This window comes from Amblyraja radiata, chromosome 13 (genome assembly GCF_010909765.2).
Source record: "Amblyraja radiata isolate CabotCenter1 chromosome 13, sAmbRad1.1.pri, whole genome shotgun sequence".
NCBI lineage: Eukaryota > Metazoa > Chordata > Chondrichthyes > Rajiformes > Rajidae > Amblyraja > Amblyraja radiata.
The window spans coordinates 48,828,132-49,116,489 of record NC_045968.1 but is presented as its reverse complement, the minus strand read 5'-3'; the positions used below and the strand labels follow the sequence as shown (position 1 = coordinate 49,116,489).

General features: G+C 43.5%; 5 protein-coding genes across 9 annotated transcripts; 3 read left to right on the top strand and 2 right to left on the bottom strand.

Moving 5' to 3' along the window:
• Positions 1–37,709: 37,709 nt before the first annotated feature.
• On the bottom strand, positions 37,710–61,844 carry bdh1 (3-hydroxybutyrate dehydrogenase 1). Its single transcript, XM_033032026.1, has 6 exons — positions 61,686–61,844; positions 52,700–52,760; positions 51,069–51,179; positions 46,446–46,587; positions 44,952–45,104; positions 37,710–40,465 (listed from the first exon to the last, which is right to left on the bottom strand). The coding sequence occupies exons 1-6, from the start codon at positions 61,754–61,756 to the stop codon at positions 39,996–39,998; spliced, it is 1,008 nt and encodes a 335-aa protein (XP_032887917.1). The 5' UTR covers positions 61,757–61,844; the 3' UTR covers positions 37,710–39,995.
• Positions 61,845–72,582: 10,738 nt separating this feature from the next.
• Positions 72,583–124,653, top strand: LOC116979993 (D-beta-hydroxybutyrate dehydrogenase, mitochondrial-like). Its single transcript, XM_033032025.1, has 5 exons — positions 72,583–72,909; positions 106,831–106,941; positions 109,246–109,384; positions 121,651–121,803; positions 123,875–124,653. The coding sequence occupies exons 1-5, from the start codon at positions 72,697–72,699 to the stop codon at positions 124,342–124,344; spliced, it is 1,086 nt and encodes a 361-aa protein (XP_032887916.1). The 5' UTR covers positions 72,583–72,696; the 3' UTR covers positions 124,345–124,653.
• Positions 124,654–139,980: 15,327 nt separating this feature from the next.
• LOC116979992 (leucine-rich alpha-2-glycoprotein-like) lies at positions 139,981–145,877 on the bottom strand. Of its 2 annotated transcripts, none has more exons than XM_033032023.1 (2): positions 145,708–145,843; positions 139,981–141,107 (listed from the first exon to the last, which is right to left on the bottom strand). In XM_033032023.1, exon 2 carries the CDS (start codon positions 141,060–141,062, stop codon positions 140,046–140,048), a length of 1,017 nt encoding a protein of 338 aa, XP_032887914.1. In that variant the 5' UTR covers positions 141,063–141,107; positions 145,708–145,843; the 3' UTR covers positions 139,981–140,045. The 2 variants fall into 2 exon arrangements, with proteins under 2 accessions (XP_032887914.1, XP_032887913.1); XM_033032022.1 differs by having other exon boundaries at positions 140,038–141,067; positions 145,708–145,877.
• Positions 145,878–145,967: 90 nt separating this feature from the next.
• Positions 145,968–227,907, top strand: LOC116979990 (very long-chain specific acyl-CoA dehydrogenase, mitochondrial-like). 3 transcript variants are annotated; one of them, XM_033032019.1, is made up of 19 exons: positions 145,969–146,186; positions 153,669–153,738; positions 159,982–160,054; positions 167,432–167,496; positions 167,993–168,127; positions 168,933–169,077; positions 176,715–176,838; positions 177,389–177,514; positions 182,010–182,208; positions 188,166–188,270; positions 191,058–191,144; positions 192,001–192,063; positions 192,744–192,845; positions 195,895–195,992; positions 208,848–208,920; positions 214,251–214,323; positions 217,377–217,449; positions 223,139–223,214; positions 227,694–227,907. In XM_033032019.1, exons 4-19 carry the CDS (start codon positions 167,470–167,472, stop codon positions 227,829–227,831), a joined length of 1,644 nt encoding a protein of 547 aa, XP_032887910.1. In that variant the 5' UTR covers positions 145,969–146,186; positions 153,669–153,738; positions 159,982–160,054; positions 167,432–167,469; the 3' UTR covers positions 227,832–227,907. The 3 variants fall into 3 exon arrangements, with proteins under 3 accessions (XP_032887912.1, XP_032887910.1, XP_032887911.1); XM_033032021.1 differs by lacking the exon at positions 191,058–191,144 and having other exon boundaries at positions 145,968–146,186; XM_033032020.1 differs by lacking the exon at positions 159,982–160,054.
• Positions 227,908–247,072: 19,165 nt separating this feature from the next.
• LOC116979989 (apolipoprotein D-like) lies at positions 247,073–268,646 on the top strand. Of its 2 annotated transcripts, XM_033032017.1 has the most exons (6): positions 247,073–247,198; positions 248,953–249,091; positions 256,481–256,602; positions 262,179–262,258; positions 267,287–267,322; positions 268,210–268,646. In XM_033032017.1, the coding sequence occupies exons 2-6, from the start codon at positions 248,972–248,974 to the stop codon at positions 268,449–268,451; spliced, it is 600 nt and encodes a 199-aa protein (XP_032887908.1). In that variant the 5' UTR covers positions 247,073–247,198; positions 248,953–248,971; the 3' UTR covers positions 268,452–268,646. The 2 variants fall into 2 exon arrangements, with proteins under 2 accessions (XP_032887908.1, XP_032887909.1); XM_033032018.1 differs by lacking the exons at positions 247,073–247,198; positions 248,953–249,091 and adding an exon at positions 249,174–249,343.
• Positions 268,647–288,358: the final 19,712 nt, after the last annotated feature.

The following is a 288,358-nucleotide window of genomic DNA, read 5'->3' as shown; positions in this document are numbered from 1 at the left end:
TAAGATCACACCCAACTTTTGATTTGAAATAATCTGAATAAATTTCACTAAATAAAACAGTTCTATTACTAGGAACTACACCATGACAAAATGAACACATCCTTTCTATCTTTCATTAATGAACACAAAATATCTGATTTACAGGAAGAAGGAAGTGCCTGTAGGCATTACTACCTAATCAATCAATAACTGCAATGACACAGGATATCCTGAATTAGGCCAGAATGTTTTAGCCAGTGCCAAATTGTTCATTTGAAACCATAATTATTTTTGTCTGTCCAGTGGCAGTTTGAGTGTTTGAACTAAGAGATCGAGAAGTAGAACTAATTTAGGAAAGTTGTAAATTGCATTGCTTGACGTACAATGGTGAAAAGTCAAAGTGAACTCAATTTTTATTCAAAATGTATCAGTAAACTGGTCCCTTCACTTTCTAGATTAAGTAGAGGGCTAAATTTCCTATATTCTAATCTTCTAAATCCAATGGTTCAATTCAATGGATATTTATTGTCACATATGCAATTAAACATTACACAGTGAAATTAATTTTGCATATAATGCCAGCGTCGCCATGTTTGCTGCCATTTCATTAAGTTCACAGTCTCAGCCTGGCCAAGCGTAGCCTTGGTGTTCTCCGCCATTGCTCCCCACTGTAGGCCGAGTCTGGTCCACGCCTATAACCTCTTGGAGCGGCACCCCGTCCAGCCGAGCCCCAGACTGCTGCAGGGCCTCCAACGGCCTACTCCACCCTTGAGACACTGCATTGCCTCCCGCAGCCGTTCTGCTTACCTGACCTCCATCCAGCTACTTCCACTCTGGGCGGGCAAGAGGGTTTCCAGGTGGGTCCTCCATCCTAGTCGGGCTAGTCCACAGACTGTAGCGGGCTTCTGGGCGGGTTCCGGTCTATGACACTGGTCCTTCTTCCACAGCTGACGGCTCTGGCCCACCGGGCGAGTCCCTGGTCTCTGGTGGGTGAGACGGGCCCACCAGCCGTTCCTCGGTCTCCAGGCAGTGGCTCCCCGGGATACATCATTCTCCCACCACAATAAACAGAAATCCATATACAAGGGGGAGAATTTCTGTGTAACTTCAATAAACGTACATTAAACACAACAAAATTAAATTATAACCCTGCTACATAGATGGAAGTGAGCAGTATTTCTGGTGAATAGCAAAGCATGCTATCTCAATGAGTTGCTAAAGCACGTGAGAATTCCTTCACTTATACTTTGGGTATTATTTACCACTAACTGATTTTAAACATTTCTTATCATTTGGGAAATTATTGGAAAATACATTTGTCTACCTTGGCTGAATCACAATGTGCTTGCATGTCAACCTAGAAAGCCAGAACAATTGGCAATCTTCTCATTACAAGAATGGGCAGATAGTCCAATAACCAGTAATCATTCTACGGCAGGCCGAATATGAAGGTTTGGAAATTGCATTGCTACCTTTCAATTGGGTTAAAAGGGTGTTGAGAATCTTTCTAAAGGTCACAGATTGAGATCTTCAATTACAAGATTTGTAGGATGTCGGTTTCAGCTCAAGGTCTTCAGCTGATGTACTGCAAGTCCTTGCAGCTGCCAGCTTAAGTGCAACAGATTCCATCTCTGAAGCCGGCTCCTAAGGGAATGCATCTCAGTCTAAGTTCCATTTTTTAGGCTGCCAAGGAGCATGACAACAGAATATATGGATGTTGCAGTGAATGGAATGAATGGGGTGGCACTCTCAATGTCTGTGATTTGTATAGGATGGTGATGAATAGAGTCTGCAGGAGGCATCCTCTCCATGCAAATGCTCCTTGGGAACCCACCCCCATCTAAATACACACACGCACGCACACACACACACACACACACACACACACACACACACACACACACACACACACACACACACACACACACACACACACACACACACACACACATACACACACACAGTATTCTGTGTTGTCAGAATTAATTTGCACATCTCCAAACTTAAGATGCCATGCAGTCAGAAATTGGCGGAAACCGGGACAAAACAATCGTGCACACAATTCAGGGAATCAACTCCGATGAGATTTGTGACGTGCGAAGATGCTCAGAAGTATTGGCAGAATTGTTCTTTATCTTTCCCTCGCAAAGGCTACTTGTCTCTACTTCACCAATAGCTATATTCCCCTCCTTTTCACTTACGATTCTAGTTCCGTTTTACTTTGTTCTTTGTCCTCTGATGGTTGTCTTCCCTTTTCATTTTTAATCCTCGCTTGCAACAGCAACAAGAGTTCATGGTGTGTGAAGAAGTGAGGTGAGGAAGTGAAGAAAATTAATCTTTGTCAAGACCCAAGGGCAAAGCATATGAGCTTCTTTGGGACAATGCACGTAGTATGATTAGCCAAGAAATTAACCTTTAGGGATCCTATGTCTGTTTAATACAGATTACAGATATCTAATTTAATTTTTTTCTTGTGCTGCTTAATAGGTAATTAATGCAGTAATCTAAAGTAGCTCTTTATTATTTCCCATTATCCCCAGTAGAGAAATTCTTAGCACATGGAAGTTATCAGAATGTATAACTTGAGAGTTAATTAAAATTTGTGATCCAGCCTGCCTTCATAGCAGCCTGGAATCAAAGTTCTGGAAAATAATTGGTCTGCTTTTCCCTCGTGTTTATAGAGAAAGTCAAATAAATGAATTTTCTTTTTGCCTTTTTTTGTAAGGATCACAGGTAAAATTAATATAGAAGTAAAATTGAGCAATTTGATGAAAAATAGCATTGAAACACTGAAGGATTTGTTATGGTGCATTATGAGAGGAGTTGCTGCTTGCTGTTTCTCCATGTGCATAAAGGTCAACGAACGACACTCCTATGAACGGGATGAGTTTACGGTTCTCAGCAATGACTTTGTTCCGACAAAACAACTGCGCCGCTTAGCCGAACACACAGCCGCTGACGCTACCCTCCAGATATTTTCAACCGTAATCAAAAGAAGCTGGCCAGACGGACAATCCAGTGTACCAACAGAGGTGCAGCCATTCTTCTTAGTCCGCGATGAACTGGTAATACAAGTTGGTGTCACAGTTAAGGGCCACAAAGTCGTGATCCCACTCCTGACACCATGTAAATAGTAAAGAATACAATCTGAAGTACAAGATCATCTTTAATCAGTATTCAAACTATAGCGGTACAGTAGGTTGTTAGTTGTTAGAACATCATGACCGCTTCCAAGACTGGCCAGTGTAGGAAGTGGGTGTTAGTATAAATCGTACAGTAGGGTGGGGTTAGTGATGCTATTCTACTATAATTGGTTCTCATGCATAAACCAATCTACAAATAATTCCAACAGACAGACACTGTGCCAAGAGAAGATGCTTATGGTGGTTTTGTGGTAAAATCATGCAGCAGCATGCTTTGATTGATTGAAAGATACATCATGGAAACAGGCCATCAATCACCCATTCACAATAGTGCTATGTTATTGTACATTCGCATACACTCCCAGCACATTAGGGACAATTTACAGAGGCCAATTGATCTGCAAGCCCGCAAATCTTTGGGATGTGTGAGGAAACAGGAGCGCCCGGAGGAAACCAAAGTAGTTACAGGAAAACCATGCAAACTCCACACAGACATCACCCACACAGACATTAGGGTCAAATCCAAGCCTCTGGCGCTGTGAGGCAGCGGCTCTACCACCTGTGGCACTGTTGCTACTCTCTGCTGTGTTGTGGATAAAATTCTCAGGCAAGAAGGTTAGAATTCTTTACCTAGGAAGGCTGCAGGTGCTTGTTGCTCCCGGCTAAAGTTGCTAGGTTTTTAGATACTAAGAAAATCATGGAATATGCACCAGGGTTTAGGATTAAGCATGACTGATGATGGAGCAGGTTGACAGCCTGCGTAATCAACTTCTGTTTCTACTTGTGTAAGAAGGAACTGCAGATGCTGGTTTAAACTGAAGATTGACACAAAAAACTAGTAACTCAGTGGGTCCGACAGCATCTCTGGAGAAAAGGAATAGGTAACGGTTTGGGTTCTGAAAGAGGGTCTCGACCCAAAATGTCACCTATTCCATTTCTCCGCAGATGCTGTCTGACCCGCTGAGTTACTCCAGTTTTTTGTGTCAATCTCCTGTTTCTACTTGTTATGTTTCATTCTTAATGGCTACCACAGAACCGGAAAGGGCCAGGTTTGTACCCTAGTGACTGTTCTCAGCTCAGGGAGCACCAAAGGCTGTTTTCTCTCAAGCATATATCACAAAGATGTGTGGGTTTGTATGTTAATTGTCCTCTATAAAATTGCCCCTAATGTGTAGAGAGTGGATGTAAAAGTGTGTTAACATAGAACTATTGGACCAGGTCAGTATGGACTCGGTGGGCCAAAGGACCTGTTTCCATGCTGTATCTATAAGAATCTAAAGTAAAACACTAAAACTAAAAAAAATAAAACTATGAAAATAGGACATTTAGAATTACCACAAAAAGACACGATGCTGGAGTTAACTCAGCAGGTCAGGCTGCATCTCTGGAGAACATGGATAGGCGATGTTTCAGGAAGGGTCCCAACTCAAAACATCATCTATCCATGTTGTGCAGAGATACTGCCTGACCCATTCAGTTACTCCAGCACTTTGTGTATTTTTTGTAAACCAGCATCTGCAGTTCCTTGTGTTTACATTTAGAATTAGCATATGTTTTTAACATCCATTAAAGAAATACCTGCCATTGTTACCAGACCAAATCAAAAACTTAAAGTGAATTCCATTCTGTCAGTGTTCTGTTGATCGGGTACATGCTGCAGTCTAAGCCAACAAATGACTCATCAGCATCTAATTTGGCTTCATCTCAACAATTAAGGGGATTGATTTTTACCGCTGAGCTGTCATTGTCAGCTTATTGAATGGTAATCTTTGAGATAATTAGGTTTCTCAAATGCAAAAATCTGGGCTAATATTCCACTGCAGTACTGGGAGCACTGCTCTGTTGGATGTGTCCTTGCTAGAAAAGTTAAATCAAGGTCCATCTGCTCTCTCATTTATAAATGCTAAGGCATTATTTCAAACAACAACAAGACCAAATATTGATCCACACTCGACATCACTGAACAAATTATCTATTAATCTCGCAGTTTAATTTAGAGATACAGAGTGCAAATAGGTCCTTCAGCCCACCGGGTCCGCACCGATCAACAATCCACGCATATTAACATTGCCCTACACACACTACGGACAATTTAACATTTATATCAAGCCAGTTAACCTACATGATGAGGAAACCAAAGATCTTGGTGAAAACCCGCGCAGGTCACAGAGAGAACGTACAAACCCCGTACAGAAAAGTACCAGTAGTCAGGATCGAACCCGGGTCTCTGGCGCTATAAAGCAGTAGCTCTACCACTACGCCACTGTGCAACCCATTGCTGTTTGTCTTTCCCACATTCCGGTGATCATACCTAAAAAAAAACGGACTTAAAGCCCTGTCCCACGGTACGAGTTCATTCCAAGAGCTCTCCCGAGTTTGCCCTGATTCGAACTCGGAGATTTACTGTAATGGCCACTCGTCGGTACTCGGGGCTCTCGTGGACATTTTTCAACATGTTGAAAAATCTTCACGAGTCTTCCCGTGCTTACCTGCCATTAGCGAGTCTTCACGAGCACCTGTCGTTAGCGTAACGAGCCGCTAAGAGACGTCCCCGAGCTCCGACGTACCCGCTACGTTCATTCTCCGTGCTTACCACGAGTTTGATTTTTTTTAAACTCGGTAGAGCTCTTGGAATGAACTCGTACCGTGGGACAGGGCTTTAACTGCTCTAGTAGATCTTGAAAAATACGTGAATGGAGCTAGATGAATGCAAATCTTCTGACTAGATTAATTAACCACGGCTGCAGCAAAGTTATTAAAGTGTTATTTCAGGATAAACATTGTGTTATCCCATGGCCCTGATGCTCTGGGGATTGAACTATTTGACTATTATTGTTTCATTATTGTTCTCATTTCAAGTTGTTATCAATTATGCAGACAAAACTAAATGCTCTTTCACACTGTTTAATGAACCACTGCTGTCAGATTGAAGAATTATTATCACGCTGCCCATTCATTATTTATTTTCACTCTCATACCTAATTCTTTCTTTAATTTTACTTCAGTGAAGTTGCTAATAGTAGCTTTTCTAATTAAGTCTACCTGACTTGCTGTTGACTCTGGAAATTAGAGTGACAGGTTTTAGCCATAAGAAATGTTTGATGCACCTTTGGTAATAAAACTAAACAGCTGGATTCTGCAAGATGAAGAGCATGAAGCCGCAGAAGATTGTATAATGAAGGTTGTTGTCTATGTTAAAAAACACACATCTCTTTCAAATTATGCATCATAAATATTATGATCATAAATACTAGAACCAAAATATTTTAAAAAAAAATTAGACTCTAATATTACTAATTATATTTGGGACTATAGATCACATAGAATCACAAAAAAACACTTATGTAAACCAAAAGAGGTCGGGGGACTTTCACTTCCGAATTTTATGTATTATTACTGGGCAGTGCATATTAAGAATATGATTTATTGGTTGGATAGTTCTACCCAACAGACAGAATAGATAAAAATGGAGAAGGAGGATTGCCATCCTTGTAATATAGGAACGATCCTCTTCTCCCCAAAAAAACTGAATAACACAATATATAAGAAGAACCCAATTATATATGGTACAATAAGAATTTGGAAACAAATAAAATTATCTTTAAAATTAAGAAATCTATCACTGTTAATGCCAATAGCGAATAACCCTTTATTTAAACCATCTCTTATTGATAAGACATATAACCAATGGGAAAGTCTCGGAATTAGAAGGATCGGGGATATGTACGAAATGGGAAACTTACTATCATTCCAACAACTACAATTAAAATTTAAATTGAAAAACAACCAATATTTTAAATATCTTCAGATTTGCGATTTCGTGAAAAAATATATACAAGGATATCAAAAAGTAACTCCTGACTTATTGGAAGAAGCAATGAATATTGAAGCTGACTCACAAAAATTAATATCATATTTATATAATAGTATTCTAAATATAGACCTACCATCGACAGAGGTACTTAGAGAAGAGTGGGAACGGGAACTAATGATAAAAATTACGAAGGTTAAATGGGAAAAATACCTGATATATATTCACAAATGTTCAATTAATGTAAGACATAATCTAATTCAATTTAAAATTGTACATAGATTATATTATTCAAAAACAAGATTGAACAAATTTTATCCAAATATATCCGCCTCTTGTGATAAATGTCTAGCCCAAAAGGCAACTATGACACACTCCTTAGTTTCCTGCATAAAACTTTATAGATTTTGGAATGATATTTTTGAAATATTTACAAAATTATTCAAGACAAGAATGGAACCTAATACTGAAATGATTATATTTGGCGTAATGGAAGATGGGAATAAATTGAACACATCTCAAAATCTATTCCTTAACTATGGTTTAATAATAGCAAAAAAATTAATTCTTAAATTTTGGAAGGGTACATCAATACCAACGCTTAAAATGTGGATTGCAAGTATACTGGACACCGCTCATCTTGAGGAAATGCGATTCCTCCTAATGGATAAATCAGACCAATTCATAACGAGTTGGTCTCCATTCGTCGTTTTTTTGGAATCATATGGTGCAACACAATTGTAAAAAATAACTGTTTCAGGACTGGACGAGGGTTGGTCAAGATTATAAATAATGATCTCCTTTTCTTTTTTATTTTACTTTCTTTTCTCTATTCTCTCTCTCAACTTTCTTCATTTACTCGTTTTCTTTTTTCACACACTATATATTTCACATCTTTCTATCCTTTACTATCTAACTTCTTTTTCTTATTCTAATCTTTTTTCAGTGTAACAAAAAAAAAAAAGAAGTTGTACATAAAATGTATTATGAAAATATATATTAGGCACTTTGGTGCCATATGACTGTACTTACTTCTAATAAAATAAAATATTTAAAAAAAATAAATAAATAAATACTAGAACTCTTTTCGCCTCAAATATGATAAAGTCCAGTAAAGGCTTATTTCACAATATTGCTAATTTTCCCTGTTAAACGGCTCAGTTGTATTATTTTCCCCATGCTCCAAAACAGAGCAAGCTCCCACTTGGCAAAATGTTCTAGTTTCAACTATTGGCCTGTACCCATGGCCTGAGTCCATGAGACTCAGAACTCATTCTAGTTGAAACTCAATGTTCACTTAGATTATGGACCTCCACCGAAAGTGGAAAAATGTGAGGTTATCCACAGTGGGAGGAGACAAGTGGGGGTGGCATGGTGGCGCAGCGGTAGAGTTGCTGCCCCGCTGTAGGACAGATGTTTGTAACCTGGTAAGAGGACAGAAAATAATCTGTAGGTTGTTACTAGGACTGAAGGACCTGAGTTATACGGTACGGATGGATAGACTGGAATATTTTTCCCTGGAGAATAGGAAGTTGTGGGATGACCATATAGAGGTATATAAAATCATGAGAGGAATTGATAAGCCGGATGTTCATAGACTTTTTCCTAAGATGGGGTCGTCTACAACTAGAGGACATGGAATGAAGATGAGAGGGGAAAGTTAAAAGGACCCAAGGGGCATCTTTTTTCACAGAGTTTGATGGGTATGTGGAATGAGCTACCTGGGGAAGCTACAGAGGTGGGTACAATTACAATGTTTAAAGATGTCTGGACAGGCACAAGGGCAATAAAAATGGATATGGGTCAAACACAAGCAGATGGGATTAGCTTAGATAGCATCTTGGTTAGCATAGACGAGTTAGGGCAAACATAAATGTTCGGCTGAAAATGTAGAATTTGACATTGAGTTTAGAAGGCTCCAAACCACCCCGACTCAAGATCAGGTGCTATTAGGCCTTGTTCTCACCTTGAACTAACTTCTCCTTCCATTCTCATCACTTTCACCATATCTAAGGTGTAGCTACGCGAACTCACATGGACCCAAGCTACAACTATCTTTTTGAGGAATCTTCAGTCTGGGCATGTTACAGCCTTCCAATTTAAAGCCCTGTCCCACGGTACGAGTTCATTCCAAGAGTTCTCCCGAGTTTGCCATGATTCGGACTCGGAGATTTACGGTAATGGCCACTCGTCGGTACTCGGGGCTCTCGTGGACATTTTTCATCATGTTGAAAAATCTTCACGAGTCTTCCCGTGCTTACCTGCCATTAGCGAGTCTTCCCGAGTACCTGCCGTTAGCGTTATGAGCCGCTAAGTGACGTCCCTGAGCTCCGACGTACCCGCTACATTCATTCTCTGTGCTTACCACGAGTTTGATTTTTTTTAAACTCGGGAGAGCTCTTGGAATGAACTCGTACCGTGGGACAGGGCTTTTAGTATCAACTTCTCCAACTTTAGTAACTTGGTTTCAGTGTCCTTTGCAAAACTTGCCATTTCAGCAATATGTCATCTATTAGAGATATTGGCTCACCGTTCTCTCCCCGTTAGCACAGCCTGACCTGCTTGGCATGCCCAACAAACCTTTGTATTCTCACTCTCTAAATGCTCTAATTTCATTGCTTTTGTTTATTTTTTCTTTTGATCTAATCGTCCCCCTAAACCTCTGCCATTTATCCCCATGGCAAATCCAGCCAGAATCTTTCTGAAATATTGCCCTTGTCCTATCTATCCCTCACCACTACTTAAAATGAATGTGAAGATAGAACAAAAAGCTGGAGTAACTCAACGGGTTAGACAGCATCCCAGGAGTAAAGGAATAGGTGATGTTTCGGGTCAAGTCCCTTCTTCAGAAGAAAGGTCTCGACTTGAAACGTCACCTATTCCTTTTCTCCAGGGATGTTGTCTGACCCGCTGAGTTACTCCAGCTTTTTGTGTCTATCTCCGTTATCTGCATCTGCATCTGCAATTCCCACCTACAAATTAAAACTAACGTGTTTTCTCATTTCCTGTTCTGACAAAGGGCTTTGATGATGTTGCCTGGCTTGAGTGTTTCCAACATTTTGCAGATTTTCTATCAGCTTTCTTTCAGATGCATCTCGATAAGACTCTGGTCAGGCTGCATTTAGAGTATTGTGTTCAGTTCTGGTTGCCCCATTACAGAACGGTGTGGAGGCTTTGTTGAGGGTGCAGAGGAGGTTTACCATAAGGCTGCGTGGATTAGAGGGCTACAGCTGCAGGATGAGGTTGGATACATTTGAATTGTTTTCTTTGAAATGTCGGAGGTTGAAGGGAGACTTGATAGAAGTACATAAAATTATGAGAGGCATCAATAGAGTAGACAGAACCTTTTAACCAGGGTGGAAATGTCCAATGCTAGAGGGCATAGCTTTTATGTGAGAGAAATTGAGTTTTAAGCAAGTGTGCGGGGCAAGTCTTTTTACACAGAACGTTATAGGGGTCTGGAATAAACTTCCAGGAATGGTGGTGTAGGCAGATAGAATAGTGGTGTTTAAGAGGCTGTTATATGGGCACATGGAAGTGTAAATCCTGGCCAAAACAGAGCAGGAATAGCACCAAAATTTAGTAAAGGAATCATGCTTAGCTAGGCCATATTGGTCAAGTCTGTGTTTCTACAGATATAAGGTAAGCTGCTGAATGGTGCCAGTAAGTCTAGGTCCCAGATCAATGTTGCAGATAAGAAATGTATGAGTATCTCTTCAATTGACAGAATGAATGAGATTTCTGCAGAGGACCTCCAAAGAAGCGTGAAATGCATGAAGTTGATTGGATTACTGCAACGGCATTGTAAATAATGTTGCGAGACCGTTACCCTGCTGTTTGTTGATTGGCCAAAGTGTTAAGCCCTGGCAGGTTTTTGTTTGAGTTCCAGGGTAAATGTTGCATTATTCAAGTTAAGTTAGCTTCTTCCAGAAGCTTCTCCTGAAACAATGCATGGGAGATTCTGTTATTGGTTTGGGGAACTGTCAATAATGTATTGCTGTAATTAATATGTTTGATTGGATTGTAAAGAAACCACCCTTATGTAGTTCGGCCCCTCAAAGTTTGTGGACCTATAAAAGGTGTCTCCATCTTAGATCGGTGTCGATCTTCTGGAAGTGCTCATGGGACTGTGTGACCTTTTGGAGTGTTTTTGCTTGCACGAGGCTGAAGGGCTTGGCCAGGCAGATACAAGGATCGAACCCACGGTGGTTTAGGTATCGTATAGGGGAATTTGCTGTTCAATCTAAAAATAAAGATTAGTTGTTCCAGTGCTTGACTCAGTGGTTTTTGACTGAACTAGACTGGAGGATAAGCTTGAGAAGAGCGTATTTACAGAAGTGTAAGGAATAGAGATATAAATAATGTACAGGCAGATGATATCAGTTGAGCTTGGCATCATGTCCGACACAAACATTGTGGGCTGAAGGATCCGTTCCTGTGTTGTACTGTTTTATTTTATGTTCTATTTCCAGTCTTCTCATTTTCGATCTGTCTCCCAGGGCCATCATCTTCAGACGGGCTTGCCAATTCTCCAGAATGGTCCAGGAATTTTCATTAATTAAAGATTTACTCTTAGAAATTGTTACTACCCTTTAATGGGTTTAAAACAGCGTGTGTCACCTTTATGTTACTGCTGAAAGTCACAGAAAGGTTAAGATCTTCAACTGTAAACATCACAGGACAGAGTAGTCATACCACCCTGTACAATACACATTAGCACTGTGGTATTTAGTTATCAAGGTTTTGTGTACTCTCATCGCTGTCAGCCCAGAGGATGTGATCTCTGAATCCAGCCTTTGAAGGGACATACCACACAGCATGCCAGAGAGGTTGGTGATCTCACTACAGGTGAATGATGCATCTTAGATTAATGGGGCAATTTAATGCTGGAATAAAAGTGGCGCCGCAAATAAACGCAACACCCAAAAAAATCTGAATTTCCCAACAGGTGCTGATGGCTGCTCTACTCAGACTTAAGTTAATTTTTAACTGCACCGCACTTTTTCTTTTGGAGCTGAGCAAACACATGTTTAGGTCAGTCTGAAGAAGGGTTTTGGCCCGAAACGTTGCCTATTTCCTTCGCTCCATAGATGCTGCTGCACCCACTGAGTTTCTCCAGTATTTTTTGTGTACCTTCATGTTTAGGCCTTAATCTCCTGGATACTGCTGAGAACAACCGTATAGTAATATCACGGGTGCATTAAAAAAAAAAGAAATTTGCCCTCCTTGGCATGCTCTAATACTCATACTTCACTTCCAAAGTTCCATTGAATGGAACTCATGCATTATCTAATGATGTGTTTGGTGCATACAACCAAACATATGTGTCTATTTGAACGGTATAATTGGTGTATTATAAACTCATTAGTTATTGGTATTGATTTATTATTGTCACGTGTTTTGAGATAAAATGAAAGACGTTTGACTGCTATCCAGGCAAATCATACTGCACATGATTACACCAGGTAGTGCACAAGAGAAATTAAGCAGAGTGCAGAATGTAGTGTTAAAGCTGCAGAGAAAGTGCAGGTAAGAGAAAGATTGCAAGGTAGATTGGAAGATTGCAGATTCATCCCCGGTATGAGATGTCCGTTCAAGAGACTGATAACAGTGGGAAAGAAGCTGTCTGAACATGGTGGTGGGTATCCTTCAATGTTAAACCTCTGTAGCTTTTTTACATATGTCCCACCTTCTGGAATGACTATTGGTCATGATAGACAAGAATAATTTGGATTCAAAAATCTGTGTTGAAATCTGCAGACGACACCGAGCTGGAGAGTAGAGCTCATAATCTGGACTATTTTGCCAAGGTTTAGAAGAAACAAGAAACATTTTCTGGCATCCACGATATAAAAACCCTGAAGTATGTGCAGAAAAGATGCACATGTGTATTACCAGAATTGAAGGAGAAGATCGAGTCGGTTGGGCGTTATTTCTTGGGAAAGACGCGTGAAAGAAGTCTATTGTGCAATCACTTCCTGTATCTCAGGAGCAAACTCTAAGATAATAACTTGACTATGTGGGACCCGTTGGCTCCCAGTCACATGGGAGGACTGGTCCCCCCAATGCAAACCATTCCCCAACGCAATATTCCACCACTCACCTGTTCCCCCAACGCAATATTCCACCACTCACCTGTTCCCCCAACGGAACCCGTTCCCCCAAAGCAATATTCCACCACTCACCTAACTGCGCAGGCGCTAACTGCGCAGGCGCGGTTCATTTCCCCTCAATCCCCAGCACTCCCCCCCCCCCCTCTTCATGTGTGGGAGGGGAGTGGGGTGTGCGGTGGGAGGGTAGTAGGATTGTGTGTGGGCAAGGGGAGCGGGGGAAGGGGGTTGTGGGGGGGGGGAGATGTGGGGATGGGGGGGGGTTGGGAGGGGGGGGTGTGTGGGCAGGGGGATGGAGGGGGGAGAGCATGGTGTGGGGGGAGGGAGGTGTGTGGGGGAAGGGGGGTGGGGGAGGGGAGTTGTCGGGGGAGAGGGGGTGTGGCCAAGGGGGGGTGTGAGCGAGGGGGGTATGTGGGGGGGGGGTGAGGGGATGTGTGGGAGGGGGGCGTGGGGGAGGCGGTGTGTGGGGGAGGGGGGGTGGGTGGTGTCTGTGGGGGGGGGGGATGTGGTTGCCGCAGACACAGCCCACACTCTGCTCACGCCGCACCTCAGCTTTCGGCCTCACTCAGTAGCTCTTGGTCCAGCTCCAGCTTCACTTAAAGGCTCCCGGTTCCACTCAACGGCTCCCGGCTCCACGTGCTGGTCTCCGCAGATGCAGCCCACATGCTGTTCTCCCCGCACACTGCTCACTCGGCACACTTCTCATTCCGCACGCTGCTCACCGCACTTGCTCAACACACTCTGCTCACTCCGCTCCTTCAACTTTATTCTCCTCGCCGCCAGTGATTGACTGCGGGTGCTGGAACGGCCGTTTTTTACGATTTTTATACCTTCATAACTTTTGTACTATTCCACCGATTGGGACAAAACCGGTTGTACTTGCAGCATAGGAGAACGGCGAGTAATGTGGTGAAATATCGTAGCGCTATCAGGTACCGTTTTTGCGCAAATGTAAAAACACCGCAAACCGGAAGAGGACAAGATCAGAGTTTTATAAGTATACTAGACCAAGTGGGACCCGTTGGGTCCAGTCCCCTCAACGCGCGGTTATGGTTACACACATGGGGGGGAGGGGGGTGAGAGCGAGAGGGGGGTAAAGGGAGGGGGAGGGAGGTGAGGGGGGGGCAGAAGGGGAGAGGGGGGGAAAGAGGAGGGGGGAAGAGAGGGGGTGTGGGGAGGGGAAGAGAGTAGAGGGGAGAGAGGAGGGGGAGAGAGGATGGAGTAGAGAGGAGGGGGGGAGGGAGGAGAAGGGTAGTAGAGGGGGAGAGGAGGATGGGGGAGTGGAGGATGGGGAAGAGGAGGAGGGGAGCCGGGTGGGTGGCAGGGCTGCTGCGAGCGAGCGGGCTGCAGACATTGTGACATCACCTCATCAGCCAAAGCCTGTCGAATTTCTAAGTTATTTGAGATTTTTGAACATTTTTATTAATGACTCGAGAAATAAAGTAGGAATTTTTCAGATGAGGCGATTTCGTAGTCCACGGGATAAATCTCTACAGGAATATGTAAAAATGTTAGTTAGAGCGTCGTTTTTTTGAGCAGATGTGATTATGCACACACACACACATCCAAGATACAAGATAGATTTATTCATCACATGTACCAGATGGCACAGTGAAATGAAATTCCCATACAGCCATACAATAAAAAAAGGGACACAACACACTATAGGGGTTGACATAAAACATCCCCACACAGCAGAATCAAAGTTTCCCACTGTGGGGGAAGGCACCAAAGTCAGTCTCTTCCTCCATTGTTCCCCGTGGTCAGGGCCTCCCCGTGCCCTACGCAGTTGCCGCTACGGGCGGCCCGATGTTCAGGACCGTTCGCCGGGGTGTTGTAAGTCCGACGTTGGGGCTGCGGGACGTCCTCAGCGGCGTGGACACCAGAGTCGGTCCCTCCTACCGGAGTCGGCGGCTTCGAAAGTCCGCAGGCCGCGCCGGGTGGAGACTGCTGCTGTAGACCCTCTGCAAGGCGCACCAGGACTCCACGATGACGGTCAGCGCCGCCTGCGTTGGAAGCTCTCCACACCAGAGCTCCACGATGTTGGAGCAACGGCTCAACGCTCCGGAGCTCCAAACGGCGACCCAAGTAGGCATCGCCCGCTCCGCGGTAACTCCAGCGCTGCGCCACCGCTGTAGCAGCCCTGGTTCGGTTCCCGGTCCCCGGCAGGAAAGGCCGCTCCGATCCAGCTGGTAGGCCGCGAGGTGGGGGGCGAGGACGCGACTCGGAGAAATAGTCGCGTCCCCGCCAGGAAGAGACTAGGAAACAGTTTCCCCCTTACTCTGCCCCCCTCCCCCACATAGAAAAGTAAAAGTTTCCCCCCAAAACAGACATTGGACTAACTAAAAATAAAAAAAAAGATAGAAATACAGACAGGCTGTAGGTAGAGGCTGCTGCCAGTGCAGCGCCCCTAGTGCTTCATTCAACACCATAGTTTTAAGAGTTATTTGGGTCCCGTCCCTCAATGAGCGATTGCTGGGGGGGGGGGGGGGGGGGGGGGGGGGGAGGGCCTGCGGCGTCACATTAACCAACCCTCCACACACACACTAACCACCTGCACACACACACTAACCATCCCCATTGATATATTAATATTATTCATTCACTCCTTTTACGCCATCCCCCACCCTATCCACTCACGCATAGCCCCCAACTCGCAGGCGCAGCGAGAGAGTGAGGGGGTAGAGATAAAGGGACACAGAGGCACAGAGAGGGACACAGAGGCACAGAGCGGGACACAGAGGCACAGAGAGGGACACAGGCACAGAGAGGGACACAGAGGCACAGAGAGGGACACAGAGGCACAGAGAGGGACACAGAGGCACAGAGAGGGGCACAGAGAGGGACACAGAGGCACAGAGAGGGACACAGAGGCGTAGAGAGGGACACAGAGGCACGGAGAGGCACAGAGAGGGACACTGAGGCACAGAGAGGGACACAGAGGGACACAGAGGCACAGAGAGGGATGTCACTCGCAGCGCGAGCAAGAAGACAGCGGAGTTTCTTTCAAAGGTTTTTCGGCAGCGATGGGATGGACCAGAGAGCTCTAGTACCAGGGCCTGACTTGCTCGTTCTTCACTCACAGCGCGTGCTGCAGTCTTCAGCCATGATCTTTGGTCTTCAGTCGACGGCCAGACCTGTGAAATACGGGGGGAGGAGGGAGGGTTTGGAGGTAACGTCAGTCGCAGAGCGGGCAGATGGCAGGCAGGCAGATCCATTGTCACCTCATCAGCGAAAAAAAACTGGTGTTTTGAATTCAATGTTGGATCGAATTTGTGAACATTTTTATTAATAACTCAAGAAATAAAGCATGACATTTTCAGGTAAGCTGGTTTCTGAATCCACGGGATAAAACTCTACAGGAATATGTAAAAATGTTACCGTTATAGCGTCTTTTTTCGAGCAGATGTGATTATACACACACACACACACACACACACATACGCGCTCACACACACGCGCACACACACACACACACACACACACGCGTGCACGCCCACACACACACATCCAAGATCAGAGTTTTAATTATATAGGATGTGATCAGTAAGATATTGATGATTAAATTCACTGAAGATAGACACAAAATGCTTGAGTGTGTTTGAAGATCAGTACCGCACATCCAGCACTAAGGTGCATCTTATGCCCGGGATGAATCCCCAATCTTCCAATCTATATAGTTGCAGCCTTTGCACTTTTTTTGCTTGCACTTTCTCTGTAACACTATATTCCATGCTCGATTTATTTTCTCTTTTGCATTACCTGATGTAATCACGAATTATATGATTTGCCTGGATAGCATGCAAAACAACGTTTTTCACTATCTCAATACACGTGACAAAAATAGATCAATACCAATAAATAATGGGTTTATAATACATCAATTGAATTGTTCAAATAAATACATGTCTTATGTCACGTGCACCATCACCTGATTCAATAATTTTAGTTTTAGCTTTAGAGATACAGCACAGAAGCAGACCCTTCAGCCAACGCCGACCTTTGATCACCTGTTAACAGCAGTTCTATGTTATCCCACTGCCTTTATATTAGGGGCAATTTTATAGAGGCTAATTAATCTATAAACCCGCACGTCTTTGGGATGTGTGATGACACAGGAGCACCTGGCTGAAACCCACGCGGTCACAGGGAGAACGTGCAAACTCCACACAGACAAGATCAAACCCAGAACTTTGGCCTGGTGAGGGAGCACCTCCACCAGCTGCTCCAACCCTTTTATAAATAACTTTAGATTATGGCACTGGGCTAACAGTCCAGTATAGTGTGTCCTAATAATGTGTGAGTTCCATTCAAAAGAATCTAATTTTAAAAGTGAAGTACATGTGTATGCTCTTAGAACGTGCAAAGGCAAAAGTCTAGTTTATTTACAGCGATCCCTGCCCTCGTATGTGCTTCGGAGACTTGGACTATCTACAGCAGGCATCTCAAATCTCTGCAGAGATATCACTAATGCTCTCTCTGCAAAATATTTTACATCTACAGGCAGGATAAGGGAACATCAGCCTCCTCTCCCAGGTCAACATCGTCAACTTCGAGGCCATAATCACACTCATCTGGGTCTAATGTTAACACCATTATCTGCACACCCATCTTCAGACTGGCAACAAAGACACCATTCTGAGGTCTGTCACAGCAAGACATTACTACATAAAACAGCGATAAAACAGAACTCCTCATAGGCTCCAAATCCACACTCAGCAAAATCAATAACCCCACTCTCACCATCGACGGCACCACTGTTTCCCCATCTCCCCAGGCCCGCAACCTTGGCGTGATCTTTGATTCCACCCTCTCCCTTGAGTCTCACATCCGCCATGTCATTAAAACCTCCTTCTTTCACCTCCGCAACATCGTCAAAATCAGACCCTCTCTCACACCTCCCGCTGCTGACTCATCCATGCCTTCATCTCCTCCCGACTGGACTACTGCAACTCACTTCTCCTTGGCATCAGCTCCACCTACATCAACCGACTCCAACTGGTCCAGAACGCAGCCGCCCGACTCATCACCCATACCAAATCCTGGCATCACATCACTCCAGTCCTCAAAAAACTTCACTGGCTTCCCATCTTCCACCGGATCACCTACAAAATCCTGGTCCTCACCTACAAAGCCCTCCACCATCTGGCCCCCCCATATCTCACTGACCTCCTCTCCCCCTACCAACCCTCACGGTCCCTCAGATCCACATCAGCCGGTCTCCTCTCCATCCACAAGTCCAACCTCCGCAGTTTTGGGGACAGAGCCTTCTCCAGGGCAGCTCCCAGGCTCTGGAACTCCCTCCCCCAACTGATCCGCAATTCCGTGTCCCTCACTATCTTCTAGTCCAGCCTCAAGACCCATCTCTTCACCTCTGCCTATCCTTAGCCCCATGTCTCCCTCCCTTTTCATCTGTGCTTGAATTGCCTCATATTGTGTTTTGAATTGGATTCTGTCTTTAATTTGTGTACTAGTCATGTCTCTACTATTTATTTCATTCCGCTTACATGTTTTTCCTCTACTTGCTAAATTTTTGTAAGGTGTCCTTGAGACTCTTGAAAGGCGCCCATAAATAAAATTTATTATTATTATTATTACATGAAAATGTTCGCAGTTTCTTTGAAAAAGGATAAGAGTCAGGAAGTCATGATGCAGCTCCATAGGATGTTGGTCAGGGCAGCATTTGAGGTATTGTGTGCAGTTCTGATCACCCCATTACAGAAATGATATGGAATCTTTGGCGAGGGCGTGGAGGAGGTTTACTAGTATACTGCCTGGATTAGAGGGTTTCAGCTGCAGGGAGAGGTTGGATAGACTTGGATTGTTTTCACTGGAACATCGGAGATTGAGGGGAGACTTGTTAGAAGTAAATAAAATTATGAGGGGTATAGATAGGGTAGACAGTCAGAATCCTTTCCCCAGGTTGGAAATGTCTAATGCTGGAGGGATTAGCTATGAGGTGAGAGGAATAAAGTTTAATGTAGATGTGCGGGGATTTTATTTATTTTACAGAGAGTTGATTGATTGATTGATTAATTATACCTTTAATAATCCTTTACAGGAAATTACAGTGCCACGACAGCTTCAAGACAGACATAACACCACACATTTCCTCAAATGGCTTCCATACTTAACAAGTTAAAATACAAGTTAAAATACAAGTTAAAATACAATTAATTAAAAAAAAGTGCAGTTATTTATGCGCATTATATAACCTTATAGCAGCTGGTAAACAGGACTTCCTATGTCTCTCAGTTTTGCACATTGGTGCAATCAGCCTCTGACTGAAGATGCTGCTCTTGATCACCTTCAGGGCGTGGAGTGGGTGAGTGGGGTTGGTCATTATTGAACCCAGTTTGTTCAGAGTTCTGGCCTCTGCCACCTGCTGGACCGTTCGTTGCTCAGCCCCGACCACTGAGCCGGCCTTCCTGATTAGCTTGTCCAGTCTGTTTTTGTCCGCTATGCGGGCGCCATCTCCCCAACAGGCCACAGCAAAAAACAGAGCACTGGCCACCACTGAATGGTAGACACTGCACAGTAGGGGTTGGCAGATGTTAAATGACCTCAGCCTCCTTAAAAAACACAGTCGGCTTTGTCCCTTCCTGTACACCGCCTCCATATGACACTTCCAGTTCAGCTCACTGTCAAGCTGCACCCCAAGGTACCTGTGGTTAGCGGCCACCTCCACCTCAGTGCCCTTAATGGTGATTGGTGTTGCTTGAGTCCTCCTCCTCCCCCTCCTGAAGTCCACAACTATCTCCTTGGTTTTTTTGGTGTTAAGATGGAGGTTATTGTGTGCACTCCACTCCACAAAGTTACTTATTATGTCTCTATACTCCTCATTGCCCCCTTTAATGAGGCCGACAACAGCTGTGTCATCCGAAAACTTCTGCAAAAAGCAGCTGTTGGTGTTATATTGGAGATCCGCTGTGTAGATGGTAAACAGGAACGGAGCCAGCACGGAGCCAGTGAGGGATCCTTGCTGGTGGTGGAGGCAAATATGATAGTAGCATTTAAGAGACTTTTAGATAAGCACATGGAAGTGCAGGGAATAGAGGGATATGGAACATGTACAGGCACATGAGGTCAGTTCAGCTGGACATTATGTTCAACACAAAAATTGTGGGCCAAACAGCCAGTTCCTGGGCTGCACTAATGCATGGGAAACCCTGAACCATTACTGCCTGGAACGGATAAGTAGTATTTGAGAACCTTGAATCTATATTATCAGGAGCACGTAAGCAAGGTCGATGGCAGAAATAATGCATCACCTCCTTAAGCATCTCCTGCCCCACTTGTGGCAGAGTCTGCATGGCCCATGACTTGATCAGCCACCTCAAAGCAGGAATGGAGGTAAATCATCCTTGATCCCAAGTGACTGGCTCAGAAGAAGGGATTGGGACGTCACAGTGGTGCAGCTGGTATACTTGACCAGCGGTAGCTAGTGTCCACTATGTCGTGCTGACTTTGCTCCCAATTTCCCAGTGTTTATTAGGTGCTGAGTTTAGATCAGTTTACGTCCTCTTATTAATTTTGCTTGTTACAAGAGAAAGGGGAGGAGGAGGAATAGAATGCAGATTACCAAAGTTTGTAAAAAGCTTGTTCATTGTTATCCATGTAATATATGTGGGTGTGAATGAGGTCGTTTTGTGAATGGTACCGGCTAAATCCTGTCACTACAGCAGAATTGTTTATAATTGTGAACCCTGAACCAAGGATAAACATTTCTCCACAATCTTTCTATTTAAGATGAAATGCTTTGCTAAAAGTGGTATGAAAAAAATGGCTTTGGCAAAAGACAACTTGCTATTTAGTCTGTTCAACAATGAGTATACTCAGTACAACAGTATTGCAAATATAGAGATTGACTGAGGGATGGCATACCCTGTTACAGCAGAGGGCTTCCAGTCATATTGTGGGCAGGGAGTTATTTGAATGCTTGGCAGCCTTGTGTGGTTACACAGTGCCGATCTGTACAAAAGGGTTGTTATTTCTTCAGAAAACATCAGCGAGAAATTGTGCTCATACTGAATAACTTGTTTGTCCAATAGCAATACCTTTTAGCATTTATTCCCTGGTCAGTTTGGTCAGATCCATGATTAGGTGGGAGGCTTAGGACGATGTTTAAAGAAAGACTTTCACTCATCATTTGAAAACAAGTCTCTGTGCAAATTTTCTGTATGGCACATGAAGCAATTTTATGCAAAACTATTAAATTTAATTTGCCAGCAAAACATTTGCTCTGAATCTTCAATGCAAGCATCTATTCTTTGTCCTGCTCTAATTCCAAACTATCTATTGTTCGTTGATGATGCAAACAAAAAACAGAGGTTCCGTTTCAATGTTATTGAGCAGTATCTTGATTATCAAATAGCCTTGTCACTGAGAACTAATGCTTAGTTCCTGGGAACCTTCCAATTGCTTCAAACCCCCTTAGCCCTGCACCATTTAAGACTCTTAAATTCATCAAGTTATCCACCACGGAAACAGACCTTGAGTCCCAACTCACCCATGCCTATCAAGATCAGTAGTAAGGAAGACAAATTCAATGCTAACATTTATATCAAGAGGATTGGAATACAAAATCAGAGATGTAATACTGAGGCTCTATAAGGCACTGGACAGGCCGCATTTGGAGTACTGTGAGCAGATTTGGACCCCGTATCGGAGGAAGGATGTGCTGGCTCTGGAGAGGGTCCAGAGGAGGTTTACAAGAATGATTCCAGGAATGAGTGGGTTAGCATATGAGGAGCGTTTGACGCCACTGGGCCTCTACATCTTCTTGACCAATCGTCTAACTGCGTCGATACTTTTAGGGAATTATGTACTTGTACCCCAAGATCTTGCTGTTCAACAACACTCCTCAGGGATCTGACATTTACTGTGCACCCTGGACTGGTTGAACTTCCAAAATGCATCACTTCACTCTTGTCCGAGTTACATTTCATCAGCCATTCCCTGGCCCACTTCTTCAGTTGATCGAGAAACTGATGTAACCTTAAAACAACCTTTATCAATGTCCATTACACCACCAATGTTTGTGTCACCTGCAAATTTACTAATCATGCCACCCACATTCTCTTCCAAATAATTACTATATGGCAATCAATAAAAAACTCAGCACCAATTCTTGTGACACACAACTGATTACAGGTCTCCAATCTGAAAAAAAACAATTCTTCACCACCATCTTTACCTTCCTACCACTAATCTATGCTTTTCCAATCTTGGTTTTCACTTTTTTTTTCATCACTGGAGCTGTGCCTTCAGTTGTCCTTGTCAGTAACTCTCCAGTCCTCTCTCTAAAGTATCTGTCTTTTCATCTCTCTTTCCTTTTTCACAATGTTCCAGACCTCCCATCTCTTTGACCAAAGCTTCTGCCCCTTTGCCTTGCTAACTCCTCCTGGAGGCTGGTGTCAAAATCTAGTTGATAACGTTTCTGTGAAGTGTCACCAGATATTTGCAACACTTTCATAAAACCCCTGTCCCACGGTACGAGTTCATTCCAAGAGCTCTCCCGAGTTTGCCCTGATTCAAACTCGGAGATTTACGGTAATGGCCACTCGTCGGTACTCGGGGCTCTCGTGGACATTTTTCCACATGTTGAAAAATCTTCACGAGTCTTCCCGTGCTTACCTGCCGTTAGTGAGTCTTCCCAAGTACCTGCCGTTAGCACTAAGTGACGTCCCCGAGCTCCGACGTAACCGCTACGTTCATTCTCCGTGCTTACCCCGAGTTTGATTTTTTTTAAACTCGAGAGAGCCCTTGGAATGAACTCGTGGGACAGGGCTATTACTATATAAATACTAGTAATTATTTGAATATATGTTAGTTTTCCTGTCATGATATGTAGATGAAAAAGCTGGATACTCTGTCTGGACTGAGGTTGTCAGTGTAATTATTGACATGTTATAAAATATAACACATTTGTTTTAGTAATGTATTACACTGGAGAATTACTTCAGAAATTGTCTTTCTCAAACTGCCTTTTTATAAAGCAACGGTTATAAACTGATAAACAAACATCAGCAATGCACAATTGTGTCGGAATGAACTGCAGATGCTGGTTTACATTGAAGATAGAAATAAAATGCTGGAGTAACTGAGCGGGACAGGCAGCATCTCTGGATAGAAGGAATAGGTGACGTTTCGGGTCGAGACGTTTCGAGAAGAGTCACCCATTCCTCTTATCCAGAGATGCTGCCTGTCCCGCTGCGTTACTCCAGCATTATGTTCCTATCAGCAATGCACAATTTATGGATGTGGAAATTCCTCTGCTGGTTTTCTTTAAAAGACTGAATTTTGCCAAAGTAATTATCGGTTCACTCTTCAGAACAGGCATACTGTGATAGATGATAAATATATTCACGCAACAAACTAATACTTTTATAATGCAACTGCACCCTCTACTGTTAGTGTGCAGCTAGTCTAAATTAACCTTCTGCAGTGAATGAGGAGGATCAGAGAGCCTTGATGAAGATGGAGACGGGATGATTAATATGTCTGCAGAGGAAAAGATTAAACTTTTCAGAGCTATATAATTGTAATGCAACTAATAAGTTGTCTTGCTATTATTTAAAATGCTTGTATTTTCTCATAAAATGTTTCTGCTACATTTTCAGAGAACCTTCATAGTGGTCATGAAATAGCAATCCCAGTGTGGACATTGGGCTTTGTATATGGAACTGGTGCACCACAGTGCTGAGAACTATATTCTATGCTCTGTATCTTCCCCTTTTTCTCTATCTACTGTACTTGAGTTTGACTAGATTGTATTTATGTATAGTATTATCTGATTTGATTGGATAGGCATGCAAGACAAAGCTTTTCACTGTATCTTCATACACGTGACAATAATAAACCTAAACGCATTTAAACGAATAACCTCAAATATGAAAGGCTTAAACTTCTGCATGGAAACTATCAAAAGCCTTCACTAACATATATAACAAAGGAGAAATTCAAATTATTTTGAAAAGCTGATTTTGCAACCACTCCTTGGAATATAGCCTTAAGGTAAAGGGGAAAAGATTTAATAGGAATCTGAGGGGTAACTTTTCCACACAAAGGGTGGTGGGTGTATGGAACAAGCTGCCAGAGGAGGCAGTTGAGGCTGGGACTATCCCAACGTTTAAGAAACAGTTAGATATGTACATGGATAGGATAGGTTTAGAGGGACATGATCCAAACGCAGGAAGGTGGGACTAGTGTAGCTGGGACATGTTGGTCAGTTTTGGGCAAGTTGAGCCGAAGGACCTTTTTCCAATCTGTATGACTATTATTAAGGGAGAATTGACTCAGGTTAAATCACTCAAATAAAATTCAGCCTAGTCTTGATAACTGCAATTATCATGTTGATAATTGGAAAATCCAGAGGAATTTAGCTGAAGCATTTAATGAGAAAAAACAAGCATTTTAAATAATAGCAAGACAACCTATTAGTTGCATTACAATTATATATCTCTGAGAAGTTTCATGTTTTTTTCTGCAAACATATTAATCAGCCCATCTCCATTTTCATCAAAGTTATTTATATATCACCAAATACCTAATACTGATCCCTGAGGAACACCACTGGTCAGGAATCCAGACAAAATAACATTTTTCCACCATCTTCACCCCCTTATCTTCCATAGCCGAGCTCATTTTGAATCCAAACTATCAAGTCACCATGGATCCAATGCCTCTTAATCTTCTGGATCAGCCTTACTAAAGTCTGTGCAGACAACATCTCACCAATCATCTTCATCACCTCCTCAAGGTTTGTAAGATATGACCTTCCCGATGCAAATCCATGTCAACTCTCCTTAATAAGCTTTTTGCTTTTCCCAATGTGAGTAAATCCTATCCTTGAGAATACAAACCAATAGGTTGTCCACCACTGATGTAAGGCTCACTGGCCTATAACTTCCTGGATTATTCTTTTTGCCTTCTGCAACAAAGGAACAATATTCAAACCAAATGAAATATTAGGGCAGGTAAGCCAAAGGTTGGTCAAGGATCATCTTAAAGAGAAAAAGAGAAAGTTGGATAGGTTTGGGGAGGGAATGCCAGGCCTCAAGGACTTGGCAATTGAAAGTACAATTGCCAGTATGTGAGTAGTTACATCAGAACTCTTGACAGGGGTATGGGGAGAAGGCAGGAGAATGGGGTTGAGAGGGTAAGATAAATCAGTTACGATTGAATGGCAGAGTAGACCTGAAGGGCCGAATTACCAAATTCTGCTCCTATATTTTATGACATGTTGGAGAGTTCAGGCCCAGACAAAATTTTGAACATAGGGAGTGGCAAGTGCTCTATTTAAGGAATTTCATAATGTGCGGTTATATAGACTTGGGTTGACTTTTAGAGTTTTCTGATCTTTTTTACAGTTGAATGCATCACTGAATGAATACTGGAAGTATGTAAGTTATATTTATTCTATTCTGGTAATTGTTTATGTCTCGAGAGTTTTGCTCATTGACAAGTAACACAGAATCACTGAAAATTAAGCTAGAAAATGTTGAAAACATGCATCAGGTTTCTCAATAATATTTCCTGGAACTCAGATGGATTGAATCACAGATGACTCATTTGTTCAGCAAACACAAATAGTGAAACTATATTTACTTAGTCAGATCTTTCGACTCTTGATAATTGGCTCACTGCCTGACGACAAGCAATGTCTTTGGCCTTTAAAAAAAATTGTCTGTACAATGGCATATAATTATTTTTTGCCAAATTAGTATCAGCTTGTCAACTTGAAACATTTTTACCTTTTGACTTTTCAAGATTAGTTCGATCCATCCATCGCTCTGTCCCTGAATGGGAGGATAGACTATGACCCATAAACGTCACTAAAACCATTGTCCATAAGAAGCAACCATGAGCCAACGTGCAGCCTGATTCAAGATGTACATGCCATTGTCTAATACCCACAGAGGTATTTGTTTGCTTGGACTACAATTCCCTGCCCAATATTACGGTAACTGTCATAAAAATGACTACCTTATTGAAAGGTACAGTGAGACCATATCCTTTTGATAGAAAACGCAATGCCATCAATGACCAATCTTTTAACGGTTCTTTAGTCACATTTGCAAACGCACAGTGAATTTTTTCCCTTCCATACAGACCAGCAGATTATTGACATGCATACGCACAATCCACGATTAACAAAGAGTACAGATAACAGTCCACTGAACCCACATGCAAGAGGCGTCAAGTTTTAGTACAATAAGTCCAGTCTGAGCTTTAGATTTTATGAGCGGCGCCGAATCCAGGCAAGTCCCAGGCTGTTGCAGGGCCTCCAGCTGTCACCTTCCTTGGATTCGACCAACAAACCGAGTCCCTCTCCTCACCTGTCCACCTTTGTGGCCCAGCATGGATTGGAGCAGTCTTTCCCGGAGTCGGGCCCGGAGAATCGGCAGCAGGCGCAGCGTGAACTTTCCACCGCGGAGCGGGCGAACCCTTGCCGAGGGCGCAGTAGGCCAGACCCCAGTTCCCTCTCCTACCGGCCTTGCTCCTCACGTCCGTTGGTGTCGCCGGCTCCATCCTCCCAGTCTTTCATCTTTCGACAGCTTTTCCCTTACCCAATGCGGCCCACTGGGTGTTTGTGCGTCCGGGGATTAGCAGTGGCCTATAGGTCGCGGCCCGCTGGGAGCCAATTATTTAAAACCTGTCACTTGCAATGTTACAAAAGTCTGCAATTTATCCCATCAGATAAAGCATAAAAAGAAGTTTAATTTGACACCTAATTCACTTTCATACTCTGAAATTAGCATCTTGTTCCCTATTGCTTTTCCATTGACTTAACTCAAAAGCTGTGATCGAGGACAGTCAAAAGCCCATAACTTTCTTAAAAATTAAGAGAACTGAAAGAAATTTTCAGTTATTATAGATCGAAGCATTCTGAAACAAATATGAATTTTGGATTGGATTGGATTCAATTTTATTGTCATTGCAATTTTCAGTGCAACAAAATGGTTTAGCCTGCAGTCATAACATAGAATAATAACAAAACAAACACTCAACACAGTTTAAAGTCCCAAAGTCATTGTCTCTTCCCTCCTTGCTCTCCCTCTGCGCCGATGCAATCCAAGCCTCCGATGTTGCGACCCCTGCCGGGTGATGGTGTGCAAGTCCCGCGGCTGAATCCGAGCTCCGCAAACGGGCCGGTTCAAACTCCGCGGCCCGGTGCGGTTGAAGCTGCCGCCCTCCAGTCCTCCAGTCCAGCGGACGCAGCTGTAGTTGCGGGAGCTCCGGAAAAACAGGTCACCAACCCGTGAGCTCCCGAAACAATGAAACAATCTTACTTGGATGACCTGAAATTAAAGCATATAATTAGTTAGTTACCTAATTGTAGCTAATTACAAAATTCAATTACTAGATCTAAACATCTATCCATTTCTTAAGAAAAGGTTAACATTTTTTAAATAGCCTAAGTGTCCAAATAACATTCACACAAGAATTCATAATGTAACATGGTTTTTAAATCTCATTGTTATGAATTTATAGGCCAAATGGAAGGAATTTAGTGTTTAATTCCCGTAAATTAATGGGCTTTTAAATCATCTTGCGAGTGAGATTTTGTGGAACGCGATCGATTGGGACGTTGCTGTTGCGGTGAATCGGCAGGAAAAACACTGCCGGTTCGTATATTTACATAATCACATTTTCGCTGATGAAATTTGGTTTCAAGTAATCCTAAGAAGCAAGTTTATATGTAAAATATACAACTTACCTTATGTTTTGTCCCGTACGTGAGATCCGTCCCGTTGTCGGCGTTGACGGCGTTAGAAGTAGCTTTTTTATTTTACTCCAGGGATTAAATAGTCCCGCGGTTTTCTTTAAAAACCTCCGAGAATGCAAGTCGGATCGATTATTCTTCAGCAGCTTAACAGCCTGAGAAAGATCGACTACGACTACGACAGGCAGGAGAAAACGGCATTATAATCCCACCCCCACCCCCCTCAAAGGCGCCAAAGTCGCAGTGGCAGTGGCCAGTGGCAGAACTGCAGCGCCGCTGAAGGTACGTTTTGTAACATACCTACTGTCACCTCTACTTACTGATCTTTCTGCGATTGGAATTGATTCTTCCCATCTACAGTATATGGACATCTACTGGAAACCCCTTTAACTTCCAGTTTCACTCCCACACACAAAGCTCTTTAAACATGCCTACCCGCAGATACCTCTTTGGATGAGTAAAAGCCTAGTTGGCATAAGTTGTGAAGTATCATAAGTATAAAAACTTTCAACCTTGGGTGAAGAAACTTACACCTTTGTTTTAAAGCTTTCCAACATATCCAATCAACAAAAACAATATATTGCAGATTGTGAAAATCTGAAAAGTAATCATAAAATAGTGTAAATACACATTAGATCAGTGCAGAGAAATAAAATTAATGAACCTGTTAGATTAGTTGACCTGGTGGGTGGGGGCGCTGCGAGTCGGCTGCCCTTCCAGCAGCGTGTTCGTTATTTCTACTCTTTTTGTTTTTTTCGGTGTGTCTCGTGTTGTTTTGGGTGTCTCTCGGTGTGTCTTGTGTGGGGGTGGTGGGGAGGGGAAAGGGGGGAACTGTTTTCGGTCGCCCCCTCCACGGAGAGGCGACTTTTTCCATGTCACCTCCCTCGTGGCCTAACGGCATGGATTGGAGTGTTCTTTCCCGGAATTGGGCACGGAGCATCGGCGACAGGCGCATCGTTGACTTTACATCGCGGAGCGGGTGAACCTTTGCCGGGGGTCGCCAGAGAGGAGTGCTCCGATCGCTGGCCTGGTGACTTTGGCATCATGGGGCTGTGATCTGAGGAGCTTCTAGCCGTGGGCATGGCGTGGACTTACCATCTGGAGCCTGGGATCCCTCGCCGGGGATCGCCGGAGAAGAGCTCCGACCACCGGCCTGCGGACTATAACATCCTGAAGCCGCGGTCTCCAGTAGGAAAGTTCCGATTCGGGACCTCCAAGCAGCAGAGTGTGTTCGACCGTCTCGACATTGGAGTTTCAAAAATCCCAACGAGAGGGCCTGTACATCGGGCCGTCCGTAGCGGTGACTACGGAGGGTTTATGGCCTCAACCACGAGTGAACAAGGAGGAGGACTGGCTGAACTTTGTTGCCTTCCACCACAGTGAATAATGCTGTGGTGGATGTTTGTGTTAAATTCCACTGTGTATTATGTGTTCTTTTTAAGTGTGTCGCTGCTGGCAAATTCATTTCGCTGCACCTTCGATTGCATGTGATGAATAAAATTGACTTTTGACTTTGACTTTTGACAGATCAATCATCAACATAAACCACATGTAACCTCACCTTTTATGGATCTATTCTTGAAACGGTTGTCCACAACAGGCAAGGTGTTAATTTTTTGGCAATCTTTCCCCCAAATCATTTAGAAACTGTGAAGTTTCTCTTTCGACAGAGGATAACCTGAAGGTGGACAATTACTAAGAATGAGTTTTCCCAGATGTCAGCAGTTGCCCTGCATTCACAAGATAAATATATGTGAATGTTCATGTTGTCAAGGAAGAAAGTCTGTTCTGCAAGTGAATTACAATAATAATATTTTAATGAATTAATTTTGAATTATGGCAGAAAGCCAGGGCAATTGGGAAAGAGGGAATGTTGGAGCGACGTAACTTTTTAAAACTATGAAAGTGCAGTAATTTAACTATTATGGTTAGAAGAGACCACCTGAAGGGTCAGCTACCATTGGCATCAAGCACCTTCAAAGTAGGTTGCAGGAGGCGCCCCCGGGACACAAAGGCGGTTGGACAAAGGAGAGGGACATTGGTTTGTGGACCGAGCCAGTCGAGGGCGACGGAGGAGGCCCTGCAGCAGACTGGGGCTTCCCTGGATTGGGAGCCGTTCATCGAGTGTGTGGACTGGACTTTGGGCATATGGTGACTCGTGCAAAATAAATGTCACTGTACAGTGCACATGTGACAAGAAAGCCCCATTGGACCGTTGATGAGATAAAGGTGAAGTATCAGGTGAGATGGTCAGGAGGCCAGAGCTAAAAAATGAAAATGGTGGAGACTGGAGGGGCAGTTGTGACAGCTGGACAATATTTCACAGATACAGTCTGAAGGTGATCAATATTACTGCAAGGTAAACAAAAATGCTGGAGGAACTCAGCGGGTGAGGCAGCATCTATGGAGAGAAGGAATAGGCGATGTTTCGGGTCAAGACCCTTCTCTCCATGGATGCTGCCTCACCCGCTGAGTTCCTCCAGCATTTTTGTCTCCCTTCGATTTTTCCAGCATCTGCAGTTCTTTCTTAAATATTACTGCAAGAGTAGTTTTACAGGCTGGTCTGGTAAAATGCTAAATTTGTGCAATGTGGTTCTGGTTGAGAATTGCCATGGGAGTTTACAGTTAAATCTCTGACATCCATCTTTCCGTTTTACATCTGATGCAAATCATTGAAGGCGTATATTAGATAAACAGTCTGTCAGAACTATAGTCATTGTAGAATGTATAGAATTGTAGAATTGTAGAATTAAAGCATTTGTACAAAAAATTCTCTGTATTCTTTTAGAAGCTGATTCCTCATGTGGATGAGGTTGGCAAGTGGAATAAGGAAAATCTGTAGATAATGACATTGAGTAGAGAAATGATGGTGGAAAGGAAACGATAAAACATTAATTGAATAAAATGGAATAAAAGAGATTTAGCAAGAGAAAGATTTTAAGATCAAAAGTAGATTTCATTCCACTTTTAATTAAAAGCTAATCCTGTGATATCTACAGCTGCAATTTTCAGATAAAATAAAATTTTGTGATTTAGACTTGTATTTTGTTTTGTTCTAAGATGTCAAGTAATCAAACGTGTTAAAAAATCATGTCCGCTGAGATTTATCAGCAAAATCCCAACATCCCCCCCCCCCCCCCCCATGTACTTATTGTTTCCTTGTGCACTATTCACAAAAAAACATTTCACAATTGCTTCTAGAAACACAAACTAACTTTCTTAGAACTTTCAATGATGCCTAACAAAGAAAAAACTAATCACAATAGCAGAGAGTAACAGGATTATATACCCAAAATGGTGGAGTAACTCAGCAGGACAGCCAGCATCTCTGGAGAGAAGGAATGGGTGACGTTTCGGGTCGAGACCCTTCTTCAGACTGAGTCATGGGAGTTGGAAACGAGATATGGAAGGGTACAAAGAACATGTAAGGTATGAAAAGAACTGATCAAAGCACACGATGATCAAGGAAATGTACAATAGTTCATTGTTGGAAGAGGGGAAGGTGACAACGAGGCAAACAAACTGTAAAATGATAACCAATGGCCAAGAAGGAATGTAGGTAGAGGGTAAAGAGCATAGAAAGCAAAACAAAGTAAATAGAGCCATGAGTAGAGGTAAGAGGGCACATGACAAGTAGGCAGCTAAATTCCTACATCAGATGTTCTTTGGTGCTGATGGCACAGAGGATTTTGTGGTAAGGTTATGGTAGAAGTTGAATTGATTGGGAGTCATAGATTCTCAAATAAAGTCTTCTTATTGAGTCCACATCACAAGATTAGAAATTGTTCAGCCAGATCTGAACACACTTCTTGGCATCTGCAAACAATGGCACCTTGCACTACTTGCGTGTGGTGGTGGAAACAGGGCTGCAGCGTGAACGCTCTTTCCTTGACCCCTCAAATAAAGTAATGGTCAGACTATTATATTGGTGTATACCGTCTGACAATCACCCCTATTTTATTTCAACACAGCTCCCTTTAGAAGTGATAATGTTGAACATTCTTTTAAGCTGAGCTCTTGTGTTAGTTTGGATCGTTTAGAATCTTTGCCATTAGAGAGCATTTCGAGGGGAAGGTGCAAATTTGTGTAGATTGCACGGTCCATTGGAATGAAGCTGCTTGCTACAAAAAAGCCTTGTCTAAAATCTCATGCAGTAAAATGTTTACCTTTACATATATAAAAATCTAGGTCATAGAGCAAGTAAGATTGAGTTCTGTAATATTCAAAGTCCAAATTTTCTTGCCACATCAAATGCTTCTTCTAACACACAGCATTAAACTAATCACAATTCAGTTCAAACACGACCAATTTAAAAACCAAAAGTCACCTTTTTTCTTTAGTGACGAGACTTATGATTATATTTCAGCACTGCAATGGAACATTTATTTCAGAGGGTTATTTTATATTTTGTCCATTATGATTCAATAGGAATTTTCCATTGATGTTGACTGTCTTGGCCAGGACAGTGCTGGACGCGGATGCAGGCTGTCAGCACATATTCTGCCCAGAATTCGCCCTCATAGCTGTCGTGAGGCTCAAGTGTTTGAACAGAATTTCACCACTGATAGTTGTTAATAAATGGAGAGTACAGTGGAATAATCTCCATGGCAGTTTATTGCTTGATACACAGTTTAAAAAGAAACAACCCTGGCTGCAGCCATTCAGTAACCTTTGGATTGTCTCGATTACAGATGGTGATGAGTCAGAGTATAGAAGTGGGATCGACCGATAGACCAAATGGTGTCAGCACATAAACCTGGCTCTCAATATCAGTAAAACCAATGAACTGATTGTGAACTTTGGAAGAGGAAAGATGAGGACCCACAATCATGTTTCTATCAACAGGACGATGGTGGAGAGAGTCAAAAACTTCATATTCCTGTGAGTGCATATTTCCGAAGATCTTTCCTGGACCCAGCACACTGATGCAATTATAAATAAAGCACATCATGCCTCTACTTCATGAGCAGATTACGGAGCATTATCAGAGATGATTCTCATGAACTTCTACAGGTGTACAGTATATTGACTGGTTGCATCATGGCCTGGTTCGGCAACTTGAACGCCCAGGAACGGAAAAGACAGCAAAAAGTTGTGAACACTGCCCAGTCCATCACCGGCTCTGACCTCCCCATCATCGAAGAGATTTATCGGAGTCCCTGCCTCAAAAAGGCAGCCAGCATCATCAGAGACCCACACCATCCTGGCCATACACTCATTTCACCCCTACCGTCGGGAAGAAGGTACAGGAGCCTGAAAACTGTAACATCCAGGTTCAGGGACAGCTTCTTCCCTACAACCATCAGGCTATTAAACACTACAACCTCAAATAAGCTACAATAATAATAATAAGTCTATTAAAGTTCATTCAACATCATTCACTATTATTATTGTACTACTATTGTTTGTTATTTGAGTATATGTGTGTATGTATAAATATATATTTGTATGTGGATATGTGTGTGTGTATATCTATATTACTAAAAGTCTGTTCTTGACCGGTTTTGGCCATCTGTGCTGCGATATCCAAGAGAACGCCGCCACCTACGGCCGTCATTTTTGGCCACCTCGCTCAGAGCCCCCCTCCGCCGCATGTGTGCTGAGGATTTTTCCAGTCGATGAAAAATGACAGAGATATTAATGATTTTACAAAATTCCCCATTCTCTCTGCTGCCCCCGCTGGCGGCAGGGGGGATGGACTATAAAACCAGGAAGTGGTGTGCCTCAATTAGTCTGCAAGCTGGAGGAAGGCAGAGGGTCACGTTTCTCTGAACTGTGAATAACACTGAACACATGTCCACACAACTATGAGTAAGTACCCTTAATGTGGTTTGAAAATGAAAATATGGTTAAAGTAAAAAAGCACTGCCTGCAAATGGTTGTTTGGGGGGTTTGGGTTGAAATAAAAAGGCACTCTCTCTCCCCCCCCCTCTCCTCTCCCACCCCCTCTCCTCTCCCCCTCTCTCTCTCCCCCCTTTTTCTCCCCCTCCTCCCCTCCCCCACCATCCCTCCCCTAAACCCCCTCCCCTCAACACACCCCTACCCCCTTCCCTCCACACCCCCTCCCTGCTCCCCACCTCTCCCCCTCCCCTCATCTCACCCCCTCGTCATCACACCCCTCACTCTCCCCCCTCTCCTTCCCCCCCCCTCTCCTCTCCCTCTACTCTCCCCCCCTCTCCTCTCCCCCCTCTCCTCTTCCCCCCTCTCCCCCCCCCCTCATCCCCCCTCTCTCTCCCCCCCCCTCTCCTCCCCCCCCCTCTCCCCCCTCTCCTCTCCCCCTCCCTCTCCCCCCCTCCTTCCCCAACCCCCCCTCCCTCCACAACTCCCTCCCCCTTCCCTTCCCCCTCTCCCCCCCCCTCTCCCCCCCTCTCCCCCTCCCCTCCCTCTCCCCTCCCCTCCCCCCCCCCTCCCCCTCCCCCCCCCCTCTCTCCCCCTCCCTCTCCCCTCTCTCCTCCCCTCCTCCCCTCCCCTCCCCCTCCCTCCCCCACCCTCCCCTCTCTCCTCCTCGCCTACCCCCCTCGCCCTCTTGCCCCCTCTCTCTGTGTCTCGCCCCTTCTCTCTCTGCCCTCACTCTCTACCCCCCCCCTCCCCTCCTCTCTAGATGTGACTGCAAGTTGGGGGCTATGCGTCAATAGATAGGGTGGTTATGGGGTAAAAGGAGCAAATTAATAATATTAATATAATATCAAGGGGGGTAATTAGCGGGGGAGGTGTATTCCCTTGGGTGGGGCAGAGAGGAGGAGAATGGGGTGGAAGAGAGGGGGAAAGAGAGTGTGGAGAGAGGGGGTGAGATTCTAGGTGGTGATATGAGTTTGTAGAGATTTTTTGGTAATAGAGTAATGCAAGGGTTGATCGTCCTGGAGTTCCTCTTCACCTGTCCCTAGTGCCCTGTTTCGTTTCGCTTGCTCGCTTCTTGTGTTCCTCTCTTGTTTTCCTCTCTTGTTTTCCTCGTCTTTTTTGTCCCTCTCTCTGTTTTTCTCTCTTTTTTTCCCTCTCTTTTTTTCCTCTCTTTTTTTTCTCTTCCCTTTCTTCCTTTCTTCCTTTTTTGCTTTCTCTTCTTCTCTTCTCTTTTTTCCTCTCTCTTTTTTTCCTCTCTTTTTTTTCCTCTTTTTTCCTCTTTTTTTAGCCCTCTCTCTTTTCCTCTCTTTTTTTTCCTCTCTTTTTTTCTCTCTTTTTTTGTCCCTGGCTTTTTTTTCCTCTCTCTTTTTTTCCCTCTCTCGTTTTATTCCTCTCTCTTTTTTTCGGGGGACCTTTCTTTTTTTTTCCTCTCTCTTTTGTCTCTCTGTCTCTCTCGTTTTTCATCTCTTGCTGCACTTCCTTTTTTTCCTCTTTTTGTTCTCTTCTTTTTTTTCTCTTCTTTTGTTTTGTTTTCTTCTTCTCGTTTTTTTTCTTTTTCTCTCTCTGCTGTTCTCGCTTCCCTTTTCTCGACTCTCAGGGTTTCTCTCTCTCTCCTCTCTAGGGATCTAGAGAGAGATGTGGGGAGAGAGAGGAGGAGAGAGAGAGAGGGTTCCTTTTTACTTCAACCCAAACAACCATTTGCAGGCAGTGCTTTTTTCCCCTCAAACTAACCATATTTTCATTTTCACACCACATTATGGGTACTCACAGCTGTGGAGACATTTGTTCAGTGTTATTCAGAGCTCTGATTGAGGCACACCACTTGCAGAGACTGATTGAGGCACACCACTTGCAGAGACTGATTGAGGCACACCACTTCCTGGTTTTATAGTCCCTCCCCCTCCCTCCAGCAGGGGCAGCAGAGAGAATGGGGAATTTTGTAAAAACATTAATATCTCTGTCATTTTTCATCGACGGGAAAAATCCTCGGCACACATGTGGCAGAGGGGGGCTCTGAGCGAGGTGGCCAAAATGACGGCCGTAGGTGGCGGCGTTCTCTCGGAAATCGCAGCACAGAAGGCCAAAAGCGGTCAAGAACAGAGATTTAGTAATATAGATATATATATATAGATATATATATATATATAGATATAGATATATATATATGTGTGTGTGTGTGTGTGTGTGTGTCCTGTATGTAAGAATTTCATTGTTCTATCTGGGACACATGACAATAAAACACTCTTGACTCTTGATCGCTGGAGCTCTGGCTGAGGGGTAACCTGATAGAGGTTTATAAAATGATCAGAGGCATGGATAGGGTAGACAATCAGACCTTTTCCCTTTGGTGGAAATATCAAATAACCTTTCTTAAGATTCAGCTTGAGGTCAGAGGGGAAATGTTTAAACGACATGTACATGACCCAGAGAGTGGTGGATTCTTGGAATGCACTGCCAGGGGCACATGTGGGCAGATATGTTAGCAGCATTTAAGAGGCTTTTGGATAGGCTCATAGATATGCAGGGAATGGATCATGTGCAGGCAGAGATTACCCCCCCCCCCCCCCCCCCCCCCCCCCCCCCCCCCAGCTAGCTTCACAATTCACAACTCTTCAATCCCTTCTCACACCTTCTGCTTATATTTCTGGCCTTTGCTCCATCTGCCAATTCAACCTTGCCTGGGTTCACCTATTAACTGCTGCACATTGTCCTGCCTGTGAAGGCAGTGAAGAAAGTGAATGGCATGTTGGCTTTTATAACATGAGGAGTTGAGTATTGGAGCAGAGGTCCTTCTGCAGTTGTACGGAGCCCTAGTGAGACCACACCTGTAGTATTGTGTGCAGTTTGGGTCCCCTAATTTGGGGAAGGACATTCTTGCTATTGAGGGAGTGCAGCGTAGGTTTACAAGGTTAATTCCCGGGATGGCAGGACTGTCATATGCTGAGAGAATGGAGCGGCTGGGCTTGTACACTCTGGAGTTTAGAAGCACTGCCCAGTCCATCATCAGCTCTGACCTCCCTACCATCGAGGGGATCTATCGCAGTCGCTGCCTCAAAAACGCTGGTAGCATCATCAAGGACCCACATCATCCTGGCCACACACTCATCTCCCCTCTACCTTCAGGTAGAAGGTACAGGAGCCTGAAGACTGCAATGTCCAGGTTCATAAACAGCTCTTCCCCACAGCCACCAGGCTATTGAACTCAACTCAAACAAAACTCTGAACATTAATAGCGCATTATCAGTTTATTTGCACTTTATCTGTTTTATTTATTCATGTGTGTATATATTTATACAATGGTATATGGACACACTGATCTGTTCTATATTCATGCCTTCTGTATTCTGTTGTGCTGAAGCAAAGTAAGAATTTTATTGTCCTATCTGGGCCACATGACAATAAACTCTCTTGAATCTTGGATGAGAGGGAATCTCATTGAAACATATAAGATTGTTAAGGGTTTGGACACGCTAGAGGCAGGAAACATGTTCCCGATGTTGAGGGAGTCCAGAACCAGGGGCCACAATTTAAGAATAAGGGGTAAGCCATTTAGAAAGGAGATGAGGAAACACTTTTTCTCATTGAAAGTTGTAAGTCTGTGGAATCCTCTGCCTCAGAGGGCGGTGGAGGCCGATTCTCTGGATACTTTCAAGAGAGAGCTAGATAGGGTTCTTAAAGATAGCGGAGTCAGGGGATATGGGGCGAAGGCAGGAACAGGGTAGTGATTGGGGATTATCAGCCATGATCACATTGAATGACGGTGTTGGCTCAAAGGTCCGAATGGCCTACTCCTGCACCTATTGTCTATTGTCTATTGCCTCTCCTCTCTTCCAGCTTTCTGCCCCCCCCACCCCCCCCTCCCCACAATCAGTCTGAAGAAGAGTCCCAACTCAAAATGCCACCTACTCATGCGCTCCAGAGATGCTGCCTGACCCGCTAATTACTCCAGCACTTTGTCTTTTTGTGTAAACCAGCATCTGCAATTCCTTGTTTCTGCCTCCTATTGCACAGGTACTGTTATGGGAATATTTAAGGATCTTTATTCCTACCTCTCCAGAGTCAATTCAGTGTTACCAAAAAAAAATATCAACATCAAAATGTTTTGTTCACTGCAATTTTATTGGTTTTGTAACATTTCAACTGGGAACCTTGAAAATAATTCACCAAAAACATCTTTAAACAACCATTCTGAACAAAGACAGGGACCTCTCAATTTTATTACAATAAAGGAATGCTAAAATTCAGTACTTAAAACTCATTAAAAATGAGTCACTTTCTGCTAAATTACTCCAAGGGGAAAATAATCTGCAATAATTTAGAAAATGGGATTACAGTCATTTTGAAAAGTAGAATGCTATCTAATGAGACATGTTAAAAAAAACATTTTGCACAATTTACTTTATGCATGGTCTTTTCAGGAAGCAGAACAGATAAAAACATACAAAATCATGTAAAAATAGTGTAGGATATGTTCCTCAATGTAGTAAAAGTGCTTGAATTGTCAATGCAGCCACTTATACAAACAATTCTGTTTGCTGAATCAATTCAGTCAAATTAAACTACATGCCTGAAGTTTCATCTCGTGCAGAGCTCAGCTCTGAGCTTGCAAATGATGAATGCCTCAGAGCAGAGGCACCCAGCACTGGCAGCTTTCTTCACAACATAAAATGCTCAAGGTTACAAGTAGTGCTCAAGACGTCCTTCAGATTCTCTGAGTATTTCATGAACAAGAGCTAATAGTGCATTTCATCTGTACTCCATTTTAATCTAAAGTATGAGGCCTTGTTGGGAAAACTCCCCAAAAGCACTCTTTGGAAGGACAGGGACAGCAGGTACATGCCAACATCACCATCTCTAAGTTACATGCCATCCTGATTTGGAAATATACTCTTCCTTTGCAGTGGCTGAAATCCTGGCACTTGCGAGCTATCAACATCATGGGTGTACCTTCAGTAGAGGGTATGGTAGCATTCTTGCCTCTCAATAACAAGACTTTGAATTCAAGCACTATGGTGAAGATACAGGCTTATTAGACTGAGGCACATCAATAAAGTTTTGAGGGACTGCTAGGTTTTTGGTTTTGATGTTAAACCAAAGTACCGTCTCCCTTCTTAAGGAACAACGATGAAACAAAGTAGGGAAATTATCTTTGGTGACCTGACCAATTATTTGATTCTCAATTAACAGTACAACAAAATATTAGTTGTAATCTGGCTGCTTACATTACAAATGTTATTACATTTCTTTGGTTGTAAAAAGATTGGGACTGTCCATGTCTATGGAAGGGTGCAGTGGAGATGTCCATTTGTTCTCGGGGACAAGCAAGGAATGCTCATTTCACAAATTGCCAGCCATATCCCGTGACAGAATTTAAAAGCTCCCCAAGTAGTTTAGCATGATGTGATTTTTGGAGCCAAATCAGAAATTAACTTCAGAATTATATTATCCCTTCTATATCAGTCACTGAAAGCTAGCATGCAGGTACTGCAGGCAGTGAAGAAAATTAATGGCATGTTGCCCCTCATTGCAAGAAGATTTGAGTTTAGGAGCAAGGAGGTCCTACTGCAGTTGTACAGGGTCCTGGTGAGACCGCACCTGGCGTATTGTGTACAATTCTGGTCTCCTAATTTGAGGGAGGACATTATTGCTATTGAGGGAGTGCAGCGTAGGTTCACCAGGTGAATTCCCAGGATGGCGGGACAGACATATGATGAAAGAATGGATCGACTGGGCTTGTATTCGCTGGAATTTAGGATGAGAGGGGATCTTATAGAAACATATAAAATTCTTAAGGGATTGGACAGGGTAGATGCAGGAAAAATGTTCCCGATGTTGGGGGAGTCCAGAACCAGGGGTCACATTTTAAGAATAAGGGGTAGGCCATTTAGGACTGCGATGAGAAAAAACTTTTTCACCCAGAGAGTTGTGAATCTGTGGAATTCTCTGCCACAGAAGGCAGTGGAGGCCAATTCACTGGATGTTTTCAAGAGAGAGTTAGATTTAAATCTTAGGGCTAAGGGAATCAAGGGATATGGGGAAAAAGCCGGAACGGGGTACTGATTTTGGATGATCAGCCATGATCATATGGAATGGCGGTGCTGGCTCGAAGGGCCGAATGGCCGACTCCTGCACCTATTTTCTATGTTTTTACGTATATCTCCACGTGGCAGATGTGCAAATTTAGTTCAATATCTGTTGCTGTAAATACTTTCAGTATTAATCCAAGCAATGGAAGTCACTGAAATGAATAGCACAATGTATTCTTCTCCGATTCAATTTTGAGAATATTATATTAAAGCACTCTGTTAATCAACTTAATTACTACTTCCATCAGCAAGAGACACAATGCCTTGTTAGAAAAAGCAAGCATTGGATTGACAATCCCTTCAATGAATGTATATCCGGTCAGATATAGCTGCGTAAAAGTGTGTCATAATCTGCATCCTCACCCACCAATAGTAATCCATTGGATTGTAGCGGGTGTGGGGGGTTGGAGAGGTCAATGCATGAGTGATATCATTAATAACTGTTGAAAGGTCCGCGGAGCCACTCTCAAGATAGGATTTCATTATAGTAATCTGCGCATCAAAGTAGTCCTTCCCGTAATCTTTACGGACAATTTCTGGCAGATCATTCCACATATTTTCTAAAATAATTTTGACACGGTCGGGATTATAAAGACTGGTGCCTGCTATGAAGTTACCAGGTTCAACGATACTAACTTTAACACCCCAGCGATGCATTTCATAGCGCAGGCAGTCTGAGAATGCCTCCACTCCAAACTTAGTGACACAGTAAGGAGATCGAGATGGGTTGGCCATCCGCCCCAGCATACTTGTGATGTTAACCACACGACCTACAAACGAGAATCAAGGAGAGATTCAAATGATGTATTTTTACACGTAAAGACTTTATACATTATTCATTCCTGAGCACATTTTATCAAGATTGTGCCATGTGGGACAATGTAAGCAATGATACATGCAGTTAAAAAAACATAAATGCTCTTAGTGCTAAAACATAGCGCATTTATACAAAATAATGAAATTTAAAAAGGTACCCACTACTTGTTCGGAAGTTTAACCTCATGGTGGTGAATCTGTGGAATTCTTTGCCGCAGAAGGCTGTGAGGGCCCAGTGAATGAATATTTTTAAAGCAGAGATAGATAGATTTTTGATTCGTACAGGTGTAAGGGGTTATGGGGAGAACGCAGGAGAAAGGGTTAGGAGGGAGAGGTAGATAAGTGATTGAATGGCGGAGTAGAGTAGATGGGCCGAATGGCCTAATTCGGCTCCTCTCACTTATGACACACATACTCAAAAAATGAACAATAGTAGTGCAATAATAATAAGAATAATAGTCATGAGCTAGATGCATCGAGAAACAATGTCTTACTATTCCAGCAAATAATGATACGTACTGTACAATAAAAGTGAACTTGATTGCCAAAATAGATGGGAGGCAAACGGATAGTTTAAAATAACTCATTAAGTAACCCGCAAAACCGTATGCTAATCTTACTCCGTCAACATTACCGTGGGATTAAGGTTTGCTTTAGCATCACAAAAATACATTTAAAAACTCATTTACTTACATATCTGCACAATAGTTCAAATGAATGAAATGGTTAAAGTTAAATATCCCAAGGATGATTTAGCATTTTAATGTGTTTTGATTCAATGTAGTTGGCAGTGGTGTTTAGCAGCTGTTGAAACTGCAGGTTGTGCTAGATGTGTGTTATTTTAGTGGCCACATTGTGAAAGGAGATTCAAAGGTGATATTTGAGATAATTAGTGTAGTAATGAAGATGCCATATGAAGCAAAGGTGGCCTCTGTTGTTTTGAAGTAAAAAAATCTACTTTGTGGGAGTTTGTAGAGAAATATTTGCCAAACTAATTTTTCCTTTTATCAAGTTGCAGAGAGAATAGCGTGCAAAGAAAAACTAGCAAGATTAAAACAGTTCAAGTGCATTGATTCTACATTTGGGATTAGTATCAAAGTCTTATCAATAGATTTTTCTCATAAATGCACTAGAGGTTATCCGCTTTGGCGGACAGATTATTATCTCAATGGGGTTAGGTTAGGTAAGAGGGAGGTGCAGCGAGAACTGGGTGTCCTAGTACACCGGTCACTGAAAGTTGCCGTGCAGGTACAGCAGGCAGTGAAGAAAGCTAATGGAATGTTGGCCTTCATAACAAGTGGATTTCAGTATAGGAGTAAAGAGGTTCTTCTGCAGTTGTATAGTGCCCTGGTAAGACCACATCTGGAGTATTGTGTACAGTTTTGGTCTCTTAATTTGAGGAAGGACATCCTTGTGATTGAGGCAGTGCAGCGTAGGTTCACGAGATTGATCCCTGGGATGGCAGGACTGTCATATGGGAAAGATTGAAAAGACTAGGCTTGTATTCACTGGAGTTTAGAAGGATGAGGGGGATCTTATAGAAACATATATAATTATAAAAGGACTGGACAAGCTAGATGCAGGAAAAATGTTCCCAATGTTGGGCGAGTCCAGCACCAGGGGGCCACAGTCTTAGAATAAAGAGGAGGCCATTTAAGACTGAGGTGAGAAAAAACTTTTTCACCCAGAGAGTTGAGCATTTGTGGAATTCCCTGCCACAGAGGGCAGTGGAGGCCAAATCACTGGATGGATTTAAGATAGAGTTAGATAGAGCTCTAGGGGCTAGTGGAATCAAGGGATATGGGGAGAAGGCAGGCACGGGTTATTGATTTGGGACGATAAGCCACGATCACAATGAATGGCGGTGCTGGCTCAAAGGGCCGAATGGCCTCCTCCTGCACCTATTTTCTATGTTTCTATGTTTCTAGAGAATGGATTGTAAATGTATAAATAAAATTTCCATTTGGTTCAGCTTTTCATCCCCACTTCATAGAAAGCAAGTTCACATTAATAAAATGGTGAAGGATTTGTGTGCTTCTTTTCACATTCATTTCCAAACTTTCCAGATGACTTTCTCTCCTGAGAAAAGGCTTTTTTAAAAATTAACTCCCCAAAAAGCACACCGCATCTGGACTATCAGCATGAATGAGCTCACTGCCAGATGCAAATTTGCCACTGAAGCACAGAGCTCTGGATTGATAGGCCATCTTAGATCATAAGGTCATAAGTGATAGTAGAATTAGGCCATTCGGCCCATCAAGTCTACTCCGCCATTCAATCATGGCTGATCTATCTCTCTCTCCTAAGCCCATTCTACTGCCTTCTCCCCACAACCTCTGACACCTGTACTAATCAAGAATCTATCTATCTCTGCCTTAAAAATACCCACTGACCCTTCGGTGGCAAATAATTCCAGATTCACCACCCTCCGACTAAAAAAAATTTGCCTTATCTCCTTACTAAAAGAACATCCTTTAATTCTGAGGCTACAACCTCTAGTCCTAGACTCTCCCACTAGTGGAAACTTCCCACATCCACTCTATCCAAGCCTTTTGCTATTCTGTATGTTTCAATGAGGTACCCCCTCATCCTTCTAAACTCCAGCTAACTGGCTAGTTGTGGATATGGGTATTACGTAGGATAGATTGTGGAAGGGCAGCAGATTTATTTTCCTGATGAACGTTAGTGAATCAAACGTTGATTCAATCAATTCAGAATGAAATGAGAGAAAATGACTGGAAGTTTTTAGGTCAATCCAACGGTTTCATGGATTGAGAGAACTTAAACAAATGATAAAAAGAACAAAAATAAAATGAGCAGAAAAGTAGCGAGAACATTCCATCAACTTCATTAAGTAAATGCCCTTAGCATGTCTGTGCTCGCTTGCCTTAATCAATTTATGTTCCTCTGCATGACTATTAATCCTGTCTTGAATCAATATTTCTAAACAGAATTTCACCTCCGAGGTCAAACTGATTGGCCTGTAGTGCTCTTTCTCTTTTTCTCTCCTTGAAGAAAGGTACAATATATGCTACTCATTAATCCTCCATTTTCTCCAAAGATGCTGCCTGGCTCACTGAGTAAAGGGCCTGTCCCACTGTAGGAGGTAATTCAAGAGTTCTCCCGAGTTTCCCCTGATTTGAACTTGGAGAAGTACGGTAATAGCCGCTCGTAGGTACTCGGGGCTCTCGTGGACATTTTTCAACATGTTCAAAAAAACCTCATGAGCTTACCGTGTTTCCCGAGTACCTGCCGTTAGCGTTACGATCCGCCAAGAGACGTCCCGAGCTCTGACGTACCCGCTACGTACATTCTACGTGCTTACCACGAGTTTGATTTTTTTTCAAACTCGGGAGAGCTCTTGGGTAAACTCGTATAGTGGGACAGGCCCTTTAATTCAGCATTTTGTTTCTATCTTCGGTATAAACCAACATGTGCAGTTCCTTGCTACGCATCTTTTGTAATCAGCCTGGTTGTCAGTAGCATTACGTTGGCATTACATAGCCTTCTTTAGCTCATCTTCCTCTGTATCTCTTTAGTCATCCACTGGATTTATTTGTTCTTTTTGTCCTACTATACTAAGAATGTGCCTTAACGTTATGTGAACAACCTCCCTTAAGGGAAGCCCATCAATTTTGGTTTCAGTTTACCCAGGCTGGATCTGCTCTCAGCCCATTGAGATTGGCCTTCTTCCAATTAATTATATTTTTGGATTGCTCCTATTTCTTTTATATTGCTAACCTAAACCTTTGGGATGTCATGATCTCGAGAAATTAGAAAGTGAGTGTCATGGAATGGCAGAAATGTTAAATTACTTATTAGTCTCTATCTTCAGAGAACATACTGCAAATCGTGGGGAACAAAGGATCTAATAGCCATGAAGAAGTTAAGGAAAATAATATAATTAAATGAAAAGCACAAGAGAAATTAATGAGATGAAAAGCTGATAAATTTGCTTCTCTGAAGACCAACAGCCAAAGGTTTTAGAAGATGTGGCTCTAGGGATAAAGAGATGAATTGGTTTTGATCTTCCAAGATTTCTCTGATTTGAGAACAGTTCTTGTGGATTGGCAGGTAGAAAGTTCAGGAAAGGCAGAGATAGATGGCAGAGATCTATGCGAGAGTTGGTCTGACATCAGTAGCATAGAAAACGGATAGGTTTAACAAAGATGTAACAAAGAAGCACTTTGCTAAATTTCCTGTTGTTAAAATTTAAAGTCAGTTTCTGAGCTTCTAATGATGCACTGTCAATTTTATTGCAATAAAAAACAAGTAGGAATATGGATCTAATCATTCCTCAATGCCTTTGGGTGGACAGAGTGAATTCCTTGCCCCACAGGGACCTGCCTGTAAGCATCTTAAACAGTACTATAATGTTCAGTCCAAATGAGCTATTAAATATGCCACAACACACGCATGCTTCTCATGCTCAACACTCACCTTTTGCTCTGCGAATATATGGGAGGAATCCCTTGGTCACACGAATGGTCCCCCATAGGTTAACTTCCGCAACTTCCTTATAGGTTTTCATGGTGGTGAACTCGACTTCACCGAAAGTTGAGATTCCTGCATTGTTAATCAGTCCCCAGAGACCTAATCAAGAAATTGTGTCAAAACAGCCTTGTCATGAGATATACAGTATTTGAAAAGTCTAATTATTTATAGTACTTAATCTCATACATAAACTGGAGAAGGAGAGTGTACTTCTATTTCACTTTGCGGAAAACACGTTGTTTTTCCAATTCTTGTGCGATTAATTTATCACTCCCATCACTGAGATGCAAATCAATAAATGGTTTATCTTTACGATAAACAGCGTTCTCTTCTCAAGTTAGCCGTTTTTGGCACTCTGACCCAATATTATTATGTAATAAGCCTGCAAAAAGTTTCTCCAGAACACAAAAACACACTATAATTAACTTGAATCACAAAGGTAAAATAGTATCTGTAATTCACTGATCAACAATGCACACGCATACCCATGTAATTCTACACTATTACTCAACTCAAACTACAAAGAAAGGCAATAACTTCCTGATCCTACCCAGTAATTTCAATGCGATGGAATGTAAGAGGAAAATATCACGGATATTGGAAATACAAAACAAAGTTCTGGCAATGCTTCGCAGGTCACGGATGTGATCAGAGAGAGAGACAGCTAACATTTCAGGCCAATTACATCTCAGCCTAACTGGAGGAAAGATGGAAATAGATAAAATTCTTTGGTGGGTGGGTTCTCCTGCCTGAAAAAATCCTGCATTGCAAACAGCACCTGGAGAAAATAATCTAGCAGTTGTACCCTTTCTATGTTCTATGTTCAACCTCTACCCTGTTATTCTAATGGATGTGTTTTATACATTCTCAAACACAAAAAATATAGTGGATTTAAATGTTGTGAATTATGTTATTCCATCTTTGTTAATTGTGTGTATTTTCCAATCTTCAATCAGCATTCATTTAAACTAGGGGTCGGCAACCTTGTTCTGCATAAGGGCCAGGACGCATGTTTGTGAGCACATCTATCACGTGTACACATGGATCCCGCCCCCATCCCACCCCGGATGGCAGGCATCAAATCACGTGTTCACAGAAGGTAGACAAAATTGCTGGAGAAACTCAGCGGATGAGGCAGCCTCGTGCAATCCTTGCATGTCTCACCTGCTGAGTTTCTCCAGCATTTTTGTCTTCCTTCAATTTTTCCAGCATCTGCAGTTCTTTCTTAAACGTGTTCACAGAATGTACGCGGCCATGCCGGCGGCTTTGCACAGGTTGCGGTACAGCCGGCGCTCGGCTGTCCACGTGCTCCTAGTCACGTTCGGCAGGCCGGATGATTACGGGGAAAAAAACCCGCCTTCGGGCCGGATGATTTCGGGTTATGGGCCGCATTCGGCCCGGGGGCCGTAGGTTGCCGACCCCTGATTTTAACCAACCAACCTTTTTCTGAATCCGTCAAATGCTCTTTCACAACATCCACTGCTGTCTCCACGGCTTCATCTTTGCAAACATCTAACTGTATGACAACCATTCGATCGCTCTTCATATCCTCCAGCTTCTTTGCTCCTTCCCCATTCTGATCCTGAAAGCAAGAAGTCACAGTCAGTGCAGTACATGTACAGGTTTGAGGATCAAAGTCAAAGTCAATTTTATTTGTCACATACACCCGAAGGTGCAGTGAAATGAATTTGCCAGCAGCGATACACTTAAAAAGAACAACAATACACAATAAGATTTAACACAAACATCCACCACAGCATTCTTCACTGTGGTGGAAGACAATAAAGTTCAGTCAGTCTTCCTCCTTTGTTCAACCGTGGTCGGGGCCATGAACCCTCCGTAGTCACCGCTAAGGAAGGCCTGATGTACAGGCCTTCTATTCGGGTTGATCGAAACTCCGACATCAGTCGAACACACTCCGCGGCTTGGAGGTCCCGAATCGGCACTTTCCTACTGGAGACCGGGGCTTCAGGAAGTTATAGACCGCAGGCCGGCGGTCGGAGCTCCTCTCTGGCGATCTCCGTCAAAGGATCCCAGGCTTCGGATGGTAAGTCCACGCCCCACCCGCGGCTAGAAGCTCCACAGACCACAGCCCCACGATGTCAAAGTCACCAGGCTAGCGATCGGAGCACTCCTCTCTGGCAACTCCCGGCAAAGGTTTGCCCGCTCCGCGATAGAGAAGTCCACGCTGTACCCGCTGCTGAGCTCCGGGCCCGACTCCGGGAAAGGCCGCTCCAATCCATGCTGTTAGGCCGCGAGGGAGGAGACATGGTAAAAGTCGCCTCTCCGTGGAGGAGGCGACCGAAAACAGTTTCCCCCTTTCCCCTCCCCACCACTCCCACACAAGACACACCAACACAAACACTTGGACACACTAACAAAAAAAAAAAAAAAGTAGAAATAACGAACACACTACTGGCAGGGCAGCCGACTCGCAGCGCCCCCACCGATAATAATCCATAGGTTATTATTTTGGTGATGATTGATAAAGTATTAAAGGAGTTTATTTTTTTCCTTTTCTGGGGCAAAGTTTAATGGATCATGTTCCAGCTGGAACTGACGGAACAGTGACCCACCTGTCCGGAAGTGTCTTTTCTTTTTTTTTTTTTCTTTTTGTCCTCTTTTAGTTAATTTTAGTTTATTGAGGCTGTGTATGTGTGTGTGGGGAGGAGGGAGAAACATGTTTTTTGTCTCTTCCTTTGGGGAGATGCGACCTTTTCTTGTCGTACCGCCCATCTCCGTCTTCGTCTGCGCTGAGGCCTAATGGCGGAGCTGGCGGCCTCCAACTGGGACCGACCTCGAGACTCCGAGATGAATTGGAGCCAGGACCTACCAACTTCGGGGTTGTGGTGGAGTTGCGGCCGACTTCGGAGCCTCGGAGGCTCGGCCGCGGGCCCAGTGGACGACATCATCGGGAGCTCGCAGGTCCCAGGTTGGTGACCTGTTTTTCCGGAGCTCCCACAACAACAGCTTCGTCCGCTGGACTGGAGGTTGGCAGCTTCGACCTCCCCGGGCCGCGGAGTTTGAACCGGCCCGTTCGTGGAGCTCGGATTCGGCCACGGGACTTATTTACCATCACCCGCCTGGATCGCCTCAACGCAGAGGGAGAACAAGGAGGGAAGAGACAAGGACGTAAGACTTTTGCCTTCCATCACAGTGAGGAGGGCCTGGTGGACTCACTGTGGTGGATGTTAAATCTGTGTTTATTGTGTGTTTTGTTATTTTATTTTATGTTATGACTGCAAGGCACGAAATTTCGTTCAGACTGTAAAATCTGAATGACAATAAAGGATACTTTACTTTACTTTTTACTTTTCAGCGTAGTAAAGGATGCACTGCATTCACGACAGCTCAATATAACCCTGTAGGCATTCAGGAATTCTCACAGCAAGACAAGAGCAGCCACCATCTCCTCCAAGAAGAGAGGTGACATTCATATTGTTTGGAGGGGATGAGTTTCCCTAGCAGCCAGGCATTATTAAAAATAAAGGAATATACAGCACTTGGATTTTGACCAAAATTCATTTATGGCCCTTATCTTATATAACAATTTAAATATGGATGCGTTTAAGAAGGAACTGCAGTTGCTGGAAAATCGAAGGTACACAGAAATGCTGGAGAAACTCAGTGGGTGCAGCAGCATCTATGGAGCGAAGGAAATAGGCAACGTTTCTGGCCGAAACCCTGAAGAAGGGTTGCCTATTTCCTTCGCTCCATAGATGCTGCTGCACCCGCTGCATTTCTCCAGCATGTTTGTGTACCTTAAATATGGATATTGGGCTAGGATATGGCTGTGATATGTTCACATTTTAAATATTTGAATCTGTATTTGTTTAACTTGAAAATTTTAACTTTGTACATATTTGGCAATTCAGTGTATCCTGTCGTAACCCATTATCCACACTAACATACCTGCGAATAGATATTTTAAGTACGGGTCAAAATGATATTTGGGTCATATTATAAATATAGGTTATTATTTTGGTGATGATTGATAAAGTATTAAAGGAGTTTATTTTTTTCCTTTTCTGGGGCAAAGTTTAATGGAGATATGCAGGCCATTATTATTTTCACACAGAGGGTGGAAAGTGTGTGGAATGTGACATCGGGAGTGGTGGTGGAGGAGGTATGCTGTTGGCATTTACAGTGCCCTCAGAAATGTGGGACAAAGACCCATCATTTATTTATTTGCCTCTGTACTCCACAATTTGAGATTTGTAATAGAAAAAAAAATCACATGTGCACGTTGTCAGATTTTAATAAAGGCCATTTTTATACATTTTGGTTTCACCATGTAGAAATTACAGCTGTGTGTATACATAGCCCCCCCCATTTCGGGACACCATAATGTTTGGGACACATGGCTTCACAGGTGTTTGTAATTGCTCAGATTAATTGTCTTTGCTCTGTTTAATTGCCTCCTTAATGCAGGTATAAGAGAGCTCTCAGCACCTAGTCTTTCCTATAGTCTTTCCATCACCTTTGGAAACTTTTATTGCTGTTTATCAACATGAGGACAAAGGTGAGCCAAAGAAAGTCAAATAAGTCATTATGAGACCGAGAAACAAGAATACAACTGCTAGAGACATCAGCCAAACCTTAGGCTTACCAAAATCATCTGTTTGGAACATCATTAAGAAGAAAGAGAGCACTGGTGAGCATACTAATCACAAAGGGACTGGCAAGCCAAGGAAGATGTCCACAGCTTATGACAGAAGAATTCTCTAATAAAGAAAAATCCCCAACACCTGTCCAACAGATCAGAAACACTCTTCAGGAGTCAGGTGTGGATTTGTCAATGACCACTGTCCGCAGAAGACTTCATGAACAGAAATACAGAGGCTACACTGCAAGAAGCAAACCATTGGTTAGCCGCAAAAATAAGATGGCCAGGTTACAGTTTGCCAAGAAGTACTTAAAAAGAGTAACCACAGTTCTGGAAAAAGGACTTGTGGACAGATGAGACAAAGTTTAACATATCAGAGTGATGGCAAGAGTAAAGTATGGAGGAGAGAAGGAACTGCCCAAGATCCAAAGCATACCTCATCTGTGAAACATGGTGGTGGGGGTGTTATGACCTGGGCAGATATGGCTGCCGAAGGTACTGGCTCACTTATCTTTATTGATGATACAATTACTGATGGTAGTAGCATAATGAATTCTGAAGTGTATAGACACGTCCTATCTGCTCAAGTTCAAATAAATGCCTCAAAACTCATTGGCCAGTGGTTTATTCTGCAGCAAGTCAATGATCCCAAACAGGTACACAAAAATGCTGGAGAAACTCAGCGGGAAACTTCCTTCTTAAACACAATGATCCCAAACAAACTGCCAAAGCAACAAAGGAGTTTTTCAAAGCTAAAAAATGGTCAATTCTTGAGTGGCCAAGTCAATCACCCAATCAAGCATGTCTTTTATATGCTGAAGAGAAAACTGAAGGGGACTAGCCCCCAAAACAAGCATAACCTAAAGATGGCTGCAATACAGGCCTGGCAGAGCATCACCAGAGAAGGCACACAGCAACTGGTGATGTCCATGAATCACAGACTTCAAGCAGTCATTGCATGCAAAGGATATGCAACAAAATACTAAACATGACTACTTTCATTTAAATTACATTGCTGTGTCACAAACATTATGGTGCCCTGAAATGAGGGGGACTATGTATAAACACTGCTGTAATTTATACATGGTGAAACCAAAATGTATACAAATGGCCTTTATTAAAGTCTGACGATGTGCACTTTAACCACATGTGATTTTTTTTTTAAATTACAGATCTCAAATTGTGGAGTACAGAGGCAAATAAATGAATGATGAATCTTTGTCCCAAACATTATGGAGGGCACTGTAAGAGACACACAAATATGCAGAGAATGGAGGAATATGAATGAAGTGCAGGAAGAGTTGGTTGGTCTTGGCAAAATATTCAAAGTAGAAATTGTGAGCCAAAGGGCGTGTTCCTGTGCTGTAATGTTCTATGTAATTAATTACTTTTTAAATAATAGCCTTTACAGGCAACACATTCTCTGGTTTCTGAATCCTGTGCAATTTCATCCGTACCTTTAACAGACATGCTGCAAAAATCTTGAATCCTTGATTGTGCAGGTGCTGGGCCAATGAAAATCCAAATCCTGTGTCACAGCCAGTGATGAGAACACCTTTGCCTTCATTCTGAACAAAAATAAAATTATAACACATTTTAGAATACATGCAAAGAGGTGGCAACTAAGGATCTCCCAATGCATTTTTAAATAAGGACCTCCAGTATTTTTCATCCAAGAAATGCAGTTAAAAGCTAGTCCATTGTTATGAAGGAAATGCAACAACTATTGTGTGTATTTTATTAGCAATTTTCCACCAATTATATGATACAGGTCAGTTGTTTTATTCAATTGTGTGTATGTTGCTTTTATACACAAGCAGCAAAGCAGGGGTTTGATTGCAGTCAGAATCGTAGAATCACAGAAAATGTATGGCACAGGAGGACAGATGGCTCATTGGAATTGCAAATGCTGGCTTACTCCAGCATTTTATGTCTATCTTGGGTGTAACTCAGCGGGTCAGGCAGCATCTCTGAAGAGAAGGAATGGAGAATGGTCTCGACCCGATAGGTCACCCATTGTTTCTCTCCAAAGATGCTGCCTGTCCCGCTGAGTTACTCCAGTATTCTGTGTGTATCTTTGGGTCATTGGAACCATGAGCATTGACAATAAAATATCCAACTTAACGGCAACTTCCAATACATGGAAAACTCGATATTCAGGAGGAGCCAATTCATTTCATTACATCTTAGTTGGGCAAAATAAGGCTGAATTCCTCCTTCCTGCATTAGATTAAACCTATATCACATTAAACCTTATCTGCTTGCTCTTTAAACAGTCATAAAGTATCTTTGGATGTTGTTTGATTTTAATTGCAAAATGTTTTCTTGTCTTCTCTTTGTTTTCTTATTTTTAATTTAAATTTCACTCCAAGGTTTCTCATATTCTTTTAGCCTTAAGTATTCAATGTCTGACATGAACTTCTTATTTTTAAATTGCATTTTACCTCTAAGCACCTTGTAAAAAATTAGCGGGGTTGCCGAATTTACAGCCCCTGGAATGTACGTGAGCATTTTTACCCTGAATGGTATCCCTCTAATATGCAGGTAGTTAGATTGATCAAGCAGTTCTTTCCAGTCCAGTAACATGGTATGCTCCAAATGCAATTCTTCATGGCATATTTTCCTCAGACAATAAAGCTTCAAATCCCACACAACACGAGCTTCCCTTGATTTCAGTTTCAGTTTAGTTTATTGCCACATGTACCGAAGTACAGTGAATAGCTTTTGTTGCGTGCTAACCAGTCAGCGGAAAGACAACACATTATTATATTCGAGCCATTCACAGTGTACAGATACATGATAAAGAAATATAGTTTTGTGCAAGATAAAGCCAGTAAAGTTCGATCATGGATAGTCTGAGTGTCACCAATGAGGTAGATAGTAGTTCAGGACTGCTCTCTACTTGTGGTAGGATGGTTCTGTAATGACATCATGTCGCAAATGGCTATTTTTTTTTTTTGCATTTTAACATGAAGCTTACAGCAACCAAGTTTCACTAAAAGGTATAAAGTGTTATCACTGATATTTCAATAATTTTTTACTACTACGCCTTGGAAATCTGAACCTTTCTGCAGCTTGAACAACTCACCGGCCCTGGTTGGCTTGCAAGCAATCGAATAGTTGGGGTGCAAATTGCTGGTTGAACTCTCCTGAAACAGAATATCAAGGGGAAAAAAATAATTATTATACAAAGAATATGAAAGTCTCCAACAACATTTTAGTAAAATGAAAGAACATCTTAAACAGGAATCCTGGACTTGACTTCATCAGATGAAAAGAATCCAAACGTCAGAGTCAACGCAGTGCAGAAGAGATTATCTTACTCTAGATGAGATTATTCTTAACCAGTCACAGTGATGGACTGTAAAATTAATAGAGCATGGAATAACAAATACCAAATGGCTGCATTCAATGTCAAATCAGCTCAAAAAAAATTAAAGAAGGAGAAAGAAAGATTTAATTGTGAGGGAAAGAGAAATAAGTGATAAAGGAAAAGCAATAAACATTTAATGTTGCATTGTTAAAACTCTATAATAATCACAAAACCTGAAGGAATGAAACTCATTTTTAATGCAAAAGCGAATGACAAATTGAAATTAATAGTTACATCTCATTAGATTGAAAGGGATAAAAAATAACTTTCTGTGGTGAGCTTGCTTTGTATCTGCCAAGCAATGCAGGAAACGGGCACTAGGATATTATTTTTACAAAGCTAATGGCTCAACTTGGATAGCAACTTTTGGGTATTTGATTAAAAGCACATCTAATCCTAATCAGAAGTTGCTACATGGTTTGCCCTTAAATAACACAAAATACCATTACTATTATTTCTGAGGAATTAGAAACATAGAAACATAGAAAATAGGTGCAGGAGTAGGCCATTCGGCCCTTCGAGCCTGCACCGCCATTCAATATGATCATGGCTGATCATCCAACTCAGTATCCTGTACCTGCCTTCTCTCCATACCCCCTGATCCCTTTAGCCACAAGGGCCACATCTAACTCCCTCTTAAATATAGCCAATGAACTGGCCACAACTACCTTCTGTGGCAGAGAATTCCAGAGACTCACCAATCTCTGTGTGAAAAATGTTTTCCTCATCTTGGTCCTTTCCTCGTCTCGTTCCCTTAGAAGGGAACCTGAAAGCACAATTAAGAACTAAGGAAATTCTGCTCTGAATTTAAAGATATATATCCTGATATCATCTGACTAACTATTCTACAAACAAGCCAAAGCCGACTGCTATGTTCTGATTGGTTTCTTGCCATCTTGAACACCTACAGAGTCTAGTGTATTGGTTAAAACATAACGCTGAAGTAGCAAAAAGACACAATTGATTCTTTAGAGAAAGTGGTATTTTTAGATACATTTAATGAACCAGGAAAGTATGACTGTGCAATTATGTAGAACAACGTCAAATCCTCAGGATACCCCAAATACTTTAAAATTGTTAAGAACAGATATGTTCTTAACAATGACCAAGGCTGGGAGCTGAACATCCAGGGATATTCAATATTCAGGAGGGATAGACAGAAAGAAAAAGGAGGTGGGGTAGCGTTGCTGGTTAGAGAGGAGATTAACGCAATGGAAAGGAAGGACATTAGCTTGGAGGATGTGGAATCGGTATGGGTAGAGCTGCGAAACACTAAGGGGCAGAAAACGCTAGGGGGTGTTGTGTACAGGCCACCGAACAGTAGTAGTGAAGTTGGGGATGGCATCAAACAGGAAATTAGAAATGCGTGCAACAAAGGTAAAACAGTTATAATTGGTGACTTCAATCTACATATAGATTGGGTGAATCAAATTGGCAGGGGTGCTGAGGAAGAGGATTTCTTGGAATGTATGCGGGATAGTTTTCTAAACCAACATGTAGAGGAACCAACGAGAGAGCAGGCTATTCTAGACTGGGTATAGAGTAATGAGGAAGGGTTAGTTAGCAGTCTTGTTGTGCATGCCCCCTTGGGCAAGAGTGACCATAATATGGTTGAGTTCTTCATTAGGATGGAGAGTGACATTGTTAATTCAGAAACAATGGTTCTGAACTTAAAGAAAGGTAACTTTGAGGGTATAAGACGTGAATTGGCCAAGATTGACTGGCAATTAATTCTAAAAGGGTTGACGGTGGATATGCAATGGAAGGCATTTAAAGACTGCATGGATGAACTACAAAAATTGTTCATCCCAGTTTGGCAAAAGAATAAATCAGGGAAGGTAGTGCATCCGTGGATAACAAGGGAAATCAGGGATAGTATCAAAACAAAAGATGAAGCGTACAAATTAGCCAGAAAAAGCAGCATACCAGAGGACTGGGAGAAATTCAGAGACCAGCAGAGGAGGACAAAGGGCTTAATTAGGAAAGGGAAAATAGATTATGAAAGAAAACTGGCAGGGAACATAAAAACTGACTGCAAAAGTTTTTATAGATATGTGAAGAGAAAGAGATTAGTTAAAACAAATGTAGGTCCCTTGCAGTCAGAAACAGGTGAATTGATCATGGAGAACAAGGATATGGCGGACCAATTGAATAACTACTTTGGTTCCGTCTTCACTAAGGAAGACATAAATAATCTGCCGGAAATAGCAGGGGACCGCGGGTCAAAGGAGATGGAGGAACTGAGTGAAATCCAGGTTAGTCGGGAAGTGGTGTTGGGTAAATTGAATGGATTAAAGGCCGATAAATCCCCAGGGCCAGATAGGCTGCATCCCAGAGTACTTAAGGAAGTAGCTCCAGAAATAGTGGATGCATTAGTGATAATTTTTCAAAACTCTTTAGATTCTGGAGTAGTTCCTGAGGATTGGAGGGTAGCTAACGTAACCCCACTTTTTAAGAAGGGAGGGAGAGAGAAAACGGGGAATTACAGACCAGTTAGTCTAACGTCGGAGTGGGGAAACTGCTAGTCAGTTATTAATGATGGGATAGCAGCACATTTGGAAAGTGATGAAATCATTGGACAAAGTCAGCATGGATTTACGAAGGATAAATCATGTCTGACGAATCTTATAGAATTTTTCGAGGATGCAACTAGTAGAGTGGATAGGGGAGAACCAGTGGATGTGTTGTATCTGGACTTTCAGAAGGCTTTCGACAAGGTCCCACATAAGAGATTAGTATACAAACTTAAAGCACACGGTATTGGGGGTTCAGTATTGATGTGGATAGAGAACTGGCTGGCAAACAGGAAGCAAAGAGTAGGAGTAAACGGGTCCTTTTCACAATGGCAGGCAGTGACTAGTGGGGTACCGCAAGGCTCAGTGCTGGGACCCCAGCTATTTACAATATATATGAATGATCTGGATGAGGGTATTGAAGGCAACATCTCCAAGTTTGCGGATGACACTAAGCTGGGGGGCAGTGTTAGCTGTGAGGAGGATGCTAGGAGACTGCCAGGTGACTTGGATAGGCTGGGTGAGTGGGCAAATGTTTGGCAGATGCAGTATAATGTGGATAAATGTGAGGTTATCCACTTTGGTGGCAAAAACAGGAAAGCAGACTATTATCTAAATGGTGGCTAAATGATTAGGAAAAGGGGAGATGCAACGAGACCTGGGTGTCATGGTACACCAGTCATTGAAAGTAGGCATGCAGGTGCAGCAGGCAGTGAAGAAAGCAAATGGTATGTTAGCTTTCATAGCAAAACGATTTGAGTATAGGAGCAGGGAGGTTCTACTGCAGTTGTACAGGGTTTTGGTGAGACCACACCTGGAGTATTGCGTACAGTTTTGGTCTCCAAATCTGAGGAAGGACATTATTGCCATAGAGGGAGTGCAGAGAAGGTTCACCAGACTGATTCCTGGGATGTCAGGACTTTCATATGAAGAAAGACTGGATAGACTCGGCTTATACTCGCTAGAATTTAGGAGATTGAGGGGGGGATCTTATAGAAACTTACAAAATTCTTGAGGGGTTGGACAGGCTAGATGCAGCAATATTGTTCCCGATGTTGGGGAAGTCCAGGACAAGGGGTCACAGCTTAAAGATAAGGGGGAAATCCTTTAAGACCGAGATGAGAAAAACATTTTTCACACAGAGAGTGGTGAATCTCTGGAACTCTCTGCCACAGAGGGTAGTTGAGGCCAGTTCATTGGCTATATTTAAGAGGGAGTTAGATGTGGCCTTTGTGGCTAAGGGGATCAGGGGGTATGGAGAGAAGGCAGGTACGGGATACTGAGTTGGATGATTAGCCATGATCATATTGAATGGCGGTGCAGGCTCGAAGGGCCGAATGGCCCACTCCTGCACCTATTTTCTATGTATGTATCTATGTGTCATATGCTAAACAGCAATTTTACACAAAGAAAATACAACTGAATTGTTTGAGAGAAAAATGAAGAGCAGCGCATAAATTATGTTTTTTCAAATAGAAGCAATTGGATCTTATGTAGATTTGACTCTTGATTTACTCACTTTTGAAATCTGGCATCTCCAATAATGCCGAATTTATCCAGAAATGCACAGAAAGATCACTAAATTTGGTTCAAAACACAATGTGCTGCGTCAGGAAATGGATAAGCAATGTTTTGAGACAAGACATGACCTTTCTACAGCCCGACCTTGCATATCCATTCTCTCCACGGATGGTGCCTTACCTGCTGAGTTACTCAAGATTCCATCACCTGTAGTTCCTTGTGTCTCCACTAAATTAGGTTATCAAGTTCACAGTCGATACTGGATTCAAAGTTATTTCATTGCAATGAGAAAATAAATTAACTAAAATATGGTAGTCGTAGATATTTGGATGGTTCTCACCCCTGAGATAAAGAGCATTCGTGTTGAGTTTTACAACTATTATTGACTTAATAGGCACTTCAAACCACTTTTCCACGATACAGTATAAAGTTGGTTCTGTAAAAGGTAGCCTTAGATTTACAATTTCTGTAAAACCTCATTCAGCCAATTATTTCCTCCACAAATCATTTACAACTGACTGCCTTGCAAAAAAAATAACTCCCAAAAAGTTCTATTGCAAATCAGTTAAAATCCAGGGTGTTTATTTAAACTTGGATTCTATATTAAAAATTATCAATAGGTTCAAAGTCCCCAGGAGTTCAAATTGAGTGAGAAAAGAACCTTGTCCCCAATCATTTATTTCTCAATTTTTAGATATGGCACTATATTTAAAGCCACTTCAGAAGGGTAGCATTCACTGTTTTATTCTCTTGGGGACTAAGTTCAAAGTCAAATGACGGAATCCCAATATTTACTTTCATAGGTAGAAGCATACCAATGACATTTGTAGATCACTAAGTTTAAGGGCCTACAATGCTACTGGTTTACACCACAGAAAGTAACTGGAGGACAAAGGGCAATCTGCAGTTGGTTGTGCTGTTGTAAGGTGCAGGCATCTTGATGAACCTGCCACAAACCTCTTGGTTTATTATTGGCAGCAGTGCTCCCTGTCCCATATGTTTCTGAGTCTCAGTCCATCTGCTGGAAACCCACAAGATCATGGAAAGATTCTACCAATGCTGTAGCCACAAAACTCTTCAAATCTATTGGAACGATCAATGAATACAGTTCAGTGTCTTTTCCACAGCCAACTCCTAAGGCCTAATTTCACTCAGTTGGTTCCACCAGGCAGGCCATACTGTTCATATGCCTGGCAGTAAAATCGAACACTCATTTGCCAGCTCTTTCACATGAAGAGATTCAAGGATGTTCTCAAAGTATCCATGGTGAAAGATAAAGCAACATCCCCACTAACTCCTGGAAATTTCTTGCCCATGACTGCTCAAGGTGGAGAAGTAATATTCAGGATGCTGCTGAGAAACATAAGTTCATCGAGAGATCCAATATAAACCGTGGAAGGAGTGACCACCTCACAAATTACATCCCAGAGACAGTTCCTGCCTCTTGCGGAAGAATCTGAAGTTCTCACATTGGCCTCGGCAGTTGCCTTAGCAGCAGCAAAACCAGAGTGGACAAAGGTCACCTCAACCCTGAAGTACTGCCCAAGAAGCCGTATATTTATCTGGCTTTTGAGGCAATAATGACAATATATTTGATGGATGTGTAGAAAGGAACTGCAGATGCTGGTTTACACTGAAGATAGACAAAATGTTGGAGTAACTCAGCGGGACAGGCAGCACCTCTGGAGAGGAGGAATGGGTGACGTTTCAGATTGAGACCCTTCTTCAGACTGAGTGTCAGGGGAGAGGGAGTCTAGAGAATTGGAGGTGCGAAAACGACAGATCAAAGCAGGAAATGTAGAATGGTTCATTGTTAGTTGAGAGGAAGGTGACATACAATCAGTAAAATTAAACAGGACAGTTAATCTAGTTAGAGAACTAGGGTGGGGAGGGACGGAGAGAGCGGGAAAGCAAGGCTTACTTGAAGTTAGAGAAATCAAATTCATATTGCTGGGTTGTAAGCTGCCCAAGTAAAATATGAGGTGCTGTTCCTCTGATGGAGTTTACTGTCAATATTTTGTGGAAATGGCAGAAACATTTGGATTTCCATACATGTGTAGCTTAATGTAGAATTACCTAAGCTGGTGCCAGTGATTCACCAAGGTTGCCCACACTTTCACCTTTACAACTTGATATCCCTTAAATTGCCATAAAGTAATGAACCAGCGGCATTGTAAAATAGCCTGAAAATCTTATTTTCACATTGCCCGATTGAGTTTTTAAAAATAGCATCTTAAGGTTAATCTTAATGCTTCACAAATCAGATGGCCATAAAAATATTAAAGACATATCACAAAAATATATTACATTTTACACTTTATTATATGTACATATTCCAATCTTTATTTAACACTCTTTAATTTTTTTAATACCTTTAAAATTGCTCCCTGGCTTTTAGACCAGGCCATCATCTTCCAGACTATTTCTGATCTCATCACCTCTGGTAATTTCCTCTCCAGTTTCCAACCTTATCATTCCATCACCTCCAACGTGATCCCGTCACCAGTCATGTGTTTCCATCTCTATCCCTTTCCGCAGAGACCACCCCCTTTGCAACTCCTTGGTTCACTTATCCCTTCCCACCCAAACTATTGGGCATTTGCCCCTGCAATTGCAGATGTAACATCTGCCCCCCAACTCCTCCCTTGCCTCCACCAGAAGGCCTAACAGGTGAGACAGATGTTCAAAGGCACCTCCTGTAACCTCATCTACTGCATCTGATATTCCCGACGTGGCCCCCCTGTACATTGACGAGACCAAGCGAAGACTCAGTGACCATTTTGCCAAACACATTGCTCGATCTGACAAGGCTTACTGGATCTCCCAGTTGCTAACTATTTTAATTCCCCTTTCCATTCCCAGTATGAAGAAGGGTCTCGACCCGAAATGTCACCCATTCCTTCTCTCCAGAGATGCTGCCTGTCCCGCTGAGTTACTCCAGCATTTTGTGTCTAGCCATATTGACCTTTCTGTCCTAGTCATCCTCCATTGCCTGAGTAAAGCCACAGCCAAGCTAGGAGAACAGCACCTCATATTCCACTTGGGCAGCTTGCAACCCAATGGTATGAACATTGAATTATCTCATTTTAGGTAGCTACAACCTTCCCCTCTCCCCCTACACCCCCCTCCTCTTACATCCCTCGCTCCACTTCCTCCTCCCCCTCTCCCACCTAGACATGCACCTATTTTCCCCCATCTCCTCCTATTCCACCTACATTCCCTTCCTCTAGCTTCACAATTTGCAACTCCCAAAAGAATGCTTTTTTTTCTGGGGAAATACTGTCACTTTTTAATTGACTGCAAATTCTGGGCATAAATTTCTTATTCTGGTCTGCTGATAACTAAATATAAAGATACTACATTAAACTAACTGCCATTGCTAAGAATGCTTTCTTTCCTCTTATAATTCCTGCAACATAATTGGTATCCGCATAACACAAATCCCTTAATTTCTACTATTATTAGTTTTATCCTCAGTTCAATTCAAATAGTTTTCATAAAGCATTGGCCTGGATGTTAATCAATGTGGGATGCAGCAAGCGAGATAACTAAGGATGGGATTTAATGAACAGTTTGAGAAATTGCTTACTAATATTGAAGAGAGAGAATCAAGGAATAGAGAGTTGAATGTAGAAAGGAAAACTGAAATAAAATTGAAAACCTCTTCCCCTCTTTTGGAAAAGGAGCCATCATGTTGAAGATATGAATGGAAGATGAGGTAAGAATCAGAAATGAAGGAGAACATGGAGATAGAGTACAACAAGATCTTGCAGAAATTAATGTGCGAGTCCATGGGACTGATTGGAGATATTTTATATATATTCAGTGTGGCAGGAAAAGTGAATTCAACTGGGCTGGTGAGAAGGTCATTAAAATAATCAGACCACAAAGCAAAAATATGTAACTACCAAGGCAGAGGAAACGTGAAGACGACATGTTGTGAATGCTGGCATTTGATATCGGAAACTTGCTTAGTGGAATTCTGGAACTACTTCTCCCAAAATGCTTTGGTTCTGGGTTAATTAATAGTTTTCAACAATATATTGTTTTACAACTAGGTGGAACAAGCAATATGGATCAGATGTGGCTGCAACAAGATTATGTAAGGCAGCGTAGACATGAGCCATGGTCACTTGTTGGTGGAGTAAGTTGCATTATTGCTGCGATGTCAACCTTGTCATAACCACAAAAACCTTGAACTTGAAGCGCTACGTTATGACGCGATGGGCCTTGTATCACAGCTTCTCAAAGATACATTCAGGAGAAAACATACGTGGGCCTCCTATATGTAGGAAGATTGTTGAATTGATAGAACCATTATTAGAAAAGGCGTGCATCGATTTTATTAAAATAAATAAAAAATACTTTGAAATTAAAAAACCGCATGATCAAGTCATCGGCGACTCGGCATACAATTTAAAACGACAATAATCCTAAAAATGTATTGGAAAATTCCACTATCAGCTTGTGTACTAAAATACATTCATATTTTTATTCTTTTTTACAGTTTTGTCCCGATAGTTATTTGAGCGAGAACACACTGAAAGCTTGCTGTCAATGTGGAGCTAGAGAGGCGGGTTATCTAGCAGGCAAGCTGGTTGTAATCTGCTCTGACCTGAACTACACCCAAGGTCGGTGTGCCCGCTGGCCGCCCGCCCCTGCCCTACCTCAGTATGGGCGCAGCAGCCGCCCGCAGCGCAGCCATGGACAAGGCACCCCGACTCACGCAGCAGTACATGGTCCCAGCAGCTCCGCACAGTCGCCAGCTCCAAGGTCAACCAGCTCCTGCCGCTCTCCGCTCAAACCCTTTGCGTCAATACGTTCAACGCGCCCTCTAGCTGAATATATGTCCATTGCTTCAATCTCAGCGTCACCATTGCTTCAATCTGTGCCACTGTACAATATTCCGTTTCGCACTTGTGCGCTTCCTGGATTTGGTCATGTCGTTAATGATAGGCGCAGAATTAGGCCATTCGGCCCGTCAAGTCTACTCCCCATTCAATTATGGCTGATCTATCTCTCCCCCTAACCCCATTCTCATGTCTTCTTCCCATAACTCTTGACACCCGTACTAATCAACAATCTATCTCTGCCTTAGAAATATTCATTATACTTGACCTCCACAGCCTTCTGTGGCAAAGAATTCCACAGATTCACCACCCTCTGACTGAAGAAGTTCCTTCTCATCTAAAGGACAACAGACAATAGGTGCAGGAGTAGGCCATTCGGCCCTTCGAGCCGAAGGAACATCCTTTAATTCTGAGGCTATGGCCTCTAGTCCTAGAATCTCCCACTAGTGGAAACATCCACATCCACTCTATCCAAGGTTTGATCAGAATAACGCATATATTTTCCAATCAAATTTACATGTGTTTATCTACTCGTTCGCACATTGCCTCGTCTGCAACACCTCTTTTTACAAACTGGTTGCCATGCTCTCTGGATGATCACGGTGTGCTATAAAAATATTTATTTGGAACAGATTGGAGGCATTGAAGTTGTTGATGGTACGTGTTCTGTAGAATAAATCTAGTCTCAGTAAAGGTAGTTCTACCATAAAGCGATTTCCAAGGAATCTCATGTTTATGGGACACTAGACTAAGTGGGACCCGTTGGGTCCCTGTCACACAGGAGGCTTGGTCCCCCAACACAATATTCCACCACTCACCCATAGCCCCCAACTGCACAGGCGCAGCTCATTTCCCCTCATTCCTAGCACTTTCCCCCCTCCTCTTCTTTCCCCTCTCCTCCTCCCCTCCCCAATCCTTCACCTCTCTCTCCCTCTCCTTTCCCCTACCCTCAGTCACTCCCTCCCTCCCTACATAACTTTTCCCTCCCATCCCCCCTCCCCCTCCTCTATTCCCCCTCCTCCCCCACTCTCCCTCCTCACATCCTCCCTCTCCTTTTCCCTCTCCTCCTACCTTCCCCCATCCCTCCCTCACCTCTCCTTTCCCCGACCCTCATTCATTCCCTCCCTCCCTCCATCCAGAACTCCTGTCCCCTCCCTACTTCCCTCATCTCCCTCTATCCCCTCTCCTCCCCCACTCTCCCTCCCCAGGATCTCGAGGTTGCCGCTCCTCTCCCTTCTTGCATGCTCCGGAGGAGCATCAGCCAAAAGCAACACGTTTTTTGTTACTGCAAGCAAAAAAATACGACTGTGCGGAACATGATGTCAAGTTCAACAATCTTTTCTGCCAGCATGTGACCCATATCCCTCCATTCCCTGGATATCCATCTGCCTATCTAAAATCATCTTAAATGCTTCTATCTGCTCCACTGCCACTGCTGGCAGCGTGTTCCAGGAACCCATACTCTTTAAAAAAACAGGACTGTACATCTCCTCTAAACTTTGCCCCACTCACAACACTTTGACATCTAGTCTTTGATACCATGTGAAAAAGGTTCTGACTATCTTCCTTACCAATACCTCTCATCTATATTACTAAAAGTAAAATCTTGACTGCTTTTGACTCACTGTAATGTGAATTCCGAGAGAACGCCGCCATTTACGGCCGTAATTTTTGGCCACCTCGCTCAGAGCCCCCCTCCGCCAGACTGGACCGGAGGATTTTTCCCATCGATGAAAAATCAGAGAGATATTAATGTTTTTAAAATTTCTGCCATTCTCTCTGCTGCCCTCGCTGGCGGCAGGGGGGAGGGACTATAAAACCCGGAAGTCTCGTGACTCACTCAGTCTCTGCCAGACGGAGGAAGCGAGAGGGTCACGGCTCTCTGAGCTGCGAATAACACTGAACGCAAGTCTACTCCACGGTGAGTCCCCGGGATGTGGTTTTCAGCAAATGTGGTTGTTGTTTGCAAAGTGTTTGCCCAATTAGGTTGGCTTTTTAAAGGGCTTTCAGCAAATGTGTTTTGTTGGCTTGCAAAGTGTTTTTGTCCAATTGGCTTGGCTTTTAAAGGGCTTGCTTGCAACAGTTTTCGGATGAATAAAGCGTGAATAAACATTTTATTAGATCAGGACAAGATTGGCGCTCATTCTCTGATTTTCGCTTAGTTGCAAGATGGCGCCGATTACCAGGAATTTCCGGTTAGCGGCATGCTGCCGCTGAACGCATCATTTCCGGTTCGTGGCAAGAAGCGAGAGGGTCGCGTCAATATGGCACCGAGTGCAGGCGCTGTTGAATAATTCAAGAGAGCTGACTGCTCTGTCTATGGTGAGTGTGTTTGTTGGATGTTATTTAAAGCACGTTTTGGCTTCACCAGCAGCAGCCTCTACAGGAGGCTTTAAACATTCGTTTTACATACTCTATATTGAACATGTTCTGAAGTTACTTGACATTTTAGTATTGGGTAAGTGCCTGTGAGTGAATGAGTGTGTGTGTGTGTGAATGAGTCTGTGTGTGTGTGTGTGTGTGAATGAGTCTGTGTGTGTGTGTGTGTGTGTGTGTTGTGTGTAAATGAGTCTGTGTGTGTGAATGAGTCTGTATGTGTGTGTGAGAATGAGTCTGTGTGTGTGAATGAGTCTGTATGTGTGTGTGTGAATGAGTCTGTGTGTGTGTGTGTGTGTGTGTGTGAATGAGTCTGTGTGTGTGTGTGTGTGTGTGAATGAGTGTGTGTGTGTCTCTATGTGTGTTTGTGAATGAGTGAGTCTGTGTGTGTGTGTGTGTGTGTGTTGTGTGAAAATGAGTCTGTGTGTGTGAATGAGTCTGTATGTGTGTGTGTGAGTGAGTCTGTGTGTGTGTGTGTGTGTGTGAATGAGTCTGTGCAAGAGCGGAACTCGCTATCAAAACATGGAGGGGACCTGGGGATACAATTTTTTGGCGGCCACACGCGCATGCGCACACCGGGTTAACTACATCCATGTGTGCCACGTCTCCCTCCTCCAATCACCGCGCTCTATCCTCAATCCCACCCCCACCCCACTCCTCCCTCCTCCAATCATCGCGCTGAATCATGTCCCGCCCCCATTGCCTGCTGACCGATGTCTCTCTCGTCCAATCGATCATCAGTCCCGCCCCCTCTGTCTCGCGGAAAGCGGAGATTTCACCGGGTTTTAAAATCCGGATTACAAAAACTTGAGGGGGGCTGTCCACCACCTCTCAAAACATGGAGGGAACATGTCCCCTCTGGCCCCCCGAGTTTTCCGCCCCTGAGTCTGTGTATGTGTGTGTGAATGAGTGTGTGTGTGTGTGTGTGTGTGTGTGTGTATGTGAATGAGGCTGTGTGTGTCATTCAGTCCACCCTTTCCCCCTTCTGTCTCACAGTCTGTCACCTGTTTTGGGCAGAATTTCTGGCAGTTGCTCAGCTGCCAGCCTGCCAGGTCCGAGTGACTGTACTGCCAGGCCTCAGTGACTGAGCTGCCAGCCCAAGAATCCATTCGGCCCACAATGTCTATACTAGCCGTCTGGAAACCAGTACGATCGGCCCACAACACCCATACTGGCGCAACAGAAAGCCGCCCCCCACCCCACACTGGCCAGCAATATTGGAATTGGTGGAGAGGTGGAATATTGCGTTGGGTGGTTGGATGACATTTTCAGTCTCTGCAACTCCACCAATTTTGGTGTTGTCTGCGAACTTACTAACCAACCTGGTCCTGGTCCCTCAATACCTCCAAACTGATCAAAAAGGCGCAGCAGCGCCTTTACTTCCTGAGGCTCAAGAAAGCTCACCTGTCCCCCCAGATCCTGACCAACTTTTACCGCTGTACCATCAAAAGCATCCTGACCACCTGCTTCACGGTATGGTACAACAGTTGCACCGTAGCTGACAGGAAGGCACTACAACGGGTGGTGAAAACCGCTCAGTACATCATCGGTGCCCCGCTCCCTGCCATGGATGCCCTCCACCGAAAACGGTGTCTGAGACGGGCCAGGAAGATCATCAAGGACCCCTCCCACCCTAACCATGGACTGTTTGCCCTCCTCCCATCAGGGAGGCGGTACAGGAGCCTCAGGTCTCGTACAAGTAGGATGATGTACAGCTTCTTCAACAACACTATCACATTGCTGAACTCGGAGTCCCACCGATAAATTTCTCCAGTCTCTCTGTCCACATTGTTTGCTTATTCTGTATTTTTATTTCTATATTGCACTATTACTACGAACAGATGCTAAACTGCATTTCGTTGTACCCATACTTGTATCTGTGCAATGACAATAAAGTTGAATTGAATTGAACCCATTTATGTTTATGTCCAAGTTGTTTATACATATTACAAACAACAGGTCACAGACCTCTACCCAGAATAATACCCTACCACCACAACCCTCTGTCTTCTATGAGTAAACCAGTTCTGAATCAAATGACCAAGTTACCATGGATGCCATGCATCTTTATCTCAATTTGCGTATCACGAGGGGTTATCTAGTGCCTTACTAAAATCACTGTGAACACATCCATTGGCCTGCACTCATCGATCACCTTCATCACGTCCTCAAAAAACTTGATCATTCATAAAATCTGATCTGTCATGAACAAAGCCATGCTGACTGTCCTAACTAGCCCCCAGTGAATGTTTCATTGTTTAAGAGAGTATTGTTGCACGTGTCAATTTTAGCGATTGTTTGTCAATTTCAATAGCCACAGGTTAAAGTGGCAGCTGTGTTCTGATGAAACAATGGTTCCGTTTACTGCAGGGAGCTTACATGAAAGGATTTTTTTCTCCCTTTGTTGTTTATATCCAAGACAGCATTTTCTTTTCCTGTTTGTCAATTTCCAAAGTAACTCTTAAGTGGTTCTCTAGTTTCAGATAGAAAGTGAGTTATAACCAATTCAGCTTGCCTAATGCAGTGTTCCATAATTCATTACTCACATTATATCAAATTTGTGTTACGAAAATATATTCTTACACTCTTGCTGTGGTACACTTCTGTCCCAACTGGCAATTATTATTGTATGAATAGTTGTTGGTGTGTCATTTCAATTGCAGTACCGCAAATCAACCAATTCTGTAATCCAATCTTGTCAAATTTCCTGGTCAATAGGGAAGGAGTTCTTTCCAGAGTACTCAGAAACCTGGCTCATTCTTATTTACCTCTTAAAGCATGAACAAAGATCAGGTTCCTATCTGTTCGTTCCCTTCTCATCTTAAACCTATGTCCTCTGGTTCTTGATTTCCCCCACTCTTGGTAATAGAATCTGTGCATTCACCCTATCAATTCCCCTCATGATCTTATATACCTCTACAAGATCATGCCTTAGCCTCCTGTGCTCCTCGGATAAAAGTCCTAGCTTACCCAACCTCTCCTTATAGTTTAGCCCTCAAGTCCAAGCAACATCCCCGTAAATCTTCCGCAGCTTAACGACATCTTAATTTAGTTTTCAAAATTTCACAACTGCACCAAAATCCTATTGCAGCAGGTATGTATTTCTGTTCTATTAATTTTTCTGTATTATTCTACGTTAAGAAGACTGATCTGAAATACTACCTAGATTGTTTTATCTGCAGATGCAGTCTGTCTAACTGAGTTTTTTTGTTGCCTTTTTGCATAATTCACTTAAATTTGTAGAAACTGTTGATCGGTTCAAGTCAACCATCAGATAAAAAAACAGTATTAAATCAACAATAAACAATATCATAAAAAAGTGTATTAAATCAATAATGAACACAAAGACAAACCAAAAAGTAATGAGGCAACAATAAAAGGCTTGGGTGTGTTTTTTCATTGTACCAGTTTGAAATCCAGAGTTGGTTTGAGTTGGAAAACAGAAGGAATGAATTGGCGAGTGGAAATGATTCTACAGGCACGACTTGATTCATGCATGAAATGTCTTCTTCAAAAATTTTGAAGAATCTTTGAAGTAAAATTTTGTAAATTGGAAAGGCTGGATAAAATGCAGATGTAAATCAGTCCAAGGACCACACATTGAAAATCAAAGTATTATTTCATAACCATCAAGTATATATGGAATTAGTAATTTTGAGTTATACATTTGCATTTTAATTGAATTACAATTAGATTGCTGTAATGTAAATCGATAAAATAGATTAAGTGGGTAATCCCAATTTCAAAGTGTGTTAAATACAGCTTCCAATTGATACTAACTGTACGTGAGGTTCAATTTAATTTAATGTGGTGAGGTTCTGTTCTATTAATTTTGTTTTCAAATATTAAATGTAATGTACATGTGCTTATCCACAAATTAACTGCAGAAATATTTTAATTTTATCACATAGTCTAAAGAATGCCAATGTGCAGCTTTTAATAGTTGTGTATCTTTGAAAGAATACATGTGATGAAAACATCAAAACTATTGTCAATTAAGTCTTCAGGCGTATTCTTACCATCATCTGAGAAAATAGAGATTTCTGACAAGGCAGTCTAAAGGTTGGGAACAAAGTAATAATGAACTGAGAATAACTTGGAACATCTTTCACTAGATAGGGAAATCAAACTCAGTTGCAATATATTCCTACATTCCAGCCTCAAACGTATGTAAGACCTATATAATTGGAGCAAGACATGTTTACTCCTGCACACAAATTACATAGAATAAAGGTCAATGCTGCCTTTGCCTTATTTGCTTGCTGTACCTTCTTGTTGAATTTCACTGATATCCAGTACCTCAGTAAGACCAATACCTCTCAATCTATCACCATTTAAAAAATATTTTATCTATTTTTCTACCATGTGCTTGACCACCCGCTTTTCAATATTACGTTATGTTATATTATATTTACTGTATCCCCACACCATTACATAACCTGATTATATTTCTCTGAAGACGTTATACATCCTCCTTAAAGTGATTGCCTCGCCGAACACCTCCACTCGGTCTGCAATAACCAACCTGATCTCCCGGTGGCTCAGCACTTCAACTCCCCCTCCCATTCCGAATCCGACCTTTCTGTCCTGGGCCTCCTCCATGGCCAGAGTGAGGACCACCGGAAATTGGAGGAGCTGCACCTCATATTTCGCTTGGGCAGTTTATACCCCAGCGGCATGAAAATTTACTTCTCCAATTTCAGGCAGCCCTTACTGTCTCCTCCCCTTCTCAGCCCTCTGGCTCCTCCTCTTCCTTTCTTCTTCCAGCCCCCCTCCCTCTCCCCTCCCAACCCTACATCAGTCTGAAGAAGGATTTTGGCCTGAAATGTTGCCTATTTCCTTCGCTCCACACCCGCTGAGTTTCTCCAGCACTTTTGTCTACCTGCCACTTAGCAAGCTTGGATCTATCCAAATAAATCTAAGTTAATAGTTGTGAATCTTTGAAGGAACTCATGTGATGAAAACATCATCATCCCATCATCCATAATCCTTGAAAAGAACCCTATCCAAAGAGAAGGGTTTCAACCTGAAACGATGCTGCCTGCCTCTCTGGCAATATTCAGCTTTTTGTGTTTATCAACCGTTAAACCAGCATCTGCAGTTTGTTCCTACACATTGGATCCCACACAAGGTTTCTTATTCAAAGTATTGATATAGATTGTGAACAGCTTGGACTCTAGCAGCTACACTATCCTTGTAGCACTCTATCTGCCCCAGCCTCACTCTAAAAAAGGCCCTTTTCATTACCACTCTGTTTTCTGTCTGTTAAACGTCCCTTCATATAATAATCACAATCCTATGTTCTCTAACATCTTATAAGATCTGCTAGAAGTTCAAATACCCTTATCTACTCTGCCAGCTACAACCACAAAAAAATCAAAAAGATGTCTGACGTATTGATTGTGCCCAGTCCGATTAATATGTTTTAATTGCCCTGCTCATACTTCTGTAAAATAGTTTCCAGCATATTTCTCTCAACTGATATCAGGATAACAGGTCTTCTGTTCCCTGTTTTGTACTGTATCTCCCTCCTTTGTTAAAAAGCAATATACATTTGCTACATTTCAATTTGTGAGAAGTGTTTTAAAAATAATAAATGATTAAAGATGATAATCAGTATATTTCAGTCACCTCCTTCAAAACTATTGGATGCAAGTTATCCCAAGTCCCAAGGATTAATTTGTTTTGGGTCCCACTATTTTGTCCAATACTGAGTTTTTAAATGAAGGCTAATTTTCTTATTCACTTTAAACATCTCAATCACTTCAAGAGAGGGTTCAGGGAAATATCCTCGGAACTGACATTGAGACCTTTCAGATTACGGGTTCCATTTCGCATGCCTTTGGCTCCCGACTTAAGGTTCTACAAATGTTCTTTGAGACCTCATAATATTGATCAATTATTGTGGTCTCTGGATTAAACCTAGAGTCAAGAAATATCGACATGAATGCTCAGGAAAGCTTTGAATTGTCATTAACACCAGATGAATAGAGGCATGATCGTGTTGCAGTCGCAGGGCCTTTGCTCTACCATATTTACTTCAACCCATCGTACCCACTATATTATTCTAATCTGCCAGCACTTGTCTGCACCCTATAATGCTTAGTTCTCATCTAGATACTTCCTAAATGTTGCGTTTGTGTCCACTACCTCCTCAGGCAGCATGTTACAGATTGCAACTGCCTTCTGGATGAAAAGATTCTTTCTCAGATTTCCTCTATACTGAATCATTAACTTGCACCTTTTAGCTTTATTTATGCCTGCTGTGGGGAGAAATATTTCTGATAGTTTCCTGTCCGATGCAGAGAAAGACACGTTTCACCCTGAGCAAAACAAAAGCTGCTGGAGGGTCTCTTGAGGAGAACACAAAGCGCTGGAGTAACCCCGCGGGTCAGGCACCATCTTGGAGGGAATATTTTTCCAAAATAAACTTTATTCAGAATAAAATGTCCAGCTGACACAGCATCAGTGCCTGACCCATTCTTCACAACTTCAGGGACAGGTAGAACCTTAGCAGGTAATGTCACTTAGTGCCCACATGTATTGACTCTATGCAAAGCCAGATGCAGGTACACACGACGATGGCCATTAGAATGAGGGCGACATTGGGCATCCTTTTGCCCACTTTGTCAGGACTTGTGCATCTTGACCTATCGGATCCACTCCCTTTGATCCCCAAATAAATGGTGCAATTATCGCCAAGGCAAAGGACTGGGGGATGGGCACACCTGCACCAAGTACAGCAGCCCTGAGAGCACCTCAGTTCTGATTACCACAATTTTCCCTGTTGTCGACAGGAGGCGCTGCTGCTACTGTCCTAATTTTAGTTTGACCTTGGCTATTTTTGTTGCACAACGATGCCCCCTCCAAACCAGATCCCCAGCACCTTTGGGTAGTCAGACGTGATAGTGAAGGGGACGGAAAATTGGCTGTAGCCGGACAGACAGTGTTTCTGGCCGAGACCTTTCTTCAGACTGATTGTAGTAGAGGGGAAAAAGCTGGCAAAGAGGTGAAGATGGTACAAAGCCTGACAAGTCATATGTGGAGGAAGGAATTACAGTTTTTGTTTTAAACCAAAGATGCACAGAAAAAGCTGGAGTAACTCAGGGGGTCAGGCAGCATCTCCGGAGAAAAGGAATAGATGACGTTTCGGGTCCAGACCCTACTTCAGACTGTGGATATAGGTGAGGGGAATTGATAGGCAGGCGAGTGGAGTAAGGCTGGAGATGAAAAGGAGACAGCAGGGTGTGAGATAAGAGGAGTGGCAAGGCATGTTGGTCTTCATAATGAGAGGAGTTGAGTACAGAAGAGGTCCTTCTGCAATTGTACAGGGCCCTGGTGAGACCACACCTGGAGTATTGTGTGCAGTTTTGGTTTCCTAATTTGAGGAAGGACATTCTTTAGAGGTTAATTCTCGGGATGGCGGGACTGTCACATGATGAAAGAATGGAGACTGGGCTTGTATTCGCCAGAATTTAGAAGAATGAGAGGGGATCTTATAGAAACATAATATTATTAAGGGATTGGACAGGCTAGATGCAGGAAACATGTTCCCGATGTTGGGGGAGTCCAGAACCAGGGGCCACAGTTTAAGAATAAGGGGGAGGCCATTTAGGATTGAGATCAGGAAAACCTTTTTCACACAGAGTTGTGAATTTGTGGAAACCTCTGCTTCAGAAAGCAGTGGAGGCCGATTCACTGGATGCATTCAAAAGATGGTTAGATAGAGCTCTTAGGGGGAGCGGAATGAAGGGATATGGGGAGAAGGCAGGAACGGGGTACTGATTGTGGATGATCAGCCATGATCACATTGAATGGCGGTGCTGGCTGGAAGGGCCGAATAGCCCACTCCAGCACCTATTGTCTATGTGAGATGCAAATCCAGAGGAAAGGAAGGATACATTTTTGATTAGAACGGGTGTCAAGGGTTATGGGGAGAAGGCAGGGAAATGGGATTAGGAGGGAGAGATGGATCAGCCATGATTGAATGGCGGAGTAGACACGATGGGCCGAATGGCCTAATTCTACTCCTATAACTTGTGAACGTGAGGGGAGGGGATATAGGTGGAAGGGATCGGGTTCCATTTCCCCCCTACAGACGCTGCTTGCCCCACTGAGTTCCTCCAGCAGCTTGTGTTCTGCTCTAGGTTGCAGTGCCCGCAGCCTGTCGTGTCTCCTTCACCTTCCCACCATGTTGCTTCCAAAGATCACCGCTGGTTACTTTGGTTGCTTCCAAAGATCGCCGCTGGTTACTTTGGTTGCTTCCTCCCCGGTCGTCAGGCAACAGATGGCAGGAACTGACCTCATTCCCTATCCGGGGCGGGCGGGCGGGCGGCCGGTTGGCGGGGAGGAGGGAGGGAGGATTTACTTGTGGTGTGCCGGAGCTATAAGATCTTTGTGCCGAAGTACCAGTGCCCCCAGACAGCCCGGGGCCCGTCGCGGGGGTGACGAGATGACCAAGTTCTCCCACCTGCAGATGACCGCCATGGTGCTGTTTTCCTTCCTGCTGACCCTGAGCCTGGGCTTGTGGCTGCCCGAGGTGCTGAGGGCGTTTGTCAAAGTGTTTGGTTGCCCCGAGGAACTGGTGCCCCACAGCATCGTGCTGATGTACCTGGTGTTTGTGCTGTGCCTGGCAATGCCCGCTCTGCCCCGCGGCTCTGTAAAGGTATGACTCGCCTTTCAGCAGACTTTCACCACGGCCTTTGCTCTGCTAAATGCTGCTTGTTTCAAAGGCAGGCGACGCATTGCAACTTTCTTTCTTACTTTATCACTCTCTCTCTATTTCTATCAATCTCCTGTAAGTGAGCAAGTTTACAGTTGACATTCAGATTGGCACGTTTTAACACGTCCAACTGATCTGATCATTTCTCGCACTTTCAGTTTATTTCAAGTCTCCTGCAACTGAAATATTCTGCTTTTGTAGCGGTCTGTAGTTTGAGGGTGAATTAATAAATTCCCCACAAACTCTAAATATCTGCTGGTATGGTACTTGGCTTATTGAATTGAATAGATTCCAATGTTGAGTAATTGAGTAACTCAGAACTGCTGTAGTTTTGGGAGCAACAGCAAGAGGAGCTTAGCAAGAGATAAGACTGATTGGCTCTAGCCCAAGTGGGAGGAGAGAAGTGTCAGCGCCGGGAACACAGTTGAAAACTGAGGCATTTGGTTTGTAAATCAGGCCATTTATCAGTCAAATTTAAGCAAGACTGCTCTTAGGGAGCGGCAGTGCAGGCATTGAGAATATGTACAGGTGCAATAAAAACAACTCCAACAGCAGCATTACAGGTTGAAATGGGGGAGATGCCTCTAGAGATGAGAAGGATACAGCTTTCATCGAATTACTGGATTAACCTACAGGGCCACAGTCAAGAACACCCAGCACAAGTTACTGTCAAACCATGCTGGGAAAAGGAGAGAAGGGAAACAAAAAGTTTTGGATGGACAGTGACCCAGAGAGCATTACAAATCAGCATAGCACAATTAAATGTGGTTCCAACGGTTCCATTACCTTCAATTCCACCTTGGATACTTCCAGATGCAACAGTAGACTTTACAATATTAGAACAGAAAAACAAGGATAAACAACGTATGTATAATTCATTCATCATACAGGAATACATTGACAGATACTACAGCTTTGTCCAAATTTATACAGATGCATCAAAAGATTCAGTAGATAAAGTAGGAGTAGCATTTATTGTACCAGAATTTCACATCAAAGTAGGGAAGAGGATCAATAATGAGGTCTCAGTATACACAGGTGAAATGATTGCAATATTGTTAGCGGTACAGTGGGTCGAGGATACCAGGCCTTTAAGGACAGTTATTTGTTCAGATTCAAGTTTAGCAATAAAGAGTTTACAGCACAGCCATTCAGACAGTAGACCAGACATTTTGATTGAAATACAACAAACACTATTCAGAATTCAAATGATGGGGCTTAGTCATATTTTTATGGGTACCAGCATTAGAGGAAACGAAATGGCAGATAAGGTAGCAAAAGAGGTAACAAAAAGAAGTAAGATTGATTTAAGTATTAACATAGGTAAAACTGAAATCAAAGACATTATTAAGCAAAGACTGAAGGAAAGATGGCAAAAGCAATGGGAGGAAGAGTGGAAAGGACGGTGGTTCTACAGAGTCCAGAGGAAAGTGGGAGAAATGAGATGTGCAGGAAAACAGAAAAGAGGAGACAGTAATTTCAAGAATCAGATTTGGACACACTGGTCTGAACAGTACACTTTTTATAATAGGCAAGCATAATACAGGCAGATGTGAATACTGTGGGCAAGAAGAGACAATAGAGCATGTCATTATACATTGTGAGAGGTATGAGGAAGAAAGAAGACAAATGAGTGAACGATTCAGAAAAGAAAAAGTACAATTTGATTTAATAGATATTTTACAAAAGAATTCATATAAGTGCTATCAAATCCTATTGCTTTTTCTCAGGGTAACCAATTTGTTCGGAAAGATATAGGTTATTAGTATATAAGTTATAATGTTATTTGATCCACACTCCATACCAGTTGGTGGCGGTAATGCACTAAAAAGTTGTTTGCCAACCGCCAAGAAAAAACTACGAAGAAGAAGTAGAAGAAGAAGAAGAAGGAGAACTTTACTCAGAACTGCTGTAGATTTGGGAGCAACAGCAAGAGGAGCTTAGCAAGAGATAAGACTGATTGGCTCTAGCCCAAGTGGGAGGAGAGAAGTGTCAGAGCAGGGAAAACAGTTGAAAACTGAGGAATTTGGTTTGTAAATCAGGCAATTTATCAGTCAATTTAAGCAAGACTGCTCTTAGGGAGCGGCAGTGCAGGCATTGAGAATATGTACAGGTGCAATAAAAACAACTCCCAACAGCAGCATTACAGGTTGAAAAGGGGGAGATGCCTCTAGAGATGAGAAGGATACAGCTTTCATTGAATTACTGGATTAACCTACAGGGCCACAGTCAAGAACACCCAGCACAAGTTACTGTCAAACCATGCTGGGAAAAGGAGAGAAGGGAAACAAAAAGTTTTGGATGGACAGTGACCCAGAGAGCATTACAAATCAGCATAGCACAATTAAATGTGGTTCCAACGGTTCCATTACCTTCAATTCCACCTTGGATACTTCCAGATGCAACAGTAGACTTTACAATATTAGAACAGAAAAACAAGGATAAACAATGTATGTATAATTCATTCATCATACAGGAATACATTGACAGATACTACAGCTTTGTCCAAATTTATACAGATGCATCAAAAGATTCAGTAGATAAAGTAGGAGTAGCATTTATTGTACCAGAATTTCACATCAAAGTAGGGAAGAGGATCAATAATGAGGTCTCAGTATACACAGGTGAAATGATTACAATATTGTTAGCGGTACAGTGGGTCGAGGATACCAGGCCTTTAAGGACAGTTATTTGTTCAGATTCAAGTTTAGCAATAAAGAGTTTACAGCACAGCCATTCAGACAGTAGACCAGACATTTTGATTGAAATACAACAAACACTATTCAGAATTCAAATGATGGGGCTTACAGTCATATTTTTATTGTTACCAGCACACATTGGCATTAGAGGAAACGAAATGGCAGATAAGGTAGCAAAAGAGGTAACAAAAAGAAGTAAGATTGATTTAAGTATTAACATAGGTAAAACTGAAATCAAAGACATTATTAAGCAAAAACTGAAGGAAAGATGGCAAAAGCAATGGGAGGAAGAGCGGAAAGGACGGTGGTTCTACGGAGTCCAGAGGAAAGTGGGAGAAATGATATGTGCAGGAAAAAACAGAAAAGAGGAGACAGTAATTTCAAGAATCAAGGGAAATCGGGGATAGTATCAATACAAAAGATGAAGCGTACAAATTAGCCAGAAAAAGCAGCCTACCAGAGGACTGGGAGAAATTCAGAGACCAGCAGAGGAGGACAAAGGGCTTAATTAGGAAAGGGAAAATAGATTATGAAAGAAAACTGGCAGGGAACATAAAAACTGACTGCAAAAGCTTTTATAGATATGTAAGGAGAAAAAGATTAGTTAAAACAAATGTAGGTCCCTTGCAGTCAGAAACAGGTGAATTGATCATGGGGAACAAGGACATGGCAGACCAATTGAATAACTACTTTGGTTCTGTCTTCACTAAGGAAGACATAAATAATCTGCCGGAAATAGCAGGGGACTGGGGTTCAAATGAGATGGAGGAACTGAGTGAAATCCAGGTTAGCCGGGAAGTGGTGTTAGGTAAATTGAATGGATTAAAGGCAGATAAATCCCCAGGGCCAGATAGGCTGCATCCCAGAGTACTTAAGGAAGTAGCCCCAGAAATAGTGGATGCATTAGTGATAATTTTTCAAAACTCTTTAGATTCGGGAGTAGTTCCTGAGGATTGGAGGGTAGCTAATGTAACACCACTTTAAAAAGGGAGGGAGAGAGAAAACAGGGAATTACAGACCAGTTAGTCTAACGTCGGTAGTGGGGAAACTGCTAGAATCAGTTATTAAAGATGGGATAGCAGCACATTTGGAAAGTGGTGAAATCATTGGACAAAGTCAGCATGGATTTATGAAGGGTAAATCATGTCTGACGAATCTTATAGAATTTTTCGAGGATGTAACTAGTAGAGTGGATAAGGGAGAACCAGTGGATGCGTTATATCTGGACTTTCAGAAGGCTTTCGACAAGGTCCCACATAAGAGATTAGTGTACAAACTTAAAGCACACGGTATTGGGGGTTCAGTATTGATGTGGATAGAGAACTGGCTGGCAGACAGGAAGCAAAGAGTAGGAGTAAACGGGTCCTTTTCACAATGGCAGGCAGTGACTAGTGGGGTACCGCAAGGCTTAGTTCTGGGACCCCAGCTATTTACGATATATATTAATGATTTGGACGAGGGAATTGAATGCAACATCTCCAAGTTTGCGGATGACACGAAGCTGGGGGGCAGTGTTAGCTGTGAGGAGGATGCTAGGAGGCTGCAAGGTGACTTGGATAGGCTGGGTGAGTGGGCAAATGCATGGCAGATGCAGTATAATGTGGATAAATGTGAGGTTATCCACTTTGGTGGCAAAAACAGGAAAGTAGACTATTATCTGAATGGTGGCCGATTAGGAAAGGGAGAGATGCAACGAGACCTGGGTGTCATGGTACACCAGTCATTAAACGTAGGCATGCAGGTGCAGCAGGCAGTGAAGAAGGCGAATGGTATGTTAGCATTCATAACAAAAGGATTTGAGTATAGGAGCAGGGAGGTTCTACTGCAGTTGTACAGGGTCTTGGTGAGACCACACCTGGAGTATTGTGTACAGTTTTGGTCTCCTAATCTGAGGAAATACATTCTTGCCATAGAGGGAGTACAGAGAAGGTTCACCAGACTGATTACTGGGATGTCAGGACTTTCATATGAAGAAAGACTGGATAGACTTGGCTTGTACTCGCTAGAATTTAGAAGATTGAGGGGGGATCTTATAGAAACTTACAAAATTCTTAAGGGGTTGGACAGGCTAGGTGCAGGAAGATTGTTCCCGATGTTGGGGAAGTCCAGAACAAGGGGTCACAGTTTAAGGATAAGGGGGAAATCTTTTAGGACTGAGATGAGGAAAACTTTTTTCACACAGTGGTGAATCTCTGGAATTCTCTGCCGCAGAAGGTAGTTGAGGCCAGTTCATTGGCTATATTTAAGAGGGAGTTAGATGTGGCCCTTGTGGCTAAAGGGATCAGGGGTTATGGAGAGGGCAGGTACAGGATACTGAGTTGGATGATCAGCCATGATCATATTGAATGGCGGTGCAGGCTCGAAGGGCCGAATGGCCTACTCCTGCACCTATTTTCTATGTTTCTATGTTAATACCAGGGTTTTCTTTCTTGCCATTACATTTCCTGGAAGGCTATTGATTTATTTTTGTGTGAGAAATAAGTTCAAACCTGTGAACCCTTGTCCTACTGGCAATGTTTATTCTACTGTTCATTATCATAAAGGTAAACACAATCGGGGAAGGATGTTATTTCCATAGAAATCTACGCCTCTTCCTTCAGAAACAAAAGGTTAACTTTCTAATCAGTCCTCAAAATCTTCTGATGCTCATGATCACTGCTGTGTAGAAATTGTTAGTGTTTATGTCGTGATCCATTTAAAATTGTGAATCCCTGACACTTGCCTCTCTGGGTGAAAAATATTTTCTCATTTTTCCTCTCGTGCTGATTACTTTAATCTGTGGCACCTGATTATTCACCATACTGTTGAGTATAGTTCTGTATTTATCTAGGCCTCTCAAAATAAAGCCAATTAAATTTCTCCTCAACCCATTCTGTTCCAGGTTACGGAATTAAAAAACTGAACAGGCAACAATTTACCACTCCTGACAACAAATAATCTTGTTTGTACCACAGTCAAGTGTTATCACATATTTACTAATGTGGAAGGTACACAAAAAAGCTGGAGAAACTCAGCGGGTGCAGCAGCTTCTATGGAGCGAAGGAAATAGGCAACGTTTGGGGCCTAAACCCGGTCTGAAGAAGGGTTTCGGCCCGAAACGTTGCCTATTTCCTTCGCTCCATAGATGCTGTTGCACCCGCTGAGTTTCTCCAGCTTTTTTGTGTACCTTCGATTTTCCAGCATCTGCAGTTCCTTCTTGAACACTTTACTAATGTGGAGACTGGAATTGTCTGCAGTACTTAAATAGTGGTGTAACTATTGTGTACGATACTAGCATAACCTACCTGCTCTATTCCATTTGTCAAATAAAGGTCGCATCTTGTCAGTCTTTTCACTGCCTTATGACTTTCCTGCTGTCTTTGACGATATGTGCAGATTCCCCAAGGTCTCTAGTTTCTCGACAGTACTCAATATCCTCTAACATATGTATGCAATTTGCCTTGATCTACCTCCCCAAATGCAATGCCTTCCACCTCTGATTAGATTCAATTTGCTGTTCTTATATCTAACACACCAAGCCATTTACAGTATATGTTATAGAAACATAGAAAATAGGTGCAGGAGGAGGCCATTCGGCCCTTTGAGCCAGTACCGCCATTCATTGTGATCATGGCTGATCATCCCCAATCAGTACCCCGTTCCTGCCTTCTCCCCATATCCCTTCATTCCGCTCCCCCTAAGAGCTGTATCTAACTCTCTTAAATCCATCCACTGATTTGGCCTCCACTGCCCTCTGTTCTTGCAGTTTAAAGGCTTCCTCTTCAGTCAACCACCGAGCTAATTTCTGAATCATTAGCAGTCAGTTTTATTTTATCATGTCCTGCAAATTTGGAATTGTTATTGATTTTTTTATTACTATCACATGAACTGAGATACAGTCAAAAACTTTGTTTTGCATGTTATCCGGGTAAATGTTGCCATTCATGAGTACAGTGAAACCACACATGAGCAGAATAGGCAATGCAAAAAACAAGAAAGGTAATGGAGTGCAAAATACAGCTTTATAGCTGCTGAGAAAGTGTAATGGATTTAACTAGGGAATGCTTCCTTGCCTTATGAGAGATCCATTCATGAGTGTGATAAATTGGTGAAGAAGCTGTTGCTGGATCTAGTGATATATGCTTTGAAACTTTTGTACATTTTTTCTACCAGGGGAGGGTAAAAGAGGTAATGACCAGAGCATGAATGGCCATGATTATGTTGGGTGCTTTCCCAAGGTACATGAAGTGTCAAGGTGGTCGGGGATTTACGTGATGGACAGGACTGCATCCACAATTCTTTGCAATGTATCATGGTCCTGGTCAGAGCAACAGCCAAACCATGTTGTGATGCCTCCTCATAGGATGCTTTATATGGTGCATCTGTAGAACTTGGTAAAAGTAATTGGAGACGTGCTGAATTTCCTGGGTCTTCTGAGGAAGTTGAGGCATCGGTGTGATTTCTGAGCGGTAGTTTCAAAATGGTTGGGTCAGGGCAAATTGTTGGTTATGTTTATGCCAAGAAACTTGAAGGTCTCAACCATTTTCACTTCAGCATCATTGATACGTACTGGGGCACATACTCCACCCCAATTTCTGCAGGCGATGACCAACTCCACTATAGTAAGGGACTGAGAATGCAGCCTTGTGGAACTGATTGTGGTCTATAGGTTAGAAAGTCAAGGATCCAATTACAGAGGGATGCTGAGGTTTAGATGCAAGTGTTTGGAGATGCGTTTGGTTGGAATTGTAATGTTGAAGGTAGAGTTATAGTCAATAAATAGAGTCTGACATCGGCATTGTTGTCATCCAGATGTTTTAGGAACAGTGTAAGACCAGAAGGATGATGTCAGCCATGGACTTGTGGTGTTAGGCAAACTGCTATGGATCAACGTTGTCGAGGAGGCATGAGTTGATGTGCGCCATGACTAGTCTCTCGAAGTACTTCATGATGATGGTCATAGAGCCAATGGGCAGTAATTAGGGGATCGCTGCCATGTTTTTCTTTGGCTCCAGGATGATGGTGGTCTTCTCAAAGCAGGTAAGAACTTTAGAGTCGGGAGAGGCTAAAGATGTGCACAAATACTCGTGCAGCAGGTCAGCACAGGATCTGAGCTGGAGTTTCAATCTGGCTAGTTGTTTTCCATGGGTTCAAATTTAGGTCTTGATCGATACTATACATTAGAAAAGGCAAATTTACTGAGTATTAAGCCCAGTGAAACTTAATTGGTTGTAGGGTTGAATTTGATCACAAAAAACACCCCTTCAACCATTTGCCACTCATTTAAATCCCATGAGCTTTTACTTTTTTGAACAATCTATTATGAAGGATGTTTATCAAAAGCCTTGCAAAAATCCATGTGGACTACATCAAATGCACAGCTCTCACTCTGCCCTCCTTGTTATTTTCTCAAAGCATTAAGCTTAATTTGTTAGACAGGACATTTGTCTAACAAATTCTTGCTGGCTGATTCATCTATGTCCTTTTAATTAAAGCTTTATCAGTTCTACGAATCTGATAAATTGCCCACCACTGAAGTTAAATTATGTAGTAGGCCCCCTTCGGTCATGGGTGATGCATCCGGAGTGGTGGCGCTGCACTGGCAGCAGCGGCTCATCGGCAGTCCCGTTTTGTTTGTGTTTTTTGTGTTGTTTATTTTGTTTGGTTAGTCTAGTTTTTGGTTCTTAGTTTGTGTTTTGGGGGGGGGGGGGGGTTGAAACGGGTTTTGCAGTCTCTCCCTGCGGGGGAATGCGACTTTTTTGTCGTATTCCCCTTCTCTGCCCCCGCCTGCACTGAGGCCTAAATGGAGCTGGCGACCTCGAGGCTCCGGAGGCAGAGCCCGTCAGGACTCGCCCTGAGCTCGCTCCCGTGAGGGCGGTCCGGCTTAGGGCTGGAACAGTGCTCCCGTGAGAGGTTGTCGGGGCGGCCCGGCCCGAGGGAGAAGCGACGCCCAAGTCGTGGCAGGCCGGCCAGAGGGAGAAGCGACGCCCAAGTCGGGGCGGCCCGGCCAGAGGGAGAAGCGACGCCCAAGTCGTGGCAGCCCGGCCAGAGGGAGAAGCGACGCCCAAGTCGGGGCGGCCCGGCCAGAGGAGAAGCGACGCCCAAGTCGGGGCGGCCCTGCCCGGGGAAGAAGCGACGCCCAAGTCGGGGCGGCCCGGCCAGAGGAGAAGCGACGCCCAAGTCGGGGCGGCCCTGCCCGGGGAAGAAGCGACGCCCAAGTCGGGGCGGCCCGGCTCGGGGAAGAAGCGACGCCCAAGTCGGGGCGGCCCGGCTCGGGGAAGAAGCGACGCCCAAGTCGGGGCAGCCCGGCCCGGGGAAGAAGCGACGCCCATGTCGGGGCGGCCCGGCCCGGGGGAGGTTCGGCGCCCATGTCGGGGGCGGCCCAGCCCGAGGCTGAAGACGGTACGGTACTCACGTGAGGGTGGCTGGGACAGTGTTCTGGCGGTGGTGGCCTGAGTCCGGGGTTCGGCCGCGGGCCAGCGGCTGCGTCTGCAGGACTGGTGGGCGGCAGCTTCAACCACCCGGGGCCGTGGTGTTTGAGCCGCGGGACTGATTGTAACATCGCCCGGGGGGTATCGCCTCAGCGCAGAGGGAGAAGAGGAGGGAAGAGACTGCAGACCTAAGACTTTTGCCTCCATCACAGTGAGGAGATGTGGGGTGGACTCACTGTGGTGGATGTTAATATGTGTTTATTGTTGTTTTTATTGTATTATATGTATGACTGCTGCAATTTCGTTCAGACTTCGGTCTGAATGACAATAAAGGCTATCTATCTATCTATCTATCTATCCTAGTTTGCAGTTGATGTGTGGTCGGATGCAAGCCTGGGCAATGCCATATGGAGGACAGGCTGTTGCCCATGCAGCATGTCCCCCCCTCTCCACGTTGCTGATCGATCCAAAGGAACAGCAGGGCCGTTGCAGTTTGGCACCAGCGCTGTCGCAGGAGCTGCCAGAGCGAGGTTGTAGACAACGACGAACTGCCTTAGGGACTCCGACTCCGGATTTTCTTGAGATTTACTCCAGGAGCCTTTTCCATGACTGGATATGGCCACAAGGCAGTGGAGGTTTTAAATCAGAGTTTTCCCTCTCCTAGATGGACTGATGTGCCCCATTTGCCCAAGACTAATGGGGGCGGGAGTGTCTACCTTCCTGTGCAGGTCTATAGCACCTGCCCACGGCCCACTAGTTAATTAACTTAACTCATCTGGTATTGCGTAGTGTATCCTTTACTCCCTTTTTACACAAGAAAGCAACATTAGTTTCAACTGGTTATGCTCCTTGAAAATGGAGACCTGCAAGATTGTAGTTAGGTAGACAAAAATGCTGGAGAAACTCAGCGGGTGAGGCAGCATCTATGAAGCAAAGGAATAGGCGACATTTCGGGTCGAGACCCTTCTTCGGTCTGAAGAAGGGTCTCGACCCAAAATGTCGTCTATTCCTTCGCTCCATAGATGCTGCCCCACCCACTGATTTTCTCCAACATTTTTGTCTACCGTCGATTTTTCCAGCATCTTTCTTAATCAGTTTTTCCAGCATCAGTTCTTTCTTAAACAGAATATAGTTAGAGGTTCTGTATTTTTTTTCCCTTGCTTTAGCAGCTATGATAGATTTAATTTGATCCTGACAATTTGACCTATTCAAAGATAATATGTCCCGTAATACTGTTATGTTTATCATCACCGACATTTTGCACCTAACTGCATTAACTACACCATTCCCAAAATCAACACCTTTTGCAGAGTCGAATTTCACAAGTTACCTCTATGATTTCTTATGGGCCCTACACCTTTCTTAACGGCCTTTCCAACTTAGGAGACCTCCACCGCGACCTCTGGCGACCTTAAGCGACATTTAAAAAAAATCAAGGTCGCGGTGACCTACGACCTCCTACGACCTTCCACGACTATGTGTACGACCTCCTACGACTATGTTGAAGACCTCACCACCAATGGGGCACCTGCCTCTGATGCTGTGTCAGACACAGGAGAAAGGGCTGCTTTGCTGCCTTCAAATGAGGCAGTGAAGGATGGGGTGGTGGTGGGGACATATACTACCACCCTGGTCTCCTCCTCCAGGGGTCTCTCATGCAGGGCTACCTCCTCCTGCACTATCACCTCCTGTGGCATCACCTCCTGCCACTCCTCCTCTTGGGTGGGCAACACCTGCATAGCAGATTTTTTTGAGGGTTGTGCCCTCCCCCTGCGCTGCTGCCTTTTTGGTGCCATCTCTAAAACACGTTTCCTCTCCAAAAAACTCTCCAGCTGTGAATGAACATGCCTTGGAGTGAAAGAGGTGACGTTCTGCTGTTTAAATTACCTTTTTTTCCACTGACCTTTTTTTCACCCCGGAGCTATTACCTTCGACCACCTACGACTAGCATCACAACCTACTACAACCGGCTTCAACTAGATCTACGACTAAAAAAACATCGATTTTTCCCACGGCGATCTATTTTTAGTCGCGGCCAATCTTTTACATTTTGAAAAATATGCCGCGACCTAGCTGAAACCTTGACTACGCGGAGACCACTCTCGCCCACGAAGGAGAGTGACGAAGACCTCCTACGACCTCGTGGCGACCTTGCTCCGCGACTCTGGGGCAGACTCGCCAGAGGTCGCGGTCGAGGTCGCCCAAGTGAGACGGGCTTAAATTTTCACTTTTTTGTGCACTTTTACATTTTTATATTTGCTTGCCAATAGTTTTTTATACTATAGCTATGGTCTTCATTTTTTATTTCACTTGCATTCTTTCTATACACTTCCTGTCTTGCTGTTGAATTGAGCACTTGAATTCTGACATAAACTTCCCTTTTTTTAGCCTAAACCTACAGTACATGGATCTTGTTTTTCATTTGGCAATAATTTCCCCCAGATTTTGGGGAAGTAAGTTTACCGCACATCTGTTGAAACTCCTAAATGCTTTCTCTTGCTTGCTGTGGTACGAATTAAACTCCAGTGGCAGTTACCGGTCAACTTTAGCTAAATCTCTTCAGTCTAGTAAGTGCAGCTAGTGGCGTAGCTTTGAGAGTTGCTGCCTAGCACACTCATGATCCTGACCTCTGCTGCTGTCTATGTCGGCGCTGCATGTTCTCCATGCTCCAGTTTCCTCCCACATCCCAAAGACGTGTGGGTTTGTAGGTTAATTGGCTACTTAGTTTATGTTAGGGGAGTGGTAGAATGCTGTGATTGAAAATTTAACGAGAATAAAATGACATTAGAACAAGTGGGTGCTTGATGGTTGGCATGGAGTCAGTGGGCTCAAGGGCCAGTTTCTGTGATGTATCTCTCTATGACTGTATTTGGTCTTGCCCCATATTATAATTTTAACTTCTATTTTATATTTATTTTTCTATAACAATGTTAAGTTTAATCAAATTATCACTGTATGGAAGTAATAATAATAATAATAATACATTTTATTTATGGGCGCCTTTCAAGAGTCTCAAGGACACCTTACAAAAATTGAGCATGTAGAGGAAAAACATGTAAGGGGAATGAAATAAATAGTAGAGACATGACTAGTACACAAAGTAAAGACAGAATTCAATACAAAACACAGTATGAGGCAATTAATGCACAGATGAAAAGGGACGGGGACGTGGGGCTAAGGATAGGCAGAGGTGAAGAGATGGGTCTTGAGGCGGGACTGGAAGATGGTGAGGGACACGGAATTGCGGATCAGTTGGGGGAGGGAGTTCCAGAGCCTGGGAGCTGCCCTGGAGAAGGCTCTGTCCCCAAAACTGCGGAGGTTGGACTTGTGGATGGAGAGGAGACCGGCTGATATGGATCTGAGGGACCGTGAGGGTTGGTAGGGGGAGAGGAGGTCAGTGAGATATGGGGGGGGGGCAGATGGTGGAGGGCTTTGTAGGTGAGGACCAGGATTTTGTAGGTGATCCGGTGGGAGATGGGAAGCCAGTGAAGTTTTTTGAGGACTGGAGTGATGTGATGCCAGGATTTGGTGTGGGTGATGAGTCGGGCGGCTGCGTTCTGGACCAGTTGGAGTCGGTTGATGTAGGTGGAGCTGATGCCAAGGAGAAGTGAGTTGCAATAGTCCAGTCGGGAGGAGATGAAGGCATGGATGAGTCTTTCAGCAGCAGGCGGTGTGAGAGAGGGTCTGAGTTTGGCGATGTTGCGGAGATGAAAGAAGGAGGTTTTAATGACATGGCGGATGTGAGGCTCAAGGGAGAGGGTGGAATCAAAGATCACGCCAAGGTTGCGGGCCTGGGGAGATGGGGAGACAGTGGTGCCGTCGACGGTGAGAGTGGGGTTATTGATTTTGAAGTACTCTTCATTAATACTTTTTTAATCTGCCCAGTCCACTGCCCTGAAGCTAAATCCAGATTTTAAATCCTCTCCCCTTCTGTTGGGTTTGTGCACTACACTTAAAAATTCTCCTGAGTACAATTAAGGCATCATCATCATTACACTGGCATCACCCCCCAACTCTTTCTCATCAATGACTACATCGGAGCTGCCTCCTGCACCTGTATAGAACTTGTTGATTTCATTAACTTTATCACTAACTTCCACCCTGCCTTCTAATTCACTTGGACTCTCTGGCATCTCTCTCCACTTCTTGATCTCTCTGCCTCTATTGCAGGAGAATGACATATACTATGAACCCATCAACTCCCACAGTTCTCTGGACTGCACCTCTACCCATCCTGCCTCGTGCAAAGAAGCCTTCCCCTACTCTCAATTTTTCTGTCTCTGCCGCATCTGCTCCCAGGATGAGGCTTACCATTCTTGGACATCTGAAATATCCTCGTTCTTTAGTATAGGGTGATTTCACGAAAGGTCACTGGAGCGCAGATCCGCACCCACGTGACCGAAAATTTTAACTGGGGGACAAGCGTCACTTCCGGTACATGTTAGTGAATGGGAAAACACGCACTTTCACACCCGTTAAAAACATCGAAAACGGCCCGTTTTTGAGCTGCAATTTACTGTGCTAGTCGGGGTGACCGTGAGGAACAGCTACCTAAATTTACAGTCCAAAAAAAAGATAGAAACTAAGGTAAATTCAAGAGGGAGCTGAAGGTGTAAATACAGCGGAAGTGCTAGCGGACATTTGCCGTGGAGATTTAAAGATCCAAAATATCGGGAATTATCGCGTTTGCTCGCTGCATTTCATCACAAGTAAGGCATTATTGACTTTTTATCTTTATTCATTTGTTAGATGAAAAGTATTAAAAGTTAAAAATCCGTCAGTTAAATTGCAAAATCGCCCATGGTTCTCAGGTGGGTTTTAACATGCAAAATGAAAACGCTTCTGAAGCTCCATTTACCATTTAAATAATCGTAAACTATCAATGCGTTTTGAAATAAATTTTACTGAGATGCAAGCTGTCAGCTGTTAGTTGGACAAAAGCAGGACATTTTATTATTTGCCAAAATATATTTCTCAATGTTTCTTGTTTAAAGCCTGCACAATCACCCAAACTACTTATTTATTTATTTATTTATCATCTAATAACAGACAAGCCTGCAGCATGGAATGATGTCAACAATCCTGATTGGGCACCCACTGTGAGCAGGATAGACAATGTGCACAAGAACGCCATGCACGTGCAACAAGAAGCGAGTATTAAAGCAGATTTGGTTGCAGCTCAAGCATCTATAGCTCTGCAAGTTGATGGCGTTCTTGTGCACATTGTCTATCCTGCTCACAGTGGGTGCCCAATCAGGATTGTTGACATCATTCCATGCTGCAGGCTTGTCTGTTATTAGATGATAAATAAATAAATAAGTAGTTTGGGTGATTGTGCAGGCTTTAAACAAGAAACATTGCGAAATATATTTTGGCAAATAATAAAATGTCTTGCTTTTGTCCAACTAACAGCTGACAGCTTGCATCTCAGTAAAATTTATTTCAAAACGCATTGATAGTTTACGATTATTTAAATGGTAAATGGAGCTTCAGAAGCGTTTTCATTTTGCATGTTAAAACCCACCTGAGAACCATGGGCGATTTTGCAATTTTACTGACGGATTTTTAACTTTTAATACTTTTCATATAACAAATGAATAAAGATAACAAAGTCAATAATGCCTTACTTGTGATGAAATGCAGCGAGCAAACGCGATAATTCCCGATATTTTGGATCTTTAAATCTCCACGGCAAATGTCCGCTAGCACTTTCGCTGTATTTACACCTTCAGCTCCCTCTTGTATTTACCTTAGTTTCTATCTTTTTTTTGGACTGTAAATTTAGGTAGCTGTTCCTCACGGTCACCCCGACTAGCACAGTAAATTGCAGCTCAAAAACGGGCCGTTTTCGATGTTTTTAACGGGTGTGAAAGTGCGTGTTTTCCCATTCACTAACATGTACCGGAAGTGACCCTTGTCCCCCAGTTAAAATTTTCGGTCACGTGGGTGCGGATCTACGCTCCAGTGACCTTTCGTGAAATCACCCTATATGTGGATTCCTCCTCCTGTTCTAGATGGATTCCTCACCTGCGTTTCCTCTGTGTCCTGGAAGTTTGCTCTTGTACCTCTCCTCCCAGACAGAACAAGGATTGAAAATTCTCTCATATTAGGTAACTAATTTACAAATACCCACCTTCCCCCCCCCACCCCCTATTCCCCCCTCTCTTCCCCATGCCCCATCTGCTGGGCACCCATTTTTCCCTTTCCTCCTCCCCTCCTGTAGGTCACCTTCCACCTATATTCCTTCCTCTACCTCCTATTGCACTTCTGTCCTTATTTGATCATCTCACAGTTTTGTCTTTTCTTATCTGGCCTTTGTCCAAACTGCCAATCAATCTCGCCCCTCTTCCCCCCCCCCCCCTCCCCTCTCTCAAATGTATCCACCTATTCACCTTTTGTGGTAGACACAAAATGCTGGAGTAACTCAGCGGGACAGGCAGCATCTCTGGAGAGAAGGAATGGGTGGCGTTTCGGGTCGAGACCCCTCTTCAGACTGACCCATTCCTTCTCTCCAGAGATGCTGCCCGTCCCGCTGAGTTACTCCAGCATTTTATGTCTGTCTTTGGTTTAAACCAGCATGCCTGACCTGTGAAGTTACTTTGTCAGGCTCCCCTTTTTGTCAATCTCCCCTTTTGGTCTGAAAAACCTAAAAGCACGAAGGTGACCCTGCCTCTCCAAATGGCCTGTATCATTGTGGTTACAATGTTATCCTTCCATAAGCACACAGCTCACCTACCTTACTCAATTTCCTCCTTGCATTTAAATATAACCAGACTTAACTTTTTTCTCTATGTTCTAACCTTTGTTTTATCTGCCTTTTAAACTCCACCTTTATTTTTATGCCTTAGATTTACAGTTTTATTTTTCTCTGTTCTGACTTTTTGTCTGTAACCCTGCCAAGCTAATTTAAATCCACTCCAACAGTATTGTGTAATCTGTCCACAAGGATCTTAGTTTCATCCCTGTAGAGGCACAACTCATCTGCTTATACAGGCCCCATCTTGCTCAGAACGGGTCCCGCTGCCTCCTAAATCTATAGCATCCTGCACTCTCTCTTCACCTATGTGTTCATCATCACTTTCCACATATTTCTGTGCTCACTCACCTGTTGCATCAGAAACGGTCCAAAGATTACTAACTTTTGAGGTTCTGTTTTTTAAATCTAATTCCTAACTTATTAAACCCTATCTTTTTTTTTACCATTGGTGCAGTTATGCACCAAGACTTTTTGCTACTCATTCTCCCCCTCCAGATCTTCAGTAACTGTTCGGTGATATTCTTGATCTTGACACCCATGGGGCAGCATGTTTCTCTGGAATCAGATTTGCAACCACTCATATGCTGTCTGTTCTGACTAGAATATCCTATAACTCTTATTCTTTTGACTTTGCTGCTCCCTCTTTACAGTTGAACCACCCTTGGTGTTATAGTCTTGGCTCTGACTGCACTCTTCAGGCAAAATCTCCCCATCATTTTCTATTTAGTGATGCATTGCCGATTCCCTGAAATAAATAAATAAATATCTGAGCTTTTTGCGTGTATGTGATGATCATCCATTTCCTCGTTGACTGTGCTATTTTGAACTGCACATAATCAGCTGTAAATAATATCCCTGAAAGATTCAGCTTTGAGGACATCAGCAGTTGTTCAGCTTCCAAAACTTGGAGCACAAACCTATCCAGCTGAAGAATTCCTCCACCTGTGGTTATCCAAGGCATGGGAAGGCTCCTGAAATTCCAGCAGGGGATGTGCAATGCATGTGTTGGAGATGTCCTGCCATACTCCCTTCTGTTCCAATTAGCACACGAAACAGAAGTTGGTTTAATTTAATTTAATTATTTTACAATGTAAAATTGTATGGTTGTCCATGCAGGCTATGCAAATCTCTGTGCTCTTCAGCAACTTTGAGTTATAAAAACAGGAAGGCAGATTATTATCTGAAAGGCGTGAAGTTGGGAAAAGGGGACGTACAGTGAGATTTTGGGGTCCTTGTTCATCAGTCACGCATGCAGGTACAGCAGGTAATGAAGAAAGTGATTTGCATGTTGGCCTTCATAACAAGAAGAATTGAGTATTGGAGCAAAGAGGTCCTTGTGCAGTTGTACAGGCCCTAGTGTAGAGCTAATAAAGAACACACCAACTAATGGTGCAACAAGTTTATTAGCATATAGTAAAATTACCCTGCAGGTAGTTTTCACCGTGACTACATCCCGACTAACGACTAGTGGCTAAAAATGTTATAACATATGGTGATTGTAAGGAAAGGCCCGGACTGGATTATAGATCCGGGGAGGTGTGTAACATATGTGTGTTAGTATTAGTTAGAGCAGATCTACATCTTTCCTCTTGAGAAAATAAAGTAACTGCGAATACATATATGTGAGTATAATTAATCGGGCTAAACTGGTGTCTGATTAAAAAACAGCCACTAGTCGTTAGTTGGGATGTAATCACGATGGTGACTACTTGTAGTGTAACTTTGCTATATGCTAATAAACTTGTTGGACCTTTACTTGGTGTGTTCTTTATCAGCTCTACATGGTGTCAGAGTGTCTGGACCATTCTCCTTCTAGTTTATCTGATTTTTTTTTTTTAATTCCCCAGTGTATATCTTTTTTCTCCCTTTTCACTTTATTATGGCTCAGTCATTCAAGAAGCCTGACCCTCTAGTTTTCGATGTTGACCTCAGCGAGCGTTGGCGGATTTTTGAGAGGGATTTTAATGTCTATATTCGAGCTGCCCATCGCGGGGCACGACACCGAAGAGCGCCTGCTAAACTCCAGTCAGACAACGGAAGCCAATTCACCAGTCAGTGCTTCAAGAAATTTGCCCAACGATGGGATTTTCGTCACATTACCAGCAGTGCTGAATACCCTCAATCGAACGGCCAGTCCGAAGTGCCAAACAGCTGATGGAAAGATCTCATCTGGCAAAGTCCAAAGTTTACCTGGACTTACTCAACTTGAGAAACATTGCCCATGACCCAGTGCTAGGGTCTGCTGCCCAACGCCTCATGTCAAGGCAAACCCATACCACGCTACAACCACAGGTTCTCAAGCCAACAGTAATTCAAGCACAACTTCAGCGTAAGCACGAGATTCAAAAACACTCGTACGACAGAACAAGCAGACCACTCGAGCCGCTGGCATGGGCTCAAGTTGTGAGGCTTCAAATCCGACAAGGGTCACGGATGCCTTGGTACAATCTGGGCTCATATGTTGGTCGACTCTAATGGAGGGACTTACCGGCGAAACCGTCAACACCTTCTACCAGTGAAGGAACTACATCCTATAATACCGTATCCAGATGTTCCTGGACTGTTTCACTCTCTCTGCCCCAACTCCGTTGTCTGCGCCCAGCATGTATCCTGCCTTATTGCCATCGCCAATGGTGTTCCACCCTCCAGTCTCCTCTCACCTGTCTTACGGGTCTACGGTTTTCCACCAGCCCCCGGTCTCACAATTCTCTCCGGTGAAGGATGGAGATGCGAGCCTGTACCGTACACGCGCAGGTCACATTTGCAAACCACCCCTTAAATACGGGGACTATGCTTCGCCTGCTCCAGTGCTATTTCAACAGTTAGTCTTTCCAAAAATAAAATCTTTGAATTTTGCGCAGGCAAAGACCACTGCCAGTACTTCCTTTTCAATTTGAGCATAGCGTTGGTCGGTCTCAGACATTGTGTGAGAGGCACATGCCACAGGTCTGTTGTCACCCTCACTGGTGCTCTGAAGACAGGCAGCACCCAATCCGTACTGGGAGGCATCACTGGTTAGCGTTACCGGCAGTTTTACATCAAAGCAGGCCAGAGTCGGGGCACAGGACAACTGTTAGTCTCCAATTGGAGGCCTGTGTTCCTATTCCATTTCTGACACCGTGTAGAGCTAATTAAGAACACACCAAGTAAAGGTCCACAAGTTTATTTGCATACTAGACTAAGTGGGACCCGTTGGGTCCCAGCCAGGGAGGGGGAGGGAGGGGGGGGGCTTTCTGGAGTGCTAGTACGGGTGTTGTGTGCTGAAGGGACTGGTTTCCAGAGGGCTAGTACGGACATTGTGGGCCAAAAGGATTCTTGGGCTGGAGGCTCAGTCACTCAAGCCTGTTGTGCTGGCAGCTCACTCACGGCTGGTGGGCTCGTAGTTGACTCACGGCTATTCCTTGAAATTCCATTTCAAGCCGGGTGCAAGGCCACTAAATTCAAGTGCAGTTTCATACCACTTCAAGCAGGGTGCAAGGCCACCAAATTCAAGTGCAGTTTCATACCACTCGAAGCAGGGTGCAAGGCCACTAAAGACTGAGTCGTGACCTCTCCCTCCCCCATCTTGCAGAGAATGAGCCACGCCCACACTTCCGGGTTTTATAGTCCCTCCCACCGAAAGAGGCGTGATTGACAGGAGAGGGAACCTCAACATTCTTTAAACACTAATAACCGAGAAAAATCCTCGGCACCTGATGAGCGGAGGGGGACTCGGATTAAGATGGCCTAAAATCACAGCCGTACGTGGTAGCGTTATTTCTAAAATCAATATAAAGCGCAAACAGGAAGTGGTCAAGATTAGACTTTTAATTATATAGAAGGCAAGGCAGCCTTAATTTGGCAAGGCAGCCTTAATTAGGCAAGGCAGCCTTAATTAGGCAAGGCAGCCTTAATTAGGCAAGACAGCCTTAATTAGGCAATCCAGCTTTAATTAGGCAAGGCGGCTTTAGCATTTTCAAACCAAAGTCAACGCAACTTTAGCACTTTCAAACCAAAGGCAATGCAGCTTTTGCACTTTCAAACCACAGGCAACACAGCTTTAGCACTTTCAAACCAAAGGAAACGCAGCTTTAGCACTTTCAAACCAAAGGAAACGCAGCTTTAGCACTTTCAAACCAAAGGAAACGCAGCTTTAGCACTTTCAAACCAAAGGCAACACAGCTTTAGCACTTTCAAACCAAAGGCAACACAGCTTTAGCACTATCAAACCAAAGGCAACACAGCTTTAGAACTTTCAAACCAAAACACACTTTTGCATTTTCAAACTACATTTTCAAACCACATTAAGGGCACTGACAGGTCAGTAAAACCACTCACAGTTTAGTAGACATGTGTTCAGTGTTATTCACAGCTCGGACTGAGAATTGCAACCTCTCGCTCCCCCATCTTGCAGGGAACTGAGGCACCTCCACACTTCAGCGTTTTATAGTCCATTCGAAAGGGGTGTGGCCTCCAGGAGAGAGAATCTCAACATTTTTAAAACACTAATAACTCTTTTATTTTTCATCGATGGGAAAAATCCTCTTGTCCAGCGGAGGGGGACTCTGAATAAGATGGCCAAAAATCACAGCCGTAAGTGGCGGCGTTTTTTCTAAAATCAATATACAGTGCAACAGGAAGTGGTCAAGATGAGACTTTTAGTAATATAGAAGATAGTCAAGTCACATTTATTTATATAGCACATTTAAAAAAAGTGCTTTACATTTGTTATAAGAATAGCACAACAAAACAGACTACATACATATATACATGTAGCCCTCACTCAGAGGACGTCAGGAAAGGCTTGGGAGTATAGATAAGCCTTTAGTCTTGACTTAAAAGAATCGATGGAGGGGGCAGTTCTAATGGGAAAGGGGATGCTGTTCCACAGCCTAGGGGCTGCAACCGCAAAGGCGCGGTCGCCCCTGAGCTTATGCCTAGACGTGGGATATTCAGCAACCCCAAGTCGGCCGATCTGAGGGGCCTGGAGGTGGAGTGGTGGGTGAGAAGACTTTTTATGTAGGTGGGGGCAAGCCCATCGAGGGCTTTGTAGACATGGAGGAGTATTTTGAAGTTTATACGGAACCGCACAGGGAGCCAGTGGAGAGAGGCCAGGATCGGGGTGATGTGGTCCCTTTTGCGGGTGCCCGTCAGGAGTCTTGCTGCGGCGTTTTGGACCAGTTGCAGGCGAGACAGGGTAGATTGGCTGATGCCAGTGTAAAGGGAGTTGCAGTAATCTAGGCGGGAAGAGATGAATGTGTGGATGATCTTTTCCAGGTCATCAAACTGGAGGAATTGTTTTATTTTAGCTATCATCCGAAGCTGAAAGAAGCTAGCTTTTACCACGGCATTGCTTTGTCAAATTTCAGTGCTGAGTCAAATATCACACCAAGGTTTTTGACGTGAGGTTTGAGTAGTGGGGTAAGGCTTCCAAGGCTGCCTGCTATCATTTTGATTGAGTCCGAGGGGCCGAGAAGGATGACCTCAGACTTACTCTCGTAAAGATAGTAAAGTTACACTAGAAGTAGTCACCACCGTGACTACATCCCGACTAACGACTACATCCCGACTAACGACTAGTGGCTAAAAACGTTAATAACCTATGGTGACTGCAAGGTAAGACCCAGACTAGATTATGGATCTGAGGGGTGTGTAACATATGTGTGTTATTATTAGGTAGAGCAGATCTACACCTAGTGAGACCACACCTGGAGTACTGTACAGTTTTGGTCTACAAATTTGAGGAAGGACATTCTTGCTATTGAGGGAGTGCAGCGTAGGTTCACGAGGTTAATTCCCGGGATGGAGGGACTGTCAAATATTGATAGAATGGCATATGAGTTGAACAGGTACTTTGGATCCATCTTCACAAAGGAGGACACAAACAATTTTCCTGATAGAGTAGTGGCCAGAGGATCTGGGGTGACGGAGGAACTGAAGGAAATCCACATTAGGCCGGAAATGGTGTTGGATAGGCTGATGGGACTGAAGGCTGATAAATCCTCAGGGCCTGATGGTCTGCATCCCAGGGTACTTAAGGAAGTGGCTATAGAAATCGTGGATGCATTGGTGATAATTTTCCAATGTTCTCTAGACTCGGGATCAGTTCCTGTGGATTGGAGGGTAGCTAATGTTATCCCGCTTTTTAAGAAAGGCAGGAGAGAGAAAACAGGGAATTATAGACCAGTTAGCCTGACATCGGTGGTGGGGAAGATGCTGGAGTCAATTATAAAAGATGAAATAGCCGTACATTTGGATAGCAGTAACAGGATCGGTCCGAGTCAGCATGGATTTACGAAGGGGAAATCATGCTTGACTAATTTTCTGGAATTTTTTGAAGATGTAACTAGGACAATGGACAAGGGAAAGCCAGTGGATGTAGTGTACCGGGACTTTCAGAAAGCATTTGATAAGGTCCCACATAGGAGATTAGTGGGCAAAATTAGGGCACATCGTATTGGGGGTGGAGTGCTGACATGGATAGAAAATTGGTTGGCAGACAGGAAACAGAGCGTGGGGATTAACGGATCCCTTTCAGAATGGCAGGCAGTGATTAGTGGGGTACCGCAAGGCTCGGTGCTGGGATCGCAACTATTTACAATATACATCGATGATATAGATGAAGGGATTCAAAGTAACATTAGCAAATTTGCAGATGACACAAAGCTGCGTGGCAGTGTGAACTGTGAGGAGGATGCTATGAGAATGCAGGGTGACTTAGACAGGTTGGAGTGGGCGGATGCATGGCAGATGACGTTTAATGTGGAGAAATGTGAGGTTATCCACTTTGGTAGCAAAAACAGGAAGACAGATTACTATCTAAATGGGGTCAAGTAGGCCCCGCACCTAAGGCCGGCCCTGCATCTCGCCAAGCTGCAGTGATCACGTCAACTGTCCTGCTGGATAGTCCTATAAGCTCGAAGGGTCTCTTTAAATCCTGCAAATTAATAAATCAATACGATCATGCAGTGGATGCAGTGCACGACTGATAGGTTGAACTAACCACTGCTCCTGTCTGTGAGCAAATACAGGAGCTTCTTTCAGCAGACCTTTTTACAATGGAAACCATGGTTGAGTAGGCCAACTTGGGACTACTCTAATTCCTCTTGCCTCGTCTTGAATTATCTTTTGGAGGCATCTTCCGATAAGGCAGAATGAGGAATTTCTTGACCTGGTGTCTGCTTCAATCTTGTACCCACATGGCAGATGTACAGCGGACACCCATATTTTCTTCGTATACCGCGCACAAATGGACTTTGCTAGTGCATCACATGTTTGAGACTTACAGCTACCCATATGGTTAACATACGCTACTGCTGTTGTATTGTCCCGATGTAGCCTGATTTGCATATCATGGTCTTTTCCACAATACGTTCTCAATGCCAGGAATGCTGCTAGCATTTCCAAATAGTTGATGCCATATTTTATGGCCAAGTCTCAACTCATCCACATTCCACCTACCACCACAACTAGTATAGGTCAGTTACACCCCAGCCCTCACTTTGTAGTGCTATTGCGGGCTTACTAGGTACAATGAACCCTGTACCCTCGTGTGTGCTCAATCCCCCACTGAAATTCGGATATCGACTCTGTCGTCAACCTCGTGCATCTATCAAAATGTCCCATGTTCAATTTTAGGGCAAGAACCTTCTCACGAACCAAGCTTTCATAATGTATGGCTCTATAACTGGGAAGGCGGTTACCAGCTTGCCTATCACCCTCGCAATCTGTCATATAGTAGACTTCTCATTCTTTAGTAAGCCTGTGCATGCATCTCCAAATTCTGCTTCTTATCTGTAGGTGGGGTCACAGACCTATCTGAAAAATTTATGACAAAGCTTAGATATGCGATAGTTTTTGTCAGCTCAAGCCTGTGCTTTCCTGGTTGAATAACAAATTCTAGATCTTCTAGGAGTGTCTAGGTCAGGGGTGGGGAACCCGCATACGGCCTTCTAGGGCATTAAGTGCGGCCTTTTGAATTAATCCAAATTTTGTAGAAAAATCCTTTTATTTTTATTAATATGTTTTTGTTCGTCTTATTATTTTTATTTTAATCTTAAAATGAACGCATTTAAAATACCAAAGAGTAAAAGAAGATTCAACAAAATAATCCTATATCAAATTGAAGTTTCTTGGATGCGGCCTTATTAGATTACAGCTAACTTAATGCGGCCTTCCAACATGAAAAGGTTCCCCACCCCTGGTCTAGGTTGCTAAAACAGCTACCTATGTGTCATATATCATCTTTCCTATGATGAGCATGTCAACTATTTCCTGTGACTCTAATGTATTGGTACCGGAAAGAATGCATCTTCGAGTTCGAATGAGGCCATAAAGCAATATCAATAATCAAAAGTTTTGCTGAATGAAAATCCATTCTAAAATGGTTATATTCCAAGCCCATGTTCAGACCAAATCATTCCTGATTTGGTATACTCCATCTTCCTTAGACCTTGTGAAGATATTGGAAATATATTCATCTTGTTCATGAACAATCTCCTCAATCATATCCTTTATTGTAATTTCACTACCTCCACTCGTACAGCTATATATTCCTCTTTAGACCGTTTCACGGGAATTTGGGCTTTTCTTGCTGTGGAAGAAACCGGTCAGGCAGAACGTCAGATTTATAGCCATTTACTAGACTATGTGGGATCCCAGCTTCACACGGGAGGGCTGGTCCCACATTGCAATATTCCACCTCTCCACCAACTCCAATACACACACACACACACACCCTCCACCATACACACACACACACTCACATACACATACACACACACACACACACACACACTAACACCACATATATGAGAGTAAACTTTCTTGAGTCTACTCACACGGTTGAGCGCGGTCCTTCCACTGTGGGGCTACCGCAGTCAGCGGAACCTCCGCAATCAGTGTGACCTCTGCATTTACCGGAAATTACGCAATCAGCGCGACCTCTGCACTCACTGGAAATTACGCAATCAGCGCGACCTGTCCACTAAGCGGAAGTTACAAAATGAACGGGACTTTTGGACTAAACACAGTTGGACTTAATAAAGCATTTATTTCTTCCAAACACAGTCGGACCTAATAAAGCATTTAATTCTTCCAAACACAGTAGGACCCAATAAAGTATTTATTCCTTCCAAACACAGTTGGACCTAATAAAGCATTTATTCCTTCCCAACACAGTCGGACCTAATAAAGCATTTATTCCTTCCAAACACAGTCCGACATAATAAAGCATTGCAAGTACAGTTTCAAACACAGGCAGGGCAGCAGGCCGAACAACTCATGGCATTAGCATTTCATTTCATTTCATTTCCAATTAAGCTTTGCACTTTCAAGCACAGGCAGGGCAGCAGGCCAAACAACTCATGGCATTGTCATTGAGGGCTAAAAAATCAATTATTGCAAGTGCACTGCAGACTCACAGTTCAGTTGATTCACAGCTTAGAATGACAGTCGTGGCCTCTCCCTCGCAATCTTGCAGAGTGACTGACTCATGTCCAGGCATCCGGGGTTTTATAATTATTTTATAGTAAGAATTTTAAATCTTAAGATTTCCTTTAGCCAATCAGAATGTCCCAGATGGTGATGTTAACCTTCGGTACATCACAAGTCTGGCAGTTATCAGGATTAACATGCTTTTCAGCATTGTCCTGCATGATCTCCTCATTCAGCTAATGTGAAGTCAGGTATACTTGCCAGTTCTGCCTCTACTGGTTCACTTATCCCCAAGGGAATGGCAAATTTTATTCCAGAATGCTAGCAGCTCTTTCTTAGTCCTAAGCTGAAAGGTCCATTTGTTGAGAGAATCCTCAAACGCCCAGCCTCTGAGCGGGAGATATCCTCAGATAACTGAATTGAACTGCCTGTATCAGTGCAGTGCACCTCCCCATTACCAGCCTCTCACTCTTGTGAGTTGACTGATAACCTCAACCTTAGATGTTGAGGCAGTACCTCCCTGGCCAGTATTGTCCTTTTGGACAGCCAGTTCCTACTTGGTCTTCTCACAACCCGGGGTCGACAAGCTGCTTTTCGGAGCTTTTGTGGAGTTTGCTGTGCAGGCGCCCCTGTCAGCGTCACCAAGCCCGGGTCGCCAAGCTGCTCCCTTTCGGAGCTTTAGCGGTGGTTGCTGTGCAGGCCATGCTGTTGGCGTCTCCGAGCTCGATAGCAATGGCTGCCACCGACGTCACTCGTTGCCGTCTTTGCCCGCTGAATTTTCAACTGCACATCTCTTCTTGTTTCTTGGTTTGTCCATTTTTTGGAAATCAAACCCGCATTGAAACAAGAAGCTCCTTTCCTGCAAAAAAACCTTACATTTACCGTTAAAGCTCTGACGGAGCATTTCCGAATGCATCCGTATCTCGCGCCATGCGTCGACGTATTGATGTGCATGCGGGCTGGCAGGTTCTTCACATAGTCTCGTCACGGGACTTTGAAATAAAACTAGGCATCGATTATAAACAATTGAAATTATATGTGTCAACTGTTGCAAAAAGACTGAACAAATAAGGTGAGGTTCTACAGCTTCTTGCCATAGAGTTCTGATGTAGTTCTCAAAATTAATATTTTACAAAGCACTGAATTGGAGCCTAATCTTGATGAATTCAACAGAGTTTGATGTACATTTAATTTAATATTCTGTTGGGAGATACTATAAGGAATAATCTTGAAGACAGCGTAGGTTTTGGAGTGCGATCAGCGTAGTAGGTTGGAGTAGGTCAGCGTAGGTTTTGGAGTGCGATCTTATGAATAGTCAATCTACTGGACTTGTTGAAGATGATATCACTCAGTGTGGAGTGGGATAGTGTAGATTTCAGAAATAATTTCTGTTTTGTGATTGGTGATATTAATATTTGGACTAGAGAGTAGTAGATATTAATCATGCAAGAAGATAGTACAGGGTAATGACTCATGATGAATGGCCTCTAGGTAGCTGGTTGTGTGTGCAGCAGAGATCTATGTCGGGAATGCTGATGTTTTTAATTTTCTGTAAATGATTTAGAAGATAGGACAACTTGCATGCTAAACAACAAAAGCAGCATGTAAGAGCCAAGTATCTCATAACCAATAGATCGGAGCATAGTTCTGCAGTCCCACCACTTCTAGTCAAGCATAGTGTTGGACAATTACATAGAAAACAGGAGGAGGTTGCTCCAAGAACCTCCCAATCTTCAATAATGGGGGACCCAATGTGACCATGATAAAGAAAAGGATGAAGTATTTTCAACAATATTCTACTGTAGTGCTAAACAGATCATCCATCCACAGGTCTAGATCCAACGTCATCACAGAAGTCAGTCCCTGGCCAATTTGATTCACTCCATGTGATATCAAGAATTGTCCTGGATACCAGAATGATTATTGGATCCAACATCCCATCTGTATTACTGAAGACCTGTGCTCCAAAGCTGGCTCCATCCAAGATGTATCAGGTCATGAACTACCTGACAATGCGGACTGGTGCCCAGCTAATCCTGTTTATTAAAAAAAACAAGTCAAATTCAATCAACTAATTACTGTCCATTGAGCCCACTCTTAATTTTCAGCAAAGTCATAGAAGCTCTGGCAACAATTTTATCAAGAGGCACATAATCAGTGTTGCCATTTCTGATTTTGCCAGGACCATTTAACTCCAGACCTCCTCAGAGCCACGATCTAAACATTGACAAAATAAATGAATTGGAGAAGTGAGGTAAGATTGATTATCCTTGACAATGGGGAAATGTTCAACCACATGGCATCAGGTTGCCCAGTATAACTGGTCAATGGTTGTCAAAGGAGGACAGCCCATCAGCTGGAGTTGTCCGTGAAACAATGAAAGGTTGTTGCGATTGTCAATCATTCCACTCCCAGGACAGCACTGTTCGAATTCCTCGGGACAGTGACTGAAGTTCAACTATTTCAATGACCTTCCTTCCATCATGAAGTCCAAAACGTTTGTTCACTGGTGATTGCGCAATCTTACTTTCTATTCAGAACTTCTCAGCAAAAAGAGTATCCTACTAGACTAAGTGGGACCCATTGGGTCCCATGTTCACACGGGAGGGCTGGTCCCCCAAAGCAATATTCCACCTCTCCACCAATTCCAATATTGGTGGCCAGTGGGTGGGTGTGTGGGGGGGGGGGGGGGGGGCTTTCTGGAACGCTAGTATGGGTATTGTGGGCTGAAGGGACTGGTTTCCAGAGGGCTAGTATGGACATTTTGGGCCAAATGGATTCTTGGGGTGACAGCTCAGTCACTCAAGCCTGATGTGCTGGCAGCCCACTCACGGCTGGTGGGCAAGCAGTTGGCTCACGGCTATTCCTTGAAATTCCATTACAACCAGGGTGCAAGGCCAGCAAATTCAAGTGCGGTTTCATACCACTTCAAGCAGGGTGCAAGGCCACCAAATTCAAGTGCAGTTTCATAACACTTCAAGCAGAGTGCAAGTCCACCAAACTCAAATGCAGTTTCATACCATTTCAAGCAGGGTGAAACCCACCATAAAACCACACAAAACACCACATAAACACCACACTCATAGTTCAGTAGACATTCAGTGTGTTCAGTTGATTCACAGCTCAGACAGAGTCGTTACCTCTCCCTCCTCCATCTTGCAAAGATTGCCACACCCACACTTTCGGGTTTTATAATCCCTCCCCCCTCCCACCAGAAGGGGCGTGGCCTTCATGGCATGATTGACAGAAGAGAGATTCTCAACATTTTTAAAACAATAATAACACTTATTTTGGGGAAATGATGGGGAGAATCCTCTGCACCAGTTGAGCGGAGGGGGACTGAGTAAGATGGCCAAAAATCACAGCCGTAAGTGGTAGCGTTTATCTAAAATTATTATATAGTGCAAACGGGAAGTTGTCAAGTTTAGACTTTTAATCATGCTTTATTTCAAACCAACCACCACCAACAACCATTTGCAGTGCTTTATTTCAAAACAACCATGTTTTCATTTTCAACCACATTAAGGGCACTGAAGGTCAGTAAAACCGCACTCACAGTTTAATAGACATGTGTTCAGTGTTATTTACAGCTCAGACTGAGAGACGTGACCCTCTCGCTCCCCTCCCCCCCCCCCCCCCCCCCCCATCTTGCAGAGTGACTGAGGCACTCAACACTTCCAGGTTTCATAATCCCTCAGGAAGTGGCTTGGCCTTCAGGAGAGAGAATCTCTACATTTTTTAAACACTAATAACTTTTATTTTGCATCAATGGAAACATCCTCTTGTCCTGCACAGCAGAGGGGGTCTCTGAGTAAGATGGCCAAAAATCACAGCCGTAAGTGATTGTGCAGCAGAGTTTTTTCTAAAATCAATATACAGAACAACGGGAAGTGGTCAAGATAGGACTTTTAGTAATATAGATGCTGCTTTAGATCTAGACATAGTCTGATAAACTTTAAGACCGTTCATGCCACAAAAAGACAGGCAATGACCAACTCCAGCAAGAGAATCTGACCAACCCTCATTACCATCATTAAGTACCCCACTATCAATAGCATGAGGTAATGGGCCATGGGCCAATCATATAAATGGGCATAAGAGATTGCCCCATGAAGCTCACAAAGTAACAATAAATACAAGGATAAGGGCACAGCAGCAGAATGGTGCAAGATTGTGCTGCAATCTGAAGTAGTGCAAAAAATATTCATCAACAATTATGGATTAATCAAATGAGGTTGGGAAGAGAGGATTTGCAGCAGCATTTCTGGAAATAGGATGTGAAGGGGCAATTGGCTTACAAATCTGAAAGAAGCTCTCAAGTTTAGATGTCAGCTTTCAACATCCTGTATATTCTTCCATAGGGTAAAGATGCGAAAAGTGAACAGCTAGGGTGGTAAATGTCCTTGACGATCCTACTAGCCTTGCTGATGGAGTGGATAGAAAGAAGTGACAAGCCTGTGATGGACTGGGCTGTCTTTACCACTTCTTGCAGGTGTAGATGGCCAAGAGTAGAGTAGTTGCCAAACCAGGTTGAGATGTATCCCGTCCGAATACTTTCTACAGCAAATCTGCAGAATGCTCGTGGGCATGTCAAATCCTTATGATACCCAAACAGTAAATATGCACTTTCTTGATCACCGTACCAGTGCGAAGAGGCCAGGTTAGGTTGCTAGTGATACGGCTGCCTAGGTATCTGTCGCTGTTGATCATCTCTACAGCAGGGCCACTGAAGAGAACATGATTGTGTTCACCTCCGCGCTTCCTCAGGCCAACAATGAATTATTTTGTCTTGCTGATGTTAAGGGCTAGGTTGTTGTACTGTCACCATGACACAAGGTCCTTGCTCTTTTTTTGTGCCATTCTTATCGTTGTTGAAAATCCGACTGACAATATTGGTATAATCGGCAAACAAAGATTGGAAGAATGTGGAAGGCCGAGTATCCTGTGGCAAGAGTCCCAGCTGATACTCCACAGCTTTTCCACCATCCAGGAGCATAATGGAATGCTCACCTAAATGAATGCGTCACCAAACCTCAGGAAGCTCGACACCATCCTGGACAAAACAGTCCTTTTGACTCGCATCCCATCAACTACCGTGAACGTTCATTCTGTCCACAGTGGCTACAACGCACGCCATCTACACATTGCACTGCATTTATGCATCCATGCTACAAAGGCAGCATCTTCCAAACCTGTGAATTCTTCATAAGTTTATGTTCATAGTGATAGGAGCAGAATTAGGTCATTCGGCCCATCAAGTCCACTGCGCCATTTAATCATGTCTGATCTATCTCTCCCTCCTAACTCCAATACAAGCTTGAAGAACAGCAATTCATCTTCTGTCTGGGAAAACTTGCAGCTTTCAAGGTTCACTGTTGAATTCTACAAGTTCAGGTATGAGAGTCGAAGCATAGATTGGGTAACTGTATTGAAGTACATGTGGCTTTTGTAGACAGGGCAAAACCTGAGCTTCCCGTTGCCTATCAATTTCTCCATCCTACTCACAACTATCGGTCTGTGCCTCCTGCATTGTGCCTTGGACAACTTCAACTCAGAGTGAAATTGGTTTCGGGTGGGATTGGTCCTTGATTGGGCAAATTACATGTGTCATTTTGACTCCTGGACGTTGAATGTAAAATAAGGCCTCAGAGGGACTCTGGCAGGAGACGCTGGTTCAATGTCACCTTCTGGTTTAATGGGGAGGACTCTCCTGGTTCACAGGACATGTAAAATATCATGAATTTGGGCTTCATTTGAACTAGTCTTTTTTAGTATTTAGAATTGAGTTCTATGTATTTTGACAAAAGTGCAAAAGAAATATTATTTGGAGGAATGGATAAGGAAACTGGAAATCCTGAAATAAAAATAGGTAATACAAATACAATTGACATTTAAAGTTGAGGAGCTGTCATTGGAATAGTAGTCTAGACTATTGGAAGATACTTACAATGTTGTGCTGTGAAAAGGGTATGTGGAACAGTTGGACTAAATCCTTTACGAATACTGAGATCTAAAGCTATGAAGGGAGTTTAGCTGGATTAGTTTTGATTGAGAGGTGATTAAGGATTGCGAAAGATGAAGGAATTTGGGGAATGTGAACTTGTACAGAATCATTTTTTAACTGATTAGTACATATTGGGAGATGTTGTGGAAATATGGAAACTTTGAGCAAATAACATTTGTAAAATAATCAAACTTATAATCAACAAAGATAACAGAACAGGAACTGTGAACAGAATTAATTTAAGTTTCTGTTCATGGATATGACACATTTTTTTTGCATTTAGCTATACAATCTTCCTAGAAGGTTAATGTTGTTCCAAGCTAATTTGGGTCCCTCATTGCTATTAAACTTGGGTTGACTGAATTAATTGTGAAGGCTCAAACTGAAACAAAGTAGATTGACTCTTTTCTCCTTGTTCACTTTCACTCAGGTCGGGTCTCTCTTGTCATTGTAAATGTAGGGTAAATGCGAAGTCAAACAACTACACTCTCGGCAGAGATGTTATGTTAATGTACCTAGAGAAATTTGTGAAGGGAATTCTGTGATGCTGGATCAATAACTTATTGTGCATGAAACTCTTAAGTCACCATGGTACTCTTAAGATTTTGAATCCATGTAATTGATGTACATTAGGAACCGTAGGGATTGCAGCACTGAATGCCAAAAGGTCTCTTCAGAATAGCTCCAACCTAATATTATTAATTTAATCTTGATATTTCAATTCCTTCCAATGATTTCTTGGTTCTCTTTTATTTAACTGAATGCATGCACGTGGCTATACATGATTTTTTTTTTCTAATCCCACTGCCATCTATTTATTGGAGTACAGGTCTAAGTGGAGTAATTACAACTTTTTATTAAGCTCTTATTGAAAGGGAGTATTATTTGTGATGTTTCAGGCTTGAAACAAAAGAAAATGTAGCATTCTTAATGTTTAAGGGAAATGAATGTTAGGGCAAATAATTTGTTAAATTCAGCTAAGTCTGGATTTTTATAAAATGTAACATTTTTGGAAATATTTTACACAAAACAAATCACATGTTTTAATTAAATTGATTATTATTTGTGAACATTAAATGGATGATATAGTGCGAAACCTCAGATATTTTCTAAGCCAGTTCCTTTAAGTGTGACATAACGAGTCAAGCCATTGCTTTCAAAAACATTTATTTGGGAGTTCAGCTCTCACATTTTGATCGGTTCCGTCAGGCACGGAAATCGCTTTCAAAACGTTGGGGGGGACACAATTTCTTGGCGGCCGAGCGTGCGCGCATGCGCGCACACACGCGATGTTTCGGCCAAGGGCCCAATGGCCGGTAACATCGGCAATTGACCTGGTTGGTGACCGACTCCGAACTTTGGCAACAGCAGCTTCGTCCGCCCCGAATCGTGGGGCTTCAATCGGCCCGTTCGCGGGGTTGCAACATCGGGAGCCTCAATCATCTCGACGCACCAATTTGACCGCGGGGCGGTGGAAGATCCTGAGGTCGATTTTAAGCTGCGCCGGGCGATAAAAAGCCCCGCGAACGGGCCGATTCGAGCTCCGCTTTGATCTTTGCTCCACCAGGATGTCTCCCTCCTCCAATCACTGCGCTCTATCCTCAGTCCAAACCCCCTACTTCCTCCTCCAATCATAGCGCTGATTCATTATGGGCCCCCTCCTACAGCCTGCTGACCGACGTCTCTCGTCCAATCGGTGCCCTCGATCATCAGTCCCACCCCAACTGTCTGGCGGAAAGCGGAGATTTAAAACAGCTTTTTTAGAGTTTTAAAATCCGGAATACAAAAAATGGGGGGGGGGGGGGGGGGGGGGGATCGTCCCCCACCTCTCAAAACGGGCGGGGGGGGGGGGGGGGACGTGTCCCCCTGTCCCATTAAAGCACGATTCTCCATGTACTTTGAAATGTAACATTTTGGAACGATTCTCTGAAAGATCTTAGTCGGACTGTTCCTTCTAATGTCAATTGTCCATAGTCAGCTAGCAAATATCGAGCATGTGAGTATGTGCAGAACTCGCAATAATAGGCATTGCAGTAGTTAACATAGATAGGGAAATTGTAGGTACAGATATAATGAAAATGTTGCTTGCAGCAGTTTCACAGGCACATGGACACAACATCCAAAAAACATAAATTATAAATAAATTACACAAATTCTATAAGACAGTGGAAAGGAAAATACTATGCAAAAAAACAAGGTATTACCACAAAACACAATAGGAATTAAGTTCACGGTAGTGCAAGAGGTATTCCGCAATTTTCTTTTGCTGAGGAAGAGTTTGTGCAAATTGGTTCAAGAATCCAATAGTTGCAGGGAAGTAGCTGTTCCTGAACCCGAATGGGACCTTGGAATACTGTATCTCCTGGCCAACGGTAGCAGTGAGATGAGAGCATGGCCTGAATGATCGGGATCCTTAATGGAAGATGCCGGGTTCTTGCGGATGGTGGGGATGGCCTTTAATGAATTGGGCTGAGCTCTCTGCACCCTCGTGTTCAGTGATTCGGAATTTGGACAAGAGATTTGGCTATTTTCTTGAGGTAATTTAAAATTTGAACATCGGTATTATTTTATTGTTTCTAGGTTGAGGATAAAGCCATCTTGATCACTGGATGTGAAAAAGGATTTGGCTTTGCTTTGGCAAAGCATCTACATGCCAAGGGGTTTTCTGTTTATGCGAGCTGCCTTTTGAAGGTGAGTCCATTACATCTTCTATCGATGTTGGTTTAAAGATGTTCTGTGCATTTATTGATCATCTCTGCTTTATTTAGAATTGTGTGATGATGGAAAAATGAAAACCCCTGTAGTTTGACTAATCTGAAAAATGTAGCTTTTGGATAAAAATTGTCAATGAATTATGAATAAAACTTTATGCTGGATTCTCATTCTATTAAAATGCCTTTCAAATATTAATAGCCATCCAGCTGACAGTGAGGGTTTTGCAATTGACCAGTTGGATTAGTACCCAGTTCCCAGAGGAAAAATAGGCTATATTCCAATACATTTTCATACCAAATTTCTTCAATATCCAATTGAACCTCTATGGTGCAAGATTAATATTGAAGTTAGCCACAAAACTAATGTTTCAGAAGGCATCTTATAAACAGAGGACAAAAAAATATTTGCTACAATAGGATTTAGCATACGACCTAGTTATGTCAAGCAATAGTATGCCCATAAAATAAGATGCAATGATCTTGGCCTGTACTCACTATGTTATTCACACTTCCTCTACAATTACACATTTAAACATGCACCAAAATCAGAAGTTACCATGTCTGAAACCTTGCAAATGAACTTTTATGCACTCTGCAAAACATTCAAGAGAAAGGACTTTAGCAGTGGATCTCGTGACGCTATTTCTAATGCCAACTGGAATAAACAGAAAATTGTTCTGTTTCTGTACACAGCTCTTGTGAACTTTGTTAAACTTTGGCATCTGTTACCTAAACTCAGGCATGACCAGCAGGTTCTGTAGCAATCTGACTATAGTATACCATAGCTTAGAATTCATAGGCAAATCCATTACGGTGCTGAATTCATAGGCAAATCCATTACGGTGCTGAATTCATCTACACAGGATTAAAGCCTCTGTACAATTAAACACATAAATGCACATTTTTTTGCATTTCCACCAACAAAACATTTTATTGTACTCATTTTGTATCATCATTCAATTTGAAGTGGTAATAAATAATAGAGCACTCGAGCATGGAATTGAAAGACCCAAGGACTGAGCTATTTATTAAAGTAATACATCACATTTGCATTTTTATTTATTTTTTGATTGTTGAATCTGAGCTTTTATCCATTAATTTGAACAAGTTGATATTATTGTTAAAGGGTAGAAACCCCTAATGAAAAGGGAATGGAACTTCACTTATTTTGCCTGCTATCTTCCTATGGTCACATGATGCATTGCTAATCAAATAGGTGTTTATCATAATAATCAATCACTTTTGTTTGTATGAAATTCAGAATTTCCACAACATGAATTCCAGTACTGAACAGATTTGAATTATAGATCCGATATCCACCTTTGCCTCTCATTTATCAAATCATAATGGTCATAGTTATTTGAATAAGGTTGATAGTTATGTTTTTTCATTTTTTGTTATGCAAACAAAGAAATGAAAAGGTAAACTAAGTGCAAAGCTATGTGATGGCCAGAATGTACAGAATGCCAGCATTGAGAATTATGTTTCTGGAGTTTTTAAATTATTGGTTTATTCATTTCAAAACCAGGGCAGCTCTTTGTTATTTGTATTTTAATTGACGATGCATTTTAAATGCACAGGAGGAGCAAGGAAGTATATTGCCAGTGAGGGAAAAGTGGTGAATTTATTTATTTCTATTGACTAGAAGACACAGTGAATTGATTATTTGTGTACTGAAGTATGAGATGGGAAAAATAGTGAAGCAAAATCAATTTAGTGTTCAGTGGAACATAAAATAAAGGAGCAGTAGACTTTCAGGTTTGAAACATTTTTAAAGGTAAAATTTTAAGATGTTTCTTTGCCAAGCAATTATTGCAATGAATGCCTAGGTAATTTAGAAGCTGCTAGTGGATAAAGTGAAAATGTAACATTGGTGCCTTGGGAGAAATGGTTATTACATGTGTGACCATACCATAACCCCCCAGGGAAATGTATACAAAAAAGTAAGATGTAAATCCTCCATGTTGGATGTTTTCATGGCGTTATCTTCTTCGGGTATCTTTGTTGAATAATCCTGTGAGAACTCTTTAGCCAAGTCTAACCTTCACCCAGGTGTCACATGTGCATACATTGTTGCGGGTTCAATGATGCTCTTAGTATGGGGCGGTATTAACACGATTCCAGCTAAACCGTGTTTTCCATTTGGCAATTCTGAGAAGACGTTACATTTGACTCCTGCTCTGGTAAAGGTTGGGTAATAAAGGATGGGTCCTTGTTGGAATGTTTGTCTTAATTCTGACAGTTCTTGAAAAAGTAGTGTAATTATATTTTTCTTTGGAAGGATAAAAACGAAGGTCCTCAAATACTTGAGAAGATGAAATGTGAGCGTCTAAAAGTTCTTCAAATGAACGTTTGCTCAGATGAGGAAGTGCAACAGGCGGTGGAATTTGTAAGGAGACATTTGAGGGATCCGGAGAAGGGTACGCTGTGGGTTTGGTTTTACATTGAACCATGTTATATCAGCAGGATAATTTATGAGAATGTGTTTAAAGTTACTCTGTTCCTAAACATAAAATAATTCCTAATTTAAAAAAAACATTAAATAAACCTGAAATAAAGACAGAAAATGCTGGAAGTATTGAATTGGTCAGGTGGCAACCATGGAGAGAGAAGCAAAATTAAAAATTTGGGTGAATAGGTTTCTATCAAAACCGTGATGAACTGTATATCAAACAGGAAATTTAATCCACTTCTTCACAGATGCTGTTTTACCTGCTGAAAATTTCCAGCATTTTTTGTTTTTGCATAAATTTAATTGTAGAGGTAAATGAGTGGGATGCTGATTTTGTTTAATTTAGAGCATGAAAACAGGCCCTTCGGTCCATTGAGTTCACGCCGACCAGTGATCACCCCATTAGTGTCATTATGATGTGGACTTGCACAACTTATTTAGGTTTACCTGAATTTAATTGAATTTCCTTTATTGTCATTCAGACCTTTCAGTCTGAACGAAATTTCGTGCCTGCAGTCATACATACAATAATACAATAATAGACAACAGAACAGACAGTAAACACAAATTAACATCCACCACAGTGAGTACACCAAGCACCTCCTCACTGTGATGGAGGCAAAAATCATCTTAGGGCTGCAGTCTCTTCCCTCCTCTTCTCCCTCTGCGCTGAGGCGATACCCCACCGGGCGATGGTAAATCAGTCCCGCGGCTCACCGAGCTCCGCGAACGGCCCGGTTCAAGCACCGCGGCCCGGGGTGGTCGAAGCTGCCGCCCTCCAGTCCAGCGGACGCAGCTGTTGACGACGTCGTCCACTGGCCAGCGGCCGAACCCCGGACTCAGGCCGCCGCCGCCAGAACGCCGTCTCAGCCACCGGAGCACCGTTCCAGCCCCGAGCCGGGTCACCCTCACGTGAGCGTCTCAGCCCCGCGCCAGGCCGCCCCCACGGGAGCGCCGTTGCCCTCGAGCTGGGCCGCCCCGACGGGAGGGCCGATACCCTCGAGCTGGGCCGCCCCGACGGGAGCGCCGTTACCCTTGAGCTGGGCCGTCCCGACGGGAGCGCCGTTACCCTCGAGCTGGGCCGCCCCGACGGGAGCGCCGTTACCCTCGAGCTGGGCCGCCCCCACGGGAGCGCCGTTACCCTCGAGCTGGGCCGCCCCGACGGGAGCGCCGTTACCCTCGAGCTGGGCTGCCCCGGCGGGAGCGCCGTTTCCCTCGGGCTGGGCCGCCCTCACGGGAGCGTCTCAGCACCTCGCCAGGCCGCCCTCACGGGAGCGTCACAGCCCCTCACAGCCCCTCACGGGAGCGCCGTTCCAGCCCCGAGCCGGACCGCCCTCACGGGAGCGAGCCCAGGGCGAGTCCTGACAGGCTCTGCCTCCGGAGCCTCGAGGTTGCCAGCTCAGCCATTAGGCCTCAGCGCAGACGGAGGCAGAGAAGGGGGATACGACAAAAAAGTCGCATTCCCCCGAAGGAAGAGACAGCAAGCCCTGTTTCAACCCCCCCCCCCCCACCCCCCCACACATAAACACAACCCAAAAACCAAAAACCTAGCTACACAAAACGAAAAAAACAACACAAAAAAGCAAAAACAAACGGACTGCAGGCGAGCCGCAGCCGTTCAACAGCGCCGCCACTTCCAGAGATTATATAGTTATAGTTTATATAGTGACAAATACATTAAAAAATAATTACGGGGAGGCTACGTTCCCAGAAAACTGGCTGTATCGTGACTTTCCGTAATGCATATCTGTGTATATGTTAAGAAACGGGTGTTGATAAAAACTGTGTTGAATTATTGACTTCCATCCCCACATTCATTCAGAGCAAAATTTAATCGATATCTCAAATTTTTGGGTGATAATTTGTGAATTCTTTAAAGGCGGATTTCCATAACCCAAATAGTTGTTACACAGCGGTTGCCTGTATATGATTTCTTCACTAAAATTTGATCCAAGTTCTAAATGCAATAGGCATGTAACAAAGTGATCTGATTTGTACATTTAGGTACAGTAGGTTAGAATTCAGTTTTGAAACTAAAAATGATGTAAAAAGACACCATTGATCCAATTTTTTCTATTTCATTTGTAAGCACGTGTCAAACTTTTGCACTAATGTCCACTGAGACATGCTTTTGTTAACTACAAACAGTTACGTTTATGGTTATTCCAGATGGAAGCCAGTCTCCAGCCTACTTGATTCACATTATTTGACATCAAGAAATGCTTGAGAACACTGGATGATAAGAATATTTTAAGAAACTGTTTAATTTAAAGATAGAGCATGGAAGCAAGCCCGTCTACCGCATCCGCGCCAACCAACGGTCACCAATCGCACTGGTTCTATCCTACACACTCGGGACCATTTACTGAAGCCAATTAAATCTGCGTGTCTTTGTAATGTGGGAAGAAACCGGAACACTCAGAGAAAACCCACGTGGTCACTGGAAGAACATACAAACTGCATAGACAGCACCCGTAGTCAGGATCAAACCCATGTCTCAGTCGCTGTATGGCAGCAACTACCACTGCGCCACTTGGCTCATTCAGTATTTTCTCATATTTCTTACTGCTTTGTTAGCTGACCTTTCTATAGAACGTGTAGTACAGATAACTAATCCTTGGTAGACACAAAATGCTGGAGTAACTCAGCGGGCCAGGCAGCATATCTGGAGAGAAGGAATGGGTGACGTTTTGGGCTGAGACCCTTCTACAGACTGAAATTCAAGGGAAAGGGAAATGACAGATGTAGACGATAATATAGAGAGATATAGAACAAATGAATGAAAGATATGCAAAAAAGTAACAATGATAAAGGAAACGCGCCATTGTTAGCTGACTGCTGGGACAGAACAAAAAGCTGGTGTGACTTGGGTGGGGGTGGGATGGAGAGAGAGGGAATGCAGGGGTTAATGGAAGTTGGAAAAAACCCATATTCATACCCCTGGATTGTAAGCTGCCCAAGTGAAATGTGGTGACGGAAAGTCAAAACCCTGCAAGCTGAATCTGCCATCTATCACAAATGACAGCACACAAAGTATTGTGTAGATATACACTTTATCAACAGATCTTAAAACAAGGAGGGAATTCTAAAGACATTACTGTTATGTATTCGGGATGCTTAGCACACTTGAATAAAGGCTCGGACACGGGAGTAATCTTACAAGCTTCTTTACTACAGGACGCCACCTTGAGTCTCCCGCACATGCGTACTTGCACAACATATGACAAGACATTCATTACATATGCTAATTACATATGCTAATTATCACATACCTAACACTCCTCCCCCTTTAACTTGGAGGCAGGTAATACCATTTCTATTACATACCTAACACTCCTCCCTCTTTAACTTGGAGGCAGATAACACCACTTCTATTACATACTCAACACTCCACCCCCTTTAACTTGGAGGCAGGTAACACAATTTCTATTACCTACATAACACTCCTCCCCCTTTAACTTGGAGGCCGGTAACACCATTTATATTACATACATAATACTCCTCCCCCTTTAACTTGGAGGCAGGTAATACCTTTTCTATTACATACACCGCACTCCTCCCCTTTTAAGTCCATTTCACCTGTACGGTATATGCTCTTTTCCTACCCATCATTGAATAATACACTGTTACACAATGGTATTATACGTAAACCAAATACATTACCCCTTGCTTTATGAGTTCTCATTTTCTGGTTCATGTATTTGTTTTGTTTTCCTCTTTGTAGGTGGGATCTGACCCATGGCTGCAAGTTTCCATTTTCTAGCAGCTTCCTCTGCTGTTCAGTTTCCCTTCTCTGATTATTTATCTGCTCTTGGTGTTTCATGAGATTCTGCAATGCCTAACCCTTTGTCCATTGCTCAGTGAAGGAGGCTCCATGCTCAGTGAAGGAGGCTCCATGCTGGATTATACTGAAGTGTCCTAATTGCAATCGGTCCTGCCTACTTTTGTCTTGACCGATCAGCCTCCCTTCTTTAGACTTTTCTATTAGCAGCTTCTACTCATTGTCACACATTTATTCAACCTTTCCTTGCATCGTTCAAGCCTTTTCTGTTGTTCATCTACTCGTCTTCTTAAGTCACCTTTCTGGTTCTTTATCAAGAAGTAGGATCTATATTGTCTTTGCAATACAACACTGGCTTTCCTATATTGTTTAAGCCAGTGTATCGTTTAAGCCTTTTCTGTTGTTTATCTATTTGTCCACTTAACTCTCCGATACCAACTCATATGGAGTACTGACTGCACTTTTACAGTAGCTCTCTTTTGCTTAACCCCCTGCCTAACCATCATACTCTTGTAGGCAGTCTGAATGGTAATAGTTGCATCCCTCATTGACTGATACTGCACAAACTGGGAATGCCCTATTTTGCATGCTTTGTACCATCTCTGGATCGAAATGACAGCTTGGTAGCGTGCCCTTAATCGGTAACCACGGTATGCTGCTTGCAGAGTGACTACAGCCGCCTTTTGCATTTAGAAATGCTTTCTTGTAATGCACATTCTTATGAATGACTTAATACGGCGTGCTGCCTTGATTTTCTCTACCAATACTCTGGCTTTGAACCCGCGGTATAAGGCCTGAATACCAATCACTGCTTTTCTCCAACTATCATACTGTATCACTTGGACATCTCTTATCTGGCATGCTCGGTATCGTTGCTGTACCGCAATGGCAGACCAGCGTAGCTTCTTAAAATACTGACGCTGTTTATGCACCTGTTAATAAGTCTGTATGACCTTGGCAGATTTATGCATGCACCACAGTTGCTTTCGAACAAGCATTCCTCGGTAGGCTGCCCGAAGCAGTACAACACTGCTGCGTACCTTCATGTAAGTTTTGCGATTACTTACCATTTGAAGGTGTGTCCTATAATGGGTTTGCACTATTACAGCTGCTAATCTCATTGCCTTGTATTGACGGTATATTCTATGCATTCTAAATGCTGCTTGTATTACCGTTGCTGCCTTCTGTTTGTTCCGGATCTCTCTCCATACCTTCATAACCCTAAATGCAGCATGAATAACTAGAGTTGCCCTTTGAATGGCAATTTTCCTTTGCCTTTGACTCCTTTTCCTTTGCCTTTTACCTTTGGCCTTTTCCCTCTGCACTTGACTTTGGTCATTTTGCACTTGACTTTGGTCCCTTTGCACTTGACTTTGGTCCCTTTGCACTCGACTTGTGTCCTTTTGCACTTGACCTTTGTCCTTTTGCACTTGACCTTTGTCCTTTTGCACTTGACCTTTGTCCACTGAGGGACTCCCTGCCCTCTTTAGTTCAGGCTCCTTGCCTCTGGATGCCCTTGGAGGTTTTGGCGAGAAATGAGCCATTAATACCTCCTTACACTCCTCGTACGTTTTCTCTTTGGGCTTTGCTGGCAGCAGTAACGTACGTAAGGTATGATAACCCTCTCTTCCTAAGGCTAATATGAACCATGCTCTCTTCTTCTCCTCTGCAGCGATATCATTAGAAATGAACGAAGCCTCCAAGACTTCAGTCCATTTCTCAAAATTGCACCCAGAATCTAACTGGGGCCACTTTCCTACAATTGAAGTAGCCATGTTACACTGTTGCTATTCAGGTACACTACGTTCTGTTCTCTCACACAGTGTTCTCTGCACTGGACTTATTTCTTTTACATTCTAAGAGATTATCCAGCTCACTGACTATTACTAAACCTTATAATAATAGTATAAATCTCACATAAAATCTCATATAAAATATAGTATAATCTTATATTTCCTTTGGTGAGGCCCTTTTCTATTCCTATTCCTTCTATGCACACAGATTTACTTCAATTATTGATAACAGTGACCCATACATTAAATCCAAACAGTCCCGCTTTTACTGTTAAGGAATAGTGAACAATGTATTACATTCAACAGTCCCGCTTTTACTTTGAAAGATTTCACTGGTCCAGCTTGTTGGCCTATGGACTCCGGTGCCTTCTCGACCTCTCGAGCTGTCCCCACCGGTACTTTTGCTGCTGGCCTCACCAGACCTCCACTTTTGCTGCTTTTGCTGGCTCCCCCGGGCTTCACCGTTACTTTTGCTGCCGCTGGCTCGCTGCCAAGTCGACTCCCGCTGCTCTGCTGACTTGCCTGCCCGCTGGCTCCACAGCCCTCCCGGCTGCTACTGGACCTGCTGCTCAGCTTGTCGCTGGCTCCGTGGACACCCTACCGAAGGCGAGTCGCTGCTAGTTACCGCTGCTAGTCCCCGCTGTTCCAAGCGTCAGGACTGTGCCCCGCCGTCGGGGGCTGGCTAAGCGCTGTGTCCCGCATCTCTTGCGCGGACCCGCTTCTCCCTCGGTCGGCTTTCTCTCGCGACCGGGCTGACTCTGCTCCCGATCGGGCTGAAGTGCTTGAGTGCTGTCCTGCTTCTCTCGTGCGGACCCACTCTTTGCTCGGGGCCGGACTTCCTCTCACGTCCGGGCTTTCCCCGCTCTCGGCCGTCCCCTGCGACCGGGCTTTCCCCCTCGGCCGGTCCGCTTTTCTTACGCGGCCGGACCCTCTTTTCTGCTCACGGTCGGGCTGACTCTAATCCCGACCGGACCTTCTTTACTTTCTTCCCCCACCGGGTTGACTGTTCCCGGTTGGGCTGAAGACTCAGCCTCTGTCGGTGCTTCTCTGGACCTGTCCGTGGCCAACACGGTACAAGGCCCTCACCCGACGTCTGTGGCTGCTACTGGGGCTGGCCGTGGGCTACACGGTCCTCTTCTGTCGGTGCTTCTCTGGACCTGTCTGTGGCCTTCACGGTACTAGGCCCTCACCTGACATCTGGGGCTGGCCGTGGGCTACACGGTCCTCTTTCGTCGGTGGCTCTCTGGACCTGTCCGTGGCCTTCACGGTACTAGGCCCCCACCCGACGTCTGTGACTGCTCCTGGGGCTGGCCATTGGCTTCACGGCACGAGCCCTCACGCGACGTTTGAGGTTCAAACGACGGACGTTTAACTGCCCTGTTTGTTTTCCTTCGCTCTTCCCTGAGCTATTGCTTCCCGTTCCTACCTTTTTTCGTTTCTTTTTTTTTTTCCTTTTCACGCCAATTCAAAACCATTTGGCGCCACATCTTTAGGCTTCGTGCTGTTCCACTTTGTTTCCAAATACACTTCTTTCTTTTTTTTAACTTTGTTTTTGATTCTTCTTGCTGGCCTTGTTCTTATCTTCGTTCTTTTATCCTCGTCGCCAATTGTTATGTATTCGGGATGCTTAGCACACTTGAAAAAAGGCTCGGACACGGGAGTAATCTTACAAGCTTCTTTACTACAGGACGCCACCTTGAATCTCCCGCACATGCGTACTTGCACAACATATGACAAGACACTCATTACATATGCTAATTACATATGCTAATTATCACATACCTAACAATTACTTTTTGTGAGGAACTCATATGCCCAAGCAATGCTTATCTTTCTGTGGGATTTGTGGAATAGACTTTGTTTCAAACCTGCTCTGGTCCTCTTCCACAGTTCTTTTGCTGGTACATCAGGGGTTACATTTTAATGGTGCTGCTTCCTGCACTTCTACAGTACTCAAAAACGTTTAATATTTTGCTGCTAATTTCAACTCTATTTTCACTTTTATGTGGTTCATCTCTGACTACTCTCTTCCCTTTCTGGATGTCCATGTCCATCTTGGAGGATAGGGTTAGTCACAAATATCCATTACAAGCCCATATTCTTGACTATACCTCACCTACCTTGCTTCCTGCAAGGACTTAATTTCATACCCAGCTCCTCATATATGCTCCACTGACAAGACCTTCCACATAGGGGCCTCAGATATATGTTCCTTCCTTCTGAACCATGATTTTTGCTTTCCCATAATTAGCAGAGCACTTGACTGCATCTCATCTGATTCCCCAACTCAACCTCTACGCTGTGTCTGCCAGTACCCAGCAAGGATAGAGTTCTTCAGTACTTGATTTCTACCCCACCAGCCACCACCTTCAGTAGGACTTCCTTTCAACTGTCTGAGATTTCACCACTAGACACCTCTTCCCCTCCTCTTTCAGTTTTCTAATAAGGCCTTTCTCCTGACACAAAATGCTGGAGTAACTCAGCGGGACAGGCAGCATCTCTGGATAGAATGAATCGGTGACGTTTTGGGTCGAGACCCTTTTTCAGACTTTCCCTCTGTGACTGCCTACCTGGCTCTTCTATTCCCAATAACCATTCCCCGTTCTCGTGTAACCACAGGCAGTTCAACACCTATCCTTTTATTGCTTTCCTTGCCATTATCCAGGGACCTACAAAAGCCCTCCAGGTGAAGCAGTAATTCACTTAGTTTTTGTGTACTGCATTTAGGGTTCTACAGTGTGGTCCCCATTACTTTTGTGTAACTAAGTGCAAGTTGGGTGACTGGTTTGTGGAGCACGTGTATTCAGTCTGCAGGGACAAGCTTGAGCTTCCTGCTGCCTGTCACTTTCATTCTCCAAGTGTAGACTTGGCGACCATTTAGCTGAACACTTGCGCTCGCTCCGCCAAGATCTACTGGATTTCCCGGTTGTTAACTATTTTAGCTCCCCTTGCCATTCCCAGGCTGACCTTGCTGTTCTGGACTTCATATACTGCCAGAATGAGGCTACGCGCAAACTGGAGGGACAGCACCTCATATTCCACGTGGGCTTACAACCCAACTATATGAACGTTGAATTCTCCAATTTTTAGGTAACCTCTAACTGAACTCCTTAATCTTCCCTCCCCTGTCCCCCGCCTGGACTCCCATTTATTTACCCCCCCCCCCTGCGCTCCACTCTCTTCACAATCCGGTACTCTTCAAATGTGTGTCACACACCTTCTGTTTTTATCTTTGGCCTTTGTTCTAGCCGTATGCCTGTCAACCATCCCCCTCGCCTGTGTCGACTTATTACCTGCCATGCTTTGTTTTGCTCTGCCCTCTTCCACCTTTCTTCTCACCCCACATACAGGGCAAGACAAATTTCACGTGACAAATAAATGTCCTTTGTCCTTTGTAATCTGAAGAAGGGTCTCAACTCGAAACATCACCAATCCATATTCTCCAGAGATACTGCCAGACCTACTGAGTTATTCCGGCACTTTGTGTTTTTTTAGCTATTAACCAGCATCTGCAGTTCTTTGTAGCTAGTCCTTACCTCTCCTTCTGTTCTATCTGATTGTGATCTCCAGCTCTGTTATAACAGGGCCGAACATGAGCTCAAGAGACAGTACGTCTACCTCTGTCTGGGCATGTTTCAGCCTTGGAAATTGATATCATATTTCTTATCAGCTCTTCCTGTTCGTGCAACCTGATCTAATGGGCATTTTTTCCCTCTTGTTTCCTCTTGCTCTCCTTCCACCACTCCCCTCCTCCCCACTAAGTTAATCCCCACTGCAACCCTGGCTTCACTCTTTTTCCATCCCTCCCCTTTTGTCTCTGCAACTTAACACCAACTTTTTTTTCTCTTCCCCACTTCTGGCAATGATATTTTATCTGACCAATTAATTCTATTTCTCACTCTGAAGATGCTTGTTCACCTTCCAGCATTTTCTTTTATATTTTGGATTTTGAGAATCAGTAGTTTTTGGATTTTTCACAACTTTCTATAACTAACTGGAAAGTTAAGTCATCTATAGTTTTCACTTACCCCTTTTTAGCAGACAAATGCACCACATAATTGTGCCAGCTGTATTTCAATTGAAAGTACTTTCTCCTCTTAGTAAGAAGATTATAAGCTCAAGTTTATCTCCGGAAACTTGAATATGAAAGCTTGGACTGATATTCCGGTTAAATACCGAGGAGTTGCTGATGTCTTGAAGTTGTCTTTCGGATAAGATTTAAAACCATTTTCTTTCTCAGGTGAAAAGTTTCAAAGTCAATATTTGTCTCTTAATCAATAATTCTAAATCACATTATTGGGACATTATTATGTTGCTGTTTATGGAAATTTATTGTTAGCAAATTTCTCATTCTGATGGTAATTGTACTTCAATGTAATGAATTGGCTGTTGTGCATAGAAAGGCAGAAGGTGTTAAGTAAAAGCAAGTTTGCCTTTTTCATTTACTGTTGAAGAAAAAAATCCACTTCCAGAGCTACATGTTTAGTTACATGTCAGATCTGTGGAAGCAAAGATTTACTGATATACAGGAAGGCAGCATCTTGCGGGTCATTTTGAAATACTATGGACAGACATTTTGACTGGGAGTTTGGAGTCAGTGATGGACATGCAGAGGGTGCAGGAAGGAACTACAGATGCAGGTTTACACCGAAGATAGACACAAAATGCCTGAGTACTCAGCGGGACAGGCAGCATCTGGATAGAAGGATCGGGTGATGTTTCGGGTTGGGACCCTTCTTAAGATTCTTCAGACTGAAGAAGGGTCTCGACCCGAAACGTCGCCCATTCGTTCTACCCTGAGATGCTCAAGCATTTGTGTCTATCTTCGACATGCAGAAGGTGTTTGGATATCTTGAGTACAGATGCTAATGCATTCTGTCCTTGCTACATTACTTCAAGAATACATCTGGGTACTTGTTTTGGAAGCATGGCACAATCATGGTATCATGAAATTAGATGGACCTTATGAATTAGTTATTCAATTTATTTCTGTTTTAATGTGAAATGAAGACACAGACAGACAGACAGTGGAGATTATTTTAAAGATTTAAACAATAGACGATAGGTGCAGGAGTAGGCCATTCGCCCCTTTGAGGCAGCACCGCCATTCAATGTGATCATGGCTGATCATCTACAATCAGTACCCCGTTCCTGCCTTCTCCCCATATCCCCTGACTCCGCTATCTTTAAGAGCCCTATCTGACTCTCTCTTGAAAGCCTCCAGAGAATTGGCCTCCACTGCTTTCTGAGGCAGAGAATTCCACAGATTCACAACTCTCCGTGTGAAAAAGTTTTTCTTCATCTCTGTTCTAAATGGCTTACCCCTTATTCTTAAACTGTGGCCCCTGGTTCTGGATTCCCCCAACATCGGGAACATGCTTCCTGCCTCTAGCGTGTCCAAACCCTTAATAATCCTATATGTTTCAATAAGAGTACCTCTCATCCTTCTAAATTCCAGAGTATACAAGCCCAGCCGCTCCATTCTCTCAGCATATGACAGTTCCGCCATCCCGAGGATTAACCTATGCTGCACTCCCTCAATAGCAAGTATGTCCTTCCTCAAATTTGGAGACCAAAACTGCACACAATACTCCATGTGTGGTCTCACTAGGGCCCTGTACAACTGCAGAAGGACCTCTTTGCTCCTCTACTCAACTCATCTTGTTATGAAGGCCAACATGCCATTCTCTTTCTTCACTGCCTGCTGTACCTGCATGCTTACTTTCATAGACTGATGAACATGATTCTTTATAATTTTTACGTAGCTCTGTAATATTGTATTTTCACAAGAATGACAATCTTATTGGAAGAGGGGGAAGTTAAATACTACTAAGAAGCATCATAACCACTGTCATTTCATTTTCAAGATACTAGCACCAGCTCCACTTACTACTCAGCACTTTTCTTTTGCCACAGCCATTCTCTAAATTAAATTGGTCTTTCTTAATCTGTAAATTGAAAACCCTAAGAACAGGAGTGGAATCCATCCCTTTGTTCAGTAAGTAATGCTGTAAGAATTCAAATAACAAGCCGAAGAGAGTTATGAGTATTTCACTATCATATGTACCAACAACAGAACAATGACATTCTTAATTGCAACAGTTTAACAGGCCTGCAAAAACAACAACAAATAGATAAATATATAATAATCAAAATACAGTAAATGAATAACTGTAATACTAGGTAATCATAATAGGGTAAAATACAAAAGTTTGTGGTGCAACTAAAAGCACTGTCCATAGAAGATCGTCATGAGATAGGTTAGTTAGAGGTTAGTGTTGTGTAGTGTTCAAGAGCTTGATGGTTGCTCAGCAGAAACTGTTGTGGAACCTGGTGGTCACAGTTTTCAGGCTCCTGTACCTTCCCCATGGTAGTAGCAAATTGAAAGCCTGATCAGGATGGTGTGGGGCTTTGATGATATTGACAGTTTCTTTGAGGTAGTGCCTATAGATCCCTAATTACATTTTTGTATTTGGTCAGGAAATGTTGAAAATCCGATTCTTGTTCTCGGAATCTTTAGCATGAAAAGTTCCAAACTCTAGGTCAGCTATAGCAACTGTCAATCTTTTTGTTATATTCCATTACATGTTACATGGAGGATTTTGTGATGCATGAACAATATGTACGGCACCGAGTTAATATGCTGTGTCCTTTATTCAGGACTCTGGGGTGTGGTGAACAATGCTGGCATCTCCACGTTTGGGGAGGTGGAATTTACAAGTATGGCACATTACAAGGAAATTGCAGATGTCAACTTGTGGGGAACTATGCGAGTTACTAAGGCATTCCTTCCCCTTATCCGGCGAGCTAAGGGTGAGTAATATTGTGTTTTGAAATCACAGATACTAGATGCCTGAAATGAAAGCCAGCACAACGTTTAATGAATATAACTAGGTATTGGTTAAAGAAGAAATTAATTTTAAACTAATTTGATATTTGAATCCGATTTTAGTGGATTTACTTTCCTGATACTGGTTTCCTGTTAGTACTGGTTGATATCTGTTTCTACTGTACTTTGTAAAAACATGTTTTCTTCTCTATTAGAAAAGAAGACCTATAATGTTGTTCTAATTCATTTGAAAGGTTTGTTCAAAACACTGTGTAACGGTTGAACTGGATTTTCACATTTGCAACAACTGCAGTGCTTTTGGCAGGGGTTCATTAATGATTTTTAAATAAAATTGCTGAATATAGTTATTAGACCAGTTTTAACAATGCAGAAGCTGTTGTGTACTCCCCTCTGTTTCAACCAGATGTATGGAAAGTTATTGTCGAGATGCATGCTGATGTCTGCAGGGATTTATTGTTGAAAGTGTAATATGTTCATGTCAATAATTGAGGCTTGACGCAGACTGGACATAAATGGAAAATGCAGACATTGTGATATACATTAAGAAGGGATAGAAAGGATAAGGACAAAAAATGGAGAGGCGGTTTACTGAATGGGGAACTGCATCCCACGAGAGGGATTGACATGAGAAAGGACTATATCTAAAGTCAATGAGTTTTAGAGTTTGAAGGTAAAAAAGGAACTATTCCACACCGTCATTGTATTGACTCCAGATGGAGTCCCTTGCTGGGGAGGCGGTGCGGACCGGGGATGATGTTGGCAGCTCGGCCTGAAAGTGGCTAGGGAGGCGGTGCAGGTCAGGGACAAAGTTGGCAGTGGAACTGAAGGTCAGTAGGACCATCCGATATAACTGAAATCCGTTATAAAGAAGTCCGTAATAACGAGGGATAACTGTAAGTAAGGAAGTTGTAAGTAATTATAGGAGGCATTGGATAAGTACTAGAGGAATCATTGTTCAGCTGCATTTGGAGCTTGTCAGTTGCTGCTTCCATTTACTCTAGACTTAGACAATATTCAGGCATGGCTCCAGGTATTAAGTAGCATTTGCACAATATAAGCACTAAGCAATGACGGTCTCTAGAAGTGATTTTCTCGGTATCTACTATTGACTTTCAAATGCATACTATCATTTAATTCCCCTGCTGTGGTGGGATGGGAATTGCTATTACCCCAGAAACTGAGTGGTCCAACTAGACACCCACTGTGACAACAACGACAGGCCAGAAACTGGATCATCTATCGCAAGTGACTCACTTCCTGATTATCCAAAGCCTTTAAGCTATCTACAAGGCACAAGTCAGCAGAGTGATGAAATATGGTCCAACTCACTGAATGAGAGCAAGTCCAGCAGATGCCAAGAAACCTAATGCTCCCCAGTGCTAACCAGCCTCTTGATTGGCACTATTGACCAGCCATTCATTGTGCGGCTGTACTTTGATTCATCTGCCGCAAAATGACAGGGCTTCAGTGACAGAATCTCCCACACATGCAAAAGCTAGTAGGATTAAAGCATCATGTGGATGGATATTCAACCATCTTAGTTCCTCTTCAAACTGCAATCCAGCTTTTGTTGGATTTTCCAACCTAACAGCACAGTGGAAGTACCTTCCCCACAAATACTTCAACAATTCACAATAATGGTGTGTAGCTACCTCACTTGGTGATGGGCATTAAATACCAACAATGCTCATTCAATAATGAATAATACACAGATTGGAAACCATTTAAAACAGGCAAGGGCAATAATGTTTGGAACAATGATAGTGGAAGTTTTGAAAGAATATGAGAAAATATGAAATTCATAAATATTGTGTTTATTTTACCATAATATTTTGTAATCATGCAGAATTCTGCCAATGAAATGGGTGTGTCTCAGTAATAATGTTGTTGCTAATCTGTAATAAGATTCAAAATATATCCATGAGACCAAGTTTGAAAGGGTTTTAATCGTTTTTCAGCTGCAGTAAAATATCAAAAGTTCATTATCTTAAATTAATACCTTCTTTGAATTTGATTTGATTTTTTGCTTCACAGGTCGTGTTGTGAATATTGCCAGCATGTTTGGACGCATTGGCATTGCTGGCCAGTCTGCCTACTGTATTTCAAATTATGGAATGGAGGCGTTCTCAGACTGTCTGCGTTATGAACAACGGCGTTGGGGTGTTAAAGTCAGCATCATTGAGCCAGGAAACGTTGTAGCTGCCACAGACATCCTCACTCGTGATCACATTGAAAGCATAGCTCGTAGACTGTGGGATGAAACTGATGAAATTGTCCAAGAAGATTATGGAAAAGCATATTTCGATCGACAGACAATATCAATGAAAACTTTCTGTAGCAGCAGTTCAAAAGACATAGCTCCTGTTATTAATGCCATCACTGATGCACTAACTTCCAGATATCCATACTGTCGTTATGAACCAGTGGATACCTACTGGTGGATTAGATTGCATGTGCTGAACTACTTACCAACTCCAATAGCTGACTGGTTGTACAACAATTAACCAACCTTCCAGTGTGTTATCAGAGTGATCAGCTTCCAACGTATCGTGCCAATTTCCTCATCTTCCAGCTCCATTACTTAATGCCCACTAACTATTATCTTAACTCAAGTTTACCTGCTGGAATTGTATAAAAATTAATCATATCATACTTTATAAGTTTTATGTGCACTTCAATGCAATTACTTTTTATTTGAAGAATTATGTGGTAGAAATTAATTTGTTGTTATTTACGTTGAATGCTATGTACTGTAGTTCATGTCCAAAGCAGAGTGCAGCATGCTGCCACTTTATATACAGGGTATTCATTGATTTGCAGATTTTTTATTTCAGTATTGAGTATTTACTTTAATGTCATTTTAACTTACTTACATACACAGAAGAAACGAAAAATTGTTTCTCAATCAGTTCCCGTCAGTGCAGTTAATAAAAACAGAATAAATACATATAGCTTTAAAATTAATATTAACATATCTAAAATAGGCCTAAAAATTGAAATAAAAACAGACATTCAGACAGAACAGTGGCTGTGCTTTGACAGGTGCCTAGCTGTCAAAGTATGGGCGAGGTTAGATGTGTTGGTGTATGATGTATGAGGAGGGGACACAGTCCGTTAATCAGTCTTATTGCCTGTGGGAAGAAGCTGTGGAGCATCCTGCTGGTTTTGCAGCTGATGCTCCTGTACCTCTTCCCAGATGGCAGAATGGAGAAGATGTGGTGTGATGGATGATAGGGGTCCTTAATAATGGAGATGGCTCTGCGGATGCTGCGCTTCTGAAAGATCTCCAACAGGAAAGGGTGTGGAGCACCAATGATCCTACTGGCTGTCTTCACTATCCTGTTAAGTTGTTTTTGTTCATAAGCCTTGCAGCTCCCAAACCAGGAAGTGATGCCGTAGGTCAGTATACTCTTGATGGTGCCCCTGTAGAAGGTCCTTAGGTGAACAGTAGGGAAACCTGCTTTTCTTAGTCTCCGGAGAGGGTGGAACCGCTGCTGAGCTCTTTTGATGACTGCTGTGGTGTTGGTCGTAGAGGTCAGATCATCCGCCAGGTGAAGTCCCAAGAACTTCACACTGCTGACCCTCTCCACAGCAGCACCATCAACGTACAGAGGTGTGTGGTGGTGTTTTCCAGCCCTCCTGAAATCGATCACCATCTCTTTTGTCTTTTTCACGTTGAGGGTGAGATTGTGAGATCTGCACCACTCTGTAAGCAGCTCCACCTCCATCCTGTACGCCGACTCATTGTTGTCACTGATGAGACCCACCACTGTTGTGTCATCAGCGAACTTATTGATATAATTATGGCTGAGTCTGGCAGTACAGTCATGAGTAAGCAGACTGAACAGCAGGGGGCTTAGGACACAGCCTTGGGGTGAGCCAGTGCTCACTGCGATGGTTCTTGATGTCCGGCTGCCCACCCTGACTGTCTGCTGCCGCTGCGTCAGATAATTAAGGACCCAGTTGCAAGTGCCAGTATCCACCTTCAACAGCTTCAGCTTCTCCACCAGCTGCTGTGGGATGATTGTATTAAAAGCTAAGCTGAAGTCTATGAAGAGGATCCTGGCATAGGTGTTCTTCCGGTCGAGATGCAATAGTGCGAGGTTGAGTGTTGTAGAGACTGTGTCCTCTGTTGGCTCTGTAAGCGAACTGCAGTGGGTCCAGGTCGGCAGGGAGACAGTTTTTTAATGTGCTGCATGACCAGCCGCTTAAAACACTTCATTAGTATGGGTGTGAGAGCCACTGGACGAAAGTCATTGAGACAGGCTGGGTTGGGTTTCTTCGGGACAGGAACGATGGTGGCACTTTTGAGGCAGTTGGGCACTACTGCCTGGCTGAGTGAGATGCAAAGACATCTTTTAGTTGCTCTGCGCAATCCCTTAAAACGCGCCCAGGGATGTTATCCGGCCCTGCAGCTTTGCATGGATTGACGCTGGCAAAGGCCTTTTTAACTCCGGCTGTGGACAGCCTGAGTGACTGGTCGCTGGGTGATGGCAGGAGTGCTTGTATCTGGGTGGTATTTTTAGCCTCAAAACGTGCGTAAAACTCGTTCAGTTCATCTGGTAGAGAGGGGTTGTTTTGGCATATCCGTAGCGGGGGGGGGGGGGGCTTTTAGTCAGTGATGGTATGAAATCCCTGCCACAAGCGACGTGTGTCTTTGTCGTTTGTGAAGTGGCTGTTTAGTTTTTGTACATACCGCCTCTTCGCTTCCCTGATCCCCCGGGACAGATTTCTCCGTGCCAGTGTGTATGCTGCGTTGTCCCCAGATTTATATGCAGCATTCCAGACTCTCAATAGAGAACAAACTTCCCCAGTTAGCCAAGGTTTCTGATTGGCATGCCTCTTGACGGTTTTAACCAGTCACATCATCAATGGATTTATTAATGTATGCGATGACAGACTCTGTATATTCTTGGAGGTCAATGCCACTGTCACATGTTGCTGCCTCTCTGAAAATGGTCCACTGTGTGGTTTCAAAACAGTCTTGCAGTGCTGTGGTAGCTCCCTGTGGCCATATTCTGACTTCTCTGACCATTGGCCTGTCCTGTTTCACCCAAGGTCTGTATGCAGGTGTGAGCAAAACCGCCAGATGGTCAGAGTTGCTGATATGGGGGAGGGGGGCTGCTCTATATGAATCTTTGATGTTTGTGTACACCAGGTCTAGTTTGTTCTTTTCCCTGGTTGCAATGTTCACATGCTGGTAGAATTTAGGTAAAACAGATGTAAGACTTGCCTGGTTGAAATCCCCAGCTGCCATGAAGAAAGCATCGGGATGTTCCCTCTGCTGCTTACTGATGTTGTAGAGCTCTGTCATAGCATCCTTCACGTCCGCGCTCGGTGGTACATAGACGGCCGTTATGAAGACTGCCGTCAGCTCCCTCGGTAAGTAGAAGGGTCGGCATTTCACAGTCATTAGCTCTACGTGAGGTGAGGAGTGAGTAGAAACCACCACGGCATCCCGACACCACGATCTGTTGACATACACAGCCAGTCCGCCTCCCCTTGACTTACCGACTAGCGAAGCTACTCTGTCAGCTCTGTATAGGATTAGCCCCTCCAGCTGGATCGCAGCGTCCGTGATGTTCTGGTTCAGCCAGGTCTCCGTAAGGACGTAGACAGCAGTTCCTCACGCTACGTTGAGAAGCTCTCCACACTCTGATGTAATCCATCTTGTTGTCGAGGGAGCAGACATTTGCCAACATGAGTGTAGGCACTGCTGGTTTGTGTGGATTAGCGATTAGCCTAGCGTAGACTCCTCCGCGCTTCCCCCACTTCCGCATCCTGCTACACCGCTTACAATGATTCCTCACCAATGTTGCTCCAGGTGCAGCCGTGGCTTTCCTTGGGCCGATACGGCGCAGAAGTCCCAGCTCGCCCAGTACGCTCAGTAAGTGTTTGTCGTAACAAGAAACTTTGTTGTGAGTGTCCAACAGAAACTGTCGCTCATACTGCCGCACATACATATGCTCTCCTTTCACTCATTCTACAGTCACACCACTCGCTCCAATAACACACGAAAGCACTGAATTTTCACTGAGAGAGGCCGCTGCAAACACCGTTCGCGCCGCCATCTTGGTCACCTGATATATTGCTATTGATTCTTTTGGGGCCATCGGTTCATGAACCTATTTTTCCACTTTAATGAATAGAGAAGTTCTCTATATTCGGTATCAAGCCTTTTAGATTTAAAAAAAAAATTTCCTTCAAGTTTTCGCAGAATGCATCCATTTTGTAAGTTGAGGAATGGCTTTGCGAGTTTAGTATAAACTAAGTTGAATCCTGACTTGCACAGTAATGGGTTTCCCTCAAGTGCTCCAGTTTCCTCGCACAGGACAAAGATGTGCTAGTATGTTAATGGTTACTGAAAACTGCCCTGAATGTAGGCTGGTTACAGGAGAATAGGTGGGGAATTAAAAATTAGAGGGGATATGTGACAAGATATAAGATTAGTGTAATCTTAGTATGTAGGCGTCCTTGATGTTTGGTGGGCCCCAGAGCCTGCTTCCATTCTTTTTTTTTTTGTTTTTTTGTTTTTGTTTATTTTATTAGAAGTTAATACAGTACAAAACAGTACAGTGGCACCTATGGCACCTAATTTTAGGTGCCAACTATGTCATACCGTAATCCATTCTATGTACAACCTCTAGTTTTATGTTATGAGAAGGAAGTAAGCAAGACAAGAAAAAGAAAACAATAGAAAGGTGAAAAAGTGGAAAAATAGATGGTAGAGAGTAGAAAAACGTGAAGTGTGTATATAAAAAAGAAAAAAAAGAAAAAGTGGAAAGTAGAAATAGAAGAGAAGGCCCCTTAAAAGAGAATTTTTCAAATCTGTATTCGGAGATGTAGATCTATCCACGTCATAAACTGAAATCAGCAATCCTTACGGTACCTGCTTCCATTCTAAGACTCTAAAATTATTTTTATTTATATTGCATGTTTGTTGAAGGTAGCCATCCTAGAGAACACATTGATTTTTTTTCAGAGATGTTCTTTCTTGTCCTACCTGTATGGAAATTAACTTTTCTGTTATAGGTGACACCAGTATTCCATGGCTGCCATTGTGCATATCAATTATAATATAATTGGTGAAGTAAGACTTTCTACAAGAAGTACACAATTCCTCAACCTCCTGTGGTTCCGTTGAATATTTGAGAATAGATTCAGTCAGCTTCATTCAGCTAAAGAGAGATACTTAATGTGTGTTTCACCATTCTGTCTCAGCCGGGCAGATCATAATCACTGATAATCTTAACCCACGTACATACTGCTCAACAAAAAAAGTCCATTTGTTGATCCTCTAAATTATGTATGCCTGTCTTGCTGTTTGTTTGAAAACTGGTTGGCAACAGTTGTTAAATGAAAATTTGTAATTTTGGGTCATGAATAATCCCGGTTCTATGAATTGAACAAATATTGTGTTCTTTGCAACTACATTTTTATCATTTGAGCAGTGTATTGCCATTATTTACACTGCACGCACAGCCCTATATTAATGTAATAGACTATGGAAATAGCATTTCCGAATATATGCACCATCAGGTCTGCACTTACCACCAGTTTTCATATCTAACAGTTTTTTTTCCTTTGGAACAGCTCAATATACCCTCTGTTATTTGTAGCATTAGTTCTTCCTTAACCTCCAGTTTTGTTTCAGAGTTTGAGCTTCCAAGGATAAGATCAACCGAGATGGTGACAAGCTATTCTAAGTAACTAAAGAATCTTGATCTTCTGACAGGTGCCTTTTAGGAAATGCCTCTTGGTCACCAAACTACAGATTATGCTTTGATATGATTGATGATATATCTCCATTATGAATAGTGTCCATCTTTAAAGTTGATTTATCACTTGTCGAAATTGGCACTGAGGACAAGAAAAGCTGCAATTAAGAAAATAACTTTGGGGCCATGTAAATGAATTAGCAACATAATTTACCCAAGAGTCAATTTAAATATTGAATAGACTTAACAGATCCAGTGATCTTTGTTCTTCTGCTACAGCTGGGTCTAAAACTCAACTCTAGAGTAAGACCTCTACTTTTTAGAGTCCACGTTTAATATATTTTTTACATTGGAGAGAACTTTCCATGTTTTGAATCAGCTTCAAGAAGGAGGATTTACCATCCCTTTGCAATCATTTGCATGAACTACATCATTTGCATCCCTACACACTGAGGCTATGAGGTAAAGATTATTATTGGCTTGTTTTGGTGCTCTAACCTTGAACAGGGTAAACATGCAGATTGGACATGAGTTTGCTGACATGAGATCAAAGTGAACAGTGAAGTTCAATGATGATCTGTATCAATTCTGAGTAGTTTACACAAAATAAAACAATTTGCACAAGGTTCGTGAGGTTTACACAGTTCTGTTTTTTTACGGTACATTGGGTGTCATTCCATGTTAAGTCAAACAAGATTATAAATCATTTTCCGGTGAACCTATTTTTAAAATGGGAAAACTGAAGTGAACGGCCAGTATTCTCAAACTAAGAAAAAACAGGATTTTTCTCTGTATTTTGACTGGATTTGGGAAAAGTAGGAGTGGAGAATTGAGGGAAATAAGTTATGGAGAGGTGAAAGGTCAGGAATAGGTGGGAAAGGTTTCGTAGTTAATCTTCCTCTGAATCAAGGACCATAGATTTAAGGTGAGGGGCAAGATTTAATTTAAAAAACGGAGGGGCACTTTTAAACTGAGGATGGGGTGTATGAAACTAGCTGCCAGAGGAAGTAGTACTATACTGGCGCTTAAAAGGTACATGTACAGGAAAGGTTCAGAGAGATATGTGATCATTGTGGCCAAAGAGGACCAGATTAACTGGGGCATCTTGTTTGACACAGACGAATTGGATCAAAGGGCCTGGTTCCATGCTGGATGTTCCTGTGATTTTACAACTTTAAAGTTTGGTATCAAAATTTATTTTTATTTCAATCCTGCCACTACTGACAATCACATTCTCATTGTCTATCCTCTTCCAAGCAAATTATATAGTAACATGGGATGATGTTCCACCTAATAGGCGGTGCATTTCTCTGCATCCTCCCAATGCACCTGGACTTGGAGATTTGGTCATATGGACCTTCTATCACAGGGTGCTTGTGGCCACTCAAAAAACTGAGTGTTAAGAGAGGGACACAATGTCTGAAGAAGGGTTCTGAACCGAAATGTCATCTATCCATATTCTTCAGAGATGCTGCCTGACCCGCTGAGTTACGCCAGCACTTTGTGTCTTTTGTTAGATTGACAGGTTTTTATTGTTGTTCTGGCGATATTTGCTTCTTGTTATTTTTATCATGCAATACTATCATTTGTTTTATGGTCTGATGGCATTTGATTCAGTTTGTTCCTGATTAATTGTTAATAATATGAGCTCTGTTATATTGGAATTTCTCATCTATTGCTCTGCCTCCATTAAGGGTGCCAGTGGTGCAGCGGGCAGAGCTACTGCCTCACAGCAAGCACCAGAGACCCGGGTTCAATCCTGACATCGGGTGCTGTCTGTGTGGAGTTTGCACGTTCTCCCTGTGACCGCGTGGGATTCCTCCCGCATCCCAAAAACGTTTGGGTTTGTAGATAAATTGGCCTCTGTAATTTGCACCTAGTATGTAAAGGGGTGAGCAATGGTCCCCATGGAATGGGTGAGCAATGGTCCCCATGGAACAAAGGGCCCTTTTCCATGCTGCATCTCTAAACTAAACTAAACTAAACTAAACTAAACTGAAGAATGTTTTAAAAGCCACAACTAAACTTGTTCTCATAACTAAGTCAGTAACGCCTTCCTCATCTTTAATTCTGACCTACTTTCTCGGTGGATATCTGCAAGTCATCAGTGAATAATATATATAAAAGAATGTTGTTGGCCATTTGCTGTGTGTAGCCTTTGTTTAGAGACACAAGAAACTGCAGATGCTGGAATCTTGGGCAAAACACAAAGTGCTGGAGGAACTCAGTGGGTCAGGCAGCATCAGTGGCGGAGATGGAATAGTAGTCTGAACAAGGATCCCGACCCAAGTCATGGCCCGTCCATTCCTGCCACAGATGCTACCTGATCTGCTGGGTTCCTCCAGCACTTTGTGTTTTGCTTTTGTTTGGGTTTGCTGTATTGCCTTTGCTGGATAAATGTGGTCAAGATTCTTGTGAGGTTCAATTTGCTCTCCAATTTAAGTAAGCATGAAATATATTTCCTGGCTTTGTTGCAAATAATGTTGGTAAGTATAACTACTTGCAGACCTTTCCTCGGTCAGCAGTTCCAAAAGTTCCAGAATGGGCAAATGGGAAATAATTATAAGTTTATAGATTTACGAAGGAAAATAGTGTTTAACAAATCTGTTAAGAGCTTTTAGACCAGCAAAATAAATAATGGAAAAGCCGTAGGTGGATTGTTGTTTAGTAACCGGATGTTACTAAAAAATAATGGAGCACATGGGATTGGGGTAATATATGGGTGTAGATTGAGGACTGATTCAGAAAACATCTGTAAATGGGTCATTTTCAGTTGGACAGACAGTGCCTATTACTAGGGTTCCATAAGCATCAGTGCTAGGCTTCGAGCTGTCAACAATTTAATTTAATAATTCTGAATTGGGTCAAGTGATAAATATGCATTTTTTTTAATGTTACAAAGCTGAATGGCGTTGTGAAGAGGAAGCAGAGGTTGTTGTAAATGTGGTGTCAGAGATGATGCCTGGTTCGGCCATGATTACACTGACACTCACTGTAGGATGAACTCACGTGATGTGCTTTATTTACAGTGACCAGCAAGTCCAGACAGCATGGTGGTCATGGCGCAGGTGCGGTGGTGCTGGCTATCTCGGGCTTGTCCCAGCATCTCCATCCTGGTCTTGAAGGAGGAGGTGTGGTGATAGAAACATAGAAATTAGGTGCAGGAGTAGGCCATTCGGCCCTTCGAGCCTGCACCGCCATTCAATATGATCATGGCTGATCATCCAACTCAGTATCCCGCACCTGCCTTCTCTCCATACCCTCTGATCCCCTTAGCCACAAGGGCCACATCTAACTCCCTCTTAAATATAGCCAATGAACTGGCCTCGACTACCCTCTGGCAGAGAGTTCCAGAGATTCACCACTCTCTGTGTGAAAAAAGTTCTTCTCATCTCGGTTTTAAAGGATTTCCCCCTTATCCTTAAGCTGTGACCCCTTGTCCTGGACTTCCCCAACATCGGGAGCAATCTTCCTGCATCTAGCCTGTCCAACCCCTTAAGAATTTTATAAGTTTCTATAAGATCCCCTCTCAATCTCCTAAATTCTAGAGAGTATAAACCAAGTCTATCCAGTCTGTCTTCATAAGACAGTCCTGACATCCCAGGAATCAATCTGGTGAACCTTCTCTGCACTCCCTCTATGGCATGATCTCGGGCTTCTCCCTGCAGTTCACTCTTGCCTCGAGAAGAGGCTGTTGTGTTCGATAAATCACCAGTCAGACAGCAGAGTTTGTATAGCAATGTATTTTATTAGACTACCTAATAAGGCACATACTGTAGACGCGTGTATCCGCGTTCACACTCGCCAACCCCGAGTACACAGCAAAGAGTGCCCCCTGGTGGTGACCTGGTGTTGATCACCTGGCACCCTTTGTGACACGGTCCAGGGCCAGGGTTCCCTCCTCCCGGCACCGTCTTTCATGGCGTTTCTCTTCCATTCAGAACGTGCCATACTCCCTCCTAATGAGCCAATCAGGCCATGCCACACCTAGCCGGTTGCGTGCACTGTTTCTGCAATACCTGTGGTAGGGGGCGTAGGTGGTCGGCCCCAACCATTGCAGTGTTTTGCTCAGCAAACCCAGACATAACCAGAGGTACACAAAAAAGCTGGAGAAACTCAGCGGGTGCAGCAGCATCTATGGAGCGAAGGAAATAGGCAACGTTTCGGGCCGAAACGTTGCCTATTTCCTTCGCTCCATAGATGCTGCTGCACCCGCTGAGTTTCTCCAGCTTTTTTGTGTACCTTCAATATTCCAGCATCTGCAATTCCTTCTTAAACACCAGACATAACCAGAATTGTTTGGGAACACGTTCGAACTTCTTCAACTTGTTTGGGAACATCTTCGAAAACATCTGCTTGTTTCCAAAGGGTTTGGAATGCGGTGCTGCTAATTTAGCTGAGTTCCATTTTAGCTGACGTGATCCGTTTGACCCTTACACAACAGAGGCGCTAGCGACCCCAGGCTTATCCTGGTGGTGGCTCTGCTTTGGGGCTTGAAGAGGCGGTGCTGGCGGTCTCTGGATTATCCAGGCCCCTCAGTCTTTGCCCCTGTATCTGGGTGCAGTCGCTTGTTGTCTGTGGACAGGAAGAGACACTGGTATCTCAGGATTGTCCCAGTCACAGTGTTAGCCTCAGTAAAGATGCGGGCTGGCTCGGGATACGTCCTGGCTGCCCAGCCTTGACCACAAGGTGGCGCTAGTGGTCTTGGGTTTGTCCCAGTGGCTCAGTTTTCCTTGAACCTGCAAAATGGGAACAAAGCAATCAGGAAGGCACTCTCTCCTTCTCTCCCTTCTGGATGGAATACCTGGGTTTTACACGGAGAAGGCTGACAAGGTTCTGGTGGGCTAAACCAATGTCCACTAGTTGGACGCAGCTGGTACCAATGATGCTGAGTATTGGCCTCTCCTGGCCAGTCAGCCAGTGGTAGGGATCAGAGTGGCATCAAAAAGACGGGACGCTGTCGCAGAAGAAATACACAGTCTAGGTGATTGGGTAAGGACATAGCGGATAAAATATTAAGTAGGAAAGATGTGAGGTCATCCACTGGTAGAAAAAGCTCGGAAGGAGGAATATTATAGAATGATAATGTGATTGAAGGGTCTGGGTGCTAAGAGAGACCTTGCACAGAAGCTGCTGAAGGTTAACATACAGGTACAGGAATCAAATGGTACTTTTTTGCTAGAGAATTTGGATGCAAACGTAAAGATATCTTCCTGTAATTATTTGAAATCCCAGTGAATTTACAAATGGACTATTTTGTACATCTAAAAGAAGAATATACCTGTGTAGGAAGGAACTGCAGGTGTTGGTTTAAACCGAACATAGACACAAAAAGCTGGAGTAACTTAGTGGGTCAGACAGCATCTCTGGAGAAAAGGAATAGGTGATGTTTCGGTTTGAGACCCTTCTTCAGACTCTTCTTCTTTCGTGTGGCGTGCACAGCCTAAAGTTGTTGGACAACTTGTTCTATTTGATGGTACACAAAATTGCTGGAGAAACTCAGCGGGTGCAGCAGCATCTATGAAGCGAAGGAAATAGGCGACGTTTCGGGCCGAAACCCTTCTTCAGATGCTGCTGCACCCGCTGAGTTTCTCCAGCAATTTTGTGTACCTTCGATCTTCCAGCATCTGCAGTTCCTTCTTGAACACTTGTTCTATTTGATCTTCCGTTTGTGCACGTCGAGTTGATTGCATTTGTCGAATCAGGGTGGACCACGTGAAGGTTGCAATCTTCCACCCCATCTTCAGACTGAGAGTCAGGGGAAAGGGACACGAGAGATATAGAGAGATATGAAACAAATGAAGGAAAGATACACAAAAAAAGTAACGATGGTAAAAGAAACAGCCCATTGTTACCTGTTTGCTAGGTGAAAACGAGTTACAGACAATGAGACTCAACAAAATGACTGAAGCTGGTACGACTTAGGTGGGGGAGGGATGGAGAGAAAGGGGATGCAAGGGTTACTTGGAGTTAGAGAAATCAATATTCGCTGGGTTGTAAGTTGCCCAAGCAAAATATGAGGTGCTGTTCCAATTTTCATTTAGCCTTACCCTGATAATGGAGGAGGCCTAGGTCAGTGAAGGAATGGGAGGAGGAATTAAAGTGTTTGTCAACCGGGGGATATGGTAGATCCAGGCGAACTGAGCAAAGGTGTTCAGTGAAACGATCGCCCTGTCTACGTTTGGTCACGCCAATATAAAAGAATATACCTGTGATACATGGCATGCATCATTGATTTCCAGAGTGAGTACTGGGATGAGTATTTGTCCTCTGAGAAGAGATAAGATAAGGAGTAGATAGGATGAATGTACAGTCTTTTACCCGGGTAGGGGAATCAAGAATCAGTGGACATAGGGGAGAGGGTAAAAACTTTAACTAGAACCTGAGGGGCAACTTTTTCCATGCAGAGGTGAGGGATGTCACAAAATTTTGAGATGTTAAAAATCAAGCCTGTAATTTATCCCACCAGATAAAGCATAACAAAACTTTTTAATGTGATACCTAATTCACATTCATATCTTTAGTATTAAAAAAGTTATGGCCATTTTCATACTCGGAAATTAGCATCTTGTTCCCTATTGTTTGTCCATTAACTTAACACAAAAGCTGTGATCGACGGCAAGGGCCGTTTTACACAGACATACATACAGATTGGTGTGTGGCAGCGGCGGCCACAATACGATCTGTATGTACTGTGGAAGTTTTTAGTCAGATATCTAGTATGAAAATATTGATCTTGGATAGACAAAAACTAGATAAGATGTTAAATACATGTCCTTCATACCTTTTGTTTGGCCCTGAACTTGTGATCCGTGATTTTGAAAGCGTTGAAGTTGAGCCCGACTTTCAAATCCAGCGATTCAATAGACCAGCAATGTCGCGTTGGAAATAAAATGCGAACGGGATGACAGAACGAGATTTCCTCTACGTCATAAGCTCGTCGTATGAGGAAATCCCACCGACAACCAATGAGAAACCAGCATTTTACTCACCTCCCCCCACAGCCTCTCGTCACGTGCGCAGGTCTAGAGCGCCACTGATGGCAGGGATTGGTACAACACTACAGAGGGTGGGCTATTTGGAACAAGCTGACAGAGAATGTAGATGAGGCAGGTACTATAAAACAGTAAATTAAAGACATTTAGACAGGTACTTGGATTGGAAAGGTTTGGAAGGATGTGGCCCAAACGCAGGCAGGTGGGACTAGTGTAGATGGGGCAGCTTGATCGGCATTGACAAGTTGGGCCGATTGGCCTGCTTCTCTGTTGTATGACTCTGAAATTTTGAAGAACATAAGGTAATATTAGTGCAATGTAATTCTTATGGGTTTTGACAGGACAGAGGCAAGGAGGGGACACAATCTCAAAATAGGGGATCACTATTCAGGGCTGAGAATTCTTTTCACCCAGAGAATGGAGAATCTTTGCAATTCTTTACCCAGGAGGATTCTGGGGACTCACTAGTTAAGTATATTTTGGGCAGAGATTGATAGGTTAGTAGACATTAAGGGATACGGGATTCGTTTGAAGATGTTGAGCTGAAGGGCCTGTTTCCACACTAAGTGAGGCCAGAGACCTGTTTTTAAAATTAATTTTGCGGATCGTGCCGAAGACGCATTTGAAGATGATTTACGTTCCATAGCCCTTAACAGTGCACAGATTTACACTTGACAGTTCATTTTCAAGTTGGCATGAGGTACGGGCAAAACAAAATAATGTTTTCCAAGATGGATGTTGCAAGATGAAAAGATTTATAAAGGGAGTTCCTGAGATTGAAATTTCACCAAGAAACAATTGCTAGGAAGGAAATCCCAAGGCCAAATCCAAAGGCCAGTAGAAGGGATTTGATTTCACAACCTATTGCTAAATTCTACATCAATACCAGTATCTTAACACAGCTAGAATTTTTTGGAACATTGCTTATGCAATCTTCAATTCTTTGTACATCGATAATTTTTTTCCTTCCAAAAAATTTCCAAAATTGCTTAATTGGCTGCAAAGTGCTTAGGGGGCATCCTGAGATCATGTGCTATATAAACTAAATTCATTCTACTTTACTGTCCCTCGACCCTTCTGCTCTCAATTGCATCAAGGAAAATGATAGCTGGTTTTGTCACTGAAGGGGTCGCTGATGAGATAGTCATTTTCCCGGATGACTATCGAGGAAACAGTGGTGACGTCTGTGCTCTGGGACTCCAATGTATGGCATGTAATGATCAAGTGAATGGTATTTTGTTAAAGTGAGCTGTTTTGAGTTTTATATATACTTCCTCCATCTCTTCCTCATTACCATTGTATGGTGTTGAGAGGAATAGATCTTATTATCGTAATTTTTTATTTACAAATATTTGAATTATTTCCTCTTCATTCACAATATCAACATTCATTAATAGTTATTGTCGTGCTTTGATCAGTATGTTTAAAAATGTGCTAAAATGACTTGGAAATTAGATCTTGTCTCTCTCTTATTAAATCTACCATCTTTGGCAAAGTAGACAACACCCTCAAGATTCCCGTCTCTTACCCCATGTGCAAAAGTCAGCCACAGCTCACATTTAAACAAGATTCCCAGTCAAGAGTCTGCTATGAATGTAAATAGCTGCAAAAGCTTTTTAGGGGATTGGCACCACTACATTCACATTGGGCTTCAGCATTGCACATCATCCAATTTTGGTTTATCACGTCCCTACCATTCCTTGACCTCACCATCTCCATCGCAGGGGACAGACTCCTGACCGACATACATTACAAACCCACTGACTCACATGGCTATCTGGACTACACGTCTTCCCACCCTGCCCCCTGTAAAGACTCCATCCCCTACTCCCAATTCCTCCGCCTACGCCGCATCTGTTCCCAGGATGAGACATTTCATACCAGGGCATCGGAAATGTCCTCGTTCTTCAGGGAACGGGGATTCCCCTCCGCCACCATAGATGAGGCTCACACCAGGGTCTCATCCATACCCCGTAACACTGCTCTCTCTCCCCATCCCCGCACACGCAACAAGGGCAGAGTCCCTCTGGTCCTCACCTTTCACCCCACCAGCCGGCAAATACAACACATAATCCTCCGCCATTTCCGCCACCTCCAACGTGACCCCACCACTCGCCACATCTTCCCATCTCCCCCCATGTCTGCCTTCACCAAAGACCGCTCCCTCCGCAACTCCCTCGTCAATTCTTCCCTTCCCTCCCGCACCACCCCCTCCCCGGGCACTTTCCGTTGCAACCGCAAGAAATGCAACACCTGTCCCTTCACCTCCCCCCTCGACTCCATCCAAGGTCCCAAGCAGTCATTCCAGGTGCGACAAAGGTTCACCTGTATCTCCTCCAACCTCATCTACTGCATCCGCTGCTCTAGATGTCAGCTGATTTACATCGGTGAGACCAAGCGTAGGTTGGGCGATCGTTTCGCCGAACACCTCCGAACACTACCTGACCTCCCGGTGGCTCAGCACTTCAACTCCCCCTCCCATTCCCAATCCGACCTCTCTGTCCTGGGTCTCCTCCATTGCCAGAGTGAGCAACAGCGGAAATTGGAGGAACAGCACCTCATATTCCGTCTGGGGACCTTGCGTCCTTATGGCATTAACATAGAATTCTCCCAATTTGGCTAGCCCTTGCTGCCTCCTCCCCTTCCTTAACCCTCTAGCTGTCTCCTCCCACCCTCCCATCCGCCCGCCCTTGGGCTCCTCCTCCTCCTCCCCTTTTCCTTCTTTCTTTCCCCCACCCCCCATCAGTCTGAAGAAGGGTTTTGGCCCGAAACGTCGCCTATTTCCTTCGCTCCATAGATGCTGCTGCACCCGCTGAGTTTCCCCAGCAATTTTGTGTACCTTTGGTTTATCTCTGCTTGGTTCGAAAAAACCTTTGATTCCCCACTTTGAATAAATAAGTGCTATCGGAAAAATATTCCCTCAATACAAAATGTCATGAAGGATAAGCTTACTAATTCCATGTGCTTAACAATTTCTTACTCTAGATTCACGTTTTATTTTTCCCCACCTCATCACAATTCTGGCTAATTGGACAAGTTATTGGCTTCCCTAATGCCACGGTGTTACTGTCCTACCACTGTTTTTTTTATTTTCTCTCTCTCAGTTGCCTAGATATTTACTTGATAACTTGTTTTTTTTAATATATGCAATGAAAAGCTTCTACTGAGTGCAGAATGCAAACGGCGACAACCATTATTAAATTGTATATTCATTGTGCCAGCAGTAGTCATTGAACTTTGCAACTGTTTCATGTGGGCAACTGTTCTGGGGATCCAGGTCGCAGTGACACCAATGGTGTATGTGAGTGATTGAGGTTGTTCGATGTGATAATGCACTGGTTGGGGCAGCACATTTGGTTTGTAAATTGGATCATCTGCCGACAGATAATCAAGAACTAGAAAATTAGAAGCCAAACATAAGAGAACATTTAACTTTTATTTTTTTGACATAATTCAAATGAAGAACAATCTCAATATTTTTTTGTAATTAATTCAGCACATTAGCTCCTCTTCGGAAAGTGCTTTAATTGCTTTCCACCTGAGCGTGGCAGGTGTGGCACAAACTGTTGTGTTAAGAAAGTACACTTTTTGCATATTTATATTCAGCCAGTACCACAGATATTTAATGTCACAATTACAAACCCATGGATTCTGTGAGAGATCCATACCTTGTTGCCATCCTGCCCCAATATGCAAGAGATTACCAAACAATCTTGGAGGCAATGATGTTAAATTGTTCTGTGAGAGATCCAGCATGTCTAGTATTGGAACTTTATCAAACAGCATCGATGGAATCCTTGAAATCTTATTATTATTAAGAAACAAATATTTCAAATTGATTACATTGTCAAAGGTACCAGGGACAAATGTAGTCAACTCATTTTCACCCAGAGTTAACCTATCCAGATTGGGCATATCGTCAAATAGATTGCTTGGTAAATATTTAATTTTATTACTGGATAAGTCAAGTATTTCCAAACTGGTCAAATTATGAAATGAATAAGGAAGTAACGTTTCCAACATATTCTTTGATAAATCCAACCATTTAAGACCCTGAAGTTGATAAAACCAAAAAGGATTCACTTTATTCAGTCTGTTTCCCTGTAAAACTAGCGAGGAGAGATTGAAAGTCCACAAGAACAAATTTGGTGGCAATGTAGTCAACAAATTGTTGCTTAAATCCAGTATTCTCAGACGATGCAGATCTTTTAGAGCACCCGATGAGATGTTTGCCAACTGATTACTTGAAAGAAGAAGCTCTTGAAGTTGGAAAAGACCAACAAAATCTTGGTCTGTTAGGGCATTAATGTTGGTGAATTCAATCGAGATGGTGGTTATCTCAGCAGGGATGTTTTTTGGCACCTTGTTAAGGCTTTCAAGCGAAACACATGTCATAGATGTGATAGTGTCGGAGGAGTAGCAGAAGCAGTAATTTGGGCAAGTGACCACGGAAGACGAAAAGGAAACACAGTTCAGGATCAACACCACTGCAATCTTCAACACATCCATATGATCTGAAATTTGTGAGAAATACGAGAATGCTCTTATTTATGGCTAAAGTGGATAACAGGTAAAAATGGTTACAGTGAATCTTCAATAAGGTTCGCATTTTTTTGTTTCATTGCATATCAATTTATTTTTTTCACAAAACATTTCTGCTTCAACAAAATCCCCAGTTGGTTAGGAGGATAAAAAGCCCTTGTCATTTGGAGCTTGCATTTTATGCAATCCCATTCAGCTGTGGTTGGGAAGTGGCATGATGGCAGTTTAATATACAATCCGTTACCAAGGTCAGAATGCATGATTCAGGGTACTTTTGTTGACAAATTGGCATAGTTATGAAATAGGCGAGTCAATCTTTGTTTAAGAAAGAATGGGTGTTGGTAAAATCGTAGGTGGACACAAAATGCTGGAGCAACTCAGCGGGTGAGGCACCATCGGTAGACACAAAATGCTGGAGTCAATCTTTGTCCTCAGTTCATGTTGAGTAAAGCTTTGTTTTAATTGTAAATGAAGCCTCACAAAAAATGACAAATTATAGCATTTATTTTAAGTTCATATATTTTGCATTTTGTATTCGTACTGTTTTAAGACACCAGTTTATAAACCAACCTTAATGTGGCAGACTGTATTGTTCTGTCAAATTCAACTGTTTTTATTGATTGAAACCTAATGCAGATGATCAGGTGGGTTTGAGCATTGAAGGGGTTAAAACATTCTGGGGGAATGAGTGATCCGCAATTACAAATAACTAGAGGGACGTGGGCCAGACATAGGCTCGTGGGATTAGCTTGGTTGGGGAACTTGGTCAATGTAAAGCAGCCAATGTGTTAAAGAGGGCAGTTTAAACCTTGGATTCCACATGATTTTTTCCTGCCTGCAGTCAGAATGGACAAGTTGAGCTGAAGGGGCTGTTTCTGTGCTGCATACGTCTATGACTTTATCTGGAAGAAGATACACACAAGTATTAAGAATCTCTCGATTAAATTATAAATTTTACTTATTTGGTCTCTATTATTATCTGTCAAAACCAATCTTATTCTGAGCTTCTCCCAGGATATCCCTAATGTTACTGCAGTAAAGCTAGACAACAAATATAACGTTGCCACAAGGGCACCAAGGAGGCAGCAGAAAGCCCAGGATACGAAAGTTCACAAAGAATTGAAAGCACGGAGAGAGAGAGCAGATTGTCAGCAGAAGAGGGAAATTTGCTAAACTAGATGAAGGAAGCCATCTGTTGGGATGTGAAAAACTGACCCAAATTATTGCTTCATTAAATGGAAAGAACACTGTTAACTTGAGATGATTGAGATCAGTCCTGAAACTAGAGTGTGTTAGTGAGTGGTCTGTAAAACCCCTGTCTCACGGTGCGGGTCGACCCACGAGTGACCCCGAGTTTAAAACAAATTAAACTTGTGGTAATCACGTACAATCAACGTAGCGGGAACGTCGGAACTCGTGGACGCAACTTAGTGACTCGTAACGCTAACGGCAGGTACCCGGGAAACTAGTTAACTCTTGAAAAATGTTAAACATGATGAAAGATTTCCACGAGTCAAATATACTCTTGAAGTTAAAATTTGAAACATTTAAACTCATTGTAAGAACGTAGTAGCCCGTGAGTTTACCGTGGTGACTCGTGAGTCTACCGTGGGCACTCTTTAACTCAGCGGGACAGGCAGCATCGCTGGAGAGAAGGAATGGGTGACGGGATGACGTTTCCAAAATTCTGCTGCGTCTTTGTGTTACTCCAGCACTGTGTGTTCACTTTTTATCAACCGGCATCTGCCCTTTCTTGTGTATGACATTATTTGTATCCGTGGCAGTTGATTGTCGCTCCCTTCAGTTTCCCAAGGGGTCGGGACGGTACTGGAGTTGGGAGGGAAAGGTGGGGTAGTTGGGGTGACTTAGTACGGGAGACAAATGTATGATAGGTGTACTGACAGTGTGGGCAGACACTTTGGTAGTGATTGCCCATGGGGAGACAGGGAGGGGGAGAGAGGGAGGGGGAGAAGGAAGAGAGGGAGGAGGACAGGAGAGAGAAACGGAGAGAGAATCAGAGGAACAGAAGAATCTGAAGCAAGCACCTCTTTTGTATTTATGGGATAAAAATCTTTTATCCAGGGTAACAAGAATAACAATGCGAAGGATTTAAAAAGCTGCCGCTAACAATTATATTAGCCGGGTGGAAATTTCTGCATGAATAGATGACGACTCAGAGCATGTCAATAGCGATCTTTTTGTTTATTTCACCTATCTCAGGATAAAGATTAAAAACAACCAAATAGTCCTGCATGTTGAGTGTTTAACACGAACGACTAAAGGTCAGAGCTGTCCCTTCCACATCTCATTATGCAAATACCAAAGATGGGTAAAAATACCAGATTTAAACCAATTCAGACAGGAAATCTTTTATCAATTAAACGTTCTCAAGTTGCTTTTGCTGTTTATTAACTGATAAAAATGTATCCTCAGTAGCTTTTGCTTTCAATTCTTTTAATTGACAATTTTTTATCATCCTGGCAGCTCCAGAGACCCGGGTTCGATCCTGACCTCGGTGCAGAGTTTGAGCTTTGTCTTTCATTCAGAGGTTCGCGGGTGGGCTGGGGTGACTGTAGGGCTCTGAAAACTTTGTTTCCCAGGGCTGGGGTGAGTGTGAAAGGGGTGGTTTCTGGTCAGATCTGCCCAATCAGCAATGTTTTGAGCCGCTGCTTTTTATACAGTTAAGTCGCGACGGTGGGTCAGCTGCTCTGACGGACATGCTGGGTGAGTAGAGAGACACACACTGCTATCCCTCTGGTCTACGGACCTTGCTGTTGGGGGGAAAAATAACGTTAATGTTCAATTTACCTAATCTTTTTGTTAGAAGTTTACTAACGTTTTGATGAGAGATAAATTAAGGGAACAAAACAATCTTACTAGACACAAAAAGCTGGAGTAACTCAGCCAAGCCGGCAGCATCTCTGGAGAGAAGGGTCGAAACGTTTTTTTCAGTCTGAAGAAGGAACTCGACCAGAAACGTCACCCATTCCTTCTCTCCAGAAATGCTGCCTGTCCCGCTGAGTTACTCCAGTATTTTGTGTCTATCTTCGGTGTAAACCAACATCTGCAGTTCCTCCCAACAAAAAAAAACAGCCTATGATTGATGCCAGACCTTGAACAAATGCAGTTCAAATGGACTTTTGAATGCAATTTTGGAAGGATTGTTTCTCGAAACAAACTGCTCTAAAAGTTTGAAGGAAGGAATTGCAGATACTAGTTTAAACCAAAGATAGACACAAAATGATGGACTAACAGCTGGTCAGGCAGCGTCTCTGGAGAAAAGAAACAGGTGATGTTTCGGGTCGAGATCGTTCTTCAGGCTGGGTCTTTTTATAGTGAAAAATAAATTGTATGACATCACTTTTACCATGTGATGATTTTTCCACACGTTGGCAGACGTTGTTGGCTCAAGAGTAACTCGGGAGACGAACTTGGAACATCGCAGAAATGAGAAGTAAACGGCAAACTTAGACATACCCGTGGGAACTCGGTTAAACTCTTGAACATAAACTTGGAATCTCGTACACAACCACGAGTCAGATTTTTTTCTTTCACTCGGGGTCACTCGTGAGACAGGGGCTTAACAGGGCATAATAATAGTGGATAAAGATCAATTATACATGTACTATGAGCATTTATCACTTTTGTTAGTTATTCGCATTAATGTGGTTGTATTGGAATGTTTGTAGATATAGTTAAATTGCTTATATTGTTTAATGAGTTGAATGTACATCTGTGGGACTTCTCTGCTCTTCCAGTTTTCACGTTTCGCATTAGTTCAATGAGTAGATAATAAAGCAAGGCCCAACACTATTAATTAATAGCATTCAGCAGACTGTTTGACAAATGCATGATTAAATGAGTTACGTTAAACCAGTGGTTCCAAACCTTTTTTAGCTCATGGCCCCCTTGGGATCTTTTAATTTTTCTGTGCCCCTCCCCTGACATTATTAGCGGAAAAAAAGTACCTGTACTTCAATATTATAATATCTTCCATAAAAATATCAGTCTATTAATTGCACATATATTCTCTTTTATTCTATTCCACAAACATCAAAAATATTTCAACGACATAGATTTAAATTTATTAGAACTGAAATTTAGGAGGTAACAGGGTGGTAGCTCTGTGGCCCCCTTCATTGAACCGGTGGCCCCCTAAATCCCAAAATGTTTCTGTGGCCCCCCTGAAATTTGCCATGGCCCCAGGTTGGGAATCACTGCTTTAAACAATTGTATTTGAACTGTCTATCGCCCCTCTAAAACTACATGCATTTAGCAATTAGCATTTTAACAAACATTATTTACTACAAGTAGTTAACACAATACACTCAATCATTTTCCTCCATTACTCCAGCATTTTGTGTCTTTCTTTGTTATTAACCAGCGTCTGCAGTTCCTTGTTATTACACTTAGTCATTAATTATTTACACCCTCGTGACTGGTTTGGAAAGTGACAAGGACATGAGGTTGAGTCTTTCTCTGCTGGCTGCAAGCTCCAGTGCCCACAGAATGCAAACCGATTCCTGTAAAAAACACTCTCATATTCATTGATAAGAATTTAAGTTAGAACAAGTGAAAGACCAAACTTTTGGTTCCATCAGAATATTCTTACCTAATTAAGTGGAGTCTGAGTTAACTTTGTTCTGTCTGCTTCGTGAAAGCAATCGATGTGGAGGAGTTTTTAAAATGACTCAGCAGCTTCTCTCTACTCAAACGAGCAACTGATTTACTGATCCTTTCTAAGGAAGTGAGGTTAAAATACTGGGGCTGGTCATATTTGAAGAGGAGTTACACAATAATTGGAATGGGAACATTGCACAGATCGCATGCAATATTAGTTAGCCGATAACTAATTTGTTCAGAACATCCAGTACTATTAACAGAGTTGTGTGCTTGTTGCTTACTGTAAATACACCTCTGAATAAGAAGACACTGTCAAAACTGAAACCTGCAAATATCCAATTTAGCAAACTTTCAATTGAAAGTGTGAAGTTTACTGAACATTTTGCTGTTTTAATCAATTTGTGTCAAACCTGCCTGAGGGAGAACTGGAAACTGAAGGATCACAATTTTTGAAGTATTCTAATACAGGTCAGGGATTATTGTTGTCGAGATGAATGCACTGTAGTTGATTGTTGAAAGTGCTAATTCTGCAGAAGTCGTGAGAGAAATTTAGCATACGTGTGCCAAAGCAAGAAATGTAATTCCTATTCTTAGAACTTTGTTAGAACTTTATAACTTTAGTTAACTCTTTCTCAACTGCAACCAAGTGTTCCGTCCCACTGCTGAACACATTATTGTGGGCAGTCAGCTCCATTTTGAGAGCATATTTTCACAGTGAATCTCAAAGACATCCTTTACAGATCTCCTTTCCTACTGTCATAAAAAATAGAAAAGTAATAAAAGGCCGTCTGTCAACTTCTCTCTCTGTAGCAGAGGCCCAGGACATGTCTTGATCAATAGTGGAGCAGAAACACAGAAGTCTAATTGTGAAGTAGGAGCATTTCTCTCATGCGTAGGAAAGAACTGCAGATGCTGGTTTAAATCGAAGGTGGACACAAAATGCTGGAGTAACTCAGCGGGACAGGCAGCTTCTCTGGAGAGAAGGAATGGGTGAAGTTTCGGGTCGAGATCCTTCTTCAGACAGACCTGAGTTACTCCAGCATTTTGTGTCTGCCAGCATTTCTCTCATCTTTGTTCAGCAGTGAATATAATATGCAGCTGCCAATGATGTTGTTGAAGACACCATAAAAACTACTTACAGAAACACTCCTTGAAGTTTTCCAGTCAAACGCTCTGAAACCCTTGCCCCTTTTGCTTCACAAGAAGGCTTCAGGTAGATATGGTAGAAAATACAAGGAGATGTGGTCACTGCCATGACCAATTGTGGACATTTATTTGTGGCATGTATCACACATCAAGATGGTAGTGATTACACTTGTGTGGCCACCATACCTAAACTTTGTGATGTACCAAATCTGTGCATGTGGATCAGCCCAATGATTCTGTACAAAGTGGTTGCCGCATTTGTGAGGTTTCAGCTTGGGCATAAGCCGAATGGTTTATAGATTAATATCCAAAGGCTGTGCCCTCTGAGTCTGGGACAGGGAACACTGCCTCAGAATAAAAGGGATGTATCTTTAGTTTAGTTTATTGTCACCTGTGAACAGTGAAAAGTTTTTGTTGCGTGCTAGCCAGTCAGTGGCAGGACAATACATGATTACAATCAAGCCATCCACAGTGTAGAGATACATGATAAAGGGAATAACGTGAATAATGTTTAATGCAAGACAGTCCAGTAAAGTCCAGTAATAGTCCTTCCGAAGGTCTCCAATGAGGTAGATAGTAGCTCAGCACTGCTCTGTCCTCGTTGGGAGGATGATTAGAATGGAGATCAAGAGGAATTTCTTCAGACAGAGGGTGGTGAAACTGTGAAATTCATTGCCATAGACAGCTGTGGAGGCCATGTAATCGGGTATTTTTAAAGCAGAGATTTTTTTTTTAAACCCAACAATTTCCCAGTTGCTCCACCATGGGGAAGACACATATTTGAAGTTTGATAAGTGAAGCTTTATAAACAAGACGCTGTGATATTGTCAGGTGGCCATTTGAAACTTGGCTGGGCGGTTTCGACGCACTTTGATAACGAAACGATGAAAATCAACCTGAAAAATCAGCTTCTGAGGCCGAACCCCTGGCAAAGATCTCATTGTAGCGATATTGACCAATTTCAAACAAAGCCTGGCCAGAAACAAGAGGCAGAAATCCCCCCCTAAATATTCACAGCCAGATGTTACTCATAGTAACACAAAGGTGTCATTACGGGCGTCACAGAAAGGTTGCCCTGGGGATCCCTGTTTAACGTGAGGATGTGGAGAGCAGCTTCAGGCTGCATCCTCTCCTCTCCGGGCAGGGGGAAGAAGGGGGAGAAAAGAAACAAGTTGTTTGGGGATTGGCGAATTGTAGATGCGGTGCTGCCGATGGTTGTAGCGACCTCGCATCGCCTGCTGCCGGGACGCTTCGCCCTGCGGTGCAGAGCATGTTAGTGGTGCGCTGTCTGCTGCACAGCGGCGCTCGCTGCGGCTGTCTGACCCTCTCTACCGCAGGCGCCAGGTGGAGCACGAACCCCACTGCCAGCAGGTACGTACACTGCCAGTCCCACTGACCAATGTCCCATTCACTTATACTCGTGTTGATGAATCATCCAGCGCTTGACTGTACTCTGCTTGGCAGGAAGAGTGCAGTGGGCGAATGTCTGTTTCGCACCCTCAGGGTTGAAGCTTGTTTGCACCTGAAAATAGTTACAGTCTGAAGAAGGGTCTCCACTCCAAACTTCACCCATTCCTTCTATCCAGAGATGTTGTCTGTCCCGCGGAGTTACTCCAGCTTTTGGTGTCTATAATAGATACAGCACAACAACCTTTGTTTATGTTCACCACTGAGAGGAGCAGAATTAGGCCATTCGGCCCATCAAGTCTATACCATTCAATCATGGCTGATGTTTCTTTCCCTCTCAACCCCATTCTCCTGCCTTCTCCCCATAACACCTGACACATGTACTAATCATAGAAACGTAGAAAATAGGTGCAGGAGGAGGCCATTCGGCACCACCATTCATTGCGATCATGGCTGATCGTCCCCAATCAATAACTCGTGCCTAATCAAGAATCTATCTATCTCTGCCTTAAATATATCCACTGACCTGGCCTTCACAGCTGCCAGTGGTAATTAATTCCTCAGATTCATCACCTTCTGACCAAAATTCCTCCTCATCACCTTCCTAAAGGTACGTCCTTTTATTCTGAGGCTATGGCCTCTGGTCCAAGACTATCCCACTAGAGGAAACATCCTCTCCACATCCACTCTATCCAGGCCTATTTGTTGATATTTACTCTGCAGTAAAGGTCCTGCCACTTTGTCGACGAGATCAACCTTTAATTTGTATAAAACTGTTATGGAATTAATAGCAGTGGGGTGACGATGCTTTTATCTAAGTAGCAATAGGTATATATAAATATAACTCAACCTACATGTCAATCGCTGCAGGAGACCCGCCATATACAGTAACTCATTCATCTTGTGCACCCCAGAGTAAATGCATTTCGTTGTCTCTGTACTGTACACTGACAATGACAATTAAAATTGAATCTGAATCTGAATCTGAATCTGAATCTTGTGGCAAGTTAGTTCCCATCACAAGGAGGGAGATGCCAACACATTTGAACATAGTACACAGAAGAGTGTACCACAGGAACTGACTGTTCAACCCACAATGTCTGAGGTGAACATGATGCCACGACTGCCTCTTACCAGCCTGCACATGATCTATATCCCTCCATTCCACCCATAAGAATAAGGGGTAGGCCTTTTAGGATTGAGATGAGGGAAAACGTTTTCATCCAGAGAGTTGTGAATCTGTGGAATTCTCTGCCACAGAAGGCAATGAAGGCCAATTTACTGGATGTTTTGAAGAGAGAGATTTAGCTCTTAGGGCAAAAGGAATCGAGGGTTATGGGGGGAAAGCAGGAATGCTGTACTGATATTAGATGATTAGCCATGATCATATTGAATGGCTGGTCGAAGGGTTGAATGGCCTCCTCCTGCACCTATTTTTCCTATGTGTCTATGTTCTCTATCCATGTGCCTATCCACAGCTCCATGCCTCAGCACTTGCCACTGACCAAATCAGATTAGAAATTGAACAGCTACAGTATGTCCTCACATTGAAGCTAAACCTAACAACTGCACCATGCAATGAGTGTGTAAATATTGATCTTTCGTGCTGTCAGATAGGAACAAAAGTAGCCCATTTAGTTGCCTGAGCCCATTCCGATATTCAGTACGATAGATCAGATTTTAGTTTAGAGATATAGCACGGAAACAGGCCTTTGGACCCACCTAGCCGGCACCGACCAGTGATCCCGGCAAACTTACACTATCCCACACACTAGGGACAATTTGCAATTATACCAAGCCAATTTATCTACAAACCTGAAAGTCTTTGGAATGTGGGTGGAAAACCCACAAGGTCATGTGGAGAACGTACAATCTCCATACAAACAGCACCATGGTCAGGATCCAACCCGGGTCTCTGGTGCTGTAAGGCAGCAGCTCTAATTCCAAGGCCAATTTATTCTTCCGAAGGCGGCAGGATGCTCAAAGTACACCGGATGTTCATTAACTAAGGCTTTGAATAGATTGAATAGCTTTCATTCATTATTTTCTGTGCTTATCTATTGGATTTTTAATTCATTTACGTGTAGCCTTCTGCCTCCAAAGGTCTGCATCTTTTCTTGCTTTTCACCATTTAGAAAGTAATTGCATCTGATCTGTTGCTTTAGAGTCAAATTGTGAGCTTTGTTTTTCCCCCACAATTTTACCATTCCGTTACTGCTAATAAGTTATTGCATCCATGTATACTGCTTATAATATCAACCTTCTTCAGTCATTACCTAACTTGCCTATGTAGCCTTTCTATCTCTTCATCTAACTCATTCATTAAGGTCATGTCTATAAGTAATAGGAGCAGAATTAGGCCATTTGGCCCATCAGGTCTATTCCGCCAATCAATCATGGCTGATCTAGCTCTCTCACCTAACCCGATTCTCTCCATAACTCCTGACACCAAAATCCATATTACATAGATACCATAGTAGAACAAAATCTATGTTCAGCTTAGCAAAACTTCCCAAAGCATTTCATAGGAGAGTCATTAAGTATAATATGATGCCAAGCTATATAAGAATATATTATTACCAAAGTTTCAGTCAATGAGGTAAGTTTTAAGGACATCACGATAGAGGTGTGATGAAGGGTTAGGAAGATCCACATGAAGAATAATTACATGTATCATTAACAGTAAAGATAGACACAAAATACTGGAGTAACTCAGCGGGTCAGGCAGCTTCCCTGGAGAAAAGGAATATGTGACATCTCAGGTCTAGACCCTTCTTCAGACTGGAATAGAGTCTGAAGAAGGGTCTCGACCCAAAACGTCACCCGTTCCTTTTCTTCAGAGATGCTGCCTAACACACTGAGTTACTCCAGCATTTAGTGCCTATTCTCGGTGTAAACCAGCATCTGCAGTTCCTTCCTCCCTATCCTATAATCACCAGTTTCTGGTTTCAGGGGTGGTGTAATTAAATTTGGTGATAATCAAGATGGTAGAATTGGACAAGGAAAGTTGAGGAGGGATTACAAAGAAACATAGAACACATAAAAATAGATGCAGGAGTAGGCCATACGGCCTTTCGAGCCAGCACCACCATTCAATATGATCAAGGTCCAAGGTACAAGGTCTTTTATTGTCATGTGTACCAATTAAGGTACAGGGATATTCGATTTACCACATAGCCATACTAAATAAAACCCAACAAGACACAACCACATAAACCTCCCGCTACTGGCGATCAAAGCCCCCGCACGGGGTGATCAAAACTCCCGCATCGCGGCAGTCAAAGCTCCTGCGGCTTGGAGGTCCCGAAGTTGGTCCCTAACCAGGGACCGCGAGCTCCACAATGTTAAAGTCTCAGGCTCCTGCGGTTGGACCTCCACAAGTCGGTCTCCGGCAGAGGCCGCCAGCTCCTCGATGTTAGACTGCAGTGCGGACGGAGATACGATACGGAAATAAATCGCATCTCCGTTGAGGTAAGGGATTTAATAAAGTTTCCCCCACTCCCCACATAAAACAAGCTAAAGAACACTAAAACATACATATAACACATACTAGAAAACACAAAGAAGGAATGGACGAGACAGACTGTTGGCGAGGCGGCCATTGCTGGCGCCACCCGGTGGAGGGAATTTAAAATCAGTTCCTTCACTTTTCCCCATATCCCTTGATTCCTTTAGCACTAAGAGCTAAATCCAACTCTCTCTTGAAAACATGCAGTGAATTGGCCTCCGCTGCCTTCTGTAGCAGAGAATTCCACAGATTCACAGCTCCCAGGATGAAATTCTTTTCCTCATCTCAGTCCAAAATGGGCTACCCCTTATTCTTAAACCCTGACCCCTGGTTCTGGACTACCCCAACATCGGGAACATTTTTCTTGCATTTAGTCTGTCCAATCCTTTAAGAATTGTATATGTTTCTATAAGATCCCCTCTCACCCTTGTAAATTCCAGTGAATACAAGCACAGTCGACCACGCCTGGAGTACCATGTACAGTTCTGGTCATTCAGCTATAGGAAGGATATCTTTAATTTGGAAAAGGTTCAGAAGTGATTTCACCAGAATGTTACCTGGGCTTGTGAGTCTGAGTTATCGGGAGAGGTTGGATCGGCTTGGACTTTTTTTTCTTTGGATTGTAGGAGGCAGAGGGGTGACCTTATTGAGGTGTATTAGATTATGAGGGGCATGGATAAAGTGAATGCTCACAGTTTTTTTCCTGTTGTAGAAGGTTCTAAAGCTCGAGAGCATAGGCTTATGCTGAAGAGAGTTATTTAAGAGGGGTCTCAGGGCCTACCTCTGTGGATCCGGAATCTATAGCTTCCTCTGGCAGCTATAGAAGCATGTGTAGGAAGGAACTACAGACGTTTGTTTACTCCGAAGATAGACACAAAATGCTGGAGTAACTCAGCGGGTCAGGCAGCATCTCTAGAGAAAAGGAATAGGTGACAATTTAGGTTGAGACCTTTCTTCAGACTGACATTCAGGGGAGAGGGAAACTCAAGGCATGAAAAGGTTTAGATCAAATCAGAGCCGGTACCGACGACCAAGGAATGGTGGAGCCCACAATGGTCTATTGTTGGCTGTGGAAGAGGTGATAATGAAGCGATATATGGATGCAAACAATCACAATCACAATACCTGTATAGAAGAAGGGTTTCTGCCCGAAACGTCGCCTATTTCCTTTGCTCCATAGATGCTGCTGCACCCGCTGAGTTTCCCCAGCAATTTTGTGTACCTGTAATACTTTATTAGCCAAGTATGTTTTGCAACATACGAGGAATTTCATTTCCCAAGTCAGTCATACAAATAAAAAAGCAATGGTACACACAAAATACATTTTAACATAAACGTCCATCACAGAGTCTCCTCCGTATTCCTCACTGTGATGGACGGCGAAAAAAAGTTCAAATCTCTTCCCTTGGAAGTGGAATTAACAGGACAACTAGGGGAGGGGAGAGGCAGAGAGAGAGGGAATGCAGGGGTTACTTGAAATTAGAGAAATCAATATTCATCGCACCGAGTTGAAAGCTGCCCAAAGCAAAATATGAGGTGCTGTTGTTCCAATTTGCACGTGGCCTCACTCTGACAATAGAGGAGGCCCATGACAGGAAGGTTGGTATAGGAATGGAAAGGGGAGTTAAAATGTTTGGCAACCAAGAGATTGCGTAGGCCAAGGTGGACTGAGGGTAGGTGTTCAGCGAAACAATCTGTCCTGGGCCTCCTCTATCAGATTGGATAGAAGGTGTTTGAAGGACAATGGCCAAATGCTGGCAAATAGGCTTAGCACAATCTGCTAAAATGGTCGGCATGGGCAAGCTTCCATGCTGTACAGCTCTACAGTCTACTCCATGATTCAGTCCCGATGGTTTCCTGATATTCACAACCTGTTCCTTTCTCTTCAGGAATATTTTATCTGCGGTGTTTGTTCCAAGGTTAGAGTTTGGTGCCCACTATGCAAGTGAGAGAGAAAAGGTGAGTCAGATCATTGAACATTTGTGAGCTTACATTACAATGTAATCATTTTTAATCCTGGTAACTCATCTGATGATTAAAATGTTCAATTAGTTATTAAATCTGGATCCAACAATATGTTGTTTTGTGTATATTGTGTTTTATGACTGTTGGCAGATCAATTTCCCTCCTGGGATAAATAAAGTTCTATCATATCGTATCGTGTTGTATAGTATCATATGACCTTGATGATATCCTTCTGGTCAATATAACTCCTTATCCTCATTCATAATTTCCTTTGGTCCCCCCATCATGTCCACAATATGTTTATAATTGTGTCTTGACCCATGAACATGGAGTCATGGACCACTAACCCTAAACCACTTGAAATGCCACCTCCTGCCCATTAGCATCCTGGTCACATTGTCTGCCATCCCCCCCCTAAAGTTGCAGCTTTGCAACTCCCCTTTGTGCTTTAATGTTATTCATATTTTAGGAATTCAAATATACTATATGTTTCCTGTAAGAAAGCCTTAAACCATTTAATTCACCAGAAGAAGGTCCCAATCCGAATTGTTGTCTGTCCATTCCTTCCACAGACCGGCTGAGTTTGACCAGCAGCTTGCTTTTTTGTTCAAAATTCCAGCATGTGCAGCTCCTTGTGTAATTGTTTTCCTTTGCGGAGTCCCTCTTCTTGTGGTGCTTTGCATTTATCTAAAAACCTGCAGTTTTTGGCAAGTTCTTTTTGAAGTCAGCTGAATTCATCAATTTGATGTTGGGAATGTTGAGGATGATAAGAGCAACCTGTTTCCCTTTTCATGTCGAAGGTGGACATAAATGCTGGAGAAACTCAGCGGGTGCAGCAGACAAAGATGTGTTTTCATGTCTATATCAAACACAGTTTCTTAGCTAAATCACTTGTGTTGTGCTGTATTATTCAGGGCAATTCTTTAATGCACTACCTTGAATCTATTGCCAGCTTAATAATAAGGAGTGTTGAGCTTCAGGCTTCTTCGTCTTTCGTGTCCATCTTCCATGTTTCAAATGTTGACATCGTCCGTCCTGAAAAGGACGCAAATTTCCGGCGACAATCAGTGGGAGCCATCACGTTACAATAGATGATGGTGGCAGCAGAATTAGCTGGGGATACTTCCAGTTTCCAGCCCCGCGACGTGGATGCTTCTGCTATGGGACCAGCTTCAGGCGAGAATTGACTGAACATCTACAAGTTTCTTTGTTTGCGACTTTGCATCATTTACTTAAAGAATCAGTTCCATAATTGAACTTTTCTCCCGGATCAGAATAAGGAAGGATTCAACTCATTGCACTGCCTTGTCCCCTCTGAATTTCTTTGGGGTAACACAGTGGAGATTGGGAGTTTCACAAGAATGTGAACTCAGCTCTGTTGGAACCAACAAGGAGTCATGAATGTGAGCTCAATCCTACTGGGACAATCACTGTATCATAAATGTGGACTCAGTCCTATCAGTGAGTCATCAGTTCAATTTGGAATAACCAGTGAGTTACTGGCATGAATTCATCTATGAGGGAACCATTGGTGATTCATGAATATGAGGACAGTCCTTTGGTGAGTGATGAGCATGAGCTCAGCTAAGTAGGTGAAATCAATGTATCACCGATGTTGCTGTAAAACCTCTGGGGCAGCTGAACTTTGGAATGTGGAAGTCTACAACATGTGGTTGTGGATAGCAACTTCCACTGAAAGACCAGAAAACATTAGGCAGGCCCTATGGATGATAAGCTGCAAGGAGTTTAGTCAGAGGGTGGTGAATCTGTGGAATTCTTTGCCACAGAAGGCTGTGGAAGCCGTCAGTGGATATTTTTAAGGCAGAGATAGATTCTTGATTCATCAGGTATCAGAGGTTATGGAGGGAAGGCAGGAGAATGGGGTTAGGAGGGAGAGATGGATCAGCCACGATTGAATGGCGGTTTAGACGATGGGCTGAATGGCCTAATTCTACTCCTATTCCTTACGATCTTATGATTTGACAACAAGAATTACTCTGCCAGTGAATGGACGATGATGGAGAGGGTCCTTTGCAATTGAAGATTTAGTTTTTTAGTTTAATTTATTGTCATGCATATCGAGGTACAGTGAAAAGCTTTTGTTGCAATCTAACCAGTCAGTAGAAAGACAATACATGATTACAATCGAGACATTTACAGTGTACAGATACATGATAAGTGAATAATGTTTAGTGCAAGGTAAAGTCAGTAAACATAGGAACATAGAAAATAGGTGCAGGAGTAGGCCATTTGGCCCTTCGAGCCTGCACCGCCATTCAATATGATCATGGCTGATCATCCAACTCAGTATCCTGTACCTGCCTTCTCTCCATACCCCCTGATCCCTTTAGCCACAAGGGCCACATCTAACTCCCTCTTAAATATAGCCAATGAACTGGCCTCAACTACCTTCTGCGGGAGAGAATTCCAGAGATTCACCACTCTCTGTGTGAAAAAGTTTTCCTCATCTCGGTCCTAAAAGATTTCCCCCTTATCCTTAAACTGTGACCCCTTGTTCTGGACTTCCCCAACATCGGGAACAATCTTCCTGCATCTAGCCTGTCCAACCCCTTAAGATTTTTTGTAAGTTTCTATAAGATCCCCCCTCAATCTTCTAAATTCTAGCGAGTACAAACCGAGTCTATCCAGTCTTTCTTCATATGAAAGTCCTGACATCCCAGGAATCAGTCTGGTGAACCTTCTCTGTACTACCTCTATGGCAAGAATGTCTTTCCTCAGATTAGGAGACCAAAACTGTACACAATACTCCAGGTGTGGTCTCACCAAGACCCTGTACAACTGCAGTAGAACCTCCCTGCTCCTATACTCAAATCCTTTTGCTATGAATGCTAACATACCATTCGCCTTCTTCACTGCCTGCTGCACCTGCATGCCTACGTTTAATGACTGGTGTACCATGACACCCAGGTCTCGTTGCATCTCCCCCTTTCCTAATCGGCCACCATTCAGATAATAATCTACTTTCCTGTTTTTGCCACCAACGTGGATAACCTCACATTTATCCACATTATACTGCATCTGCCATGCATTTGCCCACTCACCCAGCCTATCTAAGTCACCTTGCAGCCTCCTAGCATCCTCCTCACAGCTAACACTGCCCCCCAGCTTCGTGTCATCCGCAAACTTGGAGATGTTGCCTTCAATACCCTCATCCAGATCATTCATATATATTGTAAATAGCTGGGGTCCCAGCACTGAGCCTTGCGGTACCCCACTAGTCACTGCCTGCCATTGTGAAAAGGACCCGTTTACTCCTACTCTTTGCTTCCTGTCTGCCAGCCAGTTCTCTATCCACATCAATACTGAACCCCCAATACCATGTGCTTTAAGTTTGTATACTAATCTCTTATGTGGGACCTTGTCGAAAGCCTTCTGAAAGTCCAGATATAACACATCCACTGGTTCTCCCTTATCCACTCTGCTAGTTACATCCTCGAAAAATTCTATAAGATTCGTCAGACATGATTTACCCTTCATAAATCCATGCTGACTTTGTCCAATGATTTCACCACTTTCCAAATGTGCTGCTATCCCATCTTTAATAACTGATTCTAGCAGTTTCCCCACTACCGACGTTAGACTAACTGGTCTGTAATTCCCCGTTTTCTCTCTCCCTCCCTTTTTAAAAAGTGGGGTTACATTAGCTACCCTCCAATCCTCAGGAACTACTCCAGAATCTAAAGAGTTTTGAAAAATTATCACTTATGCATCCACTATTTCTGGGGCTACTTCCTTAAGTACTCTGGGATGCAGCCTATCTGGCCCTGGGGATTTATCGGCCTTTAATCCATTCAATTTACCTAACACCACTTCCCGGCTAACCTGGATTTCACTCAGTTCCTCCATCTCATTTGACCCCCGGTCCCCTGCTATTTCCGGCAGATTATTTATGTCTTCCTTAGTGAAGACAGAACCAAAGTAATTATTCAATTGGTCTGCCATGTCCTTGTTCCCCATGATCAATTCACCCGTTTCTGACTGCAAGGGACCTACATTTGTTTTAACTAATCTTTTTCTCTTCACATATCTATAAAAGCTTTTGCAGTCAGTTTTTATGTTCCCTGCCAGTTTTCTTTCATAATCTATTTTCCCTTTCCTAATTAAGCCCTTTGTCCTCCTCTGCTGGTCTCGGAATTTCTCCCAGTCCTCTGGTAGGCTGCTTTTTCTGGCTAATTTGTACGCTTCATCTTTTGTTTTGATACTATCCCTGATTTCCCTTGTTATCCACGGATGCACTACCTTCCCTGATTTATTCTTTTGCCAAACTGGGATGAACAATTGTTGTAGTTCATCCATGCAGTCTTTAAATGCCTTCCATTGCATATCCACCGTCAACCCATTAAGAATCAATCGCCAGTCTATCTTGGCCAATTCACGTTTCATACCCTCAAAGTTACCTTTCTTTAAGTTCAGGACCCTTGTTTCTGAATTAACGATGTCACTCTCCATCCTAATGAAGAACTCAACCATATTATGGTCACTCTTGCCCAAGGGGCCACGCACAACAAGACTGCTAACTAACCCTTCTTCTTTACTCAATACCCAGTCTAGAATAGCCTGCTCTCTCGTTGGTTCCTCTACATGTTGGTTTAGAAAACTATCCCGCATACATTCCAAGAAATCCTCTTCCTCAGCACCCTTGCCAATTTGATTCACCCAATCTATATGTAGATTGAAGTCACCCATTATAACTGTTTTACCTTTGTTGCACGCATTTCTAATTTCCTGTTTGATGCCATCCCCAACTCCACTACTACTGTTAGGTGGCCTGTACACAACTCCCACTAGCGTTTTCTGCCCCTTAGTGTTTCGCAGCTCTACCCATATCGATTCCACATCCTCAAAGCTAATGTCCTTCCTTTCTATTGCGTTAATCTGCTCTCTAACCAGCAACGCTACCCCACCTCCTTTCCCTTTCTGTCTATCCCTCCTGAATATTGAATATCCCTGGATGTTCAGCTCCCAGCCTTGGTCCGATCAAAGATAGTCCAAGGGTCATCAATGAGGTAGATAGTAGGTGATAGTAGCCTGATAAGAGTTGGGAAGAAACTGTCTCTGAATCTGGAAGTGTGCATTTTCACACTGCTACTCCTTTTGGCTGTGGAGGCCAGGTTAATGTTAAGGCAGTGATTGACAGATTCTTGATTAGTAATGGGTGTCAGGGATCATGGAGAGAAGGCAGGAGAATGAGGTTGAGGGGCAAAGATGGATCAGCAAATGGTGGAGTAGACTTGATGAGCCGAATGGCCTAATTCTGCTTCTAGAACCTATGAACTTATGTGTAGCAACATCTCGCATCTGATGGCAGATTTTTCTCCAAGATGGACATCGCTCCCACAATCCCAGTTTCAATTTCACCTTGTCTGAACACCCTAGCCAGTGGAGATGCAACTCATTTAAACCATATTCCAATGGGAAGCCAAGGGCAGAAAGGATTATTTGAACCAGTTCCTTTTTAAAAAGCATCTTTTCTCTTCATACTAATTACAAACAAGATTGTTGTAGGTTCTAGCTCATTGAAGTGCTGGGGGTGCTTTAGTCATTGCTCACTGGAAGACCAGCCAGTGGTAACACTGCATGAAAAATTGGTGTAAATCAAAGGACAAAGTAGAGAAAATCTTTGTGTGCATGTCTGCTATAAAGAATTAGACTGAGATTGCACCAACCCACTTCGCATGGAACCTACAGAGCCCATTATTAAATGTTTCTTCAATAAAGGTTGAAATGAAATCTAGCTTCCACATTGGACATGTTTAATGTACTACTACCATCAATTCGGAAATAATAGGTATGAAGCAAAAAATTATCAATCACAATTTACAAATGATAATATAAATGAGTAATAGGAAGAATATCTGGTTAATTCTAGATCTAAAATATTTTAAAGTAACGTATTCAATTACCTATACACTGAAGAAAACTTACTACCTAGCTATATAGCTTCTTCAAGAACTATACAAAATGTATCATTGATATCATTAATATCATTGGTATCATTAAACTCTGAACATTAATAACCCATTTTCTGTTATTTGCACTTTATCAGTTTATTTATTCATGTGTGTATATATTTATATTATGGTATATGGACACACTGATCTGTTTTGTAGTCAATGCCTACTATGTTCTGTTGTGCTAAAGCAAAGCAAGAATTTAATTGTCCTATCAGGGACACATGACAATAAACTCTCTTGAACTTGATATCTTCCTCTGCAGGAGTCATTATCCTTTGGTGTGAACATTTTTAAGGGGAAAGTCATCACCGAACAGGTTTTTCCATATCCTAGAGGTGAGCTGCTTAGTTATAGCAGAAAAGAAAGCATGTTTATGTATTTGTTTTTATTATTCCGCCAATATATGAACTTGTGCAGTTTGAAACAAAAGGTGGCACACTCGCTGAAAACTGCCAGTCATACTATCTTGAGAAGGTGAAATATATATTTAGCGCTCAGTATTTAAATTCATGGGATTTCCAGTTGGGGTAAGGACCTCATCCTGAAAAGTGGAGCTAGGCGCGGGGTAAGTCCTTTCTTGATCAACACTGACACCATGGAGCAAATGTACTCCTTGTGTTCTATGATTCAATGTTTACAATTCTCTCAGTACCACCACCCACTGAAAGAGTGGGGTCCAGAATTGTTTGCAGTAGTTATAAGGTATGGCTTAACCAATGCTTTTGGTATAGACTCTTGTATCTCGAGTTATTGAATCATATCGTTATACTGCACAGAAATAGGCCATTCAGCCCAACTTGTCCTACCAGCCGGGGCACATTCCAGAGCTTGCCCCATGTACCTGTATTTGGCCCATATCCCTCTAAATCTATCCTATCCACAAACCTCTCCAAATGTTTTTTAAACATTGCACTTGTACCCACCTCTATCACGTTCCTCTATTCCATACACCGAGCACCCTTTGTGTGAAAGACCAATCTCTCAGGTGGCCTTTCAATATTTCCCTTGTCACCTTAAACCTATGCCCTCTAGTTTTACACTACTCTGGTACAAAGAGCATCCATATTATCAATGTTTCTTACAACTTCATAAACTTCTATGATGTCACCCTTTAGCCTCCTTTGCTCCAGAGAAAGTAGCCTCCACCTACCCAAACACTCCTTACAACTCAAGCTTTGCAGTCTTGGCAATATCTTCATGAATTGTGTAGTGACCAGAATTGCACACATTATTTCAGCTGTGGCCTCACCAAAGCCCCACTCATAAAGTAGTCTGTGGCCAAACTTTTGCATTCAATACTCCATCCAATGAAGGCAATTGTGCTATTTAACACCTTTATGATCTTGTCTACCTGCGTCACCATTTTCAAGGAATTATATATTAGGTCTCTCTGTGTTACAACAGTCCACAGAGCCTTGCTATTTATCGTGCGTGCCCTACCCGAATGCAACTTTTCAAACTGCATCACTTCACATGTGTCTGAGTTAAATTCCATCTGCCGTTCCTTTGCCCACTATCCTGGTTGATGTAGACCCTGTTGTCACCTTACACAACTTTCATCACTGTCCATCACTTCACCAAATTTGGTGTCATTGGTAAACTTACTAATCACATCACTTACGTTCTTTAGTTTCGTTTCGTTTTGGGATACAGCATGGAAACAGGCCCTTCAGATCACTGGGTCCGCACTGACCAGCGATCCCCGCACATTAACACTATCCTACACACTAGGGACAAATTACACTTATACCAAGCCAATTTACCTACAAACATGTACATCTTTGGAGTGTGGAAGGAAACCGAAGATCTCAGAGAAAACCCAAACTGTAACGAGGAGAATGTACAAACTCTATACAGACAGCACCTGTAGTCGGGATCGAACCCGGGTCTCCGGCACTGCAAGCGTTGTAAGGCAGCAACTCTACCGCTGCGCCACTGTACCACCCCTGCTCTTGTCCTAATCATTAATATATATTACTGGCAATAAGGGATCCAGCATCAATCCCTGCAGAACTCCACTGCTTACAGGCCTCTAATCTGAAAAATAACTCTCCACATAGGAGTAACATCACCTGTCCATGGTATCCAGAGATGCTGCCTGACCCGTTGAGTTACTCCAGCACTTTATGTCTTTTTTTGTGAACCAGCATCTGCAGTTCCTTGTTTCTCCCTCCATATTAATACCTCTATTTACTCTTTCACACTTATCCTTTTTGTTTAGTGCCTTCAAGTTGATTGATGTTGTGAGAATCATAAATGTAAACCCACGCACTGCATGAAAGACACTATTTTCTTTATCATTCTGATTTTTGAAGAATATAGCAAGTTTTTCATGAGCATCAGTTATGGCGCAGTACATATTCTTCACTGGCCATGTGATTCAGCAGGCAGGAAACCAGGAAAATATTCCTGTCAGCATGTTTACTGTGCAAAGAAAAGAGTGATAAACATTTCAAGTGCTGTGCTTGTTCTGGGATGTTCAGGGTCATTGCGGTAATGTGTCTTGCCAAATACCAAAAGTCATGCTGATTCCTGAACATAGTCTTACTCTGTTTACACATGTCTTATTTACAGAAGGCTGTGGAGGACAATTTTAAGACAGAGATAGATAGATTCTTGATTAGGTTGTCAGGGGTTATGGGGAGAAGGCAGGAGATTGGGGTTGAGAAGGAGAGATAGATCAACCATGATTGAATGATGGAGTAGATGTGATGAGCCGAATGGCCTAATTCTGCTCCTATCACATGAACTTATGAAAATTGCATATGATTTTGGACATCAGAAATCTCAATTTTTATCCAGTTTTGCAATAATTACACAATTCCATCAAAGTTCATAGCACAACAATACAAAAATGAAACACCATTTGCACATAACAAACTACTTGTTAACATCTATTTATCCCAAAATGTTATATTTTGTTTTTATGTGATTTTTTCTCCCTTGTCCATTGTATACATCATGTAGCTCCTTGATTTCCCATTGGCCAAGCAAGCTGCATTAATAAGAAGATATTTGTAATATTACTGCAGAATAGGTTATGAAGCAGAGATGGAGGCTCGAATCAAGCCATACTGTTTTGGACTGCTTTAAGAAAATGGCTCCAGCACAATTACTTTTAGTCTATAATATGTCAAAAGGCAGAAAATGCTGAAAGTACTCTGCAGGTTTCATCAACCCAAATATTAATTCATAGCATGCTTAGTTTATAGTTTAGTTTAGAGATACAGCGTGGAATAAGGCACTTCGGCCCACCGTGTCCTCGCCGACCAGCGATCACCCCGTACACTAGCACTATGTTACACACTAGGGACAATTTACAATTTTTATAGAACCAATTCATCTGCAAACCTGTATGTCTTTGGAGCGTGGGAGGAAACCAGAGCATCTGAAGAAAACCCGCACAGTCACAGGGAGAACGTACAAACTCCGTACAGACAGCACTCATAGTCGGGATCACACACACACACACACACACTCACACACACATACACTCACATACACACACCCTCCACCACACGCACGCACACACACACACACACACACACACACACACACACACACACACACACACACACACACACACACACACACACACACACACACACACACACACACACACACACACACACACACACACACACACATGACAGTAAACTTTCTTGAATCTACTCATACGGCTGAGCGCGGCCTCTCCACTGTGGGGCTTCTGCAGTCAGCGGCACTTCCGCAATCTGTGTGACCTCTGCATTCACCGGAAATTACGCAATCAGCGCGACCTGTCCACTAAGGGGAAATCACGAAATGAGCAGGACTTTTGGACTAAACACAGTCGGACCTAATAATTCATTTATTCCTTCCAAACACAGTCGGACCTATTAAAGCATTTATTCCTTCCAAACAGTCGGACCAAATAAAGCATTTATTCCTTCCAACACAGTCGGACCTAATAAAGCATTTATTCTTTCCAAACACAGTCGGACCTAATATAGCATTGCAGTTTCAAGCACAGGCAGGTCAGCAGACCAAACAACTCATGGCATTGTCATTAAGGGCTAACAAATCATTTATTGCACATACAGTGCAGATTCACAGTTCATTTGATTCACAGCTTAGAATGACAGTCGTGGCCTCTCCCTCGTGATCTTGCAGGGTGACTGACAAAGCGTTTATTCCTTCCAAACACAGTTGCAAAAGGCACACAGTTGCAAAAGGCACACAGTAGCAAAAGGCACACAGTTGCAAAAGGCACACGTTCCAACAGTCACACGCTCCAACAGCCACATGTTCCAACAGCCACATGTTCCAACAGCCACACGTTCCAACAGCCACACAGTCCAACAGCCACAAGTTTCAACAGCCACATGTTCCAACAGGCACAGTTGCAAAAGCACACGTTCCAATAGGCACACGTTCCAATAGGCACACGTTCCAATAGCCACACGTTCCAATAGCCACACGTTCCAATAGGCACACGTTCCAATAGCCACACGTTCCAATAGGCACACGTTCCAATAGCCACACGTTCCAATAGCCACACGTTCCAATAGGCACACGTTCCAATAGCCACACGTTCCAATAGGCACACGTTCCAATAGGCACACGTTCCAATAGCCACACGTTCCAATAGCCACACGTTCCAATAGGCACACGTTCCAATAGCCACACGTTCCAATAGCCACACGTTCCAATAGGCACACGTTCCAATAGCCACACGTTCCAATAGCCACACGTTCCAATAGGCACACGTTCCAATAGCCACACGTTCCAATAGCCACACGTTCAAATAGCCACACGTTCAAATAGCCACACATTCCAATAGGCATGGTTCCAATAGGCACGGTTCCAATAGGCATGGTTCCAATAGGCATGGTTGCAAAAGGCACACGTTGCAAAAGGCACACAATAATAGCCGCACAATTCAATAGCCGCACAATTCAATAGCCGCACATTGCAATAGCCACAGTTGCAAAAGGCACAGTTGCAAAAGGCTCATTTCCAATAGCCACACATTTCCAATTAGCCACACATTTCCAATTAGCCACACATCTTGGGGTATAAAATGAACCTGACATAATAACCAGGAAGAGAAGTCACAAGATTTTCAACTTTCCATGAGAGATGGGGATTGCAGGTGGTGGGTGAACCTAAAAGTTTTAGTCTGAAGCAGGCTTTCGACACAAAACGTTGCCTATCCATGTTCTCCATAGAGATGGTGCCTGACTCGCTGACTTACTCCACTAGTTTGTGTCCTTTTTTTGAAAACCAACATTTGCAATTTCTTGGGTACACAAAAATGCTGGAGAAACTCAGCGGGTGCAGCAGCATCTATGGAGCGAAGGAAATAGGTAACGTTTCAGGCAAAAACCCTTCTTCAGAACTGATAGGGGGTGGCGGGGAGAAGGAAGGGGGGGAAAAAAAGCCTATATGCAATTTCTTTTTCTGTTCTGTTTTTACTTTGTCTTACCACTGGTAGCTGAGAGAAATTGTGGCTCAAACAAAACCAAGCAGTCGGGCGGCACGGTGGCGCAGCGGTAGAGTTGCTGTCTTACAGTGCTTGCAGTGCCGGAGACCCGGGTTCGATCCCGACTTTGGGTGCTGTCTGTACGAAGCTTGTACGTTCTCCCCGTGACCGCGTGGGTTTTCTCTGTGATCTTCGGTTTCCTCCCACACTCCAAAGACGTACAGGTTTGTAGGTTAATTGGCTTGGTAAATGTAAAAAATGTCCCAAGTGTGTGTAGGATAGTGTTCCGCGCTGTATCTCTAAACTAAACTAAACGGTCTACACAGTCTGTGGGGGTGGAGGGAATGTTTTGCAAACGGTAGCAGATGAAGGGAGCAGGAGATACAGATCCTTGGGGCCACTGTCACACTAGCTTACACGTGATAGTGATGCCAAGGACAAGCACATTGAGGAGAAAGGCAAAAGGTGAAGAATATATTCCCAAGGGTTTCAGGAATGGTGACTGAAATGATAAAAAATGATTTCTGGTGATAATAGACAATAGACAATAGGTGCAGGAGTAGGCCATACGGCCCTTCAAGCCAGCACCGCCATTCAATATGATCATGGCTGATCACCCACCATTAGTACCCCATTCTTGCCTTCTCCCCATATCCCCTGACTCTGTTATCTTCAAGAGCCCTATCTCGCTCTCTCTTGAAAGTTTCCAGAGAACTGGCCTCCACCGCCCTCTGAGGCAGAGAATTCCACAGATTCACAACTCTCTATGTGAAAAAGTGTTTCCTCATCTCCGTTCTAAATGGCTTACCCCCTATTCTTATACTGTGGCCCCTGGTTCTGGATTCCCCCAACATTGGGAACATGTTTCCTGCCTCTAGCGTGTCCAAACCCTTAATAATCTTATATGTTTCAAAAAGATCCCCTCTCATCTTTCTAAATTCAAGAGTATACAAGAAGAGCCGCTCCATTCTCTCAGCATATGACAGTTCCGCCATTCCGGGAATTAACCTTGTGAACCTACGCTGCGCTCCCTCAATAGCAAGTATGTCCTTCCTCAAATTTCTAGACCAAAACTGCACACAATACTCCAGGTGTGGTCTCACTAGGGATCTCAACTGCAGAAGGACCTCTCAACTCCTCTTGTTATGAAGGCCAACATGCCAAATTGCTTTCTTCACTGTACCTGCATGCTTACTTTCATTGACTGATGAACAAGGACCCCCAGATCCCATTGTACTTCCCCTTTTCCCAACTTGACACCATTTAGATAATAATCTTCCTTTCTGTTTTTGCTGCCAAACTGGATAACCTCGCATTTATCCACATTAAACTGCATCTTCCATGCATCTGCCCACTCATCCAACCTATCCAAATCACCCTGCATTCTCATAGCATCCTCTTCACAGTTCACACTGCCACCCAGCTTTGTGTCATCTGCAAATTTGCTAATGTTACTTGTTATCCCTTCATCAAAATCATTAATATATATTGTAAATAGCTGTGGTCCCAGCACCGAGCCTTGCGGTACCCCACTACTCACTGCCTGCATTCTGAAAGGGACCCGTTAATCCCTACTCTTTGTTTCCTGTCTGCCAAGCAATTTTCTATCCATGTCAGTACCCTACCCCCAATACCATGTGCTCTAATTTTGCCCACTAATCTCCTATGTGGGACCTTATCAAATGCTTTCTGAAAGCTCTGTACACTACATCCACTGGCTCTCCCTTGTCCATTTTCCTAGCTACATCCTCAAAAAATTCAAGAAGATTAGTCAAGCATGATTTCCCCTTCTGACTCGGCCCGATCCTGTTACTGCTATCCAAATGTGCTGCTATTTCATCTTTTATGATTGACTCCAGCAACTTCCCCACCACCGTTGTCAGGCTAACTGGTCTATAATTCCCTGTTTTCTCTCTCCCGCCTTTCTTAAATGTGGGATAACATTAGCTACCCTCCAATCCACAGGAACTGATCCTGAATCTATAGAACAATGATCACCAATGCGTCCACAATTTCTAGAGCCACCTCCTCAGTACCCTGGGATGCAGACCATCAGGCCTGCGTATGCTGTCCCTGCGTTGTTTATCATCAGGAATTTAATATTGGAAAATAATTAATAAATCCTCCAGCATGTTTTTAAATGTAAAGTTAAATCTGAACAGTATTGAGTGTTTTGTGTAATTATGTATATTTTTCTATATTTGAGAATTCAAATCAAAGACCAATTATGTGTTGTCCCTTCATGCAGTTCTCAGCAGTGAGCAGTCACAGTTTCTCCAGGAGATCATGAACCCAATCTCCAAGTTTTTCTTGGCAAGTAATACAATGCTGTTTTTCTTTTTTGTTCATTATTATTGCAACCATTTCTTTCTAATCACTTCAGTGCACTGTAATTAGGCTGATCAATTATGCCAAAATATGAATAGAACTGCCTTTGATATCATGGTATGTAGCAAAACAAAATGTTACTTTTCCTCTACATTCTCATCAACCATTGATTAAATGAGTCATGTGAACTTTATTTGATCCCCATTCTGATCTAAATCAATATAGCTGGGTGAGGGGGAGGGGAGTAACTAATTTTGTATCAATGGGCTAGAGGTGGTGATAATCTTTTGACTCATTTGTGAAGCCCAGGTTAGAAATGTGCAACTGTTGATGGTTTGCAAAAATAATGTTGGCTCCGCAGTTGAAATCTAGCAAGCACTCGTTGCCAAGGCTTACCGTAAATAGATAAAGATAACATGAAAAGCAAAACAAAGGACTTTGCTGCTGTGACGTTGATTTAGACTGGCATGTTTCATTCTAGGAGGTGAATGATGCTGGTGAGAATGATAAACTGGAGAAGGTGGAAGATAAGACGATGGAAGGACTGAAGGAATTGGGAGCTTTTGGGCTGCAAATTCCTATAGAACATGGTGGAATGGGACTCACCAACACTCAGGTAATAAATCTTTGACTGTGGGTGCATGAGTTTCCTCTTTGTGCAGAGCAATGGAGAGAATTATTGTGGCTACTAGGCTGGTTCAGTAGCTTCGGTAAACGTTAATCTGACATTGCCTTCAACTTTGAACTGATCAGGTAACAATTAGTAATATATTATCATCTCATTTTTGTACAAAAGGATCGTAAATCAATTACATTATTGGAGTTCTTCAGCTAATGTTTTGTTCATCTCTGATTACTCAGATGTGCTCTTCTTCAGTTCCTTTTTGGTTTACATTTCAAATTGTGTCTATATTTAGATCTTATTTTTGGTGTGTGCTAGATTTTGAGGTAGTGTGCTTGCTTATGCTCCTGATTCATGGCCTTGAGGTTCTCCATTTAGTGCGGTTATCATTAGTTGTATCGGACATCTCTCTGTTCACCGAGGAACATGTAAACAAGACTGTTTGCTTAGGATCCAGAATGGAAACTCACCCTTTCCTTACCCCCTGCATGTTTTGGGTTTGGACTTTTCTTCAGACCAGGTCTGAAGTCTGAAGAAGGGTCTCGGCCTGAAGCGTCACCCATTCCTTCTCTCCACAGATGCTGCCTGTGCCGTTGAGTTACTCCAGATTTTTGTGTCTATCTTCTATCCATTCCCTCCGCAGATGCTGCCTAATCTGCTGATCTTCCAGCACTTTGTGTTTTGCTGAAGATTCTAGTATCTGCAGTTTCTTGTGCTGGAATTTCTGCTCCCATGAGTTAATTATATTTTAAATGTTCTTGGTTTAATGAAATTCATCTCACAACTCTTTCTCTTACAGTATGGTCGACTGGTGGAGATTGTTGGCCTTCATGACCTTGGAGTGGGTATAACTCTTGGAGCTCATCAATCCATTGGCTTCAAAGGAATCCTATTGTTTGGTACTGATAAGCAGAAAGAGAAATACTTGCCTGATCTTGCAACAGGTGGGTTGGAATAGTTTTATTTGGAATTCCAAGGGGTGTGCGTAATATCTGTTGTTTACAATTAGATATGACATTCATTTTATCTCCTGCTAGGTCAAATAAGTTAGCTGACAGCGTAGGAATTTCACACAAAGGGGTGGTGGGTGTATGGAACAAGCTGCCAGAGGAGGTAGTTGAGACAGGGACTATCCCAACATTTAAGAAACAGTTAGACAGGGACATAGATCGGACAGGTTTGGAGGAATATGGGCCAAACATGGGCAGGTGGGACTAGTGTAGCTGGGACATGTTGGCCGGTGTGGGCAAGATGAGCTGAAGGGCCTGTGTCCATGCTTTATCATTCTATGACTATGACTTTATTTATTCTTATGATTATTTAAAAGGCAGGTTCCAATATATATTCTGAAAGGTGCAGAATTCATTGGTTTCAGCCATTGTTTATCCTTGCAGTTGTCGCATTGAATTTTAACTTTGAATATATTATAAGCAGAAAGATTTAATCTTTCATAATTGGCGTTTAAATAACATTCCTTGAAGAACCCAAACTGCAGAATAAAGATATAATAGTTATGTAGTTTTAGATATTTCATTTTACTTTGAGGGAACCCCCGTTCGTTACGGAGCTGGAGCTGCCGTCTGTGAGGGAATCCCCGTTCCAGCGCAGGTTCGCAGAAACAGCAGGTACAGCAAGTACAGTACCTGTACCTGGAAACAAAGGGGAACCCTCCATTGTGTCTGGAAACGTGGCCGACGGGCAGGACTCCAGGTCAGAATGAAGCGCAGGGGACTTCGGCCCCTTCTCCCTACTATCCTACTGGCCAACGTACAGTCCCTTGAAAACAAAGTGGAGGACTTAAGGGCAAGACTGCTTTATCAAAGGGAGCTGAGGGAATGCTCTGTGTTCTGTTTCACAGAGACATGGCTCACCCCCAGCTCCCCAGACTCAGCGGTCCAGCCTGAAGGGTTCTCCATCCACCGTATGGACCGTACCCTGGCATCTGGGAAAGGGAGAGGAGGGGGCGTCTGCCTCATGGTCAACTCTGCGTGGTGTTCCGACGTGGCAGTCCTGTCCAATTCCTGCTCTCCACACCTCGAACATCTGGCGGTGAAGTGCCGTCCCTTCTACCTCCTAAGAGAATTCACCTCCGTTATCCTGACCGCGGTCTACATCCCACCCCAGGCAGCTGTCCGTCTGGCACTGGAGGAGCTGCACGCCGTGGTCAACAAACACCAGACGTCTTACCCCGAGGCATTTACCACCATTGCTGGGGACTTCAATAAGGCAAACCTAAAGAAATCACTCCCCAACTTCCACCAACATGTCTCCTGCTGCACCAGAGGACCTAACACCCTCGACCACTGCGACACCACCATCAAGAATGCCTATCGTTCTATCCCTCGCCCTCACTTCGGTAAGTCCGACCATACCGCGGTGCTGCTTCTTCCTGCCTACAGGCAGCAATTGAAGAGCGCACCCCCAGAAGTGAGGACAGTACAGAGCTGGTCAGGGGGGGGGGGGGGGGGCAGAGGAACAACTCCAGGACTGTTTGGAGTCTGTAGACTGGGCAATGTTCAAGGACTCGGCAACAGACTTGAACGAATACGCCACAGTCGTTACAGACTTCGTAAAGAAATGTGTGGAGGACTGCATCCCTACAAAAACCTTCCGAGTGTTTCCCAATCAGAAACCTTGGATGAACTTTGAGATCCACACTCTTCTGAAGTCCAGACACAGGGCATTCACTTCTACTGATACAGTGGCCTACATGAAGTCCAGATACGACCTTGGTAAGGCCATCAAAAAGGCCAAAAGGGACTTCTGCTCCAAACTGGAGGATGAAACAGATGTTCGGCAGCTGTGGCGGGGCCTGAATGCAATCACCTCCTACAAGGTGAAACCAGGAGGCAGCTCGAATGTCGGCGAAACATCACTCCCTGACAAGCTCAATGCGTTTTACGCACGCTTTGATAGGGAGAATACTGATGTGCCTTCCCAATCCCCAATTCACTGTGATGGCATTTCAGTCTCAGTCACAGAGGCCGACGTCAGGAAATCCTTCAGAGGGGTGAACCCCCGAAAAGTACCTGGACCTGATGGTATACCCGGTCGTGTTCTAAAAACCTGTGCGGACCAACTGGCTGGAGTTTTTACGGACATTTTCAACCTCTCACTTCTGAGGTCCCCACCTGCTTTAAGAGGGCATCAATTATACCAGTGCCCAAGAAGAGTAAGGTGACGTGCCTCAATGACTATCGACCAGTGGCACTAACGCCGGTGGTGATGAAGTGCTTTGAGAGGTTGATCATGGAGCAAATCAACTCTTACCTCGACAAAAACCTGGACCCACTGCAGTTCGCTTACCGCCACAATAGATCAACGGCGGATGCGATCTCGCTGGCCCTCCACTCCGCTCTGGACCACTTGGACAACAAAAACTCATATGTCAGGCTGTTATTCATCGATTACAGCTCGGCATTTAACACAATCATCCCCTCCAAGCTGGTTACCAAACTCGCAGAACTGGGTCTCTGCGCATCCCTCTGCAATTGGATCCTCGACTTCCTCATTCACAGACCACAGTCTGTTCGTATTGATGGAAATGTGTCAGCCTCGATAACAATCAGCACGGGAGCACCTCAAGGCTGCGTGCTCAACCCCCTGCTGTACTCACTCTATACCCATGACTGCGTAGCCGACGACAGTGCGAACTCCATCATCAAGTTCGCTGACGACACCACTGTTGTGGGGCGTATCACTGATGGGGATGTCAGAATATAGAAGAGAGATCGAGCAACTGTCCATATGGTGCCAGCGCAATAACCTGGCCCTCAACACCAGCAAAACCAAGGAACTGATTGTGGACTTTGGACGGAGTAGGAGGGGGACCCACAGCCCCATTTATATCAACGGGTCGATGGTTGAAAGGGTCAAGAACTTCAAATTCCTGGGCGTGCACATCTCTGAAGATCTTTCCTGGTCCGAGAACACTAATGCAATCATCAAGAAAGCTCATCAGCGCCTCTACTTCCTGAGAAGATTACGGAGAATCGGTTTGTCAAGGAAGACTCTCTCTAACTTCTACAGGTGCACAGTAGAGAGCATGCTGACCGGTTGCATCGTGGCTTGGTTCGGCAATTTGAGCGCCCTGGAGAGGAAAAGACTACAAAAAGTAGTAAACACTGCCCAGTCCATCATCGGCTCTGACCTCCCTTCCATCGAGGGGATCTATCACAGTCGCTGCCTCAAAAAGGCTGGCAGTATCATCAAGGACCCACACCATCCTGGCCACACACTCATCTCCCTGCTACCTTCAGGTAGAAGGTACAGGAGCCTGAAGACTGCAACAACCAGGTTCAGGAATAGCTACTTCCCCACAGCCATCAGGCTATTAAACCTGGCTCGGACAAAACTCTGATTATTAATAACCATTTTCTGTTATTTGCACTTTATCAGTTTATTTATTCATGTGTGTATATATTTATATCATGGTATATGGACACACTTATCTGTTTTGTAGTAAATGCCTACTATGTTCTGTGTGCTGAAGCAAAGCAAGAATTTCATTGTCCTATACAGGGACACATGACAATAAACTCACTTGAACTTGAACTTGGATCTGACTTTATTGATAAGTCCTTACACAGTGCTGAGTTAATTGTTGTCACTGAGATTTTATACATTGGAGTGGTTTACCTAAGAGAAAGAAATAATCTGTTAGTAAATTCACACTTTAAGATGGAGGTGGCAGCGGACGGAGGTAAGTTTTGGTGCCGGTGAGCGGACTGGGGGCTCTGCCTCTACTCCCTTGGAGATGATCTGGGTGTTCTGAGGTCGGCTGCGGAGAGACTTGGGGCACGGAGGCTGAGCTCGGCTGTGTGCAGTGAAGGGCCGCGCACTCGTGGGTCGATGTGTCCAGAATGATGTGTTGGCGGAGTAAGCCATTGGATGCCCTGCCGCAGCCTAGGGCTCGATTGAATAAGTGAGTTCAGTATCTCGATAAACGCAAGGAATCATGGGATTTGTCATAGGTCATTTGGGATTTTTAAAAAAGCGAATGCAGCACTGTGTAAACTGAGTACATTTTCGGTCTGAGTTTTCGTCTTCTTTGAATCTTATATTGGTTATGGCTGACCCAAATTACCACGATATGACACTGGATGATTTTCTGTGATGGAAAGTCGAAGCTTTGAAGCATTTTTTAACGGCAGGGGGTTGAAAAAGACGGGACGAAAAAACGAACTCGCTGCTCTTGCTTACTTCTAAACATATACATGTAACTTAATGGCTAATGTACACTGAAACAATGGTTGATAAATGATTACATTGAATGAAAGTAATTAAGAGTTGTATGAACTTCTGTATAGATCCGTGAGAAACAACATTGACAGCCCAAGGCGCAGCTTCATCAACACGAGTACCATTGCATCCTTGATGCTGAGTTTGATCTGGGTCCAGAATTCTTTTGTGATTGTTTAAATGTTCTTGGTACTTTAGTACTGGGCAATTTTGTTCTTCCCCTCCCAATATCGCATTTTCATTGCTTTATGCTTCACATACTCGCATGGGTTGTCTAAGTCTTCCTTTGAAGAAAGCCCTGTCAATCTTCATGTTTTTGGTAGTCTTGGTCTTGCTACAAAAATGTTTTTTAGCTGCAGCATTCTTCAGTTTTAGCTTCAATTCTTCTACCTTGCCTTCCAACATTTCAACTTTGTCAGTCATTTTGTTGATGTCCTGTTTTTGGATGCATCCCATGCAATTACAGTTCGCTTGACAGCTGCATTCGTACACATAAGCATGATCTACAGCAAAACCTTGTAAACGCTTGTTGTCTGGTTCATTGTCAACATGTTGGTCAACGTTGGTTTGCGTTACTGTCACTGACTTTCTCCTTCACACACTTACTACATCAACTTATTCAGGTGATACGTGCTGCTCCCACAGCCCAAAATTGCACAAATGGCTTTGCCCTGTAACATATGAAACAAAAGAAATAACAAAGTCAATCATATGTTAATTCAAATAGGGTTCTGTAAGCATGTCCATTACATACAAGTTACAATGCAAAAGAAAATGTTGCAAGTATTTTGAACTAATTTATACAATCATAAGATTATAACAGAAAATTGGAATGTCAAATACTGAATAAAATTATCCAATGTAATGGGAATCAGAAGAGACATGATTAGTCAGGAGGCTTGTGACAACGTTTTGTACTACACAATTACACTACACTGCTACAGAAGTCAACAAACATGTATACAGCCCGTGGCCGTGGACTACTATAGTTAAGGGCCTGTCCCACTTAGGCTATTTTTAGGCGACTTCCGGCGACTGTCATAGTCGTAGCAGGTCGCAGAAAAAACGGCGACTGGACCCCCTTCGACATCAAATTTGAAATAGAATAATTACTTTAACAACAAAAAAAAAATAAGTCAGCACCGGCGACAACCTACATAACCTGGCGAAAACTACGACAGCACCGACGTCAGGAGAAGTCAAGTTAAGCTCATTGGCATCAAACCCACTGTCACCGACTGTCTCCGACCATTTTTCAACATGTTGAAAATCCAGTGGCGACCAGAAAGACGCTACGACTCTTTGGGTGACAGAAGATACTACTCACGACCATGCAGGCAACACCCCGGCGACCATGTGGCAACAGCCTAAAAAATAGTCTAAGTGGGACAAGCCCTTAAAGAGGTGAAAACCCCACAAATACTTTTCATACTATATGTTGATAGTTTTAAAAATCATACATACATTTCAGTTCATTCTCCCCCACCTCCAAAACAAAAACAATAAAAAATGGTTGTTATTCATTGTCACGACCTTGCTCACTCACCGAGGCATAAAGCAATAAAACCACCAAAATCATCGTAGTTTTGAACAAATGAACCATAAATACACCTAGTTAATAGTTTTGAAAGCAGTATTTTCTTACCTCGAAGAAGCAAAACTGGAAATTACGTATGAAACGTAGGTCCGTACACACACAGTAGTTCAGCTGGCGAGAATGTTTATCCCAAATGACCCATAACATGGGCATACGCAGTTGTAATATCAAACTCGCTTATTGGCCCCAAGAAGCCGAGAGTGTGGATTAGATGTGGCCGGCAGTACCACGGAGCGGTAGAGCAGCAGTGGAGGAAGATCAACACCATCGCTTGGTCAAGCCAACCCCTGCAACTCCAACTCAGTCCCACCACCATGGCAACAGGATTTTATGGTCAAGTTTAGACTATACATTTTCAACAACTTTGAACACGAAGAATACAAGTTGGCACTGGAAGCCTGCTGCTTCAATGCAACCTAGTGACTAATGACCATAGACTCTAATTTATTGACATTAGTTCATCCCTCAACGTCATGATTCCAACCAAATTCATCTTCAAACTCCTGAACCTAGGTCTTAGCATCCCCAGCTGGAAATGGATCCACAACTTCCTGACCCATAGACCATGATAAGTAAGGATAGGTGACAAACATGGGTGCTCTGTAGAGGTGTACCTTCAGCCTCTTATGATACACACTCACTACTGTGTGGTCAAATTCTGCCCTAAGTCCATTTGGGCCTTTGCAGATGATACCACTGTAGTGACTGGATCTCAACCAATGACGAGAGGGAGTACAGGAAGGAGATGGAGAGATTTATAGCATGGTGCAAAGACAACAGCTTCAGCAAATGCAGGTGGTGGTCATCGACTTGTGGAGACATGTGCAGTTACAGGCCCCAGTCTGCATTAATGGTGCTGAGAGCTTCAAGTTTCTATGTTTAAATATTACCATCAATTTGTCCTGGTCCAACGACATTGATACTACTGCCAAGATAGCACATCAACACCACTACTTCCTGAGAAGTCCAAGGAAATTCAGTCTCCAATGGCTCTTACTATTATCGATGGATGTACCATAGAAAGCATTCTATCTCGATGCATTACACTTGGTTTGGTAACTGATCTGCCCCAGACTACAAGCAATTGCACAGTCGTGAACACAGTCCAGTCCATCATGCAAATCAGGCTACCACTCCCAACCGTCCTTACTCCCTACCACTCCCACCCACTACACCACAATGCACCTGGAAAGCAAACAACATAATCAAAGACCACTCACACCCCAGCCATTCTCTTCTCTCCCCTCTCTCATGGGACAGAAGTAATAAACGCTTGAAGAACAGCTTCTTCCCTGTTGTTACCAGGCTTATGAATGGACCTCTTATATACAAAGGATAAATTCCTGATCTTCCAATCAACCTTGTTGCAGTCCTTGGACTTTTTTTAACTGCACTTCCTCTGTAGTTGTAAAGCTATATTCTGCACTCTGTTTAATTTGTCTTTTGTATTACCCGATGTATTGCCAGGATGGTATTAAAAACAGAGATGTTCACTGTATCTTGGTTCTGTGACAATAATCAACCAATACTAACATCTAGGCTCATTTCTCTCTTTGTGACATCAACATCTTTTGGGGCCATACGATGACTTGATCTGGATTACCAACCCAAAACCCATGTCGTTTCGAGACTTACCACATGCAGACTGTAAAAGCTTTTATTGAATTGATGTGGAAGAATATGTTTAACCAAGTAACTGTTTCATTTGAATATTTGTATGTCTTTGATTGTCCATGTGCGCAGGTAAGACAATTGCCGCCTTCTGCCTCACTGAGACAGCCAGTGGTTCTGATGCAGCTTCAATAAAGACAACTGCTGTGAAGAAGGGCAAGAAATATATTCTAAATGGAAGCAAGCTCTGGATCAGGTGAGAGACAACCATCTTATCACCACCAATGTTAACAGCGTTTAGTGATTGCTGTTTCTTGTGTTCATCACATAGAGGAGATGAATGCAAATGCTTCAGTTATGGTGAATGCAAATGCTTCAGTTATGGTCGACACTTCTTTCAAAGGCTTGGCTGCCCTGTGCCTCCCTATATTGTTGAGGCTTCATTACGCATTTGTAAGACTCTCATAAAAACTTGGGTGTATATTTACTGGCACTGGAGTTGATGTGGGGGTGATTCTATTTAATCTTCACAGTGGAAATCTCAGCCAGGCTCTGTTAATAAGCCTTGACATAAGCATTTGCAAAACTACAGTCCCACAACAACTCTGCTTCAATAAGGAAAATAAATTGAGTGGAATCGGAGTAAAGTTCAAGTTATCCCATATTGAATGCTTTTTTTCTGCCTGCTCAAGAAAATGGGCTCCTTAATGAAGCGTTACGTTGTTGTGGGACAATATTTTTGGACAGAAATAACTACGTTGGAAGTGATTATTCTCTTTAAATGTTCCTATCTGAATTCCGTTCAGCAATGGTGGCATAGCAGAGATCTTCACTGTGTTTGCCAAAACTCCTATTGAAAATGAACACACTGGAAAGATGAAGGACAAGATCACAGCATTTATTGTCGAAAGAAAATTTGGAGGAGTTACTCAGTTAAGTGAAAATTTATTTTAAAGAATCTATGTATCTGTTGAGAACTTTTAAAATATATATTTGATTTAGGATCTACTGTTCTCTCTCTCTATAGAAGCAGTCCATATTGATATTAGTCTGTATTATGATGATCAATAACACTGTACTTTTGGGATGTAAGTTCATAAGTTCATGTGATAGAAGCAGAATTAGGCCATTCAACCCATCAAGTCTACTCTGCCATTCAATCATGGCTGATCAGTCTCTCCCTCTCAACCCCATTCTCCTGCCTTCTTATAACCCCTGACATCCTTCATAATCAAGAAGCTTATCTCTGCCTTAAAAATATCCATTGACTTGGTCTCCACAGCCTTCTTATGTAGGAGGAAATCGGAGCACCCATAGGAAACCCATGTGGTCACAGGGAGAACGTGCAAACTCCACATAGGACAACATCTGAGATACATTTTCTTCTTGATTTTCCCTCCACATTTTTTTCTAATGTCTGCCAAGGACAGCAATTGACTTTGACATGAGTAATGATCAGGCATACTGACTTCTAGTCCTGGCAACGTGGCCCTCATAACAGCCATGTCCTTAACCTATTGGTGGTCATTTCTTGTTTGTTGGCTTGTACAGTTAGAGGATTATTGGGCAGGAATTACGAAAATGCCACTTCATGTACATTGACCTCACATTGAGATAAATTCACAACATTAACGCCATAAGTATTCCCAATTCTGAAATAGCACATCATCAAGAATGTCGATTTAATAGTCAACTAATTGTGCACCTAATATTTCAACAGTTAATAAATACATCATTAAAACCTACCGGGCTAAACTGTAAAATCCAGGATTTCCACCTTATCACAATACCACAATAAGGATAGGCAGCACAGTGGCACAGCTGGTAGAGCCGCTGCCTTACAGTGCCAGAGACCTGGGATCAATCCTGACCTCGGGTGTTTTCTGTGTGGAGTTTGCACGTTCTCCCTGTGACCACATGGGTTTTCTCCGTACATCCCAAAGACATGGGGGTTTGTAAGTTAATTGGCTAATTGGAAGAAGAAAGGAAGAGGCAGAGACAGTGGGCTGTGGGAGAACTGGATCGGGGAAGGGAAGGAGGGAGAAAGCAAGGACTAACTGAAATTGGAGAAGTCAACGTTCATACTGCTGGGGGTGTAAACTACCCAAACAAAATATGAGGTACTGCTCCTCCAATTTGCGGTGGGACTCACTGTGTCCATGGAGGAGGCCCAGGACAGAAGGGTTGGATTCGGAATGGGAGGGGGAGTTGAAGTGCTGAGCCACCGGGAGATCAGGTTGGTTAATGCGAACTGTGCGGAGCTGTTGGGAGAAGCGATTGCCAAGCCTACGCTCGGTCTCACCGATCAGGGAAGGTAGTGCATCCGTGGATAACAAGGGAAATCAAAGATAGTATCAAAACAAAAGATGAAGCGTACAAATTAGCCAGAAAAAGCAGCCTACCAGAGGACTGGGAGAAATTCAGAGTCCAGCAGAGGAGGACCAAAGGCTTAATTAGGAAAGGGAAAACAGATTATGAAAGAAAACTGGCAGGGAACATAAAAACTGACTGCAAAAGTTTTTATAGATATGTGAAGAGGAAAAGATTAGTTAAAACAAGTTAGGTCCCTTGCAGTCAGAAACTGGCGAATTGATCATGGGGAACAAGGACATGGTGGACCAATTGAATAACTACTTTGGTTCTGTCTTCACTAAGGAAGACATAAATAATCTGCCGGAAATAGCAAGGGATTGGGAGTTAAATGAGATGGAGGAACTGAGTGAAATCCAGGTTAGCCGGGAAGTGGTGTTAGGTAAATTGAATGGATTAAAGGCCGATAAATCCCCAGGGCCAGATAAGTTGCATCCCAGAGTACTTAAGGAAGTAGCTGCAGAAATAGTGGATGCATGTGATAATTTTTCAAATCTCTTTAGATTCTGGAGTAGTTCCTGAGGACTGGAGGGTAGCTAATGTAACACCACTTTTTAAAAAGGGAGGGAGAGAGAAAACGGGGAATTACAGACCAGTTAGTCTAACATCGGTGGTGGGGAAAATTCTGGAGTTAGTTATTAAAGATGGGATAGCAGCACATTTGGAAAGTGGTGAATTCATTGGACAAAGTCAGCATGGATTTATGAAAGGTAAATCATGTATGACGAATCTTATAGAATTTTTCGAGGATGTAACTAGTAGAGTGGATAAGGGAGAACCAGTGGATGTGTTATATCTGGACTTTCAGAAGGCTTTCGACAAGATCCCACAGAAGAGATTAGTGTGCAAACTTAAAGCATATGGTATTGAGGGTTCAATATTGATGTGGATAGAGAACTGGCTGGCAGACAGGAAGCAAAGAGTAGGAGTAAACGGGTCCTTTACACAATGGCAGGCAGTGACTAGTGGGGTACCGCAAGGCTCAGTGCTGGGACCCCAGCTATTTACAATATATATTAATGATCTGGATGAGGGAATTGAATGCAACATCTCCAAGTTTGCGGATGACACGAAGCTGGAGGGCAGTGTTAGCTGTGAGGAGGATGCTAGGAGGCTGCAAGGTGACTTGGATAGATTGGGTGAGTGGGCAAATGCATGGCAGATGCAGTATAATGTGGATACATGTGAGGTTATCCATTTTGGTGGCAAAAACAGGAAAGTAGACTATTATTTGAATGGTGGCTGATTAGGAAAAGAGGAGATGCAACGAGACCTGGGTGTCATGGTACACCAGTCATTGAAAGTAGGCATGCAGGTGCAGCAGGCAGTGAAGAAAGCAAATGGTATGTTAGCATTCATAGCAAAAGGATTTGAGTATAAGAGCAGGGAGGATCTACTGCAATTGTACAGGGTCTTGGTGAGACCACACCTGGAGTATTGCGTACAGTTTTGCTCTCCTAATCTGAGGAAAGACATTCTTGCCATAGAGGGAGTACAGAGAAGGTTCACCAGACTGATTCCTGGGATGGCAGGACTTTCATATGAAGAAAGACTGGATAGACTCGGCTTGTACATGCTAGAATTTAGAAGATTGAGGGGGGATCTTATAGAAACTTACAAATTCTTAAGGGGTTGAACAGGCTAGATGCAGGAAGATTATTCCCGATGTTGGGGAAGTCCAGAACTAGGGGTCACAGTTTAAGGATAAGAGGGAAGTCTTTTAGGACCGAGATGAGAAAATCATTTTTTACACAGAGAGTGGTGAATCTGTGGAATTCTCTGCCACAGAAGGTAGTTGAAGCCAGTTCATTGGCTATATTTAAGAGGTAGTTAGATGTGGCCCTTGTGGCTAAAGGGATCAGGGGGTATGGAGAGAAGGCAGGGATGGGATACCGAGTTGGATGATCAGCCATGATCATATTGAATGGCAGTGCAGGCTCAAAGGGCCGAATGGCCTACTCCTGCACCTATTTTCTATGTTTCTATGTTTCTATGTTTCCACTAGCAGTTGACACCTAGAGCAGTGGATGCAATAGATGAGGTTGGAGGAGGAGCAGGTGAACCTCTGCCTCACCTGGAAAGACTGCTTGGGTCCTTGGATGGTGTCGAGGGGGGAGGTGTCGCTAATGAAGGAAACGTTCATGTATACTAGGTGCAAGCAAGTGGGACTAGCCTGGTTAGACAACGGTTGGCAGTGACGAGTTTTGCCAAAGGGCCTGCTTCTGTGCTGTTTCCTCCATGACTTTACGACTCCATGATTTTCACTCTCCTGGATGTTGGAATGTCTGCGAGCTCTCTGGACAAACTGCAAAATGTTTAGTATCTCCTGTACTCTTGGCCGGCAGAGAACGGCAGTGAAATCAATGGCCACTGCGATTTTAATAACTGATGGCAACACTGCAGTTGCAAGTGTAGATGCATCTTTGCTAGGACCTCATCACTGAAACCGATTATTCAGTGTGTTGTATATTACTGATGTGTAGGGAGGAGAATGCCTTGGAACACCTTTAGTACACCCTACTGAGCAAATTTCTCCCACTTTTCCCTGACTCCCTTTCACAAGAGGTTGACTTGCTTTATGAATCCTCTCTACATTCTTCCTGTCACGCTGCACTCTTAAGGGAATCGTTACCAACAACCCATGATGAGGAACAAATGAGTCCTAGTCCTTCAGGCAGATCCAATTTAAACTGATTCCCATAATAGTGTCTACGGGCACTTCAATATTGTTGCTGATGAGGGCAAGGGAGAAGAAGAACTACAAATAATATTTATGTTCATAATATATAAGTGGCGAATTAGGCCATTCGGCCAATCAAGTCTACTCTGCCATTTAATCACGGCTGATCTATCTTTCCCTCTCAACCCCATTCTCCTGCCTTCTCCCCATAGCTCCTGTCACCGTACTAATCAAGAATTTTTAGCAATATACAATAATTTAAAATAATTATTATATGTGGAGAATCCATTCTTTTTATTCCATTTAGATGTTTCCTCACAAAATCCCCTGTTGCCTCAGGCAAAAATAATCATCATGTTGTCATTGTTTTGGTCCAGTGGTCCTCCTGAAAAGAAGATGGGGATCAAGGCTTCAAACACATCGGAGGTTTATTTTGACAATGTGAAGGTGCCGGCAGAAAACATGCTGGGCGAGGTTGGAGGAGGGTTTAAGGTAGCCATGAACATATTGAACAATGGTCGATTTGGCATGGCTGCTGCTCTTTCCGGAACAATGATTGGTGCAATTTCCAAAGCGGTGAGTATAACATTGCTGCATTACTAATCGTTTGTGTGCAGTAGGCTCACAAGTGGAGCGGCACAGTGGCATAGTGGTAGAGTTGCTGCCTTACAGCACCAGAGACCCAGGTTTGATCCTGATTAAGGATACTATTTGTGAGGAGTTTGTACACTTTACCCATGACGAAATGGGCTTTCCCCGGGTGCTCCGTTTTCCTCCCACACTCCAAAGACATACAGGTTTGTAGGTTAATTGATGGGTAAAGATTCCCAAGAAATCCTACAACTTCCTGGCAATGGCCACATCTCATTTTCATCCACATGAGAAATAATTTTCTGGACTTCAGTAAATAAATTGGAGACCATTCTGATTATTCTTCAGTAACAGATCCTTCCGCCATCAGTTGTAAATTCACATCCAGATCTCTCTGGATCAGTTAGAAATCGTGAAGGAATTGTATTGAAACTCAGCTTTGTCAGAATGCCGTACTGAACTGTTAATAACATGAACTTTTGTGGCACCTCTAAGTACTTGGTTCTGGCTGAATTTATAAAAATGCAATTAATACATTATTTTGTTGTTAAGAAATCATAATGCTGCAAAAAAAAACCAATCAAATTGTTGCAAGTAAAGTAAAACTCCAAAAAGAAAATGACGGTATCATAAAATTAAGGAATTCTTACAGTGCAAGATGAGATGATTTAGCCTTTCGAGCTTATACTGGTTTGTATTTCAGAAATCGCTTCTGTTCCATTTCCCCACCATTTCTCCATTGCTTTACAAATTATTCCAAGTGTTCACCAATTCAAAAGAAGTGCCCAGCATCAGGTTTTGGTTGAGTATATACTTTGGATTTAAAAGAGCAAATTTTATAGTTAAAAACATGCTTTCCAAACAAAAATCTGAAGTTTGTTTAGTAACCAGAAATTTAAATTGGATGGGTCAGAAACTAAAAAGAAAGATTGTAAGAGTGTATAGCCATGGTCTTCCCTGCTCCTGTGACATCCACTGTGTCTCATGGTCCACTAATGGAAAGAAAGGTCAACACTTCCAGAGTTTAATACTGCATAATTATATTGGAGAGGAGAAGCAATATAGGGCGGCGCACACTGGTGACTGTGTGCGCGTGTCTGTGTGCGCATGTCTGTGTGCGCGAGTCTGTGCGGGTGTCTGTGCGCGTCTGTGTGCGCGAGTCTGTGTGCGCGTGTCTGTGTGCGCGAGTCTGTGTGCGCGTGTCTGTGTGCGCGAGCCTGTGTGCGCGTGTCTGTGTGCACGTGTCTGTGTGCGCGTGTCTGTGTGCGCGAGTCTGTGTGCGCGAGTCTGTGTGCGCGTGTCTGTGTGCGCGTGTCTGTGCGCGTGTCTGTGTGCGCGTGTCTGTGTGCGCGAGTCTGTGTGCGCGAGTCTGTGCGCGTGTCTGTGTGCGCGTGTCTGTGTGCGCGAGTCTGTGTGCGCGTGCCTGTGTGCGCGAGTCTGTGTGCGCGTGTCTGTGTGTGCGTGTGTCTGTGTGTGTGTGTATGTAATAATAATAATAATAAAAAACTTTATTACGGACTCAAGGTCCAGACAAGGGGCAACATTACATTAAAAATGCATTGCATATCAAATATCATAAATATATATAAAATCATGGTATATCACATAAAAACATCATAATTTATATTTAACAAAAACCCATAATACTTAAGTTAAAAATCAAGATTAAAAGATGATCAATGTCCTACAACGAGACAACGTTACCAATGTCTCCACAGCTGGGATTCGTAGCGTGGTAGTGCTAACCCTTATGTTTGTCAAGGCCACAATAAGCACATTTTTAGAGTCATTTATCCTGCAAATGAATTTATACATGTGTGTCTTAGGATAGCTTCTAAAGTACTGACTCCTGCAGCCACAAACATATTACTGGCACTACACCATCTAGGTTGCCTTAGCAGTGTTCTCATGGCATCGTTATATGCCACCTTTAGTCTCTGCATACTTGTCTTTAAATAGTTCGACCACAGGTGCGCAGTTCAGAGGGGTGTGCAGTATGCTCTAAATAGCGACATCTTCACCACATCTGCACACGCACCAAATTTACGCAAGAGGATATTTGCCTGTACATACAGCATGCGTCGTTGCCTATAAATATCCTCATCATCTGTCATTTGTTCTGTAATAATATGCCCTAGATATTTTATCTTATTACAGACACTAAGATTGTTGTCAGACAATTTAAAAACAGGATATTTTAGACATTTATCCTCTTTGGTTCTACAGACCATAACAGCACTCTTACTAGCATTATATTTAATGTCATGTTCCACACCATACACAGAACATATAGTAAGGAGCTGCTGGAGACCAGCGCTAGATGGACTAAAGACCACAAGATCATCTGCATACATAATATGGTTCACTAAAATATTACCAATCACGCACCCAGTGTTACAGGCTTTCAATTGTTTAAACAGATCATCAATATATAGATTAAAAAGGACTGGGGACAAAATTCCCCCTTGTCTAACACCATTGCTAACCCCAAATGGGGCTGAGACCCTATTGCCCCATTTTATTTGCATAGTGTGGTGGGCATACCAGTAGGCCAGAATTCTAACAATGTATTCAGGCACCCCTCTTTGACTCATTTTACCAAACAGCTTTCTGTGATTAACACGGTCAAAGGCTTTGGAAGCATCAATAAAGCACATAAGGATTGAAGAGTTTTTGCCTAATCTCCTTTAGGGCATATATGCATAAGTCCGTGCCATGTTTAGCTTTAAAGCCAAACTGGTTATCTGTGGAGTTAACAAACTAATTTATTCTATCCAGCAGAACTCTTTCTAAAACTTTTGACAATATGCTGGCTAAAGCTATGGGCCTGTAATTATTTAGGCTGCCTACTTTACCAGCTTTGTCCTTAATGACCGGCACTAACAGGACAGACAACATTGAGTCTGGTAACAAGCCATGAATCATAAAGCCAGTAAAACAAATAGCTAGGAGAGGAGCTATCCTCATACTCGCATACTTAAGATGTTCAGCAGAGATATGATCCAAGCCACTTGCTTTGTTGTTGGACAGCTTGTTCATGGCATGATACACCTCATGTGACATAATCGCCATCGAGTCATTACTCTCAATATTTTCCACCCTATACAAGTCACCTTGGACACATTTGAATAAAGTGCTATAATGCTGTCGCCATAACTCCGCGATATTAGCTGTTCCGGAGATTCCATCTACAGTACATGGTAGAGATGTTTTGCAACTGCTAAGAGCTCTCACTTCCTTCCAAAAATCTGTAGCATTGTTACTTAGCAGCTTCTTAGCCATGGAATCAGCCCTCATAGCTTGCTCATTTTTACAGATGAAGCGAACACCATACTTATACCTTGCATTAGTGAGCTTCTTGTGCTCAAACACAGGCCCCTGTCTGGGCCTACCTGCCATAGCCCATGATTTGGTGGCTTCACGGGCTTCAGTATGATACTCAGCTACATACTTATTCCAGCCAGGTCTGATGTTATGTGTCTTATTTTTATGCTTGCAGTAGGGCTTACTGCCTACATATAAAGCGCTTACTATATCATTATACATGGAGCAGATATCTCTCCCATGCTTCATATCTTTACAATTAACATTACTACATATTATTGCATCTTTAGGTAAATGAATATTGCTTAAGGATTTATCTGTATGGGCATAATAGGCTAGGATGTCTTCCTTTGTAAGCGTTGACCAGTCCAGTTTTTCTGTATTAAAGCTATTTCTATCTCTGGATACCACAGGAATATGTTCAATGTTTATTGTCATAGCAACAGGTATATGATCAGTCATTGCTGCCCCGTACAGAATGCTCATACACCCCAATGAGGCATGTGCATCAGCTGTACTGATACAGTGGTCCAGCAATGATGTGGTGTGCCAGGCCTCACTAATATAAGTATAGCTATCTGTAGGTAAAAGCATTTTGCTTGACAATATTAAATTATTATCTTGACAGAACTGAGCCATATGATTGGCAAATAATGTTCCTATCTGAGATATCTGCATTCATATCCCCAATGACATATACACTACAATAATTATTGTTTTGAATGAAAGAATAGATGAAAGCAAGTCTATTTAAATATTCATCCTCATTCTGATGGCATTCATAGGGTGTATATACATTCAGGATAACAAATTCCTTGTTGTTGTGAGTAAAGTGTATTGCAATGCACCAGTCAACATCAAGCCGAATCACATTTATTGATGAGTCAAGCTTCTTGTTCCATAGAATAGCCACACCACCTGGTATCCTACCTCTGACTATTCCCATGCCAAGGTCAGTTGTAGACTCCCCAGCCCCATGAAAGTTGTCATTGAGAGAATTGAGTTTGTCCAAGTCTTGCTTCGCTAAGAATGTCTCTTGCATACATAGTATGTCACAGTTCTCCAGGAGGTTGTCAACAACTGAGCGGCGAGCTTTATCCCCTGCGCTCTGGCCCAAACGCAGGCCACGACAATTGTACGATAGTACTCGAATGTTCATTTAGCGAGACTAGTGAGTGCCCCTAGCACCAGCAGGTATACTCATTCCCCCCGCGGCAGGCGCGGTGATTGATCCGATGGCTCCAACCCTGTGCGGCTCGTAATAACAATATCCAATGCTGACCCTTCTGGCCAGAGCTCCGGATTGTACATTTCGCCAACCTCATTGCATTCCGCAGATACTTTAAATGAACTGTATCTACTGTGTACAGTGTCAATCTTTTGACAGGTAACCTCACGGCCAAGTTTTTCATTAAGATAGACAGATAAAGTTCTGACGTCTAGATCCGGTGAAAACTTGGAGGCAAAAACACTCACCAGCTTAGTCTTAATCATTTTGATGTTGCCCACAGCTCCGGTACCAATAATAGGCACAGCGTTACTGGATTTCTTCCTCTGCCCGGTGGACAATTTTGGCTTACCCAACAGTGTCTGGGTGTGTGTGTATGTGTCTACATATGTATGTGTGTGCACATGTGTGTCTGTCCATGTATGTGTGTGTGTATGCCAGTATATATGTCTACACCTGTCTGATTATGTGTGTGCGTCTTTGTGTGTGTGTGTGTGTGCGTGTGTGTGTGTATGTGTCTGTATATATGTGTGTGTGTGTGTGTGTGTGTGTGTGTGTATGTGTCTGTACATATGTGTGTGTGTGCGTGTGTGTGTCTGTATATAAGTGTGTGTGTGCACGCATGTGTGTCTGTCTATGTATGTGTGTGTGTGTGTCAGTATATATGTCAATGCCTGTCTGTCTATGTGTGTGCATCTGTGTGTGTGTGTGTGTGTGTGTGTGTGTGTGTGTGTGTGTGTGTGTGTGTGTGTGTGTGTGCGTCTGTATGTGGTTGCGCGCGCACACGTGTGTGTATGTGTCTGTGTGTGAGGAGATGGGGAGTGGTTCTAGGTCATAGATATTCCACTATACTGGATGGTAATATCTTGCTGGGGTGCAGCACGAATAACAATGAGAAGTCCAAATGGACTGGGCAACGCTCTGACAACCAGGCTGCCAGGGGCTGGATATAATTTTCACCCGACTCAACAGGAAATTTACTTAGCCTAATTTCAGCATTGGATAGTGTCCAGCTCCATTTAGCACCTCATTGCCCAGTGCCTATTCACCACAGATATGTTCCCGGTCCCCAGGATGTTTTGCATCATTATGTAGGCTTACATCGTACCAATTCCACACAGATAGATGGAGTTATGTACAGAACAATGGTCGCATTGGGCACACACATATTTAAAGTTAATGAAGTGAAGGATTTGTTGAAGTGATTAAACAATAAACATTGGTGGGAAAGTGAAGGAAATATTTTTATTACAGCAAGATTAATCATGCTTTGCTCCAGCACCAATTCCACTGTTAAATGATTTCCCCTGGTGCATAGGGCTAGAGCAATAACATCTGCTTGCAATGTTGTGTTTACCTGATGATACCCTTTTACATTTTCTTTTAATAGGTGGACCACGCTACCAATCGAACACAATTCGGTGACAAGATACATAATTATGGTCTCATCCAAGAGAAAATTGCTACCATGGCTATGCTGCAGTATGTAACTGAGGTAATACATTGCTCAGCACCATTGGTCCCAAAGCATTCTAGTTACACATTTGATGATGACTCTATGTAGCTGACCCAAAATCGAGGGCCCCACAGATTCAATCAACACAGCCAGGCATGCAGCAAGCGATTGGAATAATCTCAAAAACCTCGGAGAGGAAAATTAAGTTTGGTTCCGAGCACAGTGCTGAAGCTGTTAGTGCTGCTGCCTCACAGCTCCAGCCACCTGGGCTTGATCCTCATTTTGGGTGTTGTTTGTGTGATGCTTACGTTCTTCCTGTGATCACGTGGGTTTTCCCCAGTGCCATGATTTTCCCCTCACATGCCAAAGATATGCTGGTTGGTAACGTGCCCCAAGATCACAATAGAAATGGGCACATGGTGAGTTGATGGGGAAGCAAGAGGAAAAATGGGGTTAGTGTAGATGGTCTCTGATAATCTGTATGGAGGTGCTGGGCGGTATGTCTGTTTCCATGCTGTATGCCATTCGACTTAATGAAAGAAATGAGGCATTAAAAAAAATAAGTGTCGTAGAAACATAGACATTACTTGACCGTGACAAGTCCTTTGCTCCTTGTAGCTACTTCATGCAATTAAGGTTTTGGCTATTAAGGATGGCACAGTGACAGATCAGGTAAAGACATACTCCAACATGGCACTAACTTAGACTTAGACTTAGAACCTTTATTTGTTATTCAGACCTTTCGGTCTGAACGAAATGTCGTTGCCTGCAGCCATACATGTAATAATAAACAACAAAACACACAATAAACACAAATTAACATCCACCACAGTGAGTTCACCAGGCACCTCCTCACTGTGATGGAGGCAAAAATCTTAGGGTTACTGTCTCTTCCCTCCTCTTCTCCCTCTGCGCTGAGGCGATATGTTGTTACCCCACCGGGCGATGGTAAGTCAGTCCCGCGGCTTACCGAGCTCCGCGAACGGGCCGGTTCAAGCTCCGCGGCCCGGGGTGGTCGAAGCTGCCGACCTCCAGTCCAGCGGACGCAGCTGTTGCCGCGGGAGCTCCGGAAAACAGGCACCAGCCTGTGACCTGCGAGCTCCCGACGATGTCGTCCACTGGCCCGCGGCCGAGCCCCGGATTCAGGTCGCCGCCGCCTCAGCTACCGGAACACCGTCTCAGCCCCGCGCCGGGCCACCACAGCCACCGGAGCACCGCCTCAGCCCCGCGCCGGGCCGCCTCAGCCACCGGAGCGCCGTACCAGCCCCGAGCCGGGCCGCCCTCATGGGAGCGCCGTACCAGCCTCGAGTCGTGCCGCTGCCACTAGAGCGTCTCAGCCCCGCGCCGGGCCGCCCTCACCGGAGCGCCGAGTCACTGGAGCGCCCGAACGCCGCCACAGCTCGAAGTCGGCCAGCCTCGCGTTGGTGAGTCCTGGCTGGCTCTACCTCCGGAGCCTCGAGGTCGGTCGCAGGTTGGAGGCCGCCAGCTCCGCCATTAGGCCTCAGCGCAGACGGAGGCAGAGAAGGGGGATACGACAAGAAAAAGTCGCATTCCCCTGAAGGGAGAGACAGAAAGCCCTGTTTCATCCCCCCCCCCCCCCCCCCACACCACACATAACACAACCTGAAATGTAACTAAACAAGACATAAAAAAACAACACAAAAAAGTAAAAACAGACGGACTGCAGGCGAGCCGCAGACGTTCAACAGCGCCGCCACTTCCGTAAAGATTAATAATCTTTAGTTCAACTCAAGTTCGACTCTGACCTCTGGTGTTGTCTGTGTGGAGCTTGCTAGTTCTTCCTGTGACCATATAGGTTTCTCGTAGGTGCTCTGATTTACATCCATGGCCATGGAAATGTGCAAGTTGACAGATTAATTGGCAGCTGTAAGCTACTCCTCATGTATAAGCGGTTTGTAGGAGAGAGAATCGTTTATAGGAGTATAGATTGATAGGGTTACTCCGTGAGCTGGCCTAGATACCATGGTCTAACTGGTCTTCTTCTCTATCCTGAGGAATATGAGTTCCATATCATTTAATGTCTGCAGCTGATTCAAATAAGCAGCAAAGAAAATCCCTGTGGTACGAAGCTCTGAAAACCTTTGAGGCAAAGTCACTTTTCCCCCCAATTATACGACATCACATCAAAGTACATGCAATGTCATTCACCCATCATCAGGGAGGCGGTACAGGAGCCTCAGGTCTCGTACCAGTAGGATGAGGAACAGCTTCTACAATTATACCGTCGCATTGCTGAACTCGGAGTCCCGCCGATAGATTCCTCCGGTCCCTCCGTCCCCATTGTTTAATTATTCTGTATTTTTGATTATTCTGTATCCTGTTTTTTTATTTATTTATTTAAAAAAAAAATTTTTTTTTTTTAAATTACTATATTGCACTACTACTATGGACTGACGCAAAACTGCTTTTCGTTGTACCCATACTCAGTATTTGTGCAATGACATTAAAGTTGAATTGAATTGAATTGAATTGAATTGAATATACTGTTTTCATTTCAACTATCAATTTTATATACTCTTGCCATCTGCCTTGGAGACCTAGTCCATAGATAGATAGTTTCCCCATTGGAATAACATTTCTATAGATTAATATATAACATTCGATATAAAATCTGAATTTAAACAACTGAACCAAATTAATTTTCTAATGTATTTTTAAATGTATATTTCTAGTAAGTTAATCAAGCGTATAGAGCCAGCTATAGATCTATCATTTAAAAAGATACCTGCAGAAGTTAAAGAAATAAAAATAAAGTTATTCCATGGCAACATATTTTCTTACTGAAGCTGGTGTGTATTTCTACAGTCAATGGCTTATATGGTCAGTGGTAACATGGATAAAGGTGCGACTGAGTTCCAGATTGAAGCAGCAATTAGCAAAATCTTTGCTTCAGTGAGTATTGATATAGTTTAGGGATTGTTGTTGTGATTGAACCTTGTGAGTATTTTTTATTACTAATCATACTGTGCAACTTTTTGCTTCCTTGATCCAGTTTCAGTCTATTTTAGTTTAAAGTCTCTGTGTTTAAAGTGCCTGGCCAGACAAGCTGGTCTTATGATTTGTGCCTACAAGTTAACTTACTGTAAGTTCTGTACCCACCACTAAAAGTGCATTCACATCATTGTGGGAAGATACTGAGAGATCTCAACAATGCATCCCAAACATAAGAGGAAAAACTAAAGGAAATACACATCTCCTAAGGAGACCTTGAGTATTCAAATAGATTTTAGCATTTTGCAGCGAGATTGCAAATGGCAAATACAGAACAAGAAAACAAGTTAGCACAATCTTTTTTTTGATTTTAACATTTCATGCTTTCTCTGGAAAAAAATTAAATGCATTCAATATGTACATTATATGGAATATTCACGAAACAATTGACATTGTTTGTAGTAGATTATTTAGATTTGGATGATTGAGAATAACCATAGTGTTTGGCCAATAAGAGTAATTGGATTAAATATAAATTTTAGATGGTTATTACTCTGGTCCTTTGCAAAGACACCCCCTGTCTCCACCCTTCAATGCCCAACATCCACATGCACCCACCCGGGGGTGGGGTCCCCCTCACCACCCCTTTCCCAGCCCTCAGGACGATGAATGCAATCATTTGGAAATTATTGCAGAAAATCTGTTGAGATGGGGATGGGAGAAATTATTCCAATTAACAATTTTCCCAAGTTAAATAGCTATTGACTGAAGAAGGAGATGGATTTTCAATCCATTTATCCTATTTATTTTTCTACAGGAGGCTGCCTGGTTTGTGACTGATGAATGCATCCAGATCCTGGGAGGCATGGGCTATATGCAGGTACTTTAGGTGTTGCATGGCCTTTATCAATGGAATGCAGGAATGCACTGTGAAGGAACTGTGGAATTATTACAAGCTAGAGTAAGAGATGCACGAACAGTATAGCCAAAGTTGTGGGATTTAAAACAAACTGCACAAAAATGTATAAACGGAAACAAAAGGACCATGAATATGCTTTTTGACCCTTTGAGTCTGCACCACCAGTCATTACAAACGTGGCTGATCCTTTGTCTCAATACCAATTTCCCCCCTCTCTTTCTCCATAGTCAATGATGCATTTTGAGTCTATAAATCTATCCATCTCCTTCTTAAATACCTGCAGCAACTTTCACCACCTTCTGTGGTAGAGAATTCCTCAGGTTCACCAAGCTTTGGGAGAAGAGGTTTCTCCTCACCTATTCCTACCCTTTAGCCTGAGACTGTATTCGCTGGTTCTAGACAGTGGAAATATCCTTCCAGTATCCAGATTGTCAGTGTCAAAATTATGTATGTACCGTTTAACGAGGTCTTCCTTCATTCTAATTACTAGTAAACATACTGTTTTAAAAATCTTCAAACACAACCCGTAATATCATATTAATATTGAGGATTTAGAACCTATAGAAAGTAGTAGTAGATTGTTAGTATGTTATCTACCATATATGCCTCTGTACTAATGTTTGCTTATTGCAATGCTGCAGGAAACAAATATAGAAAGAGTGATGAGAGATTTACGCATCTTCCGTATTTTTGAGGGAACTAATGACATTCTACGATTATTTATTGCACTAACTGGCATTCAGGTATGTTCTGACTGCTTTCTGTGTAATATAATAACATTACACCAAATGCTAATATAGTTCCTATCCAAATATCACTTTGCATTTTTCTGCATTGTCTAACGATAAAAATGTTGTGTACTTTGCATGTACTTATTTATCCAGTAGATTATAAAACACTTGCTTCTCCTGGTAATAGACACAAAATGCTGGAGTACCTCAGCAGGACAAGCAGCAAAATCTGAAGAATCTGAAGGGTCTCGACCCAAAACATCACCCAATGCTTCGCTCCAGAGATGCTGCCTGTCCCGCTGAGTTACTGCAGCATTTTGTGTCTGTCTTCGTTTCAAACCAGCATCTGCAGTTCCTTCCTACAACATTGTCTCTCCTGTTTGTCTGCCTTGTGACACACAGTCCTGTGTCAAGCCATTAGGAGGTGAACAATTTCATTAATTGATTCTGATTATTTTTTGAAGCACAATTTATTTTATTTTTTGATTGTTATTGCATTAGCTGACTTGATTCTCCCACTATAGCGTTATTTGTCACTGGTTCAACAGGATTACTTAAGCCTCTCCACTATCACTGCCATTGAAGTCCTTTATATGCTCCTTTTATTTTATGCCCCCTTTAAGGAATAGAATTTTCAATAACATTTAGTGCTTCTGTTTCTATCCAATTACTGTTCAATGGACCAAGTCACTCATATTTACTTAACACATAGAAGTTAGACCCATTGTGTCTATGTTATCTCCCAGGTTCCCACTGGTAAGTGTGGATGTGATGGGCCAAATGGCCAGTCTCCATGTTGTATGTCTCCATGACAATACTTTCATTCCCTTTCCCATCCTTCTTTCTTGTAACTCATCCTCCCAAGTATACCCATTAACGGGCGGCACTGTGGCGCAACGGTAGAGTTACTGCCTTACAGCGCTTGCAGCGCTGGAGACCTGGGTTCAATCCCGACCACGGGTGCTGTCTGTACGGACCGCGTGGGTTTTCTCCGAGATCTTCAGTTTCTGTCTACACTCCAAAGACGTACTTGTATGTAGGTTAATTGGCTTGGTGTATCCCTATTGCGTGTTAATGTGTAGGGATCGCTGTTCGGAGTGGACTCGGTGGGCCGAAGGGCCTGTCTCCGTGCTGCATCTCTAAAAACTAAAAACTAAAATTAAATGCACCATTTGATCCTCTTACCACCCACCTAAACTAAGGAAATTTACAGCGGCCTAACAATCTCAGTGGGTCAGGCAGCATCTGTGGAGGGAATGGACAGATGATGTTTCAGGTCGGGACCGTTCTTCAAACCTTCCTCCACGAAACAAAGGTAGATTGTTTTTGAAGATGACATAAACTTGAAAATGTAAAAGCAAGAAACTGTAGATGCTGGTTGACCAACGAAAGACACAGAGTGCTGGACTAACTCAACAGGTCAGGCAGCATCCCTGGAGAACAGGGATAGATGACGTTTCGGTTTGTCACTTATAACTTGAGAAACTGGTGGAAAAGAGAAAGCAAGATTGTTCAGTTATAACATTCTATTGCATGTCAATAGTGTCAAATCTCTGATAATAAATTGATCATCCTTATTATCAACTAACAGTAGACACCAACTTGTGGAAGTCTAAAAGTCAAGTCAATGGAATGGAATGCTATTTATTGTCATTCAAACCTAGGTTTGAATGAAATTACATTTACTACAGTTTTTTACATTACAAAAACACCCAAGACCCACACTTAACACAGTTTACATAAACATCCATCACAGTGAGTCTCCAACACCTCCTCACTGTGATGGAAGGCAAAGTCTTATCCTCTACCCTTTATTCTTCACCCGCGGTCCAACTGCAGCGTTGAGGCGACCTGGGGCCCAGATGTTAAAGCCCCCCGCTTGGTAGGATGGTAAGTCCTGTCGCCATTTAGCCATGCCGGGTGATGTTAGGCCCCAGCTCCGTGTCCTTTAAACCTCGCGGATCAAGCAGACCAACCAGCGGTCCAGCAGTCCAACTGCAGCGTCTAGGCGAACTGGGGCTCTGATGTTAGAGCCCCCGATGACGATGATAAGTCCCCGTGGTCACTAACCCGCACCGGGCGATGTTAGGCCCCGCTCCGTGTCCTTTCAACCCCGCAATTCCAACGGGAGAAGTTGCCGTTGCGGGAGCTCCGAAAACCAGTCTCCCCCCAGGGACCTGGAGCTCCCGATGTTCCTGTCCACTGGGCCTGCAGCCGGAGCTTACGATGCTCCAAAGTCGGGTCGCAGCCGCGCGCCACCACAGCTCTCCCCGCTCTGAAGACGGTCAGCTTTGCGTTGTCAGGTCCGCAGGCTCCGCGACTGGAGCCCTCAGGTTGGTCCCGGCCGGAGTCCGCCGACGGCTCCTCAGTGTTAGGCCCAACGACACCAGAGACCCGACAGGGAAAAAGTCGGGTCCCCGTACAGGGAAGACATTAAACGGTTTCCCCCACATCCCCCCCTCCACCGCCCCACATATACACAGCTAAAAAATAATAAAAACTAAGCTCAAAACATACATTTAACAAGACAAAAATAAAAAAAGATGGACGACTGTAGTCGAGCCGCTGCCGTTAGGCGCCACCACCAACCAAGTCAAGTCAAGTCACTTTTATTTATATAGCACATTTAAAAAACAACTCTCGTTGGCCAAAGTGCTTTACATTGGTATAAGAATAGTATAAAAAACAACAATGGTTCATAGATTAAATACAAACATCACTACATATATATAGCCCTCGCTCAGAGGACGTCAAGAAAGGCTTGGGAGGAGAGATGAGTTTTAAGTCTCGACTTAAAGGAGTCGATGGAGGGGGCAGTTCTGATGGGAAGAGGGATGCTGACTAGAACAAACAAGTTAAATAATGATCTGAAGAAGGGTCTATCTACACAGGATAATGATTTTTGTTTTTCTAAAATAGCAAAGTTTCAACTTCCATTATTTCAATGTTATTAATGGAAGAAGTAGATAGTATGAACGGTATATTGTTTATTCGGTACATTCAGAATGGAATATTTCTGATGTTTTATTCAGCAACATATCTCCATCTGCTCCTGTAACAGAACACTGCGAATTACCTGAAGAGACTGCAGGCAATTGTGAAGAATCCATTCGCTGAACCCGGAACTCTAATGGAACAAGTCATAAAACGAACTAAGCGGTATTGTGAATTCATCTGGAATACCCCAAGAGTTTAGAGTTTAATAACCCAAGTCAAGCCACAGACGTGGTTGGCTTCTTCTTCTTGCGAATGAAACATAAACCAAAGGAATATTTAGATCTCAAGCCGAGTGTTAAGCAGCCAGGTTGTTGTCCTTGCGTCAATGTCCGCCAGGCCCTGAGCATTTGGTGGGTGGTAGAGCGGGCACCCAGAGATGATATGTTTGGCTGTCTGTTGTTCTGCTCCGCATTCACAGGCTGGGCTCTGGCGGAGCCCCCATCTCCACATGCTGGCATTGAAATGCCCAACTCCAGTACCAAGTCTGTTGAGCTTTACCCATGCTCCTCTGGAGAGGTCAGACCCTGGACAGCTTTTATCTGGTGATGAGATGTAGCTGGGAAATGGAGATGAGGTTGCCTTCCACTCCTGTGACCACTTGGTGGCTATCCAGTGTGCTTTTGTCTCAGTTGGCTGGATGGATGCTAGGAGTTGTTTTCCATGTGTTGGCGTTTAAGGTAGATACAAAATGCTGGAATAACTCAGTGGGACAGGTCACATCTCGACAGAAGGAATGGGTGACATTTCAGGTTGAGACCCCTCTTTAGATTGAGAGTCAGGGAAGAGGGAGACTAGAGATATTAAAGGGTAAGGTGTAAAAACGACAGATGAAAGCAGATGATCAAGAAAATATAGAATGGTTCATTGTTGGCAGAGGGGAAGGTAACAACGAAAAAATAATCAGGAGGACAGTGAAACTAGTCAGAGAACTAGGATGGGGGAGGGCTGGAGAGAGATGGAAAGTACTGGTTACTTAATCAGAATCAGAATAGTACTTTATTTGCCAAGTATGTTTTGCAACATACGAGGAATTTAATTTGCCAAGTCAATCATATAAAGAAAAAGCACAGATCACCAAAAACACATTTTAACATAAACATCCACCACAGTGACTCCTTCACATTCCTCACTGTGACGGAAGGCGAAATAAAGTTCAAGTCACTTCCTTTTGTTCTCCCGCGATCGGGGGCCTCGAGCCCTCCGTTGACGGGACGATCTTGAGTTCCGTAGCTGGCGGCGTTTTCCCCCCCCGCATCGAGGCGATCAGCTCCTACATCGGGGGGATGTTGTGTTCCCTGCTGGACGATCGAACCTCCCGTCGGGGCTGGTCGAACCTTCTGCAACGTTGGAGCTCCCGACTAGCCTCTCCCAAGACTGCGAGCTCTTGATGGTACGTCCGCAGGCCACGGTTGGAGCAATCCCAGGCAAGGGATCAGCTCCGATGTCAAGTTCGCGATGTTAAGTCAGTGGTGGGGCTCACGACAGTCCGAGGAGGCCTCCAGCTCGTTGCCTATTTCCATCACTCCATAGATACTGCTGCACCCGCGGAGTTTCTCAAGCACTTTTGTCTGCCCTGCAAACTCTTGTTCTCCATGACTTGTTCAATGCCCTTTTGTAATTATCTATTAATTAAACTTTTTATAATGGGAATACTTTTTATAATTTTGTATAAATTCAAAACGCCTGTTACTGATTCCAACTACGCTGAGTAAAACAAAATCCTCTTGCTTCCCTGATATATTTTTGCCAAAAAATTTAGTTTATTGACCTACTTTACAGGACACATAGTTTTTCATCTCCTCTGTGAAAAGCTCACATCCTCTATTAAAAACGTTAAATAAGTCTTTTAACCACCCTCTATTACAAAGAAACCAATCCTGATATTTCCAGCCTCTCCTTATAACTGATGTTTTGTGGTAACGTCTTGGAGAATCTCCTGTACATCTCATCTAAGGCCTTTACCCTTTACATAAGAATATAAGAATAGTCTAGATATACCTCCTGTTTCAAATGTTTCCTGGAAGTAACAATATACAGTTTCAAATGCACTAACTGTGCCTGGAAATGGACAGTTGACTGTTCAGGTCAACACTTTTGATTTGGTTTTGATGAAGGGTCACAATCCAAAACATCTACTCTTCCCTCCATAGATGCTGAGTTCCTCCGTCAGTCTCCTGTGCCTCTGTATTCTAATGCATGACCATAATCAACCATAACCTCCTCTGTTACCTATTCAACGAATGCCATCAAATTTGTTCACTGCAATTAGCCTTCAGTAAATTCACAAAGTTTTATTGCTTGTTGGTGGCAAGAGAGATTACAGGACTAATAAGGGGAGGCAATTTAGGCTGCACAACTAATTAATGCAAATATTTTCTTACAATGTGAATTTGTTAACAAGGACATCTATTGTGTTTGTGTGGGGCCATGTATCCCATGACGTGCAAAGGTATTCTACAAAAGATCCGACAGCACTAGTTTGCAGGTCCAACTGGAGTTCATGTGGCCACTTATGTTCTCTTTCTTATATCAAACATAGCTTTAAATGCAACCATTTAAAATTTCCTTCAAATTTGTGAAGTTTTCCTACAACCTTCTCAAAAACCGTGACTGAATAAAAAGGAAAATGTAATCTCTTTTACCTGTCTTCCAATCTCCATATATGTTGTCCTTCGCTTTTCTCTTATTGCCAACACTTTCATGTACAGTACTTCTCCATTTACTCACTTTTCTTCTAAATTCACATTTACAAACCTACACCTTCCTCCTCCATCCCTTCTGCTGCAAGTATATTGTCATTTATTCCTGTTGGAATCAACGCACTATTATCTACCCCCGAATATTACTTGCCTCCCTAACCCTTTTTTGCCCCCTACAGTTGGCAGGTTGTTACAGTACATTGTCACCTCATAGCTATTTCATGGACTTTGGTGACATACTCAAAATGTAATACCATCACTTCACCCTGATATTTATTTTTCAGCTATGTATAATTCATGCCAGGCAAAACATGTTTGAAGAAGGGTCTCGATCCAAAACATCACCTATTCCTTTTCTCCAGAGATGTTGTCTGGCCCGCTGGGTTTCTCCAGCTTTTAGTGTCTTGATTTGTGTATGTGGCCCGACTTTGAGATAAAACAAGACAAAAATATATCAATCACAACGATTATCGTTGGATTCATTTATAGCTCGGTATTTCTATATTTAGTCATCTTAATATACTTATTATATGCTGATGATATTCTTTTATATATTACTAATACACAAACGAGTATACCCACCTTATTAACACTAATTGAGGAATTCGGCTCTTTTTCAGGATATAGAATAAATTGGAATAAAAGCGAAATTATGTCTCTAAAACCACAGGATGCGAGACATTTACTAAAATTCCCTTTCAAAATTGCAACAGAAAAATTCAAGTATCTGGGTATTCAAATTACGAGAAGACACAAATCATTATTTAGCGCCAATTTAATGCCACTATTAAATAAACTGAATGATATGATTAAATTTTGGAAAACGCTCCCGCTCTCATTGATAGGTAGAATTAACGCTATAAAAATGACTTTCTTACCACAATTAATATATTTGTTTCAAGCGATCCCAATATATATTCCAAAATATTTTTTTTTTTAAACTAGATTCTACTATCACTAATTTTATATGAGATTACAGAGCACACAGAATTCAACGAAAGCATTTGTGTAAACCTAAAGAAGTTGGGGGCTTATCATTACCTAACTTTACGTATTACTACTGGGCAGTGCATATTAAGAACATAATGTACTGGTTGGATAGTTCCACTCACCAGTCGGAGTGGATAAGAATGGAGAAAGAGGAGTGTTTCCCGTACAATATAGGAACAATCTTGTTCTCACCGATAAAATTGAATAGTATAATATATAAGAAGAACCCAATTATTCACAATACAATAAGAATTTGGAAATAAATAAAATTATCCTTGAAATTAAATAATCTATCAGTACTAACCCCACTATTGAACAACCCTGCATTCAAACCATCTCTTATCGATAAAACATATAAACAATGGGATAGACTGGGGATTAGGAAAGTAGGAGATATGTATGAATTGGGCAAATTGTTATCATTTCAACAATTAAAATTAAAATTTAAACTGAAGGATAATCAATATTTCAAATATATACAGATATGTGACTTTATGAAGAAATATACACATAGATTTCAAATTATATTTTTAGACCCTTTAGAAGAAGCAATGAATATTAAGGCTGATTCACAAAAACTAATATCATACCATATAACAACCATATAACAATTACAGCACGGAAACAGGCCATCTTGGCCCTACAAGTCCGTGCCGAACAACTTTTTCCCCTTAGTCCCACCTGCCTGCACTCATACCATAACCCTCCATTCCCTTCTCATCCATATGCCTATCCAATTTATTTTTAAATGATACCAACGAACCTGCCGCCACCACTTCCACTGGAAGCTCATTCCACACCGCTACCACTCTCTGAGTAAAGAAGTTCCCCCTCATGTTACCCCTAAACTTCTGTCTCTTAATTCTGAAGTCATGTCCTCTTGTTTGAATCTTCCCTATTCTCAAAGGGAAAAGCTTGTCCACATCAACTCTGTCTATCCCTCTCATCATTTTAAAGACCTCTATCAAGTCCCCCCTTAACCTTCTGCGCTCCAGAGAATAAAGACCTAACTTATTCAACCTATCTCTGTAACTTAGTAATAAATCATACTTTTATAATAATATATTAAATAGAGAATTACCCTCAACAGAGGCACTAAGAGAAGATTGGGAACATGAACTAATGAGAAAGATCCCGAAGGATAGATGGGAAAAGTATCACATAATTGTTCCATTAGTGAAAGACATAATTTAATTTAATTTAAATTATTACATAGACTATATTATTCAAAAACGAGGTTGAATAAATTTTACCTAAACGTCTCTCCCAGATACGATAAATGTTTGTTTCAAAATGCTAATATAACACATTCATTTGTAGGATGTATAAAGTTGAATACATTTTGGAGCGATATATTTGATAGAAACATAGAAACATAGAAATTAGGTGCAGGAGTAGACCATTCGGCCCTTCGAGCCTGCACCGCCATTCAATATGATCATGGCTGATCATCCAACAAATATATACTTACATATATATATTATATATATTATTAGATATATTTACAAAGCTTTTCAAGTCAAGAATAGAACCTAATACGGAATGGATTATATTTGGAATAATAGTAGAAGATATCAATTTAAATAAGGACCAAAATATTTTTTTAATTATGGGTTAATAATCGGAAAGAAATTGATACTTAAATTTTGGAAAAATACAGCAATTCCAACTGTTAAAATGTGGATTAGGAATATGATGGACATAGCACGCCTTGAAGAAATGAGACTCCGACTAATAGATAAATATGACCAATTCTTAAGGAGTTGGTCTCCTTTCATCGACTTTTTGGAATCATGTGATGCAGCGGTGCCGTAAAGATTGCTGATTTCAGGTCAGGTCGTGGATAGATCTACATCTCCGAATAAAGATTTGAAAATTTCTCTTTTAAGGGTCTTTTGCTCCTATTTCTACTTTCCACTTTTTCTTTTCTTATACACACACTTCGTGTTTTTCTATTTTCTACTATCTATTTTTCCTCTTTTTCTCTTCTCCAAAAAAAAAATATAAAAAAAAAAAAAAAAAAAAGACTTTATGAAATGCAATAAAATGCAACCTTCCAGGTAGGGTGGGTTTGGTTTGCCAGGTCTTTCTCAGCAATAACTCCGGGCCATATCATTGAAAGGTAGTTATTGCTGAATACCCTTCAGTTGACCTCTCTCCACCTACTTACTTCATTCAGAGACACAAAGTGTTCGTAAGTGATAGGAGCAGAATTAGGCCATTCGGCCCATCAAGTCTACTCTGCCATTCAAGCATGGCTGATCTAAGTCTTCTGCTCAACCCCATTCTCCTGCCTTCTCCTCATAACCCCTGACACCCATACTAATCACAAATCTAACTCTGCCTCAAAAATATCCACTGACGTGGCCTCCAAGTGGCAATTAATTCCACAGATCCACTACCCTCTGACTAAATAAATTCATCCTCATCTCCTTCCTAGAGGAACATCTGTTTGATCTGAGGCTATGACTGGTCCTAGACTCTCTCACTAGTGGAAACATCCTCCCCACATCCACTCGATCCAAGTCTTTCACCAATCGATGTTTCAATGTGCTGGAGTAACTCAGCGGGTCAGGCAGCATCGTGGAAGAGCATGGACAGATGACGTTTCGGGTTGGGATCTTTCTTCAGATTCAAGATGGAGAGGTGACAACAAGGTGGACAGGTTGGGACCTTTCTTCAGAATTCCAGCAGAAATTATCCAGTGACACAAGGTTGTGTAATCATATATATGAGCATTACAATGAGACTATTTTGACAGATATTTTTGATTCCCTCTCTGAACTAATTGGTCATTTGGAAGAACCATTCCAGCTTACATTGTACTGGCAGTTTTTGAAGACTGTCTGCTAACTAAATGATAAACATGAGCAGATAGAATCAAACAGCATGGAGACAGGCCCTTCAGCCCAACTTGCCCGCACCGACCAACATGTCCCAACTACAGTAGTTCCACCTTTGATGAACAACGATGAACAAAGTAAGAGCAGTCATGGCCATTCAGGCTCTTCAGCTGCTCTGCCATTCAATATCACAACTAATAGTAAGATTAAACGAGAACTTACCAGTTTGAAGTTTGATCTGTATTTTATGAGGAGTTACAATGAGGGATTACGTGAAGACCCCGTCCAGCACGCATGCGCGACATACTTCAAAGCAGCGGTGTGGAATCACAGAAACAACACAATAATTGAAATAAACATAGTAAAGATAAGGAGAACTAAGTTACCAGTTGATCTCTATAATTGAGGGTGGGAGCGGAGGGCACGTAATCCCTCATCGTAACTCCTCATAAAATACAGATCAAACTTCAAATTGGTAAATTCTCGTTTAATCTTACTATTTTACTTCGGAGTCACGTGAGTGACTACGTGAAGATTTTAAAGCTCTGTGATTTCAAACCGTGTAACAGTTCATACTTCACTCGCTGCCGAAGTCATCCAAGGGAGGAAGTATGTTATCGTGATCAAACATGAATCTGTTTATAAAACAATAATGGTATTTATTTGAAAACAATAACAAAGAAAATAATGCTCCCCCGGGCTTAAATTATATGTTTGCAGAGTCTAAAATTCTTTCTGCAAATAAAACAGGTTCTGCTAACGGCTTGTCGTAGAACGTTTGAAAGGTTCTTTCCATGGACCACCCCGCTGTTGCCAGGATGTGGTCTAATGGCACGTCTATTCTTTTAGCCGCCGACGTGGATGCTGCCCTGGTGGAGTGAGACGTGTAAATGTCAGTATCCACTCCAGCAGCTCCCAGTACCTGTTTGAGCCATCTAGAGATGGTTTGGCTCGACACCCGACCATGTGGTTTTTTTGTGGCTGACCCATAGAGCTTGTTCTCTCCCTCGGGAATCTTTAGTTGTGTTGATATATAGTAGTAGGTGAGTCATGACACATAAACGGGGGTCAGGTGGGTACGCCCAGAATTCCATAATAAGACCTGAAGTTCCTGGTCTGCTCTGTTTTACCAGCTCCTGAATGGTGAATGTTATTTGGTCTGGTGTTATGACCATGTTGCCCAGTCTGAATAAGTAAAGGGACTGGACCCTTTGTGCTGAGACTAACGCCATCAGCATGACCGTTTTCAGGGTTAGCTGTTCCAGAGTGAGGGATCTGGCTGGTGACCATCCCCTTAGGTATGTCAGGACAACACTGTCATCCCAGATCTTGGTATACCTAGGTCTAGGGGGGTTTGAATTGAAGATCCCTCTCATTAATTTGATCATCAGCGGATGAGACCCTATGGCCTGTTGTCCTGGTGCCTGTCTTAGGTAGGCTGACAGTGCACTTCTAGCACAATTGATAGCGCTATAGCTCAGACCTTCATCATGGTGAAGGCTGGCCAGGAACTCCAGTACATTTGTTATGATGGTTGATGAGTAGGTTGTCCCTGTTCTCGAGCAGTATGTTTCCCATTTTCTTATGCTCGAGAGGTATTGTTTCTTAGTGGAAAGTCGGTGAGATGCTGTCATCGTGTCCATGGTCCTATTTGACAATCCCAGGTCCAGCAAAGGTATTTTTAGAATCTGCAACCCAGTAGGTTTATTCTGTCATGGCATGGGTGACTTTCGCCTGATACAGGGTGGATCAGTAGATCTGGTCCGCTGGGAATGGTCATGGGTGGTTCAATGACCCTGTCATGGACCACTGGGAACCATGGCTGTGTAGGTTAGTCGGGTACTACCAAAATGCCTGAAGCAGACTCCATCTGTATTTTGCGTAGTACCTGACTGATAAGGCAGAAGGGGGGAAAGGCATAGAAAAAATAGTTCCCCCAGTCCAGCGCGAATGCCTCCATCGCCGTTGCCTCAGGGTCTGGTTCCCAAGCGACACACATCGGTACCTGGTGATTCAGTTGGGATGCAAAGAGATCTATATCTGGTGTGCCATATTGGTTTGTAATTTCAGCAAATACTTTGGGGTTTAACATCCATTCGGTGTTATCATTAAACTTGCGTGACCTGGTGTCTGCCACTGTATTTAGCTTACCTGGTAGGTAAGTTGCTGATAGCCAAATATGTTTGTCGACACACCATTGCCAGATTGTGTTGACCAAATTGTCACATTATATCGATTTTATCCCGCCCATATGGTTAATATAGGCCACCACTGTGGTATTATCAATCTGCAAACGAACATGCAAATGGTGCATATTTGTACAATATGCTTTTAAACCATAGAACGCACCCAACATTTCCAAATAGTTTATGCCCAGTGTCTGTAGTAGTGATGATTGTAGATTAGTCCATCTACCACCTGTACTGGATATGGTATTAGTTGCTCCCCAGCCTTGAGCACTGGCATCTGTTTGTATAGTTAATGTTGGGTTATTGATAATGATAGGACTGGAATTATGCCAAATGTTCTCTATCCACCATTGTAACTCTGATATTGCTTCAATGGGCAATTTCATGGTTCAGTCAAAGTGACCTGCATGTCGTTTTAACGCTTGCACCTTTGCTCTTTGTAAGTTTTGATAATGCAAAGGTCCAAACTGGGTAGCTGGAAATGCTGCTACCATTTTCCCAATTACTCTTGCCACTTGTTGGATGGTTGGTCGATTGTTAACCATTAATTTGTTACACGTTTGTGCCAATTCTGCTGATTTCTCTTTTGGCAACGTTACAGACATGTGGACTGAGTTAATTGTGAATCCCAGATAGTCCATAGTTGTGGATGGCATCAACTTAGATTTATCTGGATGTATGACAAAACCCAAGGTTTCAAATAAATGGCTAGTAGCTAATACTGCTGAATTAGCAATTTCCATGGTTTTGCCTATTATCAAAATATCATCAAGATATGCCATGACAATATGTTTTTGTTTTCTTAATATTGCCAAGGCTGGTTTTAATATCTTGGTAAACAGTCTTGGGGCTGATGTTAGACCATTAGGCAACGATTTGAACTGCCATTGTTGCCCCATTCGGATAAATTTTAGGTATCTACGATGATCCTTATGAATAGGTACTGAATAGTATGCATCTTTTAAATCGATGCTTGCCATAAAGTATCCTTTGGAAATCAGTTGTTTGGCAGTCACAAATGTTTCCATTTTAAAGTGTATATACTTAACGAAAGTATTCAATGTAGTTAAGTCAATGATGATGCGACATCCACCATCTTTTTTGGTTTTGGTAAATATATTTGAAACAAATTCCAAAGGTTCATGTTCAGATTTCTCAATGATACCCTTTGTAAGTAACCTCACCAGTTCTGCTTGTCCCTCCAGTTTTTCTTTTAGTGAGAGGGTAAAACCCCTTTGGGGTGCATGCTGAACTGGTGGCATGTTTTCTTGAATGAATTCAATTTTATATCCTCGAATACTGTTAAGTATATAACTATTAAGTGTGATAGTCCTCCATGCTTCCATAAACAGGTGTAGTCTCCCCCCTGTTAGCATAATTCCCCCACCTTTTATGTACTGGTAGGAACCAGACCCACCTACCTCCATTGTTATTGGTGGTGTATTCAATTATTCTGTAACTGGTTCCTTGTCTGTCGGGGTGGTGCTGTGTGGGGGTAGCGCATTTTCCATGGGGCCCGCTCTGGGCCCTGTCCTAAAAAAGGCTTCCGGGGATGGTGTGCGGGCCCCGAGCTTTCACCAGTCCCATGAAGTTGAGGCCGACTGGTGGATGCGATGGGGTACTGCCGTCTGGGTTGAGTGGTTCTGCTCGTTCCGGGTCCTGCCCTCATGAGGCCAAATGCTTTGGATTCCTCATCCAGGTCTTTGACTTGCTTGGGCAAGTCCTTGCCAAATAGCAGGATCTGTGGTTCTGAGGCCAGTGTTCTGCACAGTCCTGCAAATTTAGGATTGCTTCCTTATTGCTTCCTTAAGGAGGTTGTTAATCTTGTACTGTGTGTTGCACAGTAGAGCCAGTGTATCTTGCTGGTTAGTTGTCATGTCTACCCCGTCCACGGAACGAGCATAGCAGGTGATAGCCGACGTCAAGAGCTTCAATATTTTCTGCAGTTTTAATTCTTGGGTTCTGATACGCTGCCCAATGTACCCCCAGATTTGACTATTGACGGCAGGTACATTGAGCGAAATGCAGTTTTCAGGAGGCGTGTAGAGGTCCAACGCCTCATTGACTACCTGTTCTTGCAGTGGTTTAAAGGACAAGTAGTCAATGCTGGCCGCCAGTTTAGGCTGTAACGGCCGTCCCGCTCACGGTGTTGCCGCATAGCGGTTCACCACTCCCAGCAGCTCTTCCTGTTCCTGTACCCCAAGCATACTCCCGGTATCTTCAGACAGTGACCCCTGTTCTTGACCAGCCCAGTCCTGGTCGCCAACGCTCCCCTCTGCTGAGGGAGATGCGATGGCCAGTGCGTGGAGCAAGTCTCGCTGGAGCATTTGCTCCATGAGCCTTTCCATTCGGCTCAAACGGCCACCTTTGCCGCTCTCGGGCGGTGAGTCTTCCGCACCGGACTCGTCTGTGTATACCGGCCGGTCCGACTTCCGTTTTGCCTTACCTCCAGCCCGCTGCTGTTGTTCAGGCTGTGCTAGCGGCGCTGGGCTCGGCTCGGAATTGCTATCGGTGACTGTGGACCGCAGCGTGTGCGGTCCAGGTGCCGCCGGTTGCCTCCCACTGATGGAACTCTCCTGTTCCGTCGGAGTCGAACGGGGTACGACCTTTCTTGCTTGTTTTCCCTTGTTCATGATCCTGTGAGTGAACAAACCAGAACAAGGGTTTCGAAAAAACACGACCTCAGAGTAAGTTACTTACCCGGAGGTCCCGTTCGTCGCTGTTGCACTGCGTGAGACGCTATGTCGCGCATGCGTGCTGGACGTGGTCTTCACGTAGTCACTCATGTGACTCCGAAGTAAAATCTGAATGTAACCTCTACAATAAAATTCCATCTACAAGTGGGAACTTGCCTATCAGGAAAATATCTACCTCTGCCTCAAAAATATTCAGATCTGTATCCATCAGTTTTTGAGGTTCCAGAGAACCCCTAAGAAGAAATACTTGCCTCATCTCTAAAATGAATTAAATCTGGTTGCTACGAGACAGTAACTCTTGCACCTAAGCATTGTGTCCCCAAATCTTCTGTCATATTATTTTTGTTTCAGTAGCTCACACTGTGGTTATTAGTACATAATTAGCACCTTTATAAAATGTAACCTAGTACACTTTAGAGCAACCATATTGAGAGGAAACATTTGTAAGCTGAGTTTGGTTGCAACTACAAATGATAAAAAAGGAACACAAGTAATAATAATAATGGATGGGATTTATATAGCGCCTTTCTAATACTCAAGGCGCTTTACATCGCATTATTCATTCACTCCTCAGTCACACTCGGTGGTGGTAAGCTACTTCTGTAGCCACAGCTGCCCTGGGGCAGACTGACGGAAGCGTGGCTGCCATTCTGCGCCTACGGCCCCTCCGACCACCACCAATCACTCACACACATTCACACACATTCACACACAGGCAAAGGTGGGTGAAGTGTCTTGCCCAAGGACCCAAGTACATCATCCCTCATCGGTCCGAAGAAGAGTCTCAACCCGAAACGTCATCCATTCCTTCTCTCCAGAGATGCTGCCTGTCCTGCTGAGTTACTCCAGCATTTTGTGTCTATCACTCCTCATATTTCTCTCGGACAGCTTACAACCCAGTGGTATGAATATTGATTTCTCCAACATCAAGTAACTCTTGCATCGCCATCTATCTATCTCCCTCGTTCCCCCACGCTGGTCGTTGTACTAGATTCATTGTCGTCCTGGTGAGCTTCATTGTCTGTAACTCATTATCACCTAGCCACAGCTAGCAATGGCTTGCTTCCTTCATCATCGTCACTTTTTTGCATAGCTTTCAGTCATTTGTTCTACACATCTCTCTATAGCACCATCTATATCTCTCGTTTCCCTTTCCCCAGACTCTCAGTCTGAAGAAGGGTCTCGACCCGAAACGTCACCTATTCCTTTCGTCCAGAGATGCTGTCTGACCCGCTGAGTTACTCCAGCATTGTGTGTCTACCTTCACACAGGTAAATCAGGCAGGTTTCGGCTGTAGATTTTCAAAACCCCTGTCTAGTTTCCTCTTTTATCTTGGAAATAAACCCACCCAATAAACAGGATGATTTTGCTGCAAGAAGATTCTGAACACATCAATGTTATGCCTGTGATTGAAATCTCACCACAAAGCTAGCCTATTTTATGCTGTATTTCGCAATAAATGTTCACAATTTAATTCCTTGTGCAAGCAATATGGAAATAGAGATGAAAGATGTGGATTGCTACATTGCTGGTGGCACACTATAGTTATATTTCTTTCTTGGTTGTTGATGTGTTTTAATCCCTCCACTGTATTCCACAGAAAACTGGGCATGTTCTCTGATCGATCGATAAGGAAAGTAATACATCGTGATCTGAACTCCAGTGGAGATTTGGTAATTATTTAATATTGTAATATTTTGCTTAAAGGGATACACAATGCCACGTGCATTCCTTCGTGTAGACCAATTTAATTTAGAGATACAGCGAAGAAACAGGCACTTCGGCCCACTGTGTCTGCACTGCCCAGCGATCCTGGCACACCGACACTATCCTACACACACACGGGACAATTTACAATGATATCAAGCCAATTAACCTACAAACCTGTACGCTTTTGGAGTGTGGGAGGAAACCGAAGATCTCGGAGAAAAACCCACACATTCACAAGGAGAATGTACAGAGTTTGTCGGTGGTTGAGATCAAACCTAGGCTTCAGGCATTGTAAGCGCTGAAATGCCCCTGTCCCACTAATGCCCCTGTCCCACTTAGGAAACCTGAACGGAAACCTCTGGAGACTTTGTGCCCCACCCAAGGTTTCCGTGCGGTTCCCGGAGGTTGCAGGTGGTTGCCGGAGGTTACAGGTAGTGGAAGCAGGTAGGGAGACTGACAAAAACCTCCGGGAACCTTGGGTAGGGCGCAAAGTCTCCAGAGGTTTCCGTTCAGGTCTCCTAAGTGTGACAGGGGCATAAGGCAGCAACTCTACCGCTGTGCCACCATGCCGTCCCTTGAGTGGAACCAGCTCTGATACATTTTGTTCGCATTTATTTCAATGTGGCATTCAAGACTAAGGATGGTGCGGGGCAGAGTGGTGAAAAATAAATTTGTGTAAAAATCTGTTAATTCCCTACATTTAATATTCTGACCCCTAGCATTCCCTCACTCCCAAAGTAAGTTAACATTTCTGCTTACCACTTAATTTTCCTCATAAAAATTCCTGAAACCTAATTCTTGACTTTTATTCATCTGGGGCACATATCTCCTGATGTGTCCCAGGGTACCATTCTGTTTATAACATGCTAGAATGTTGCAAGGAACTTCATGAAGCTGTATAATAATAGTACTGTAAAGTGCTATGCAATGCTTTACTAATTAAAACTATAATTTATACGCACGTGTCGTTGCTTATGATACATGCCAGTCACTGACAGACAATTTAGCTCCCCGAAGGACTTTTATTAAACTCTGACCCAAGCTGTTAAGTCGCCTGTTTTTTGCAGAAAACACCAAATACTTGTTAGTTTTTTTTCAGCTTATTGCTTGCAGATGTGGCCTCTCTGAACTGTTAACAACTCTATCAAACATTTATTTTTTGTAAGAAACAAAAATAGCTAATTTCACATTAATATGAAAATTATATTGACCTTCTGCCCCAATGAATATCAATAGTACATGCAGATATCATTCAGGAAAAACTATAATCCTTCTGCATTGAGATTTCACAAGTGATAAACATAGAAAATAACACGATGTCTGTGCTGAACATGATGCTTAACTGAATTAGAAACATAGAAACATAGCAAGAGTGCAGGAGTAAGCCATTCGGCCCTTCAAGCCAGCACCGTCATTCAATATGATCATGGCTGATCATTTAAAATCTGTACCACATTCCTGCTTTTTCCCCATATCCCTCGATTCCTTTAGCACTAAGAGCTAACTCCAACTCTCTCTTGCAAACATCCAGTGAATTGGTCTCCACTGCCTTCTGTAGCAGAGAATTCCACAGATTCACAACTCTCTGGGTGAATTTTTTTTTCGTCATCTCAGTCCTAAATGGCCTACCCCTTATTCTTAAATTGGGATCCCTGTTTCTGGACTCCCTCAACCTCGGTAGCATGTTTCCTGTATCTAGCCTGTCCAATTCATGAAGAATTTTATATGTTTCCATAAGATCCCCTTTCATTCTTCTAAATTCCAGTTAATACAAACCCAGTCAACCCATTCTTTCATCATATGTCATTCCTGCCATCCTGGGAATTAACCTGGTGAACTTGCGCTTCACTCCCTCAATAGCAATAATATCCTTCCTCAAATTAGGAGACCAAAATTGCACACAATACTCCAGATACGGTCTCACCAGGGCCCTGTATAACTGCAGTAGGACTTCCTTGCTCCTAAATTCAAATCCTCTCGCAATGCAGGCCAACATGCCATTAGCTTTCTTCACTGCCTGCTGTACCTGCATGCTTACTTTCAATGACTGATGTACAAGCACACCTATGTCTTGTTGCACCTCCCCTTTTCCTAATCTGACACCATTTAGATAATAATCTGCCTTCCTGTTCTTGCCACCAAAGTGGAAAACCTCATATTTATCCACATTATACTGCATCTGCCCACTCACCCAACCTATCTAAGTCACCCTGCAGCCTCATAGCATCCGCATCGCAGCTCACACTGCCACCTAGCTTTGTGACATCCACAAACTTGGAGATGTTATATTTAATTCCCTCGTCTAAATATATATTGTAAATAACTGGGGTCCTAGCACCGAGCCTTCCGCACCCCACTAGTCACTGCCTGCCATTCTGAAAAGGACCCGTTAATTCCTACTCTTTGCTTCCTGTCTGCCAACCAGTTCCCTATCCATGTCAATACCCTACCCCCAATACCATGTGCTCTAATTTTGCCCACTAATCTCTCGTGTGGGGACCTTGTCAAAGGCCTTTTGAAAGTCCAGAGACAGACTTTGACAGATCCTGTCACTGCTTTCCAATGGCGCTGCTATAACATCTTTAACAATCGATTCAAGCAACTTCCCCACTACTGATGCTAGGTTAACTGGTCTATAATTTCCTGTTTTTCTCTCTCCCTCCTTACTTAAAAAGTGGGGTTACATTGGCTAGCCTCCAGTCCACAGGAACTGATCCAAAGTTGAGAGAACATTGGAAAATGATCACGAATGCATCCACAATTTCTAGGGCCACCTTCTTGAGTACTCTGGGATGCAGACCATCAGGCCCTGGGGATTTACCTGCCTTCAGTTCCAACAGTTTGCCTAACACCATTTCCTGACTAATGTGGATTCCTTTCAGTTCTTCCCTCCCATTAGATCCTTGATCCCCTAGTATTTCTGGGAGATTGTTTATGTCTTCCGTAGCGAAGCCAGAACCAAAGTACTCATTTAACTGCTACTGCCATTTCTTTGTTTCCCATTATAAATTCACCTGTCTCTGATTGTAAGGGACCTACATTTGTCTTCACTAATCTTTTCCTTTTTACACATCTAAAGAGGTTTTTACAGTCAGTTTCCATATTCCCCACAAGCTTTCTTTCATGCTCTCCCCCCCCCCCTCTTAATTAACCCTTTGTCCTCCTCTGTTGTGTTCTAAATTTCTCCTAGTCCACCGGTTTGCTGCTTCCTCTGGCCCATTTTTTTGCATATTCCTTGGATTTAACACTATCCTTGATTTCCCTCATTAGCCACGGTTGAGCCGCCTTCCCCGTTTTATATTTTCGCCAGACAGGGATGAACAATTTTTGGAGTTCATCCTTGCGGTCTTTAAATCTTTGCCATTGCATCTCCACCATCAACCCTTTAAGTATAAATTGCCAATCTATCCTAGCCAATTCCCGTCTCATCCCTTCAAAGTCTCCTTTCTTTAAGCTCAGGACCATAGTCTCTGAATTCAATGTGTCACTTTCCATCCTAATGCAGAATTCCACCATATTATGGTCACTGTTGCCCAGGGGGCTTTGCACAACAAGATCGCTAACTGATCCTTCCTCATTACACAATACCCAGTCTAGGATGGCCTGTCCTCCAGTCGGTTGTTCTACATATTGTAGAAACCATCCCGTATACATTCCAGGAAAGCTTGATGCTATCCCCAACCTCCCTACTGCTGTTTGGTGGTCTGTATACAACTCCAACAAATGCTTTCTGCCCTTGGATATTTCGCAGTTCTACCCATACCGATTCTACAGCATCCAAGCTAATGTCTCTCTTTCCTATTGCATAATCTCCTCTTTAACCAGCAATGCCACCCCACCCACTTCCTTTCTGTCTATCCTTCCTGAATATTGAATACCCCTGCATGTTTAGCTCCCAGCCTTTGTGGCCCTGGAGCCATGTCTCCGTAATTCCGACTATATCATATTCCATAACTACTAACTGCACATTCAATTCATCCACCTTATTACTAATTAATCCCTCTGCCTGCATATGTTCCATATCCCACCATTCCCTGCTTATTCATGCGTCTATCTAAAAGCCTCTTAAATGCCACTATAGTATCTGCTTCTATCACTGCTCCTGGGAGTGCACTCCAGGCAGTTACCAATCTCTGTTTAATAAATTTGTCCTGCTCATCTCCTTTAAGCCTAGAGGGAAAAAGCTTTGTTGTGATGATCTTTAGTGTTTGACACTTCCACTGGGACCAAGGTTTTGACTATGTACTCTATCTAAACCTCTCATAATTTTATAAACTTCTATTACATCTCCCCTCTCCACCCCAGAGAAAGCCATCCAAGTTTGTTCAACCTCTTCTATTCAGAGATCACCCTGGTAAACCTCTTCTGCATCCTCTCCAAAGCCACCACTTCCTTCCTGTAATTGGGCAACACATAATACTCCAACTATGGCCAAGCCACATTTCCATAAAGCTACAACATGACTTCTTTACTCTTATACTCATTGCCCTGACCGATGAATTCAAGTATATTATATGCATATGCAAAATATTTGACTAAATCAAAGCCCCTTCCTTGTGTTATTTTCTCCACATTCTCATTTTTAGTATATTTGAGAGTAATAGTCAGTATTTTAAGTAGAAACAAGGAATGCATAAAAGGACACAAAATGCTGGAGTAACTTAGCAGGCCAGGCAGCTTCTCTGGAGAACATGGATATATATGGCGTTTTGGGTCTGGGCCCTTCTTCAGACTGAAGAAGGGTCCCAATCCAAAACACCACCTATCCATGTTCTCCAGAGATGCTGTCTGACCTGCTGAGTTACTCCAGTACTTTGTATCCAGTGGATATTTTAAGTTTTATTTGATGATAACCAACTACTCAGCATACATAGGCTGGGCTGAATGTTTTGATCAGAATTGTTAAGTCAAGTCTATTGTTGGTTATTGTCATGGGCTCAAGAACAGTGAGGTACAGGTACAATGAAAATCATGCTTACCACAACATCACAGGGACAGAGACTTGCGGGGAACATAGTATTTTGTACTATCATAAGGCAAAATAAAATCAATTTAGTTAATACAACCCTGCAGCAATGTGGTCCAATTGTTATCAAGCAATTAAGGATTGGAATATTTAGGTTTATACATTGAAGTTCATCATGCAAATATAAAACTGAGAGTTATGTTTTCAGGCAAAGGAGAATTACATTGTAGCTTGACATGTCTGAATGGTGTTTTTCTGAGAACAATAACTTGACAAAGCTTTCCCTTCAAACAAGTTTAAAATTAATAGAGGGCTTTATGTTTACAGGTGGTGAAGGCTGTCGATCACTTTGGGGCATCCATTGAAGATCTGCTATTGAAATATAAAAATAAAGTAATAGGTATGTGTGGCACTACTTGTAAGATCCAAAAATAAGTAAAGAGTAAAAGAACATTTGCTCAGTTGCAAAGCAACCATATGTGTAAAACATATGTGCCAGAGTCTGAAGAAGGGTTTCGGCCCGAAACGTTGCCTATTTCCTTCGCTCCATAGATGCTGCCTCCCCCGCTGAGTTTCTCCAGCATTTTTGTCTACCTGTGTAAAACATATTACTAGCATGACCAGGGTATAAAAGCATAAATGCACTGTCTCATGAGTTACTCATTACTCAATTTGCAGACTGGCTGATGTTGCTTTGTTGTAAGTTGTAGATTCCACCTTGCCTACGGGAAATCAGTGGTACTCATGAATCTTGCTGCTCTCCTGGCCCAACCCATAAACACAAACCCAGCTCCACAGATCTTATTTGTTTTTAAGTTCAGTAAAATATTCTTAGGTTTGATCAGATAAAGCTGTGGCTCCCTCTAACTTGCCTGTCGTTTAACTTCATCTATTTCCCCCAATTGAAATGGAGGTGAGAGAGTGACCCTTGGGAAAAGCAGGACGGTGGAGGGGAGGGGAGGGGAAGATATCCTTTAGCTATTGATAGTGTTGAAGAATGAGGTGCTGGATGCAGAGGCTAATGGGATGGAAGATAAGAGATCTCTCAACAGCCTCCAACTGGATAATTCCCCAACCCTATTCACTGGAATTCAGAAAGATGAGAGGGGATCTTATAGAAACATATAAAGTTCTTATAGGATTGGACAGGCTACATGCAGGAAAAATGTTCCCAATGTTGCGGGAGTCCAGAATCAGGGGATCATAGTTTAAGAATAAGCGGCCATTTAGGACTGAGATGAGTAAAAACTTCACCCAAAGAGTTGTGAATCTGTGGAATTCTCTGCCACAGAAGGCAGTGGAGGCCAATTCACTGGATATTTTCAAGAGAGAATTAGATTTAGCTCTTAGGGCTAAAGGAATCAAGGGATGTGAGGCAAAAGCAGGAACGGGGTACTGATTTTAGATGATCAGCCATGATCATATTGAATTGCAGTGCTGACTCGAAGGGCCGAATGGCCTATCCTGCACCTATTTTTCTATGTTTCTATATTACCTGTTTCCATCTCCTACCCAAGATGCACAAGCAGGCCAGTTCTGGTAGGCTTATTGTATCCACATGCACGCGCTCTAAAATTAACTCAATTCTAACTTGCGAAGGTGATTTCATCAACTTCTAATTCTTTGCGTAATTCATCATGACTGTGTGGTCTGCTTACCCCTCTCCATGTATCCATTCCCCATTCCACCTCTCTGCTTCATCTAGAAGAGGTGCGTCATCTGTCCCCACACCTCCACCCTCACCATCAATCAGGGACCTAAGCAGCCCTTCCTAGTGAGACATAGTCATCTGCACTTCCTCCAACCTCATCTGTTGCATTTGATGACCTTGATGCTGGCCTCCTCAACATTGGTGAGACCAAACACATACTTGACGATGCTTTTCCGAGCACATATGCTCTGTCCGCTGTGGCCATCTGGATCTTCAGATTGACAGCGTTTTAATTCCCTTTCTCATTCTCATACCAACCTGTGTTCTCAGCCTCTGCACTGCCAAGGTGAGGTGAAACACAAACCAGAGGAACGGCACCTCACAATCTCCATGGGTTCACCCAATGTCATGAACAATGCATTCTCTTATTTCAAGTAACCTGCGTCCCCCCCTGTTCCCTTCTCTTTTCCCATCTACCACCAGTCCTCATCCCATCTCCATGGTTCTCTCTCACACCCCCTTCTTCCCACCTACTCCCAGCCCCCTATCTTTCTTCAATCCCACGCACATCCTCCTACTGATTCCCCTTCCTTCCTATTGCTCTCTCCCCTCCCCTCTCTTGGTTAGTTCCTTTCATCTCCCACCAACCCTCATTCAGTTCAATTCTTCACCATCCTTTCTTACCTGAATCTGCAGCCCATTGTCCTCCACTTATTACCTCTCAGACACTACTATTGTTTCGACACTTTCCTCCACCACCTCACAATTATCTCCCAATCCACCCCTTCTTACCTGTCGTTTGCTAGTTCTTGTCTCACCCCTTCCACCACCTATTTATACTGGCTAATTCCCTGCTGCCCTTTCTGCCTCGATGAAGTATCCCGACCAGAAATATGGTACGTTTGTTCCCTTCCACAAGTGCTGCCTGAACTGCTGAGTTCCTGCTGTTGCTCCCATTTTTTAACAATGTTCTGTGTCCATCTAAAGGTTTGCATGGCAATGGAATTATTTCTGTGATTAATTGTGCCTTACCAATAAGATACTTTATTCAGAGAATATTGCTCTAACTCACATATTCCCCATGGAGTTTCTGGCTTAATAATGTGAAAAAAAAGTTCCTGTACATCTCAACTTACTGAAGCCAGTACATAATAGTGTTCTGATTAAGGAGATATTAAACCACAAACACAAACCCACCTTCCAGTATTACAAAGTTCAAACCGAGCAATCCGGAAATAAATATAAATGCACAAAATGATCTGTTGTCTGGGCCTTATGGAAAGGGCTACTAGGTCTGGGTGGCACAGGGTAAAGCCAGAGACCCAGGTTCGATCCTGACATTGGGTGGTGTCTGTGTGGAGTTTGCACGTTCTCACTGGGTAGTCCGGTTTCCTCCCACACTCCAAAGACGTACGCGTTTATAGGTTAATTGGACTCTGTTAAAATGACCTCCAATGTGTAGGGAGTGGATGAGAATGTGGGATAACACGGAACAGGTGTGAATGGATGATTGATGGGTGGCGTGGACTTGCTGAGTTAAAAGTGTAGGAAGGAATTGCAGATGCTAGTTTAAAGCAAGATAGACACAAAAAGCTGGAGTAATTCAGCAGTCAAGCAGCATCTCTGAGAAAAAGAATAGATTACTTTTCGGGTGGAGCTCCTTAAAGGGCCTGTTTCCATGCTTTGTCTCGAAACTAAATTAAACTGGTCAGAGGATTGCTTTTGGCACGTGTTGCAGTCTGCACATCGTGCTGTATTTGTCTGATATCAAAGATTTACACTAACTTCATGCTGTTTTACAGATCAGCAATTTTTATTAAAGAAAATTGCGGATGCAGCCATTGATATTTATGCCATGACTGTGGTCATCTCCAGGTAAGTTCTTGAAAGACAATATTCAGCTCTCAGATAATATCGTTTAATTTAATTTTGAGATATGGCATTGAAACAGGCTCTTCGGTCCACTGAGTCCATGCCGACCAGCGATACCTGCACACACTTAACACTATCCTACAAATACTAGGGACAGTTTACTTTTTTTTTAACCAAAGCCTTACAGGCAGCACCCGTAGTCAGGATCGAACCCGGGTCTCTGGCGCTGTAAGGCAGCAACTTTACCACTGCGCCCCATACATCGTTCTTTGATACAATCCTGATTCTACCCTCAACAACTAGAACTCATGTCAGCCCTAAACCTGTACAGGAAATTTGTCTCTGCCTTTAAATGCATATTTGGTATTGAAGCAGCAATTCATTTCAATTCCACTGTAGTCAATCAAGTTACTCATTAGGTGTTGTGTTTTGTGACAAATGATCTGCCACCCAATGTGCACCACTGGAGGAGGTGAATGTCCAACACACAATGCTTTGATATGTCATAAGGTCATAAGGAATAGGACTAGAATTAGGCCATTTGGCCCATCAAGTCTACTCTGCCATTCAATCATGGCTGATCTATCTTTGCCCCCTAACCCAATTCTCCTGCCTTCTCCCCATCACCTCTGACACTTGTACTAATCAATAATCTATCTATCTCTGCCTTAAAAATATCTACTGATGGCCTCCACAGCCTTCTGTGGCAAAGAATTCCACAGATTCACCACCCTTTGACTAAAGACATTTCTCCTCATCTCCTTCCTGAAAGAACGTCCTTTCATTCTGATGTGTCAAATGATATTTTGTGAATCACCTCGGTGCTCTCTGTAGAATAACATCTGTCCTTTAGCAGGAGATCTTTAGTCAAACCAAAGATGCTTTATTTAATGGCAACAAAATGACGCTCTCCGAATTCATTGAGTGGCAGATGGGATGATGGTCAGAGAAGCCATTTTAGGAGATGATCTGCAAAGTCAGTTTATCAGTCAGCGCTTGACCTATCAAACCTCCACCAAGATGGGCAGAATACATGTGTCCGGTACTCACTGGAATTTGGATGCTTGTGGCATTGGTTAAGGATCACAAAATATGTGCCCATTTATCTGCTGCTGAATCTGATGTTAAATCCTGTCCTTAAAGCCTTTTTGATCTCCCTTCTCCATGTTTGGATAGTGTTGAAGCAGAAAGGTGAGGCATAGGATACAAAGCGCTGGAGTAACTCAACAAGTCACGCAGCATCTCTGGTGATGTTTTGGGTCAGAACCCTTCTTCAGATGGGCATTGGATGAGGCATAGGGTTCAATACACAGGCCATTGATGTTGATAAGTGATTTACTTTCATGTGGAGTTTAACTGGCGAGGGTGTTCTTTCCTGACATATTAATCAAACCTATCGTCATAATTGATGGAGGGTTCTGATTGAAGATCTTCTACATGAAATGTTAACTCTGTTCCATTTTCCACGGATGCTGACTGAAATATTGAGTGTTTCCAGGACTTAATGATTTTATTTCAGATTTCCAGCATCAGCAGTTTTTGTACATTGCCATCACTATCACTCTTCCTCCATCTCTCCTTGCTCACACAAAGTTGAATTCTTGTGACATTGACGAAGAACCACAAAGACATAGCCCCTTTTATCCACCAGTAGAACAGTGTTCAGGCCTGACTGTACTTAACTAGAGCAGAAACACTGTTTCAGGTCCTTTATCCAAGCCTGGATTATGCTGAGACAGAAAAGAGAGACTTGGAGTTCCATTGTGACTCCGGAACTCCTCCCTCCTCACCTTCCTGATTTCTATCCTCCAAGAATATTTGGGCTGAACCTTTACATTAACACCTGATCCTCAACCTACATCATCCAATCGTTCCGAATTTTGATTCCAACCCCAACCCTGATCCCAGCTCCAGCTCCAATTTTTCTATCATAACCCTTGCTGAATTTCAGCATTCATTATTTCACACGGCTATTGAAAGAATCAATGGATATCTTCTGCTACGTTGTGTGATTTACATTACAAACACTCTCAATGCCAGAATGAGAACAATCTATGATTTGTCATATTGTTCATTACTGATGTACAAAATGCACAGTTTTACAATACAATGTTTGGTATAAAGCATTTTAACATCTTACTATTGCAATATGCAATATAAGCTGCACAATAAGCTGCATGCCTTGTATTCACTGGAGTTTAGAAGGATGAGGGGATATCTTATAGAAACATATAAAATTATAAAAGGACTGGACAAGCTAGATGCAGGAATTTCCCCCCCAATGTTGAGCGAGTCCAGAACCCGGGGCCACAGCCTTAGAATAAAGGGGAAGCCATTTAAGACTGAGGTGAGAAAAAACCTTTTCACCCAGAGAGTTGTGAATTTGTGGAATTCCCTGCCACAGAGGGCAGTGGAGGCCAAGTCACTGCAAGGATTTAAGAGAGAGTTAGATGAGTCGGCAACAACGATGAGTCGGCCTACAGGGAGGAGGTCCAGCACTTAGCAGCATGGTGCGCTGACAACAACCTGGCCCTTAACTCCAAGAAGACCAAGGAGCTCATTGTAGACTTCAGGAAGTCCAGGGGCGGCACGCACACCCCCATCCACATTAACGGGACGGAGGTGGAACGTGTTTCTAGCTTCAGGTTCCTGGGAGTCAACATCTCCGATGACCTCTCTTGGACCCACAATACCTCAACTCTGATCAAGAAGGCTCACCAGCGTCTCTTCTTCCTGAGGAGACTGAAGAAGGTCCATCTGTCTCCTCAGATCCTGGTAAACTTCTACCGCTGCACCATCGAGAGCATCCTTACCAACTGCATCACAGTATGGTATGGCAACTGCTCTGTCTCCGACCGGAAGGCATTGCAGAGGGTGGTGAAAATTGCCCAACGCATCACCGGTTCCTCGCTCCCCTCCATTGAGTCTGTCCAAAGCAAGCGTTGTCTGCGGAGGGCGCTCAGCATCGCCAAGGACTGCTCTCACCCCAACCATGGACTGTTTACCCTCCTACCATCCGGGAGGCGCTACAGGTCTCTCCGTTGCCGAACCAGCAGGTCCAGGAACAGCTTCTTCCCGGCGGCTGTCACTCTACTCAACAACGTACCTCGGTGACTGCCAATCACCCCCCCACCCCCCGGACACTTATTATCACTTATTATTATTTATTCAAATCATTTGCTATGTCGCTCTTCCAGAGAGATGCTAAATGCATTTCGTTGTCTCTGTATTGTACACTGACAATGACAATTAAAATTGAATCTGAATCTGAATCTAGATAGAGCTCTAGGGGCTAGTGGAATGAAGGGATATGGGGAGAAGGCAGACACGGGTTATTGATTGGGGACGACCAGCCTTGATCACAATGAATGGCGGTGTTGGCTCGAAGGGCCGAATGGCCTCCTCCTGCACCTATTTTTTGGACGACAGATGGCACAATGGGCTAAGTGTTCGGCTGGCAACCGGAAGGTAGCCGGTTCGAATCCCGCTTGGAGTGCATACTGTCGTTGTGTCCTTGGGCAAGACACTTCACCCACCTTTGCCTGTGTGTGAATGTGTGTGAATGTGTGTGAGTGATTGGTGGTGGTCGGAGGGGCCGTAGGTGCAGATTGGCAGCCACGCTTCCGTCAGTCTGCCCCAGGGCAGCTGTGGCTACAGAAGTAGCTTACCACCACCGAGTGTGACTGAGGAGTGAATGAATAATGCGATGTAAAGCGCCTTGAGTATTAGAAAGGCGCTATGTAAATCCCATCCATTATTATTATTATTATTATTTTCTATGTTTCTATGTTCTAATGCACCTCAATGGTATGCATGGCATACTACACTATGAATGAAAGTTATTAAAATAATTTATTACAATATTACCACATTCAAAAAATAAGAATATATATGGGATAGAGTGGGGACTGCCACCTTACAGAGGATTTTATGATATAAAAGTTTTAACCTTTTGGCCTTGCAGTTTATGAGGCGGCATTTATGAAATCTCTTTGCAAGCAACTAAATCCCACAGTGAGCATTTGACTATGGAGGTAGTATACGATCTGTATACTATACTTATTTTTTATTTAATATTGACTACATATGAGAGAACAATTGCTGACAATGGAAGGTTAGGTGGCACAGTAAATTATGTCAGTATTTGTAAAAGGTTGGAAAGGATACATAGACAAATTGAATGGGCGATACTGTAGATAGATACAAAAAGCTGGAGTAACTCAGCAGGACAGGCAGCATCTCTGAAGATAAAGAATGGGTGACGTTTCGGGTCAAGGCCCTTCTTCAGACTTAGGGTCGAGAACCTTCTTCAGGCAATACTGTGGCAGGTGTGGACATGTACGGGAAGGGAGCTCATTAACTTTGGACCCATCTAAACCAAAAGTATGCCTAGAAATGTTGTCCATATGCTGCAGAACATGGCCAATTTTGATTGTGTGGCTCCACAATTGGAAAATTCAGGGGCATTCCCCTATGATCAATGCAGGCAAAGAACAGGAACAGGTAAGTCGAGGACAGGACTGGATGTTGGGCAATGTGGGGAAAAGGGCGAGTGGCTGAGAATCAGGTAATTAGTTTAGGGCCTAGGCCTAGAATAGGCTTCAGAGGATCACAGCCTCAAGGATAGTCTCATTGGAGGATCTGAACTTGGAACAGTGGTTGTGTTGAAAGATCAGTGCCTCAACAAAGTTTGTATTGATGGATTGGGCTTGAGGTTGCTGGATCAGAACCTGGGTAAGGGTTGCATTGGAGTTTTGTTGTCATAGAGGAATTGTCAAGAAGGCTCCCTATGCTTCTGGATAAGGAACAACAGTTAGGTAAGCAAATTAGAAGTGCCACTTAAATTGGTTTTCCGATTCTGTGCATGAAGATCTTCTATGAATTACATTGCTGCAGAGAAAGTATTGCAATGAGAACCTGATTGTTCTGAGAATACCAAACTGCACATTGGCACCAAGTAGATAAATTTGATCAATTCGTGTGCATTTAACATGGAAATGTGCCATCCTAATAAAGCAGGATTCATGACTACAAATGCCTGATTAAATTAGTGATGTAGTGTGATTTGGTGCAGAAATCATTGCAATCATGTTCCATTGCGGAGAAAATACACATTTTCACACATATGGCACTGAAGCAATTGTCTGAAATGCTAGGCCAAGCTATTTTGGAAATGTTGAGGAACTAGGAACTCTGAGGAGCAAGGAGAAATAGGGTGTTCTCAATCTACTGGACGATACAGCAAAAATAAAAAAGAGCGGCACTGTGGCGCAGTGGTGGAGTTGCTGCCTTACAGCGCTTACCACACCGGAGACCCGGGTTCAATCCAGACTAAGGGCGCTGTCTGTATGGAGTTTGTACATTTTTCCAGTCACCTCCGAGATCTTCGGTTTCCTCCCACACTCCAAAGGCATGTAGGTACGTAGGTTAATTGGCTTGGTATAAGTGTAAATTGTCCCTAGCGTTTGTAAGATAGTGTTGATGTGCGGGGATCGCTGGTCCGTGCAGACTAGGTGGGTTTCCGTGCTGTATCTCTAAAACTGAAAACTAAAAGAGCACTAAAATAATGTCAGCAATCAGAAGTCTGAAGTGCACTGAGGTGGGAGCTATGTTACAGCAGCATAAAGCATTGCACACACGCCACCTAGAGTACATCTTGGTAACTTACGTTGAGGCTTATTATGTATTTCAGGGCATCTCGGGCACTCAGCAAAGGTCATCCAACAGCTCAACATGAAAAGGTTCTCTGTGAAACCTGGTGCATTGAGGTATGTTTTTTTACACCACTGTTACCTGATGGCAACTCAACTTTCGAAACTGCTAGTTCTCCTTTTAGCAGCGATAGCTATTGAGGAGGGAATTGTCTGCCCTTTGGTTATCCAGAAGATAGACACAAGAATCTGGAGTAAATCAGCGGGATAGGCAGCATCTCTGGAGAGAATGAATGGGTGACATTTCGGGTCGAGACCCTTCTTCAGACTTTCCTTCGTACACCTTTGGTTATCCAGGATGTGTGTGGAACAATTGCATTGTGTGGGACACTCACATGGGGAACGAGGAATATTTGATCAAAACAGATGTGGCATTCATGTTTTTTCCATGGCAATTTATTCTTTGGACAGGACGTGAATATCAGATGTTGTTGATGCCACTTAGAAGTAGCCACCTTTTAAAATAAAACAGAGACCTGACTTTGATGCAGACAACACGGGCAATGTGGAGAGCTCTGATAATGCAGGACAAACTTGTAATGCCAGGGATTCTAGCTTCTGGGAGTCTGCCTTATTGAGGATGTGTGTGAGAGGAAGAAAGTATGCTTTCCGTGTAGGAAGGAACTGTAGATGCTGGTTTAAGCCAAAGATAGACACAAAACACTGGAATAACTCGGGCAGCAGCTCTGGAGAAAAGGAATAGGTGATGTTTTTGGACAAGACCCTTCTTCAGACAGAGTCAGGGCTTTCCATTGGTTCTCAGGGTTTGTGGGGAGGGAAAGAGGGAGGATCGGGGTGGTGATATCACTGAAGGATCTCCAGGCAAGTATTTCAGGAAGAGATGGGCAAACTGTTTAGTATTAGCAACATTAGCCTGAGGAATTGGCTGAATAAGTGTTGAGTGTAATGATCTAACACATAACTATCCTGGAATCTCCCTGTAAATGGTTTCCAGGCATTAACTTCTGGGATTGTTTTTTTCACTGCCAGGTAAAGCAATTGTATTGAACATACACTAACACAAGGCTCTTGCAATGCTATCAGGGTTTCCAAAAGTGCATTTTGTTAATTATACAACCACTACAGGTGTCACCCTTTGCTCTCAGAAAGACCTGGTGCTTCTGGGTTATGAGTTTGAGCGTTACTCCCAATATCATCTCCTCAGGTAGTTTAGTCCAGCATTGTGCAAATGCCGCAGATTCTTTTTCACACAGAGAGTTGTGAGTCTGTGGAATTCTCTGCCTCAGAGGGCGGTGGAGGCCAGTTCTCTGGATACTTTCAAGGGAGAGCTAGATAGGGCTCTTAAAGATAGCGGAGTCAGGGGATATGGGGAGAAGACAGGAACGGGGTGCTGATTGGGGATGATCAGCCATGATCACATTGAATGGCGGTGCTGGGTTGAAGGGCCGAATGGCCTACTCCTGCACCTATTGTCTATTATTGTCTATTAGCAGTGCCATATTAAATGAAGACCCTCGGCTGAATATAAAATATCTCACGATATCTTTTGAAACAAAATAGCAGTGATCTTCCTGCTCAGTAATTATACCTAAAGTATATTCTAAAGTAGATTATTTATCCACAGGCCCGTATTTATTTGAGCCAACTGGCTTCTGCATTTTGCTACACTTTCAGAACAATAACTTAACATAGAACTTTGGGCTCCCCTAAATAAGCAGAATTGCTCCAGACAGCCCACCAAGTTTTTAATGTTGGCTACCAGATGCTGTATGTCATTGAGTCATTTTAGCTCAAGAGGAGATAATTTAACCTAGTTAGGCCTTGGCAGCTCTGTAGAGCAATCCATTCCACACTCTATCCCCCCCTTCTCCTGCTATTTCCCTCCTGGCCAGGTGGGCAGGGAACATCCGGACTATGGAAGATCCACTGAACATATTTCAAGGATTGTGACCCCCTCTTCCACTTTATCATTATTCCAATTTGGATCATTGAAATCCCCCAATAACCTCACCTTACAGTTCTTGCACAGCTCTAATTTTCTTCCAGATTTGCTCCTCTCACTACCTGTATTTGGAGGCTTGTACAATGCCAGTGACATGATCTCACCGTTCTTAGGTTTGCAATTATAACCAACTAATTCTGTTGTGTGGTCCTAGAATCATAGAGCATGGAAACAGGCTTTTCAGCCCAACTTGTCCATACCGACTAAAATACCCATCTACACTGGTCCCATTGCCCATGTTTGAGCCAGATCCCTCCAAACCTTTCTTATTCATGTACCAGTCTAAATCTTAAATGCTATTTTTGTACCTGCCTCAAAAGCTTCTTTCGATTCACCTGTCCTTGCTGTTCAAGGAAAGCCAAACTCTACAATGCCTTCCCTAATCAGTTCTGCCATCCCACCTCTCTCTTTAACTTCCCTCTTTCCTGGATACTTTCTGTCTCTGGATATTGACCACACGTCCTTGTCATTTATCCCACATTTTGATGTTGCTTCTATAACTTATTTTTGAAATGGCTATTGATGTTTGTAGTTCACCACCATTAATTTGTATTACCTTGCACAGTTATACAATAAATATATTGTATACATCGTTGTACCTTAATTGGTGCACATGACATAGACCTTTGGACCTTTGAAACCTTTCCTTCATTCCGCATAAGCCTTTGTAGTCTGTTTTTGTTCACAAGAGTCCAGGACAATGTGGGAGGGTGGTAATGTTTAGGAAATGGTGGGCAGGGGGAGTGTGCAGGAAAAGGGGGGTGTTGGAATATACTTACAGAGAAAGCAATGATCTGAATTGAGAATAGGCGATTGGGAAGCGGAAGGACAAATGGGAGATGTGTAAGTGATCCCTGTGAAGGTAGATGATTTGAGAAAGCAATGGGGAAGTGGTAAGAGCAATCACGAAAGGAGAAACTGATTGGGAGGGGTTTAGCAGGTAGATGTTATCTTTAGCAGCTGATTAGTTTGTAACAAACTGGCCTCATCCAGAGTAGACACAAAATGCCGGAGTAACTCAGCAGGACAGGCAGCATCTCTGGAGAGAAGGAATGGGTGACGTTTCGGGTCGAGACCATTCTTCCTCACCGAGGGGGAGCAGTGAGAGAGGATGTTGCTGAACTCTCGTCGGAGAGAGGAGGAGGACTTATTCAAAGTAGACATACCTTGAGGAGATTTTGCAGTGGAGCGGACAAAATGAGTAGTAAAGAACTGCAGATGCTGGTTTATAGATGCGGGTGTCTCACCCATTCCTTCTCTCCAGAGATGCTGCATGTTGCTCTGAATTACTCCAGCATTTTGTGTCTACCTTTGTGTCGATTTAAGCCAGCACCTGCAGTTCTTTCCTTCACATCCAGAGGTCCCTTTAAGGTGCATTTATTCCACATACTCCTGAATGTAGCCATTAGTCCTGGTTCTGGAACGTTTTTTCTGCATTTACTGATACAGCGGGTACTGCTTGGCACCACATTCCCTGCAGCATGTTTGGGTATCTGCTTTCCATTGTAAAAGCAGATCTGGTTCAAGGCCAGTATAAACCTATATTAAATAACACGATCAGGTTTACCTGTATCAGGGCAAGATTTAAGAGACCTGAGCATCTAAGGTCATAGGTTCAAAGCTATGACACAAAGTGCTGGATTAACTCAGCGGGTCAGGCTGCATCTCTGGAGAAAAGAAATAGGTGACATTTCAGGTTGAGACCCTTCTTCAGACCTACTTCAGAATTTCAAATCTACATTTTGTCAGGAATTCTAACATTGCCATTCCTAATCTGAATCCTTTTAGTCATTCCTAGTCTGAAGAATGGTCCTGACCCGAAACGTCACCTACACATCTTATTTAAATATGCAGCCTGATCCACTGATCCTACTCCAGCACTTTATGTCCTTTTTTATTCCAAATCTGAACTTGTATAACACTCTTTGACATAAGCGGCAAATAAGAAATTATATCTCATGAAAATGTCATCTTAATTCTTTAGCTTTGCTACTCTGGATCTAGCAAGGATGGCAACAAGTGTATAAGAAGGAACAGCAGATGCCGGTTTACACTGAAGATAGACACAAAATGCTAGAGTAACTCAGCAGGTCAGGCAGCATCTCTGGAGAAAAGGAATAGGTCACGTTTCGGGTCGAGGCCCTTCAACAGATATACACCAACGCTGCTTGATACAAATATTTATTTATGAGCTGAATGATTATTCTACATATACAAAGAATTGCCTTTACATTGATAATAGGATGCATCCCTACTTGAAGAAGACATGTCAACTAATGAAGAAACAAGGAACTGCAGATGCTGGTTTACAATAAAAATACAAACAAAATGCTAGTCTGAAGAGGGGTCCCAACCCAAAGCGTCACCCATCCATGTTCTCCAGGGATGCTGCCTGACCCGCTGAGTTAATCCAGCACATTGTTGTGTATTTTTTAATAGTCAACTTATGATCTGTTTTTTGTTTTCAGGCATGGTACAGCAGAATAAAAAATAATATTGCATTTTACAACATACCGGCCCAGCCCTTTAGATAGGCATCCAATGTTCTAACTAACCTTCTATCTTTGTTGCAGGCATTTGCTCGTGTAACCAAAAATCTGAACGCATTAAAGTCAAAGTCCAGCATGCAGGTGATCAGCAACATGCAAGCTATATCCAAAGACATTGTGGACAATGGAGGAGTCGTGCCAATTCATCCACTTGGATTCTAAGCAATTAGCCATTTGGTAATATTTAATGCAATTAAATCTTGGTGCATATTACAATAAAGACAATCTTCCCCTTGAACCTGATTCGTACATTATGTGAACATTAGTCAGTCAAAGGTTTTTTTTGTGCAAATTTTGGCCTCAAAGTCCAATTTGAAACTATGCATCAGCAGGTCCTCTATTTTACTCTGCTTTATTCTAGGGAATGTATTTGTCTCTTTGTGCTGTATTTGTCTGCTTATGAATGTTCCTTGGCTGCTTTCCAAAGCAGTATGAAGTGTAAATGGCATTGATTGGCAGGGGGGAGTGGGCGGGGGAATTTATTTTGCTGGATCTGCAACTTTCTCTAGTTTTTTTGCCATCTTGGGCAAACCAATTGCAATACCAGCCTGTGATGCATCATCATGGGATGCCTTCAAGGGTGTATCTTGTGGAGATTGGTAAAATTTATTGGTGACATACTACATTTTCTGAGTCTTCTGAGGAAGGAAAGATGTTGGTGTGACTCTTGGCTGTATCATCGATGTGGTTGGGCCAAGTCAATTTGTTGGTGATATTTACACGAATGAACTTGAATGAACTAAGGGGTTGGACAGGCTAGATGCAGGAAGATTGTTCCCGATGTTGGGGAAGTCCAGAACAAGGGGTCACAGTTTAAGGATAAGGGGGAAATATTTTAGAATAGAGAGGAGAAAAACATTTTTCACACAGAGAGTGGTGAATCTCTGGAATTCTCTGCCACAGAAGGTAGTTGAGGCCAGTTCATTGGCTATATTTAAGAGGGAGTTAGATGTGGCCCTTGTGGCTAAAGGGATCAGGGGGTATGGTGAGAAGGCAGGTACAGGATACTGAGTTGGATGATCTGCCATGATCATATTGAATGGCGGTGCAGGCTTGAAGGGCCGAATGGCCTACTCCTGCACCTATTTTCTACGTTTCTATGTTTCTAAGCTCTTGACTCATGTACAGCACCATTGATGCAGACTGTGTTGTGTGCTCCACCCCTCTTAGAGCCAAACAGTCACAGAATCATACTGCACAAAACAGGCCTTTGGCCTAACTCATCCCCACTGACCAACATGCCCCATCTAAGCTGGTCCCATTTGGCCAAGTTTCCTATCCATGTACCTATCCAAAGGGCTTTGAAATTATGTAATTGATCCTGTGTCAACTACTTCCTCTGGCAGCTTATTCTACATACCGACCACCCCCTGTGTGAAAATGTTGCCCCTCAGGGCCCTATTAAATCATTCTCATCTCTCCTTGAACCTATGCCATCTAGTTCTTGATTCCCCTACCCTGGGGAAAGTAGTCTGTGCTCACCATGTCTCCTTATGATTTTATACCCCTCTCTATGATCATTCCACAGCCTCCTGCGCTCCAAGGAATAAAGTCCCAGCAGAAAGGAAAAAAAGACATTAGTACAAAAGATCATCTGGTCCATTCAAACTGATACAATAAATCAAATACATTCTGACTGTCTATGCCACTCATAATTTTATAAATCTCCATGTCACTCCTCAGCTTCTTATGTCCCAGTGAAAATAAGCGCAGCCTTTCCAATCTCCCTGTAACTACAGCCCCCCTCCCACTCCAGGCAACATCATGGGGGATCTCTTACTATTGCCACCCTTTGATGATACCTATTGATGCTGGGGAAGGGAGTAATGTGGTCAAAGTCTCTGAGTTATGTGAAATTGCGCACATTCCCATCTCCGTCAGTACCTTTCTGCCTGCGGATAACTGCATGTGATGTGAAACGTGCATTTGATGTCACCAGAGCCTCTTGAGGATATTACAGAACCACCTGTTATTCTTTTAAACTATTAGCACGCTATTAAAGGAGATGCAAGCATGTTTTGACAAGTACTGCAGCCTTGTAGTCAGGTGCTTCACAAATACATTTAATGAGGCCCCAGGGTACAAGTTAACGCATTTGATTTTTTATTGTGTTCGTTTCGGGACATTCTACACAGCAAATTACATTGGCACATACTGTTTCTGTGAAAGAGGTTTCTGCACCTGTCTGATTTTTTTGCACAGTAAAAGGCGTACGGAGTGGTTGGTTTTCCACTTGGTGTTTATAATTATTCAACTTTAGCAGATGTTTGGTATCACAATATAATACCATGCTGCTTGCTTGAGATCCAAACCGTGCAGAAGTTCAGTTTAGTTTAGTTTAGAGATACAGCGCAGAACCGGGCCCTTCTGCCCAAGGTCTACGTCAACCAGCGATTCCTGCACACTAAACGTATCCTACACACACAAGGGACAACTTACAATTTTACCAAAGCCAATTAACCTACAAACCTGTACGTCTTTGGAGTGTGAGAGGAAACCGCAGCACCCGGAGAAAACCCACGCAGGTCACGGGGAGAGCGTACAAACTAGGATCAAACTCGGGTCTCTGGCGCTGTAAGGCAACAATTCAACTGTTGCACCACCGTGTTGCCCAGAGTCTTGAGGGTGAATTTAGCTCTTGTCCCCCAACCTTCCATTTTAATCTCCCTTTATGAGGAGCAGGGAGTGGAATGGACCAGAGGTTGGCAGGGTATTTGTAATTAGCAGATCTGGGTCACAAGGTGGCACACACACAAATGACTCGTACAGGAAAGTCAGATGAACCAGATGTGAGAATGATTTGAGACCAGATGATGCCCAAGCAGGAGTAGATGGTGTTCTGCTTTCTGAGATCCCATTCCAAACTCCAACCAGTTGCTCTTCACGCGATCCCCACCCACTAACACTATCCTGCACTATCCTACACACTGGGAACAATATACGATTTTACCAAAGCCAAATTAACCTACAAATCTGAACATCTTTGGAATGTGGGAGGAAACCGGAGCATCTGGGGGAAAACTCCCCATGGTTACGGGGAGAACGTGCAAACTTTGTACAGTCAGCACCTGTAGTCAGGATTGAACCTGGTTCTCCGGCGCTGTAAGGCAGCAACTCTACCGCTGCGCCACCGTGCCGAAGTTTCTTCAGCCTTGTTTTAATTCAGTCATCAATATGGTTTGCCTGGAGAGCCATCATTATGGCTGTGTTGACCGTGATATTTATCTATACTAATTTGCCCACATTAGATCCATTTCCCGCTACCTCTTTCCTATTCAACTATCAGGGCAAATGTCTTTTATTTCTGATCTATCTCTTCCTCCTAACCCCATTCTCCTGCCTTCTCCCCATAACCCGTGACATCCATACTACTCAAGAATCTACCTATCTCTGTCTTAAATAAGGTTACCATTGTATCTGCCTCTACCTACTTTTCTAGCAGCTTGTTCCAGATTTTCAGATTCAGATTCAGAATATCTGAAGTGCAAATATGGAATAACTGAATATGCCAGAGTTAAGAGTGACAGTATGTGGCAGTACCACCGGGAAGAAAATGCAGAAGAGGTATTGGTATTGGTATTGGCTTTATAATTGTTACGTGTACTGAGATACAGTGAAAAACATTGTTTAGTGAGCTGCAAGCATGTTTTGACAAGTACTGCAGCCTTGTAGTCAGGTGCTTCACAAATACATTTAATGAGGCGCCAGGGTACAAGTTAACGTATTTGACTTTGTAATTGTGTTCGTTTCGGGACATTCTACTAAGCAAATTACATTGGCACATACTGCTTCTGTGAAAGAGGTTTCTGCACCTGTCAGATTTTTTTTGCATAGTAAGTGGCGTACAGAGTGGTTGGTTTTCCATTTGGTGTTCATAATCATTCAACTTTAGCAGATGTTTGGCATCACAATATACTACCATGCTGCTTGCTTGAGATCCAAATCAAACAGAAATTTAGTTTAGTTTAGTTTAGTTTAGAGAAACAGCGCAGAAACAGATCCTTCGACCACCGAATCTGCGCCGACCCAAAATCCCTGCACACTAACTTTATCCCACACACACACTAGGGACAATTTACAATTTTACCAAAGCCGATTAACCTGCAAACCTGTACGTCTTTGGAGTGTGGGAGGAAACTGGAAGAAACCCACACTGTCATGGGGAGAATGTACAGTACAAACTCCGCACAGATAGCACCCATTGTCAGGATCGAACCTGCTGCCTCTGTAAGGCAGCAACTCTACCGCTGTGCTACCACTATTCGAATAGGTGCATATTTGGAAACGAGAAATAAGACCCAAGAGCTTGTCTTGAGTAGTATTGAATCAAACTGGGACACCCTGATACTGCAAAAGTCAATGACTTAAATACTTTCTAATAAGGTGGTGAGGAATTTGAGTTTACATTTTAGAAATAGTTGTATGAAGGAATATATGAATTCTAAGAAAAAGTAATATTTATTAATATTTATTTATAAATGAAAATCTATCCATTTATTTGATGTAGGAATAAAAAGGGGAAGATTTGTAATCACTGATCTCTGCCTTTAAATTTCCATTTTCATACACATTTAGTGGAGCAGCAACAGTCATTGGCCACAATGTAGAAAACACATCTGTTGACTGGAAATAACTGCCTCATGCGATACTTGATACTGCTGTTTGTCTGATCGGTGCTGTTTTTCTGATGCCTCTTTATCGCGGCACCTGCCCATGTTCTGAGGACAGAACCACATTGTGAACTTCACTTCAATTATACATACTGTATTTGTTTAAAAAAAAGCTCAATAGTATGCATCACAAAACCTCTTGTTTGCAGAAAATATCCTTGATGAAATTGGGAATCTGGCTAGAAAATGAATTACACAATGTATAACATATATGCCTTTCATTCTGAGTTGAGAGCCGATGCTTATTGTCCTTGGAGACCTGTGCCCTTTTATATGTTCCCCCTGGATCCATTTTGTGCTCTATTTTAAAGCACTATTAGTGGTACCAGCTGACAAGGACTGCTTTTGAATATGTCACCATGCATTCCTCCCTACTAATAAAAACTGTGCAAATAAATATAATATGAAATATGCCATTTTAACAATGCTGTCAGAGTTAAGAATGTTTAATTATCATAAACGCTGAGATTGGAACAATGAAATTCTTACTTGATGCAGCTTTACAGGTACATTAAATGCAACAACAAAACAAATAAATAAGTAATACATTAACAGTAATGCAAGGTAAATCAGACGGTAACAGTGCAAGCTAAGTATGTAGTGCAACCTTATACAGCACAAGATCTATAATGGATTGGTGCTGAGGTGGGGTTGTAGTTTGGGTTGCGCAGGGTGGTTCAAGACTTGATGGGAAGAAGCTGTCCTTGAACTTGGAGGTAAAAGTTCCTATGCTCCTGTACCTTCCTGATGATAGCAATGAGATGAGAGTGATGTGGACCTTTGACGATACTAGCTGCCTTCCTGACGTAGTGCTTCCTGCAGACAGCTTTGATGGTGGGGAGGTACTTGTGATGAACCGGGCAATGTTTGGACCATTTTCTCCTTCATACTCGTGTGTTCAAACTACCAAACTGGACCCTCATGCAATCAATCAGTGTGCTCTCCACTGTATACATATAGAGGTTGAATAGAGTATTTGGCGACAGGCTGAATCTCCGCCAACGTCTGCCGAAGTAGATATTGGTGAGCAGTCTTTGTAATTGCACCAATATACAGGGCCCGGGATAGATTGTTGAAGAAGTACATGACCAGGAACTTGAAGCTGCTGATGGTACTTTATTGTCACTTGTGTCTAGCTAGGTGCTGTGAAATTCTTTGTTTTTGCATACAATGTACACATAATAATCACCAAAAACTGACAAAGTTACATAAAGTACTCATCCCTGCTTCGTCACCCCCACTGGGTCCCCTTAGTTCTCCATGGCCCTATTTGTTCTGGGCGGCCCCCCATGCCAGGGCCCTCTTTGTTCACGGTGATGCGACCCGTCCACCTCGGCCATTCACGCCCTTGAGGCTCCGTCCTCGGCCCGACCCAGCCCCAAGACTCGACCTTGTCCTCGACCTGCCAATGAAGACAGGTTTGTAGATCTTCGGCTTTCCCTCTCTGAAGTCAACTACTCAGGAACTACTCCAGAATCCAAAGAACTACTCCAGAATCACTAATGCACCCACTATTTCTGGGGCTACTTCCTTAAGTAGCCCCAGAATGGTTGGTGGCGGCGCCTAACGGCAGTGGCTCGACAACAGTCGTTTGTCTTTTTTTTAATTTTTGTCTTGTTAAATGTATGTTTTGAGCTTAGTTTTTATTATTTTTTAGCTGTGTATATGTGGGGGGTGGAGGGGGGGATGTGGGTGAAACCGTTTAATCTCCTCCCTGTACGGGGACCCGACATTTTCCCTGTCGGGTCTCCGGTGTTGGTGGGCCTAACATCGAGGAGCCGGCGGCGGCCTCCGTCCGGGACTAACCTGAGGGCTCCAGTCGCGGAGCCTGCGGACCTGACATCACGGAGCTGGCCGACTTCAGAGCGGGAAGAGCTATGGTGGCGCTCGGCTGCGACCCGACTTTGGAGCTTCGGAAGCTCCAGCTGCAGGCCTGGTGGTCAGGAACATCGGGAGCTCGCAGGTCCCTGGTGGGAGACGTCTTTTCGGAGCTCCCGCAACGGCAGCTTCTCCCGCTGGAATAGCGGGGTTGAAAGGACACGGAGCGTGGCCTAACATCGCCCAGTGCGGGTTAGTGGCTACGGGGACTTCCATCGTCACCGGGGGCTCTAACATCGGAGCCCCAGTTCGCCTAGACGCTGCAGTTGGACTGCTGGACCGCTGGTTGGTCTGCTTGATCCGCGGGGTTTAAAGGACACGGAGCTGGGGCCTAACATCACCCGGCGTGTAGCTAAATGGCCACGGGACTTACCATCTTACCAAGCGGGGGGCTTTAACATCGGAGCCCCAGTTCGCCTCGATGCTGCAGTTGGACCGCGGGAGAAGAACAAAGGGAAGAGATAAGACTTTGCCTTCCATCACAGTGAGGAGGTGTTGGAGACTCACTGTTATGGATGCTTATGTAAACTGTGTTAAGTGTGGTCTTGGGTTTTTTTGTAATGTAAAAAACTGTAGTTAATGTAATTTCGTTCAAACCTAAGTTTGAATGACAATAAATAGTATTCCATTCTATTCCAAGTACTCTGGGATGCAGCCTGTATGGCCCTGGGGATTTATCGGCCTTTAATCCATTCAATTTACCTAACACCACTTCTCGGCTAACCTGGATTTCACTCAGTTCCTCCATCTCATTTGACACCCGGTCCCCTGCTATTTCCGGAAGATTAATTAAGTCTTCCTTAGTGAAGACAGAACCAAAGTAGTTTTTCAATCGTCTGCCATGTCCTTGGTCCCCATGGTCAATTCACTGCAAGGGACCCACATTTATTTTAACTAATCTTTTTCTCTTCACATATCTATAAAAACTTTTGCAGTCAGTTTTTATGTTCCCTGCCAGTTTTCTTTCATCATTTATTTTCCCTTTCCTAATTAAGCCCTTTGTCCTCCTCTGCTGGACTCTGGGCTCTGGTAGGCTGCTTTTTCTGGCTAATTTGTATGCTTCATCTTTTGTTTTGATACTATCCCTGATTTCCCTTGTTATCCACGGATGCACTACCTTCCCTGATTTATTCTTTAGCCAAACTGGGATGAACAATTGTTGTAGTTCATCCATGCAGCCTTTAAATGCCTTCCATTGCATATCCACCGTCAACTCTTTAAGAATCAATTGCCAGTCTATCTTGGCCAATTCACGTCTCATACCCTCAAAGTTACCTTTCTTTAAGTTCAGAACCCTGTACGCGACAGGCCGGTGGCGTGCGACGATTTTGTTCGGCACAAAATCCCGGAGCGCTGCGCGATACCGCGCACAACTCCATACCCATCCGCGCTTCTCAGTGGGACCGGCCCCACGCGACCACACGATGCCCGTGCGCCTCAACGCGATGATGAGGTCGCGTAATTTGCGTGCCAAGGACATGTAAATGGGACAGGGCCTTTACTCAGCGGGACCGGCAGCACCTCTGGAAGGATGGAATGGATGATGTTTCGGGACGAGACTTTTGTTCAGTCTGAAGAAGGGTCTCGACCCGAAACGTCACCCATTGTTTCTCTCCGGAGATGCTGCCGTTCCCACTGAGTTATTCCAGCATTTTGTGTCTATCTCCAATCGTCTGGGTCCCGCTCTGGGAGTAGGAGTGGGGGCAGATCCGGATCCGCAACGGCCGTGAGCCCCAGGCCGAGCTCGGCGATCGTTTGCCTGCTTCTGCTGCTGTTGGAGGTGAGACGTTGCGCTCCACCAGGGTCTTGGGCCTGTCCCACTTTGGCCGTCAGTTACACGACAGACCGGTGGCGCGCAAAGATTTTGTGCAGGACGAAGTCCACATTCCTCCACGACACTCCACATTCCTCCACACCACTCCATGCGCCCGTCCCGCGCTACCCATGCGCTACCCACACACAAGCAGGTCGTGTAAATGGCGCGCCAATGACGGCCAAGTGGGGCATGCCCTGTCTCCGACTACATTCTATCTTTGTCCCCCCCCTCCCTTGACATCTGACATTTAATTTGCCAACACCAAGACCCGGGGCAGGGCCTTACATCGCCCGGCGTGGCTTTGAGTGACCGCGGACTTGCTAGCGCCCGCCGGGGGCTTTGACCTCGACTTCGGGAGAGGAATGGAGAGCAGGGGAGAGACAAGACTTTGCCTTCCATCACAGTGAGGAGGAGATTCACTGTGATGTATGTTTGTGTAAATTGTGTTGGTGTGTGTCTTGGTTCTTTTCTTGTATGGCTGCAGAAACCAAATTTCGTTTGAACCTCATGTGAGGTTCAAATGACAAATAAAAGGTATTGTATTATTGTATTGTATTGTATCTGTCTGAAGAAGGATCTCGACCCGAAACGTCACCCATTCCTTCTCTCCAGGGATGCTGCCTGACCCGCTGAGTTACTCCAGCATTTGTGTCTTCCTTCGATTTAAACCAGCATCTGCAATTCTTTCTTACCTACATCTATCCTATATGCTCGGGACAATTTACAATTCATAATTTTACTGTTGCCAATTAACCTACAAACCTGTAAGTCTTTGGAGTGTGGGAGGAAACCAGAGCACCCGGGGAGAACTCACACGGTCACAGGGAGAATACCTGTACAAACGCCGTACAGACAACATCAGTCGTCAGGATTGAACACGACTACACCTCTACCACTGCGCCAACCATGCCGCATCAATTTAATGATAAGCATGAGATTGGGTTAGCAGGCATTAAAATTTCTGAGGATATAATTAAAATGACAAGATGGAGAAATTGTGTCCACTGTCGTTGGAGATCATGGATAAAAATTATTTACAAAAGAACTAGGCAGGGAATAAGAAAAAACTATTATGCATTATCTTTTTCTTAGGCAGTCCATCTGGATTTAGGATGACTTGTTCAGACTCCAGTTTTATGAGTTCACAGGTTCTCGATAAGGTAACATGGGAACTGCAAACACCTCGGCAGATAGTAGAAATAAGGAACTGCAGATGCTAGTTAATACACAAAAGAAGGGTCTCGACCTGAAGCGTCGTCTATCCATGTTCTCCAGAGATGCTGCCTAACCTGCTGAGTTACTCCAGTACGTACTGTCCCTCCTCAGATGGGGTGGGACATGCTTAATGGGGCATTTGTGTAGTTTATTTGGTCGTACACTGCAAATGCCACTGACTCGGCCTCTGTACACTCCCAAAATTCTCAATGTCATCAACATTGCTCCTGCTTCACTTGAGCAGTCATGGTCCAAGGATTCCAAGGGGACAGTGAGGAAGTTCTGTTTTTTTCCCCATTCTTGGATAGAGGGATCCTAGGTGTTATCAAACAATGAATCATCCTACCACAACCAGAGAGCAGTCCTGAACTGCTATCTACCTCATTGGTGACCCTCGGATGATCCTTTGCTGGCTTTACCTTGCACTAAACGTTATTCCCTTATCATGTATTAATGAGACTGAAGGAGGATAAATCCCCTGGGCCTGATGGATTACATCCAAGGGTCTTGAGGGAGATAGCGGTGGGGATTGTGGATGCATTGGTGATAATTTTCCAAAACTCCCTGGAGGCAGGAACGGTCCCAGTGGATTGGAAAATGGCCAATGTAACACCTATATTTAATAAAGGAAGTAAACAGAAGGCGGGTAACTATAGACCGGTTAGCCTAACATCGGTGGTGGGTAAAATGTTAGAGACAATTATTAAAGAAACACTAACGGGGCACTTGGATAAACATGACTTCATCGGACAGAACCAGCATGGTTTTGTGAAGGGGAAGTCCTGTTTAACGAATCTGCTCGAATTCTTTGAGGAAGTAACAACCCGGGTGGATAAAGGGGAACCGGTGGATGTGGTATACTTGGACTTCCAAAAGGCTTTTGACAAGGTGCCACATAAGAGACTATTGCTAAAAATAAAAAATTATGGGATTGGGGGTAATATATTAGCATGGGTAGAGGATTGGCTAACAAATAGGAAGCAGAGAGTGGGGATAAATGGTTCATACTCGGGATGGCAACCGGTAACTAGCGGGGTTCCACAAGGGTCGGTGCTGGGACCTCAGTTGTTCACAATTTATATAAATGATTTGGAGGAGGGAACCAAGTGTAATATATCAAAATTTGCGGACGATACAAAAATGGGAGGAAAAGTAGGGGATGAGGAGGATAGGAAGAGTCTGCAAAAGGATATAGATAAGCTAGGTGAGTGGGCAACAACTTGGCAGATGAAATTTAATACTAATAAATGTGAAGTCATTCACTTTGGGAAAAAAAATGATAGGGCAAGTTATTTTCTAAATGAGGAGGAGCTGCGTTGTAATGCAACGCAAAGGGATCTAGGGGTATTAGTACATGAATCACTAAAAGTTAGTATGCAGGTGCAGCAAGCAATCAGGAAGGCCAATGGAGTTTTGGCCTTTATTGCTAGGGGGATTGAGTATAAAAACACGGAGGTCTTGCTGCAGCTGTACACAGTATTAGTGAGACCACATTTGGAATACTGTGTACAGTTCTGGGGTCTATACTTAAGAAAGGATGTACTAGCCCTGGAGGCAGTGCAGCGAAGGTTTACAAGATTAATTCCTGCAATGAGGGGATTGACATATGAGGAAAGGTTAAGTAGGCTGGAACTCTACTCTTTGGAGTTTAGAAGAATGAGAGGCGATCTCATTGAAACATATAAGATCGTGAGGGGCCTTGATCGGGTGGATGCACCGAGGATGTTCCCAATGATCGGGGAAACTAGAACTAGGGGACATAGTTGCAGAATAAGGGGGGGCTCTTTTAAAACTGAGATGAGGAAGAACTTCTTCACCCAGAGGGTGGTTAATTTATGGAATTCACTGCCCCAGGGAGCAGTGGAAGCAGAAACTTTAAATATATTTAAGACTAAAATAGATGGTTTTTTAGCTGCCAAGGGGATAAGGGGCTACGGGGAGAGGGCAGGGATATGGACCTAGGTATGGTTAGTATAGTAAGACCTGAGTGATCTCCTGGACAAGTGTCGATCGCCTGGATTGGGGTCGGAGAGGAATTTCCCGGATTTTTTTCCCGAATTGGACCTGGGTTTTTATCCGGTTTTTTGCCTCCCCCAGGAGATCACGAGGTTCTTGGGGTGGAGAGGGGTGATAGCGGTATAAAGGGGAGGGTAGTGTCTTGTGTTCTGTGTCTTGTGTCTACTGTTTGTGGGTAAGTGTGTCTGTTTAGTGTTCAGCCATGAGCGAATGGCGGTGCGGGCTCGACGGACCTGGTGGTCTACTCTCGCACCTACTTTCTATGTTTCTATGTTTCTATGTATTGATACACTGGGGATGGCTCAATTGTAATCGTGTATTGTCTTTCCGCTGATTGGATAGCGCGCAACTGAAGCTTTTCATTGTACTTCGGTATACATGACAATAATCTAAACTAATATGGAAAACACAATTTGAAGCATTCCACAAAAAAACCCCATGCATTTGAAGATTTTGAAGAAGGGTCTCGACCCAAAACGTCGCCTATTCCTTCGCTCCATAGATGCTGCCTCACCCGTTGAGTTTCTCAAGCATTTTGGTCTACCTTCGATTTTTCCGGTGTCTGCAGTTCTTTCTTAAACTTATGCATTTGAAAATAATAAATTTGCCAGAATATGGATAAAAAGTATGGTCTGGGACTAAATAGCTATGTAAGAGTCAGCATGGGCATGGTAGGCCCAAGGCCTTTTTTCCCTGCTGTAATTTTGGAATTGAAATATCCATGGTTTGGAAAAATGATGGAGAGGTGTGGCCATGCATATTGCTGGAAAACTATTAACCTAGGTCCCCGTTTGATAATGGACAGGGATGAGATAACCGTGACACTTTTTTGTAGATTATTTGCATTTACAAGGAAGGAGCCAACTGCCATTCCTGATCCCTGAGTGGTATTTCTAATACCACTGCTGATTGCTTCCAGCAAATCCACTTTTAAACACCATGTTAACAAAAAGATTAAATTGCCATAATCCTCCGAACTCAGGGCAATAACCTTGTTTCTGACAATCTCCTCCAATCCACTCCTTATTGCAAACCCCAATCCCTGAAACATTGGTATTGATGTTGGCATTGGTTTGCTATTGTCATGTGTACTAATATGCAGTGAACAACTATGCTACCCGCTCATATCATACCATACTTGATGGCAACCAAGCCATTGACAAGTGCAATAGGTAGAGCAAAGAGAAATATACCAGAGTGTAGAACATTGTGTCACAGCATCACTGCGTGGCTGCTACAGAGAAAATGTATTGTAAGGGCCACAATGAGGCAGGTTGGGGGATTGGGACTACACCCATAGTTTATGAGAGGACCGTTCAGTAATTTGATAACAGTGGGGAAGAAGCTGTTCACATATGAGTGCCCAAGAAGCTGCCTGACATCCGAGCAGTACCCCCATGGCCTGAGGACATCTTAACTGATGCTTCCCCATTAGATCTTGCCCAGCCCACCATTACACCTGAGACTTGCCACCTACTCACCCATTCCCTTCTCTTCCCCAATTTACACTTACATTCTTATACTTCCCCGGAACAATGACCTATGGAACAGGAAGACCGGGGACTCTGGTGCCGACTACTCATCTCACCGTCGCGGAGCTGGCCGAGTCCAGAGCGGGTGGAGCTGTGGTGGACGCTGCTGCGGCCCGACCCCCGGAGATTCGGTGGCTGCAACTGCGGGTTTGGCGGACAGTGACACCGGGAGCCCGCGGGTCCCTGGAGGGAACCCCGCTTTTCAGGGCTTCCGCAACGGCGACTTCTCCCGCCCGAGTTGCGGGGTTGAAGAGCTCCTGGAGCGGGGCCTTACAGCACCGCCCCACGCGGCTTGGAATGGCTGCGGGCTGCGAGCACACGCCGGGGGCTCTAACACCAAGACCCGGTGTGCGACCTTGCATCACCCGGCGAGGCTTTAATGGCCACGGGACAATCGCCATCGCCCGCCGGGGGCTTTGACTTTGACTTTGACTCTGACATCGGGGGGGGAGAGTGCAGTGGAGAGAGAAGTTTTTTTGGCCTTCCATCACAGCAATGTGATGGATGTTTATGTAAATTATGTTGTGTCTTGGGTCTATTTGTTTGTAATGTATGGCTGCAGAAACGGCATTTCGTTTGGACCTCAAGGGGTCCAAATGACAATAAATTGAATTGTATTGTATTGTGTATTGTATCTATGGTTTACAAACTTTCCTTCTGACCAACCAACCCCATGAATAATAATCTTGGGTCTGCAATCATCTCCTGCAGGCATTCCCTCAGCTCACCCCACCCTATCATAAATATGTTAGACCAGCAATCTTCCCACCTAATCTTCCACTGAGTCCAAGTAAACGAGTAAACCAGTGCTCCTGCATACTTCTATTATTTAATCCAGAAACTGATGCAAGAATTTAGGTGAGTTTACACCCCAGCTCCACCTTCATTGTGATGTGGTATTTGGCCTGTAATCCCTGGGGCCCTTGGACCTCTTGGCATATGCGTAGCCTGCTGGTCAATCCGACGCTCAAATCTTTGGAAAGGATGCAGAAGAGGTTTATCAGAACAGTTCCTGAATTAGAGGGTTTCAGTTACAGGGAGAGGGTTGAATAGACTAGATCCAAGATTGAAGATTCAAGATTCAAGAAGTTTATTGCCATGTCAACAAGTTGATAGGAATGTGTCTTGGTTCGCTCTCAGACAGATACAATACAGTACAATACAACCACCACATACACCACAATAAATAATACAGACAATACCGTACGAAGGACAATATATACAGGATGGACAGTACCCAGCAGCGTCATGTTAAGCGTAAGTGCAAGTACAAAAGAAAGTGCAAAGTGATTAGTGCAAATTCAAATATCTGATGGCTTGGAGGTAGGTGCTGTCTCTGAAGCGAGATGTTTTACTTTTAATGCTTCTATATCTCCTTCCTGATGGGAGGAGATTAAAGAGGTAATGTGCCAGGTGAAAGTGGTCTGCTATGATTTTTTTGGCCTTTCTGGTGAGTCTTGTTGAGTAAAGTGATGTCACTGAGGGAAGTCTGCTGCAACCGATGATCTTAGAAGCTCGGCGCACTATTCTCTCCAGCCGAATCTTATCCTGCGAGGTTGTGTGACCATACCAGACAAGCATGGAGAATGTGAGTATGCTTTCTATGGTAGACCTATAGAAGTGGGTCATGGCTGGTCGACTGACCCTGAATTTTTTGAGCTGCCGCAGGAAGTAGAGTCGCTGGTGGCACTTACTGATCATGAGACTAGTGTTGAGCTCCCATGATAGGGATTGATGTATGGTGGTCCCGAGGAACTTAAAGGAGGTGACCCTCGCAACCACCTCTCCATTGATGAAGAGAGGGAGGAGGGGGGTGGCCTTCTTTCTGAAATCAACAACCAGCTCCTTAGTTTTTGAGATGTTAAGTATGAGGTTGTTGTTCTCACACCACCTTACTAGCTCCTCTACTTCACTACGGTAAACGGTTTCGATGTTATTGGTAATAAGACCTGCCACAGATGTGTCATCTGCAAACTTAAATAACAAGACAGAGTCAGAGTGTGAACAGCAAAAATGTGTGTATACAGAGTACAGAAGAGGTGATAAAACGCAACCCTGGGGGGCACCGATGTTCAGGAACCTAGCCAGTGAGACATGGTTACCAATTTTTACCACCTGTTTTCTGTCACATAGAAAGCTATAGATCCATTTACATAGAGATGAGTTGACCCCCAGTTCCTGTAAAGTGTGTATCAACTTTACAGGAACGATGGTATTGAATGCGGAGCTAAAATCCACAAAAAGAATGCGAGCATATGTGGATCTGGATTCCAGGTGTTGGAGGATGGAGTGCACACAGAGGGACACTGCATCATCTACACTTCTGTTGGCTCTGTAGGCGAATTGATAGGGATCAAGTGTAATGCTGGAAAGATGTTTGCATACCAGTCTCTCAAGAACCTTCATGATGACTGAAGTTAAGGCAACAGGCCTATAGTCGTTAAGACAAGTGATGTTATTTTTCTTGGGGACTGGTACGATCACAGCTGACTTGAAGCAAGCAGGCACAATTGAGAGTTGAAGTGACCAGTTGAAAATGGAGGTGAGGACGGGTGTCAGTTCATTAGAGCAGTGTCTTAATGTAGCAGGCGCCACACCGTCAGGACTAGGATTCTTTTGCCTGCAATATCGGAGGTTGAGGGGAGACTTGATAGAAGTTATTACATTATGAGAAGCATCAATGCGGTAGGCAGTCAGAACTTTGTTTCTCTGGGTGGAAATGCCCAACATGAGAGGAATTAGCTGTAAAGTGAGAGGGGGAAAGTTTAATGGAGATGTGCGGGGCATTTTTTTACACAGAGAATGGTGGGGGCCTAGAACACATTGCCTGTAGTGGTGGTGGAGGCAGATACGATAGAGGGGTTTAAGGGGCTTTTAGATAGGTCCATGGGAGGGCATGGAAGAGAGGGATATGGATCATGTACAAGCATCTGAGACCAGTTTAACTTGGCATCATGATTGGCACAAACATGTGGGCCAAAGGGCCCGTTCCTGCATTGTACTCTTCTATGTTCTATTCTAGGGAAGTCAGGTAATGTTTGCAGGGAGAGAAAGGGAGAAACATATGTGATATTTCAGGTGGTAAACCATACACCAGTTCTGATCAAAAGGTCATTGGTCTGAAAAGTAATTTCTGTTTCTGGTTTCGCCAATATTAACTGGACGTCATTTAAATGTTGTTTTGTGGGATCTTGCTGTGTCTGTTTGCTGTGCCCGAACAGTAAACACCCGTGATTTAACAACGTTCAATCTCAAATAAATGATAGGAGCAGAATTAGGCCATTCGGCCCATCAAGTCTATTACACCATTCAATAATAGCTGATCCACCTCTCCCTCCTAACCCCATTCTCCTGCCTTCTCCCCATAACCCCTGACACCCGTACTAAACAGAAATCTGTCTATCTCTACTGTAAAAATATCCATTGACTTGGCCCCCACATACTCCTGTGGCAATGAATTCCACAGATTCACTACCCTCTGACTGAAAAAAATCCTCCTCATCTCCTGTTTAAAGGATGGTCCAATACATCTGAATAAATCAATGTATGAGAAATATCCGATAATTCATAGCACCCTATGAATTTGGAAACAGTTGAAATCAACCCTTAAATTGAGAAATTTCTCTCTCCTCTTACCAATCGCCAACAATCCCTCGTTTAAAGCGTCTACCTTAGATAAGGCGTGTGCACAATGGGGAAATCTAGGAATTAAAACGCTGGGAGATCTTGATGAGAAGGGGATTTTCCTCTCGTTTCAAGAATTACAGGTGAAATATCATTTGAAAGTCAGTAATTTTTTTAGATATCTTCAAATCAGAGACTGTGTGAAAACACACACGCAAGACTGTCACTCTATGGGCCCAGATATATTAGACGAATGCATGAATAGAAAGGCGGATACAAGTAAGTTAATATCCTATATTTACAATCTCATATCACATATCCCGTCTTCGGAAATAATTAGGCGATCATTGGAAGATGATTCGGGTTTATCAATTTCAAAGGATAGTTGGGAGGAATGCCTTTTATACATACATTACTGTTCTCTTAATGTTAGGCACTCCCTGATACAATTTAAAATACTGCACAGATTTTATTATTCAAAGTCTAAATTGAACAAGATCTTCCCAAATGTCTCTCCTATTTGTGAAACACAAATTTAAATTTAAATCCAATGCTATGTTGGGTGAGGCGGGGGGAGGGGGGGGGGGGGGGGGGGGGGGGGGGGGGGATCAAGGTATATCTCCATTTTTTCTTATTCCTCTATCTTTCTGCTACACTGCTTTGGTAGTTTAGGGGACTTTTTCTTGTTCTTATCTATCCTTTCACTTTTTCCTTTCTTCTTTTCTTGCTTTCCCATTCTTTCCTTTTTTTCATTTTCACAATTTAGGTTATAAGGTTAAAAATGAAGCTGTACAATAATTGTATAATTCTAGATGCTGAATGTTTTATCTTTGTACAATTGCTTCTAGTAAAATAAATAAAATAAAGGATAGTAGACAAAAATGCTAAAGAAACTCAGCGGGTGAGGCAGCATCTATAGAGCGAAGGAATAGGTGATGTTTTGGGTCGAGACCCTTCTTCAGACTGATTTGGGGGTGGGGGGAAGAAGAAAGGAAGCGGCGGAGACAGTGGGTTGTGGGAGAGCTGGGAAGGGGAGGGGAAGGAGGGAGAAAGCAAGGACTTACTGAAATTAGAGGTCAATGTTCATGCCGCTGGGGTGTAAACTACCGAAGCAAAATATGAAGTGCTGCTCCTCCAACTTGTGGTGGGACTCACTCTGGCTATGGAGGAGGCCCAGGACAGAAAGGTTGGATATGGAATGGGAGGGGGAGTTGAAGTGCTGAGCCACCGGGAGATCGGGTTGGTTAGTGTGAACCGAGCGGAGGTGTTGGGCGAAGCGATCGCCAAGCCTGCGCTTGGTCTCACCAATGTAGAGCAGTTGACACCTAGGGCAGTGGATGCAATGGATGAGGTTGGGGGAGGTGCAGGTGAACCTCTGCCTCACCTGGAAAGATTGCTTGGGTCCTTGGATGGAGTCGAGGGGGGAGGTAAAGTGACAAGTGTAGCATTTCCTGCGGTTGCAAGGGAAAGTACCAGGGGAGGGGATGGTTTGGGTGGGAAGGGACAAATTGACCAGGGAGTAATGGAAGGAGCGGTCTCTGCGGAAAGCCAAAATGGGAGGAGATGGGACGATGTGGCCAGTGGTGGGATCCCGTTGGAGGTGGCGAAAATGTCGGAGGATTATTTGTTGTATGTGATGGCTGGTAGGGTGGAAGGTGAGGACAAGGGGAACTCTGTCCTTGTTACGAGTGGGGGGATGGGGAGTGAGAGTGGAGCTACGGGATATAGAGGAGACCCTGGTGAGAGTCTCATCTATAGTCGAAGAGGGGAACCCCCGTTCCCTAAAGAATGAGGTGGAACACCTCATCCTGGGTGCAGATGCTGCGCAGATGGAAGAATTGGGAGCAGGGGATGGAGTCCTTACAGGAAGCAGGGTGGGAAGAAGTGTAGTCCAGATAACCAAGGGAGTCAGTGGGTTTGTTGTAGTTGTCGGTCAGTAGTCTGTTAGCTGTGATGGAGATAATGAGGTCTAGAAACGGTAGGGAGATGTGGGAAATGGTCGAGGTGAATTTGAGTGCTGGATGGAAGTTAGTGGTGAAAAGGATGAAGTCATTGAGTTCTGCATGGGTGCGGGAGGTAGCACCAATGCAGTCGTCAATGTAGCGGAGGTAGAGTTCGGGGATAGGGCCACGGTACACCCCGAACAAGGATTGTTCGAAGTACCCTACAAAGAGGCAGGCATAGCTGGGGCCCATGCACGTGCCCATAGCTATGCCTTGGATTTGGATACTCCACTGGGTAAATTTAATTGTGAAGCTATGTCCTCTGGTTAGATCTCTAACAAACGGTGGAAACAAGTACTGTTTGATGGCGAATCTTTGGAGCATAAAACTACCAGGGGTTTGAACTAAATAATGCATACGATTTAAGAAATATTAATGAGATATTATGGATAGGACATGTTTGGATGGATATGGACCAAATGCGGGCAGGTAGGACTAGTGTAGCTAGAACATGTTGGCCGGTGTGGGCAAGTTGGGCCGAAGGGCCTGTTTCCACTCTATAACTCTTTATAGATTTAATGCACATTTTAGGAACGAGCACTAGACTTAGCTGACACACATACACGCTACCGGCGAATGCATGACAGTGATCTTCCCTGGGGCTGGGCTGGGCTGGGCTGGGATTGCTGTCACCTGTCCTATCATCGAGACCTGCTTCCCGGGTTGGGTGCTGACAGAGATATAAGGATTCGTTGCAGGGCGGTGAATCAGACAGTGGCACACATCAGCTGGGATCAACTCCTGAATACACAACACGCATTCATCTTGTTCCCAGGTAAGCTATGGGGGGGGGGGTTCTTATAATATGGGGGATACATACATAATCAGACGGATACATATATATATATGTATACACACACACATATAATATATATATATATATATATATATAATCAGACGGGTTCCTTTGACAAACTTGCTCTCCATGAAACGATATTTGTGTCTGATCTTCTGTTCTTTTGGAATATGTTTGGCTGAAAGAGCCGGTGATCCGAGGGCTTGTTTTGTGGCGGATTTCAAGAGGAATTCTATCAGGTTAGATAGGAGCCCACAAAAGTCATAAAACCTTTCGTTTGCAGAGATTGTCGGTCTGTTGAAGGGATATAAATAACTGCCCTGCTGAGCAATGCATTTTGCCGGAATAGATGGGATTCCCTTTTTACGAGGATGTTTTTTTTTTAATGGAAGAAGAGTCTCGACCCAAAACGTCACCTATTCCCTTTCTCCAAAGATGCTGCCTGTTCCGCGGAGTTACTTCATCGTTTTGTGTCTATTCTCGGTGTAAACCAGTTCTTCCCTCCACGGATTCATTTTTCCGGGCGGGCTGTAAGATGAATGGAGTGAGGAAAGTGAATCAAGATGGGAGTCAGGTTTTTGCTTAGAGCCCAGCAGTTTCAGTCTGAGAGCTGGGGCTCCTGCTCCCATGAGCAGAGAACTGCTAAAGCGGCGCTAATAACAGAGTGTGTAATAGACGCGCCGGCCCGTGGAACATATTTAAGTTCAATGCTGAAGATGTTCACCACACAGTCTCCCCGTTATAAAAGTAGAACTGAATTCTTGGGACGGAAAGAACTGTTCGCATATTAACGGAGAACGGAAAGTCGAGGATAAACCACGGGTTGGTGCTTACCCGGGGAGGTTAAACGCGGCGAAGCGCATTGGGGTCTGAAGAAGGGTCTCGACCAGAAACGCCACCCATTCCTTCCACCCAGAGATAGATGCTGCCTGACCCGCTGAGTTACATTTCGCGTCTATCTTTTGACAGTAGAACGTTTTGAGTCTGAAAGTGAACGGGAAATGAATACTTTCAGGCTGGTAGATATTTAAACAAATGACATGCGCCTGTTCAACTAGAAAATCCCTTTACTTAATTAAACGGCAATGATAGGAAGGAGCTCGATTACAATGCGCGGACATTTTCATCCATATTTCTGTACACCTTGAGAAAATCTATGGAAGGGGACAAGAGTTCTTCACAATTCGTTGCCAAACTTCTGCTTGTTATGATGATTCACTCTTTAATAAAGAGCTTCAAGCCAATGGCTGGGTCCCAGATAGAGCACGGCTCCATCCAGAGGAAACGGAGACGCATGGAAAAGGAGCAAAGAATGAAAATATACGTAGCAGGGAAACTGCAAACTGGGAATTACATGCTGGAGGCAGGGGTGCGAAAGGGAGACAGAGTCTGATCCATCCATCCACCTTTCCACCCACCCACCCACAAATACTCCCACCCACCCATACAAACCACCCACACCCCACTCACACTCCCACCCATAGACCCACCCACCCATACAAACCACCCATACACCCACCCACCCATACACCCACCCACCCACTAATACTCCCACCCACCCATACACCCACCCACCCATACTCCCACCCACACACCCATTGACACTCCCACCCACGCACCCATCCCATGGTTTTTTTTCCATTTGTTTTCACGCGTCTCCTTCTATTGCTGCCCCCAAAGTATCTGGGTGATGGTGTGAGAAACCTACAGTTTGTATCCGCTTCTTCTTCCAGGTGCCGCCAAGAAGCTAACATGCAGGGGCTTCTGCTGACACTGGCTATTTCCGCCATCTGCTTCACCCGAGCAAGTGGCAAGCTTTCAAAGACTCCGTGTACCGAAGTAGAATCGCAACAGAATTTCACTCTGAGTGAGGTTAGTAGTTCATTGTGTGGCTATATGTGATCTTTGCATTTGTTATGTGACGAGATATTCCTGGCATCTTTAACAGAAGAAAATAAGCAGCACTTGCCGAATGGTGTACGGGTTACGTATCTGTTTCTCTCACCTTGTGGGTCTTTAGTTCTGCTGATCACCATGATTCTTTGGACTGGAACCACAATCCTAAATAAAAACCATTCAGTGTTTCTCATGGAGTTGATACATTATTCACCACGATCAAAGAAGGTAAGTGGATTCACTAAAGAGGGCAAAAGCATTGGCTGTATGGCTGCCTGATGTAGATAAAGACAAGAGAAATCTTTTCATTTACCTTTGGGCAAACATGGGAGAAGGCTGAGTTCTATTCTTTTTAATGTTCAGGGGTAACATCAATGGCAAAACCAACATTTATGCCTCTTCCCAAATTGTTGCTGAAAAGGTGGTGGTGAGCTGCCTCATTGAGCACTGCTGGTGGTAACTTTCACAGTGTTATTGGGGAGGGAGTTCAAGCATTGTGACCCAGCAGTGACAAAGGACTGGCGATACATTTCTAAATGACTACGAGTGTGTGACTTGGTGGAGAATCTGTAGGTACTCCCGTCCTTGGTGGTAAAAATCACAGGTTTGTGAAGTTTTTGTAGTTCTGGCTCATCGCTTCAGTGCATTTTGTAGATGATTCAGGAGAATATCACTCGAAAGGACATGTTGGAAGGAGAAAGGGGGGTGTGGAGGGAAAAAGGGTTTGTTTGAGGTTACCTAAAATTGGAGAATTCAATATCCATACTATTGGGTTGTAAGCTACCCAAGTGGAATCAATCTTCTACCCCACTTCAGTTCTGCTCTTGATAAAACAGACTTGTTATCAGTGAAAATAATACGCATGAATAGACCCCACGAAGAATATATTGCAACATAATTTTCAAAATTATAATATTGATTGAAACAGACCCTTCGGTCAACTGAGTCCACGGGGGCCATTGATTACCTGTTCACTGGTTCTATGTTATCCCACTTTTGCATCCACTCTTTGTACACTTGGGGCAAATTTGCAGAGGTCAAGTAACCCCCAATCTACACATCTTTCGGATATGGGAGGAAACCAGAGCACCCAGTGGAAACTCACATGGTCACAGGGAAGGCGTGCAAACTCCATACCGACGGCATCCAAGGTCAGCATCAAACCCAGGTCTCTGGTACAGTGTTCAGCACTGTATTGGTGCTGGCCAAAAATAGATGCTTAACATGTCAGTAATAGCAGAATTTATTTGGGGTTGAATAGATAATAGACAATAGACAATAGGTGCAGGAATAGGCCATTCGGACCTTCGAGCTACCACCGCCATTCACCGTGATCATAGCTGATCATCCACACTCAGTACCCCGTTCCTGCCTTTAACCCCATATCCCCAGACTCTGTTATCTTTAAGAGATCTATCCAAATCTCTTGAAAGCATCCAAGTCAAGTCAAGTCAAGTCTATTTGTCACATACACATACGAGATGTGCAGTGAAATGAAAGTTGCAATGCTCGCGGACCTTTGTGCTAAAAGACAAACAACCAAACAACCAAACAAACTATAAACACAATCATAACACACATATTCTTTTACATAATAAATAATGGAAGGAAAAAACGTTCAGTAGAGTTAGTCCCTGGTGAGATAGGCGTTTACAGTCCAAATGGCCTCTGGGAAGAAACTCCTTCTCAACCTCTCCGTTCTCACCACATGGCAACGGAGGCGTTTGCCTGACCGTAGCAGCTGGAACAGTCCATTGCAGGGGTGGAAGGGGTCTCTCATGATATTGTTGGCTCTGGAGTTGCACCTCCTGATGTATAGTTCCTGCAGGGGGGCAAGTGAAGTTCCCATAGTGCGTTCGGCCGAACGCACTACTCTCTGCAGAGCCTTCTTGTCCTTGGCAGAGCAATTCCCAAACCAGATGGTAATGTTCCTGGACAAGATGCTTTCCACCGCCGCTGCGTAGAAGCACTGGAGGATCCTCGGAGACACTCTGAATTTCCTCAATTGCCTGAGGTGGTAAAGGCGCTGCCTTGCCTTACTCACGAGTGCTGAGGCGTGTGATCCAGAGAATTGACCTCCACTGCCTTCTGAGGTAGAGAATTCCACAGATTCACAACCCTCTGTGTGAAAAAGTTTTTTCATGTCTCCGTTTTAAATGGCTTACCCCTTATTCGTAAACGGTGGCCCCTGGTTCTGGACTCCCCCAACATCGGGAACATGTTTCCTGCATCTAGCCTGTCCAAACACTTAATAATCTTATATGTTTCAATAAGATCCCCTCTCATCTTTCTAAGTTCCAGAATATACAAGCTCAGCCGCTCCATTCTCTCAACATATGACAGTCCCGCCATCCCGGGAATTAACCTTGTGAACCTACACTGCACTCCATCAATAGCAAGAATGTCCTTCCTCAAAATTTGGAGACCAAAACTGCACACAATACTCCAGGTGTGGTCTCACTGGGGGACTGTCCAACTGCAGAGGGACCTCTTTGCTCCTATACTATACTCCTCTTGTTATAAAGGCCAACATGCCATTCGCTTTCTTCACTGCCTGCTGTACCTGCATGCTTACTTTCAATGGTACACAAAAAAGCTGGAGAAACTCAGCGGGTGTAGCAGCATCTATGGAGCGAAGGAAAAAGGCAACGTTTCGGGCCGAAACCCTCCTTCAGACTGATGAACAAGGACCCCCAGATCCCATTGTACTCACCTTTTTCCCAACCTGACACCATTCAGATAATAATCTGCCTTCCAGATTTGCCATCAAAGTGCATAACCTCACATTTATCCACATCAAATTGCATCGGCCATGCATCTGCCCACTCACCCAACCTGTCCAAGTCATCCTGCATCCTCATAGTATCTTCATATTTCACACTGCCACCCAGCTTTGTGTCATCTGCAAATGTGCTAATGTTACTTTTAATACCTTCATCTAAATCATGAATGTATATTGTAAATAGCTGCGGTCCCAGCACCGAGCCTTGCGGTACCCCACTAGTTACTGCCTGCCATTCTGAAAGGGACCCGTTAGTCCCTACTCTTTGTTTCCTGTCTGCCAACCAATTTTCTATCCATGTCAGTACCCTACCCCAATACCATGTGCTCTAATTTTGTTCACTAATTTTCTATGTGGGACCTTATCAAGTGCTTTCTGAAAGTCCAGGTACACTACATCCACAGGCTCTCCCTTGTCAATTTTCCGAGTTACATCCTCAAAAAATTCCAAATGATTAGTCAAGCATGATTTCCCAATTGAAAATCCATGCTGACTCGGACCGATCCTGCTACTGCCATCCGAATGTGCTGCTATTTCATCTTTTATAATTGACTCCAGCATCTTCCCTACCACCGATATCAGGCTAACTGGTCTATAATTCCCTGTTTTCTTCTCCCGCCTTTCTTAAAAAGTGGGATAACATTAGCTACCCTCCAATCCACAGGAACTGATCGTGAATCCATAGAGCATTGGACAATGACCACAAATGCATCCACAATTTCTAGAGCCACTTCCTTAAGTACCCTGGGATGCAGACCATCAAGCCCTGGGGATTTATCAGCCTTCAGTCCCATCAGTCTATCCAACACCATTTCCTGCCTAATGTGGATTTCCTTCAATTCCCCCATCATCCCATATCCTCTGGCCACTAGTTCATCAGGAAGATTGTTTGTGTCCTCCTTAGTGAAGACGGATCCAAAGTACCTGTTCAACTCATCTGCCATTTCCTTGTTCCCCATAATAAATTTATCTGTTTCAGTCTTCAAGGGTCCAACTTTGGTCTGAACAAATTTTTTCCTCTTTAAAGGTTTCCGAATCCTCTGGCTTCCCGCTCATCTTTGCTATGTTATACTTCTCTTTTATGTTTATACCGTCCCTGACTTCCCTTGTCAGCCACGGTCGCCCCTTACTCCCCTTGGAATCTTTCTTACTCTTTGGACTGAACTGATCCTGCACCTTCTATATTATTCCAAGAAATACCTGCCATCGTTGTTCCACTGATATGCCTGCTATGGTATCTTTCCAGTCAACTTTGGTCAGCTCCTCCCCCATGGTTGCATAGTCCCCTTTGTTCAACTGTAATACTGACATCTCCGATTTTCTCATCTCCCTCTCAAATTGTAGATTAAAATATCATATTATGGTAATTATCGCCTAATGGCTCCTTTACCTCGAGTTCCCTTATCAAATCTGGTTCATTACACAACACTAAATCCAGAATTGCCTTCTCCCTGGTAGGCTCCAGTACAAGCTGCTCTAAGAATCCATCACAGATGCACTTGACAAACTCCCTTTCTTGGGGTCCAGTACCAGCTTGATTTTCCTAGTCTACCTGCATGTTGAAATCTCCCATAACAACTTTACGACATGCCAATTTTAACTCTTGATTCAACTTGCACCCTATATCCAGGCTACTGTTTGGGGGCCTGTAGATAACTCCCATTAGGGTCTTTTTACCCTTACAATTCCTCAGTTTTATCCATACTGACTACATTTCCAGATTCTATGTCACCCCTCGCAAGGGACTGAATTTCATTCCTCACCAACAGAGCTACCCCACCCTCTCTGCCCACCTGTCTGTCTTTTCGATAGGACGTATACGCTTGAATATAGTTCCCAGCCCTGGTCCTCATCATAGTTATGATTTATTCAGATTGCAATAACCCTTCCTAGAAAATGCAATATAGGCAAAATCATCCAATCATATACCAGAGGTTGATAAAAGAATTTTACCCTGACTAATTGTAAAAAATAGATTAAGATCATGTTTCACATTTTTGTAGTTATATATTTGATTGCCAGAGTAAGACAGTCCAATATGTCTTTTTTTACACCTCAATCAATTGGATGAGTACTTGGGTCATATGTTTTGCCTTTCTCTCACTGTTCTCTACTGTTAATGGGTTTTCTTTTGTAAAAAACATCAAAACTCATAAGCAACAATTACAATGCAAATGAAAATTGGGTTGAGGATTCCCAAAAGAAAGTATTCCCCTTCCTCAGATTGGAAGGGAGCCTAGAGTTGGCGATTTTTTTCGGTGACTGCTGGCGTCATATCAGTGCCGCCAAAAGATTTTGAACATTTCAAAATCCAGCGGCGAAGAAAAAAAATGTTGCGACACTTGCAAAAACACCGCGCGTCAAACGTCATCATGCCGCGTCATGGCGCATCACGTCGCAAAATTTTTGGTGACCTGATATGTCAGTCAATGATGTTGGCAGTCGCCGAAAAAATCGCCAAGTGGGACAGGCCCTTAACTTGAATGAGAGCAATTGGTGAATGAACTGAGTTGCCACAAGCAATTTGTTTCACAAGATAACGAAGGCATAACTGAGGGAAAAAAGAAGCAGCTTGGATCATTGAAAAATTAAATGGGTCAATATTTTTAAGGGGAAGGTTTAAATTCTGGGGTTTCAGGTGGGCACGCCCAGCCTGACCTGTTGGGAACCTCTCCTGCTTTGTATTTTGTTGCTCCTACATTCCTATTGTTTATGTTCTTGCCCTCTAACAGCTCCCATTCACACATTGACTAGGCAACCTTGTTTTCACTTTAACCCCCTGGTCACCAGTTTCACCCTACCCTTCTGCTCAACAAGTTTCTTTCGTCTCCTTCCCAGTTCAGGTGGACGGTCTTTGATCTGAAACATTGACTCAGTTTCTCTTCCCAGCAGACCTGAGTATGTTTTTGTTTCTATTTTAGTTTTCCAGCACCTAGAGCTTTTGATTCTCAAGGTTATCGTATCGGCAGATTCAGTGGAGAAATAGGTCACTCTCCTAACACTGGAAGAAGATTAGTTTAGTTTAATTTAGTTTTAGTTTAGAGATACAGCGTAGAAACAGGCCCAGTGGCCCACCGAGTCCACACCGACCAGCCATCCCTGCACACTAACACTATCCTACACACACTAGGGACAATTTACAATTTTACCAAGCCAATTAACCTAAAAACCTGAACTTCTTTGGAATGTGGGAGGAAACCGGAGCACCTGGAGAAAACCCACTTGGTCACGGGGAAGAACATTCAAAATCTATACAGACAGCACCCATTGTTAGGATGGAACCTGGGTCTCTGACGCTGTAAGGCAGCAACTCTACCGCTATGCCACCGTGCCACTCCCATCTGGGATTGCTAGGATTTCCGACAGGAATGGAAAACATAAATAGCGATGGATAGGTGACGTTTCGGATCGAGACCCATCTTCAGACTGATCACGTTTCCTAACCACATTCTACAGGGGTACTGCCTGACCTGCTGAATTACTCACACTTTGTGACTTTTTTCATTAACCAGCATCTGCAGTTCCAGATGTTCTTGAAATAATGTTGGTGCCAGTTGAATTCATGCATAGGGTGTGTTTTCCAAGAGACCTCAGCAACACTATCAGATTCAACATTTGAGGGCATTGCTGCAACAGTATCAAAAGAGATATTTATTCCTTAATTTAAAAAAATCTTCAATTGTATTTTTGATATAGTAGGAAATCAATCCTTTTGACTCTGTAAATGTGTTTATGGTTTAGGGTGGACATTAATGCTTTAAACACAAGGCAGATGACAGAAGGGTCTCGACCTGAAACAATACCCATTCCTATACAGAGATGCTGCCTGCCCTGCTAAGTTATGCCCCGTTCCACTTAGGAAACCTGAACGGAAACCTCTGGAGACTTTGCGCCCCACCCAAGGTTTCCATACGGTTCCCGGAGGTTGCAGGTGGTTGCCAGAGGTTGCAGGTAGTGGAAGCAGGTAGGGAGACTGACAAAAACCTCCGGGAACCGCACGGAAATTTTGGGTGGGGCACAAAGTCTCCAGAGGTTTCCGTTCAGGTTTCCTAAGTGGGACAGGGGCATTACTCCAGCATTTTGTGTCTATCTGCAGATCATTAGTTTCTCTTTTCTTAATTTGGCTCATTGGTCTGAAGTCTACAATGAGACCAGATGGTTTCAAATAAATTCTGAACATTTATACGATTTTGCCACTTTGGTGCAGTTCCAAGGGCGCACTGGTTTACTTGAGGGAAAGTGTTTTGGATGAAATTGTAGGCAAAGATCCATCTGATTTTCAGGTACACAAAAGGTTGCACATTTTTGTCAATTAACTTATTTTATTTCTCCAATGTAATACCTGATAACCATAAACATGATATCAAATTGTCATTTGCTGTTTCAGAATTTGCTGTATAAATGAATTGTAAGAAAACAATGATTACACCCCAAGCACAGAAACTACCTGATTCTTCACTTTGGAATAATTTGAAGATGAGAGGGCTTCTGAACTGGTTGAATTTGTTGGCCTTTGAATTATTTTCCAGGTCTGTGATCCATATACACAGCCAAAATAAACCAATATGTTTTATTTTCCATAGTACATGGGGGTATGGCATGAGATTGAACGACTTCCCACACATTTTGTTTCCGGTGAATGCGTTACAGAAAAATACAGCCTGCAGACTAATGGTTGGATAAAGCTTACTACAATGGAGAGGTTGTAAGTATTCCACACATCTATGGAGAAAAAAACAAGACAAAAGTCAAAGGTATAAATGTTCTAACATTTTGGACTGGTAAAGCATGCAGTTTTAAAATCAGGACCTCTAAAGCAGCTCTTGGAGCTAGTTTGGATTATATTTGTACAGATACCAAAGCCTTGTTCAGTATAAATTCTGTTTGGTTACTCCAGAACAGCCAAAGCCCAACATTTGCATTACTATCCTCAGCAAAATGTTACTAACAAGTTACTTTGTGCAGGTGTCACTACCAAGTTTTCTATTAAGTTTTTTAACTGATTTCTCTACAGAACCAAAATAAGGCAAAAATGAAACCCAAGTGAAAGGAGAACATATTAACAATCCAATGATAACATAGGTCAATAGGCTACTGAAGAAACCATATGCCTACATTAGTTGTGGCATAGATTGGGATGTTATGTTACAACTTTACAAAACACTGGTTAGGCTCCACTTGGTGTGTTTTATGCAATTTTGTTTGGTGCACTCTAGGAAAGATTTGATTGTGCTGGAAAGAGCTCAGAGGAGATTCACCAGAATGTTGCATAGATTGGAGGATTTTAGAGAGATTAGATCAACTGGGCTTCAGTTCATTGGAGCAAAGGAGGCTGAGAGTGACCTGACATAAAAGGTGTAGAAAGGAACTGCAGATGCCAGTTTACATTGAAGTTAGACACTACCAATATGCTAGAGTAACCCAGCAAGACAGGTAGCTTCTCTGGAGCGAAGGAATGGGCAACGTTTCGGGTCAAGACCCTTCTTCAGACAGTTCTTCAGACAGAAGGGTCTCGACCCGAAACATCACCTATTCCTTCTCTTCAATGATGCCACCTATCCTGCTGAGTTACCCCAGCATTTTGTGTCTATTTTCCGAGTAAATAAAAGGCATAGAGATAGGTTAGCTAAATGGAATCTTTTCCCCATGATGGGGATATTAAAAACATGAGGACATGGGTTTGAGGTTAGAGGTTGGAATTTTAAAGTGGATCTGATGGGAAGTTGTTTTTTACACAGTATCTGGACACGCTGCCGGAGAAAGTGGTGGAATCAAATACAATCATACCATTTCAGAGGTACTTGGATAGCCACTTAAAATGACGGCATAGAAGGGTACAGTCCTAATATGGGCAAATGTGATTAGTGCAGATAGGCAAAAAGGTCAAAAAGAACATGATGGGCCAAAAGTGATTTCTCTGGTACAACTCTATTGAATGTTTGAACTGCATTTAATAAAAGTCCAAAGGCAACGGAGAAGTTGCAAAAAATAATGAATTAGATGGTGCTGGAAAGTGGATGGTGTAGATGAGGGGCTTGATTTGAACGGGTGTGTCTATTCTTCAGGCAGAAAAGCTAGGTTAAGATTTAATAAAGACATTTAATATCATGGGGGTTCTAACAGACCAACAAAGAGAAATGAGTTGCTGTGCTTTTTCGTGCATTATACAGATGCGCAATCTATGTCATTCTGAGGAAAATTCAAAAACTTGTTAGTATTGGCACTCGAGTTCTGTTTCTTAATTCTACCATCTTCACTTTTTGGGGAAACCAGGTGATATCCATGCTGGGCTCACTGGTTAAAATGGCAGCTGGGCCTAAGGACACAATCTGTTTACATAAAGCAGGACCTCACCAGTTTGTCCTTGCTATAGATTCAGTGGAGATAAATTTGGTTTCTGGTGAAATGAAAGGAATGGGATTTGGAGGCAAGAGAGTATGCAGATGCTGGAATCTTGAGTAAAATCAACATGCTGGAACTACTCAACAGGTCAGGCAGCATCCATGGTGGGAAATGGATATTATGGTTGGCACCCTTCTTCAGACTGATGGAGTTGACAAAATATACCATGTAGAATGAGGTGTGGGAAGAGATGGGGCAAGCGCTGGGAAGTAATAGGTGGATCCAGGTAAGGAGCTGATTAGCACTTGAGTCATGTGGGGGAGAGAAGGTGAAGATAGGAACCAAGGCTGGAGGTGATAAGTAGAGAAGGCAAAGGGGGTGTGAATAGGGAGTAAAATGTTCAACTATAGGAAGGGATGGATGGGAACAGGGGAGAGTGGAGAAGTAAAATGGGAAACCTAGAGGAGTGAGAGGTCAGCTTGAACATTCAATTCCCCTCACCAGTCCCATGTGACGTGTCTGTCCTTGGCCTCCAAAATAGCCACTGAGTGAGGCCATGTACAAACTGGAACCACAGCACCTCCTTTGTTAGACTAAGACCCAATAGCAAGAATGTTGAATTCTCCAATTTCAGGTAAATCCTTACATCTGCTCATCACCCACTCCTCCCTACTAAGGGTCCCCCATTTTGTTTCCACAATTCCCTTCCACCCATCATCCCTCTGAAGAAGGGTCTCGACCCGAAATGTCACCCATTACTTCTCTCCAGTTACGCCAGCATTTTGTGACTATCTTTGGTTTAAACTAGCATCTGCAGTTCCTTCCTACACATCCCTCCCTCCAGTTCTATATTACTCTCCTCGCCTTTTCTTTCTTATCATCTCTCACCATTTACACCCTTTTATCTTCTCCAGCCTTGGTTAGCATCTCCACCCTTCTCTCCCCTACGTGTCTCATCTTCCAATCAACCTTCTGGACTACCTGGATCGATCAACCATTTACCAGCTCATGCCCCTCAGTTGCCCTCCAGCTGCTCCATCAGTTTGAAGAAGGATCACAACCCAAAATGTCAATTATCCATTTCCCTTCCCAGACACTGCCTGACCCACTGAGGTCCTCCAGCAGATTGTATTTTTCTCAAGAGTGAGATTTTCGAGCTCGGTTTGCTCCTGTTTTTAACTGCTCACCTGCTTCACTTCCATTGGACATCAACTCTTTCATGTGAAGAGTAAAATGGTTCTCTGGATCGACATTTAAAAGATATTTAGACATGTACATGGTTAGGGAAGGAAAGGTTGAGAGGGATGTGGGCCTAAGGAAAGGTTGAGAGGGATGTGGGCCTAAGGAAAGGTTGAGAGGGATGTGGGCCAACTGCAGGCAGGTGGGGTTTGTGTAGATCGGGCATCTTAGTCTGAATGGGCAAGTTGGGCAAAGTGGTTGTTTCCATGCTGTTTAACTCAATGCCTCTGTAATTGGCAATTTATAAAATTGGATACACACTCCATGCATTAAGTGAAGTTCATGGACTTTGAGATGGCGTAACACTAGAAAGAAAATCTAAAAACGCCCATTCTCAACTGTTCTCCATTTCCCATCTTCTCAACTTCCACCCACTAATTTCAGTCTGAAGAAGGGTCCCCACCCGAGACGCCACCTGGCCTTTTCCTTCAGAGATGCTGCCTGACCTGCTGAGTTAATCCAACACTTTGTGTCTATCTTTGATATAAACCAGCATTTGCAGTTCTTTGTTTCTACATCTCAACGTTTTACAACCATGTCTATGTGGTTTCATGGGTCGCTTTGTGAGGCCATACAGGGAAGTTGGTGCAATTGAGAATTGCCACATTCCACCAATCACCTTTTGGACATATGGACTGACAAGACGTGGCACACAATTGATAATGATTTTAAGGAAAGGAAATATTCTACGCATGTCAAATAAAATCATAATATTAAGAATGTTTTTTAATTTACAATATGCTTGTTGTTTATAAATGTGCATGTAGATGTGGAAAGATTTACACTGAAAAATTGGACTATATCAGCAATAATGGTTTGGTATATAGTTACCAAATTAATTGAGCTTAATTAGAAACATTAAACAAGATTGCTTTTTTGATAACTTATTTTTTAATATTCCCTGGAATCATTAAACTCACCCACTCTTCTACTAAGTCTGAAGAACGGTCTCAACCCGAAATGTCAACCATTCCTTCTCTCCAGAGATGCTGCCTGTTCCGCTGATGTTACTCCAGCATTTTGTGTCTATCTTCCCCCCCCTTCTACTAAACCCCTCTATCCTGGGAAAAATACTGTGACCTTATCTGTGTCTCTCGTGATTTTATGTACCTCTGTAAGACCACCCCTCACCCACTCCTATTCTCCAGGGAAAATAGTCCCAGCCTTATATCTAAAGCCATCCCATCTGAGCAACATCCTTGGGGATCTTGTATGTACTTTTTTTAATTTAATAATATCCTTCCTGTAGCTAGGCAACCAGAACTTTACACAGTCAACTGTATTCCTCAATGTCTTAGACAGCTATAACATGACATCCCAACCAGTCTATGAACTGACTGAAGAACACAAGCATGTCATATGCCTTTTTTTTACCACCCTGTCTATCTATGTTGCAATTTTCAAGGAATTAGGCACATGTTCCCTTAGGCCTCTCTGCTCCACAACAGTCCCCAGGACCCTGTCATCTATTGTGCATTCCCTGCCCTGGTTTTCATCCCAAATGCATCACTTCACATTTGACCGAGTTAAATTCCATCTACCATTCTCTGGACTATTTTTCCAGTTTATCTAGTTTCTGCAGTAATCTTAAATAACCTTTACTGTCTCCTGCACCCACCAATTTTGGTGTCAGCTTGAAATCTACGAACCATGTCAACTACATTGATACCCAAATCGGTAATATAGATGGCAAACTACAGGGATTAAGTATGGATCCCCATTAAACACCATTGGTCACAAGCCTTTAATTTGGAAACAAAAGCCTCCACTTCTACCCTCTTACTCTCATCACCAAGACAACGTTCTTATCCATTTGGCTCGCTTACCCTGGATCCCATGTGATCTAACCTTCTGGACTATTCTACCATATGCAGCCTTGTCAAAGTCCTTGCTAAAGTCCATGGAGATAACATCCACCACCCCGACCTTGTCTGTCCTCTTCAAAAACTTCAATCAAATTTAAGGGGCAGGATTTCCCATGAGAAATGCTGCATTGGCTTTCGCTAATCAGTCCTTGCCTTTCCAAATGCAGCTGGATCTTGAGTCTCACAATCCTCTCCGTTAACAACAGCACGTATTAGGCTTTAGCCTGTGGTTCTATGGTTAGCCCTTGAAAAAATACAGCATTGGGCACCCTCGAATCTTCCTGTATCTCACCTGTGGCTAACAATGATGCAAATATCAATGCTAGGAACCCAGCAATTTCTTCCCTGGATTCGTTCAAGTTCAAATTTATTTGTCACATGCACCATAAGGTGCAGTGAAATGTAATTTACCTTGCAGCATTACAATGGATTCCCACATGTACTAGGAAATATTTGGTCAGGTCCTGGGGACCTCTCCACCTTTATGCTCTTCATGACTGCCAGCATCTCCTCTTTTTTGTAAGATAGATATATTTCAGGACATCACTTGAAATCCCTAGTTTCCACAGCCTTCTGCATCATAAGTAAGAAATAAATTCTGCTACACAGTCAGTAAACATTTTGTTCTGTAGACGGTCTAAACATGTCCCTTTAGTGAATTAAATGGATCCTGCAATGCAACATGGATAATTGAATGATGAACAAATTCTTCAGTTACCTTCCTCTGCTGATTGATCCAGATGTTCACTGGCTGCTCTTGAAACCTCAAAAATATGGTAACGCTGGAAACATTATTCGTTTCATTCAAAACCAATAAATATGTGTTTTTTTCCAGGGAGAATGGCTCTTTGCAATATTATCAGGGAGAACTAGCTCCAACACGTTTGAATGTAACAGCTACTCTTCAATATAGATGTAAGTATACAAAGATGGGAGAAATATATCTTTATTGTTTTAATGATTGCCAACTTTCTCCATAATATTAATCACCTTTTGGCTTCTCCTCGGCTACTTCTAAGCAAACTTAAAAATGAAGTGACTTGGTTGTTACACATTGGCTGGGGCATTGAAATGTCAGTGATCCCACCTGTACCATGCTAGTACTTAAGATGATATCCTACGTAACTACATCATGTCTGAGGAAGAATAATATGTCACCTGATAGCAGACACTCTATTCCAAGTGATGAAATTACCAGGGAGATGGAGAAAAAGTTTGAAAATTGTGCTCAAAGCCTTGGAAAAGCATGTGACACTTCAACCATGTCTTGAAAAGCTCTTTCCTAGGTCTGCTCAAAATAGTGAAGTATTGTGATACTCCCGTTCCTTCAATGGGAGTATATAGAGGACCTACGTAAATTTAGTTTCGTTTCGTGTAGAGACGCAGCATGGAAACATATCTCTTGTTTCTTTTTACCCTGAAGAAGGGTCTCGACCTGAAATGTCCGACCTGCTGAGTTACTCCAGCTTTTTGTGCCTATCTATGGAAAAAGACTCTTTGGTTCATCGAGCTCATACCTGTTGATCTACCATTCGCACTAATTCTATGTTGTCCCACTTTCTCATCCAATCCTTTTGCACTAGGAATAATTTCCTGAGGCCAATTAACCTACAAACCCACACATCATTGAGATGTGGGACGAAACCAGATCACCTGGATGAGAGTGATCATGCAAACTCCACACTGACAGTGCACAAAGTTAGGGTTCTCTGGCACTATGAAACAGCAGATCCATCAGCTGCACCACTGCACCAGATTTAAATTATGAAAGGAGCACGCCATCTTACAAACCACCCTTCAAGTATTCTCTTGCAGAGAGAAGGGGCTTGCCTTTATCTCCCTAGATCTCCAATAACACCAAGTTCTGATTTTATTGGCCTCCACCATCAAAAATAATTTATGTAGAAAAAAAGAACTGCAGTTGCTGGTTTACAAACAAAGGCACAAAGTGTTGGAGTAACTCAGTGGGTCAGGCAGCATCTCTAGAGAACGTGGATAGGTGGTGTTTAAGTTTAGGACCCTTCTTCAGACTTTTCGGGTGGGGACCCTTTAGAGTTTAAAGATGGGTCCCAACCTGAAACATCACCAGCCCATGTTCTCAAGAGTTGCTGTCTGACCTGCTGAGTTTCTCCAGCCACTGCTTATTTAAAAATTTTTTTTTTACAGTATGTCCCCTGATCTTATATTTTTTGAGAAGAGACATTGTTTTTTTGTCATATGTCGCGAAACGGAACAACAATATTCTTACTTGCAGCAGCACAACAGATATGTAAAGATATTACTCTGTAAAACTCATAATAACAGCAGAGAAAAGTTCAGTATTTATGTAAAAAACAAACAAATAAATAGACAATAGTAGTGCCCGTATGATGCACTTTGAAATACTTGTGACATATGATTAACAGTTTAACAAGCTGTGCTTCAAAATGACTTCATTGCAAACCTGGAAAGATTGTTACATAAGTATAGATCTCATAACTTCGAACACAGGTCATAATTTTTAAATCTTCTTATCCATATTCCATAGAATGGGAAAGTTCCTGATAAATATGTCTTGACATATGGCTGGTATGGGCAAGTTGGGCCGAAGGGCCTGTTTCCATACTTGCATACTTCCATGACTCTATGACATACATATGTTTTTTTTATGAACATGCATCGAACATCAAGCAGGAGAAATTTAGGTCATTTTAAGTTGCTTTGTTTGGCATTAATTGACCTGAGCTGGAACTGTAAAACTTGTCCCTGCACCTCCTCCCTTACTTTCATCCAGAACCCCAATCGTTCTTACAGGAGAGACAGTGCTTCACTCGGTGCTCCCAATGTGTCCTCTTCTACATCGAAGAGACAAGGCACAGGCAAGGCAACTATTCCACAAACACTTATGCTGTGTCCCCCAACACTGCTGGATTTTCTGATTGCCAGCCATTTTAGCTCCCCTTCTCATTCTCATACTGACCTTTCTGCCTTGGCCTCCTCCCATGTCAGAGTGAGGCCACACACAAACTGGAAGATCAACTCCTCATATTCCGCTTGGGTAGCTTATTAGCTAATGGTATGAGCATCGAATTCTCCAATTTCAAGTAAAACCTCTAACCCCCACTTCTTACTTCTTTCCCCACCCCCTGTACACACACTGTGTGCAACTACCCTGTCAATCTGTTCCTGTCCCCTCTTCTGTTTGCTCATCTTCCATCTCTCCCTACTCCAAGTCCCTCAATTTCCCTGTTATCCCTCTTCTTTACCCTTCCACTGGCTCTTTGATCCATAACCCTTGCTCCAGCTTTACATTTCACTCCTCCCCTTCTTTCATTATCTGCCACTCTTATTTCTCCATTTCATCTTGGTCAGAGATATCTTTCCGTATCGTTTTAACACTAAAACCATTAATCTGCCTATCAAGCCTCTCCCTTCCCCGTATCCATGTCCACCTATCACTTGCCAGGCTTTGACCCACCCCTAACTCACTTCCCCAACTTCATTTACACTACACCATCAACCTGAAGATGTGTCCCAATCCGAAATGTTGTCTGTCCACTTCCCTCCACAGATGCGGTCTGACACGCTGAGTTCCTCCAGCGCTTTTTATTTTGCTCAAGATTCCAGCATCTGCAATCTTTTGTGCCAGTATTGAGCTGCAGTTAAGGGTTGCAAACTAACAGTACTGATAACATTGCACTGCGAGGTCATGGTTCCAATGAAATTGGAAGGGCGTTTGAACTAGGTAAATACAAGGGGAGATATAAGGAAAAAAATCCTTCTTTCGATTATTTTTGAAATAATCGACGTTTCGATTATTGTGTGCAGTTTTGGTCACCCTGTTATAGAAAAGATGTTACAGTAAAGATGTTGTTAAAGTGGATAAGGTGCAGAGAAGATTTACGAGGATGTTGCCAGGACTCGAGGGCCTGAGCTATAGGGAGAGGTTGAGCAGGGTGAAACTTTATTTCTTGGACTGCAAGAGGATGAGGGATGATCTTGTAGAGTTGTATAAGATGATGAGGGGATTAGACTGGGTAAATGCACAGGGTAGGGGAATCAAAAACAAGTGGACATAGATTTAAGGTGAGGGGGGAAAGATTTAATAGCGAACTGAGGGGAAACCTTTTTACACAAAGGGTGGTGGGTATATGGAAAGAGTTGTCAGAGTACTATCACAACATTTAAAATACATTTAAACATGGTACATGGATAGGATAGGTTTAGAATGATATAGGCAAACACAGGCATGTGCGACTAGTGTAGATGTGACATGTTGGTTGGCGTGGGCAAGTTGGGCCGAGCGGCCTGTTTCCACACTGTGACTCTATGTTGGCTGACCCAATGAGCACTGATTTAGATGACAAACTAATAGTTTATCCCCAGATTTCAAGTAGCACTCTAGGCTGAAAAAAATGGCACATCTTTCAGAGCTCTTGAAATTTGAATTTATAGCAGAGACTGAAAATGTCAGCCTCGGAGCTTCTGATGTTCAGCTGGAGGTTATCTGCATCCTGATGTCAGACAGGCAGTATATCAGTAAATGGAAATTAAAAAAAGGGAACATCTTAAACAGAAGCAGGAAATGCTGGAAATTGAGCAGGAAAGAATGCTGAGTCTTTATCCAACACCGGTGATGACACATTTGGAATATTGTGAGCAGTTTTGGGCCCCACATCTGAGGAATGATGTGCTGGCTTTGGAGAGGGTCTAGAGGAGGATTACAAGAATTATCCCAGGGATGACTGAGTTAACATACGATGAGCGTTTGACAGCTCTGGGACTGTACTTGCTGGAGCTTAGAGGGATGGGGGGATATCATTGAAACCTTCCGGATAATGAAAGGCCTAGAATGAGTGGATGTGGAATTGATGTTCAGTATTGGGAGAGTATAGAACCAAAGGGCATAGCCTCAGAATAAAAGGATGTACCTTCAAAATGGAGATGAGGAGGAATATTTTTAGTCAGAGGATAATGAATCTGTGGAGTTCATTATTACAGACAGCTGTGGAGGAAATATATTAGGTATTTTTAAGGCTAAGATTGATTAGGAAGGGTATCAAAGATCAAGGGGAGAAGGCAAGAGAATGAGGTTGAGAGGAAAACATAGATCAGCCATGATTGAATAGACTTAATAGGCTGATTGGCCTAATTCTACTCCTATGTCTTATGATCTTATGGACATATTTCATAGGTCAGGTCATACCTGTGGAAAGAGAAACAGAATTATTATATTATATTATATTTATTATATTTTATAGTTATTATATTTTAGATGTAAGTAAGTTTATTGGCCAAGTATTCCCATACAAGGAATTTGCCTTGGTGCTCCACCCACAAGTAACAACATGACATACAGTGACAGTTACGAATGATTCAGAAAACACTAAACATTCATAATAATAAAACATTAATGATAAAACACCATTGATCAAGCATGTGAACCAACAAAATATCAGATCAAAGGGAGGCTACAGATTTTAGGCTGTTGAGTAGAGCAACTACTCGTGGATAAAAACTGTTTTTATGTCTGGCTGTTTTTATCCACGAGTAGTTGCTCTACTCAACAGCCAAAAAATGTATATGTATTATATTATATTATAAGGATTCCAGACCCATTCAGTCCTATTGAACAATCGAGCAAGATAATACAACTATTTTTTGTCATTGTGTTATTAAAATATTGTAAGAAAACTATGTCCATTCTTGTATTAATTTTTGTGCATTTCGTTTAAAATATGCAGATACTCAATATTAAGTTTTGATGTTTCTTTTTGAAAGTGCAATGTTTTACAATATCCATTGCTTGGTCAGGTATGTGCCACTCTCAGCTTTCTTTAGAAAGCGTGAGAGAGAGGCATCAATTTAGGCTGAGTTTCAATGCTTTTACCTATAAAGTAATGCATATTCTTAATTCTAGTTTTTACTGTTTGTGCTAACCTTCCCTTTGTTTTGTTAATTCAGCGGGACTTCCATTCATAAGTATTCCAGAAATGGCTGGTATGTACTTTCTTTTCAACTTGTATAATGTTTCATTTGGATCAAGTGTTGTTTCTTAAGCTGGTGTTGAGCCTGTGATATTAGGAAGGGAAGAGATGAAGGGACTGGTGTTGCATCTCCTGTGCTTGCACCGTCCATGGATCTGGACCAAGCAGCAATTCACTTGCACTTCTTCCAATCTAGTGCAATGCCTTGGTGTTTATAATGTGATCTCCCTAAAACACCGGAGAAACCAAATATATATTATGTAATCGCTTTGCGGAGAAAGTACATTCAATCCTCTGTATCCGCCATTTTAATTTCTAATGTAGCCCCACTCTCATTTTTCAATCTATGACCTCATGCCCTGTTATAACGAGGCCATGACAGCTTGGAGAAGAATATCTCATTTTCAGTCCAGGCCTATTGCAGCCTTTACAATTCAATAGAGGTTTTTTTTTCATTTTAGATTTCCATTTCCTCTTTCCTTCTGATTGTGTCTGAACATTTTTGCCTGCCTCTGTTTTACATCAGATTAATTTTCTCTATTAGTATTTGTTGGCCATGTCTCACAGCTTTGCATTCGCAACAGCCCCCACAGACAAAGAAGCATTGTGGCCTTTTCCACGACTGAAAACTAACTTGTTTTCTCTTTTTTCTCATTTTTAATCTTTTTTTTTGACAACAGTGAAACTGTTTTGTTAAATATCTACACATGAAAAATTAACTAATTAGGCAACTTAGGGACTTGAAAGATATGTGCATCTGATGCAGATATTTTGCATGTTGTTTGCCATTTATTCTAATTTTAAAGCATCATTCGTTGAGGATAATTTTGTGTATAGTTAGTAAAATGGAAATAACTTGCTTTAATCCTGATTAACATTTTGGGTGGTATGTTTCTGCAGAGTTCTCCTTTGTCCCGTACATCATATTGTCCACTGACTACACCAGTTATTCGCTGGTTTACTCCTGCTTTCAACAGCGAATGTTTTCTTGGAGTCGTGTAGAATATGCTTGGATTCTGTCAAGAGAACGACACCTACCAGAAGATGTCATTAATCACCTGCATGAGATCCTGGAGAAGTATAAGATTCAAGCTGATGAAATGGTTAAATCTCCTCAAGAAAACTGCCCTAAAAATACATAAAGCATTGAGCAGAAAACATTCAAAATCAACAAATAAATCTGGAAAAAACATCTTTAGTTTTCATAATCATACTCTACAATTGTATTAGTATCATTTGAATTATATCATTCATGTTGAAGTGTCACTGTTGGGCATGAGATGAGTGTAACTTACTTTTACTAAAAGTGGGCCATAATAAATATCCCCTAAACATGGGCAGTTGTCAACCTTTGCCTCTTTTCAGATTTGTGGTGATTATGAAACATTGCTCAGTCTACCATTACATTTATTCACTCACAATATCCATATAAAGATGTTTTTCACAAATTTCAAAGGAACCTGTTATAAACAAATTGGAAGGAACTGCAGTTGCTGGTTTAAACCAAAGATAGACACAAAATGCTGGAGTAACTCAGCGGGACAGGCAGCATCTTTGGAGAGAAGGAATGGGTGATGGTACAGGTCGAGACCTTTCTTCAGACTGAAGAAGGGTCTCGACCCAAAAAGTCACCCATTCCTTCTCATCAGAGATGCTGCCTGTCCCGTTGAGTTAGTCCAACATTTTGTGCCCATGTTTGTACATGAACAGATAATGGCTTTGATTGTATTGATGTATGTGAAAATATTGCAGCTCACAATTTCAGACTGTGCAAGCAATCTCATCATTTGGAGTCAATCCCCAATCAATTGGTCTTTGCCGCAATATATGTTTTCAACTTGCTAGTCAGGTGTAAAGCTATCACTGTGAATTGTATTCTTGACTCATGTTTCCATAATTTAAATAGAAGTGAGGACTAGACAAAAGGCAGTCAATCCTCAGCAGCAATTTTACACCTGGATGAGAAGTGGAAACCCTGTGAGTTTCAGTCAACCAACTTGCTCTTGATCCACAGCTATTCTAGAACAGCTGGGTCACAAAGCGAAGAGTTCATTAATTATGCGTTGCGTTGTCATCCATGCCATCATTTTGAATACCATATTGTGATGGTGCAGAAACTTGCAGCATTGAGTAAGACAAAATTGTCAATAAAAAAATATGAAACCCCAAGTTGTCAAGTTTCTTATCAATTCCATCTTATGAGTGGTCATGAACATTTTTCAGTCCACTGTGGCAAATGTCAATATGGGTGCAGTCCAAGTGAAATACTAAATCAATTTTTCCAAGGTCTAGAAATAAGTCCTCTTACGAAAATATTAGATCTTAATACTTTGTTTGATGATCATCCACGTATACCAGTGGGCTTGGCCTCACTCTCTATGTCTTATATTAAAATTAATACATCGAACATGATCTATCACACTTCACATAATTCGCATGGGATCTGGAAGTCTTAAAAAAAGTCTTTAACACAATTGAGTTGCCGATTCTGTTCAGAGTCAATCTCATTTAGAATAATTCTAGTGCCACACACATAATGGAAGGAGTTCTCAATGTGAAGATGGGACTTTGTCTCGCTAATGTGTTTTCACTCGTCACTTCAATCAATTCTATCATAGACGGATGCATCTTCACAAGTAAATTAATGAGGATGAAGTCAACTATGTCCCTCATGCTAGATCGCTAACTACCTGCACCACATGCAGCCTAGTAGCTATGACTTTAAGTGGTGGTATTATGATGCATTTCACAGTGATGGACATTGAAGTCCCTACCCTCAGTACATCTTGCTTTCAATGTGTTTTAAAGAACCATTTAGGAGGTGATATTCAGGTCTACTAGTCGAAATAGAATATGTTGTCACAGGCTGGTACCTGTGGAATCTGTCCCAGCAGACACAAATATGCATCTTAGTGCAACTCAGGAAGTATCACTTCATGTGCTTCATTGGTAAATAGGTTAATCAAATGGATATGAACCAATCTAACATATGAATCCATATCTCTTTTGAATGTATGATTCCACGAGAAATCAACTTTAAGATGTTTATTTTTTTCAGAGATGCAGGAAAAGTCAATAAGAATAAGCAGAAGTTAGCTGTGGCATATGTTTTAATGACGTATTAATTATTCTTGAGCTGTAATGTTTAACTGCATGGTAATTCTAAGGGAGTGACCCTTCTTCATAGGCACTTCTTCAGCACTGATGATAACTTGCTTCCTTTGGGTTTCTATGAGTGCTGAAATAGCTGACGAATCCTTGTTGCCATTGCAGGCTCTTGCACAAATGGCTGAGAGGGTGGATGGGATAGTCATTTGCCAGCTGGTCCACACATTCTGCCAGTAATGCTGAGCTTCAGTGGGATCCTGGTGCTTGGATTGTAGGTTCACAATATCATCCCAGGTCCTCCTTTAGTTTTTAATTTTTTTCATTTTGGCGATACAGCGCGGAAACAGTTCCTTCGGCCCACCGAGACCGCACTGACCAGTGATCCCCGTACATTAACACTATCCTACACACACTAGGGACAATTTACACTTATACCAATCCAATCAACCTACAAGCCTGGATGTCTTTGGAGTGTGGGAGGAAACCGAAGATCTCGGGCAAAACCCACGAGGTCACGGGGAGAATATACAAACTCCGTACAGACAGCATCCGTAGTCGGGATTGAACCCCCTGTCTCCGGCGCTGCAAGCACTGTAAGGCAGCAACTCTACCACTGTGCCACTGTGGTGCCTGTTCCTTTTCCACTTTGAGTGATCATGGGCAAAGGATTCTCAGAAACCTGTGGGGATATTGTATTTATTTGCTCAAGGAAATTTTGAGCACCTCTTTGACTCTTTTCCACCATCCATTGGGTAATCCCAAAGGACAGAACAGAGCATCTTTTTCAGGAGTACGGTGTTGGGCAGGGGAACAATGTAGCCTGCCTATCAGAGCCAAGCTAATTCAGGCCCTGTGCTGAGGATGAAGAAGCAAGGAACTGCAGATGCTGGTTTACAGAACAGGATACAAAGTGCAACAGTAACCCAGTGGGTCAGGCGGCAAGTCTGGAGAACATGGATAGGTAACATTGTAGATCAGGATTAATCTGAAGAAGGATCCCTACCTGAAACGTCACCTATCCATATTCTCCAGAGATGCAGCCTGACTTGCTGAGATACTCAGACACTTTGTGTCTTTCCTTGTGCTTGGAATGAGGGTCTGGGAGAGCTCTGTTCATGCTTCCATTTTGTGGATTTGAACGAATTTATAAGGAAGGCAATGGTGTTTTTTTTTAACCTTAAGGTGCCTGTAGTAAGTAGTCTATGTATTGGAAGCATTTAGTTCCCTGGGTCACAGTTTAAGAATAAGGGGGAAATCTTTTAGGACTGAGATGAGAAAAACATTTTTCACACAGAGAGTGGCGAATCTGTGGAATTCTCTGCCACAGAAGGTAGTTGAGGCCAGTTCATTGGCTATATTTAAGAGGGAGTTAGATGTGGCCCTTGTGGCTAAAGGGATCAGGGGATATGGAGAGAAGGCAGGTACAGGATATTGAGTTGGATGATCAGCCATGATCATATTGAATGGCGGTGCAGGCTTGAAGGGCCGAATGGCCTACTCCTGCACCTATTTTCTATGTTTCTATGTTTCTATGTTAGGAAGGCAGACATCACTAAAGCCCTTTGTAGGCCAAGACTTTGTGTCTGGGTCGAGTCTTGATCAACAATCTGCCATCAAACTGTTGACTAACATCGAGACCATTAAATTGCTTGTTCTAGGTCTGGTAGCACTGTGGATCTTGAATATTTACAAAAACAGAAGATGTGTGCATAATATTAGCTCTTAATTTAGAGATTAGGACAGGGCAAGCTTTAAACATCAATTTTACTTGCTGGTATAATGATACAAGTGATAGAATAATGGAAAGGGAAATAATGTTAATTGTGTCGTGCAATCATAAGGTCATAAGGGATAGGAGTAGAATTAGGCCATTCGGCTCTCCAAGTCTATTACTGCCATGGCTGATCTATCTCTCCTTCCTGACCCAATTCTCCTGTCTTCTCCCCAAAATCTCTGACGCCTATACTAATCAAGCAATAATAGCTTATTGACATGAAACTCACATTTGCTACTAATACATAGATTATTTTAGTTTCTAGTTGCAAGGAATTGTTTTTTTAATAGGAAACAACTGGTAGAATTAGGAGGGAAAGTATTGTAAATATTGTAAAGTAAATATTGAAAATAGTAGCAGCTCTCTGGAATTGAGAGCTTCAATTGACACAAATACCAACAGTAATCTAGAAATCCTTTCGATTCTCCAATCCTATAACCAATTGTGTGGTTGCAAGCAGTTTTGCACCATATGCTCAAGTACTATTGTCTTGGAACTCCAGGCAATTGGATAACATGAATCCAAACCGCATCCCTGGAGTTAGGAATTTAATTTCTTATAATTAAATAAATCTGAAATGGAAATCCAGTGCTGTTAGTTAATATGTGGTCATGTGAACCCTGAAAATACCAGATTGTCCTTCAGGGAAGGAGAGCTGTTGTCCTTACCCAGTCTGATCAAAAGGTCTTATCCTATCTCAGCCTTATCCTATGAACAAATAAAGAAAACATGTATGAAATACATTTCTGAACTCTTATCCTTAAGAATCTTAATTATTTTGAAGAACTGACAGAACATCTATTAAATATATATTATATAATCACCTAATTGAATATAAACTCCTATAAAGAAGCGGGTAATGCAACTGATGCAGATAATTAAGTGCCCGCTGTTCTAAATAAAATTGTTTGTCAAGAGAATTGGAAAACAATGATTGTTTACATAAATAATGCACGGCGCAGCTGAGGTGATAAGGAAAATATTATTTGTATTTTCAAGGATGCAATATTAAGATGTATTACCTGGCCTAAATCTTAGCATAAGACTACAGGTGCTCGAAACGGGAAGAAAATAGTGAAAGCCCTCAGCTTTCTTATCCTTGGCTTTCATGATAAAATGGAGAGATTTTGATCACATATGAGGCCTATACCAGACCTGGAAATATTTGTTTTTAAGAACTAAAATGGGGCAGAGAAAATTGACCATGTGCCTAAGGTAAAGAATCATCCATAATCTATTTCCAACTCTATCACATTACAGGTCACTATTTTGTTTTCCGGCTTAGAAGGTAATTTTACTAAATCTTCTTTCGTTACTCTGTGCTTCCCATAAACTACACATTTGTAACAACGGCATATTATACATCTATCTATCTATCTATCTATCTATCCTTTTCACTTTTCACTTTTCTTTCAAAGTATCCGCACTTGATTACATTTCGTCGTGTTTATGTACACATTTTTAATCAAATCCTTCTCCCTCCCCCTAATATTAAAAAAAAAACTGGCTTCTCACCCATAGAAGCAGCCCCAGACCCAGCCCCAGCCCCTGGTGAACGTTCCATTGTGTGCTGTCACAATGCCCAATGTTAACACATGTCCAATCGGAATGGATCCATTTACATATGCCTTTGCAGCAACCCCAGCCCCAGCCCCAGCCCCAGCCCCGCCCCCGCAGCCTGTGTCATCACGTGTGTGGGAATAGAGAAAGAGGATTGGGGGTGAAAGGGAATGGGGAACAGATGGACTGTCCCTCCCCCTCCCCCTTCCACTATCCCTCCCCACTATTTCCCCTCTCTCCCCCCCACCCCTCTCCCCCTCCCTCCACACTCTTCCCCCTCCCTCCCCTGCCCCATCTCCCTCCGCCTCCCTCCCTCCTCCTCCCCATCCCATCTCCCCCTCCCCACCCCTCTCTCCTCCCCTTCTCAATCTCCCTCTCCTCACCCCTCTACCTCTCCTCCCCACACCCCATCCCTCTCTCCCCACCCCTTCCCTCTCCCCCTTCCCTCCCCACACCCCCTTCCATCCCCCACCCCCTTCCCCCTCCCCACTCCTCCCCCTCCATCCACACTTTTCCCCCTCTACCCCCTACCCCATCTCCCTTCTCGCCTCCCTCCCCCACACCTCTCCCCCCTCCCCCCTCCCCCACCCCTCTCCCCCCACCCCTCTCTCCTCCCCCTCTCCATCTCCCTCTCCTCACCCCTCTCCCTCTCCTCCCCCCACCCCTAGCCTCTCTAACGTGCCTTCCCTCTCTCTCCCTGCCCCCTTCCCCTTACCCCTCAGTCCCTCTTCCACCACTCCCCCTACCCCTCCCTCCCCACCTCCACTTCTCTCCCCCTTACCCCACCCCTCTCCCACTCCGTCCCTCACCCCTCTCTCTCCCCCTCCCTCCCCTCTCCCCCCCACCCCTACCATTCCCCTACCCCTCTGTCCCTCTTCCACCACCCCTCCTACACCTCTCCCCCTCCCTCCCCACTCTTCCACTTCTCTCCCCCCCTCCTCCTCCCACCCCCTTCCCTCTCTCCCCCACCCCCCTTCCCTCTCCTCCTTCCCTCTCTCCCCCACCCACCTCCGCCCACCCCCTTCCCTCCCCCACCCCTTTCCCTCTCTCCCCCACACCCTTCCCTCACCCCTCTCCCCCTCCCTCCACACTCTTACCCCTCCCTTCCCTACCCCTTCTCCCTCCTCCCCTCCCACCCTCCCCATCCCTCCCCCCCTCCCCCACACCTCTCTCCCCCTCCCATCCCTCTCTCCCCCTCCCCATCCCTCTCTCCTCCCCTCTCCATCTCCCTCTCCTCACCCTCTCCTCACCCTCTCCTCCCCATCCCTCCCCCTCGCCCCCCCCCCTTCCCTCTCCCCCGCCCGCCCCCTTCCCCCCCATCCCCCACACCCTCTCTCTCCCCCTCCCCATCCCTCTCTCCTCCCCTCCCCCACCCCTCTGTCCTCCCCCTCTCCATCTCCCTCTCCTCCCCTCCTCCTCCCACCCCATCCCTCTCTCCCCCACCCCCCTTCTCCCTCCCCACTCTTCCCCCTCCTTCCACACTCTTCCCCCTCTCTCCCCTCCTTCCCCCCTCCCACACACCTCTCTCCCCCTCCCATCTCTCTTCCCCTCCCCCACCCCTCTCTCCTCCCCCCTCTCCATCTCCCTTGCCAAAGCCATTCTTGCCATAGAGGGAGTACAGAGAAGGCTAACCTGACTGATTCGTGGGATGTCACAACTTTCATATGAAGAAAGACAGGATAGACTCGGCTTGTACTCGCTAGAATTTAGAAGATTGAGGGGGAATCTTATAGAAACTTACAAAATTCTTAAGGGGTTGGACAGGCTAGATGCAGGAAGATTGTTCCCGATGTTGGGGAAGTACAGAACAAGGGGTCACAGTTTAAGGATAAGGGGGAAATCTTCTAGGACCGAGATGAGAAAAACATTTTTCACACAGAGAGTGGTGAATCTGTGGAATTCACTGCCACAGAAGGTAGTTGAGGCCAGTTCATTGGCTATATTTAAGAGGGAGTTAGATGTGGCCCTTGTGGCTAAAGGGATTAGGGGGTATGGAGAGAAGGCAGATACAGGATACTGAGTTGGATGATCAGCCATGATCATATTGAATGGCAGTGCAGGCTCGTAGGGCCGAATGGCCTACTCCTGCACCTAATTTCTATGTTTCTATGTTTCCCACTCCTCACCCCTCTCCCTCTCCCACCCATCCCTCTCTCCCCCACCCCCCTTCACTCTCTACCCCACTGCCTTCCCTCTCTTCCCCTGCCCCCTTCCCCCTACCCCTCTGTCCCTCTGCCATCAATCCCCCTACCCCTCAACCCCTCCCTCCCCACTCTTCCACCTCTCCCCCCTCCCCCACCACTATCCCTCCCCACTCTTTCCAATCTCTCCCCCCACCCCTCTCCCCCTCCATCCCTCCTCCTCTCCCTCCCCATCCCCCCCTCCCCCACACCTCTCTCCCCATCCCCCTCTCTCACCCCATACCCCGCTCTCCTTTCCCTCACAAATCACTCCCGTTTCCTTCTCCTCCTCTTCCCTCCGTCCCCTCTTCTCATACTCCCCTCTCCCCACCCCGTCTCCCTCTCCCCCCCTACCCCCACCTGTGTGTTTGGGGGGTGGTTAGTGTGAGTGTGATGCCGCTGCCCCCCCCCCCCTCCCCCCGCCGCAAACGCCGTTGGGGAAACAGACCCAACAGGTCTGCACTTGGTCTAGTCTATCTTTAAAACTGTGTGGCTGCCGCCGTCCGCAGTCCGGCGTACGTCCGGCCGGCTGCCGGCCGCCTTTCTTCCTTTGATTCCTTGCTACGCCGAAACCAGACGCAGAATCGCCGAGATCTTTTACATTTCGGTAGAGATTTCACTTTTCTTTCTAAGTATCCACTCCTGATTACATTTCGTCGTGTTTATGTACACATTTTTAATCAAATCCTTCTCCCCCCCCCCCCCCCCCCCCAATATTTAAAAAAAAACTGGCTTCTCACCCATAGAAGCAGCCCCAGCCCCAGCCCCAGCCCCAGCCCCAGCCCCAGCCCCGCCCCCGCAGCCTGTGTCATCACGTGTGTGGGAATAGAGAAAGAGGATTGGGGGTGAAAGGGAATGGGGAACAGATGGACTGTCGCTCCCCCTCCCCCTTCCACTATCCCTCCCCACTATTTCCCCTCTCACCCCACCCACCCCTATCTGCCTCCCTCCACACTCATCCCCCTCCCTCCCCTGCCCCATCTCCCTCCGCCCCCCTCCCCACACCTCTCTCCCCCTCCCCATCCCTCTCTCCCCCTCCCCCATCCCTCTCCCCCCCATCCCTCTCTCCTCTTCTCAATCTCCCTCTCCTCACCCCTCTACCTCTCCTCCCACTCCTTCTCCCACCCCTCCTCCCACCCCATCCCTCTCTCCCCCACCCCCTTCCCTCACCCCCTTCCCCCTCCCCACTCCTCCCCCTCCATCCACACTCTTCCCCCTCTACCCCCTACCCCATCTCCCTCCTCGCCTCCCTCCCCTCTCCCCCACACCTCTCCCCCCTCCTCTCTCTCCTCTCCCTCCCACACCCCTCTCTCCTCCCCCTCTCCATCTCCCTCTCCTCCCCCCTCTCCCTCTCCTCCCCCACCCCATCCCTCCCCTACACCTAGCCTCTCTAACACACCCCCTTCCCTCTCTCCCCCGCCTCCTTCCCCCTACCCCTCAGTCCCTCTTCCACCACTCCCCCTACCCCTCCCTCCCCACTCTTCCACTTCTCTCCCCCCCTCCTCCCCCACTTTCGCCCCCCACTCTTTCCCCTCTCTCCCCCCACTCCCCTCCCTCCACAATCTTCCCCCTCCCTCCCCTACCCCATCTCCCTCCTCCCCTCCCTCCCCCATCCCTCCCCCATCCCCCACACCTCTCTCCCCCTCCCCCATCGCTCTCTCTTCCCCTCCTCCTCCCCCTCTCCATCTCACTCTCCTCAGCCCTCTCCCTCTCCTCCCCTCCTCCTCCTACCCCCATCCCTCTCTCCCCCACCCCATTTCTCCCTCCCCACTCTTCCCCCTCCATCCACACTCTTCCCACTATCTCCCCGACCCCATCTCCCTCCTCCCTCCCTCCCCTCCCACACCTCTCCCCCTCCTCTCTCTCTTCCCCTCCCCCATCCCTCTCTCCCCCCTCTCCATCTCCCTTGCCAAATACATTCTTGCCATAGAGGGAGTACAGAGAAGGTTAACCAGACTGATTCCTGGGATGTCAGGACTTTCATATGAAGAAAGACTGGATAGACTCGGCTTGTACTCGCTAGAATTTAGAAGATTGAGGTGGGTTCTTATAGAAACTTACAAAAATTTTAAGGGGTTGGACAGGCTAGATGCAGGAAGATTGTTCCCGATGTTGGGGAAGTCCAGAACAAGGGGTCACAGTTTAAGGATAAGGGGGAAATCTTTTAGGACCGAGATGAGAAAAACATTTTTCACACAGAGAGTGGTGAATCTCTGGAATTCACTGGCACAGAAGGTAGTTGAGGCCAGTTCATTGGCTATATTTAAGAGGGAGTTAGATGTGGCCCTTGTGGCTAAAGGGATCAGGGGGTATGGAGAGAAGGCAGGTACAGGATACTGAGTTGGATGATCAGCCATGATCATATTGACTGGAGGTGCAGGCTCGAAGGGCCGAATGGGCTACTCCTGCACCTAATTTCTATGTTTCTAAGTTTCCCTCTCGTCACCCCTCTCCCTCTCCCACCCATCCCTCTCTCCCCATCCCCCTTCACTCTCTACCCCACTCCCTTCCCTCTCTCCCCAGCCCCCTTCCCCCTACCCCTCTGTCCCTCTTCCACCACTCCCCCTACCCCTCCCTCCCCACTCTTCCACTTCTCTCCCTCACCCCATCCTTTTCCATCCCCCACCCCTCTCTCTCCCCCTCCCTTCCCCCTCTCTCCCCTCTCTCCCCCCACCCCTTCCCCCTACCCCTCTGACCCTCCCCACTCTTTCCCCCCTCTCCAACCACCCCTCTCCCCCTCCCTCCACTCTTCACCCTCCCTCCACGCTCTTCCCCCTCCTCCCCCACCCGCTCCCTCCTCCTCACCTCTCCGTCCCCATCCCTCCCCCCCACATCTCTCTCCCCTCCCCATCCCTCTCTCCTCCCTCTCTTCACCACTCTCCCCCTCCTCCCCCTCCCATCCCGCTCTCTCCCACTCACCTTCCCTCTCCCCCACCCCTCTACCCCATCTGCCACCTCCCCTCCCCCACACCTCTCTCCCCCTCCCCCACCCCTCTCTCCTCCCCCTCCCCACCCCTCTCTGCTCTCCCTCTCCTCACCCCTCGCCTCCTCCCAACCTCATTCCTTTCCTCCCCCACCCCCATTCCCTCTCTCCCACCCCTTCACTCTCTCCCCACCCCCTTCCCCCTCCACACTCTTTCCCCTCCCTCCACACTCTTCCTCCTCTCTCCCCTACCCCCACACATCTCTCCCCCGCCCCTCTCTCCTCCCCCTCACCCTTCTCCCCTCCTCCTCCCACGCCATCCCTCTCTCCCCCACTCCCTTCCCTCTTCCCCCACCCCCTTACCATCTCTTTCCCCAGCCCCCGTTCCCCCTATCCCTCTGTACCTCTTCCACCACTCCCCCTTACCCCACCTCTCTCCATCTCACTGCCCCATCCCTCACTCTCCCCCTCCCTCCCCTCTCTCCCCCCACCCTTCCCCCTACCCCTCTGTCCCTCTTCCATCCACTCCCCCTACCCCTCTCCCCCTCCCTCCCCACTCTTCCACTTCTCTCCCCCCTTCCCCCTTCCCCTCCACTCTCCCTCCCCACTCTTCCCCTCTCTCCACCCATCCCTCTCCCTTCCCTCCCTCCTCCCCTCCCGCCCCATCCCCCCCTCCCCCACATCTCTCTCCCCATCCCCCTCTCTCACCCCCTACCCCGCTCTCCTTTCCCTCCCAAATCTGTCCCGTTTCCTCCTCCTCCTCTCCCCTCCCTCCCCCCACCTGTGTGTTTGGGGGGTGGTTAATGTGAGTGTGATGCCGCATCCCCCCCCCCCCCCCCCCCCCCCCGCAAACGCCGTTGGGGAAACAGACCCAACGGGTCTGCACTTGGTCTAGTAACATTTAAAAGACAATTGGATGGGTACATGGATATGAAAGGTCCAGACAGATATGTGCTAACTGTGGGCAGGGCAGTCTAGTATAGATAGGCATTTTGGTCGGCATGGGCAAGTTGGGCTAAAGGACCCGTTTATGTGCTATATGAATCTATGGTGTACTCTGACTCTATTATTATGGAATAAATCTCACGGTAATTTCTTCGTTGTAAAAGTTCTCAGTTTGAATTTCTCTCTTCCACATGCTGCACAATCAAACAACACATAGGGGATTAAATTCTGCATAAGGGGATAAAGGCTCAGTACTTACCAACTAGTTACCTGTTTAGCACATCAAAAGTATAGTACGGGTACATTCAGGTATAAGTGAATTCATAATGGTGTGATGAATTATGATTATAGCCAAAGAACATACCTGGTGCAGAACATTTAATTTTACAAGCATAGTTTCATTCCATGAGATTTTAGTTAGTTTTGAAGATTAAAAAAAATTAAGGTAATTTTGTTCTGAAAATCAATATAACCGTTGGATGCTGGAAATCTGAAATAAAAACAGAACAAGCTGGAAGTACTCAGTAAATCCGGTAGCATCTGTGGAGAGAGAGGGACACACAAACACAAACACAGCCAATATTTCAGGTACTCTTCCTCTCTGTGTTTCTAATTTCATACTCCCTAAATCACATTTTCTCTCCCTTAATTTCACTTTCTGGGTATAAATTCATAATTCATGTTCATGTCATAGGCGCACAAATAGGCCATTCAGCCCATTTGGTCTACTCCGCCATTCAGTCTTGGCTGATGTTTCTTTCCCTCTCAACCCCATTCTCTTGCCTTCTCCCCATAACCCATGACACCCTTATTAATTAAAAACTGCCTTAAAAATACCCCATGACTTGGCCTCCACGGCTGTCTGAGGCAATGAATTCCACAGAATCGCCACCTTCTGACTGAAGAAATTCCTCCTCATCTCCTTTTCAAAGGTGCATCCTTTTATTCTGAGGCGATGCCCTATGGTTGTAGACTCTCCAAACAGTGGAAACATCCTCTCTACATTCACTCTATCCAGGCCTTTCACTATTCGGTAAGTTTCAATGAGGTTCCCCCACATCCTTCTAAACGTCAGTGGGTACAGACCCAGTGCCATCAAATGCTCATCATATGTTAATCCATTCATCTCTGGGATCAGTCTCATAAACCTTCTCTGGACCCTCTCCAACATCCTTTCCCAGATATGCCCAAACTGCTCACTATACTCCAAATGTAGTCTGACCCGTGCCTTATAAACTCTCAACATTACATCCCTGTTTTTATATTCTAGTCCTCTCAAAATAAATACTATCATTTGCCTTCCTTACCTACTGATTCAATTTGCAGATGAACCTTTTAGGAATCCTGCACCAGCACTCCCAAATCCCTTTGCACCTCTGATTTCTGAATCCTCTCCCCATTTAGAAAATAGCCTTTGCCTTTATTTCTACTACCAAAATGTTGGTATACCTATATTTTGTTTGGATTTGTAACAGCATTAAATGCAGTCTAAGCATGTTGAGTTCCCTCCTGCAAGGCCACCATTGCGTGTATTTAGAACTGAGTCATGGCAATACTATATTTTTTGTGGGAGAAAGGGTGTAGCTGTGGCCTGGTGCAGCCTAGTCAAGACAGTGTCTAAAGGGCAGCACAATGTCGCAGTGGGAGAGCTGCTGCCTAACAGTGTCAAAGACTTGGGTTCAATCCTGACCATATGTGTTGTCTGTATGAAGTTTATACTGTCTCACTGTGACCCGTGTGGGATTTCTCCAGATGCTCCGGTTCCTTCCCACATTCCAAAGGTTTGTACGCGAATTGGCTTCTGTAAATTGCCCCTAGTGTGTGTAGGATGTAAAGGTGGGATAACATAGAGCTAGTGTATGGGCGATTGATGGTCGGCATGGGCTCAGTGGGCCTTAGGCCTGTTTCCAGACTGTATCTCTAAAACAAAAAAACATCACAGTAATACAAATTTGATGCCAAATTCCATGTTTCAGCCAACACCTTTTAAACTGTACAACTACACAAGTTCAGCATCAGAATGGATGTGACCTTCGCCCCATCCAACCTCCATGGCTATTTAAAGTAGCTGGGAGTTCAACAACTGGTGGATTTCTCTCCCTGATTGTTCTCATAGTTTTCCAACGTAGCTAATATCTGTAGAGTGAATAATTTTATCTTCTGCAAAAAAACATTGCTCTTATGCATGATCAGATTAGTTGATGCTCCCTGTAAGCAGAGCGTCACTGGGAGACTGAGGAAAGGTCATGAAAAGGAAGCGGGTGAACAGAAATTGAGGAACGCTGTCAGAAAGGGGCCTAACCAACCTAGAATGTTAAATTAATATTTCTTCCAACGGTAGGTTGGTGAGAAGCAGTGTGTATGGCATGTGGGGGAATAAAATGTGTTGGAATAAAAAAATGGGACTAATGCGGGATTAGTATACACAGGGAACATTTTTTACATAAACAGTGGAGGGTGCCTGGAATATGCTACCAGGCATTGTGGTGGAGGCAGATATGAGAGTAGCATTTAGACATTTTTAGATAGGCTCATGAATAGGAAGGGAATGAAGAGATATGGATCACATGCAGGCAGAAGACATTAATTTAACTTAGCATCATGTTCAGCACAGACATTGTAGGTCAAAGGGCCTGTTCCTGTGCTGCACTGTTCTACATTCTGTTTTATGAGGTTGTCATAGACTCAGTGGGCCAAAGAGTCTGTTTCTGAGCTGTATCGCTCTTTGAATATTAACCTAGCTGAATATCACAACAAAAATTATGAATAAGAAAGATACTAAATACTGCTGTAACAGTGGGATAGGCAGCAATGTAATTTGGGATGTAATGTTAAAATTGTACAAGGCATTGGTGAGGCCAATTCTGGAATATGGTGTACAATTTTGGTTGCCAAATTATAGGAAAGATGTCAACAAAATAGAGAGAGTACAGAGGAGATTTACTAGAATGTTGCCTGGGTTTCAGCAACTAAGTTACAGAGAAAGGTTGAACAAGATAGGTCTTTATTGTTTGGAGCACAGAAGGTTAAGAGCACTCTTGATAGAGGTCTTTAAAATTATGAGAGGGATAGACAGAGTTGACGTGGATAAGCTTTTTCCATTGAGAGTAGGGAAGATTCAAACAAGAGGACATGATTTGAGAATTAAGGGACAAAAGTTTAGGGGTAACATGAGGGGGAACTTCTTTACTCAGAGAGTGGTAGCTGTGTGGAATGAACTTCCAGTGGAAGTGGTGGAGGCAGGTTCGATTTTATCATTTAAAAATAAATTGGATAGGTATATGGACGGGAAAGGAATGGAGGGTTAGGGTCTGAGTGCAAGTAGATGGGACTAGGTGAGAGTAAGTGTTCGGCACGGACTAGAAGGGGCGAGATGGCCTGTTTCCGCGCTGTAATTGTTATATGGTTATATGGTTACAGGTGCACAACCTTTTATCCGAAAGCCTTGGGACCAGACACTTTTCGTAATTCAGAATTTGTCGGTCTTCGGAATGGAATTTTTTTAGCGTAGATTTTAATGGCTGGCTCAGTGGTAGGGTGCTCGGCTCATATCCGCAAAGTCGCGAGTTTGCGCCTTGATCCTGGCAGTTACTCGATCGCGAGTTTGAGTCTTCAATGTCGTTTTTTCTTGCAGAATAAATGTTTGTATGAAATACAGTGTAGGAGAAGTGTACTGACTGTGTGGGCAGAACTTTGGAAGTGATTGCCCACCAGTCTAAAAAGCCGCTGTGTCTCCCTGTCCCTGGGATAGCAGGGGGCGATCAAACAGCACAATACCCCCCTCCCCCTCCAACTCCAGAGGAATCCGCTCCCCGATGGGCCGCTACCAAAGATCATAGAGGAGCTCCTCTATGATCTTTGGCCGCTACAGCGACAAGTGGCAGTTCGCCCACAGCCCGAGCTGCGCCCCCTCATCCGCCACCCCAAGAACAAGACGTACCTTGCACACCATCAGCTTCTGCCCCTACGTGTTCCTCTGGAGTTGGAGCGGGGCTGGGCTGGAGTTGCTGCTGGCTGTGGGTCTCTGGGATCTCCGTGCTTGCAGTGGGCCTGGGGGTCGGTGGGCGGCGGTGGGAGCTGTGGACCTACGGACCTACCTCCGTGGAGCTAGCCAGCTTCGGAGCGTGGAGAGCTGCGGGGGCGAGCTGCTGCGACCCGACTCCGGTGGATGGTGACACCGGGAGCTCGCGGGTCCCCGGTGGGAGACCGCTTTGCGGGACACCGGCAACGGCGACTTCTCCCGGCCGAATTACGGGGTTGAGAGTGACCTGGAGGGGGGGCCTTACAACGCCCGGCGCGGCTGTAAATTGCCGCGGACTTGCTAGCGCCCGCCGGGGGCTCCAACATCAAGACCGGGGCAGGGCCCTACATCTCCCGGCGTGGCTTTGAGTGGCCGCTCCCCGATGGGCCCCTACGACGCCCCGAGCTGCGCCTCGTCATCCGCAACCCAGGTTCCTCTGTAGTTGGAGTGGGGCTGGGCTGGGCTGCTGTTGGCTGTGGGTCTCTGGGATCTCCGTGCTTGCAGTGAGCCTGGTGGTCGGTGTCCCGTTGGTCCTGACGTCTCCGGTGACTGGCACTGCCCTGCTGCAAACGCCGACGTGAAGACAGTGCAAAGCCCCCGCGCCGGTGCAATGGGCGGGGAGCTGGAGAGGGGAGGGAAGGGGTCACACACATGGCCGGGAAGCAGAGGGGTGTAGGTGGGGTGATACTGAAGCGAGCGACAATCTGCTGCTGCCTGCCCCGCTGAGTTAAAAAGTTCCCACGCAAGACTCACGAAAGACTGTGTATCGTGAGTCTACCGTGGGAACTTTTTAACTCAGCGGACAGGCAGCAGCATATTGTCAATTATTAACCCTCCCGCGCAATATACCCTCATCTTCTCTTTTATGAATGGGGATTTAGTTCCCCTTTCTTCGAGGACCGATCGGAGGTTCCGCTGTCACCTCTGCGGGCCGCCCTCGGTGAACGTTTTCAAGGACCTTTCTTCAAGGACCGAAAGAATGGCCGCTATTCGGAGGTTTTCGTTATTTGGATCTTCGGATAAAAGGTTGTGCACCTGTATAACTCTGGAGGACATAGGTAGGTGACGTTTCGGGTCAGGACCCTTCCAAACGTCACCTATATATTTTCTCCAGAGATGCTGCCTGATCTGCTGAGTTACTCCAGCAATTTCTCTGGTAAACTAGCATCTGCAGTTTCTTGTTACTATAAATTTCATTCCAACTATCATACGTTCCAGTATGATTTTAGGATAACTCAGGCATGGTTAATAAAATTCTCCGTTGTCTAGGGGAAATAAATCTCAAGCTGCATATTTATATTTTTCTCTTTTCTGTTAATATCGTGCAAAGCGGAGTCAAGCTCAGGGTGGAAGTTTACAGATCATTGCATTCACTGTCCTCTGTTTCAAGTGATTGTGAGACTATCTTAGATACATCTTCCCTGGAGATTCAGAAATTGTTGTGGAGAATTCACTTGTTGACGAACAGAATTGAAATATGCAATAACAGGTGATGATGGTGCATGATGAACGGGAGCTTGCTCTCTGGTGTATTATCTTGTGATCCTCCATAGTTATTGAGGGCAAGAATCCAAACATCCGCTGACTTGTTTTTGAAACCATCAAGGATAGCTGCGACCATTGCAGGAAGTGCCATTTGAGATTTTGTGGCTAATGACAATGCATTTGCACAGAAGGTCATCAGCCAAAAATATTAACGCTGTTAGTTTAGTTTAGGGATACGATACGATACAATTTATTTGTCATTTGGACCCCTTGAGGTCCAAACGAAATGACGTTTCTGCAGGCATACATTACAAACAAATAGACCCAAGAATTGTCCCACGGCCATTAAAGCCACGCCGGGTGATGCAAGGTCGCACACCGGGTTCTTGATGTTAGAGCCCCCGACGTGCGCTCGCAGAGTCCCGCGGCCATTCCAAGCCGCGCGGGGCGATGATGTAAGGCCCCGCTCCAGGAGCTCTTCAACCCCGCAACTCGGGCGGGAGAAGTCGCCGTTGCGGGAGCCCTGAAAAGTGGTCTCCCTCCAGGGACCCGCGGGCTCCCGGTGCCGCCATCCGCCAAACCCGCAGTTGCAGCCTCCGAAGCTCCGGAGGTCGGGCCGCAGCAGCGCTCCACTACCGCTCCACCCGCTCTGGACTCGGCCAGCTCCGCGACGGTGAGGTGAGTAGTCGGCACCAGAGCCCCCGGTCTTCCTGTTGGAGCGCGGAAACAGGTCTTTCGGCCCGTGTCTGCACCAAGCAGCGATCCCAGCACTAGCCTACACACACTAGAGATATTTACATTTATACCAAGCCAATTAATCTACAAACCTATACGTCTTTGGAGTGTTGGGGGAAACTGAAGATACGACCATACAGGCAACATGTCGCGGGGTGACCTCTCATGACCATAGGAGACTTCTCACGAGCACACAATCTGTATGGTCGTGAGAGATCTCCTATGGTCGTGAGAGGTCTCCAAAGAGTCGTAGCTTCTTTCTGGTCGCAGCTGAATTTTCAACATGTTGAAAATTTCGGCGACCTATCACGGGTGCGGCAGTTGCCTGTAAAGGTCGCGTAAGTGCGACAGGCCCTTAAGGCAGCAACTCTACTGCTGCGCCACCGTGCCGCCTGTGTCTCTCTCACACTGCTGATGTGATCTAAGGTGCTGAGATATTGCAGTGTTTTTTAGCATTTATGCTTTTAATGTTGATCACCTTAAACAAATTTACCGATTATTCTTCCTGAACTTGGACATGACCTTATACAGATGGTTAACAGTTAATTGCAGTTGGGCATTGAGAGAATGTTAGCTTATGTGGTTTATAAATACAATCTTAACTGCAGGAGCATGCAAGGCTTCATTGTTGGATCAGGTGGAATGAACCTGGAGCTCTGGGATAAATATGACGGGCCATGATGCTATCGCAAAACTCCATGGGGACAGTGGTATTGTAATTAGTTAAGGCAAACACTCAAGGCATCTGGTTAGCACATGTGTTCTTTGTGCATTACTGATGTTATTGAGGTCCCCTGTGACATCTTGGGATGAACTTAAAGTGCAACAGTTCAAGCAGTAGCAACCTTGACAGTCACTGGGAATGTTCCACCTGATCAGAGGTGGCTTGCAATAGGTGACTTTCATAGCCTCTCCCTGGTGAATCTTCATTCAGCCATCCATAGACTTTTTCTCAGATAGTCCCAGCAAGTGCAACTTTCTCATCTATACAATTAGGAATGCAATCACAGATGTTCAGACTCCTCCTCACATGTTGTCTGATATGAAAGGCATGCCCTTCCAATGTTTTCTCCATGGAGTTAAATAAAGAGTGATTCCTACAGGAGCATTTTTCTTTAGGTTCTGTACTACAGTTGGTTTTGGTTGGTTTAAATCCCTTCACATTAAAAGACCTGACATTAAGATGGAATACACAGAGGGGCAATGAATATGTTGCCTCAGGTGTTAATTCATCCAGAGAGTTGTGAATCTGTGGATTTGAAATTGGAAGACTAAAATGAATGAAAAATGTAACATACGAAAATCAAATATGATTCTCCTTTAAAAACACTTCATGTGGAAAGTGATATTTTTGTTTACATAACCACATCTTCTGCTCCCCGTAAACCTGCTCATTGTGTGACATCTGGAGATATGGAATAGTGAGCTTGTTTTGCTGGCAGCTTCAAGTTGACACCTCCTCCTGCTGCTTCAGAAATATATAAATATAGCCAACAGATGTATTTTGGTGTTGTAGTGTAGAGCTGAACAGTTACAAATGATCACAGGCAGGGAATAAGAACTGGTAGTCAATTTCACGTGATACAACGGGACAGCTCCAATTTGGCAGTGAAAAAAATCATGCATACTACATTTTACAACCATATTCATAGACAGACAGACAGACAGACAGACAGACAGACAGACAGACAGACAGACAGACAGACAGACAGATAGATAGATAGATAGATAGATAGATAGATAGATAGATAGATAGATAGATAGATAGATAGATAGATAGATAGATAGATAGATAGATAGATAGATAGATAGATAGATTTGAGAAAGTAATGGGTTAAAAGGAACTGCAGACTGTTATTTACATGTCAGTGTTTTCTTGAATAAACGATTCAGTTAATTCTCGGTGTAAGGTAATTGCATGCGATTTGGTGAAGCCTATCATCTAACCTTGCTAGATAAATGATAGAGCCCAATCCTATGAACCTCGCTGACAATGGATCGTTCAATATCAAATTTATAGAACTCTTTTTAAATTAATTCATATCAAAGTTCCCAATCTCATTTTCTTCATTATTTAAGAAAGGATATGCTTGTGATGCAAGAAGTTTGTTTGCTGGATAAACTGCCACGATGAAGGGATCATCTTAGGAGGATGGCGTCAACGATTAAGCCTGCACTGTCTTGAGTTGAGAAGATTGAGAAGCACCCTTTTGAAACACATACAACAGCTAGGCATCTTATCAGCAGGGGTAGACACAAAATGCTGGAGTAACTCAGCGGGACAGGCAGCATCTCTGGAGAGAAGGAATGGGTGACGT

Excerpts from the sequence above, each read along its gene's own strand:
- LOC116979993 (XM_033032025.1), top strand. The coding sequence starts at position 72,697 with ATGACCAAGTTCTCCCACCTGCAGATGACCGCCATGGTGCTGTTTTCC. Across the intron at positions 109,385-121,650 it reads TTTGAGGGATCCGGAGAAGG|GACTCTGGGGTGTGGTGAAC; the intron begins GTACGCTGTGGG and ends TCCTTTATTCAG. Across the intron at positions 121,804-123,874 it reads CCTTATCCGGCGAGCTAAGG|GTCGTGTTGTGAATATTGCC; the intron begins GTGAGTAATATT and ends TTTGCTTCACAG.
- LOC116979992 (XM_033032022.1), bottom strand. The coding sequence starts at position 141,062 with ATGGATGTGTTGAAGATTGCAGTGGTGTTGATCCTGAACTGTGTTTCC.
- bdh1 (XM_033032026.1), bottom strand. The coding sequence starts at position 61,756 with ATGTACTGCTGCGTGAGTCGGGGTGCCTTGTCCATGGCTGCGCTGCGG. Across the intron at positions 51,180-52,699 it reads TTGCAAGCCAACCAGGGCCG|AATGAAGGCAAAGGTGTTCT; the intron begins GTGAGTTGTTCA and ends ATTTTTGTTCAG. Across the intron at positions 45,105-46,445 it reads TTTGACGGATTCAGAAAAAG|GTCTCTGGGGACTGATTAAC; the intron begins GTTGGTTGGTTA and ends TTTCTTGATTAG.
- LOC116979990 (XM_033032020.1), top strand. The coding sequence starts at position 167,470 with ATGAACCCAATCTCCAAGTTTTTCTTG. Across the intron at positions 177,515-182,009 it reads AAATTTGGAGGAGTTACTCA|TGGTCCTCCTGAAAAGAAGA; the intron begins GTTAAGTGAAAA and ends GTTTTGGTCCAG. Across the intron at positions 223,215-227,693 it reads GTGAAACCTGGTGCATTGAG|GCATTTGCTCGTGTAACCAA; the intron begins GTATGTTTTTTT and ends TCTTTGTTGCAG.
- LOC116979989 (XM_033032017.1), top strand. The coding sequence starts at position 248,972 with ATGCAGGGGCTTCTGCTGACACTGGCTATTTCCGCCATCTGCTTCACC. Across the intron at positions 262,259-267,286 it reads AGCTACTCTTCAATATAGAT|CGGGACTTCCATTCATAAGT; the intron begins GTAAGTATACAA and ends TTGTTAATTCAG. Across the intron at positions 267,323-268,209 it reads AAGTATTCCAGAAATGGCTG|AGTTCTCCTTTGTCCCGTAC; the intron begins GTATGTACTTTC and ends ATGTTTCTGCAG.